Source organism: Thalassophryne amazonica, chromosome 1, assembly GCF_902500255.1.
Source record: "Thalassophryne amazonica chromosome 1, fThaAma1.1, whole genome shotgun sequence".
Classification (NCBI taxonomy): Eukaryota; Metazoa; Chordata; class Actinopteri; order Batrachoidiformes; family Batrachoididae; genus Thalassophryne; species Thalassophryne amazonica.
Window position 1 is genome coordinate 43,020,801 of NC_047103.1, and position 288,358 is coordinate 43,309,158.

General features: G+C 41.3%; 4 protein-coding genes across 6 annotated transcripts; 2 read left to right on the forward strand and 2 right to left on the reverse strand.

Moving 5' to 3' along the window:
• The first annotated feature begins 19,267 nt into the window (after positions 1 to 19,267).
• On the forward strand, positions 19,268 to 64,030 carry LOC117508914 (D-beta-hydroxybutyrate dehydrogenase, mitochondrial-like). The gene is given in 7 exon segments (XM_034168755.1): positions 19,268 to 19,522; positions 19,734 to 19,844; positions 20,502 to 20,643; positions 38,579 to 38,624; positions 38,626 to 38,726; positions 45,907 to 46,427; positions 63,659 to 64,030. Coding segments are annotated over 6 exon segments (1,080 nt in total). The 5' UTR covers positions 19,268 to 19,309; the 3' UTR covers positions 46,374 to 46,427; positions 63,659 to 64,030.
• LOC117508904 (D-beta-hydroxybutyrate dehydrogenase, mitochondrial-like) lies at positions 53,373 to 64,005 on the forward strand. The gene is made up of 5 exons (XM_034168749.1): positions 53,373 to 53,637; positions 53,865 to 53,975; positions 61,566 to 61,707; positions 61,791 to 61,943; positions 63,144 to 64,005. The coding sequence occupies exons 1-5, from the start codon at positions 53,425 to 53,427 to the stop codon at positions 63,608 to 63,610; spliced, it is 1,086 nt and encodes a 361-aa protein (XP_034024640.1). The 5' UTR covers positions 53,373 to 53,424; the 3' UTR covers positions 63,611 to 64,005.
• A 2,985-nt stretch (positions 64,031 to 67,015) lies between the features above and the next one.
• nck1b (NCK adaptor protein 1b) lies at positions 67,016 to 207,828 on the reverse strand. 3 transcript variants are annotated; one of them, XM_034168781.1, is made up of 5 exons: positions 129,189 to 129,193; positions 125,400 to 125,405; positions 124,909 to 125,153; positions 70,433 to 71,178; positions 67,016 to 70,290 (listed from the first exon to the last, which is right to left on the reverse strand). In XM_034168781.1, the coding sequence occupies exons 3-5, from the start codon at positions 125,132 to 125,134 to the stop codon at positions 70,090 to 70,092; spliced, it is 1,173 nt and encodes a 390-aa protein (XP_034024672.1). In that variant the 5' UTR covers positions 125,135 to 125,153; positions 125,400 to 125,405; positions 129,189 to 129,193; the 3' UTR covers positions 67,016 to 70,089. The 3 variants fall into 3 exon arrangements, with proteins under 3 accessions (XP_034024672.1, XP_034024665.1, XP_034024678.1); XM_034168774.1 differs by lacking the exons at positions 125,400 to 125,405; positions 129,189 to 129,193 and adding an exon at positions 207,643 to 207,828 and having other exon boundaries at positions 124,909 to 125,149; XM_034168787.1 differs by lacking the exons at positions 124,909 to 125,153; positions 125,400 to 125,405; positions 129,189 to 129,193 and adding an exon at positions 105,235 to 105,365.
• Positions 207,829 to 210,225: 2,397 nt separating this feature from the next.
• slc35g2b (solute carrier family 35 member G2b) lies at positions 210,226 to 213,087 on the reverse strand. The gene is made up of 3 exons (XM_034168765.1): positions 212,856 to 213,087; positions 210,392 to 211,805; positions 210,226 to 210,236 (listed from the first exon to the last, which is right to left on the reverse strand). Exon 2 carries the CDS (start codon positions 211,776 to 211,778, stop codon positions 210,528 to 210,530), a length of 1,251 nt encoding a protein of 416 aa, XP_034024656.1. The 5' UTR covers positions 211,779 to 211,805; positions 212,856 to 213,087; the 3' UTR covers positions 210,226 to 210,236; positions 210,392 to 210,527.
• Between the last annotated feature and the right edge of the window lie 75,271 nt (positions 213,088 to 288,358).

Below are 288,358 nucleotides of genomic sequence, written 5' to 3' on the forward strand. Positions count from 1 at the left end.
AGTGGTGACACAACAGACAAAAGGTTGCACTATGGACAGTTTCTCCAGTCACAGCCACAAATCCCGACAACTCCTTCAGAAGGGTATCTTGGTGGCTTTCCTCACTAGAATCCATTTGCACAATGACTTTTGAGAGCCGTCTACTCCAGATTTACTATACAGTACTGTACTGTTTGTATTTCTTAGAGTGATGTAAATGAAGCCCAAGACATATTCAGTGACTTGGATATGTTCATCCCCTCAATTGTTGACTGGCTGTAAAAGTGATGATTCAGTGTTATACATAAAAGGTGTGCATACTTATGCATGCCATTGTTTTGGCTTTTATATTTGTACTTAATTTGTTATGCTGTTGAGATTAGTTTTCACTGAGATTGAAGGGCATCACTTTAGAAATTTTAATATAAAGAAGCCAGATTTTTTTTTTTTTTTTTTTTGCTATTACAAATTTAAATGTGTGAAAGCTCAAGGCTATAAGATGGTTGTTTTTTTTGTTGTTGTTTTTTTGTTTGTTTGTTTTTTTGCAGCACTGTAATTTATTCAAAACTCTACAGTGCCTAAAATGTTTTCCATTGAAGGAATGGAAGTATTAGAGATAGTTGACTGAACATACAGTGAGAGATGACAGAGAAAAGATGTTCATGCACTTATAGCCGACTCACCAATGAACAGCACACACTAAATTTTAATCAAAATTCTACAGTGCCTAAGTCTTTCACAAAGCTTTTGAATGAACTTTTAATTGTCACTGGTTTCTGTTGTGCTGCATGGTGACGAAGGTGTGGCCAATTTTAAAGTCAAATTCACATTTTAAAAAGGTACGTACATGGAATAAACACTGCAGATTTGTGATTTTATATTTGATCTTATTAATGTTGTTATTCTTAAAAGATAACTTCAATATGTCCACACTGACCTGCACCTTTTTTTTTTTTTGTTTGGGGGGGGGGGGGGGGGGGGTACATGTGTATGTACTTTTTTTTTTTACAATGTAGTTATCGAAGTATTAATAGTTATTAGGAGTTTTTCTTCCTTTGCTTTTGAATTGAAGCTTACAAAAATCTGTTTGAACATGTTTACAGAACTTTTGGAGGGCGCATAGTATGTTATTAACTTTACGCTAGAGTTTCAGTGCCTTAAGCGTATCTCTGCTGCCATCAACCTCTGGTATTGATTTACACCTCTGTACTTATTTGTATGTTGTTAGGGCCCCTTCACACATAGTGCGACGTTTGGACAGCATTTGGACAAAAACGGCGAAACGGCGCGAAACAGTTCGAAATTAGCACACGAAACATTGCGCTGATGGGCAGGCGTGCACGAACCCGGTGCAAGAGTTCATGTATTCGCTGGTGCCATCGAACAATGCGAGGTGCACCACATGGTGCCGCTTATGTGGAATAAAAAAAAACAAAAAAAAAAAAACAGCCGGGACCTGTGGGACCACATTGCGCCGCTTATATGGAATAATAATAAAAAAAAAACACCACCCAGTACGCAAACTCGCGCCTTTCAAAAGGCTCTGATCACTAGTCAGAGTCTTTACCACTGAGCTACAGAGCTGTTCTTTGAAAGCTGCGGGAAAAAATTTAAATCACACACCATATAAAAGCACCACATTTATCAAGCGCTGCTTATGTGGAGTAATTAAAAAAAAAAACAAAAAAAAAACACACCACCCAGGACATGAACTCACACTTTTCAAAGGCTCTGATTGCCAGTCAGCAACTTCACCACTGAGCTACAGAGCTGTTCTTTTAAAAACTGTGGGAAGCTCCCTCATATCAGGAAGGACATGGAAGTATTACAAAAAAAAAATCCCACACCATATTAAAAACACAACATTTATCAAGTGAGCAATACAAATATGATCCGTCTGTTCCTCTGGTGATGACCCATGGTCACAGACATACAGTCATGAAATGACATGAATGAGAAGCAGTGTGCTCTGATGTCCACATCTACTGGTCATGTGCGTCCAGTCGGCCGTGCGGGTGTTCTGCCCCACACGCATGTCCTTTGGACAGTGCGCCACAGCACAGACACCGCGTCATGTGGAACAGAGCTCACGTGGGTGACGTGACCATCAGATCGCCCCCTGCATGTTCTGATCCGACGGTCCGTTTTAACCTGGGGGGCTGTCAGTGTCCACTCCATGCGCGCGCTCGCTTGCTGCAGCTTGTCACCACCTCAGTGATATGTTTTTATTTATGTCAATGTAAATACAGCAGTCAGACACACACGCCTCACAGTGGACATTTTTTAGTCCATGACTGTCCAGACACAGTAGGTGTTTCCCAGCTGTAATGTCCAGAATGACAGATCACCACAGCTGCTTCTGTCAGAAGCCATGTCTCCCGTGAGTGGCATGCACACACCCACGTGTCAGTGTGTGTGTTTGCAAAGTCACACTCGTGGGGAACAAATTTCACAGCAGTACAACAGTGATTGTCTGCAGTCTGTTATCCTGCCAAGAGTGCGACTGGCCACACATTTTCTAAGTGCCATGCGGTGTTAGATGTTCATGCGTGTCACCTGGAATTTGCCCGGCGCCTGCCACGAGAGGGTGTGATGGGTTCGCACACCGCACACTTTGTCTTTCAGGCACTTGTGTGTGCAGATAGTTGTATCAACAGGTGTACCTGACGTTGGTGGCAGGGACAACATTACATGGTTTGCACATAATTCCTGCATCATGCGTACTAAGTGTGTACTTCGTCCATACGTCACACTATGTGTGAAGCGGCCCTTAGGTTTTTCACACACTCAATGTTTACATGACCAGGATGTTTCTGTACCACAAAACCTGAATAGATTAAAAACATTTTCAAAAACTGGGGTGGCTTGTGCTTTTTTCTGATGACTGTGAGAGTTTTGTGATAACAGTGTCGAGAAATTCATTCATTCCAACAGCAGCATAGATACAGAGGTATCTAGAGAAGAGAACACACAGGTGCACAGAAGCCTACAAGTAGGAAAATACAGTAAGAACGCTGTGCAAAGCCAACATTAAGAAACACATGACAAAGCTGGATACAGCTTCACAGCTTCAGGGTGGGATGAAACACTGTCTATTCCACTCAACAATGAAGCTGTGAAATTGGTGCTGCAACGGACAAAAACTTCATTATTCACAGTCTCTCCAATCACAGACACAGAAGCCTACCATCTGTGTTTATTTATTTATTTATTCTATCACACTGTGTGGCTGTGTAGCCAGTGCAGGTACTGGGAATCTTGTTAAAGTTGAGAATCACGTGGATTCCAGTGTATCAGCAGATTCTTGAGAGCAATGTTCGTGAATCAGTGACAAAGTTGAAGTTGCAAGACAACGACCCTAAACACTGCTAAAATCTTCTAAGGCATTCATGCAGAGGAACTAGTGCAACCTTCTGAATGGCCATCTCAGTGACCAGACCTGAATATTATTGAAAATCTATGGTGTGATTTTAAGTGGACTGTCCATGCTCGGAAACCAACAAACCTGAGATGTTTTGTAAAGAAGAATGGTCCAAAATACCCCCAACCATCATCCAGACTCTCACTGGAAGCTATAGGAAGTGTTTATAGGCTGTTATTTCTGCAAAAGGAGGATCTACTAAATATTGATGTATTTTTTGTTGTTGGGGTGCCCAAATTTATGCTCTTGCCTAATTTTGTTTAAAGAATTATTCCACACTTTCTGTAAATCCTATAAACTTCATTTCACTTCTCAAATATCACTGTTTGTCTGCTAAATGATATATTTAACTGAAATTGGTGATCCAAACAACCAATGATTTATAAAGGAAAATCATGGAAATTATCAGGAGTGCCCAAACTCATTTATTTATCTTTTTTAGGCCACTCAACACTCAAAATTCACATTTGTGAACAAAAAGTATGTTGTTTGGGGTACCATAAGCTTTTGTTACGTACACCATTGACGACATTTTCACCACAGATAGATATTAGGCCATGGAAGACTCCACTAAATTTTGGAGGTGATCCGGATCCGCATTCTGGCTCAGGATTTCACTTTATATAGACTTTGATGCAAAGTGAAATCCATACATCAACATCCAGAAACGCCGCCACCTTCTCCGGGTCCGAACTCAGTTGAAATGGACAGACGCAAAGTGGCAAAGTGTGCTGTGGTCTGATGAGTCCACATTTCAAATTGTTTTTGGAAATCATGGACATCGTATCATCTGGACAAAAGAGGAAAAAGACAATCCAGATTAACAGCACTAAGGTCAAAAGCCAGTATCTATGATTGTATGGGGGTGTGTTAGTGCCCATGACATGGGCAACTTACACATCTGTGATGGCACCATCAATGCTAAAAGGTACATCCAGGTTTTGGAGCAACACATGCTGCCATCCAAGCAACGTCTTTTTCAGGGACATCCCTGCTTATTTCAGCAAGATGATGCCAAGCAACATTCTACACGTGTTACAACAGTGTGGCTTCATAGTAAATCAGTGCGGGTACTAGACTGGCCTGCCTGCAGTCCAGACCTGTCGGCCATTGAAAATGTGTGGCACATGAAGCGCAAAATACGACAACAGAGACTGTTGAACAACTGAAATTGTACATAAAGCAGGAATGGGAAAGAATTCCACCTACAAAGCTTCAACAATTAGTGTCCTCAGTTCCCAAATGCTTACTGAGTGTTGTTAGAAGGAAAGGTGATGTAACACAGTGGTAAACATACCACTGTCCCAACTTTTTTGAAATGTGTTGCAGGCATCCATTTCAAAATGAGCAAATATTTGCACAAAAACAATAAAGATTATCAGTTTGAACATTAAATACCTTGTCTTTGTGGTGTATTCAACCACAGAATATATGTTGAAGAGGATTTGAAAATCATTGTTTTCTGTTTTTATTTACATTTTACGCAACGTCCCAACTTAATTGGAATTGGGGTTGTACAGCAAAGTCAACTATTAATGTCAAACTAGCCAACAAAATTCTATGGATGGTTTGAGCTAAACAACAGTGAAGCAACTTCAAAAAATGTGCCCCCTGCAGATGACCAGCCCCTCCACTTCTCCATCAATGATGTGCTCACTGTACTCAAAATGGTAAATCCAACAAAGGCTGCTGACCCTTATGGTATTCCTGGTAGGGTGCTCCAGTCCAGTGCAAAACAACTAGCTGGAGTATTCACTGGGTCCCACATAGACACCCAGCTATCCCAATATATTGCATCTTTGCATAACCTATAAAAGGGTGGGCATGATTTTTGTATATTTGGTAGAGAATATTGCAAGAAATGTTGAGTTACTTTTTACATGCAATATCTGGGTACATAATAATTTAGATTTTAGTTCATTGTTTACATGTTAAAATATCTGCTGTGTGGCTGACTGTTGAATCCTTTAAAAAACAGCTTAAGACACTTTTATTTAAACAAGCTTTTAATTAATGGCACTACTTTTTTGTTTTTATTTTGCTATTCTAACTTTGTTTTATTCTATGCCTTTGTTTATATCTATTTTACTGAACTCTGTAAAGCGCTTTGTGATCGGTATCTGTGAAAGGCGTTATATAAATAAAGTTTACTTACTTACTAAGCCTCAAACGGAACAAACCAATCATTCCACTATTTATAAACAACTGGCTTATGACAGTTGCCGTAACACAGCGGTTTGGCAATGTATGATGACAACATGGATGCCTACAGTAAAGAGGATGCATCATCTTTAGATGAAGAAAAAGTGTATATATGTATCTTACTGTCCAAAAGTGCAAAGTAGTACAACATACCATTTTCAGAGACTGCAAGCATGTTTTATTTAGAATACGTACCAAAATGGAAGACTAGAAGGTGCGCAAGCAGAAACTGCAAGAAGTTACATCACTAAGCACCGAGCCATGTCAGCAAATTTCAGTAATAATAATAGTAATAATAATGATAAACCTCCAACACCCAACGATTGTGGATTACACAAGAAATGCTATTCATGCTTTACTGACTTAGAACATGTTGAAAGAAATACAAAGAGTATCAAAAGAAAAGCAGAAGCTCCAGCTTCTATACGTAGGTAACCTTAATATTTAATTTCAAGTGAGCTTAAATTTTATAATTGATGAATCAAATGCTGTGACTGTCTGTGTTTGTCTACTTGGGTGGCTGTTTTTGAAGCATTAATGTAATGTGTTGGTCATGGTGATACAAAATAATGATTATTTTGCTGTTTTTGGTTGTGTAAATTCTGTTGTTGGTTATGTATGACCCATTGATATTAAAAGAAATGAGAACAGACCAGTACTTGATGCATCAATCCACATCATGAATGACATGATTATGATCACACACAGCATTATCATTTCTAACGATCTGACAATTATAATTTCGAGTAATGCTAGAGATTTTTTTCTGCTTGACTGCTAAACATGAAGGAGAACCTCTTGCCCCTATTTATTTATTCATTTGTTTGTTTGTTTAGTTATTTATACTTATTCTCTGGCAATTACATGATTGTAATACCATAACTCATGGCCATTCAAATTCATGGTCATTGTGATTTTACTGCACAGAGAACCTCTGACCAAATATTTTTTGTTTTGTTTCGACTGCTCAGTATTTGCATCATTGGAATACGATATCTCAGGGCAAATTGATTTCATGGTAATTGTGATTTTATGTAATTGCATGATTGTGTAATGGCACTTGCCTATCACCCTGGTAATTGTAAAGTAAAAAAAAACAAAAAAAAAAACACTAAATGCAGTGATGCAGACATTTGTACATGTCTGTAAAACAATGTCCCATGCACAGCTCTATGCAAATGTGGCAGACATGATTGTCATAACATCAATGAACACAATACTTTAGATAATGATGACAGTGAAGAAGATTCTGATGAGGATGACAGCGATGGTGAAATGGAGTAACCGATCACCACTTTTCTGCTTATTTAATTATAAAATCCATAAATACTGATGAAAGTATTTATAAAGGTCAATTGCATCTGTGTTGTTATTTAGATTTTTTTTTTTTATAACATATACTTGCATGTTGACATTTTGGGCCAGCGGTTCTCACTAATACCCCCGTCACACATACGCCGTGAGGCCGAATGGCGTCAGAATGACAAATCCGGCCACAGTCGGGAAGTACTGACGTGCAGTCTGTAGACAGGCAGACAGCAGTCTCTGAGCAGTTTACATAGCTGGTCCCATTCGCTCAGCTGTCCTGAGTGTGTTGCACAGTTCAAAACACTTGGTGCTGTCGAGATGGGACTCACATCTGACAGCAGTCTATGTGCAGTTTCTGCACCATTTGATCGCAGTCTACATATTCTGACGGCATCATAACAGTATTTGAAACAATCTGATCGCAGTTGAGTGAGCTCTGAGATCGATCGGTTGTGCCACGTATGTCCACCTCCACTGGACGCCGGCCTGGGAGCGCAAAGGAAATGTTGATATGTAATAACATGTATGTGGCACACATACATCATGTGCAGTTAGTGTGAACAGTGTGCAATCAAACCAAAAGCACCATGTGCCACTACGCAGTGCACGACGCTGCAGCTGTGAACAGGCTGTTACATCCATAATAGACCTTACAGTACACATATATTTCCATTTGTTCTCATTGCAGACCCGGTGCCAGAAAAAAAATATTAAGGGGGCGATGAGTTTATCACAGGGGGCGGGGTCGCCCCCACCCCCAAAAAAAGTGCGCACCGGAGGGGACGTGCCTCTGAGCGTGCGTAATGAATTGGGTGCGCTCCTGGAAACAGGGCCGACCCAAGCCTTTATGGGGCCTTAAGCAGAATTTCATTTGGGGGCCCCCCTACCATCACCTCAGCACCAGATGCCTCATTATTCCATAGGTTACACTGTTATGTGTGTAACGTACCCACAATCATTAGCATTATTTGTAATTATCTTCATACAGGTGTCATTCTTGTTTTTAACCTTAAAGGGGTAGCAAACTCATAAATATGTTTTAATTAACTTCTACATACAGGGTGATGTATAAGTATGGCTCATTAATTTAACTATTTGAAAGTAACGGACTAGCAGGGCCACAGTCTGTGGAGCGGAGGCGCAATAATTTTTAGATATGAGCCTGAAAGTAATTTCATACAACTGTCGTGGTCTGCGCACAGGACAGAGCGCAGAGGACAGGGCTCACTGGGTTGTTGTGGATCAGCTGTTGAGTCAATGTGATGTGCTGTGTTTGCAAGAGACATTTCTTACGAAGCAGGATTTGGAAAGTCTTAACTATTTAAACCATAATTTTCACGGAGTGGGGGAGTCTTGCGTGGATATTGGTGATGGAATAATACGAGGGTGCATCCCTGGTGGAGTAGCAGTTCTCTGGAACAAAAGGCTTGATTCATTTGTCAATGTATTAAGACTTGAAATGGACTGGTGTATAGCTGTTCAGATCACCTATGATGGCAAGGAATGTGTTATTTTACATGTGTACACTCCATATGAGAGTCATTTTAATGAAACTGAATATTTAAACAGACTTGCTTTTATTAATTTATTTGTGCAGGACAAATTCTTAAATGTGCTTGTAATTGGTGATTTTAACTCAGACATTATGGACCATAAATCAATATTCGCTAATCATTTGAGTCAGTTTTGTGAGGACAATGGTTTAATACTGTCAACTAGAGCCCTCTTACCTGCAGACAGCTTCACCTACATAAGTGAGGCCTGGCACACCACGTCTTGGTTGGACCATTGCATAGCTACAGCAGATGCTCATGTATCTTTGACTGATATGAAAATATTTTATGAGCTTTCAACAGCTGACCATATTCCATTTGGGATGCAAGTTAATTGTCAGTTTTTACCTGTATTGGAAATGTATAAAAATGAAAGTTGTCTGTCTTATGTGGATTGGACCTCTCTCACAGCAACTGAATTACAGTCCTATTCTGTGATCACTGATGATCTGCTGAGAAATATCTACCTGCCCAGGGAAGCTCTTACGTGTAAGGATGCTAATTGTAAAAACTCTGAACACAGAGCAGCTGTTAGAGCTATGTATGAGGACATTGTCAAAGTACTGCTCAAATCAAGTGAGTCCCTTCCAAAAACTAAATCTAAAAAGCAGGTAAGGCCAGGTTGGAATGCCCATGTGTCTGAATTTTTTACTAAGGCTCGAGAGGCGTCTCAGGAGTGGATATTGGTTGGGAGACCAAGATTTGGGCCTATTTATGAACATAAATGAGTTACAAATGCTCGATATAAGTATGCAGTACATTTTATAACTAAGAATGAGCAAGCAATGAGAGCTGACTCAATGGCAAGAAAACTTGCTTGTAACAACACTTTTGACTTTTGGAAAGAAGTAAAACGCATCAAAACATGTAAGACATCTTTGCCGGGAGCAATTGATGGCACCTCTGGAACTCAGGACATTGTGGAGCTTTGGCGCCAGCACTACAGTAAATTGTTTAACAGTGTTCAGAGTGAGCCCTGTATTTTGAATGATGTGGAACATGTAGATGCAGTATTGTCTCAGGAAGTGCTCAAAGCTATCACTAAACTGTCTAATAATAAGGCCAGTGGGCAGGATGGGATTTCAGCTGAGCATTTAAAGTATGCAAGTACAAGGTTAGCACCACTGCTATCTATTTGTCTCACTGCTCTTCTTGTCCATGGTTTTTTACCTGATTCTTTGTTAACTGTGTTGTTGGTCCCTGTCATTAAAGACAAAACAGGGAAAGTTGGAAGCTCTGATAATTATAGACCTATAGCTCTGGCCAGCATAGTGTCAAAAATTGTTGAATCAATCCTGCTGGACAGGATCTCAAATGCTATTAAATCATCTGAAAACCAGTTTGGTTTTAAGGCTATGCTGGGCACAGATATGTGTGTGTATGCTCTAAAAGAGATTGTTCAGAAATATAAGAGACAGAACTCTTCAGTTTTTATGTGTTTTTTAGATGCATCAAAGGCGTTTGACAGGGTGAATCATTGCAAATTATTTATGAAATTAATTGAAAAAGGTGTACCTAAATATATTGTGCGCATTTTAATTTACTGGTATGTGCAGCAAACAATGCAGGTTAAATGGGGAAACAGTGTTTCTGCTCCATTTAGAATTCGCAATGGAGTCAGACAGGGGGAATCCTGTCCCCAGTTCTATTTAATCTGTATCTTGATGAACTGTCAACTAGGCTCAAAGCATGTAAAACTGGTTGTGTTGCTGGAAACATGGTTCTGAATCATCTAATGTATGCAGATGATTTAGTAGTCTTTAGTCCAAGCACTGCTGGTTTACAGGAGTTACTAAACATTTGCTCAGCTTATGGGGGGAGCATGACATCAAATACAATGCAGCTAAGAGCTTGATTATGATCTGTAGGACCAAAGAGGACAGGCATATGAAATATCCTGATTTTTATCTGTCAAATATTGTATTGAGTATGACATGTAAAATCAAGTATCTTGGGCACATCGTCACTGCAGATATGACAGACGATGATGATGTCTATAGACAGTGCAGAATGTTGTATGCTCAGGCAAATACACTCATGCGTACGTTTGGCTCCTGTACTGATGAGGTAAAGCTGACATTGTTTAAATCGTACTGTACACCCCTGTATACGGGTCACCTCCGGACTAACTATAGAAAAGCCAGTCTGCAAAGGTTGCAGGTGGCCTACAATGATGCCTTGCGTGTGCTTTTGAGGAGGCCACGATGGACTAGTGCTACAGAGATGTTTGTCTCTACACGAGTGAACACCTTACAGGCTGTACTAAGGACTTTGATGTACAGTTTTATTTGTAGACTCAACAAATCGGACAATGAAATCATAGTGGCACTCACAAATATGCAATTCAGCTCCATACGATTCCAGTCAAGCATGTGGAAACACTGGTATGGCTGTCTTTTGAAATTGTGAATAATTATTGTTTCTTCTCTGTTTTGTCTGTCTTTTAAAATGGACTACGAGTCTGGAATAAAGTTTGAATTGAATAAAATAACATCAGCAGGCAGGAGACTGCATTTATAGTAAACATGTTAAATAGTTTCTTTCAGATGTGCAATGGTGTGCAAAATGTTCAATATCCAAATACAAAATAGAATCAAATGACATTCACATTATCTTACAGAAAAATAAAGTTGTAATCAAAATTAAATACTTAAATAATAAATACAATACTTAAATAATCTCCAAAATGAACATAGAAATCCGCACCCGTCACTATGGGCGGGCCCTAGGGGGCAGTGCCCGCCCACTATGCTTGGGCCCGCCCCGGCCCACCCACCCAAGCCAGATCACAGTCACAGATCTCAAATAAATAAATAGATAAATCAAATCCTAATTTAATTTTATTGTACTTGCTTTGGGTTAAAACGGCCAGTGTTGCATAATCACTAAGACATTAAATATATTAAAACCGTGTGAGTTTGTTGGAAAGTTTGTCTACATATGTAATCACGTCAGTGTTGCCCAGCAACAATCAGTTACCGCGTTTATGGGGGGAAACGAAGTGTGAGTTTTTGCCAGCAGACAGCAGCTAGTTTTTGTGCTTTCCTAAATGTGGATATACGTAACTGGTTTAAAACCCCAACATCGGTAACTTCGGATAAACCAACACATGATGTTGTTGGCAAAGAAAACCCTGGACCCATTTCTACCTCCGTGGATCCTGTACTGACACAGGGTGGACAAAAGAGAGGACAGCGCTGGCACTCTACTCAAAGTAGGTCCAAATTTTTATTGCGTGTGTGTGTGTCAGAGGCGATTGCTCTAAGACTGCAAGGGAAGCTCAGCTTCTCCTAAATTGTCAAAAAATAAGTGATCAAATATATACTGTTGTGTGTACATGTCATTGACTAAATATGCGCTACAACGCGCTCATCTTTTGTTCAGAATCAGCTTCTTATCACTGGTAATGACGCGGCTTTCCTCTCACTCAAACCCGCAGCTTCACAGTGCTATAAACAGTGTGGACGCTGAGCGTCCACAGACTTCAATAGCGAAGCAAAGAGTGCAGCGAAACGAGACGAGTCATTGGATAAATGCTGGGCTTTGTCCCGCCCATCGGACGCTCAGCGTGTCTGGGGGTCTATGGGGCAGTGGGCTGGCCTCGGCTGGCCCGGACGCTTAGCTTCTGCATGATGATTGGATGATCTGTCTGAGGCTGAATCCCCTTTTCCGATCCGATCTTTTGGTGTAAACATCCGTAGGAGCATTTTTTTTTAATTTTCATTCTGTTCTGAGTTGAACCGGAGACTTTCCTAATCCTCTTAGCGGCATTTTCTTTGTTAAAAACGACTAGCGACAAATCGAGCTTCTATTTCTGGTTTTTTTTTTTTTTTTGTAGCTGCTTGTGTTTGGAGACTGACTTCTATCACCCTTTCTGACTTCTAGCGCAGTTTCTGTCCCTACCGAGCAGCGGGTGCTGCTGAGCTCCTCCACCGTCACAAAGCACTCACAGGCGGACAAACTTCACACTAGCCTCGCGCCAGTCCCAGCTAGCGAGCTAGCTAGGTAGCAAGCTGCACATAATGGCAGACAATTTGAATGTTGTGGACCGGATTTTGGCGAAGCCATTTGATAGTCTTCCTTACAAAGAAAAACTTAGAGTTAAACATCATTGCAGATCAACTCCTCAGATTAATTTGGTGCAAAAGGTGGGGAAAAGTAACAGGTCTTTTCAGCTGTCCTGGTATGACAAAGTGAGCTGGCTGACTGGAAGTGCTGTAACAAATAAAATGTACTGTTTCTTGAAAAGGAACGGAGGGTAGAATTTACGTATAAATAAACCGACACATTTTATGATGTAGGACGAAATTGAGCTTCCCTCCTTGAAGGACCAGCATCCACCACAGGTGTGTGTGTGTGTGTGTGTGTTGGCAACTGGTGCTATTGCGACTGCGACCCCTCTGTTGGTTGCTTTGAAATGCACCCGCCGTGTTTTTTTTTTTAGTTTGAGATGCTGCTTGTCAAACGTCATGTGCACACTCGGTGGTGGTGGTGGCGGTGTGTATGTGTGTGTGTTGGCAATTGGTAGCTACCCCTCTGTTGGTTGCTTTGAAATGCACCCGCCGTGGTGTTTTTTTGTTTGTTTAGTTCGAGATGCTGCGTGTGATCTAATACGTTATTTGTACGTGTGTGTGCGCGCGTGCGAACATGTGCGCGCGTGTTTGTTTGTGTGAGAGAGAGAGAGAGAGAGAGAGAGAGAGAGAGAGAGAGCGCGCTGGTCCGGTCATGCTTAATGTGATTATTGTGAGGGATTAGGGCTGCATGAATAGTGAAAATAAGCAAAAATAAGCTATTAATAGTGGTGCCCACCTGGTGGATTTCATAAGCCCCCCTTAAGACTAAGATCTGGCAACGGGACTGTAGAAATCCACCACATAGCAATTTGTGTGCATAGCAATGCACAAACATTGCACTGGGGGCTATTGCTTTAACTTTGGCCTGCAAACCATTGAGAGCTGAGCTTTTCCCCACCTTTTGCACCAAATTAATCTGAGGATGTGATCTGCCATGCTGTTTAACTCTAAGTTTTTCTTTGTAAGGAAGACTATCAAATGGCTTCACCAAAATCCGGTCCACAACATTCAAATTGTCTGCCATTGTGTGCAGCTTGCTACCTAGCTAGCTCGCTAGCTGGGACTGGCGCGAGGCTCGTGTGAAGTTTGTCCGCCTGTGAGAGCTTTGTGACGGTGGAGGAGCTCAGCAGCACCCGCTGCTCGGTAGGGACAGAAACTGCGATAGAAGTCATAAAGAGTGATAGAAGTCAGTCTCCAAACACAAGCAGCTACAAAAAAAACCACCAGAAATAGAAGCTCGATTTGTCGCCAGTCGTTTTTAACAAAGAAAATACCACTAAGAGGATTAGGAAAGTCTCCGGTTCAATTAAGAACAGAATGAAAACGCTCCCACGGATGTTTACACTAAAAGACCGCTGATTCGCTCATTTCGCTGTCAATCAAAAAGGGATTCAGCCTCAGACAGACCATCCAATCATCATTCAGAATCTGAGCGTCCGGGCCAGCCGAGGCCAGCCCACTGCCTCATAGACCCCTAGACACGCTGAGCGTCCGATGGGCGGGACAAAGCCCAGCATTTATCCAATGACTCGTCTCGTTTCGCTGCATGCTTTGTGTCGCTATTGAAGTCTGTTTAAAGCACTGTGAAGCTGCGGGTTTGAGTGAGAGGAAAGCGGCGTCGTTAAGCAGTGATAAGAAGCTGATTCTGAACAAATGTTGAGCGCACATTTACTCAGACATGTACACACAACAGTTTATATTTGATCACTTATTTTTTTGACATTTTTGGGGAAGCTGAGCTTCCCTTGCAGTCTTAGAGCAATCGCATCTGACTTTAAGACACCTAAAGCACTTTACACTAAACGAACGGAGCATTTCGCAAATAATGACAAAAATTGTAATATTGGACATGCAAACCTACCTTTGTCTTGTTTTTTCTCGTGTTCCTACTTCTTTTTTCTTTTCTCCGCTCCAGAGGGATAATTTCTTTTCTGAGACATGACTTTCACTCACTTCTTTCCTCACGATTAGTCATCGACCACCTGAACCAAGCGGTGCATCTAAATTTGCCCAACGGTGGCAGCAGCCAACAGGAGGTATCAATTAACCTAGTATTGGTATTTTGTCAAATGAATTAATTTTTTTCGGGTGTAACACAATTTCGTTTAAATTATTCAATATTATTTTAATTTCATGTATATATTTACTTTTTTTTATCACAACGTCTCGGTGCTCTCGGGGCCCCCTGGTGGCGTGGAGGCCCTAAGCGACTGCGTAGTTGGCGTATACCTTGGGCCGGCTCTGCCTGGAAAACTCGTGTATTTAGGCTACACCGTTGTAAGAGACTGACTAAGAGTAAAGAGTGATGACAGTATTTTTTAATTATTATTTGAACGTATAGACCCTCGGTCAAGTGATCTCCTGCATACCACACAGAGCCGGTGTTCTGTCGAGATGAGGTGCGCCAACTTTCGACACTCTGAGCTGTGACGTACCTTCGCGTTGTCCAATAGGAACGACACGTCGGGCCAAAACACGGAAGACTTGTGGCAGAAACCACTGATCTCTACAAAACATTAACGTGTGACAGGACTACTCATTTATAAGTAGTTTTCTGAAAAAAATCATTGGAAATGTTTTTTGTTGTTTGTTACCTCAAAATTTCTGATTACTGTTAAAAAAAAAGTTTAGAACACTTATAATTAAAATAGCTAAATAAATCAATAAATGTTCTTTAGAAACCTTTCATCTGTAAATTAAAACCACCCATTATTTCAGATTAGATAATTTCTTGTTTAACATAAGGAACCTTGGACATTTATTTTTAGACAAATAAAACATGGAAACTTGTACATTTTTTAAAGTCTGGTAAATTATTTATATCTCATTTCAACCAGAAAAACAAACACTAAATAAGTACAAATGTTTATTATAAATGCAACAGGAAATAATTTAACAATGACTGCAGTGTGATTGTAAAGTAGGATTTCTGTGACATAAACGTCATGATGTTTTTTTTAATATATAGTCATTTAAACTTGTAATTTTGCCAAAATATGTAATTGCCTTTAATGTTGTTATCAGGACAGAGTCATTTCTAAAATATGAATTTGTACACAATAAGTGGAGAGCTTCTAGCTGTGCAAATGTCTTTGGACTTTGATTCGTGGACATGATCTGTTCATTTATTGTTAAAATATAAAATGAAACAGCTTTTTAAAAAATAATAAAATAGTTGCTGTTTAAAGAGCCTTTTATTTAGAAGCAGGTGATGTTCTGGTGGATTCTCGGGACCAGATGAAGGTCTCTTCTGCAGTTTTGAACTGTGGTGGTGTTGCTGAAGACACTTTTGTCCTATTTTGTAGAGCAGAGATGTTTTCTTTCGACTGGACTTCGTGGTGTTCAGCTCATCAATGCAAGTTTGGTTGTCTGCACAGCAAATGTTCCTGATTGGGACAAATACAAATATATTTTTTTAAATATAAAGAAACACTAAACAGTTTATATATAAAAAAGGAAAAAAAAACAGCAAAAAAAAAAAAAAAAAGAGAAAAAAATGCCAGAAAAAACAAGTTATTTAAAGTTGAGCTTTTGTGGTGTCTGAAAAAAGCTGTAGCTTTATTTGGTAAAAATAAAAAAGACTGAACCATTTAGAAACTAGAAGCACTCAGAGAGTGCAACTGACACCATAACATCTACATGCCGTGGAATCATTGAACCTAAAAAAGTCTAACAATGATGTTTGCTCAGTAGTAAAAAAAGTTTCATCTGCTGTGACTGGATAGCATGTATCCTTAGCGCTTGGCATCACAGTTTATTGCAACTTGCACCTTTCCCAGAACCTACTGTCATCTGAGCACTGATATTGATATTGCATGTGCTTATAGACAAAAACAAATGAGACAAAATTCAATTTATTATTCAACTAAACTGCAAATATATGAATTTTTTAACATTTATGAAACACTTCTCTAAACAAGGCCATAGGGTCACTGACCCTAAAGAGATTCCCTCCTTGGCACAGTGATCTATTTCTTTTTGTCTCTTTCTCTAAAATTGTATATAATAATCATTAGATTATTAATATATAAACAAAAATAAATGTAAGAAATATTAAAATTTGAAAACAAATGCACCCGAACGTGATGACAGCTGCAACTGCTTAATGCTAACTTTTAACATTGAAAATGGCATAGACATGCTAACGCATTAGCATCGGGATCCGGCTCATGATCTGGATCACCACTAAAATTTAATCACTTGTTCCTCTTGTCATTTCCAACCACTCCACAAAATTTCATCAAAATCCGTTCAAACCTTTTTGAGTTATCCTGCTAACAAACAGACAGACAAACAAACAAACGCGACCGAAAACATAACCTCGTTGGCAGAGATAATTAAAGTGTTCACTCAGATCAACTGTGCTAAAAAGCTAAGCTAACGTTAGCTGATCATTAAACCTTCACAGCAGTGCAGAAACATCACGTTTTACTTTTATTTTATCCTCATCTCGATAAAGCTGCAGAACTAACCTCCGTTGGGCAAACTGGGACTTCGCATATATCCAAAAAGTGGGAGATTTCGGACTGAGTGGGTCTGCTCCATCCCCCCGGATGCCTGCCTCGGTCTGCCCAGGAATGATGCCTGAAGGCCGGCTTCTCCGTGCGGGTCGGCCCGCTGTCGCGGTTCGATCGATATCCCACCAAGTCGTCAGTCCTCCCTTGGTCAGCGTCACTTTGAAAAGTAGCTGAAAAAAAAGCTCCTCCCAGCAGGGTGATGGGAGAATCGTTCTACTGCTGTTTTTTAAAGTTTTTTTGTGGTTCAGGCCACCCAAATTCAAGATGGCGATCGCTGAACTTTTTTCAGGTTGTGGAAACAGCCAGAGTGCGACGTGGCCGCAATCTCTGCCCCCTTACCGCTTCCGAAGCGACGCGTCTGACATCACGACGCGTTGGAAACGCACCGGCCTGGAGTAGCGTTAAAGTGTCGTGCTTAAGCTTGCAGTGTGAAAGGCCCTTGACACTGCTTGAATAATTTGAGCTTGCCCTCTACCGCACTGACAAGTGCAACCCTCAACCTATCAAATCGCTTGAACATAGACACACACCATATCTGTTTGTTTTAAAATTAATTACTTTAGTTAATTAATTTGGTTTATTTGTTAAATACGTGATATTATTGAATAACTAATATTTTGCTATATTTTCCAATATTTCTTTTTCTTTTTTTATTTTTAGATAACTTTAACATCCAAGGGGGCGAGGTTGATGACGTGAGGGGGCATCGCCCCCAAACGCCCCCTTGTGGCGCCGGGTCTGTCTCATTGGCGACAAATGTGAAATATTGTGCCCATCATATCTGTGATACCACGGGCAGGTGCACCTCTTTGTGGTCTCATGCGCAGTAATGTGTCGTAGCACATGTCAGAGGTTCGGAACTGAACAGATCTCACCGCTGTAATATACATATTATTACTTAATCATCTAAACTCCGTAGGAGGTATGACATGGAACTGTACCGCCAGGCCATGACAACATTATTAAACATGAAACTCACCGCCGGCACAGAAGCAGGATTGTTTTACAGCACAGCGTGGACAGGAGCCAGGGACCACAGCCTGTGGTAAAAAGCCTCTCACCCGGCTGCTGTGTGCTGCAAACAACCATGGCAAAAATAAATCCCATGTGATAATCCAACCACCTTTGCGGTGTACAGAGTTGCGTTGTGCTGCTGAAGTGAGCAAAAAAAAAAAAAAGAAAAAAAGAAAGAAATTAAAGCTTGCTAGAAAGGCTGCGTCTGATGAATGGTGGGAAAGCTTGGACCACTGCTTACAAACTTTCAGCAAAGGTTTCCAGTGGCTGACAGCAGCACGCACATGCAATTGCAGCAAAGATTAGCAATTAGCAAAGATAAGTCCAGTCCTATTACTTCCAGGGTCTTCAAATTTACAGGGAGCAGTCTTGGGACACAGACCTTGGACAAGTTCAAAGATGGGTAACCTTGACCTACTTTAAGATGTCAAAAGATGACATTCTGTTTCCTATTTTATGCTCATACGGCCGGAGGTATTTTAGCTTTAGCATTGCATTATTTTTTTTTTTTATTATTTTAGAGGGCCTATGGTTGGTATATTGGTGCTGGGTATTTGTCAAGGTTCGGGTTGTGGCACATTTCCATATTTTTATTGCACTTTATGTTTTCAGTTGTAAGCGATGTGGGGTATTATTTTATGAAAAAAGATAAATGTTAAAAAAAAAAATGAGTCAGCTGAGGTGGTTTGAACATCTGGTAAAGATGCCTCCTGGGCGCCTCCCCAGGGAGGTGTTCCAGGCTCATCCAACTGGGAGGAGACACCAGGGAAGACAGAGGACTAGGTGGAGGGATTATATTGCCACACTGGCCTGGGAACACCTCCGGATCCGCCAGTCGAATGTGGTTAATGTGGCCCGGGAAGTTTGGGGTCCCCGACTGGAGCTGTTGCCCTCCTGGATAAGCAGTTCAAGATGAGTGGTGAGTGATAAAATCCATCAAGGCTGATTCAGCTGAAGAGCACAAATTGAAATCGCAATAATTTTTTTCAGAAATATTGAAATATAAATGTTTGATCTGCAGCCTCATTCCTGTTGATTGCCACAGAGAAAGATACAAGGTCACCTGTGGTTAAAGGTTTTTGCTAATCAATGATTTTGTGAGAATTAGTAAAATTACTACTGTACCTTGAATGCACCATGTGGATTTTTGGGTGCCTTGAGCCAAAGGGTGTAGCTCAGTGAGGAATTTCAGGGGCGTGTTGTGGTGCAACAGCTGGAAAGTAAACAGAACATTGTGTCAAGATGGCCTCAGTAACAGCACTTAAAGTGACTCTTCTGGTGGTGTTTTCGGTTTTTCTCACCGTCCTGCTGGGTTTTGGGTTACTGGCTATACTGAACGCAACTACAAAGACTTTAGGTTTTCCCGAGTCAAGTGTGACGGCGTGCATAGTTGTGCTGTGTTTAGTTTTTGTTTTGTTTGTGGCACTGCCTCAGTTTCCAAGAGGGGAGGTCGAGGTAAGGTGGCAGTGGACTTTGATATGTTCACAAAAAATAATTATTCACAGTTTGTGAGTTTTATAGTTAATATTTTTCCATATGTCCTACATCCCATATGCGTTTTTGGTAAAATCTCATGTGTTGCTTCCTGCATTTAATGGTATTTAATTTACGTCTTGCACGGTTGTGATCATCTGTGTGCATGCTGTTCCCGTGCTGCTTTGTGCAGGTCAAAGGTACAGCTGTGTTTGTCACAGGCTGTGATAGTGGTTTTGGTCATGCACTCGCCAAACGTCTACACAAACTTGGCTTCACGGTGTTTGCTGCATGTCTTCTTAAGGTAAATATGCAACATCTACTTTTTGGTACAGTATAATAATTTATCTATGGTATTAGGATTTCAACAAGCTCACCAGGAGAGCTGGCTCTATCCTGGGGGTTGAGCTGGAGTCCATGGTTTGATTTGTCAGAGAGGAGGATGCTGAGGAAGCTGCTCAGCATCTTGGACAACACCTCCCATCCCCTACATGCCACATTGGCGTGCTGTCAGAGCACTTTCAGCCATAGACTGAAACCACCGAGGTGCACCACAGAATGGCACATGTGGTCTTTCCTACCAGTGGCAATCAGACTGTATAATTCCTCCCCCTTCTGCAGGATGAATACATAACAAACAGAGTTATGTGCAGTATTGTCAAAGATCATCCAGCCATTTTGCATAAATCTGTTGTACTTATTTAAAAAACAAAACAAAACACATTGTTCACTGTTAACCATTTCTGTACTCCAGCAAAATAATTTCCTTCGGGATAAATACAGTTGATCTCATCTTAACAGTTACTGCAGTAATAAACATGAGCACAGTTATTGCAAGGCAAATTCATTTGGCTTGTTGCATCTTTTGCTGCAGGGCCCCCGTTTTGTAGATTAGTACAACGTGTGCTGTCAACAGAATCAAATACGTAAAAGTTTTATTTATCTATTTATTTTGTTGCAGGATAAAGGCGGAGAAGGTGCAAAGCAGCTGGATGAATTTAATTCAGATCGCATGAAGGTGATCCAGCTGGACGTCTGCAGTGAGGAGCAGGTAAACCAGGCTGTGAAGTTTATCAAAGACAACCTAGAAGACCTGGAGAGAGGTAATTTCAATTCAATTTATTTCATTTATACAGCACCAAATCACAACAAAGTTGCCTCAAAGCTCCTCACAATAGTAAGGTCTAAGCTTACCAACCCTTAAAGCACACAGGCGACAGTGATAAGGGAAAAACTCCTGCTGACGATGTTAAGGAAAAAACCTCAAGCAAACCAGACTCAGAGGAGTGACCCACTGCGTAGACCATTCTAACAATTACAAGATTTTTCCAAAGTTTTTACCAAGCTGAAGAAACAGGAACCAGAAACCAGAACAGCATCAAAAACAAAGTTCATGATTGAGATGAGCATGCAGTCATTGGCACTACTGGTAGGGGGTCGTCCAGTGCCCTAGTGGCACTGGACGACCCCCTACCAGTACCTATCACCGGGAGTGACATGTTTAGCCGCATGTTCTCCTTGAATTGCTGGCTGTCTGAGTGGTGTCCAAAAAATGAGGTGGGCTTCATAGATAATTGGCAAAGCTTCTGGGGAAAACCTGGTCTTGTTAGGAGAGACGGCATCCATCCCACTTTGGATGGAGCAGCTCTCATTTCTAGAAATCTGGCCAATTTTCTTAAATCCTCCAAACCGTGACTATCCAGGGTTGGGACCAGGAAGCAGAGTTGTAGTCTTACACACCTCTCTGCAGCTTCTCTCCCCCTGCCATCCCCTCATTACCCCATCCCCGTAGAGACGGTGCCTGCTCCCAGACCACCAGTAACCAGCAAAAATCTATTTAAGCATAAAAATTCAAAAATAAAAAATAATATAGCACCTTCAACTGCACCACAGACTAAAACAGTTAAATGTGGTCTATTAAACATTAGGTCTCTCTCTTCTAAGTCCCTGTTGGTAAATGATATAATAATTGATCAACATATTGATTTATTCTGCCTTACAGAAACCTGGTTACAGCAGGATGAATATGTTAGTTTAAATGAGTCAACACCCCCGAGTCACACTAACTGTCAGAATGCTCGTAGCACGGGCCGGGGCGGAGGATTAGCAGCAATCTTCCATTCCAGCTTATTAATTAATCAAAAACCCAGACAGAGCTTTAATTCATTTGAAAGCTTGACTCTTAGTCTTGTCCATCCAAATTGGAAGTCCCAAAAACCAGTTTTATTTGTTATTATCTATTGTCCACCTGGTCGTTACTGTGAGTTTCTCTGTGAATTTTCAGACCTTTTGTCTGACTTAGTGCTTAGCTCAGATAAGATAATTATAGTGGGCGATTTTAACATCCACACAGATGCTGAGAATGACAGCCTCCACACTGCATTTAATCTATTATTAGACTCTATTGGCTTTGCTCAAAATGTAAATGAGTCCACCCACCACTTTAATCATATCTTAGATCTTGTTCTGACTTATGGTATGGAAATTGAAGACTTAACAGTATTCCCTGAAAACTCCCTTCTGTCTGATCATTTCTTAATAACATTTACATTTACTCTGATGGACTACCCAGCAGTGGGGAATAAGTTTCATTACACTAGAAGTCTTTCAGAAAGCGCTGTAACTAGGTTTAAGGATATGATTCCTTCTTTATGTTCTCTAATGCCATATACCAACACAGTGCAGAGTAGCTACCTAAACTCTGTAAGTGAGATAGAGTATCTCGTCAATAGTTTTACATCCTCATTGAAGACAACTTTGGATGCTGTAGCTCCTCTGAAAAAGAGAGCTTTAAATCAGAAGTGCCTGACTCCGTGGTATAACTCACAAACTCGTAGCTTAAAGCAGATAACCCGTAAGTTGGAGAGGAAATGGCGTCTCACTAATTTAGAAGATCTTCACTTAGCCTGGAAAAAGAGTCTGTTGCTCTATAAAAAAGCCCTCCGTAAAGCTAGGACATCTTTCTACTCATCACTAATTGAAGAAAATAAGAACAACCCCAGATTTCTTTTCAGCACTGTAGCCAGGCTGACAAAGAGTCAGAGCTCTATTGAGCCGAGTATTCCATTAACTTTAACTAGTAATGACTTCATGACTTTCTTTGCTATCAAAATTTTAACTATTAGAGAAAAAATTACTCATAACCATCCCAAAGACGTATCGTTATCTTTGGCTGCTTTCAGTGATGCCGGTATTTGGTTAGACTCTTTCTCTCCGATTGTTCTGTCTGAGTTATTTTCATTAGTTACTTCATCCAAACCGTCAACATGTTTATTAGACCCCATTCCTACCAGGCTGCTCAAGGAAGCCCTACCATTATTTAATGCTTCGATCTTAAATATGATCAATCTATCTTTGTTAGTTGGCTATGTACCACAGGCTTTTAAGGTGGCAGTAATTAAACCATTACTTAAAAGCCATCACTTGACCCAGCTATCTTAGCTAATTATAGGCCAATCTCCAACCTTCTTTTTCTCTCAAAAATTCTTGAAAGGGTAGTTGTAAAACAGCTAACTGATCATCTGCAGAGGAATGGTCTATTTGAAGAGTTTCAGTCAGGTTTTAGAATTCATCATAGTACAGAAACAGCATTAGTGAAGGTTACAAATGATCTTCTTATGGCCTCGGACAGTGGACTCATCTCTGTGCTTGTTCTGTTAGACCTCAGTGCTACTTTTGATACTGTTGATCATAAAATTTTATTACAGAGATTAGAGCATGCCATAGGTATCAAAGGCACTGCGCTGCGGTGGTTTGAATCATATTTGTCTAATAGATTACAATTTGTTCATGTAAATGGGGAATCTTCTTCACAGACTAAAATTAATTATGGAGCTCCACAAGGTTCTGTGCTAGGACCAATTTTATTCACTTTATACATGCTTCCCTTAGGCAGTATTATTAGACGGTATTGCTTAAATTTTCATTGTTACGCAGATGATACCCAGCTTTATCTATCCATGAAGCCAGAGGACACACACCAATTAGCTAAACTGCAGGATTGTCTTACAGACATAAAGACATGGATGACCTCTAATTTCCTGCTTTTAAACTCAGATAAAACTGAAGTTATTGTACTTGGCCCCACAAATCTTAGAAACATGGTGTCTAATCAGATCCTTACTCTGGATGGCATTACCCTGACCTCTAGTAATACTGTGAGAAATCTTGGAGTCATTTTTGATCAGGATATGTCATTCAAAGCGCATATTAAACAAATATGTAGGACTGCTTTTTTGCATTTACACAATATCTTTAAAATTAGAAAGGTCTTGTCTCAGAGTGATGCTGAAAAACTAATTCATGCATTTATTTCCTCTAGGCTGGACTATTGTAATTCATTATTATCAGGTTGTCCTAAAAGTTCCCTAAAAAGCCTTCAGTTAATTCAAAATGCTGCAGCTAGAGTACTAACGGGGACTAGAAGGAGAGAGCATATCTCACCCATATTGGCCTCTCTTCATTGGCTTCCTGTTAATTCTAGAATAGAATTTAAAATTCTTCTTCTTACTTCTAAGGTTTTGAATAATCAGGTCCCATCTTATCTTAGGGACCTCGTAGTACCATATCACCCCAATAGAGCGCTTCGCTCTCAGACTGCAGGCTTACTTGTAGTTCCTAGGGTTTGTAAGAGTAGAATGGGAGGCAGAGCCTTCAGCTTTCAGGCTCCTCTCCTGTCGAACCAGCTCCCAATTCAGATCAGGGAGACAGACACCCTCTCTACTTTTAAGATTAGGCTTAAAACTTTCCTTTTTGCTAAAGCTTATAGTTAGGGTTGGATCAGATGACCCTGAACCATCCCTTAGTTATGCTGCTATAGACTTAGACTGCTGGGGGGTTCCCATGATGCACTGTTTCTTTTTATTCACCTCTTTTTGCTCTGTATGCACCACTCTGCATTTAATCATTAGTTATTGATCTCTGCTCCCCTCCACAGCATGTCTTTTTCCTGGTTCTCTCCCTCAGCCCCAACCAGTCCCAGCAGCAGACTGCCCCTCCCTGAGCCTGGTTCTGCTGGAGGTTTCTTCCTGTTAAAAGGGAGTTTTTCCTTCCCACTGTCGCCAAGTGCTTGCTCATAGGGGGTCGTTTTGACCATTGGGGTTTTTCTGTAATTATTGTATGGCTTTTGCCTTACAATCTAAAGCACCTTGGGGCAACTGTTTGTTGTGATTTGGCGCTATATAAATTAAATTGATTTTATTTTGATTTGATTTAGTGTGCAGAGCCAGTGTCTATCCATCACATCCTCAATGAGCCACAGTAGAAGCTGTGCCCATTTTAAGAGTACATTCCAAAAGCAGACTGCAGTATGCTGCTCCAGCTTCAACCAAGGCAACTCGTAGTCAGTCCAGCTCCCTGTGGTGCACAGCTATCAGTCTTGCACCATGTCATCAGTGCCTTGGACAGAGAGAAAAAGAACACAATCAGTCAGCCAGAAATAACTGCACCTAAGGTATGCGTCCACCAGCAGAAAATCAACAACGAAGCAGAGAGAATACGATCACTGGCAGCTAGCCCTATAAGCTTCACTAACAAAACCAGACTTTAGATGAAAGAGGCTGAGACCTGTTCCATTGCCAATAAGATGAGTTAAAGGGATAGGAAGCATAGTTCCATATTATACCAATGTGCTAGCCATACAAGAGGGTGAATAGATGCATCTTAAGTCTGGACTTGAATGTCTCTGCAGAATCTGATTGTTTTATCTCCACAGGGAGAGCATTCCACAAAACAGGGGCAGAATAAGAGGAGACTCTGTGGTCTGCACACTTTTTAATCACAGTTGGGACATAAAGTAGTCCTGCACCCTGAGAACGCAGAGCCTGGGTCAGTACAGAGGGTGTAATTAGGTCAGCCAAATTTGTGAATAATTTTATAGGTTAGTAACAGAACCTTAAAATATGACTTCAGAGACAGGAGGCCAGTGAAGAGATGCCAAATTTGGTGTAATGTGGTTGAACTTTTTGCTTCTTGTCAAAACTCTGGCAGCAGCATTTTGAACAATTGGAGACCACTAATGCTGGACTGCGGTAAACCAGAGAATAAAACATTGCAGTAGTCCAGTCTAGAAGAAACAAAGGTATGGATCGGAGTCTCTGCATCAGCCATAGACAGGATAGGACAAATCTTCACTATTTTTGAAGGTGGAAGAAAGCAGTCTTTGTGGAGTCTCTAATGGTTAGGTCAAAGGACAACAAAGGATCAAAAATTATCCCAAGGTTCCTCACTTTGTCAGTGTGATGTAAGACGCATGAGCCTAGGTTAAGCATTCACTGGTCAAACTTAAGCCGATGTCTCGCTGGACCAGGGACCATCATTTCGGTCTTGTCTGAGTTTAAAAGTAAGAAATTGCTGGTCATCTAGCTTTTCAGTGACGCAAGGAAATCCACTAATGACTTTGTGTTTGCGATTGCCAGCTTCTATTGGCCTTAGACGGACCTCTGTGTAATGTCTGAATCCATTGCAAGCAGATGCTCATTTACCGCTTTAGTATAATGATGATAGTGCCGTAGAATGATGCGTTCTAAAAACTGACTGTAGTGGCTCAAAGAGATTATTCTCAGTAAGGTGGTCCGCGAGTTGCTGTGAAACCACTTTTTCAAGAATTTTAGAACAAAATGATAGGTTTGATATCGGCCTATAATTTTTCAGTAAAATAGGGTCAAGGTTAGGTTTCTTAAGTAATGGCTTAATCAGATTTGAAACATTTAGGAACAGATCTCGAGGTTAGTGACAGATTAATAATTTCTAATACAGTAGACCCAAGAGTAGCTCAGGTTTGTTAACCAGTGGTGGGCACAGATAACCAAAAAAATAACTTAGATAACAGATAATCAGATAACTGAAAAGTTATCTTTGATAAAGATACGAGGGCTGTCAATAAAGTAACGGTCCTTTTTATTTTTTTCAAAAACTATATGGATTTCATTCATATGTTTTTACGTCAGACATGCTTGAACCCTCGTGCGCATGCGTGAGTTTTTCCACGCCTGTCGGTGACGTCATTCGCCTGTGAGCACTCGTTGTGGGAGGAGTCGTCCAGCCCCTCGTCGGAATTCCTTTGTCTGAGAAGTTGCTGAGAGACTGGCGCGTTGTTTGATCAAAATTTTTTCTAAACCTGTGAGACACATCGAAGTGGACACGGTTCGAAAAATTAAGCTGGTTTTCAGTGAAAATTTTAACAGCTGATGAGAGATTTTGAGGTGATTCTGTCACTTTAAGGACTTTTCACGGTGCGAGACGTCGTGCAGCGCTCTCAGGCAGCGTCATCAGCCTGTTTCAAGCTGAAAACCTCCACATTTCAGGCTCTATTGATCCAGGACGTCGTGAGAGAACAGAGAAGTTTCAGAAGAAGTCGGTTTCAGCATTTTATCCGGATATTCCACTGTTAAAGGAGATTTTTTTTAATGAAAGACGTGCGGACGGATCCGCGCGTCGGGACGCAGCCGACGCGGTGCGGCGGCACAGGAAAAACACCTTAGAGTCAGAGCTAAACATAAACCTGGTGCTCTGTATACACAACTGATTAGAATATTTTTAGATGTTTCATGTACAATTTCCACTGTCACAATTTCTATGACATCATCTATAATTGTCAGTTCTTCTACAATTTTACATGTCAGATCTGTTTTTATGTACAAATCAATTTTATTTATATAGCGCCAAATCACAACAAACAGTTGCCCCAAGGCATTTTATATTGTAAGGCAAAGCCATACAATAATTACAGAAAAACCTTAACGGTCAAAACGACCCCCTGTGAGCAAGCACTTGGCGACAGTGGGAAAGAAAAACTCCCTTTTGACAGGAAGAAACCTCCAGCAGAACCAGGCTCGGGGGGGGGGGCAGTCTTCTGCTGGGACTGGTTGGGGCTGAGGGAGAGAACCAGGAAAAAGACATGCTGTGGAGGGGAGCAGAGATCAATCACTAATGATTAAATACAGAGTGGTGCATACAGAGCAAAAAGAGAAAGAAACACACAGTGCATCATGGGAACCCCCTAGCAGTCTGTCTATAGCAGCATAACTAAGGGATGGTTCAGGGTCACCTGATCCAGCCCTAACTATAAGCTTTAGCAAAAAGGAAAGTTTTAAGCCTAATCTTAAAAGTAGAGAGAGAGTGTCTGTCTCCCTGATCTGAATTAGGAGCTGGTTCCAGAGGAGAGGAGCCTGAAAGCTGAAGGCTCTGCCTCCCATTCTACTCTTACAAACCCTAGGAACTACAAATAAGCCTGCAGTCTGAGAGCGAAGCGCTCTGTTGGGGTGATATGGTACTATGAGGTCCCTAAGATAAGATGGGACCTGATTATTCAAAACCTTAGAAGTAAGAAGAAGAATTTTAAATTCTATTCTAGAATTAACAGGAAGCCAATGAAGAGAGGCCAATATGGGTGAGATATGCTCTCTCCTTCTAGTCCCCGTTAGTACTCTAGCTGCAGCATTTTGAATTAACTGAAGGCTTTTCAGGGAACTTTTAGGACAACCTGATAATAATGAATTACAATAGTCCAGCCTAGAGGAAATAAATGCATGAATTAGTTTTTCAGCATCACTCTGAGACTAGACCTTTCTAATTTTAGAGATATTGCATAAATGCAAAAAAGCAGTCCTACATATTTGTTTAATATGCACTTTGAATGACATATCCTGATCAAAAATGACTCCAAGATTTCTCACAGTATTACTAGAGGTCAGGGTAATGCCATCCAGAGTAAGGATCTGGTTAGACACCATGTTTCTAAGATTTGTAGGGCCAAGTACAATAACTTAAGTACAATAACATCTGCGTAACAATGAAAATTTAAGCAATGCCGTCTAATAATACTGCCTAAGGGAAGCATGTATAAAGTGAATAAAATTGGTCCTAGCACAGAACCTTGTGGAACTCCATAATTAACCTTAGTCGGTGAAGAAGATTCTCCATTTACATGAACAAATTGTAATCTATTAGATAAATATGATTCAAACCACCGCAGCGCAGTGCCTTTAATACCTATGGCATGCTCTAATCTCTGTAATAAAATTTTATGGTCAACAGTATCAAAAGCAGCACTGAGGTCTAACAGAACAAGCACAGAGATGAGTCCACTGTCTCAGGCCATAAGATGATCATTTGTAACCTTCACTAATGCTGTTTCTGTACTATGATGAATTCTAAAACCTGACTGAAACTCTTCAAATAGACCATTCCTCTGCAGATGATCAGTTAGCTGTTTTACAACTACCCTTTCAAGAATTTTTGAGAGAAAAGGATGGTTGGAGATTGGCCTATAATTATCTAAGATAGCTGGGTCAAGTGATGGCTTTTTAAGTAATGGTTTAATTACTGCCACCTTAAAAGCCACCACTTGTATATAGTTGTAATTTATCTTTTATAACGGGAAAATTTCCAAGCAAAATGAAAATGGCTAAAGTTGTCCCTCTATTTAAAAGTGGAGATAAACACATTTTTACAAACTATAGACCAGTTTCTTTACTCCCACAATTCTCTAAAATTTTGGAAGAGCTATATGATAATAGATTAGAGTCATTTATTGGAAAGTATGAAATTCTTAATGAATGCCAATATGGTTTTAGGAGTAAGCGGTCCACTTCAATGGCAGTAATTGAAACCATAGAGGAGATAACCAATACTATAGAGAGAAAGAAATATGCAGTTGGCATTTTTATAGACTTAAAGAAAGCTTTTGATACTCTTAATCATTCAATTTTGATTAAAAAATTAGAAATGTATGGTATTAGGGGAGTTGCACTGCAATGGATACAGAGTTACTTAACGGAGAGAAAGCAGTTTGTGAAAATGGGTAAGTTTACATCAAATAACTTGGAGATTTTATGCGGAGTACCCCAAGGTTCAATTTTGGGAGCAAAGTTATTTAATTTATATATAAATGACATATTTAATATATCCAAAGTGATGAGAATGATTTGATTTGCGGATGACAAACATATTTTATGCAAATGAAAATTATAGTGAACTTACCCGTATTATTAATGAGGAATTGAATAAACTAAAAAGTTGGATGGACACAAATAAATTATCTTTAAATCTAGATAAAACTAAAATAATGTTTTTCGGAAATTACAAAGTAAACTCTGAGATAAAGATATGTATAAATGGTGTTCAAACTGAATGAGTATCAGAATGTAAATTTCTTGGTGTAATAATAGATGAAAAAAATAAGTTGGAAAAAGCACATTAGATATATACAGAGTAAAGTTTCCAAAAGTCTCGCAGTTATTAATAAAGTTAAATATTTGTTGGAGCATGATGCCCTTCGAGTGTTATATTGTACATTGATTTTGCCTTATTTAACTTACTGTATAGAAGTGTGGGGTAACAACTATAAGAGTTCACTTCCTCCCCTCGTTATATTACAAAAACGCGCAGTTAGAATTTTGCATAAAGTAGGATATCTAGACCACACAAATGAATTGTTTATCAGGTCAAAATTATTAAAAATGACTGATTTGGTAAAGTTTCATACTGTTGTGAAAGTGTTGTGACACGGATCCACAACAGGGGGCGCAAATGAACGGCCAATAGATGAGCCAAAAAGTAACAATTTAATGTTGTGAAATGTGCACAACGAATATACAGATAATCTCAGAATATAATTACAGTCAATCCACAAAGATGACGTGTGGGCAGGCTCGAGGATAGAAGACGTCCGTCCTGAGAAGAGCCGGAACCACACGATTTCCGCCACCACAGAACCTGGTGAATACTGGAGCCGCCAAGTCCCGAATTCCCAGGTGATCACCGTCCCCGACTGTCGGATCTGGTACTGCTGGCGAGAACAAAGACAGTCGAGTGTGGGTGTGTGTACACCCAGTAACAACAGCGGTGGGAATGCCACCTCCACCTCTCACTCAATAACTTGCAGAGTACTGAAGATTCCTCAGGGAAAAAGAGTGCCTTCTAGCGCTCTCTCAGCTTCCACTGACAGCGGTACCGGTACTCCTCCAAACACTCACAATATACAAACAATATTGTAAAACGGCTGAGGATATTACCTCCAATGAAGTATGATATCTCGGCAACGAGGTGGAGATGACGTCTGGTCTTTATGGAGTGAGATGATGTTGAGTAGATGGGTGACAGCTGTCAAGAGGTAATGAGTGACAGCTGTCACCCCCGGCTGTGTCCATGGCGGCAGCGCCCTCTCGTGCCTGAAGCCTGCACTTCAGGCAGGGCGCCCACTGGTGGTGGACCAGCAGTACCTCCTCTTCTGGCGGCCCACACACAACAGGACCCCCCCCTCAACGGGCGCCCGACCCGGCTTGTTGGGGTGTCGACGGTAGAAGTCGGCCAGGAGGGCCGGATCCAGGATGAAGCTCCTCTTCACCCAGGAGCGTTCTTCGGGTCCATACCCCTCCCAGTCCACTAAGTACTGGAACCCCCGGCCCATCCGACGGACGTCCAGGAGCCGGCGCACCGTCCAAGCCGGCTCCCCGTCGATGATCCGAGCAGGAGGCGGCGCCGGTCCGGGAGCACAGAGGGGTGAGGTGAGGTTTGATACGTGACACGTGGAAAACCGGATGGATCCGCAGTGAAGCCGGGAGTTGGAGCTTCACTGCGGCAGGACTGAGGACTTTGAGGATCTTGAAGGGGCCAATGTACCTGTCCTGAAGTTTCGGGGAGTCTACCTGGAGGGGGATGTCCTTCATGGAAAGCCACACCTCCTGCCCGGGCTGGTAAGCAGGGGCCGGGGATCGCCGGCGGTCTGCATGGGTCTTTGCCCTTGTCCGGGCCTTCAACAAGGCAGAACGGGCGGAGCGCCACACCCGACGGCACTTCCGCAGGTGGGCCTGGACCGAGGGCACACCGACCTCTCCCTCCACCACGGGAAACAACGGGGGCTGATACCCCAAACACACCTCAAATGGGGAGAGGCCGGTGGCAGAAGACACCTGGCTGTTATGCGCATACTCGATCCAGGCCAGATGGTTACTCCAGGCCGTCGGGTGCGCGGATGTGACGCAGCGGAGGGTCTGTTCCAGTTCCTGGTTGGCCCGCTCTGCCTGTCCGTTCGTCTGTGGATGGTACCCGGACGAGAGGCTCACGGTGGCCCCCAGTTCCCTGCAGAAGCTCCTCCAGACGTGTGAGGAGAACTGGGGACCACAATCTGAGACGATGTCGGAGGGTATCCCATGCAGACGGACGACGTGGTGGACCAGGAGGTCTGCTGTCTCCTGGGCTGTTGGGAGCTTCGGGAGGGCCACGAAGTGGGCCGCCTTGGAGAATCGGTCCACTATCATGAAGATGGCGGTGTTGCCCTGGGACGGCGGGAGGCCCGTGACAAAATCCAGGCCGATGTGGGACCAGGGGCGATGAGGCACCGGCAGCGGCTGGAGGAGTCCTTGGGCCTTTTTATGTACTGCCTTGCCCCTGGCACAGGTGGTGCAGGCCTGGATATATTCCCGGACATCGGCCTCCATAGACGCCCACCAGAAGCGCTGCCGGACAACTGCCTCGGTCCTTCGCACCCCTGGATGACAGGAGAGCTTGGAACCGTGACAGAAGTCCAAGACTACAGCTCTGGCCTCTGGTGGGACTTACAGACGGTTTTTCAGACCGGTTCCGGGGTCTGAGCTCCGTGCCAGGGCCTCCCGGACGGTCTTCTCCACGTCCCAGGTGAGGGTGGCCACGATAGTGGACTCCGGAATGATGGGCACCGGTGGATCCGACAGCACCGTTTTGACTTCGTCTTCGTGTACCCGGGACAAGGCATCCGATCTCTGGTGCTTGGTCCCGGGGCGATAGGTGATCCGGAAGTCAAAACGTCCGAAGAACAGTGACCAGCAGGCTTGCACACGGGTGAAGAACCTTATCGGTCTCTCTGCTCTGGGATAGCACGGCTCCTATCCCTGAGTCAGAGGCATCCACTTCAACCACGAACTGGCGGCTAGGGTCGGGATGCACCAAAACTGGCGCAGTAGAGAACCGTCGTTTCAACTCCTTGAACGCGGCTTCGCACCGATCCGACCAGGTGAAGGGGACTTTTGGAGAGGTCAGGGCTGTCAGGGGGCTAACTACCTGACTGTAGCCCTTAATGAACCTCCTATAGAAATTAGCAAAGCCGAGGAACTGTTGCAGCTTCCTACGGCTTGTTGGTTGGGGCCAATCTCTCACCACCGCAACCTTGGCCGGATCAGGGGCGACGGAGTTAGAGGAGATGATAAACCCCAGGAAGGACAAAGACGTGCGGTGAAACTCGCACTTCTCGCCCTTCACAAACAGTCGGTTCTCTAATAACCGCTGCAGGACCTGATGTACATGCTGGACATGGTTCTCAGGATCCGGAGAAAAGATGAGAATATCGTCCAGATATACGTAGACGAATCGGTGTAGGAAGTCTCGCAAGACGTCGTTAACCAAGGCTTGGAACGTCGCGGGGGCGTTGGTGGGGCCGAATGGCATGACCAGGTACTCAGAGTGACCTAACGGGGTGTTAAATGCCGTCTTCCATTCATCTCCCTTCCAGATCCGAACCAGGTGATACGCATTTCTAAGATCCAGCTTAGTAAAGATTTTGGCTCCATGCAGGGGGGTGAACATGGAATTCAACAATGGCAACGGGTATCGGTTGCGAACCGTAATCTCATTCAGCCCCCTGTAATCAATGCATGGACGGAGTCCGCCATCTTTCTTGCCCACAAAAAAGAAACCTGCCCCCATCGGGGAGGTGGAGTTCTGGATCAGCCCGGCAGCTAATGAGTCCCGGATGTAGGTCTCCATTGATTCGCGCTCAGGTCGTGAGAGGTTGTACAGCCTGCTGGACGGGAACTCAGCGCCTGGAACCAAATCAATGGCACAATCGTACGGACGGTGCGGGGGAAGGGTGAGTGCCAGATCCTTGCTGAAGACGTCAGCAAGATCGTGGTACTCAACCGGCACTGCCGTCAGATTGGGAGGGACTTTGACCTCCTCCTTAGCCTGCAAACCGGGAGGAACCGAGGATCCTAAACACACCTGATGGCAGGTTGTGCTCCACTGAACCACCACCCCAGACGGCCAATCAATCCGGGGATTGTGCTTCAACATCCATGGGAAGCCCAAAATCACGCAGGAGGTAGAAGGAGTTACAAAAAACTCAATCTCCTCCCGATGGTTTCCAGACACCACCAGAGTTACTGGTTGTGTCTTGTGTGTGATTAAAGGGAGGAGGGTGCCATCTAGTGCCCGCACCTGCAATGGCGAAGGAAGCGCCACCAGAGGGAGCCCTACCTCCCTTGCCCATCTGCTGTCTAGCAGATTCCCTTCTGACCCCGTGTCCACCAGCGCTGGGGCTTGAAGGGTTAAATCCCCGCTCAGGATTGTGACTGGGAGTCGTGTGGCAATCTGTGTGTGTCTCACTTGAATGTTTTGACCCCCCCTTAGCCCAGTCTCTAAGGGCGAGTGTTGTCGTTTAGACCGTTTGGGGCAGTTTTTCTGTATGTGCTCCTTTGAGCTGCAGAGAAAACACTCCCCGCTGATCAGCCTCCTCAGTTTGGCCCTGTGCGTGTCCCTAACAACGTCAACTTTTCGAACCCGGAAGGGACAGGGGCGGCGCGTATCCGGCCACGTCCTTCGCCTCGCTCCCGACGGCGTTCCTCCAACCGATTGTCTAACCGTATAACGAGATCGATAAGCCCATCTAAATCCCGCGGTTCGTCCTTGGCTACCAGCTGCTCCTTCAGGACCAACGACAGTCTGTTTATGAAGGCGGCGCGGAGCGCAACGTTATTCCAGCCAGACCTCGCAGCCGCGATGCGGAAGTTGACTGCATAAGCGGCTGCGCTCTCGCGTCCCTGTCTCATTGACAGCAGCACAGTTGAAGCGGTCTCTCCTCTGTTAGGGTGATCAAGCACTGTTCTGAACTCCCCCACAAACCCAGTGTATGCTGATAACAACCGTGAGTTCTGTTCCCAGAGCGCCGTAGCCCAGGCGCGTGCCTTACCCCGAAGCAGAGCAATCACATAAGCTATTTTACTAGCATCTGACGCGTACATGACGGGACGTTGTGCGAAGACAAGCGAACACTGCATGAGAAAGTCCGTGCACGTCTCCACACAACCTCTGTACGGCTCAGGAGGGCTTATGTATGCTTCAGGGGATGGTGGGAGGGGTTGTTGAACCACCACTGGAACGTTCATATCCTGCACAGGGTCGGCAGGAGGAGGAGCTGCAGCAGCGCCCTGAGCGCTCGCCGCCATCTGTGTGGAGAGAGCCTCCACCCTGCGGTTCAGGAGGATGTTTTGCTCGGTCATTTGATCCAACCGAGCCATAAAGGCGGTGAGAATGTGCTGCAGCTTACCAATCACGCCTCCTGCAGACGCCTGCGCTCCCTGCTCTCCCATTGGTCGTTCAACAGCCGGGTGACGCCCCTCGGAGTCCATGACGCTGGCCGAGATATCCTGTTGTGAAAGTGTTGTGACACGGACCCACAACAGGGGGCGCAAATGAACGGCCAATAGATGAGCCAAAAAGTAACAATTTAATGTTGTGAAATGTGCACAATGAATATACAGACAATCTCAGAATATAATTACAGTCAATCCACAAAGGTGACCAGAAACGAGCTGGATCCCACACGGCTTCCACCACCAACGGATCTGAAGAACACCGGAGCCGCCAAGTCCTGGGTCCCCAGGTGGCCACCGTCTCCAGCTGTCAGACCGGGTACTGCTGGCAGAGAGAACAGAAACAGTACAGATGAGTGTGAGTTCGCACACTCAGTAATCACTCAGTCCGTGTTTCTTAAGGAGGGAGAACCTCCACCTCCAATAACACACTCGTGCAGCTCCTGTGAAACCACTTATCTGGTTGGGGTGTGAGGCGAAGCCGTCGCAATCCACACCAAACGCCAATACAGCAGACAAGGACACCGTCACAGGAAAACGGCTGCAAATGAGATCAGACTATTGTTCGTTTTAGATACAGCAGAGAATTACCTTTATGGTAGTTGACTTCTCGGCGGGGAGGTGGAGTTGCAGTCCGGCCTTTATGGTGATGAGTAGTGGATGAGTGACAGCTGTCACTCCCGGTCGCTCCGACGCCCTCTCGTGCTTGAAGCCCGCACTTCAAGCAGGGTGCCATCTTGAGGTGGTGGGCCAGCAGTACCTCCTCTTCAGCGGCCCACACAACAATATATCCACACTAAAACCTTAAAAATTAGTGCATTACTTTAAAACTAAAACATATATCTGATATTTTCGCTTTATAAAACTTCAGACATGACATTAATTTGAATAACTTGTCCGAACTTAGTTTGGTTTAAAGTTGAACCATAAGTTAAAAATGTATGCCTCTGGATGACTTGGGTGATATTGCCCTCGTATTAGTATGGGGTTAAAAGAAATTAGTTTTTTTGGGGGGGGGACCAGTTCTCCTTTGCCTGCAGAGGATAGAGCAGTTTCTTCTTGAAGCAGCTCTTCCCTGTTTTGCAGAGGGCAGAACTACGAACACATCAGCAACGAACATTTAACAGGTAGGTGCTCAACTGATTTTAAATTTTATAAATGTAGCTGTTCAACTTTATTTACCACGTTATCGGTCCAAAAATTATCAGACAAATTAGTCCGATAATGGATTTTAAAGTTATCTAAAAAGATAATCCGATAATGAAAACATTATCTTTGATAATTATCGGTTATCGGATTATCAGAACTGTGCCCACCATTGTTGTTAGCACACACAGTGAAATGATATCAAATTCTGTAAATCTATATGATGCATCAGTGATGGCACCCAGGAACTTTGAATTATGCTTGTTTTTGTTAATCAAATCAGAGTAGTTGGCCCATTTTGCAGAAAATAATGCATGCTTATAGTCTGGAATACCACTGTGCCACACAAGGTGTTGTACTTCTAGTTTTGAACTATGCCATTTTCACTCTAGACCTCCAGACTTATGCTTGAGGCCATGTAACTAAACAGAACCACACAGAGTGCATTTTGGGGGGCGTGGTTTTAATGTAGTTGGAGCAATCATGTCCATTGTGGTTGTGAGCACTGAGTTTAAGCTGTCCACAAGACTGACTACTGAATGGTCATTTTTCGAAAGTCACGCTATCAGGCACATATCAATTGTAGTTAAGGAGTTGATGTGCTGCCGTGATGATAAAGTTTATCATTCCAGTGGACAAGGCAAATAGACTGTAAACTTAATAAGTGAGTAATCTGAAACCACTGACACAAAAGACATGATGTCAATATTTGTGACAGTGATTTTGCAAACAAGGACCAAATCCAGGGTATTTCCACTAATGTGAGTCAAACCCTGAATGCTTTGCTGGAATCCTAATGCATCTATAATGTCCATGAATGATTTGCAGAGGGGTAAGTGTTAGATAAAATGTACTGTACAAACAGGATTCATTTATTATCTTATTATTAAATCTGCTCTTTTAAATTCTGCAAGCTGTTTCTCTCAGATATTACCAGACAGATAGCACAGCCAAGTCAGCCTGTTTACAGTTTGACATTTAGCAAGCTTCAGCAAAATCGCTCACTCTGTACCTAAGATTGGAATGATTCAGTTGTTTGCAAACATATCTGCACATGACTAATAGCACATGTTGGACTTATGTAGCCACTCTTATCTTTGTTTTCTTTACACAATAAAAGGGCCTGGCGAGGATGACAGAGAACTGCACGAAGCTGCCAGCCCCTGCTGTGTCTCTCCTTTGCAAAGCTCACTAAAGACATCTCGACTCTGTCTGGGTTCTTTCTGGTATGTCTAGGTGAGGTCAAACCTGACAGTAAGAAGCCTTGTTATATGAATGTTGAAGTCACCAACAACCAGAATGTTATCAGCACGGGTTGCCAGATTAGACATAAAATCTAATTCAACTAAGAAATCAGAATATGGGCCTGTATATGGTGACAAAATGACATGGTTGATTTTTATTCTTCTGACCTTGGCTATACGTAGTGTCCTGGGCAGAGCAGAGAGTCAAATGTTCAGATGAATTATATATTAGACCCCCAAGACCCAGTAAACTAAACCCAAATTCATGAATGAGAGCAACACCTGCACCTTGCTTTGTATCACAAGGAACGTGACTAAATGTATATGCTGGTGCGCAGGCTTCATCTTAGGGGAGGACAGCGGTAGGTTTCAGCCAGGTTTCACATAAACTAATCATACCTTGGTGGTGTTCCATAATTTGTTAACAGTGATTTTTAGGACAGTGACCTTATGTTAATGAGACCCAAACTAAGGACCACATTGGGGTAGATCTTTTGACTATTTGGAGGTAGTTCCAGTGTAATATATATAAAATGCCTAAATATAGGTTTTGGTTTATGAGGTTCCACACGAGTTGAAAGTAGCAGACACAGAATATTTGATGTTGCAGAAACAGCCAGTGGGCAACCTCAATTTTACTGTTATCCAGTGTAGTAATGGATAATAAATTTGCAAAAGATGTCCTTCTATGCTCTATGTGTGCGTCTGTGGTACCGGGTACCACAACCAGGCACCGAGCCTTATGGGAGTTCTTCCGTTAACAACAGTCTGAAAGCCGTCATCTTTAGCCGGCAGAGCTAAGCTGTGCTAACGGATGCGCTGCCTGGCCCGATAGTAAGCTCGTCTGGAGTGCACATGAGAAGCTGGTCTAATTTACGGACACGTCTCTCCAAGAGGGCCACCCTTTCTGTCAGCATCGTGTAAGATAAATGTAAAGTGCTGTGTAAACATGTAGCAAAAATTAGCGCAAGCTAAGCGCTAACCACTCCTAGGATTCTCACAGGGGTAAAATAATGAGCTAAAATTCATAGCTGTTTCACTTTAAAACTAACAGAAGTGATAGACGGGTAACAAAAAAAAAAAAAAAAAAAAAAGATAAACTTGTGTTAATTAGAAGAGCGCCATTCAGTTTGGTTGCTAAGGAGACAGTCCATCCAGGAAAGCGATCCAACTAAATGGTCCTGCATTCAGAAGACAGTGAATTCCTGTGTTGTGGTAGTACCACAACAACAATCTTCACCAAGCTGCAGAAAGACTGGTTCGGTCACACATTCCATTTCTTGTGATCTCCTGTGTGTGTGCAGGTCTGTGGGCTGTGGTCAACAACGCCGGCATACCAGCATTTGGAAATGTTTTCGTCCATGGATATCTACAAGCAGGTGTCAGAGGTCAACTTGTGGGGCATCATCAGGGTCACCAAAGCAGTTCTGCCTTTAATCCGCAAGGCCAAAGGTGAGCAGCTGAACAACAATACTTAATTTTTCAGAACAATGGCCCTGTCCGTTACCATAATGTCACATGTAGACTGTTGATTTTTTTTTTTTTTTTTTTTTATCTTTTTGCTCGGGGTCACCACAGTGGATCTGGTATGGCTCCACATGCTGATGTAGTACAAGGTTCATGCCAGATGATCTTCCTGATGCAGCTCCAGATGTATACAGAGAACAGGTTGCCTCGAACTTCCTGTTGGGATGCTAACATCTATGTACATAAAGGGCTACGTCTGTCTGGGATAAACTCCCCAACTATAATATGTAGCCCTAAAAACTATATATACACACACACACGAGGTCTGTGAGAAAAGTATCCGACCTTTTTATTTTATGCAAAAAAAATATGGATTTGATTCATATGTTTTTACGTCAGCCAAGCTTGAACCTTCGTGCACATGCGTGAGTTTTTTCACGCCTGTCGGTTGCGTCATTCGCCTGTGGGCAGGCTTTGAGTGAGCACTGGTCCACCCCTCTCATCGTTTTTTTCATTGCGAGGAAATGGGGGAATGATTTGGGCTTTGTTCCATCAGAATGTTTTCACAAACTGTTAGAGACAGGCAGCTGGAAACCATTCGGAAAATTCACATGGCTTTCGGTGAAAATTTTATGGGCTTCACAGAGATTAACAAGTGTTACTTCCGCTTTAAGGATGGGCCACAATGGCGCACGGCGCGCCGCGCTCCTAGCTCTCCACAATTTCTCTTATACTCACTCGACTGGTAAGCCACTGAAAGCCGAGATAGGCATGTCCCAACTTGTCCTCTGACACTCCAAAACGGAGGTGTTCTTTGTCTCACTCCATCAGCGAATCCGTCGTGATGTGCGAAGCCTCCGCGTAGCTTACCATGACAAAATCTCGTTAAAAGTGAAATCTGCCGGAAAATGGCTGATGTCCAGCTCTTGTGATAACCAGAGAAATTGCACACGACGGTCCCGGATCGACACAGCCATCTGTTTAGAAATGATCTGGTGGTTTCTGCCTGTCGATTGCGGTGCACGCCATTGTGGGCCATCCTTAAAGCGATAGTAACACTCGTTAATCTCTGTGAAGCCCATAAAATTTTCACCAAAAGCCATGTGAATTTTCCGAATGGTTTCCAGCTGCCTGTCTCTAACAGTTTCTGAAAAAATTCTGATGGAACAAAGCCCAAATCATTCCGCCATTTCCTCGTAATGAAAAAACGAGGGGTGGACCAGTGCTCACCAAAGCCTGCCCACAGGTGAATGACACAACCGACAGGCATGAAAAAACTCACACATGCGTACGAAGGTTCAAGCTTGGCTGACGTAAAAACATATGAATCAAATCCATATAATTTTTGAAAAAAATAAAAAAGTACGATAGTTTTCTCACAGACCTCATATTCTGAATCCTCATGACATGGGGAACAAACTGATACCTTTTTTTTTTTTTTTTTTTAAGTTGAACTGAAAATTACCCCCAAAATAGCCGGCTGTGGGTATGGCCAGGCAGATTCAAATTTCCAGCCCTCTACATGTGTTGACCATCTCTCTTTATTTAATCCCTTTCTTCAGCTACTTTACGTTCTCAACTGTTAAGCACCTGACTGTCTTTTACAACCCAGTTTGCCTTCCTGTCTGAATACATTCATTTTATGTTTGTAAAATTGCAATGTAAAAACAGTGAAATACACCACTACCTCAATTTTGATTCATTGATATTTACACTAGCTGGGGTACCCAGCGCTGCCTGGGTTAACCTGTTTTAGACATAAGCCAAATGCCAATCATTTGGCTTATGTCTATTTGTTTTTGTAATGCTGATATCTTATAAATAGTTAATGGACTAAAGTTTGTCCAGCAGAACTATAAGAGGTGGACTCCCCAAACTAAGTGGAAATACCTGGTTAAAAGACAAACACATTTGAAGTCCTTCATGCAGACTTTGTTTTGCAATCAAATTTATAACAAAATTACACACAAAATGTAGGTAACAGTAAATGTGTGTGCGTGTTCACATGTACACACACATAGTCAGCCTTATATATTAGATCACGACCCACTCACTGAAGCCCTTATTGTCGCATTTCATGTGGTACTCAGGTCAGGTAGCAAACATCACACTTTACTTACTACGTATAGCGGCTGGCTAGGGTGTGCTTTAATTACAATCCAAACGGGCCAGCGTGTGCTGCGTGCGAGTTAAAGCTTGTGTTTTTTCAATTACAATGTACTTGCTGTGTACGGCATGCCAGAGGATTGCAGTGATATGACACGCTATCACCTTTTTATCATCATTCACTTGAGTCTCATGAGTCCCAGAAATGCCGCCGCCTTCTCTGGGCCCGAGCTCATTTGAAATGGACAGACGCAAAGTGGAAACTGTCCTGTGGTCTGATGAGTCCACATTTCAATTTGTTTTTGGAAATCATGGACGTCGTGTCCTCCGGACAAAAGAAGAAAAAGACCACCCAGATTGTTACCAGCACAAAGTTCAAAAGCCAGTATCTGTGATGGTATGGGGATGTGTTAGTGCCCATGGCATGGGCAACTTACACTTATGTGATGGCACCAACAATGCTGAAAGGTACATCCAGGTTTTGGAGCAACACATGCTGCCATCCAAAGGCTTTTTCAGGGACGTCACTGCTGATTTCAGCAACACAGTACCAAGCCACATTCTGCATGTGTTACAACAGCGTGGCTTCGTAGTAAAAGAGTGCAGGTACTAGACTGGCCTGTCTGCAGTCCAAACCTGTCACCCATTGAAAATGTGTGGCGCATTATGAAGTGCAAAATACGACAGAGTCCCCGGACTGATGAACAACTGATATCGTACCTCAAGCAAGAATGGGAAAGAATTTCACCTACAAAGCTTCAACAATTAGTGTCCTCAGTTCCCAAACGCTTACTGAGTGTTGTTAGAAGGAAAGGTGATGTAACACAGTGGTAAACATACCACTGTCCCAGCTTTTTTGAAATGTGTTGCAGGCATCCATTTCAAAATGAGCAAATATTTGCACAAAAACAAAGAAGTCTATCAGTTTGAACATTAAATATCTTGTCTTTGTGGTGTATTCAAGTGAATATAGGTTGAAGAGGATTTGCAAATCATTGTATTCTGTTTTTATTTACATTGGCTTCGCTCAAAATGTAAATGACCCCACCCACCATTTTAACCACACTTTAGATCTAGTTCTAACATATGGCATAGAAATTGAAGACTTAACAGTATTTCCTGAAAACCCCTTTTTGTCTGATCATTTCTTAATAACATTTACTTTAATGGACTACCCAGCAGTGGGGAATAAGTTTCATTACAGTAGAAGTCTTTCTGAAAGCGCTGTAACTAGGTTTAAGGATATGATTCCATCTTTATTATGTTCTTCAATGCCATATACCAACAGCTACCTAAACTCTGAGTGAGATAGATTATCTCGTAATTAGCTTTACATCCTCATTGAGCACAACTTTGGATGCTGTAACTCCTCTGAAAAAGAGAACCTTAAATCAGAAATGCTTGATTCCGTGGTATAACCCACAAACTCGCAGCTTAAAGCAGATAACCCGTAAGCTGGAGAGGAAATGGCATCTCACTAATTTAGAAGATCTTCATTTAGCCTGGAAAAAGAGTCTGTTGCTCTATAAAAAAGCCCTCCGTAAAGCTAGGACATCTTACTATTCATCACTAATTGAAGAAAATAAGAACAACCCCAGGTTTCTTTTCAGCACTGTAACCAGGCTGACAAAGAGTCAGAGCTCTATTGAGCCGAGTATTCCTTTAACTTTAACTAGTAATGACTTCATGACTTTCTTTGCAAATAAAATTTTAACTATTAGAGAAAAAATTATTCATAACCATCCCAAAGACATATCTTTATGTTCGGCTGCCTTCAGTAATGCTGGTATTTGGCTAGACTCTTTCTCTCCGATTGTTCTGTCTGAGTTATTTTCATTAGTTACTTCATCCAAACCATCAACATGTCTATTAGACCCCATTCCTACCAGGCTACTCAAGGAAGCCCTACCATTAGTTAATGCTTCGATCTTAAATATGATCAATCTGTCTATTAGTTGGCTATGTACCACAGGCTTTTAAGGTGACAGTAATTAAACCATTACTTAAAGAGCCATCACTTGACCCAACTATCTTAGCTAATTATAGGCCAATTTCCAACCTTCCTTTTCTCTCAAAAATTCTTGAAAGGGTAGTTGTAAAACAGCTAACTGATCATCTGCAGAGGAATGGTCTATTTGAAGAGTTTCAGTCAGGTTTCAGAATTCATCATAGTACAGAAACAGCATTAGTGAAAGTTACAAATGATCTTCTTATGGCCTCAGACAGTGGACTCATCTCTGTGCAGCTTTTGATACTGTTGACCATAAAATATTACAGAGATTAGAGCATGTCATAGGTATTAAAGGCACTGTGCTGTAGTGGTTTCAATCATATTTATCTAATAGATTACAATTTGTTCATGTAAATGGGGAGTCTTCTTCAAAGACTAAGGTTAATTATGGAGTTCCACAAGGTTCTGTGCTAGGACCAATTTTATTCACTTTATACATGCTTCCCTTAGGCAGTGTTATTAGAAAGCATTGCTTAAATTTTCATTGTTACGCAGATGATACCCAGCTTTATCTATCCATGAAGTCAGAGGACACACACCAATTAGTTAAACTGCAGGAATGTCTTTCAGACAAAGACATGGATGACCTCTAATTTCCTACTTTTAAATTCAGATAAAACTGAAGTTATTGTACTTGGCCCCACAAATCTTAGAAACATGGTGTCTAACCAGATCCTTACTCTGGATGGCATTACCCTGACCTCCAGTTAAACTGAGAAATCTTGAAGTCATTTTTGATCAGGATATGTCCTTCAGTGCATATATTAAGCAAATATGTAGGACTGCTTTTTTGCATTTGTGCAATATCTCTAAAATTAGAAAGGTCTTGTCTCAGAGTGATGCTGAAAAGCTAATTCATGCATTTATTTCTTCTAGGCTGGACTACTGTAATTCATTATTATCAGGTTGTCCTAAAAGTTCCCTGAAAAGCCTTCAGTTAATTCAAAATGCTGCAGCTAGAGTACTAACGGGGACTAGAAGGAGAGAGCATATTTCACCCATATTGGCCTCTCTTCATTGGCTTCCTGTTAATTCTAGAATAGACTTTAAAATTCTTCTTACTTATAAGGTTTTGAATAATCAGGTCCCATCTTATATTAGGGACCTCATAGTACCATATCACCCCAATAGAGCGCTTCGCTCTCAGACTGCAGGCTTACTTGTAGTTCCTAGGGTTTGTAAGAGTAGAATGGGAGGCAGAGCCTTCAGCTTTCAGGCTCCTCTCCTGTGGAACCAGCTCCCAATTCCGATTAGCGAGACAGACACCCTCTACTTTTAAGATTAAGCTTAAAAAAAACTTTCCTTTTTGCAAAATCTTATAGTTAGGGCTGGATTAGGTGACCCTGAACCATCCCTTAGTTATGCTGCTATAGACAGACTGGTGGGGGGTTCCCATGATGCACCCAGTGTTTCTTTTTATTCACCTCTTGTTGTGCTGTATGCACCACTCTGCTTTTAATCATTGGTGATTGATCTCTGCTCTCTTCCACAGCATGTCTTTTTCCTGATTCTCTCCCCTCAGCCCCAACCAGTCCCAGCAGAAGACTGCCCCTCCCTGAGCCTGGTTCTGCTGGAGGTTTCCTCCTGTTAAAAGGGAGTTTTTCCTGCCCACTGTCGCCAAGTGCTTGCTCATAGGGGGACATTTTGACCGTTGGGGTTTTTCTGTGATTATTGTATGGCTTTTGCCTTACAATGTAAAGCGTCTTGGGGCAACTGTTTGTTGTGATTTGGCGCTATATAAATAAAATTGATTTGATTTTACACAACATCCCAACTTCAGTGGAATTGGGGTTGTAACTCAAAAATGAATTGTTGTCATAACTCATTTCCTTTAAGTGCATTTAAAGTTTTGGGGGAGTGTTGGTGACGTATTTCCAATGCATTCCATCCACTGATTTTAATTGAGTTTATGTAACAGGGGCCAGCAGGTGTTGCTGTGCATATGTAGTTAGTAAGCCTCACTCACAACAGCTCAAAAGGATTCTCTGGTCATAAGGCTAGGGTCCTGGGTTTTAGCCTTCCGGTTAGAGAGTCCAACTTCCATGCTGAAGATCATGAGTTCACGTCCTGAGGGAGCGAATGGGCAGTGTCATAACAACACAATGCAGAGTGCAGCCGCTACGTTTATACCATTATGAAAAACTGCAAGCTCTATTCATGGGCTACCATTTAGCATTTTTCATTCTGTTGTAGTCTTTTTACATTTGTTGTTGTTTTTTTTTAGAAAGCAGATTATTGTCAACAAGTAAACCAAAGAATGCATCAAACAATTTAATCCTAAATATAATGCAAATTTTTGTAGGCAGAAATTTGGCACTTTTTTATTGAAAAACAAACTAGATTTACATAAGTTTGATTAACTATAAATTGTTAAGTTCCTAAAACTTTAACAATTAAAGTTTTGAAAGTTATTTTATTTACGTTGGAAAACTCAAATGGTTTAAGGCAATTGGTTTCCTCAAATGGTTTGAGTTCAACTAACTTCAGTTTTACAGTGTAGTTCATCAGCTAGTTACATATAATTACATAATTCTTGATAAAACTTTCAGTCTGAGTCTCATTGTTTTTTTTTACTGAACCTTTTGTAATTGGCATCCATTGTGTCTCACATTATTATATAAAATCAGAGCATTGTAATTTTATCAAGGGTGATCTTTGAAATGCCATAAGCTGAAGAAGAGGATGTGCCAAACTGAACGACTTAAAGTCGAATCATTTTACAGCATCAAGTCCAAAGGGTAATAATTTGTTGTTTTTTGTGGGGTTTTTGTGTGTTTTTATTAAAACTGACTAAGGTCAAAACACTTTGTTTGCATTGTCCCAATCTACCAACGTCTAAATAGTTCAACAAGCAGTGCAGTGAACTAAATAGCAAAAAAGGTTCCAGAACACAACAATGTTGAGGATTTCACCATAGAAGTGCAAGTGTTCTCCAAAATGCTTGACAGGCTTTGAGTCACGACATTGTTCCTACCATCTAATGTATGTTAAGGAGATTATCGGCTCCAGCACAGTGCACTCATGATCCTTGGTTTTTTCTCACCACAGGTCGTGTTGTGAACATGGCCAGCATGTTGGGAAGGATGTCTTATCCCTTATGTTCAGCATATTGCGTGTCCAAATATGGTGTGGAAGCTTTCTCTGATTGCCTTCGCTATGAGATGAAGGAGTGGGGCGTCAAAGTGTCGATAGTGGAGCCAGGGAACTTCGTTGTCGCCACAAGCATCTGCAGTAGAGACGCCGTGACCAACCTGGCTGACAAGCTGTGGAATGATGCGTCTCCAAATGTGAAGGAGGACTACGGGAAAATCCGCTTTGAGCAGCACGTGGCCCATGTATGTGCTTACTGCAGCGGCGGACAAAATGATATGACACCTGTTCTAGATGACCTCATGGACGCCATCATGTCCAAAGGGCCGTACACAGGATACAATCCAACACAGCCATACTGGTGGATTAGACAGCAGCTGATAACCCACCTGCCTTCCGCCATATCTTATGTCCTGTATTTCTGAAAGCTGTGGGCATGTGCTAGCTACACACATCAAACGTTACAATCACAAAACGCTCAATAAATGAGCAACTAATTAGCACCTGAAATTATTTTATAAATAATTGTGCTTTGTATCTCAATGACTGGCTCTGTTTCTGTTGTTTTTTCTGTTTGTTTTCTTTCCCCCACATCTTTTGTAAAAATCTTGTAACTGTTAGAATGGTCACCCCTTCGAGTCTGGTCTGCTTGAGGTTTCTTCCTCAAAAACACCAGAGGGAGTTTTTCCCTTACCACTGTTGCCTGTGTGATTGCTCAGGGGGATTGGTAAGGTTAAACCTTACCTGTGTGAGGTGCCTTGAAGCTGCGTTTCAGCTAAAAAGTTAGCTTTGATAAATGTTAATCTGCGAACTGAAAATTTTGGTGCGACTAAACTAAACCAATAAAACATTTTGCTGAAGCTACTAATAACTGACTCTGTGTTTTTGGCTTTAAGACCTTAAAAAAGAAAGACACAGAGCTGAAATATTAGTATGTTGCAGTGTAAACATGGAGGTTCCCAAAAGCATGCCAAGATCAGATGATGATGAAGATGTACATAATTCAATAGCCAAATGAAACTAGTAGTTTTTATTCCAGTTTCTTAATCATACAGAAAGTATTAAATTAATAAACATTAAAGAATAAAAACTCACAAAAATAATAGTGCTGTGTAGTGTAATATCGAATCTACTGTAACGTCTGTTGAAAAAGAACTGAAAAAGTGGTTTGACAGCATCTTGTGGATTATCTTGCTGATAACGACATCTTTGAGTCGCTGCAGTCGGCAGCACTTCACAAAGTAGTGTATGATCTGCTTGCAATGGACCACCACCACCATAGTGCTGCTGTTATATTTTAGTGCAACATTTGACGTGGTTGATCATCTTATATTACTGGATAGGCTTGAGAGTTATTTTGATATTACTGGCCAGGTTCTCTCATGATTGATGCCATCCTTGTCTAGTTGCTCTCATATCTTGCATAACAACCATCACAACTTTTTCCGGTAAAATAAGGGGTACTGCAAGATCCGTACTAGGCCCTCTGCTGTTCTCTTTCCCCATAGCACCTCTTTGGCACATATTGCAACACTACGGGATTACATTTCAATGATATGCTGACAACACTCAGCTCTATATGGCGATAAATGCAGATAATATCTCCCACACTTTAATTTAAGAGGACTCCGTGGCTTCAGTGAAAAATTAGATGTCCAATAATTTCCTACGTTTAAATTCTGACAAGGCTGAGATGATGTCATTGGTTCTGCCAGATACAGACACCAATTTAAAGACAAAAGCTCATGTTAATGTTGGATTCATATGTCCATCACAGCGATAAAACAAAAAACCTTGTGGTGATTCCACACTGTCCTTTGACTTGCACATTAAAAAATAATAGAGATAATGCTTTCTTTCACTTCCGTAATATCGTGAAGATTCAATCTCTTCTGTCCATGGCAGATGCAGCTGCACTGATTCATGCCTTTGCCTCTTTTAGAGTAGAAGAGGCAAAGGCAGTGTCTTATTTTTGGACATACCACAATCAACAAAAGAGGTTTTCAAATGGTTCAAAATGCTGCTGCTGGACTTCTGACCCACAGAAGAATGTTTGATTATATAACCCAGATTTTGGCCTCTCTCCACTGGTTTCCCATCCTTGTGAGGTCAGATTCTAAGGTTTAGTTATCACTCACTCATCTTCAACCGCTTACTCCAATTAAGGGTTGCAGGGGGGCTTGAGCCTATCCCAGCAGTCATAGGGCGTGAGGCAGGGTACACCCTGGACAGGACGCCAGTCTGTTGCAAGGTTTAGTTATTCACATAGAAAAGCCTTCACAGACTAGCTCCTAACTATCTGGCTGATCTAATTAAACTTTATGTAAATGTAACGAAATAGAAGACAAAGTAAACGTAAGGATCACTGCATTTTTGCTGTTTGATTTTTTATGTTGTATTTTTCATATCGTCCCAACGTTTTGCAGATTTTATTGTAGGCAGGGATTCAAAATAGAATATTAATAACTTTGAGCATTTATTTGAGACAGGAAGCTCTAAAGAAAATACATTATTGCCTTTGTAATGGGTATTATGTTGGTATTAATGCAGCCATCCTATTATAGGTTGCAATTAATTTGCTCTCCAAGCAAACCCAGATGGAGAGCATTCATGCCACACTCATGCGCTCCCAGCTGCAATGGGCCGGCCGTGTACTTCGCATGGATGACAGCTGCCTCCCAATGCACCTCTTCTATGGGGAGCTCACAGAAGGGAAGTGATCTCATGGTGGTCAGAAGATGTGCTTCAAGGATACCATCAGGGCTTCCTTGAAGCACTGTAACATCCGCCCTGCCTCCTGGGAAGAAGCTGCGCAAGACTGCCCTGCCTGGCGCACGTCAGTCAGAAAAGGTGTAGCAGGATTTAAAGAGCAACGCATCCATGAACTGCAGCAGAAACGACAACGTCGGAAGGACCAGTCAAGCTCCTTTTCCCAGCCAAACATTCCATGGCCACACTGCAGCAGAAAATTCAGATCGAAGATTGGAATGATTAGCCTTCTCCGCACCCAGGATGAAGATCATCACCACGGTGATATTAATGCAGGCATCCTATTACAGTTTATATCAAAGTGATGTACTACTCACTTTCGAATGTTTATTGCAGCTTTTTAAATGGAGGCATTTATTTTGAACCAATAATTATCAGTTTCATGTGTATGTTTATCTCTTTCTCTCATTCATATATATATATATATATATATATATATATATAAAAATAAAACATCATTCCAGCCAGCTTTTAAAAGGGGGCAGAAAGGGATTAAGTACTGAGGGCACGTCTGTACACAGAATACACTAGTCTATGAGTCAGTCAGCAATTTTGACCTAATTGATACCACGTAAGGTGACAAAACGACATCAGCCCTGGCAAAACTATGGAATCACCGGCCTCGGAGATGTTCATTCAGTTGTTTAATTTTGTAGAAAAAAAAGCAGATCACAGACATGGCACAAAACTAAAGTAATTTCAAATGGCAACTTTCTGGCTTTAAGAAACACTATAAGAAATCAAGAAAAAAAGATTGTGGCAGTCAGTAACGGTTACTTTTTTAGACCAAGCAGAGGAAAAAATTATGGAATCACCCTGTAAATTTTCATACCCAAAACTCCTCCGAGGCCGGTGATTCCATAATTTTTGCCAGGGGTTGTAGAATCCAGCCTCGGTGTACCACGGCCTACACAACAATATATGATAACCACCCCGGGGTGGTATCTGTAGGGGGTCTAGGGGGTCAGTGAAGAATTACACAGAGGTCAAATTGTAAAAATACTTCAGTCATGTTGAAAACTATACTACATTATTTGTCTGATCATGATTCCAAGAAGTTTAGTGGTTGAAATAAAAAGGATTAATAAATGAAATTGTTTTGACTGTGTTGACTGATCTCCAAAGTCAAGGTCAACATCCATAGGATTCTATGACTTGTGACATATGTTACACTGTAACATGATAACTAAGCATGACAGATGGTGCAAACTATTTATTTTTAGAACCCTATTAACCCAAACAATAATTTGCATTTTTTTTTTACTGAAATTGGAGCAACTTTAACTTTTGAGCCCTGTACAAATTGACCTTTGTCACATTTTTGCCATTTTTGCCCCATAACATTCAGTCATAGATAGTCCAAACTATACCTTTTTGGAATCATTATGATCAGACAAATAATGTAGTACAGTTTTCAACATGATTGGAGCATATTAAATTCTGACCTCTGTGTAATTCTTCACTGACCCCTAGCTGGCTACAGCTACCACCCTGGGATGGTTATCATACTTTTTTTTTTTTGTAGGCCATGATACACTGAGGCTGGATTCTAAGTGTCGTTTCATCACCTTACGTGGTACCGAAAACCTACTTGGCATATGGACTAAGAGGACTCTGCCAAAAGCATGTGACTCCCTTTGAAATAAAACTGTTTGAAATATAATTTATAAACCTGTACACTGCACTCACAAACACTAAGGTGCCAGAAAAAAGTAACAATAAATAATAAGAATTTTCTGCACACTTACTCCACGTAGAACTTTAATATATATAGATTTTTTTAACAAGCTTTTGGTCTGAAGGTCTTCATCAGTAATGAAGGTTTTCAGACAAATTTCTCCAACCACGCACATAATATAAACTTACCTGTAGTTATGGCTTTTCTGTAATAAGTTCACACAGTTGTTGGAAATGTGGTGACCTACTTGTTTAAATGTTTGAAAAATATTGCTGAGTCATCCACCAGACTTCAAGGATAATTTTCTACGTTCGAAAACAAGGGCACAATTTGAAGCAGCAGTGTCTTTTTCCCCCAAATATTACTGAGATAAACATATTAAAAATGCAGTCTCGTTCCTCTTGAGTGTCACAGAGGAAAACTAAAGATGACCCGGTTAAAGTCCTCGCTAATCAGTGATTTTGAGCAAACAGGTAAAATTACAACCCTACCTTGACTGCCACTCTGTTCAGTGTGCCACTGTCATTGAAGCGACAATACACAGATTGTGTCTCTTCCCCAGAGATGCCAAATCTAGCTTCAGAAAATAAAAGTCCAGCCACATATTTGTTCCATCTTTCCAATAAACCAGCTGATTGTAATTAGTTCAGCTCTTCAGGCAGGTGGATGAGCTAATTATTGAGATCACCTGTTTTAGGTGCACATGTAGAAGCAACACATGGGAAGGTTTTTACTTTCTGAAACTGGATTTGACACCTCTGCTCTTCCCAGATAGATATTTTTCAGTGCAGTTTCTTGTTCTGACTTTAACACAAAGTTAACACCCAAGTCTTTCATTGCCAACTGTAAATGGTAATCAAACTAGAGGTGGGCGGATCGATCCTAATATCGATAGTATCGATACCAACACTGGTACTGATATTGAATGATCCTCGTGTAAAAAGATCAATACTCGAGCTTTTTTTCTCTCCCGCACGCACTGACTGCTGCGCATGCAGATTCATCAAAGTCTACTCTCTGTCTGTAAGAGCAGCGCTGTGCTGTGTCACACAACACGGAGCAGTGCACCCTTGTATTGTGGTTTGTCAGCCCTCTACCTCAGGAGATTTTAAGTTGTGTTGGGTGCTATTCTTTTAAACAGAAATGTTGATTGTGATAATAAAGTATTTTGTTGTCACGTACAATGTGTGGCGAAATTCTAGCCTAGGTCTTTTGGATCCTTTGGATCTATGAAGCTTAAATATGAAAAGGTATCGGTATCAGCGATACTGGGCCTGTATTTACTTGGTATCAGCTCAACACCAAAATTCCCGGTATCGCCCACCTCTAAATCAAACCAATCGTATCTTTCTGAACAATTCCGCATCAAACTCCATCATGTCAGTTTACAATGCTGATAAAATTTTAAGTTTCTTAAATATTTTTTTTTTTTATTACTGGTAAATTTTAGAATTAATTTAAATGAGATATACTCATTATCTCACAGGAATATATCACAATTATCTGGGAACTACTTTTTGCGCAGGAATTCATCAAGCACATCGGCCGCAGGCGTGTACTAACACAGAATCCTCAGAAACTGTGGAAAATTGTTCGGCCATAACGAGCGTCCACTTTTAGCTTGTCATAAGCTAAGCTAGTGGCGCTCGTGAGAGTGTGCTTGAATGCCTCAGGTTTTTGTTTTTTGTTTGTTTGTTTTTTTGCGTGCCTTGAGCCAGGGGGCGCAGTGGCATAGACATTATATACGTAGACGCCTCATGACTTTGTTGCAACGTTATCCAGTGTGGCCACCATATTGGATGGGTCTCTTCACAATTGGCTAGCACCAGAGTTAAACGGAGAGTGAGCAAATATGCCGGTATTTTGTGCTGCTTACGGTTGCAACAACCTGCGCAGGAATTGAGACCCATCATTTCAGGCTTCTGTCATTTGTGGTGTCTATATTTCACAAGAGTGCCAGCACATGCAAGAAGCTGTGCAAAACTGTTCTTTTTCAAGGGTTTTAGCTCTCCAGCCCCAGTTGCAAGCCTAACATAGTTTTTAGTAGAGGTGGGCGGATCGATCCTAATATCGATAATATTGATACCAACATTGGTATTGATATTGAACAATCCTCGTGTAAAAAGAGCGATACTCGAGCTTTTTTTTCTCTCCCGCATGCACTGAATGCTGTGCACGCAGATTCATCAAAGTCTACTCTCCGTAAGAGCAGCACTGTACTGTGTCACACAACACGGAGCAGCGCACCCTTGTATTGTGGTTTGTCAGCCCTCTACCTCAGGAGATTTTGTTTTAAGTTATGTCGAGTGATAAAATATGAAAAAGTATCGGTATCTATATCGATATCGGCAATACTGAGCCTGTATTAACTTGGCATTGGATCAATACCAAGGTATCGCCCACCTCTAGTTTTTAGACCCTGGAATAACCTGGAATTATATTGCTTTTTTTTTTTCCTGGCCTTGAAAAAAAATGTTCATCTTTGTAACAAAACTTGGTGAGCAAAGCAGAGGAAATTAAAGTGATGTCCTCCATGTGTGTGTGTGAGTGAGAGAGAAAGAAATTCAAGAAATTCAAATAAACAATCCAAATTTGTTTCTTTAATAAATTATAAAAATAATTCATTTATACATGTATATGCCATATGTTTTTGATAAAGAGCATAGTCTTTTAGCATGAAAGTACATGTTTTTAATGTGTGACAGCATCCTGTATCATAACTGATTCTCTGCTGTTTCTAACAAACCAAACCGTGGGAAAATCGGGTAAAAATTCGGGGAGTTACGTATTATTGTAGTGGGGATACACCTTCCGCGGTGTGCGGAATGCACTGGGGGCGCAATAGGGACCCATCCAAGATGGCGGCCGCGCTGCTACGTCGGCTCCAATAGACAGCGGCAGTCCACGAGGCGTCTACGTATATAATGTCTATGCGCAGTGGGCCCTCAGAGGGCGTGTCGTAATCTCAGGGGGGCGTTTCATGTCCTCGTGGCGCAACAGCAGGAAAGTAAACAGAGCATTCGGTCAAGATGGCCTCAGTGAGGGCTCTCAGAGTGGGACTTCTGGTGTCGTTTTCGGTTTTTCTCACCGTCGTGATGGGTTTTGGGTTACCTGCGTTACTAAACGCAGCCACGAGGACTTTAGGTTTTCCCGAGTCGAGTGTGACGGAGTGTGTAGTTGTGCTGTATTTAGTTTTTGTTTTGTGTGTGGCGCTGCCTCGCTTTCCGAGAGGCGAGGTCGAGGTAATGTGACAAATCGTGGACTTTGATAACATTACCAAAAAAATCGATTATTCACGCGGTTTGTGCAGTTTTACAGTTAATATTGTCCCCATATGGCCTCATGCGGACTTTTTTTTTTTTAAACAGTAAAATGTAGTGGGTTGCTTCTTGCAATTGATGCAGTTGTATTTCTTTTACTATTTGCACTTTTGTGCAGTTGTGATGATTTTGTGTGCTGATGTGTGCAGGTGAAAGGTAAAGCTGTGTTTGTCACAGGCTGTGATAGTGGTTTTGGTCATGCACTCGCCAAACGTCTGCACAAACTTGGCTTCACTGTGTTTGCTGGGTGTCTTTTTAAGGTAAATATGTAACATTGGGTCACCTGTATTATTCCACACCAGTTTTTCTTGCACTGTTTTTTTTTTTTCTTTGCCGTATCATGCCCTAACCTTAATCCCCTTGGTGGGGAATCACAAAGTCAGACTTGTCTACTTTTTGAAATCGAAATAGGATTTTTTTGGTGCACTGTAGCAGAGCCACAAGTATTATTTTCACTGTTTAATCTGTCAATTATTTATTACACCCAGGCACAGTGGTGTTGTTTTCAGGCTTGTGAGTCCACTTGTGTGTGTGAACAAAATAACAAGGTGTTTCGAAGCAAATTGGATCAAACTTGGAATGATTGTGAGAAATGTCAAGGTCACAGAGGTCAGCATTCGGGGCCATTGCATATTTGAAACAGCTTCAGGGCCGATATCGGACCTCATCCTTCTTTTAATGCACAGGGCAGCACAGTGGATTAGTGGTTAGCACTGCTGCCTCACAGCGAGAAGGTTATGGGATTGATTCCCACCTGTAGCCTTTCTGTGTGGAGTTTGCATGTTCTCCCCGTGTTTGCGTGGGTTTCCTCCCATATTTAAATACACGCAGATTAGGTGAATTGGAAACTTAATAATTAAAAAAATGTCGAGGTCTTGATCTCAATGGGACTAACCTGGCTAAATGAATAAAAGGTGTCAAACTGATTCCAGAAAGGACCAATAAGGTGTAGGTAACCACAATTTATTCAGTTTATTTCATTTATATAGCGACAAATCACATTTGCCTCAAGGCGCTTCACACAAGTAAGGTCTAACCTTACCAACCCCTAGAGCAGAGGTCTCAAACCAGTTCCAGAAAGGGCCGAGAGGGTGCAGGCTTTCTGTGCAACCACCAACTCCAGCAGGTGATTTCACTGATTAACTGATTTCACCTGCTCAAAGTGATGTTAATCAGTGAAATCACCTGCTGGAGTGGGTGGTTGCACAGAAAGCCTGCACCCTCTCAGCCCTTTCTGGAACCGGTTTGAGACCTCTGCTCTAGAGCAAGCACACAGGCAACACTGGGAAGGAACAACTCCCTCTGATGATTTGAGGAAGAAACCTCAAGCACACCAGACTCAAAGGGGTGACCCTCCGCTTGGGCCATGTTACAGACACAATTTATAATACGAATATACGGGTGATTCTTTAACTATGGCCACTATTGGCCTTGTAAATGTAATTTCCACCACACCATTGCCTTACAATATAAAGCGCCTTGGGGCAACTGTTTGTTGTGATTTGGCACTATATACATCTGCTCTGATGTCACTGTTTATCTCCATAGAAACTACCCAAACAATCTTTCATACAAACTGTTTAAAGGGACATTAGTGTTGTGGTGGAAATTACGGCAATAGTGTGGGACAACTACATTTTGTTTAAAAAAATCACAACAGTTGTATGACATTGAATACCCCAATTATGTTTTGATTATTTTACTGATATTTTATTCAGAGATATTTTAAAACATTAGAAAAAACGTTTCCTTACCATTCATTTTTATCATTGAAGATCAAAAGTCTGCGTGTGGGACAAGCACAAAATTGCAATATTTGCATATAATGATGCTGAAAAAAGGTGAAAAAGTCATCATAGACTACTAGAACAAATTTCTTAACACACTTTCATTGTAAAGATAACTATAAAAGTGTGAAATTTCCCCTTTTTTCTGTTTTTCATACAATATGATCAAAGGACATAATAAGTGCCCGTAGTCTAAGAATCACCCATACAGGAAATTTTGGGAGTCCGTGCTGGTACGCAGGACGGGAGGCCTGCAGAAGACCGCCAACTCCTTCAGGTGATTTCATTGATCAGCATCACTTTGAGCAGACGGGAAGACTTCATCAACCCTCTTGGCCCTTTCTGGATCAGTTAGACACCTATGATCTAATGAATCACTAGTAAGTCTTATCACCTTTATATTGGCCATATAATCTTTGAACTTGGATGACCTTGAAAACAGCATAACTGTTTGTTCGGATTAAACATGTTGGAGGGTTGTGTGTTGGTTAAAGTGGTTCAGTCTCAGAATTGATCAAAGGTCAAGGTCACACACAAAACTGAGTGGTCATTCAAGGAGACTAACGAGGGAAGCCACAAAGACGCTCAGACAACTCTAAAAGATTTATAGGCTTCTGTGGTTGAGAGTAGAGAACCTAGTAATGGTGCAACATTTGCCTGTTGCATCAACATTCACAGCTTCATTTCGGAGCAGAGTAAAAAATGGCAAAAAAAAAACAAAACAAGAAAATGGATTAAATCTAGATTCAGCTGTTCTTTCTGAGAAGATTCTTCTCTATAGCACTTAATCACGAAGCTGTATAACTGGTAATGCAGCAGACAAAAGTTGCACTTTGCAGTTTCTCCAACCACAGAAGCCTATAACTCTGACCAGGCTGTCTGGGTGTCTTGGTGGCTTCCCTCACTCATCTCTTTCCAACATGATCACTCACTTTGTGAGAGCTGCCTGCCTACTTGACACATACAGGGCTGTACGTTTAGCTTTTTCACTAGGAGCACAGGTGCTCCTAAATGAAAAAATTTAGGAGCACAGATAAAAATTTAGGAGCACTGTGAAATTTCTTGATACAATTTTATTATTAACGCAAATACTGTACTGACACATACTGTACAGAGAGTACCTTTTCTACACACACATGCACATTTTATATGATTCTAATGTATTTATTTCATTGTTTTTTACTTCCTTTTCTATCATTATTTACATCATTGCTTTTGTCCATTTCATTACTTTTTGCTGTGTATTTCTTGTATTATTTTAAACCCTCACACACATAACATCCCCGTCCCACTTTTTATACTCGGGTCGCCTGCTACGCTTAGCTACATTCAGCCAACGGACCACAGCACACACTCTCACACACACACACTCTTGTCGATTTGTACAGATGTGGGAATGGTTTTCTCTATGGGATATACAGTGATCCCTCGTTTATCGTGGGAGTTACGTTCTAAAACTAGCCCGCAATAGGCGAAATCCGCAAAGTGGCCAGTGTTTTATTTTTTACAATTATTATAGACATTTTAAAGCTGTAAAACTCCTCACTACACACTATACATTTTTCTCAATCAGGCATGAACATTTTCTCACTTTTCTCTCGTGTGTAAACACTCTCAAAGTTCAAACCTGAGTAGAAAAATCCCAGCCCCCCCATTCCCCAATTCAAGGGGGTACCTATGCTTGTTCCCCATGTTGAAAATTTACCCCCTATCTAGGGAAAACCTTCAGACAATCACCCCCTATTATGGGCTTTTTTTGCATGATATGTTTCTATAATTTTATTTTTTACTGGGGTCTGACGAAAAATTACCCCCTTTTTCGAAAATCTCGGGAGATGGTTTGAAAATAGGGCTGCCACAAACGACTATTTTATAGTCGACTAGTCAACGATTATTTTTGCGATTAGTCGACTAGTCGGATCATACAGAATTTCCTAAATTAAGGTCTGCAGCATTTTCAGAGAAACATCGGGATGAAAACATGAACATTTGCAAATCAGTGACTATTTCTTAGACTTCATTTACATCAATCATTCAGAAATACAAACAGTGTGGTACTTTATAGTAAATCTCTGTCAGGTAGGCAGTTCTCAAAAACTAAATGTCCATGCTGGAAGGAGACAAGTGAGGGAAGCCACCAAGACACAACTCTGCAACATTTTTATTTTTATCTTCATTTTACTTATAGTCCCAACTTTTTCTGATTTGTGGTTGTTTCTGTTGCATTTCTGAAATTACAGAACTGCTTTAAAGAAAAGTGTGAACATTTTACTGTGTTTTAAAACTTTGTGGCGCAAATGCAAACACCAAACTCTTATAAAGAGGAAAAAATACCTGGACATGTGCAGGAAAACTGATATAAACTGAACAGAACAATTCAGGCTGATTTGACTCCCCATATTTTTTGTATAAATAAATCAGAATAAAATAAGAAGTAACTCACTTTGAAATGAATAAAACATATAGCTGCAGCTTATAATAACTTTGGAAAATAACAAAAATCAGCAGCTTGTATTTTTATTCTGACTCCAGTTCATTTAGTGTGATGAAGTCATTTATTTCTCCTCATCGCTTAAGATTGAACAAATAAATACCTTTGGAAAATAGCAGCTGTTAAAGTTCAGAGTTCTCACCTGCTTTTTGTGATCTGTGCCTCTGAACATGCCTCTGAATATCTCAACTCTCTACTTTTAAGATTAGGCTTAAAACGTTCCTTTTTGCTAAAGCTTATAGTTAGGGCTGGATCAGGTGACCCTGAACCATCCCTTAGTTATGCTGCTATAGACTTAGACTGCTGGGGGGTTCCCATGATGCACTGAGTGTTTCTTTCTCTTTTTGCTCTGTATGCACCACTCTGCATTTAATCATTAGTGATTGATCTCTGCTCTCTTCCACAGCATGTCTTTTTCCTGATTCTCTCCCTCAGCCCCAACCAGTCCCAGCAGAAGACTGCCCCTCCCTGAGCCTGGTTCTGCTGGAGGTTTCTTCCTGTTAAAAGGGAGTTTTTCCTTCCCACTGTCGCCAAGTGCTTGCTCACAGGGGGTCGTTTTGACCGTTGGGGTTTTTCCGTAATTATTGTATGGCCTTGCCTTACAATATAAAGCGCCTTGGGGCAACTGTTTGTTGTGATTTGGCGCTATATAAATAAAATTGATTTGAATTGAACATCACTGCAGCAGAGTTTTATTTTTTTATCCAGTTTGTGTAATTTTTCCTCAGTTCATTCATATATTCTCATTTTTTAAGGATGTTTTTAAGGATATTTGACCGTTTATTTCATCTCATGATCTCATAAATTGAGTGTACGACGCGCACATGGTGTGAACAGGACGGTGCCGTCAGAAAAACACCGGTAGAGAAAGAGCAGAGAAAAGAAAAGTAAAGAAAAGTAGTTTTTTGTTGTTTTTTTTTTTTTTATGTTCACTCGGGTTAAAATCCTCTCCCTGCTCCGCGCTCGCTGTGTCACGTGCACTGATGGTTCTCAGCAGAATGTAACGTCTCGTGCCTCCGTTCGCAGTCTGCAGCACACACACACACAGCTCCTCCGGTAAACTGCGCATTTTAGACGGTTTTGAACAAGACGGCCACCGTTTTAATCAGCCGTCTTATCCAAGTTTGAACATTCAAATGACGGCAGGATGGCTCGATAGCCCGCGAAAGGTGAACCGCGTTAGCGAGGGACCACTGTATTTATTTTAGGAGCAAAATACGAATGAAAAGGTTGAAATACATTCTCGCACACCTGCGCCCGTTATATTTTTTTTCCTCGCACAATCAAATTTTAGGCGCAATATGCGAGCAAAACGCTCGCACTGTACAGCCCTGGACATACGAGGTCTGTCAATAAAGTATAGGTCCTTTTTATTTTTTTCAAAAACTATATGGATTTCATTCATATGTTTTTACGTCAGACATGCTTGAACCCTCGTGCGCATGCGTGAGTTTTTCCACGCCTGTTGGTGACGTCATTCGCCTGCGAGCACTCCTTGTGGGAGGAGTCGTCCAGCCCCGCGTCGGAATTCCTTTGTGTGAGAAGTTGCTGAGAGACTGGCGCTTTGTTTGATCAAAATTTTTTCTAAACCTGTGAGACACATCGAAGTGGACACGGTTCGAAAAATTAAGCTGGTTTTCGATGAAAATTTTAACGGCTGATGAGAGATTTTGAGGTGATACTGTCGCTTTAAGGACTTCCCACGGTGCGAGACGTCGCGCAGCGCTCTCAGGCGCCGTCGTCAGCCTGTTTCAAGCTGAAAACCTCCACATTTCAGGCTCTATTGATCCAGGACGTCGTGAGAGAACAGAGAAGTTTCAGAAGAAGTCTGTTTCAGCATTTTATCTGGATATTCCACTGTTAAAGGAGATTTTTTTAATGAAAGACGTGCGGACGGATTGCAGCGTCGGCTCGCAGCTACTGCGACGCTCCGCCACAGGAAAAACACCTCTGTTGGAAGCCTTAAGGACAAGTTGGAACATGTCCAGCTGTTAAACAATTTCTCTTATACTCACTCCACTGAAAGCCATCAAAAGCCGCCTGGATTTTACAAATGGTTATCAACACGGAGGTGTTTTTCCTGTGCCGCCGCACCGCGCCGGCTGCGTCCCGACGCGCGGACCCGTCCGCATGTCTTTCATTAAAAAAAATCTCCTTTAACAGTGGAATATCCGGATAAAATGCTGAAACCGACTTCTTCTGAAACTTCTCTGTTCTCTCACGACATCCTGGATCAATAGAGCCTGAAATGTGGAGGTTTTCAGCTTGAAACAGGCTGACGACAGCGCCTGGGACCGCTGCACGACGTCTCACACCGTGGGAAGTCCTTAAAGCGACAGTATCGCCTCAAAATCTCTCATCAGCCGTTAGAATTTTCACTGAAAACCAGCTTAATTTTTCGAACCGTGTCCACTTCGATGTGCCTCACAGGTTTAGAAAAAATTTTGATCAAACAAAGCGCCAGTCTCTCAGCAACTTCTCAGATAAAGGAATTCCGATGAGGGGCTGGACGACTCCTCCCACAAGGAGTGCTCACAGGCGAATGACGTCACCGACAGGCGTGGAAAAACTCACGCATGCGCACGAGGGTTCAAGCATATCTGACATAAAAACATGAATGAAATCCATATAGTTTTTGAAAAAAATAAAAAGGACCATTACTTTGACAGCCCTCGTATTTACCATTCAGTACCACGCTCTCTGTATTTCTTGATGTAAAAGTCCAAGACGTATTCAGTGACTTGGAAATGTTCATGTATCCATACCCTGACTCTTCTCAAGAAAACTGTCTGTAAACATCATGATTTAATCCTTATACTTACAAAAATTGCCCATGTCTCTTTTTTTTTTTTTTTTTTTCCCCAAATAAACATGCACATCAGTCTTGGATCTGCTCTGGCGACTCCAAATTAAACAAGATATGCCGACGGGATTCATTTACTTTTGCAGACCTGAAATGCAAGAATGGATGTCTGTCAAGTTTATCAAATAGGAAGTTGACCTCATAAAACATGAAATATCGTGGCTTCATACAGCCCGCAATAAAACATGTCACTTCATTTTTTTATTTTTTTTTATTTTTTTCTGATTTGGGGTTATATTGTTCTGACACTGTGTCACTGTAAGGGTACATTAACAGTTAATGCAGTAAAAATCAGTCTGAATTAAGCATTAACTGAGGTGTTTAGTCATTTAATGTGTTTCATATCTTCGAGTTATGAGTAAATCACTACTAGTTTTTGTTTATTATTGCATTACTAGTTAATTAATGTACCCTTTCGGCAAAAATCGTGTTATCACATTCATAGTCCACATTTGTGTACTTTGTAAGTAAGCATTTTAAATTTGGTAAGATAATGTTGTGGTAATAGTAGTATTAAAGGTTGTAGTTAATTCTCAGTACTCCTTCTAAAACGTGGACAGGTTGGATGGATGTGGTGTAAAATCTCTGGGGAATTCAGACTAAGAAGGAAAAAATTACTTTTGGTCAATTCTGGTAGATTTGGAGCAGAATTTATGAGTTTGTGTTGTTATTGTAACTAAATGCCTCAAAGTTTGATGAATTGTTGCAGGACAAAGATGGAGAAGGTGCAAAGCAGCTGGATGAATTTAATTCAGAGCGTATGAAGGTGATCCAGTTGGACATCTGCAGCGAGGAGCAAGTAAACCAGGCTGTGGCGTTTATCAAAGACAACCTAGAAGACCCGGAGAGAGGTAACACCACCACAATCTTCACCAAGCTGCAGGAAGACTGGTTCGGTCACACATTCCTTTTGTGGTGATCTGTGCGCGTGCAGGTCTGTGGGCTGTGGTCAACAACGCTGGCATATCATCATTTGGTCATGTCGAGTTTACGTCCATGGACACCTACAAGCAGGTGTCAGAGGTCAACCTGTGGGGCACCATCAGGGTCACCAAAGCAGTTCTGCCTTTAATCCGCAAGGCCAAAGGTGAGCAGCTGAACAACACTGCATTTTACAGTACAACAGTCATGTCTGTTAACGCATTGTCACATAGTGGAGACTGTAGTTTGTGGGGGGGTTGCTGTAGGTCACCGCAGTGGATCTGGTATGGATCCACATGTTGATGTGACACTAGGTTCATGCAGGATGTAGCTCCAAATGTGTATAGATTATGGTGGCCTAGAACGTCTCATTGGAGTGCAAGTTACACTTTGTGCTGTCAGCAAAATGGTGTCCAGGACAGCACCTGCCAAGCTGTGAAAGAAAAACTCTAAACCATGAGCAACATCAAGTCCAAAGGACAACGGTTTCTGCCCCTCCAACAAAAAGCTTAGAAGTCAACATGCTTAATCTACATTGTCTCAGTGCACTGAGCTGTAAATAGGCACCAGCCTTGGCTGAGGAAGTAACCTGCATCAGACGTGTCCTGTCCAGGGGCAGTCATGGACTCATCCTCCTCATGTTATGGAATTGGGAGACATGCACTGGCTCCAACAGACCTCATTGCCCATTAGTCCATGGGGCAAGCCGGTTTTCTACACCACTTGAGACTAAACTACAGTTCCGTACACCATGGTCCACAAAAATGTATGATAACCTTCCCAGAGTGGCAGCTTTCCTCAGTTAGGGTTCATTGAAGGATTACACAGATCAACATTTAAAAATGCTCCAGTCATATTAAAACATATACCACATTATTTTTCCAGTTGTGTGAAGTCCAACAAGGGATGTTTAGACTATGAATGTTATGGTGTTAAAAAAAAAAAAAAAAAAATTAAAAATCAGCAAAAATGGGGACAACGATAAATTTCAGCTTGTGCGGAGTACAAAAGTTAAGTTGCTCAAGTTTTGGTAAAAAGTGACTACCGGCCTGTTTGAGGTTACTTCCCTAGCTAAGACCAGTAATCATCAGGTGGACTGGGACAATGCAGATGTGTCTTGTCTAAAGACACAGACAGGCAGTCTGAAGCATACACCCGTAATCGAAGCTGGTCTACACACTGGTAATCCAACTGTCCCACAGTGAAGTAAATTGCTTTAAAAAAATGGCTGTTCAGTTCTGGAGCCTGTCACCAAAATGCTTGACAGGCTTTGAGTCAGGACATTGCTCCAACTGTTTGAAGTATTTTAAGGAGATTTTCGGCTCCAGTGTAGTGCACTCCTGATCCTTGATTTTTCTAACCACAGGTCGTGTCGTGAACATAGCCAGCATGTTTGGAACGATGTGTAATGCCTTTCGCTCGTCTTACTGCGTGTCAAAATATGGTGTGGAAGCTTTCTCCGATTGCCTTCGCTATGAGATGAAGGAGTGGGGCGTCAAAGTGTCGATAGTAGAGCCTGGGAACTTCATTGTCGCCACCAACATCTTCAACCGGGACATTGTGGCAAATATTGCTGACAAGCTGTGGAACGAGACCCCTTCTGATGTGAAGGAGGACTACGGGAAAGCCTACTTTGAGCAGCAGGTGGCCCAGATGCGATCTTACTGCAACAGCGGACAGAAAGATATGACACCTGTTCTGGATGACATCATGGACGCCATCACGTCCAAACGGCCGTACACACGATACACTCCAGCACAGCCGTACTGGTGGATTAGACAGCAGCTGATAACCCACCTGCCTTCCGCCATATCTGATGTCCTGTATTTCTGAAAGCTGTAGCCATGTGCTAGCTACATACATCAAACATTACAAAATGATGCATAAATCTAGACTTTCCTCAGGAGGGGCTAATTAGCACATTAAATTATTCATTCATCAACTCCTGCAGAATTTTACAAATTGTGCTTTGTATCTCAATAACTGACTTTTTTTTGTTCTTTTTTTTTTCTCACTGATCAATCCTTAAATAATTCTGTAAATAACTGTACTATGTGTTTTGTACTACAGTCTGTTTGATATCACCACTGGTGGGTATAGCTAACCTAAAAGCTGGCTTCGATCACTGCTAATCTATCAGAAAATTTTAATGTGACAATGCTAAACTGAAACCACAAAAAAAAAAAAAACTGTTAAAGCTACTGGTAACAGCTGTTTTTGACTCCAAACCCCTGAAAAACAGAGGAGCTGAACTATTAGTCATGTCATCATGTAAACATGGAGGTTCACGAGCTCATGCCAAGATCAGATGCTAATTAACCAAATGAAATTAAACACTTTCAATTCAACCAGCAGTTGATTCATAGTACATAAAGTATTAAATTACTAAGCAATATTAAGAAAAACTAACATGAAAATATTAAGGCTCGTCATGCCGTTACGCTTGACCGGCTGCTCCTCCACCTTCCTGAGGTGATGTTTGTTGCCCTAACATGTCAGTTTTGTTTATTGGATTAGTGGCTAAACTCCAATAGGGGTTAACGCAACCATTTTAAAAATAAACTTTATATATATATATATAAGAATAATAAAAGTTAGCTTTACTAATTAGCATGATTGTGCTCTTCACAGCAGGACTAAACTAGATGCAAGTAATGTCTTGAACAGTGTAGCCAAAGTAACCTTGAAAAGTTACTTTATTAATTACTTTATACAGGTACGTTTTACACTTTATACAGTTACTTCATTAGCAGCTGTGGACTTGTTGGCAGCTGCTGAATGTAACTACAACCCCTGGCAAAAATTATGGAATCACCGGCCTCGGAGGATGTTCATTCAGTTGTTTAATTTTGTAGAAAAAAAGCAGATCACAGACATGACACAAAACTAAAGTCATTTCAAATGGCAACTTTCTGGCTTTAAGAAACACTATAAGAAATCAGGAAAAATAATTGTGGCAGTCAGTAACGGTTACTTTTTTAGACCAAGCAGAGGGAAAAAAATATGGACTCAGTTCTGAGGAAAAAATTATGGAGTCATGAAAAACAAAAGAACGCTCCAACACATCACTAGTATTTTGTTGCACCACCTCTGGCTTTTATAACAGCTTGCAGTCTCTGAGGCATGGACTTAATGAGTGACAAACAGTACTCTTCATCAATCTGGCTCCACCTTTCTCTGATTGCTGTTGCCAGATCAGCTTTGCAGGTTGGAGCCTTGTCATGGACCATTTTCTTCAACTTCCACCAAAGATTTTCAGTTGGATTAAGATCCGGACTATTTGCAGGCCATGACGTTGACCCTATGTGTCTTTTTGCAAGGAATGTTTTCACAGTTTTTGCTCTATGGCAAGATGCATTATCATCTTGAAAAATGATTTCATCATCCCCAAACATCCTTTCAATTGATGGGATAAGAAAAGTGTCCAAAATAAACGTAAACTTATGCATTTATTGATGATGTAATGACAGCCATCTCCCCAGTGCCTTTACCTGACATGCAGCCCCATATCAATGACTGTGGAAATTTACATGTTCTCTTCAGGCAGTCATCTTTATAAATCTCATTGGAACGGCACCAAACAAAAGTTCCAGCATCATCACCTTGCCCAATGCAGATTCGAGATTCATCACTGAATGACTTTCATCCAGTCATCCACAGTCCATGATTGCTTTTCCTTAGCCCATTGTAACCTTGTTTTTTTCTGTTTAGGTGTTAATGATGGCTTTCATTTAGCTTTTCTGTATGTAAATCCCATTTCCTTTAGGCGGTTTCTTACAGTTCGGTCACAGACGTTGACTCCAGTTTCCTCCCATTCATTCCTCATTTGTTTTGTTGTGCATTTTCGATTTTTGAGACATTGCTTTGTTTTCTGTCTTGACGCTTTGATGTCTTCCTTGGTCTACCAGTATGTTTGCCTTTAACAACCTTCCCATGTTTGTATTTGGTCCAGAGTTTAGACACAGCTGACTGAACAACCAACATCTTTTGCAACATTGCGTGATGATTTACCCTCTTTTAAGAGTTTGATAATCCTCTCCTTTGTTTCAATTGACATCTCTCGTGTTGGAGCCATGATTCATGTCAGTCCACTTGGTGCAACAGCTCTCCAAGGTGTGATCACTCCTTTTTAGATGCAGACTAACGAGCAGATCTGATTTGATGCAGGTGTTACTTTTGGGGATGAAAATTTACAGGGTGATTCCATAATTTATTCCTCAGAATTGAGTGAGTCCATATTTTTTTTCCCTCTGCTTGGTCTAAAAAAGTAACCGTTACTGACTGCCACAATTATTTTTCCTGATTTCTTAGTGTTTCTTAAAGCCAGAAAGTTGCCATTTGAAATGACTTTAGTTTTGTGTCATGTCTGTGATCTTTTTTTCTACAAAATTAAACAACTGAATGAACATCCTCCAAGGCCGGTGATTCCATAATTATTGCCAGGGGTTCTAGTAATCTAACTTGGGTTATTTTTAAGATTGAGCACTCATAAGTAACTTACTTTGCTGATTAGGTACTTTATTAGTTACATTACTGATTAGTGCTAGTTGTCAGCAGCTCCTAATAAAGTAATTGCATAAAGCTGCTACTGAATAAACTGTATAAAGTAACAAAGTAACTTCAAAGTAACTGTGGCCACACTGGTCTTGAAGCTTTGCGTCATGGTTAATAACTTGTTTAGACATTTTCTCTGCGAGATCTTCAAACATTTTTAAGCCTTATAACCCCCAGGCACAAAACTGTAGGAACTCAAGCCAGTGGACTCTGCTGCTCTGTTGTAGCTAAAACTGAACAAAATGTCCATTACTGAGATTTTGCTCCATTCAAACAGAGGTTCTAAAACACTAAACCACTTTTGTTGTACTGTATGCAAGACCCCACATGAAGCTGATTTATCTAGTTAATGGTCATGCTGCTGGTGGGTTGGTCAATTTAGAGAATTTTGATCATTACAATAGCTTTGCCAATTGTACTGCTCCAACTGACCACTAGATGGGGACTAAGTATAATGTAAACATTAATTTAGACATTAACGGTCTTACTGTTGTAACTGCAGATTGTACAAATGAGTTTTGCCGTAATGTGATTCTAAAGTACAAAAAAAAGTATAAAATGTAACATGTAAGTCAAAATACCATTTTCATTTAATAAAAATGTTATGTAACATCTGTATACTGGCATTAATATTCAGGTTTGACTAAGCAAGAGGGGGAAAAAAAAGGAGACAAGTTTTTTTTTAATATAGTTTATTACATTTGAACACGAATAAACTAAACAAACATTCTCCCCTCCATGAAAGCAGTATTAATAGCATAACATTTGCTTTCACAGCACCGCTTTAATCATTCCACAGCATGGATCCATCATCTCTGCATTCTCAAGTTCTTTGGCAGGCAAAGAACACCCTAGAACATGCAACCTGCACAAAAGCACCAGTCAACACAGGTAATTTTGGTTTTCAAGAAACCAGTGTAGATTAAGCAAGTTAGCAAAGGAGCATTTAAGCGGCTGTTAAAGTTACAGCTTCACCGTATTGTTTCACAAATTGTTTGCGAGTTTCCTGATATTAGTCACAGCCGACGTCAATTTCAAAGAACTGAAACAATGTCTGTACAGCTCAGGCTCATCATGCAGCCTGCATGGGTGGAACGTGAGGATGATCCCGTTTTATAATATCCATGCAGGGTAATCCTATAGTTCAGTTTCATAGTATAGAGGCTCGCTTTATTACATGAAATAAATCTAATTTTGGAAAAGAAGGATAAAGAAAAAAGCGTTTCCTTTTACACCATGACAGTTTCTTCAGGTTTGCCTTCACGGCACCCACACGGGAGATGTAGGTCATGATTATATTACACCTGGGATTATGATTCTGAATGATCAGGGTATTTTATAAATGTCGGCATTCACTGTTACTAATTAACCAAATGACGTCAGCTATGTTAAGGTCACTTGATGCCACAAACTATTAGAAAAGCAAACAGCTGTGACTGACATTTTCAGCTACAGCAATCCACAACAAAGTGAGCACTCGAAGAAGAAATGACAAACGATGCACTCACAAATCAGGCTTAATTGACATACATGCAAAGCTTTAACCAAACAGGAGGGATGAGAGAAGTAAGTAGAAGCAGTGCTAACGAAATGACATGAGGGACGCCAAAAGCTTTGGTGGACAGAGTGCAGTGAAGGCACATTTAAATCTCCACAAAATCCTTCAAACTGGGGCATGGCTCCCACGTGTGTTCATTCCAACACTGCAAGATGCCGTCTGAGTTGGACGTCGGAGGAGGAAATTTTCACTGAAACCACTTCCTGCTAGCGCCAGATTAGTACTGCAGGCCAACGTTTTCCTCAGAAACGGTACCGACCTAATAGCCAGTGATATAAAATGCAAATATCAAGCTTGTGACTGATAGCGAGACAACAATCTGAGAGACAGAGGCACAAATGTGCTACACTAGTTTAAATAACAGTTACGGGCCATTAATGGTCAAGTGGCCCTTTAAACACACAAGAACTGAGTCCGATATGGACCTTGAGGCCTGTTTGTGCCGATGCAACGTCTACGATTTCCACGGAACAGATTGAGAGTCTCATTACTTCCTCAGCCAAGGCCAGTACCCCTTTACAGGTGGGTGGACTGATAAAGTGTCTTGTCCAAGGACACATACGGACACCATGAGTGAAGTATAAATTGAGTGCCAGGTCTACATTTGGGCAGGCAAGCTTAGATTCAGAGGTCCTCCTCTCTTTTAGCTGCAGCGTTTGCCTCCATTTATTCCCCCCACCCATGTGACTGGGAGCAGTATCAGCAGATCCTCCAAGATCTCCCCAGTTTATTACGTCGGATCATTTTTCCATTCCTCTTCCTCTCAGTGCTCGAGTCCAAACTCCCCACAGCTGGAGAAGTCATCATTGCAGCATTGTGATCATCGCCTTCCTAAACCCGCTGCTGCAGCACCGGCTCCCAGCCAACGCTGCTGCAGTTTGATTGCAGCTGCCCCTATGTGCTGCTGCCATTTCACATTCAGCTTGGTCCATTTCCACACTACCAATGGCCATTCTTCACTGGAAACATAAACCGTCTGCACTCTAGTGAAAAACCATTCTAACTTGACACCAACCACGAATTTAGACAAAACATGCAAAATTCCCCCAAACTCTGTACCAACCTTTGATGACCTAAGCGGAATAATTAGACGTCATGTTCCACTTATCAAACAAGTCTTGAACAGTTTAGTCCAGAAGCACATAAGGAATCGTTCTCTGTAACTCCTTTGTGGCTGCGTGAGGAGGAGGGCGTCTCCTCACTTTGTGTATACGCTACGCAGCCGCACAAGCGTGACCCCTGGGTGACCCTTTACTCCTCTGTTCCGGGCAGCAATAACTAATTCAGGAGCAGTGACATCATCCTCTGGACGGCTTGGACTGGCCCCCAGTTTTGCAGAGAAGCGTCCCAATGAGCAAAGGGAAAGAAAATTCTTGTCGACTCTTCTCATGACCTCCATTGGCCAAACCCTACAAATTTTATTTTATTTTTTAAAATAAAATCAGAGGTCTTTCCAACATTCACATTATGTGGCAACAGGGAAAAGGAAATGAGCCAAAACTGACCATCAAATGGTGCCAAGCTTGACTTGAGAAGTCCACCGAATCTTCAAAAACAGATGCACAGTGAGACACCCGGATCTCTACAGCCACCATAAAAACCCTAATACTATTGTGTCAATAAATACATTTTGGTCACTCAAGTTTCATTTAGCAGTTAGGAAACGTGTGCATAAGGAAGTTAAAAATAACAGTTGAAATACAGAATGCGCAACAAGACCAAACATGTAAAAATTGTCAAATGCGATGTGTAATGAATACGTTTAAAAAAAAATTAAAAGAAAAATAAATTAAGAAAGAAAATCACTTTTAAAACATGGTTAAAAAGATTACATGTGACCAACAACAGAAAACTAAATGTAAATCTAAAAGATATAAGGTAGAAATACATGGCACTGCGCAAGACCAAACATCTGGATAATTTAAAATAAGTCAACCAAAACGTCCGCAGTCAACTCACAGGAGTTCGTCTTTCTGCCCACCTTCGGCTTTTTTCCACGACTTCCCAGTGCTTCTTCCTTACCTCCTCTTGGAATGCTCACAAATCTGGCATTTGAAGTCCTGATGAAGTATTAAATCGTCAGCCTTGGGGTTGTAACTTTAGTGTGTGCTGTGGTGCGAATGTCTGCAGCATCAGTTTATGTACATACACAGTATATGGGTGCGGTTTACGACGTGTAGACGCGTGTACGCGGGGGTGATCAGGAAGCAGCCAGAGCCTTGATAAGATACAGTTTATCACCCTGCTCGCTGGTGAAGATGGGGGCCTTTTTGTAGTGTTCCACGAGCTCCTCCATGGAGTTGAACTTGCGCTGTCCGATGCAGTAAAGGTTTTCCTTCAGCTGCACTTTGAAATGCTTGTTTTTGCTTTGCGCCTTCAAGGAGATGGAGAAGTCGTTTGGCTGTGAAAAGAAAAGCATTCGGTTACTGTCCCATGCTGGCGTGCTTGAATGTTTTCTACCTCTTGACTAATGCTGAGAGAAACCACAGACATTTCATAAGTGACTGTTTAGGGGATGAGCTGAGTGCGTACTGGATACTGACCGATGACTCGCTGTCTCGGATGAGGAAGTCTCCCTCTGCGCCTCTCTGGTTGAGCGCTACCTCTGCCTGGTGGCGCGTCACTTTTCCGTAGTACCACTCCTTCCCCGCAAAGCGCCCGCTGCCGGATGGCGAGATGTAGTCACAGTCGGGTGTAGGTGGTCCTGCCGTGGCCTTTGGGGAGGTGGAGTCCAGCACAGTGACGTAATTCTTGGGCACCAAGCCCAGTTGTCCATCCGCTTTGCGGCACTTCCACCACTCCGGGTCATTCTCGGGCTTCTCCACCACCTCCATCACCTCGCCCCTCTCAAAATTCAGCTCCTCGTCGTTTTCTGAACTGAAGGGATAGAGCGCCTGCACTGTGTGCAGCACTCTGTTTCCATTTGTGTGGCTGCTCACCACAGCCGTAAGCTTTTCTGTCAGTGACCCTGACGGGTCACTGAGCCCTCCCATTCCCCCTCCCCCTGCTGTCCCATCCATGTCCTCCGTCACGTAGTTTGACGGAAACCAGCCACACCGCCCGTTGTAGCTGCCGCGCCACCAGCCGTCACTGCACTTCTCCATCACCACCACCCGCGTGCCCTTCACCAGCGACAGCTCATCCTCACGCTCTGCTGTGTAGCTGAACTTGACCAAAGCCGGTAGGTTGAGGTCGTACAGCCGCTCGCCATTATCAGTGTACATGTCGGTATCAGAGTTGGAGGCTGCATCTCTCACGCCCGCCTTTCTGCTCTTCACCTTCCCGATTCCTACACAAGATAATCAAGAGATGTCAAAGATTACAGATGCTACACAGACACTAAAATCATAGCAGCGGCTGCAACGGAATCTTACCTACAGTACATAAAATGAACATCAATGTAGCACTAAAGGCTGCACTACTTAGTTCAAATAGTGCTAGGGCTGCAACTTACTTTAGTGATCAATTAAACTTGATATATTTTTTCCATTAATTCATAATTAGGATTACTACACCATTGCGTTTTTGATTAGTTGATTATCTTTTGATTCCTTTACCAGTAAACCATAAATTCGACCAATACCATGAAACCTTGCATTCAAATATTTTGTCAGAAGTATTTTAAAAGTTAACAGTGCATCACTTTTTACACATTTTGTTAGGGTTCGTAAATACATTTTTTTTTTACCTTCAAAATTCTACTCACAACACCCCATAATGACAACATGAAAAAGGTTTTTTTTTTTGCAAATTTATTATTAAAAAACTAAGAAATCACATATACATAAGTATTCACACCCTTTGCACAATACTTTGTTGAGGCAGCTTTGGCAGCAATTACAGCCTCAGGTATTCTTGAAAATGATGCCACAAGATTGGCGCATCTATCTTTGGACAGTTTTGTTCCTTAAGCAATGGCACAATGTTGCTGTGCCATCATGCAGAATTTTTTTTAACTTTAGGGCGTTTCTTTTCTCTCTGTTTTCCTGGGTAATTATTTTTTCACATTATTAAGCGTTTTGGAGCTTTGACAAACCATAAGCCCAGGCGGTCTGTGAACTCTTCAGTCTGTGGACAGGACATTCTTGTTTTTCCACTTATTGCACATGTCATTTGCACTTTTTATTACTGTGATTCATTCAGTGTTTATTGTATATTTCTACATGCTGTACAGAGTGCAGCTCAAACCGTAGTCAAATTCCTTGTTTTGTGTTGATACTTGGCAAATAACACAGCCTTTGAAATACGGGTGTGAAGTGCAGTGTTTCCACAGAAGCTGCACTGATAAATGAACTGTACAGTCTGTTGATAAAAACTCTTATCAAATTTGAATAAAGGCAATTTTTTTATAGTTATACATGATTCACTTAAACAAGTGCACGTCCTTTCGGTTCATCTGCAGAGGTGGAGAGCAGCCAGCGGACCAAATTGTTTCTTTCCAAATCAATCCATCCATGTACACACACACACACCCCCCCCCTTTACTTTAAATGTGCAATAAATCCATTTAGATGATCAGCGTGGACCCTTTCTCTTAAAAAGCTTGGTTTTACTCAGCGTGCAGCTTTGTAAACTTCTAGCGTCGCCTGCTACATTGATTAGCTCTTACATTAGTTATGTGCATATGCTATGGTCTTGTCCGTTTTTTTGTGGGAGCGTTACAGTGCCACATGGCGTATGTACTACAGCATTAAACGAAGCCTCAAGGCAAAGAATTTGCCTCAAGCATTTATTTGTAATCGAATTATTTGAGTTAATCGTTTCAGCCCTAATTAATAGGGATGCACCGACACCACTTTTTTCCAGACTGAGTACAAGTACATAGATTTTGGTATTCATCAATACCGAGTACCCATACGAATACTTAATGATACCATTAAGCCGCATTCACACTGGGCGCGACGCGTCGCCACAAGTTCGCATCCGTCACCCGGTGTGTCACTCTGCTTTCGCTGCGAAAATTCACCCCAGTGTGTCATAGGAGGAGCTTCCATTCCACTCACCAGTTCCGGTTGTCAGTCAAGTTAACATGGCGGACCTTGATCACACGGAGCGAGTTGCTGTGCTCTTAATAAGCGAAGTGCACATCTCAGGCCGTGCGGTGCATTATGGGTAGGCTAAATTTTTCAGCTACCAACCCACAAGCTATGGAGACAGAAAGCAGCGAGGAGTGCTGTGATTTGGATCATTTCAACCGCTGGAAAGTTGACAATTTAAAGCGTTTTTGTAAGCTCTGCGGATTGCCTGTTACAACAAGGACTACGTACGGCAGTGGACAGAAATGGAAAGAAGAGCTGGCTGTGCTTGCATGTGCTGCATCTGTACAGAAAGTACCGTTAGTGCCGACAAAGGAGGAACAGAGAGCCACTGTCGAAAATGACCGGTCCTTGTTGATAGTTGGAGACAAATTTCTGACCTCTTGAAGGCAACTGACGGATGGTTAGACAAAGTCCAGAGACTGAAACTGTGGATATTGCAGAATATTTGCTAAGCAGGGATGAGAAATCGCTACTCCACCGGCTTCATAATCACGACAATGATGGCGAGTGTCACATATAACCTCTTTGGTGTCACGTTTGTTTTGATAAGTTGACAGACATACAATATGTGCATGCATGCAGTTTGTTTATAGAATATGTCAATTTTACAATATTACGCTCCACGTCATTCATGGCGAAACATTACAGTCATAAGCTGATGCACGAAAACAGCGGCACGGTTTCAGGATATTGACAAAATAAATGTGTGCAAGAAACTTACAATTTTAGTCCGTCTTTTACGTCCGTCTGGATCTTTCTTTTCTGTGGGGAAATTGTGTAGAATGAACGGAGGTTTACGACCACATTTCTTCTTCTTTCCGTCTTTGTGTGGACTCTGCAGAGCTTTGCAGTCGTGTGTTTTCAGCCAACTTTCAAGCCTATAAATTTCGTTCGAGCATTTGAAAACAGCACAATGCGCCCCTGTCATTATTGTATGCGCAGGCTTGGGGAGTAACGGAATACATGTAACGGCGTTACGCAGTTAGAATACAAAAAAAGGTAACTGTATTCCGCTACAGTTACAGAAAAAGAGATGTATTCAGATTACAGGTATATTTAGTAAAAATGGGGATTACTTCGCAGGATTACAATTTTAATGCATTTTATGATAATATATATTTTTTTCCCTTTGAAATGAAAACGTTCCTTCATGGACAGCGACATGACGCCTCCTAACCGGGCAAAATATTGATGAAGTTCCCGGATGTTAATGCATTTTCAATGGGGATCCGCGACTCGACACACTCAGAAAAATGCTCGCAAAATATGTTTTAAAATGCCATTTTGACCTGGATATTGAGCCAGTAAAATTAAATTACATTAAATTATGTCAGGAAAGTATTAAACTTACCCTGACACACACACACACTCCAAAATATTAGTGCTGAAAGTTACATGGATCTGCGCTGTTAAGCTACACTGCTGGGCTGAGCTGCTGCTGACCAACGCAACGCGGCTCCTAAAACCATTACAATACATTTATATACATATTATATTTTTACACAATTATCCTTTATTGACCGAGTTTCATTCATGAAGTCAGTGGTGTGGGTACACATCTCTGTGTGTGGGTGTGACTGAGCAGCACAGCGCGCGGGTCATTATAATCTCATTATTTTAAGGTACAAATTTAAAAAAATCCCTAGTGTTGTCGAACAATTTTAATCACTAACGACACGTATTTTAATTACACATTGGTCTAGCAGTGGAAAATATCAACTAGACATAAGTGAAGAGCTAATGGTCCGTGTCATCGGGCGATACAAACATACAGCTGTTTATCATCCAAATATCACGGACAAAGTGACAAGAAGAACCAAAACCACTTATGGAAGGAAATATTGTCTCCCTTGTTCCTCCGTTTGTGGCCTTACCAACATGCGCAGCTTTCCGGCATATTCCACCTGTTTCTTGAACTTCTATGCACGCAAATCACTAACTTGCCTGGAATTAAAATGGTGACCACACCTCCTTAAGCCCCTTTCACACCGGGGGTGCTCCTGGTTGCGCCGTGCGTCGTCATGACGCCGCCGCGTGGAAGCAACTCAGTGCCGAGACAATGCAGCTCGGCGCCACAACAGCGCGGGGGGCACAAAGGGGGAAGCAAGTTAGACGCCGAAAAATTAAAGCCCCTTTCACACCGAGGGTGCTCCTGGTTGCCCCGTGCGTCATTATGACGATGCCGCGTGGAAGCAACTCAGTGCCGAGACGATGCAGCTCGGCGCCACAACGGCGTGAGGGGCGCAGAGGAGGAAGCAAGTCGGGCACCAAAAAATTATCCAGTAAAAAGTCCGGACATCTCTAGTCCACTCATGGACGTTCGTTCACGCGCGCACACGTGTAAAAGAAAAAAAAAAAAGTCTGGCTGCAGACATTAGTTCCTTGTTCTCTGCTCAAGCTCTCACATCACAGTTTAAAAAAAAGGACAAAAAAGGACATAAGTCCTGAGACAGGACATGTCAACATCAAGTAGAACTCCAGACATCTCCACATTTGCTTAGGACGGTGGTCAAGGGAGGAAAGATAACTAGATAAAGAACTATAACAGAACTCAGAGCGCAGCCCTGCAGCTCAGCACAACAAGTAGAAGAGAAGTCAGAGTGCAGAGTCTGTCTGCAGACAAACTCTGCACTCTGACTTCTCTGTGCAGAGAACCTGCAGGCTGCGTTCTCACCTCCTCTCTGCCCCCTGCTGCACGCACCTGACGCAGAAATTCCTGCATCGTCACGACACCACAGGGAGCAACTGGGAGCAGCCCCGGTGTGAAAGGGGCTTTACTGACAGTATTTACTTAATGGTTTTCTTTATGCTGTTCTTATTTTGAAAGTTGAATAAGTGGACTAATATGTTAAACATGGTGCGAATTTACTGAACAAGTAGTAGACTTTTTTTGTTTTGTATACTGTTCTGCAAGCCACTTTTAATTACAAATTCATCCGCACACGCCTGAGTTTTCATTATCCTTCATTTGTTTGGCATTTTTTCTTGAAAATTTAGCAGGTGAACACTGGGTGTGTTTAAAACAATATTGTGGGTGCTCTTAATTCATAATGTGAAGTAAAACAGAGCATGCCATGTAAAAGAAAGTTTTATTTTTGCTTAATAAACTGTACTATGTGGTCAAGACTATTTATATTTAGTTTCTTTTGTCTGTATTAGCATATTTTATATTGGAGTAATCCAGAAGTAATTGAAAGTAATCAAATTACATTACTTTAATATTATGGTACTTGGATTAAGTTACTGATTACATTTTTCAACAGGTAACTAGTAACTGTATCGGAATACATTTTTAAAGTAACCCTCCCAACCCTGTGTATGTGTCGCTTAAGGCTTAAAGCCTTTGAAACAATCCCTGTAAAAGCCTTTTACAGTCCGCAAATGCTACTGTATACGAAATTCAATGGGAGCGGTGTGAGTTTGGGAGCTGGAATTTTTGCCCCCTTTTGACCCACGCATGCGCAGATGCGATGCACACTTTGCTTATTGTTGTGGAAAGCTGATAAACGTCGCCAGCAGTGCCGTGGGTTCACAACATCCCCATGAGGCGTTCCGAATTTTGGGAGTATCATTATTTGCTGCAGGAGCTGCGTCTGGATGACGGCTGTTTCAGCGGTCCTTCCGCCTCTGTAGGACCCAGTTTGAGGACCCCCTGTCCCGTTCACGCACGCACTTGTAAACAATTAAAAAAAACAAAATGTCTGCTGGTGCTGCTGCTCGCTCTCTGTCACAGTTGTGTTTATAAACCAGTCACCATTTGTTTTATTATACATCTGTGTAGTTAAAAAATAAAATAATATTCACGGACGATTCATTCGCGCTCGCACGTGAGAAAAAAAAAAAAAAAAAAAACTGTCCGCTGCTGCTGCTGTGGGGCTGGTGCTCGCTCTTCCCACAAAAACTCTGTCATAATTGTGAAATATAGGACAAATGGGACATAAGTCCTACTCACAGGCTGGCTACCAGATACAAGACATGTTCACATCCAACTCAGTCAAACTCCAGACATCTCCACATTACTACATATTCAGTCCCTCATTGGTCATCGCAGCGCGACAAGATGAAAAAGTTCAAATTTTTCAACTTGGGGAGGGCAGCGCGACGTGATATCGCGCCACAAACGCGCCAATCGCTCAAAATTGCTTCATTGGCGTCCATCGCGTTGCATTGTGTGGCTTGGCACCACAACGCGTCCTTCCATAGGGATTACATGGCAACCTGTCACTGCTGTCGCTCGCATCGCACCCGGTGTGAAAGCGGTTTACAGTTTATGATGACTTTGAAATCATACTTTATTCATCAGTTGTTCCTTACTTGTTGACTAACTGCTACCAATATCATTAACATTGTTTTTATTTTCAAACATTTCACTTAAATCATGGAACTACACTACAATTTTTTACCTTTTAATTAAATACATTCCAGTAACACACAAGCTGTAAATGTCATCCCCTCCCTGTGGAACAACGGTAATATTGATCAGCACGGTGTGCACGGGCACACACACGTACTGTTGCGCGGCATCTCCGTGACACGCTGAGGCAAAATGAAGTAATTTTAACATTTAATTTTTTCTTTGTACATCATGGAATCATTTCCTTTGCATTCAGACAGAATCACCCGTTATCTGTGGTAAATGAGCCATTAACGAGGAGCAGCTACTCTTAACTTCTTGCCCAAATTGCTGCTTGTGAAGGCGAGCGGAGATTCTGAACGCTGCTCCACGAACATTCCGCAAATGGATTACACACCTGTTGCAGACCGAGCTGGACAGCCACACCAAGGGCTATAACTCACCAACCAGGTGGACAACCTCCGTCACTGAAACCCTGATCTGAGCTCTGACGGAGGAACTGGCATTAAGAGCCAAAGTCACGGAGGAAGATTTTCAGCCACACAAGGAATTGAAGTATTTTCAGATGTTTTCCAAATTAGATGAAAGCCTGTAATAATTCATAAATTAGCCGCATCATTGCTAAAGCCGCAGAGTTCAAAATGTATGAAAAAAAGTTGTGGTTTATAGTCCAGACATTTTGGAGTGTGTGCGTGAAAATGCCACATTGAGAGGTTGACATCACACTGCTGTAAAGCAGTATCGGAACGGAGTATAGGAGACATTTTCCGATTACAAGTACGAGTAAATGAATACGGGATCGGGCCGATACTGGTATCGGCATATCCCTACCATATACATACACACACACACACACACATATATACACAACAAAAATATAAACGCAACACTTTTGGTTTTGCTCCCATTTTGTATGAGATGAACTCAAAGATCTAAAACTTTCCACATATGCAATATCACCATTTCCCTCAAATATTGTTCACAAACCAGTCTAAATCTGTGATAGTGAGCACTTCTCCTTTGCTGAGATAATCCATCCCACCTCACAGGTGTGACATATCAAGATGCTGATTAGACACCATGATTAGTGCACAGGTGTGCCTTAGACTGCCCACAATAAAAGGCCACTCTGAAAGGTGCAGTTTTATCACACAGCACAATGCCACAGATGTCGCAAGATTTGAGGGAGCGTGCAATTGGCATTCAGACAGCAGGAATGTCAACCAGAGCTGTTGCTCGTGTATTGAATGTTCATTTCTCTACCATAAGCCGTCTCCAAAGGTGGTTCAGAGAATTTGCAGTACATCCAACCAGCCTCACAACCGCAGACCACGTGTAACCACACCAGCCCAGGACCTCCACATCCAGCATGTTCACCTCCAAGATCGTCTGAGACCAGCCACTCGGACAGCTGCTGAAACAATCGGTTTGCATAACCAAAGAATTTCTGCACAAACTGTCAGAAACCGTCTCAGGGAAGCTCATCTGCAAAACCAAAAGTGTTGCGTTTTTGTTGAGTGTATATTATATACATACACACACACACACAGTTTTCTTGTTTACTGAAAGGCAGGTCTAACCCATGCAGCAATGCATCATTTGTCTTTATTTCGCTGGTGGAAATGACAAATAACATTGCATCACTTTGTGGGAGGTTTCTTCCTGTTAAAAGGGAGTTTTTCCTTCCCACTGTAGCCAAGTGCTTGCTCACAGGGGGTCGTTTTGACCGTTGGGGTTTTACATAATTATTGTATGGCCTTGCCTTACAATATAAAGCGCCTTGGGGCAGCTGTTTGTTGTGATTTGGCGCTATATAAAAAAAAATTGATTGATTGATTGTACGCATCCCAGATCCACAGCCAGACTGATGATGCAGGCAAACTAGGTTAAAGCTGAGACTAGGCAGACGATGACATCAGGCATAGTGAGCAGACTAATGTAGTCACAGTATTTGGTTACGTTTGCAAAGCTATTGCTTGCCTAATCAAAAATCAACTGTGTGAAATTATACAGGAGGCAGGGTGTAGTCACTGCATTTGTACTTGCTGAAAAAGAGATGGTGAGTGACGCGTCAAAGCCACACAGATTCAGTGCCACATAAATGATGTGAAGACATCCATGACTCAAGGTATGGAGACAAATTTCAAGGTAGCCTCGCCAGGCAAACGTCAAACTGCTTGCAGGTAGTACCTGTTAGTTTACCACTGTACATAACTACAGACTCCAGACGAGGGGTTGGAACTGAAGTACTACTGTACCATCTATAACTCAGATAGCAAAACAGGGGGAACAGAACAAATGAAGTACTACGTATAGATAAACCAAGGAGGGGGAAAAAAAAACAGTTGTATGTTCAAAAGTGTAACAATCTTGAAGTGTTTAGTTTCCATCTCGCATTTAAAAACAAACGGCTACAACATTCGAAATGATACCAACAAAACCAACAAACTCAAGACCCACAACTGCTAAAGTATCACATGTGCAGCAGTGGAGAAAACATGTTTGTGCAGGTGCAAACCCCAGTATGCATCATGTGCACAGTTGGAAATGACCTAGTTTTCTAAGGTGAAGGGTCACATCGACTCTTGAGCTCCAGTTAAAAACTTGAGATGCTTTTTTTTTTTTTTTTTATAAATCTTCCTTGGCAGGTTACAGAACTATCACACACCCATATATATATATATATATATATATATATATATATATATATATATATATATATATATATATATATATATATATATATATATATATATATATATATATATATATATATATATATATATATATATATATATATATATATATATATATATATATCAAATTGGATCGCATTATTTCCCTAAATGGTCACTCTGAGCCAAGGAAACTGAGTATTGGGATTTGACTGTAGCCCGATCGGTAGATGATACTGGGAGAAGATGAGGAGATGCTATTTCAGCCATCTGTTTCTCTAAGGGCCCATCTGTCATGTGGCTGTGGGCTCAGTTAGTGCTTCATTATATTACTGTTACTACTACACAGATCAACTTTTTTTTTTAAAACTCAGTGACCAAGAGGACCAGCAACTTTTATTCAAAAGTTACTGTAACACAGATCAGACAAGTACAGTACAAAAACTTCAAATAACCAAAAAATTAAATAAAAACAAATATTAAAATAAAATCATGCTTTCCACAAATTTCTCAGCATATTTTAGTGTTCAATTCAATTTCAATTTATTTTCCTTTATATAGCGCCAAATCACAACAGAGTTGCCTCAAGGCGCTTCACACAGGTAAGGTCTAACCTTACCAACCCCCAGAGCAACAGTGGTAAGGAAAAACTCCCTCTGAGGAAGAAACCTCAAGCAGACCAGACTCAAAGGGGTGACCCTCTGCTTGGGCCATGCTACAAACATAAATTATAGAAACAATTCACAGAACAATTCACGGACGAATATACAAGAATTGCTGTTGTTGCACAGGACAGGAGGGTCGTCAACACAAATACAACTCCCATCTCTGGATGGAGCTGCACCTTAGAGAAAAAACAGAATCAGGCATCAGAAACACAAAAAAATACTGTATAATTTGCCAGCATTAATCAACAAGAAAAAAAGAAGAAATACTAAGGTGATCGCCGGCCACTAGCCCCAAGCTTCACTAAAAGACCCAGAATTTAGGTAAAGTTGAGGCTGCGGCCCGCTCCAATTACTAATAACATGAATTAAAGAGTAAAAAGCATAAAACAAAACTGTACCAGTATGCTAGCCATATGAAAGGGAAAATAAGTGCGTCTTAAGTCTGGACTTGAAAATCTCCACAGAATCCGATTGTTTTATTGACGCAGGGAGATCATTCCACAGAACAGGGGCACGATAAGGGAAAGCTCTGTGACCCGCAGACTTCTTATTCACCTTAGGGACACACAGTAGTCCTGCACCCTGAGAACGTAAAGCCCGGGCCGGTATGTAAGGTTTAATTAGTTCAGCTAGGTAGGGAGGTGCCGCTCTTTCCATGACAAAAACTCCTGTAACAGTGGAATGTGCCGTTCATTTCCAAACTGAACGCCGAACGTTGATCTGGGTCGTCATCTGACTACCGGAGAAATTGCAGAAGACGTGGACATCAGCACTTTTTTGGCACATTGAGACAGACGTGCGGAGGAATTCGTGCGTCGGGACGGAGCTGCATGGTGCAAAGCAACGCCGTGATGAAGCCTCACAGGACATGTTCTGGCATGTCCAGTTCATCCACAATTTCTCAGATAGTCACACGACTGAAAAGCCACCGAAAGCCGTCTGAAAGCCACCTGAAAGCCGCCCTGTGAGACCAACACGGAGGTGCTTTTGTCACGCGCCATTCGCAGTTCTGTGGCGCATTCCTCCGCTCCTCTTTCCAGAAACTCCTCTAACAGTGGAATGTACCGAAAAAGTGCTGATGTCCACATCTTCTGCCATTTCTGTGGTAGTCAGACGATGTCCCGGATCAACACAGCCTTCACTTTGGAAATGATCTGGTCCTTTGAGCCTGTTGATCGCCGCTCAGAGCACCGCGCGCTCTCAGCCGCTGTGGGCGGTCTTTAAACCGGCCGTAACACTCCTTAATCTGTGTGATCCCCATAAAATCGTCCCTGAAAGCCATCTGAATTTTCCGAATGGTGTCCACCTGGCTGTCTCTCACAGTTTCTGGAAAAATTTGATGCAGCAAAGCTCCAAATCGTTCAGACATTTTACTCGCAATAAAAATCCGACAAGGGGGGTGGACCACTCCTCACTCAAAGCGTGCTCACAGGCGAATGATGCAACCGACAGGCGTGAAAAACTCACGCACGCACGAAGGATCAAGCTTGGCTGATGCAATCACATATGGTTTTTGCAAAAAAAAAAAAAAAAGTCGGATAGTTTTCTAACAGACCTCGTATTAAGTTGCAGTTGAAGCGGAGTCCGGTGGTGGAGATTTTGAATCAGCTTGCTCGTGCTTGCTCGTCCACAGGTGGACTTGAATGCTGACAGCAGGATGGCTGCAGACCCCTCTTCTTGTACATGATTAACTTCTGGGTACCGAAACTTGGCACCGAAAGACAAAGCATGTTTCGATACTCTACTACCTAAGCATTTCGGTCAGTGCCACAAATCCACAAAAGAAGTGAAGTTTGGTACCCAGCCCTACCAACAACCATGAAAAAAAATTGAGGGGGGGGGGGTGCAACATGTGACTCAAGCAATGCTCTGCAGAAAAGAAAAAAAAAAACACAACTGGACATGACACAAAGTTGTTTTGGTTTGGATACACACATACTGTCCACAAAGGAGGAGGTGACAAACTAAAAACACACCCTCTCAAACTGTTACAGCTTCCCCAACAAGTACAAGCTACTTTGTGGACATAATTCAATTCAATTTATTTCATTTCTATAGCACCAAATCACAACAAAGCTGCCTCAAGGCGCTTCACACAAGTAAGATTTAACCTTACCAACCCTAGAGCAAGCACACAGGCCACAAGGAGAAACCATACAGAGTGTATTTCCTTTTTAGTATGTGGTAACACACCCAGATGTGTGAAGCACATATTAAAGTGTCACCACTTGTGGTTAGAGTGCGTCTCTAGGAGTTTTGCAGGCATTAACACACTGAGGTGAAAATAGCCTTTTCCATTTTTGTGTATATAAACATCACCAACTCAGAAACGACAAGAACTAGACCTTTTCTGATGACAGAATCTGAAGGCCTCGGCTACATTACCCAGGAAAACAACTTTTGGCCAGATATCTTTGCTTATTTCAGAGATATTGGCATCCAAAGTGGGTACTCGGGAAGTAGGCGCAGCAACCTTTTTTTTTTTTTTATAAACAGGCCAATAGCTCAGAAACCCTTAAGATTTTCCACCTAAAAATTTGCATGTGTTCATTATGCATGTGGCGGTACCAACAATTTTTTTACAGCCAAATCTGAGTCTGTGACCATGGGCAATTTCTAGACTTTCATTGAGTTCATATAAAATGACCCTGCAGTATATATACTACGCCTCTATAAACACTCCCACAGAAAATTAAGACAACGTGGAGCATGCACAGAAAACTTGCACAGTATACACATGCAGAAGACAACATTTATAATAATAATAAGGCTAAGCAAGAGCAAGACTGAGATTTGAGTGTGGACGATGACAAAGTCAAACTTTTTGGAGTCACACTGGATTATCTAAACTAGAAGAGGATGTTGAAAATAAGCTCAGTAGGTTCTGTAGCAGGAACACAAGTCCAATGTTGTCATTACGTGAAGTCTTGCAGCTGGGGTTAAGGCCAGAGACTGTAAATATACACTGGACAGTCTGCATCATGCCACCCAAAAGTTTTCTATACAGACCCAGAACAGCCAATATGAAGCCCAAGTCTGGGCATCGCCATGTTCACAGCAGCAGTACAATATAGTTATTAATGCATAAAGGGGTAGAGCATAGATGGTTCCGTGCATTAAAAAAGATGACTGAACACACCCCTGTTGTTGAGCCCGACCCACCTAACCTCGGTTTGGGTGTTTATCAAATCATGTTTTTGGGGACTGAACAGTGGTTCTCCTAATGATTTTCTTTGTTGTGGGCATTAAAAGTTATGAGCCACTTATTTTCTCAGTAATCATACATTAAGTGGAACTAAACTTACGCTGCTGACAGCTGTTAAAGAGAGCCAATGCCGTTCATGTGCAACATTAAATCCGATGAGAATTGCACTCAGTGCAGAATACTGCAGCAGAGACGTCTTAGATGATCCGTTAGGACATTTCACCACACAACAAGCCATATTCTTCCAGGTGATTGTCACAAAATACTCCAGACAAAGAGACACTGCTGCAGCAGCTGGATAAGACCCCCCCCCCCCCAACGCTGCCAGTGACACACAGGAACTACTTGTTTGGAACAGCGTCCTCCCATTGCTGGCTGACTGTCCATTGTCTGTGAGCACCCTTTGACCCCTCTGCTTTCCTCCATTCCAGCACTCTTCCTCTGTGGACGACAACACCCCGCGTCAGAAAGTCTGACAGTCCCTGAATATCCTCCTGCTTAAACATTTGGTCAAGTTCAGCAAAACCTGCCTACTGCCAAACCAGTATTTTAAATCAGTGATACAAATGTGTACAACACAAGGCTTTGGCAGGCGTTTCGTGGAAAAACATCACCACCACCCAATTGTAATTTTATTCAAGGAGCAGATATTATGCAGCAACACCCACATCTTGACATGTGAGGCTAGAGGTACCTCAACAAGGCCCAATACTTAGGGCAACCTGTACTGTTTAGGCTACCATGTGCAAGGTATATCCTTTACAGCAGGAAATTTCAACATGTTCCATCAAATCTTTGTGGCACTGTACTGTCCATAACGTATTAGAGACAGTGCCCCCGATGGCCATAATGAGAATCAAAACGAGCTTATCAAACTTGTCTGAGGCCATTCATCTTGGTACCAAGTCCTGGTGCCTTGATATATTGACACAAAGATTTATCATTTTTTAGAAGTCTGGGAGGTCCTCCAACTTATTAGACTGGACCACTTACCACCATTTTTTTCAGGAAGCGGCATTTTTGAGTAGAAGATGGTATCCGCTCTTTTTGGATAGAATAAATTCTCCTGAATCTTGGAAAAATGGATACCAAGCACATTTAAAATTTTTTATTGGAAAAATGTATTTAGAAATTTACCCCTAAATAGGCAAAATTTCATAGTATTTCATAGTATTTCAGTGTTTCAGCCAGTGTCCTTTGCTAATGATGTTGTCCAGCATGTGCAATGTGGTCTTATATTTCTGTCTCAGTTTTGAATATTGTTTAATGCTTCCACATATCAAGTTTATCATATTAAGAAAAGCAAAAGCAGCACGAGGTGACTGATGTCTGTACATAAAGTATATATTCTCGCAGCAACAAACATGCATGTTGTTATTATGTGGATGCTGAAAATTTGTCTTTAATTCTTATTTTGGTCTAATTTGTCTTTTGGCCTAATGTTCATTTATGTGTTGGTCATGATTTAAAAACCATAACCTGGACATCAGAATACATGCACCGTTTCTAAGTAGTATGTTCCTCATAAGCAGTATTCCATGACCGCTGTTAAATCAAATTACAAACATCAGTTATAACTTCTTAATGAAATGGCATAGAACATGTAGAAGTGACAAATTAAGATGTTCATTGTGTTTACTCAGCATTTTAAGAGTAATATGATTTTGGTCATGATGTTATTCAGGAAAATACATAGAAGTGTTGAGCTTCGTACTTAAAATTTGTCTACTGTGTACATTTCTTGTCCATTTAGAAGCTAAAAATAAAAATGTTAGTTTGGTATTCTATTTTTCCATGAACTGGACCATTTGAACAAGTTAAAAACCAGACCGATATACTTCTAGTCAAAAAAATGCCAGTTAACCTTTTATGAAGCCACTTTTCATGAATTCTGTCTAGAATATATCCTTTGGTGCTACACACACTGTGCACAGAAAATACATTATACAAATAATGAATGTTTGTGAGTTCAATGGTACAAATATTTCATGAGGTGAAAGATGGAACCTTTTATAAAACAAACCGATAAACCCCTAAAAAATTTTTTTGTGGAAATTACAGATAAAAGCTAAACTGATAACTTTCAGTATTGGCTTCAGTACACTAGCAGCTACTGACAACAAGGAGCCAGCACTTCTGTCTCAGATCAGCCTTCTTTCAGCAAAAGAGACCTGGTAACAATAAAGAAAGGAAAGAAGAGCGAAAGGAAGGGACAGGGGAAAACCTTATAGACTCACTGGCATATCACACAACTCATGCACAGGCAGACTGTTTTGACTTATGGTTAAAATTTTAAACAAACTAATTCCAGACAAGTTATTGAAAGTAATGTCCATTGTTTTACAAAGTGAAAATATCAGCTATATGTTTTCAGTTTGAAAGTAATGCACTAATTTTGAAGGTTTTAGTGTTTAGACACACATGCCACAATGCATTATGGGTAAATTACTTTCCTGACATGAGTGGTTGGTTGGTCGGTATAACACACAACTTACTGAAACGTGTGGTGGGTTTTACAAATAAATCTGTATTGGTAAATGACATTTTTTTCATTTGTAAAAAAAAAAAAAAAAAAAAAAAAAAAAAAAGGCCATTTGAAAACTGAAAATTCAGCTTAAGTGGATTCAGCACTTTAAGCATATGTGTGGCAGCAAATGCCATTTACACTGCCAGGAACACTCATCTGCTGGCCAACAGATGGCAACTGCCTGTGTCACGTTAATGCAAGATTTGAGATCTGACCCACTGGTGGTCAGAATTGGAGTCAAAATGCACCAAATGTTAAAATTGTCATTAGTATTTGTGATGTGATCTTATTTACCAAGTTTCACCTTTATATACAAAGTTATAATATTGTGTACACGTCAATTACATGGAAGGACAGAAATGTACACATCAAGTCATGCAATTTTGAGATGTGCACTACACACTAGCAAAAGGAAGTCTGCACCGTGTGTAGAAGGGGATTTAAACAGCCAAGAAATGCATGCGTGCATCTTATTACAGCATTCAAGAGTATTAATTTTATTTGACCAATTAAGGTGGTGCTTCTGTGTAATGTAGCAATTTCACATTGCATGCCAGTATTGTTTTCCCACCTGTATTGTTTTTTTTGGTAACAGAGCGGTAATCCTGGGCCACTGTGTAATTTATTGAGTGAGTGGTGTCCTTTTAATAATGTGATGAAAAATTAGAGAATTTGGTGGTATTTTTTTTTTTTTTTTACAGGCAGCAGTGGTCTCAAACAAGATGTTACATGTTAATATTGATAGCAGGAGAATGACTGAAAACACTGAATATTGAGAATTCAGAGAAGTTTAACATTAAGCCTGAAACACACACACACACACACACACACACACACACACACACACACACACACACACACACACACACACACACACACACACACACACAAAAACAATCTGTGCTTCCTATCCTTTTAAATTCAGTGAAAACAGAACAGGTCTCGGCCTCAACTTTATCTAAATTCTGGGTCTGTTAGTGAAGCTTGGGGCTAGCGGCCAGCGATCACCTTCGTATTTTCTCTGCTTTCCTGTCGACTTACTGCTGATGAATTATACCTTTGGTGTGATTTTTCGAGCGGACTGATTCTGCTCCTTTTCTCTGAGATGTGGAGGGTACTGTACGGGACTGGTGTTTGTGGACAATGGGACGCTGGACTGACCACAAGTTGCCATGCCTGAAGCTGATGCAGCAGATGTTTTGATTCCCTGTTTCCTTGTTTCTTCAGCTTTGTAAAACTTTGTAAAAACCGTGTAACTGTTAGAATGACCTAAGCAGTGAGTCACCCCACTGAGTCTGGTCTGCTTAAGGTTTCTTCCTCAATATCAGTGGGAGTTTTTCCTTACCACTGCCGCATGTGTGTTTGCTCTAGGAGTTGGTAAGGTTAGACCTTGCTTGTGTGAAACACCTTGAAGCAGCTTTGCTGTGATTTGGCACTATATTAAATGAAACAAAATTGAAATTGTATAAGGCAGATAAAACTAGTTTTGCCCTACATGCACCCCTTTAATAATGATCTTTGTGTGAGCAAAACTATTTTCATTTCTGGTCCCTGAATGTTAAAACCTGGACCAAAAACATGTAATCAAAGCTATTCACAGTTTTACATATTAAAACAGTTTGGATGAAGTGCACACTTAGTGCGCATGACACAGGAATCGTATGTAAACCGTGTAATGTCGTCCCTGCCTCCAATGCCTCATACACCTGTTGCTACAACTATTTGGCAACAAGCGCCTAAAGGACAAAGTGTGCGCTGTGCGAACCTATCACGGCAGGTGCCGGCCAAATTCCAGGTGACAAGCACGAACATCTAACACCGCTCGCATGGCACTTAGAAAATGTGTGGCCAGTCGCATTCTTGGCATAACAGACTGCAGATAATCACTTTCATATTCGCAGAGTGTGGTGCAGTGTTTTTATATAGTGTGTGATTTTAATTTTTTGTAATACTTCCATGTCCTTACTGATATGAGGCAGATTCCCGCAGTTTTCAAAGAACAGCTCCGTAGCTCAGTGGTAAAGTTACTGACTGGTAATCAGAGCTTTTGAAAGGCGTGAGTTTGTGTCCCGTGGGTGGTGTTTTGTTTTCCCTTTTTTTATTATTCCACATAAGCGGCACAATGTGGTTCCACACGTACCAGCTGGTTTTATTCTTTATTTCTTCCACATAAGCGGTGCCAAGTGCTACACCTGGCACTGCTCCTGCTCGAAAGACACCATCGCATGCACAAACTCTCGCACCAGGTATATGCATGCCTGACCATCGGCCCGATGTTTTGTGTTGCGCTAATTATGAACTGTTTCACACTGTTTTGCCGTAACTGACCAGATGTCGACCAGACTTGTGTGAAGGGGCCCTAAGGGGCCACATGAGATGTACAGCCAGTACGCTGAGTGCCTGTTCCAAGTACGAATAAATAAGTAGGGTTGCATCAGGAAGGGCATCCAGTGTAAAAAAGAGAAAAATTAATGATGATAATCTGAAATTGATAATCAAATGATAATCTGAAATTCCATACTGGATTGATCGAGGCCGGGTTAACACTGGCTGCCACCGTTGCTCTTGCCCAACAGGGTTCTGGAAGAAATTGGGCTACTGCCTGGGCCAAGAAGAAGAAGAGAAGAACATGTTCAGAGACAGAGGGAGGAGGAGGAATACTGGAAGGCTGGACGTGAGAGTTGGGACTTTGAATGTTGGCAGTATGACTGGCAAAAGGGAGAGAGTTGGCTGATATGATGGAAAGGAGAAGCGTAAGCATACTGTGTGAGAACGAGACCAAGTGGAAGGGAAGGAAGGCCAGGAGAATAGGCGCTGGGTTCAAGTTGTTGTATCATGGTGTGGATGGGAATAAAAACTGTGTTGGGGTAATTTTAAAGGAACAGTATGTTAAGAGTATGGTAGAGATTACACGAGTGTCTGACAGAGTGATGAGTGTGAAGTTGGAAATTGAAGGGGTGATGGTAAATGTTATGAGTGCATATGTCCCACAGGTAGGCTGTGAGATGAAGGTGATCTAAGATTTCTAGAGTGAGTTAGATGAGGTGGTGAAGTGTACCCAAGCTTTAAAGAGTGGTGGTTGGAGAGGACTTAAATGGCCATGATGAGGAAGCAATGGGTAGATATGGTACCAAGGATAGGAATGTGCAAGGGCAGATGGCAGTACATTTTACAAAGGATGGAAACGGCTGTCTTGAACACCTATTGTAAGAAAATGGAGGAGCACAGGGTGACATACGAGTGGAGGAAGGTGCACACAGTTGGACTACATTCTTTGCAGGAGATGCAATTTAAAAGAAATTGGACATTGTAAAGTAGTGGCAGGGGAGAGTGTAGCTAGACAGCATCAATTGGTGGTTTGTAGGATGACTTTAGAGGTGAAGAAGAGGAAGAGCTCAACAAAGGATCAGATGGTGAAAGTTGAAGGACAAAATGTGTGAAATTTAAGAGGACACAGGCACTGAGTGGAGGCGGAGCAATTTTGAACAACTGAAAAAGTACTGCAGATGTAATGAGGGAGACAGCTAGGAAGGTAATGGGTGTGACATCTGGACACTGGAAGGAAGACAAGGAGAGCTGGTGGTGGAACAAAGATGTTCAGGAAAATATAAGGAGAAAGAGGCTGGTATAAAAGAATTGGGCAATCAGAGATGAAGAAAGTAGACAGGAATACAAGGAGATGTGGTGTAAGGTGAAAAGAGAAGTGGCAAAAGCTAAGGAAAAGGCATATAGCTAGCAAACTGGACAAGAAGTTGAACAGTAAGAAAGCTGAAACTGACTTGTACCAATTGGCCAGACAAAGGGACTGAGCTGGAAAGGATGTGCAGCAGGTTAGAGTAATAAAGGATGCAGATGGCAATGTGCTGACAAGTGAGGAGTGTGTGGGGAAGGTGGAGGGAATATTTTGAGAAGCTGATAAATGAAAAAAATGAGTGAGAGAAAAGGCTGGATGATATGAAGGGAGTAAATCAGGAAGCGCAAGATTAGTAAGGATGAAGTGAGGACAGCTATAAAGGCAGTTGGTCTAGATGACATCTCAGTAGAGACATGGAAATGTTTAAGATAGATGACAGTGGAGTTTCTAGCCAGAGAGTTCAATAAAATCTTGGAAAGTGAGAGGATGTGAGGAGTGAAGAAGTGTGAACAAGAACAAGGGTGATGTGCAAAACTTAAGTTTCTTTGACTGTTCCCGACTATGGGTCACCACAGCTGATCCAAGATGGGGCTGCATGTTGATTTGGCACAAGTTTTATGCTATACGTCATTCCTAATGCAACTCCATTTTACATGGAGAATGTGCAGGGACGGTTTTGAACTGGGAGCCTTCTGCACTGAAGCCAAGTGCACTTAACCGCTTGTCCACCACTACTGCGCATAACTGCACCAACTATAGATGCTTCAAGTTTATCAGCCACAGCATGAAGTTATGGAAAAGAGTTGGAAAACAGTTGAAAATCTGTGTGCAGTAGTATGATTCCATGCACTAACCACTCAGCCACCACCCCTGCTAAAAATGCCTCTTCAAGAGAAGAAAAAAAAAATACTGCTGCTTTCAGTCACTGAACAGATGATCATGTGAGATGAATGTGGTATATCATTTATATATTTACAACACAAAACTCCTTTAGCCATCTGAAGCTAAGAGCTAATTAATGTTTTGTGACAAGTGCAAACTGCTCCCTTAAGCCACTGAACAGACAATAATATGTGAGGTGAACGTATAACTCGATTTAAATTCATATTTTAGTTATATCTACTAGGGGTGTTGGAAAAAAAAAAACGATTCACATCCGAATCACGATTCTTATTTATTCCGATTCTGAATCGATCCAAAATGTCCAAGAATCGATTTTTAAAAAGCATTTTTTTAAAAACATTTTCGTGCTTACTCGCTGCGTGTACTGTTTGTCAGGCAACGGCTTCCGTACTACAGCGTCCCTGCGGGGTGGGGGGGGTCCGGACGTGCTTCAAACACTCATGAGCTTCTTAGCATGGCGGACGAAGAGCTAATTCAGCCAGCACCGTCTTTGCTGAAGGCAAATGTTTGGGCGCATTTTGGATTTTATTATTTGCTGAGTAAGAAGGAGCTTGACATTAGGGCTGCAGCTATGGGTTATTTTAGTAATCGAGTATTCTATCGATTATTCTGGCAATTAATCGAGTAATCGGATAAAAAGTACTTTTGCGTTTTTAAACATCGATAGTCCAGGGCTCTCCTTAAGCAATGGCACAATGTCACTGCGCCAAAGTGTTGGCATTTTGCTGAAATGGCGATGGGATATGGCTTTCTGTTTTGTTTTCTCCAACTTGTAAAATGTAACCATTTTTAAGTTTTTTTTTTTTTTTAATTAAGGTTGATGGACTGGGTTCCTGTGTGATCCCCCCCCCCCCCCTTCTCTGCAATTCAGCAGATGCATTTCAGCTGGAGGTTGAACATGCATCCTCGCAGTCAGTTTTTTTTATTATTATTATTTTATTTAAGTCACCGTGTTTGTGAAGTGTTGCCCAAAAAAGCAAAAAATTAAAAAGTCAAACAGTGTGAGTCTGAGGGAAACACAGAAGAAAGAGTGGACTTCTGCTGTTTGTCAATGTAGCCGGGGCCAGAGCTGTGACTCGCCCGGTCTGAGAGCCCCTCACACCGTGCAGAGAGCAGCCGGCCACCATCCCTCCCCACGTAGAGCAGACCGTGTGTTTTTTAAAACTAGACAAACACACTGCTTCGCTTTAAATGCACAGTAAATCTATTTCAGTTGATTGGCGTGGACCATCTATCTCTTAAAAGGCTTTATTTTACTCTATGTGTCACGCTGGAAAGCGGTAGCTATCGTTGCTAATTTTATTAGCTGTTATGCTCCAGTCTGTTGTGTTTTTTTTTCCCCTGTGGACGTTGCAGCGCCACACACAGGCCTGGCATATGTACTACAACGTTAAACGAAGCTTCGAGGCACAGAATTTGCCTCGAACATTTTTTGTAATCGAATTATTCAAGTTACTCGACTAATGGTTTCAGCCCTACTTGACATGACTTATGCAGTGCGCAAAATCCGCAAAATGAAAGTCAAGTACTTCGGAAACACTTCAAATCCGCAAGCCCACATGCTACGGCATCACCGGGAGCTAAAAGAGGGGAGCAGCGGTATCTGCCGACTACTGACCAGCGCTTCGCTAAACTGCCAGCCAACTCTGAACGAGCAAAGCAGATAAGTAAATTTACATCTAGAATCACTTGATTAACCTTGTAAAGCTGCATTTTCTTAAACATAAACATTTTTAAGTAATATAACTATTTCTCAGAGCTCTTTGAATCGAAAATCGATTCTGAATCTAATCGTCACCCCAAGAATCGGAATCGAATTGAATCGTGAGATATTGAATGCAATGCTAAAATACCCTTGGCTGTGTGAGCATTGTCTTCTTTAGAATTTACCGTTTAATTGGTACCCCAGTGCAAAGTGTATAATTAATGAATTAGTTATACATTTATTGTTATTTAATTATACAGATCCTACTGGCCTATTTGCAATTTGTACATGTTCAATCAAGCCCTTGTCATGGTGATAATTTCACAAAGTCCACAATGAAAATAAATGTTTACACTGTGTTGTCAGTGTATCATTGACACATTCACCTCTGCAGATTTATATTGATGTTGAAGAATACAACCTCTGGCAATAATTATGGAATCACTGGCCTCCGAGGATGTTCATTCAGTTGTTTAATTTTGTAGAAAAAAAGCAGATCAGACATGACACAAAACTAAAGTCATTTCAAATGGCAACTTTCTGGCTTTAAGAAACACTATAAGAAATCAGGAAAAAAAAATTGTGACAGTCAGTAATGGTTACTTTTTTAAACCAAGCAGAGAAAAAAAAAAATATGGACTCACTCAATTCTGAGGAATAAATTATGGAATCATCCTGTAAATTTTCATCCCCAAAACTAACACCTGCATCAAATCAGATCTGCTCATTAGTCTGCATCTAAAAAGGAGTGATCACACCTTGGAGAGCTGTTGCACCAAGTGGACTGACATGAATCATGGCTCCAACACGAGACATGTCAATTGAAACAAAGGAGAGGATTATCAAACTCTTAAAAGAGGGTAAATCATCACGCAATGTTGCAAAAGATGTTGGTTGTTCACAGTCAGCTGTGTCTAAACTCTGGACCAAATACAAACAACATGGGAAGGTTGTTAAAGGCAAACATACTGGTAGACCAAGGAAGACATCAAAGCATCAAGACAGAAAACTTAAAGCAATATGTCTCAAAAATCGAAAATGCACAACAAAACAAATGAGTAACGAATGGGAGGAAACTGGAGTCAACGTCTGTGACCGAACTGTAAGAAACCGCCTACAGGAAATGGGATTAACATACAGAAAAGCTAAACGAAAGCCATCATTAACATCTAAACAGAAAAAAAAACAAGGTTACAATGGGCTAAGGAAAAGCAATCATGGACTGTGGATGACTGGATGAAAGTCATATTCAGTGATGAATCTCGAATCTGCATTGGGCAAGGTGATGATGTTGGAACTTTGTTTGGTGCCATTCCAATGAGATTTCTAAAGATGACTGCCTGAAGAGAACATGTAAATTTCCACAGTCGATGATATGGGGCTGCATGTCAGGTAAAGGCACTGGGGAGATGGCTGTCATTACATCATCAATAAATGTACAAGTTTACGTTGATATTTTGGACACTTTCTTATCCCATCAATTGAAAGGATGTTTGGGGATAACAATGCATCTTGCCATAGAGCAAAAACTGAAAACATTCCTTGCAAATAGTCCGGATCTTAATCCAACTGAAAATCTTTGGTGGAAGTTGAAGAAAATGGTCCATGACAAGGCTCCAACCTGCAAAGCTGATCTGGCAACAGCAATCAGAGAAAGTTCCAGATTGATGAAGAGTACTGTTTGTCACTCATTAAGTCCATGCCTCAGAGACTGCAAGCTGTTATAAAAGCCAGAGGTGGTGCAACAAAATACTAGTGATGTGTTGGAGCGTTGTTTTGTTTGTCATGATTCCATAATTTTTTCCTCAGAATTGAGTGATTCCATATTTTTTTCCCTCTGCTTGGTCTAAAAAAGTAACCGTTACCGAGGCCGGTGATTCCATAATTTTTGCCAGGGGTTGTAAACTTAATCAACCAACATTTTAACGCCGTCTGCAGGAGGGTGTGGATGTGCGCATATGTGAGGTTTTGACAAGAGCGTAAGTAAGCTTTGAGTTAGCAGAAGTTAACATGCATGCTGATGTCCGCGTGCATGCTGATGTCTGAGATGTAACAAAAACAGCTTTTTTAGTTTTAGTGTTTCTCACCAGCTTTTACACAATATATGACAACGAGGTTGTATTTACACACAGACGAAGCACAGGTAGCAGCTAACTAGACCAGCCAGTGACATCACCACACTAACATCCATGAAATGTCTTGTAAATCCCTCCAGAGGTGTCATCAGGTTCCAAAAACAGCGTTTGATTTTAGAAATGTTTATTTCTCGCTAGCTTTAACATAATATATGAGAAACATGTTATATTTACACAAACCGGTTTTGAAGCGCCAGAGAGAGACCAGTCAGTGACGACACTGTGCCACTTTGGCTGTCAACCCCGCCCCTAAAAACAAAAACTGATTTCCATGAGTCATAGCATAACATAAAACGGAATGTGACTTTAACCCCTTAAAATGCCTCCTAAATTAGGTCATGGTTAGCCATCTTTGAACTAGTCCAAGGTCTGTGTCCCAAGAATACGTATTCCCTGTGAATTTGAAGACTCTGGCAGTCATAGGACTGGGCTTATGCTGAGCACGGATGGATGGCCAGACACAAAGCCTTCGCAATAGCCGATGGCCATATTTGATGGCCTCAGGTAAAAATAAACAATTTTCCTTCTTGTTGTTAAAAGAGCTGTCACTGTACTTTCAAATAAGTCCAGATGAGGTTTCTTCCAAATAGAAATAAAATCTTCAGGTCCTCTGGTTTGTTGGATCTGGTGTCTCTAACCTTCCTCTTGACAATACCCCATAGAGAATAAATGAGGGTTTGTCTACAAGGACAATCAAGTACAGTAACACCATGTCAGCAAACCAGTTACTAGTAGTTTTAGCACTGTGTACAGGTGGCAAGTCCTGCTGGAAATGGAAGTCAGCATCTCCATAAGTTTGTCAGCAGATTGAAGTATGAAGTGCTCAAAAACCTCCTAGTAGTAGATGGCTGGGTTGACGTTGGACGTGATAAAAACACAGTGGACCATCATCAGCAGATGACATGGCACCAAATCATTACTGACTATAGAAACTTCACACTGAAGTTCAAGCAGCTTGAATTCCGTCCCTCTCCACTACTCCAGACTCTGGGACTTTGATTTTCTAGTGAAATGCCAAATTTACTTACATCTGAAAATAGGACTTTGGACTACTGAGCACCGGTCCAGTTCTTTTTCTCCTTACTCCATGGAAAGATGCTTCTGACACTGTCTCTGGTTCAGGAGTGGCTTGGCACCACAAATACAACACATGTAGCCCTTTTTGCTGGATACATCTCTGCGTGTTGGGTCTTGATGCACTGACTCCAGCCTCAGTCCATTCCTTTAGAAGCTCCACCAAGTTGTGGAATCTGCACTGCTTGACAATCTTCTCAAGGCTGTGGTCATCCCTGTTGCTTGTGCATCTTTTTTTTTCCCCTCCAGTCAACTTTCCATGACTATGCTTTGATCCAGAACTCTGAACAGCCAGAGCTTTCAGCAATGGCCTTCTGTGGCTTAACCTCCCCATGGAGGGTGTCTGGGTCTTCTGGACAATTGTCAAGTCAGTAGTCTTCTCCATGATTGTGGTTGTGTGTACTGAATGAGATTTGAGAGATTCATGGTATTCATACTGGATAAATAGTGACTTGAAATAAAATATGCTAATATTTTGAGATGTGCATTTTCTATTTTTGGGAGCAGGAGGACATATCAAATTTAAAAAAAAATGCAACATTTTAGATTCTATGTATTGAAAAAATATTTTTTACAATATTCTATTTTTTATGTATACTTATAGAGAAGGCCAGAGAAGGAGTTGCACTGTGTGCTTGTGGTTTTAGAGTTTATGACAGGGTGCCAAGAGAAGAATTGTGGTATTGTATGAAGAAGTCCGAATTAACAGAAGTATGTGAGGGTGGTGCAGGATATGTAAAAGGAGAATGTGGCAGTGGTGAGATGCACAGTAGAAATGACATAAATTTAAGGTGGAGGTAAGATTACGTCAAGAATCGGCCCCGAGTTCCTTCTTGTTTGCAATGGTGATGGACAGGTTGACAGATGAGACCAACCAGGAGTCTTCACATACTATGATGTTTGCAGATGACGTCATGATCTGTAGTGACAGTAGAGAGCAGGTTGAGACTAACCTAGAGAGGTGAAGATACACTCTGGAGAGAAGAAGAACAAAATTCAGTGGGAGCAAGACTGAGTGCATGTGTGTGAATGAGAAGGAGCCCGATAGAATGGTGCAGTTACAGGAACAGAGGTGGTTAAGGTACGAGCTCAAATACTTGGGGTCAACTGTCCAAAGTAATGGAGAGAGTGCTGAGCTGTGCTCCTCTCTGAGTTGCCATTTCACAGTGATGTGGCCTCATGGAACACTAAAGTCACTGACTGGCAATCACTTTTTTAAAAATGTAGGCATGGAGGTGGAACATTGTGACCAGTGAGTCGCAACATGGAGCGCTGCAAAAATAAACTGGCATCTCAGCCAGTATAAATGGCCGATACTGATGTCCACAAAAATAATGAATATCGGTGCAGAAAATCGGCGCAGCTGACAATCGGTCGACCCCGAGTGATAGAGACTTTTTTTTAATAGGACTTTGGTGACAGGAATTAAACAAAGCCTTGAGGCAACGAATTTAGTTTTACCTGAGGTAAATTGATAAATAAAAAAATAAAATACTGAGCTGTGCGTCATTTGAACAGTCTCAGAGCACTGTGAAGAAGCCAGAATGATTATTGATGAGTGGACATTTGGCATTACTCTTATTTTGTCAGGGTTATTTTCCATTTGAGTTATTCAGAAAGACTAGTGGGTGTTTCAATTAGCCTGGCCGTCAGGCCTGTAATACTAACACTGTATGAGCCACAGACACCAAGCCTGCTGATTATATATATTTGAGAAAAAAAAACAACTTTATTTTTTGCATCCAATGCTACTTGAAATACACAGGATGCTCGCAAACGTAAACATTTCTACTTGTGCTGTCTTAGCAGTAACCTTGTTCCATCTTAAATACTGATTTTCACAACTTCATTACAAGACTGAACACATCACATTGTCTTTTGACCATTAAACCCTTTGCCTTCTGTTAAAACCAATACCCTCTTTTAAAATTAATACTTTACTTTAAATTAATTATATTCATATGCATTTCTGGACTAAATTCAAACTATGTAGCATTTGTCAGAACTAAATTTCCAACATCCAAGTTAACTAAAAGTCGAATCTACATTGAATTTCAAGGAGTTATGGACATTTTGAATGCTTTGAACTTGACAGGAGTGTGAAGAATGCTGCAGAGTCTCAACAATAATATAGCGAACCTTTTGTTCAACATGATGCATTTTATAAGTAGTATCTGATGCAATACACTGAGAATGATTGGTTAATCTGAGAAGAGGAAGACAACCAAACATTTTGAGATCGGCTGACTAAGACGGCTTTTGTGTGGTAAACCCACCCAAACCTAGAGGTTACAAGAATGTGCTTGTTCACCATTCGCAGAATATGAAGACTGGCAAAATAATGTGCCTTTTATGAACATTTGTTGCTGTTCTGCTATGGGGAGCACATCTCTCGTGATCTGGCTGTGTCAAAAAAAAAAAAAAGAAAAAAAAAAGTACATCCTGTGACAAGATGTGCTTTTCATAATTCTTTATTATAATATAGTTGCTTGGGACTCCGGCGAGGTCGGTCACATCGCCTCCTCTCTCCTCCTGTGTTTTTCTCCATCTTTGCCCCAACCTTCAAAAGTCCCAACTTTACCAGACTGTGTATTCTTCGAACTATATTTGGAATAACCATGGAATTGCTCAGCTGGTCTCTCAATGCTATTGACACCATTTTTTTCAACAAGAAATCAGGGCTGGGGGACCCCGCATGCCCAGAAGGAACCTATCCTGCGGGCTATGATCTCCACGCCCGGGAGAAGTGGTGCATTGCGTGCTTGGCACCATTCTCCGTGGAAGACGATGAGGATTTATTCTTATTTGCCTTTACAGTAGGAGGTCTTTTGCTGTTTGGATTATGCGCTGCCCTGACCTACCAGAAAATTGCCAAGACGGCTGCTACCAAAACCACAATCCCACATCTGTCCGTCATGATTAATGAGGTGGGCAAGGCGATACAATCTCAGACTGCGTTAACTTTTGAACTTAAGTGTAAGTGGAAACTATCTTGCAGCAATTTCTGCCCTGCAAAGGAACTGATGTTGCAGACCAGTGAATATTCACAATTGGATTTGGACGATTAAAGACATGCCGTATTTGGATTTGGATTTTATTATTTGCTGCGTAAGAAGTACTCAAGTACTTCGGAAACACTTCAAATCCACAAGTGCTACTGCATCACCAAAAGCTAAAAGAGGGGAGCAGCGGTATCTGCCGACTACTGACCAGCGCTTCACTATAAACTGCCAGCCAACTCTGAACGAGCAAAGCAGATAAGTAAATTTACATCTAGAATCACTTGATTAACCTTGTAAAGCTGCATTTTCTTAAACATAAACATTTTTAAGTAATATAACTATTTCTCAGAGCTCTTTGAATTGAAAATCTGTCTCGAGTAAGCAACTGTCAAAAAAATGAATTACATAAAGAGACTAGTGAGGAAAGCTACAAACACACCCAGAACTACTCTGAAGTAGTAACAGCCTAATCTGGCAATGACTGGAGAAGCTGAACACAGTGCAACTTCTCACTGTACAGTTCAACAGCTTTATAGTGGAGTGCTACATAGAATTTTCTTAGACTATTCAAAATTTCAGGTACAGTTTGTCATAAGGCCCATGGGAAACTTCAGATGGGATTTAATATTTTCTTGTGTGAAAATCCTGTGCTACTCCACCATGAACATGTGAGTGGTGGTGTAATACACAAAAGTTACATTATGCAGAGGTTCTCCAATCACAGAAGCCCGTCACTAATGGGTAAATGTCATGACCTGGTGGCTTCCCTCACCAGTCTGCTTGCATATGAACAGTGTGGTACTGTTACCGATTGATGTAAGTTAACACGTTCAGTGACAGAAATGTTCACATACCCATCCTCCAAGGTGCTGAAAGAAAAGCAGCTGTAAAAGTGGTTCTGTTTTTCCATTACTAACATTTCGGCCATTTCTTTACAACATATTGTGGTGGCATATCCAGTAACAAGTTGTGGTTTTATCCAACACCTTATACCAGACACTTAAAAAAAAAAAAAAAAAAAATGGCTGTGACTCCAAAATAATAAATACATTAACGAAACACCCTTCAATTAAAGCTGAAATTGTACACTACAAGCACATCTGTGCCTGTATTGTAGAATTGCCTGTACCTGGCAAGAAATTGGGAGATACATCTTTGATCAGATACTGTATTTCAAACAAAACTGAGAAGGAAAAAAGTCAGGCCTGTTGCTGGCTTTGTTGCTAAAATTTAAATAAAGGCTTATGATTTATGTAGAATGAATTCTCTTTTGTTGCTGAATGGCTGGGATATGGATCATCAGGGTTTCTTGATGCTATTCCACATTAAGTTACCATGTGTGCAAGAAAGTGTGACTGACAACAATAGAGAATGCAATTCCATAAACCTCTTTTGGCTGGTAGAGGATAAAATAAAGAGTTAGCTACCAGTGGGACTGGGACAGTGCTCAAACTGGATGGAATAATTAAGGAGGACTTCCTCAGAAATTCTGTGGTAAAATCTCAACAGGACAACTTAAATTCAGATACAGTTAGGACATTGTAATGACCCCAAAGACAGCAAAACTAGTTGTAGAATACATAAAAATAGGCCAACTTTTGGGACTGCCTTCCTAGTTTCCAACTAGGAAATCATTTGAGTTATTGTATTTTCTTTTGTTTTTTTTTTTATTTATGTTAGTAAGAGATTTTTATGTTGGTATTTTGTTTATGTGCATGCTGAACTCATTCATTTATTCATTCAAAGTCCTGAGTGCAACTTTTTCAGAAAATTAGGAAAGTAAAAAAATAAATAAATAAATAAAATAAAAAAAAAAACAAAAAAAAAAACTGACCTGCTCTTCAGAGTTGGCTCTGTATCAGGAACCTGACTGCACTCTACCAATTCTGCCAAGAAGAATGGTCAAATATCCAACCAGCATAGCTGTCAACACCAGAATCTTGTTGACAACCACAAGCATCTGATCAAAGTGAAACTTGCTTAGGGACATTCAAACTAAAATAATAATAACAGGGTGTGCAGTATGTATAATTTTGGCCTCTGTTATTTTCATTTATCATTTTCTATACCCATAGACTGTTACATTGCTTGGCGCATGCACACCGAGTACTCCACAAGTCACTCATGTAGAACGTCGCCGGGGGCAGTGCCTTTTAATGTGGTCATGCAGGCTCTGTAACTAGCTAACTTCCTGTGACAAATGTCCATAACTTGCCCAAACAAAGGTGGACAAAGTCCCTTAAACGTGTCCCAGATGTAACAATCTGAACAATAAGAAAATCTTTAATAAAGAACATTTCCACTGTCAGCTGTAACCCCCCACCCACGCACACGCACACGCACACACACACACACACACACACACACACACACACACACACACACACACACACACACACACACACACACACAGCGCACATTTTTGCCATCATTCAATATTACAACAATAAAAACAGATTGTGTGGAATGATAATGTCTTGATTGAAACCTGCTACACACAATGATGAACTGTGTTTGGAAGGAAAGCTGGAAAAACAGCAGATTTTGCAGTGTTGTCAGACAGATTGCAGAACACTTCAAAAACACAATGTTCCGTTCATTTATCAAAACCATTCAAGCATACTGCTCCACTCATTAAGAAAAAGAAAAAAAAAAAAAAAAAAAAAAACACAACTCAGTGTTTTTCAGGTGTTTAGAAACGTTAAGAAAAGCACCGTGTGCAGGTGAACTTGACCAGACTTTGTCCCTGTGCTCCGATGTCTCGGTGAAGCAGGATCACACCATGAGATGATGATGAAGTTAATTGGTGATGAAGACTGTGTGAAATCCACTCATCTGTGCGGTATGTGCGTGGACACTGAATTATTATTTTCACTTGGACCTCTCAGAGGACATGAAAAACTATAAAAGCTTGGATTTTGATAACCAGTTTGTTTGTGGCTGGGTCAGAGAAAAAGTGTCACGGATCATGGAAGCCGTCTGGAATAAATGTTTTGGCACATCCACAGCGCACGGATTACGCTTGGTCTCCCTTGTTAATGTTTCCCGCTGCACTGCCACACAGGCAGATTAAGACACAAACTAAAGTTAACTTGCTTTAATATCTGTCACTGTTAAATATCTAATGTGGGAGTTGGTGCTGTTAACACAATGTTCTGTTTGGTTTAATGATCGTTAATTAACAGCCAGGAGCTCTGTTTAAAACAGTCAATTCATGGTTTGTCATCCATATTTTAATGTTTAATGGACAAATTTTTAAAAAGTCTCAGATCCAATAAGATTAAAGAGGTCATATTGTAGAAAAATCACCTTTCACATTCTCAGTTTCGCCACAAACTTCGCCCTAATTCCTGATCACCTTCAGTAATCTACAGTCATGCAAGTCAGGTCTCTGTCTGGCTGACTGGCAGCCAATGATGCGGTAATTCACCTGGACAGCATGTGAACGCTAAAAATACAAGCAGGTACAAACAGAATGGATAGGAGCGTATAGCCGAGATGGCCACTTCCTCCTTTCATCCGGATCCATCATCACAGACACACTGGTGTTCAAATAAGATGTCCTTGTTTTGAAGTGACTTTAATTCCTTATTGTGGAAACTTTGTGAATAAATGCAGAGTTTTTCAAGACGTCTCTCAGTGTAATACGGTGGTCCGAGTGCATTTTCCATCCTGCTGTCGCTGCATTTAATGCTTTGTTGCCCACACCAGCAACAGAGTTGGAAGTTCATGCTTAGTCCTATGGCATTTATGCACCGCTGCGCATGCACACTCAGAATGTAACAATGGTCTATTAGAGCAGTCACAGGGAGACAGGTGGCGTACACCCTGAAAAGGACACCAGTCTATCGCAGTGTTCATTTCAGAAGGCAGAAAATACATAAAAAGCTGTGCACTAAAAAAATGTTTTAATAACTAAGAGATATATGCTACATAATTATCCTGCCCAGAAAGCATTCAAAGAAATGACTGAAAGGCCAAAATTGCCAACAGGATAAATTAGGTGATATATATATTATATATATAGAAATAAACACACACACGCGTACACTTTTTTCCAACTCAACTTTGTGTGACAAATGCAACATGAATGTAAACTCCCAAAAGGCAAAGATATTTCAAATCTGAAGTCACACCTGTGATATTTTTTTCCCCTCACAGTGACAAAATCCATGACATAAGTACAACTGACAATCATCAGTATATATTTTCTATTATTATATGACTGTGATACTATGTGCACTCTGATTGGCAGATTACCGGTTTGATATTTTCCCATATCAGACTGGTTTCCATGATAATCAGTTCGCAATGCGTATTTTTCTTTACAAACCAGGAAGCTAAAAATGCAATTCGAAGAAGCAAGTCGGACATGAACGTACTCCATAAATATCTAAATGGCATCAAAAAAAAAATGCACAGATTGAAAGCTTACCAGCTAACAAACGGACAATCTGTTAGCAAGTTCTTCATGAAGGTGAAACGAACAGGTCGGACTATGGTCCGTCAGCAGCTTTCCTATTTGGGTGATACTGTCAGTTTGCATGTTTATTTATATAAGAGTCATATAATAAATTATTAACCTCACTTGCTCGATCTGTATGGGGATATCAGACATCCGTGTTTTTCGCATGGCGCTCGCTTTGCTCGGTCCCTACTGACAACACGTCAGGCTGATATTTCCCCATACAGACCTCACGGCAAGTCAATAATACTTTATTATATGGCTACCACACTACACGCGCTCTGACTGGCTGATTTCCGGTCTGATATTTTCACATAGACCGTTACCATGACAATCAGTCTGGATTGCGTATCAGATTTGCAACTTCGTTTACAATTTTCAGGGTGTGAAATAAAACAAAGCAAAAAGCGAACAAAAAAATTATGAGCAACAAAAAGGACCATGCCTGCAACGAATTTTATTCCACTGATGAGTTTGAATTGGAGGAATTAAAAGTAGACAAGCTTGAAGTGGACATGCAAACTTAAGACCAACAAGATGAAAGCACAGCTCGGAACAGCGATATATAACAAATTAATTATTAACCTCGCCTGCTCGGTCTTTATCAGGCCTCTGTCTTTGTGTCATCAAGTCCTCAGTCTGATATTTTCCCGTACAGATCTCATGCTCAGTTAATAATCCTTTAGTCTACATTATTTTGATCAAAATAAGTAAAATAGGAAAAAGTACAGAAGAAAACTTCAGCTGATGCATATAGTTTTACATCAATCCCTGAGGTTAAGGACTGACAAATCTCTTAATGGTGCTTCTGTACTCTGCTTATGTTCTCCAGGACAGTGAACAGAGCTTTCTGAGAGAAAAACATGAGGGCGTGAATTGACCGAAAGCCCCTCATACACATACACAATGATTCAACTTCCTTCTAACTTTTTGCTTCCTCTTTGCCCCTCACTCATCCAAAGTTCAGGGAGAAATGTGGCTCAAATTAGAGTTTCCGTTTGCTTGGGAGGCTGAGAAACAGGAAAATGGAGTAAGGGGGAGGGAGGTGGAGAGAGAGACACACAGAGAGGAAACGAACAGTTCTCAGTTTACACAAGCAAAAGGTTTTTAGCTCATCTCCACTTTCGTCATGAACAACTTCTCTCCTTGTTAAACTCGTGACTGCGCAAAAATATTAAGGCCAACTAGTGGACACGCAGAGAGAGAGACCCCACTCAACAGTTACAAGGTGAGATTATAGTGAAAGCCTTTTTGAAAGTGTGTCAGCAACGTGGCTGGAGAGTTTCACAGAGCTGCCTGGGAAATGACATTCCTGTGATTGAGCGAGGTGCAGGAGATGGACGGCCGAATCCCCTCAGTCAGCGAAGACCCCGTCCTCCTCGCAGCACAATGACTACAGTGTTCTACAGGAGCACCCCTCAGCCTTTCAACTGTAATCCTTGATCGGCGGGCAGGAGGGGCTCCCTGAGTGCGCGCGCCTGCCTTCAGGGTAGAGTGAAGAGGAGGAGAAAAAAAGGGGAAAAAAAAAAGACTGGCTACATCTAAAGATATTCCCAATCAGGATGAAGAGCAGTTCGATAATCGAGTTGGGGCTCATTCACTGAAGCAAATGCGTGAAGAAACAGTAAACTGAAGTAGGACTGCCTTTGCAATTACAGGCTTGGGCTCAGCAGAAGTTTGTTCAAAAGCATATCCACCCAGTCTTTGAGCTGCTCACGCACCTACATGAAAAGGTTCACAAATCCTCTCGCTGCCTTTTTCCCTCTCTGTGTCAGCAAGCTCATACGAAAACCTCTTCACAGCTAAACCAAATATGACATTTGGACACAATCTTATAATCAACCTGAGGAATTTGACAAAAGAAGACTGATAAACAAATGGTTAACCCTGAAAGAACGCTACACTACTTGGAGAAACAATGAAGGTGCCACACAAGAGTGCAAAAGTGGGAAAACTCACGAAAGAAGTGTTTGAAAAGATTAGCCATGTCCATGTTTGCCTTGCCGTCGTCTCCCCCGCTCCCTCTCCCGGCCCGTGCTCGCTTCCCACTGCAGCTGTAGCCTTATTCCATGTGAACACCCAGACAGCTGGGCGGATAGCGGAGCAGGGCGGCCCACTTAATCAACATGTGAACAGGATTAACCAATGGGAGTGGAGTGCTGAGAGGCCTCCAATCTGGCTCTGGAAGGCACAGCACAGAGGCCTCATGGAGAAGGAGAGGAGGAGGGAGTTGAAGCACAGACAGACCAAAAAAAAGTGGGTGAGAGGGGGATGAAAGAAAAAAGAAAGACCAGTTTCCTCAACATTTAGCAGCACATTGTGATTTGGAAGAGAGGGCTGACCCTGAATGTACATATCTGGGTGGATGCTCGGCGGCCGACTGAGTTAGTGGTTAAGCATCACATGACTGTAGTGCTTTGTAGAGTCTCGCAACTTAAAATCAAGAAACATGAAACCGAAACAGCCATCTGGAGACAGATCATCCACTCACATTTTTTTTCCCTCCCCTTTCTCCCTCAAGATGACACCACTCCACACCCAGGATTTTATTTTATTTATTTTTTTTTTTTTTTTCCTCCTCCCACATAAAATATCTCTGTGGTCATCAAGCTGCTTCTCCAGCAACTCACCCACACACAAAAGAACCAAGAAATAAGGGGAAAAAACTATTCCAAATTAAAAACTGTCAAATCTTCTTACAAATCAACACACACGATAGCATGCGTGCATTCTGTGATTCCCTTAACAATAATTTGGGACCAAGTTCTTTCATATTCTCCCTTGGTGTTTGGGGTCACTCCTGCAGATCGGATATGGAACTACAACCCCTGGCAAAAATTATGGAATCACCGGCCTTGGCGGATGTTCATTCAGTTGTTTAATTTTGTAGAAAAAAAGCAGATCACAGACATGACACAAAACTAAAGTCATTTCAAATGGCAGCTTTCTGGCTTTAAGAAACACTATAAGAAATCAGGAAAAAAAATTGTGGCAGTCAGTAACGGTTACTTTTTTAGACCAAGCAGAGGGAAAAAATATGGACTCACTCAATTCTGAGGAATAAATTATGGAATCACCCTGTAAATTTTCATCCCCAAAACTAACACCTGCATCAAATCAGATCTGCTCGTTAGTCTGCATCTAAAAAGGAGTGATTACACCTTGGAGAGCTGTTGCACCAAGTGGACTGACATGAATCATGGCTCCAACATGAGAGATGTCAATTGAAACAAAGGAGAGGATTATCAAACTCTTAAAAGAGGCTAAATCATCACGCAATGTTGCAAAAGATGTTGGTTGTTCACAGTCAGCTGTGTCTAAACTCTGGGCCAAATACAAACAACATGGGAAGGTTGTTAAAGGCAAACATACTGGTAGACCAAGGAAGACATCAAAGCGTCAAGACAGAAAACTTAAAGCAATATGTCTCAAACATCGAAAATGCACAACAAAACAAATGAGGAACGAATGGGAGGAAACTGGAGTCAACGTCTGTGACCGAACTGTAAGAAACCGCCTAAAGGAAATGGATTTACATACAGAAAAGCTAAACGAAAGCCATCATTAACACCTAAACAGAAAAAAACAAGGTTACAATGGGCTAAGGAAAGCAATCGTGGACTGTGGATGACTGGATGAAAGTCATATTCAGTGATGAATCTCGAATCTGCATTGGGCAAGGTGATGATGCTGGAACTTTTGTTTGGTGCCGTTCCAATGAGATTTATAAAGATGACTGCCTGAAGAGAACATGTAAATTTCCACAGTCATTGATGATATGGGGCTGCATGTCAGGTAAAGGCACTGGGGAGATGGCTGTCATTACATCATCAATAAATGCACAAGTTTACGTTGATATTTTGGACACTTTTCTTATCCCATCAATTGAAAGGATGTTTGGGGATGATGAAATCATTTTTCAAGATGATAATGCATCTTGCCATAGAGCAAAAACTGTGAAAACATTCATTTGCAAAAAGACACATAGGGTCAATGTCATGGCCTGCAAATAGTCCGGATCTTAATCCAATTGAAAATCTTTGGTGGAAGTTGAAGAAAATGGTCCATGACAAGGCTCCAACCTGCAAAACTGATCTGGCAACAGCAATCAGAGAAAGTTGGAGCCAGATTGATGAAGAGTACTGTTTGTCACTCATTAAGTCCATGCCTCAGAGACTGCAAGCTGTTATAAAAGCCAGAGGTGGTGCAACAAAATACTAGCGATGTGTTGGAGCGTTCTTTTGTTTCATGATTCCATAATTTTTTCCTCAGAATTGAGTGATTCCATATTTTTTTTCCCTCTGCTTGGTCTAAAAAGTAACCGTTACTGACTGCCACAATTTTTTTTCCTGATTTCTTATAGTGTTTCTTAAAGGCAGAAAGTTGCCATTTGAAATGACTTTAGTTTTGTGTCATGTCTGATCTGCTTTTTTTCTACAAAATTAAACAACTGAATGAACATCCTCCAAGGCCGGTGATTCCATAATTTTTGCCAGGGGTTGTACATGTTGGATTAGCACAAGTTTTACACCGGATGTCCCTTCTGACGCCAACTTCTTATGAAATGGAGGAGGGTGAGTTTTAAGACAGGAACCTTCTACTGTGAAAGCAAGGACACTGGCGGTTTAGAACTTTTGTGGGAGTGAATCTGTATCATTTGTGGAGCTGTTTAAGTTATTTGATCAATGATGCCATGGGAGTAGGAAAGCTGTTAGAAATGTCAGTGCTCTGCTGTACAACAAAAGCACACCCCCACAGCAACACACAGACCAACCCACACACTTTGGGGCAACACGCAACATCAATCTCTCTTCTCCAGCTTGGCCTCAGGCTACTGCAAATTGTCAACGGAATCTATTAAATGAATATAATAATAATAATAATAATAATGATATAATGGTGGCGGCAGCAGAGTCCGACTCTACCAGTGCTATGCACAAACACCTGAAGGGGAAACATACAGGCATATTCCTGGATGATGCACCACCAGTAAAGGACGTGAATGCCCTGTACATCTTCTCAATTTCAACTTTTATGAATAATATTTTTCAATTCTCAATTTATTTTCATTTATATAGCGCCAAATCACAACAAAGTTGCCTCAAGGTGCTTCACACAAGTAAGGTCAAACTTTACCAACCCCCAGCGCAAGCACACAGGCAACAGTTGTAAGGAAAAACTCCCTCTGATGATTTGAGGAAGAAACCTCAAGCAGACTAGACTCAAATGGGTGACCCGGGGAGGGGGGGGAGAGAAGAGAGAGAGAGAAAAAAAAAAAAAAAAAAATCAGAAAAACAACAAATACAGTATAATTTGTCAGCATTAAGCAACAAAAAACAGAAGAAATACTAAGGTGATCGCTGGCACTGGCCACCAGCCCTCAGCTTCACGAAAAGACCCAGACGTTAGATAAAATTGAGGCCGGGACCCGCTCCGTTTACTAATAAAATGAATTTAAAAGGGTAAAAACCATAGTAACATACTATGCCAGTATGCTAGCCATATGAAAGGGAAATTAAGTGCATCTTAAGTCTGGACTTGAAAGTCTCAACAGAATCTGACTGTTTTATTGATGCAGGGAGATCATTCCACAGAACAGGGGCATGATAAGAGAAAGCTCTGTGACCCACAGACTTCTTATTCACCCTAGGGACAAAGTAGTCCTGCACCCTGACAACGCAAAGCCTGGGCCGGTACATAGGGTTTAAGTAGATCAGCTAAGTAGGGAGGTGCCAGTTCATGGACAATTTTATAGGTAGGTAGCAGAACCTTAAAATCTGATCTCACAGGGACAGAAAAGCCAGTGAAGAGATACCAAAATGGGTGCAATGTGGTAAAACTTTCTGCTTCCTGTCAAATGTCTGGCAGCGGCATTTTGAACCAATTGGAGGCCCCTAATGCTGGACTGCGGTAAACCAGAAAACAGAACACTGCAGTAGTCCAATCGAGGAGCGATGAATACTGATACATGAATCAGGGTATCAGCATCAGCCATGGACAGGATGGGACAAATCCTCGCTATATTTCGCAGGTGGAAGAAAGCAGTCCTTGTAATGTCTCTCATGTGGAGGTCAAAGGACAATGTAGGATCAAAAATTACCCCAAAGTTCCTCACTTTGTCAGTGTGATGTAACACATGAGCCTATGCTAAGCGTTAGCTAGTCAAATTGATGCAGATGTCTCACTGGACCAAGAACCATCATTTCAGTCTTAGCATTTAAAAGCAGGAAATTGCTAAACACCCAGTTTTTCACTGATGCAAGACAATCTAAGTATTTTATGTGGATGAGATTACCAGCAGTTATCAACATGTACAACTGAACATCATCAGCATAGCAATGAAAGGTAATCCAAAAACGCTGCAATGTGCGCCAAAGGGGTGCTGTATAAAGGGAGAAAAGCAGGCGGTCTAAGACGGACCCCTGTGAAACCCCAAATTTCATGTCACCAAGGTTAGAGGTAGCGCTATTGTACTAAACACAGTGAGAACGACTGGTCAGGTACCATGTCAACCATGCAAGGGCATTCCCAGTAATCCCAAAATGATTCTCCAGCCTATCGAGTAAAATATGATGTTCCACAGCATCAAATGCAGCACTAAGATCTAACAGCACCAGAACCGTAGTGGTGTCCGAATCCATTACAAGCAGATCATTCATCACTTTCGTGAGAGCTGTCTCTGTGGAATGATGTTTTCAAATGCAGACTACAGCGGCCCAAAAAGATTATTCTGAGTAAGGTGGTCCACAAGCTGTTGTGAAACCAGTTTTTCCAGAATTTTAGAGCAAAATTATAGATATTGGCATATAGTTTTTCCAATACACTAGGGTCAAGATTAAATTTCTTAAGTAATGCTTTAATCACTGCAGATTTGAAACATGTAGGAACGGATCCAGAGGTTAATGAGAGATCAATAATTTCCAGCACAGTTAGCCCAAGAATAGGCCACAGGTCCTTAAACAGGTTTGTTGGTATGGGATCAAATAAGCAGGTTGTGCTTTTTGTTGATGTTACGAGTTTCGTCAGCGCGCCTAGTGAGATACCATCAAATTCTGTAAATCTAGGTAATACCTCAGTAATGGCACCCACCTCAATAGCAGGCTGTAGTGGCTGGGCTAAGGCATGCTAGGATATTTTTAACCTAATGTCATCTATTTTCTTCTCGAAGCAATCCAAGAAATCTTGTGCTGTAAAAGGAGAGCGACTTACAGGTAGGTGGTTGTCCATGAATAAGTGTTGCCACCGTCAAACAAGAACTTTGAGTTATCCTTGTTTTTGCTGATAAAATCAGACTAATAGGGCTGCTTTGTAGCCAGTACTGCATGCTTATAGTCCAAGATGGCATCACGCCACACAAGGTGGAATACGTTTAATTTTGAACTACGCCATTTCCGTTCTAGACCTCTAGCCTTATGCTTGAGGTCACACAAATAATCACTGAACCAAGGTGATTGTGTTTTGGGGGTGTGTGGTTTTATTATAGGTAGTGCAATCATGTCGAGTGCAGTTTTGAGCACGAAGTTTAAACTATCCACAAGGCTGTCTCCTGATTGGGCATTTTCCAAATGTGAAGCTAAGATATCAGGCAGTCTAGCTTCAAGTTCAGTCGTAGTTGAGGAGTTGATGCATCACTGCAGTGATGAATAAGGTTTCACTAAACACGGCAGCGAAACTGTAAACCTAAGAAGTGAGTGATCAGAGTTCACCGATGCAAGAGGCATGATGTCAATATTTGTGATAGCAATACCACATGCGTGAACCAAATCCAGGGTATATCCACTAATATGCGTCGAGTCTCGAATGCATTGCTGAAATCCTAATGCATCCACAATTTCTATAAATGATTTGCAGAGGGAATCAGAAGGCTTATTTATGTAAATGTTGAAGTCACCAATAATCAGAATGTTATCTGCACTAGTCGACAAGTTAGAGCTGAACTCGCCAAATTCATCTAAGAATTCAGAGTATGGGCCAGGGGGCCTATATACAGTGACATACGACATAATACGGCTGATTTTTATTCTTCTAACCTTGGCAATACGTAGCATCATGGGCAGAGCAGAAAATCGGATGTTCAAACGAGTTATATTTGTGACCCCCAACAGCTAATAAACTAAACCTAAATTTATAAGTAAGAGCAACAGCCCCACCTTGCTTCGCATCACGAGGGACGTGACTAAATGTGCATGCCAGTGGGCAGGCCTCATTTAAGGGGAGGACAGCTGTAGGTTTAAGCCAGGTTTCACAAACCCAACCATATCTAAGTGATGATCCATAATTAGATCATTAATCAGCAATAATTTTGAGGACAATGATCTCATGTAATTGAGACCCAGGCTAAGGACCTCAGTGGGGCTGACAGTTGAACTGTTTGGGTTTAGGGGTGGTTCCAGAGTCACATATATAAGATGCCTCGAAGTAGGTCTAGGTTTGAGACATTCCACGTGGGTTGTAGGTAGCAGACACAAAATATTTGATATTGCTGGAACAGCCAATGGGCCATCTTCAATTTCCACATCATCCAATGTAGTAATGGTATTAAATTTAGAAAGCATATCCCTCTATGGTTCTTATGGAAACGTCTGCGGAATCAGGCCACAGTCTCAACTTGACGCATTTTCCTCCCTGACACATAAACTGCATTATCACCATAGTGGATTTTCTGCACTAATTTCCTCGCTAAGCTAATAGAATCCACATCCACGTCATAAACCTTGCAGGGTCTCTACTCACCTGCTGTAAAGTTCTAATGTTACCCTCCCTGTAGAGCTTGATCTATGTACGCAGACAAGATGACAATGCCTTCCCCAGTAGGCTGAAGGCATCAGCAAGCCTCCACGGCCCCATAACAAAGCACCAGTTATCAATAAAACTAAAGCCTTGCTGTCTACAAAATTGCCCCAGCCACCTATTTAACAATGTCAGCCTGATAACTCCTCATCATTACCCCATGAGGGGAGGGGACCAAAGATTATTAACTGATGCCGACACATCTTTCTAGCAAGGTCACAAGTCCTTTCTGTGTCCATTTTTGGGACCTTGGAGTGCTTCATCTTGACATCATTGACGCTGACGTGAATAACTATGTGACTGTATCTAGTGTCATGTTCCTTTGTCTGTCTACCCTTCTGCAGCATCAGCACCCTAAGATTCGAGGCAATGTCAGGAGCTCTGGTGCCAGGAATACATTTAATGTCAGCCGGCATTCGTAACATGACTTTGCAGGTGACAGAGTCCCCTATCACTACAGCCCAGTGTTTCTTATGGGCACGCTAGGCGGCCAACATCAACCTCATCTGGACTGCTTGTAACATCTAACCCCACTGAGTTAAGAAGCTGTTCTAGCTTACAGACACAGCGCTCTAAAAGAGCCACGCTCTCTGCCAGCATCATGCAGGATTTATGTAAAGTGTAAAGCAGTGTACTGGAAGCGTTGAGAGAAAGAAGAAAAAAAAAAAAAAGCGTGTTGTGCTGGACATGACAACCAGTCTCCAAGGGCATAACGCCACATGTGACAACTTCTTCACATCATATGCTCTTGGTCAGGAGCTGCTGAAATGAAAGCATACCATGGTAGGGACAGTGAGGAAGAACAAGCCTGAACTTCCTCCTGCACTGCTATCAACCAAAGGAAAAGAGGCACTCATCAAAATTTTCTTTCACTGACACACATACTTTTGTGTCATATGCTCCCAAGAAAAATAGAAATGTCATCCTGATGAGCACGCTACACAAAGATACCACTGTCAGCACCACAGAGGACAGGAAGCCCCTTATGATCCAGGACTACAACAGGAACAAAGGAGGAGTTGACTGCCTTGATAAGGTAATTTATAATCCATGATGCATTTTATTTCCTTTTTCATTTATGTGAATCATACAGTAGAGCGGTTAAGGCCAACTTTTCACAAGAATCGTTCAGTTTTGAAGAAAGCATGAAACTTTGCACAGGGATACTATGGGACCTAAGGACCATGAAAAAAAAAATAGACCCCAAAAAATTGCACCCCCTGGTGGTTGCCATATTGAATTTTAAAATGGCCACTGAAATTGACCAATTTGTAATATTATTTCAATTTATGATATGCAAAGGACAGTAATTACAGCATCTATCACCGTTTTCAATATCAGGGTATATTTCAATGAAGTTCTGAATCTAGTCATATAGCAGCCATATTGGATTTCAAGATGGCTGCCTTGTGTTTTACTTTTCTTTGCTTTTCTTAAAAATGACAGTAATGCAGGGAAAGAAGTTGATCAAAGTTTAGTATTTTGGTTCTAAAATCAGTAAATATAAATGAAAGTCAACCTCAATATTATACCAGTGTTATGTAATAATAAAAACACCTATATGGATGCTATGGCACATCAGGAGAGAGAGAGGAGGAGCACATCAGGAGATCAGTCTTTCAGGCAGGTTACATCTGGGGTCAATGTTTGCATCTTCAGCCAAAACTCCCACAACCAACAGACTGGGGTTGGCAAAAATCTGCAAATGGAGGTTATCAACCATTTTGGACCACATTACCAGTCGCTGAGAAGGCATGCATGGAGCTTGTTGCATGCGGCTGCACAAAGGCTTGCACAGGCAACTGCAAATGTTTTAAGACATTCAAAACTAAAAATACTTGCACCCAGCTGTGCAAATGCAATGGGGAGTGCTACGATGGATAAGCTTCTGACATTGATCAGACACATGCCAGCAGGGCAACTTTTAATTATAAACTTGCTGGACATTTGGCCATCTGGGTAAGACTTCCCCACACTTGGGCTATTTGAAATGGACGAAAATGTTCATATATGTTTTTAAAGCACTAAACATTTACTGATGCAACTTTAAATCATTGTTTGAAAACAAAACAAAATTTTGAATATTCAAGTTTGCTGTAACAAAGATAGCATAAAAATCTCCAGTTTTTGCATTGTGCTTTTTAAATAATCTGTTTTGTTCTGTTACAGATCTACACGTTTAATTATAATAAGTCAGCTGGTTGTTATAATCTTTATTATTACTTTTTTTATAAATTTGGGTCAATAATATCAGTTTGCGCAGGTAATTCCTTGTAAATAACACACTTTATAATGAAGTATCCCAGGAGCGATACAGATTATTCCACTATGGCTAAAATAATTCAACTGAAATGTGGAACTGGCATTAGCTGGATATGGCTAATACGAACCATATCTTTTGGCCTTGTTTATATTCATTTAGCAGCCCACCCATCTATTTTACCTTTAAAGTTGCCATGGTGCATGGACATGTTTGAACTAGATTTCTGCCTCCAGGATTTAAACATAGATCTTTATTACCAGTTACTTAATTTGAAAGGTAATTCTCTAATGTATACTCAACATATATGGCACTGTATGCTAAGTAGGATGCATGGAAAAATAGAAGAAAAACATTTTGACAATAGAGCAAAATATGGCAGCCATCTTGAAATCCAGTATGACAAACATCTAGTAGATGAACTGTGAATGAAACTATTGCAATCACTACTTCATAGATACAAAGGCCTGAGGCTTGAATTTTGAATTTGTCACTAAAATAGCAGAGATAATCAATACTTAATTTTAATTGCAGCCATTTTGGAATCTAATATGGCCAGCATCAGGCAATTAATGCAATAGGTTAATTGGACTCATTACTTATGGGTAACTTTTACAATTACGCTTCCATCTTTACAGAGGACTGATTTTTCATAATCTTCATTTTAATGGTGGCCATCGTGGAATCCAATATGGCCTCCATCTCACAAAGGTGAAAATGAGTCCATTGAATTCCCTCACCACAAAAACATGGGTAAATATTTTGGAATTGTGCTTTTATCTGCCTTAATTTGAAAGTAAATGGCAAATATGTTGAAAATAATGGCCATTTTTTAATCCAATATTGCAGCCACCAGGGGGTGTTATTTTTTGGGGTCTATTTTTTTCATGATCCTAGGTCCTATAGTATCACTGTGCCAAGTTTCATGCTTTCTTCAAAAACTGAACGATTTCTGCCTTAACCGCTCCACTAATAGCATTATGTGTAGGACAGATTCATTATTGTTTCCAATCTCTTTCTTATTGTTCCTTTCGCTGCAGCTTACTGGTACATACACCTGCAAGAGAATGACAGCCCACTGGCCTGTGGCAGTGTTCCACAATATCCTCGATGTTTCTGCATGCAACCCTTATGTGGTGAGGACAGCGATTGACTCAACCTTGAATCAGGGGAACTGTTTCAAGAGGAGACTCTTCCTGGCAGAGCAGGGGAAAGCTTTGGTGACTCCTTAATTCAACGGCACCAGCACCTTCAGTGAACACCAGCCTCTACCAGTCTGGTTTGGAGAGTGCAAACCCCAGCCGCTGCCATGGCCACATTCTACAACAAGGACAGGGGCAGAAAAGGAAGCACTGAGCTCTGTGACCCAACAGACAACAAAACAAGCCTGAGATGATGCAAATATGATGCATATGTTTGCCAGGCCCACTCTGACCTCTGTCAAATGCCTGAGTGGTGTCTACTTCTGCAACCCTCCCATCCTGTGCACCAGCAAAATTTCCTGTATATTCGTTTTGTAAATTGTGCCGGTAGCATGGTCCAAGCAGAGGGTCACCCCTTTGAATCTGGTCTGCTGGAGGTTTCTTCCTCAAATCATCAGTGGGAGTTTTTCCTTACCACTGTCGCCTGTGTGCTTGCTTTGGGGGTTGGTAAGGTTAGACCTTACATATGTGAAGCACCTTGAGGCAATTTTGTTGTGATTTGGCACTACATAAATGAAACTAAATTGAAAAATACCACTCATTCATGAATTCACAAGAACACAACTACATGTTGACTTTGGTCTCTGGTTTTCCATTTCTTTTTTTTTACATTTCATGTTCATTTTGGAATACATTTTCAGTGCCTATTTGTATTTTCACTGCAGTTATTCATGCTAACCACTACTCAGACATTGTTCACAGCTAAAAAAAAAAGTGTTAAGTAAAAAAAAAATTGGTGGTGATTAATGGTTTTTGTGTGAATTTAAGAGCAGTTAAAACAGACCGGTCAAATTTGACCAGGAGCACTAAAGTAAGGGGAGAAGGGTGAACATAACAGGAGGCTTAAAAACAAGTCACCATGACACAAAATCACATGTGTCAACTCCACAATTAATCTGCAGTTCAGGAATGTGTAAAGTAGCAAGGATGGACCATGTGGATCATGGATCAGCAGTGATCTGTTACACCACTATCAGAAATGGATGACTGGTTTCTATTTTCCAGGAAAATGTGTGAATCCAGAGAAAAAACAAACGCCAACAACAAAAAAGAAATCCAGGAATACCCAGAAAACTCTCATCCCTAGATAATTGCTTATTTGGTGCAGCTCTAGTCAGAATGCATAGACGTTTTTCAGAAGAAGATTACCTGAGCAAGAGGACAAACACTGAAGGACAGTGATTCATCATTCAGTTCGTTTACACATCTTAAACAAAATGACAACTCGCTCATGTTGCACGACGAGTAATATACTGAATGCAACCAGTTTTTTTTTTTTTTATTAGAGAGCCATCTTCAAGGTCACAAAGTGATAACTCTTCCCCGGGGATCCCAAGGCATTTTCAAGTTGGGAACTATAATTTCTCCAACGTGTCCTCCTCCTCCTCCCAGTTGGATATGCCTGGAAGACCCCAGATGCCAAAACTAGTTGCTTCTATGTATTATTTATTGGTTACATATTTGTGGTATTACTAACTAACCTTTTCATAAAATTCGGTGCTGTGGATACAACTTATGTTGGTGTAGTGATGTTCAGAAGCACAGGTGTTACAGTTACAGTGGGGCAAAAAAGTTTTTAGTCAGTCCCTGATTGTGCAAGTTCTCCTACTTAGAAATATGAGAGAGGTCTGTAATTTTCATCATAGGTACACTTCAACTGAGACAAAATGAAAAAAAAATATCCAGGAAATCACATTGTAGGATTTTTTAAATTTGTAAATTGTGGTGGACAATAAGTATTTGGTCAATAATAAAAGTTCAACTCAGTACTTTGTAACATAATCTTTGTTGGCAGTGACAGAGGTCAAACGTTTCATGTAAGTCTTCACCAGGTTTGAACACACTGTAGCTGGTATTTTGGTCCATTCCTCCATGCAGATATCCTCTAGAGCAGTGATGTTTTGGGGCTGTCGCTGGGCAACACGGACTTTCAACTCCCTCAACAAATTTTCTATGGGGTTGAGGTCTGGAGACTGACTTGGCCACTCCAGGACTTTGAAATGCTTTTTACAGAGCCACTCCGGTGTGCTTGGGATCATTGTCATGCTGGAAGACCCAGCCATGTTGCATCTTCAATGCTCTCACTGATGGAAGGAGGTTGTGGCTTAAAATCTCACGATACATGGCAACGTTCATTCTTCCCTTAACACGGATCAGTTGTCCTATACCCTTTGAAGAAAAACAGCCCCAAAGCATGTTTTCACCCACATGCTTCACAGTAGGTATGGTGTTCTTGGGATGCAACTCAGCATTCTTCTTCCTCCAAACATCATGAGTTCAGTTTTCTATTTTGGTTTCATTTGACCACATGATATTCTCTCAATCCTCTTCTGGATTATCCATATGCTCTTTGGTAAACTTCAGACGGGCCTGGACATGTACTGGCTTAAGCAGTGGGACACGCCTGGCACTGCAGGATTTGAGTCCCTCTCTGCGTAGTGTGTAGCCTTTGTTACTTTGGTCCCAGTTCTCTGCAGGTCATTCATCAGGTCCCTCCGTGTAGTTCTGGGATTTTTGCTCACCGTTCTCATGATCATTTTGACCCCATAGGATGACATCTTGCGTGGAGACCCAGATCGAGTAGATTATCAACGGTCTTGTATGTCTTCCATTTTCTTACAATTGCTCCCACAGTTGATTTATTCACACCAACCTGTTTGGCTATTGTACATTCACTCTTCCCAGCCTGGTGCACATCTACAATTTTCTTTCTGGTGTCCTTCGACAGCTCTTTGGTCTTGGCCATGGTTGAGTTTGGAGTCTGACTGTTTGAGGCCGTGGACAGGTATCGTTTAAACAGATAATGAGTTCAAACAGGTGCCATTAATACAGGTAGCAGGTGGAGGACAGAAGAGTTTAAAGAAGTAGTTACAGGTCCGTGAGAGCCAGAAAACTTGTTTGTGGGTGACCAAATACTTATTTTCCACCATGGTTTACAATTAAATTCTTTAAAAATCCTACAATGTGATTTTCTGGATTTCTGTTCCCTCATTTTCTCTCTCATAGTTGAAGTGTACCTATGTTGAAAATTACAGACCTCTCTCATCTTTTTAAGTAGGAGAACTTGCACAATCAGGGGCTGACTAAATACTCTTTACCCCCACTGTATGAGCTGCAACTGGCAGAGATGTCATCTGCCCGGACAAGCCTATGAAAGGGGAAAAACTAGCAAAATGTGCACACAAGCTTATCTGAAATATTCAAACACAGTACAGGACTGGGAAAACCAGGCAAATTCCATCTAACTCTTTGGTAGTTTATGTTGTACCTCATCTTTTATGATGAAAACAACAAATGAGTGAACTGAAGTGCAAACTGAGGTCCCTGCAAGATCTTTTTCTTTGCAGTTTTCAAAAAAATGTTACGTAAAAACGGTACAGTTTCAAGAATCTCCATCCACACAAAACAAATAATGCTGTAGTACAAATGCCAGGCCAGTATGTAGTGCTGTATCACTTCCACATAAAAAAAAAAGAAAAAAAGAGACTACGTGGAGCACGGACATAACTGGTGTAAGGACCTAATCAACATAGCAGCAGAAACTATAACTTTACAAAGCAGCACACAGCAGAAATACAGTAGTGTTCAGAATAATAGTAGTGCTATGTGACTAAAAAGATTAATCCAGGTTTTGAGTATATTTCTTATTGTTACATGGGAAACAAGCTACCAGTAGATTCAGTAGATTCTCACAAATCCAACAAGACCAAGCATTCATGATATGCACACTCTTAAGGCTATGAAATTGGGCTATTAGTAAAAAAGTAGAAAAGGGGGTGTTCACAATAATAGTAGTGTGGCATTCAGTCAGTGAGTTCATCAATTTTGTGGAACAAACAGGTGTCCCCTATTTAAGGATGAAGCCAGCACCTGTTGAACATGCTTTTCTCTTTGAAAGCCTGAGGAAAATGGGACGTTCAAGACATTGTTCAGAAGAACAGTGTAGTTTGATTAAAAAGTTGATTGGAGAAGGGAAAACTTATACGCAGGTGCAAAAAGTTATACGCTGTTCAGCTACAATGATCTCCAATAGCTTTAAAATGGACAAAAAAAAAAAAAAAAAAAAAAACAGACGAGTGGAAGAAAATGGGAAAACAGTCATCAAAATGGATAGAAGAATAACCAGAATGGCAAAGGCTCACCCATTGATCAGCTCCAGGATGATCAAAGACAGTCTGGAGTTACCTGTAAGTGCTGTGACAGTTAGAAGACACCTGTGTGAAGCTCATTTATTTGCAAGAATCCCCTGCAAAGTCCCTCTGTTAAATAAAAGACATGTGCAGAAGAGGTTACAATTTGCCAAAGAACACATCAACTAGCCTAAAGAGAAATGGAGGAATAGTTTGTGGACTGATGAGAGTAAAATTGTTCTTTTTGGGTCCAAGGACCGCAGACAGTTTGTGAGACAACCTCCAAACTCTGAATTCTAGCCACAGTTCACAGTGAAGACAGTGAAGCATGGTGGTGCAAGCATCATGATATGGGCATGTTTCTCCTACTATGGTGTTGGGCCTATATATCGCATACCAGGTATCATGGATCAGTTTGGATATGTCAAAATACTTGACGAGGTCATGTTGCCTTATGCTGAAGAAGACATGCCCTTGAAATGGGTGTTTCAACAAGACATGACCCCAGACACACTAGTAAATGAGCAAAATGTTGGTTCCAAACCAACAAAATTAATGCCTCGCAGATGTTAAGAAATCATGAAAAACTGTGGTTATACAACTAAATACTAGTTTAGTGATTCACAGGATTGCTAAAAAAGCAGTCTGAACATAATAGTTTTGAGTTTGTAGCATCAACAGCAGATGCTACTATTATTGTGAACACCCCCTTTTCTACTTTTTTTTATTAATAGGCCAATTTCATAGCCTTAAGAGTGTGCATATCATGAATACTTGGTCTTGTTGGATTTGTGAGAATCTACTGGTAGCTTGTTTCCCATGTAACAATAAGAAATATACTCAAAACCTGGATTAATCTTTTTGGTCACATAGCACCATTATTATTCTGAACACTACTGTATGAAGTCTTTTAATCTGACCTGTTGCATCCTTTCACCCAGATTCATCACTGCAGCCAAAAACTGTTATCCACATAAGACGCCCTTGTTTTGGAATGCTACGTCTGGAAATACTTTTAATTCCTTATTGTGGAAATACATTGTGAAAAAATAAAGACATCCTTCAATGTTTGCACCGGGTGCATTTCTCAGCCTGAGGAAGCCGCCGCTTTGTCCTGCCATCAACAAGGAGAATAACTTATTTTAAAAGCTGAAAGTCTTTTCTGCAATTATTTCATTAGCATAACAGTGGCCCCAGCGTTTACCACAGCCATTCTTCATCTCTTCAGCACTCTGCTAGTGACAAAAACAAATGCCATTAAGGATCCACCAAGAAAAAAAAAATAAAGTATGCTAAATTACACAGTTAACGACATCATTCATTGTGAGTGGCTGAGGTTACAGAGGCAGGGCTATGACATTGTTTCAGAAAAGTTTCGTATTGCTTGTCCACACAAAAAACAAACCTGACATTTTCAGATTTAGCCACTTTGGGATCCATTTTCAAAAAGTAGTGGTTTCGGGCTCTGAAAATGCCGGTTTCGTGTGGACAAAATGCCTACACGAAACAAAACTTTGACGGATACTCCTAAACCTGTTTCCGTGTGGATGAGCCCTGAATCTAAACAACTCTCTTTTCCAGTCCATGGTGGGGAACAAAAGCACTAATGGAGATAACTGTTTTGGAAATATTGCAGCGCATGATACACTTCTAAAGTGATGACACACTTTCACATTTAGGTTAAGGCTTCCCGGAACAGTATTTGAGTCTTCTGAGCAGTAAAGCAAATAGAGCTTCCCTTACAGAGGTGAGGCAAGAACACATCATCACCACCACCACATCAAAGCCAAGAAAAGAAGACAGAACCACCTTTATGTGTGAGGGAGTCCCACGTACCATTGAACTCAAACATTCATTATTTGTATATTTATTTATAATGCAAACACCATATTAGCAAGCAAAAACTATCAGGCTAACGCTATTGTACCAGACAAATCTCAGAGAATACTGCTTCCTGCGACTGTTTCATCGGGAAGGAAATGTCTGAAAACTCTTTTGAAAGACATGCGCCTTACCTTATCCTAACTGTCCTGCTCGTTGCAGTACTTGACTCACACAGTCCAAACAAATGGAGTGCCAAATAATATAAAACTTAAATTTCATCTTTATTCAAGAGCATGACTTCAGTTTGAGCTTATATGACTACTGAACAGATCCTTGTCATTTGATTGGTGGTTTGTATGTCAAGTGACATGGATCATTCGTCCCATTGTGCTCCATTTTGTGTGCAATTTTAGTTCCAATTTAGCATGCAAATTTGATTCCACGTGATTTGTACACCGAGTTGCACGCTGCAACTACTGCACACACACACGAGAGATGACGCTTAGCAGCTTATTGACGCTGCTCATTCGTCTAACACAAGAAAAAAAAAACTAATCCAGTACGCCGTAAGCCATGTGGAGGCATTTGCAATATATGCTGGTATGTATCTAACTAAAGTAGAACCGCTGTCAGATGAAGAGTTCGACAAATTTCTGCCGCAAATTTTCGCTGGACTGAGAAAAGCAGAAGTGGTACACAAAGTCAATGCACAGCATGAGCTACAGGCTACATCATCAGGATTGTTTTTGAACTGACTTTTTGCAATTTAACTGAAAGCAATTTTGGATTGGATTTCTATTAAATTCATGTTGGAGTGTTTTAAACCTCTTGATGTCAAAGGACCAGTGAGTGTTTTAAACCTCTTGATGTCAAAGGACCAGTGACGCACACAGGTCCCTTTTCTCTTGTTTATAGGCATTACATAAAACAAATAATGAATGTGTTTTTCATTTGTTCAATGGCATGAATATTTCATGGTGAAAGATGGAACATTTCATTCAACGAGGCGAAGCAGAGTGAGTCTTTCAGTATACAGGGGCAGCTTGTCATGCGTGAGGAAGTTGCCATCTTATGGCCGTAGATGATATTGCAGTATTTTTTTCCCCAAATACAAGTTACAGGACCCACCTCCCAAGTTAGTTTAAAAAAAAAAAAAAAAAAAAAAAAAAAAAAAAAAAAACCACACACAACACCACCACCACCATGTGACTTACACTTTGGACAATATGGTATGCACCCTTTGACCAATGAAAATCTCACAAGTGGAGGAAAAAATGATATTGCAATTATTATTTTAAGTAACTTCACATGAAACATACATTCTAATGGACTTAATATGCAATGTCTGTCGACATGAAATGTAGACTTTTGTGGAAAAAAAAATTCAAAATCTATATTAAAAGTGTATGTAAACCTATGTGTATTTGGAACCTAGTACAAGACTCGCGACTCACATGCAGCTCCTCTGGTTCAGACTCATTCTCCCGCTCATGGGTTACAACAGCAGGTGGAACACCTGCAGGAGCGCCCTGAGGAGCTTCAGCAGGAACCGTGGAACGACATTTGGAGCCGGGTTTAATTGTGCGCACGTGCCAGAAAACTGATTTGTCGTGGCGCGCAGTGAAATCTGACGCCGCGTTACAAGTCGTGTCAAAACTTCACAGTTTCCGTGTCACTTCATAATAACACGTGACAGTTTGGGCTCCAAGAACCATCACAGGAACCACTACGAACGTTGTCACGTTCTATTAAGGATCAATACTCATCAAGACGGATCAATATGCTCAGCTGCGACCTCCACGATGTGAGACGAAATGAGAGTGGTGAGTGACATTCATGGAAGATTTTTTGAACATGCTCCACGAATATCACGCACCAACACGCACTATTAAGAAACCTATTCAGATGTGTTAAGTCACATTAAGAATGTCAGGAATGTGTCACGAATGACAGAAAAATGACATTGGTAAAGCGTCTTGGTTATGTGTAAACGCACCTTAAATTGTCACTATGGATGTAGTCCTCTTTCAAGCCAAACAAAAGGGTCAGAACAGACAAAACAAGTAGTGAAGCTGTCAAATTCAGGGCCAAAGGAATGCTAAGCTTACTGACCACCAGCACCCATGTGAAACTACTGCCCGTGTGTGCGCAGTATATTAGTGGTTAGCAGTGTTGCGTCACAGCAAGGTGGTCATGGAATCTATTCCCACCTGTGGCCTTTCTGTGTGGAGTTTGCATGTTCGCCCCGTGTTTTCGTGGGTTCCCTCTGGGTGCTCAGACTTCCTCCCACATCTAAAGACAACCAGGTTAGGTGAACTGGAAGCTTTATAATTGTCCAGGTCTCCCTTGTAAAAGAGATCTTGATCTCAATGGGATTAACCTAGTTAAAGGTTCAATTAAATAAGACCCTTGGGGAACTGAAATGCCCAGAAATATTACAGTTGTGTTAAACACCTGAACAGAACTCTACACCAGCCAGAAGTACAAAGCAAAATCTTCAGTTCTGATGACTCGCTTTCGAACAGAAGGTAAAGATCAACACAAAGCAAATTGTACCCACGTCCTGCATTTTAACGATGAAATAAAGCTACCAGATAGTTAACCCTGAAAAACTTAGCTATCATCTCACGTCAGATAAACTGGTAAATTAAAGCTTCAATGCAAGTGCAGCATGAGAGGAAAAAAAAAAAAAAAAAAAAAAAAAAAAAAAAAACAGCTCCCTGTGTTTCAACCAGTGAGAATTTCAGTCTTCCAGTTGTGCTCATTACACATTAGAAATGTCACAATACTTTGGTTATGCTGGCCAAGGAAAATGAAGTTCTGAGCCATAGGCTACTGTGTCTTTGTAGCTTTAATTCTTACAAAACACCTTTATGTCAATTGCTAGCTTTCAGTGAGTTGTATCATCAGATTTGCGGAAACAAGTGACGGAACTGAAATCTTGAGGTGAAAAGCTTCAAAAATAGCTATGGATGAAGTCTGTCTGCTGATACAAAATCCTTTCTTCAGCAGTTTTGCCCGTTCACCTATTTCCTGATTCTTGCCTCCAGTGGTGAGGAGAGCACAAGCTGGTGAGCAAACAGCCACACAACCATCAAAAATGGAAGCAAAAATCTGAATAATCAAATGTATGACAAAAAAAAGGCAGAAAATGAGGGTGTATAAATCAAACCTCTGCCACATATACCTCAAGATTAATGGGGGGGGGGGGGGGGGGGAGGCAAAATGTGTTCAAAACTCAACAGTAGGCAAGAAGACATGAAGACAGACATAACTGTGTGTAAAAGTTTAGAGTGCAAATATCTGCAGATTAATTGGTATCTTGTGAGCTCTGTAAATAATGAACATTACTTTTTGAAAGCAAACAGTTTTTAGCCATTTCTGATTCAACTCTCAAAAGTGAAAAAACTGATTAACTTTTTTTTACCCAGTGTGTCTTTAAGGTTCTTGACAATAGAAGCTTTCCGAGCACTGTTTTTCCTCTCCACATAGTTAGACGGTACAAAGCCCGTTTTGTTTGTCGCATTTCGAACCCTCCACCAGGACTTCGAGTCGTCAAGAAGCCAGAGACGTTCATTTTTCTTGATGTCCAGCTCCTGGTCCTGCTGGGCCATGTAGTCAAACTTTGCAATGACAATCACTTCTTCTGTCATCTTGCTCGGGATGTGCTGAAAGGAGCAAGAGAGAAAAAAAAATATTAAGACAGATGCCAAAATGACCATTTCTCATAAATATTCAAACATTTGGTACAATCTGTTGATTTAATGACTGTCTATGTCAACAACTAGTCAGAACAATACTTCTCAGCTAGCCTGGGAAGCAGTAGGAACAGAGACAACAACTTCCTCCACGATTAATAAAGTTCTTATTCTTAAATTTCTTTCAAAATTAGTTGGTAATACTTCTGTTCTGCATCTTTTGTTGCTCAACACAATGCTTAGTTTCTAAAGACTTAAATTTGTTACTGTTTATTTTCATCCAGTCTTCAGACTTTTAGAGAGAAAGTGTTTTCCACTGAGTCATTCAACAATTGTCAATGGTGTTATGAACCACAATAAATCCTTGTGCCAGGAAGAATGCAAAGATTATTGTAATAGGGAAGTGGAAACAGATCTGATAGCCCAGTCACACAGCACTTAAAGGGCAACAAAGCCCAAACCAAATAAGAAATCTGGACTTTCTTTGGCATCGTTTAACCTTCGCTCAGCTTCATTCCTGCAACTGGTGCTTCGCCAGGATTTTAAAATTTTTGAAAAATTTGAACGAAGGGCAACAAATTCAATTCAATTTTCAATTTATTTTCATTTATATAGCGCCAAAACACAGTTGCCTCAAAGCGCATCACACAGGTAAGGTCTAACCTTACCAATCCCAAGGAAAAACTCCCTCTGAGGAAGAAACCTCAAGCAGACCAGACTCAAAGGGGTGACCCTCTGCTTGGGAGATGCTACAAACAAATTACAGAACAATTCACAGAACAATTCAAGGATGAATATACAAGAAATGCTATTGGCGCACAGGACAGGAGGATCGCCAACACGAATACAACTCCCATCTCTGGATGGAGCTGCACCTTAAACAGAGAGAAAAAAAAAACAGAATCAGGCATCAGAAAGACAAAAAAAAAACTGTATAATTTGCCAGCATTAAACAACAAGAAAACAGAGAAATACTAAGGTGTTCGCCAGCAGTAGTCCAATCTAGAAGAGATAAATGCATGGATCAGGGTCTCGGCATCAGCCATAGACAGGATGGGATGAATCTTCGCTATATTTCACAGGTGGAAGAAAGCAGTCCTAGTAATATTTCTAATGTGGAGGCCAAAGGACAACGAAGGATCAAAAATTACCCCAAGGTTCCTCACTTTGTCAGTGTGATGTATGACACACAAGCCGAGGCTGAATGTTAACTGGTCAAATTGATGCCGATGTCTCACTGGACCAAGAACCATCATTTCAGTCTTATCAGAGTTTAAAAGTAGGAAGTTTCTAGACATCCAACTTCTCACTGCTGCAAGGCAATCTAAGGATTTTATGTGAACGAGATTACCAGCAATTATCGGCATATATAACTGAGTATCATCTGCATAGCAGTGAAAGGTAATCCCAAGACACCGCAATATGTGCACAAGAGGTGCTATATAAAGGGAGAAAAGCAGGGGGCCTAAGACAGACCCCTGTGGAACCCCAAATTTCATGTCACTAAGGTTAGAGGTAGTGTTACTGTACAAAACACAGTGAGAACGACTGGTCAAGTATGATGTCAGCCATGCAAGGGCACTCCCAGTAATCCCAAAATGACTTTCCAGCCTATCAAGTAGAATATGATGATCCACTGTATCAAATGCAGCACTGAGATCTAACAGCAACAGAACCGTAGTGGTGTCCGAATCCATTTTAAGCAGAAGATCATTCACCACTTTAGTTAGAGCCGTCTCTGTGGAATGATATTTTCTAAAAGCAGACTGCAGTGGCTCAAAGAGATTATTAGTTAGAACGAAAACCTCAATTCGTCTGTTTCGTTTTGCTGTTGTTCAGGACATTTTTTTTTTATCGTTTAATTTTTGTAAAATTACTGTTTAGTTTGATTTCCTTCAACCAGCTGAATGTTTTCACATAGTGCAGAAGCCAGTTTGTGAGCGCTGTTGCTGCCGTGTTCATGTACCATCGGAAATTACAGGGCAAACTGCCTGTTTGCTTGGATTTTTTTTTTATCTGGGTGGGGGTCAGCTTCAATGGGCTCAGGCACCTTATATAGGAAAGAATTAATCTTTTGTGTGGATACAATTAATTATTTTGCCACAAGCAACTGCTGAATTTGAAACAACAAAAACGATGTGTAATTTCCGATGGTACTTGAATGCAGCGACAGCAGCAGTTCCTGCGTGCGGTAATTATTTTTTATTAAATATAACAATACGAATGTAGGAATGACAATCCAGCCCTTCTGTATATGTGGCAACAGGTAAATAATTCAAATGACTAAAGAGATGTTCTGGAAGGCAGAATTCACGTTGTGGATCAGTGATCAACTGGTGGAATAACCACACGAGAGTCAATGCGAACTGATCAATTTACTGTTCTGATATATTCAATCATCTTTACACTTCTATTATTCCCGTTTTGACAGTTTTCTGTTATAACTCTACTTAGTAATGTAATACAGCAGTGACCACGGCACACCACTTTTTTGTTTGTTTTTAATTGGAGCAAGAAGGAGCGCGCAGCATGTCAACAGACAGTGAGGATTCTGATGATGAAGGAGATGATCCCTCTTTTGTTCTGGATGAGGAACCAGAGAAGGTGGTCCACCGACATGCACACAGATCATAGAGTTCAGCATCTGAGTTCCAGGACTCGGTGCTGGGATGGAGCTCATAGTGCCTGAGTCCTGGAACTCAGATGCAGACACACACTGCTCTACCTGTGGCTCCAGGCGCGTTTCGTTTAAAGCGCTGAAAGAGTTAGCTTTGGTTTTGTTAAGTTCTTCTTTCGTCCCTTTTGTGCTCTTGCTTCGCAGGCTATTCAGTGATAAAGCTCTTTCGTCCACCTTTTCTCAACGAACTGTGATTTTTTTTTTTTTTTTTTTTACTTTTTTTCCCCTTTTGTTGAGGCATCGTGTGCTGTGTGACTGGGCCATAAGCAGAATAATTATGTCTATGCAATTTTTAACCAAACTATAAAAAATTGGGTTCCTACAGTTAAACGAAAGACATACGAGGTCTATCAATAAAGTAACGGTCCTTTTTATTTTTTTCAAAAACTATATGGATTTCATTCATATGTTTTTACGTCAGACATGCTTGAACCCTCGTGCGCATGCGTGAGTTTTTCCACGCCTGTCGGTGACGTCATTCGCCTGTGAGCACTCCTTGTGGGAGGAGTCGTCCAGCCCCTCGTCGGAATTCCTTTGTCTGAGAAGTTGCTGAGAGACTGGCGCTTTGTTTGATCAAAATTTTTTCTAAACCTGTGAGACACATCGAAGTGGACACGGTTCGAAAAATTAAGCTGGTTTTCAGTGAAAATTTTAACAGCTGATGAGAGATTTTGAGGTGATACTGTCGCTTTAAGGACTTCCCACGGTGCGAGACGTCGCTCAGCGCTCTCAGCCGCCGTCGTCAGCCTGTTCAAGCTGAAAACCTCCACATTTCAGGCTCTATTGATCCAGGACGTCGTGAGAGAACAGAGAAGTTTCAGAAGAAGTCGGTTTCAGCATTTTATCCGGATATTCCACTGTTAAAGGAGATTTTTTTAATGAAAGACGTGCGGACGGGTCCGCGCGTCTGCTCGCAGCCGCCGCGACGCTCCGCCACAGGAAAAACACGTCTGTTGGAAGCCTTAAGGACAAGTTGGAACATGTCCTGCTGTTAAACAATTTCTCATATACTCACTCCACTGAAAGGCATCAAAAGCCGCCTGGATTTTACAAATGGTTAACACGGAGGTGTTTTTCCTGTGCCGCCGCACCGCGTCGACTGCGTCCCGACGCGCGGACCCGTCCGCACGTCTTTCATTAAAAAAATCTCCTTTAACAGTGGAATATCCGGATAAAATGCTGAAACCGACTTCTTCTGAAACTTCTCTGTTCTCTCATGACGTCCTGGATCAATAGAGCCTGAAATGTGGAGGTTTTCAGCTTGAACAGGCTGACGACGGCGGCTGAGAGCGCTGAGCGACGTCTCGCACCGTGGGAAGTCCTTAAAACGACAGTATCACCTCAAAATCTCTCATCAGCCGTTAAAATTTTCACTGAAAACCAGCTTAATTTTTTGAACCGTGTCCACTTCGATGTGTCTCACAGGTTTAGAAAAAATTTTGATCAAACAACGCGCCAGTCTCTCAGCAACTTCTCAGACAAAGGCTGCAGCATCCAAGGCCAGGGCAGAGTATTATATAAACGCATATAAGAAAAATTTCACCCCCACCCCAACTAAAGGAGCGCCACTGAATGGCTGAGAATGGCATAACCATAAAAACAAAGACTGACAAATGAGTTTTGGTAGGTTCAGTGACTAGCATTCCTGTCAATGCAAAAACAATTGGGGTAACTCGAAGGATTCACTAACAGTTCTCAAATAAAATTAATTTAACTGAACAGATGCCTCAAACTGACATTGTACATTACCACCACCACCAATTGTTTGGGTGTGGAGCATCAATGGAGTTATACGTATGCTATATAAGTGAGGAAATGGGAAGATAAGGTGGGATTACACTGTAATATATCCTGTAGAACAAAAACAAAAAAACAACCATTCTCTTTAACCCTCAAGCGACCAAGCTATTTTAGCAACTAATATGACGGAGTGGGGTTATTTATGACCCACTGACTTTATATTGGAAAACCTCTATAAATGATCGTTTTAGGGTTCATGTTTATTTCACTCCCCAATATTTTTGTCCATCATCCTTTTCATCCTCACTCTGGTTATCAAGAGTCAGTCTCAATGTTTGTGCAGCTGTAAATCTTGCTATTCTAGATCTGTTGGCCATGCTTCCTTGCAAAACAGTAAAATGTAATGATTAGAGTTGGCAAATTACAAAACCATTTGAAACGATAATGTTGAAAATCTCAGATCTTCCCGGGATCATAAGTGACCCTGCACAAGTTTGGATTACACTTGCCACACAGATCGCAGATCCCTGCAAAATTCTATGAACAAATGCAGGACAAACAGATTAACAAATTCATGGTAGGAAACTTTTTTCCAATTAAAATCAGAAAAATTGTTCATAAAATATATGCCCGGGGTCATACATGACCCTGCTGTGTCGCTTGAGAGTTAAATACATAGTTGCATACCTCCAAGCTGGTGGTAAGAAAGAAGAAAAAAGTAATCAAAGGTGATGACAAACACCCCGAGATCATACAATGGTGTGCTTCTCTTGTAAGTTACGATGATCTCCTTATGGCTCGTTACTAGGGATGGGTATTAATAAGATTTTATCGATATCGATGCCATTATCGATTCTGCTTATCGATCCGATTCCTTATCGATACCTCTTGTGAAGTTTGTACTAAAAGTAGGCTTTACAGGTTTTCTACGTATTTCATTGAGTCTTAAAGTAAATAAATATGAAATTGGTCACTGCATCCTTGATCTCTGGACAAATAAAAATAAACAAAACTGTGTTTCGCTTTGAAGTTATTAATTCCGACTGGATTCTATCGTTCTAACTTGACTCGGCAGAGAGCCGTGCAGCGTTTGGAGCTGTGTGAACAGAACAGAGGACGATTCTCGTTTCTTTCTCGCAAAAGACAGGAGTCCCAGTTAGTAACTTTAATCCACACAAAACTGACTCACAATTTCACATATTCAGGGATGAAAGTGGTGAAAAACAAAAAAGCTGAAACCCAAAATTACCCCCAACACGTGTACGAAAATGTTTGAATTCTAGAAGCTCTGAAATGGAAACTGGGACTATTACAGACAATAAACTGCAGTGAGTGCAGCATCCATTTAGGTGAGGAAAAAAAAAATTAATTCCAGTAGTATTCTGCTCTTACTAGGATGCAGTAGTTTTCTAGCTTGGCAGATAGTTCTGGAGGAAATCACAGAAGAAATTAACACATTGAAAATATGGTTTGACCGAAACAAACTGTCATTAAACTTAAATAAGACAGGGATGAAATGGAGGTGTAAGAGTCACTAGGTGTTCACAGGAAACATTTATTTCTGTATGTATTTATGTATTTATTTATTTATTTATTTATGTTCATTGTTAGTTGGTTTTATATTTTCTGTTGTGTTTTTATTCAGGTTCTTTTTGTCTCTTTCTCTAAAATTGTATATAATCATTAGATTAGTTATTATTACTATTATTGTTGTGCTTGCTATTATTATTAATCCATCCATCCATCCATCCATTTTCTTCCGTTTTATCCGGAGTTGGGTCGCGGGGGCAGCAGCTCGGCCCAAGGTGGCTCGGGCATCTTTTCCAGATTCCCCCTGGACGCCTCGCTGGAGAGGTGTTCCGGGTACGTCCCACTGGGAGGAGGCCCCGGGGAAGACCCAGGACACGCTGGAGGGACTACATCTCTCGGCTGGCTTGGGAACACCTTGGGGTTCCCCCGGAGGAGCTGGGGGAGGTGTGTGTGGATCGGGAGGTCTGGGCGGCTTTGCTTGAGAGGATTATTATTAATATATAAACAAAAATACATTTAAAAAAATATTACAATTTATAATACATTTGACTATTTTACGACAACAAACGCTTGACAGCTGCAACTGCTTAATGCTAATTTTAACATTGAAAATGCCATAGACATGCTAACGTGTTAGCATCGGTCCCGTTTTTAAGATATAAAATACATCAACTGTTTCAGAAGACCATAACAGGTCAGTTTAACATAAAAAAGGTAAATAATACTCACAGCCATATGCTCTTTAGGGTTTTAGTGGGGGAAAGCGAAAGAAAAAAATTAACCAACGAAGCAATGATTGAAGCACTGCTTCGATCTGCAAATCACTGCTTCGATTGGTTCATTGTTCAAAGCAAAGCCGCGCTGCAGAAACGTTCATTACAAACCCGCTGCAGGGTCTGTAATCAATGTAGCGAAATTATCATTTTCCTGACAAACACCCCCAAAAACAACGGCCACTCTGAAGGACTGATAAGGGAATCGTTAAGTAAAAAGGTTATTGATGTTGGTGGATCGAATCATTTCTTAACGATACCCAAAAGGAACCAGTTCTCGATACCCATCCCTACTCGTTACACACATATGAACTTGCAGGGGTGTGCAAGTGGCTAGTTCATTACGTCAGCATAAATTCTCTCATAGGTCTGGTTTTTTGGTTACACAAATCAAGTCAATATTTGTCACTATTCATGAATTTCTTTCAAGTATAAATGTAAAACTACGTAGTAGAAGGTTATAAACTTCCAGCAATATTGAACATTTTATGTAATTTTTTTTTTTTTTTTTTTACACACCCTGCAGCCAATGTCATGGTATCGTCCAACCTTGAGCAGGTCTTTATCATCGGTTATGACCAGCCATGTGACCAGCTCTCAAATAGTGGGAATGACTAAACTGTCTTGTTTTGACGCAGATATCCTCCTGACTACCAGGACATATGTATGTCCTGGTAATCAGGAGGATAGAACTTACTTCTGTATCTTGCATCGCATCAAAACAAGCGGCAACTTGAGCCTGCTATAAAAGGGGTCGACAGGGAAGTGCAGTTCCTTGACTGGCCGCTTGAGGCTGGCTGCAAAACAGAGCACTTTCCCACAGGACTGTATTAAAATGTCCAACTTTAGAGCAGAAATAAACATGCTAACTGCCTGGTACAAAAAAACGGCCGGGGTTTCTTAACAGTTTCACCTTTCACCTCCGTGACAACTGTACAGGGGGAGAATTTTTCTCCTAACGTCTTAGTTTAATGGCTGTTTCACAGTATTTTCCATATTTTTTAAAAGCACATGTTATGGCTTTGTACTAAAATAGCTATTGGGGATATCTTTGTCTTTTTATGACAGAGTACTGTGAAACAAAAGGAAAAAAAAAAATCATGAAACTCGGTGAATATTTAGCGCTGATAGGTCCCAAAATGTATTAGAATTAGGCACTATTTTGAGCGTTACTTCAAAAAATATGGAATAAAATAGTAGTAAAGGGTAACAAAAATGCATGCATTCACATGTATTTTTCATGTATCCTTAATCTGTAACATGTTAATGAACACCTCGGATTCAGGAGGAGCAGTGTGGTTTTCGTCCTGGTCGCGGCACACTGGACCAGCTCTACACGCTCCATCGGCTGCTCGAGGGTTCATGGGAGTTCGCCCAACCAGTCCACATGTGTTTTGTGGATCTGGAGAAGGCGTTCGACCGTGTCCCTCGGGGCACCCTGTGGGGAGTGCTCCGGGAGTACGGGGTCCTTTGCTAAGGGCTATCCGGTCCCCGTACGACCGCAGCAGGAGCTTGGCTCGCATTGCCGGTAGTAAGTCAAACCTGTTTCCAGTGCACGTTGGCCTCCGCCAGGGCTGCCCTTTGTCACCGGTTCTGTTCATTATTTTTATGGACAGAATTTCTAGGCACAGGCAGGGTGTAGAGGGGGTCTGGTTTGGGAACCACAGAATCTCGTCTCTGCTGTTTGCGGACGATGTGGTTCTGTTGGCTTTGTCAAATCAGGACCTTCAACGTGCACTGGGGCGGTTTGTAGCCGAGTGTGAGGTGTCTGGGATGAAAATCAGCACCTCCAAATCCAAGGCCATGGTTCTCGACCAGAAAAACGTGCTTTGCCCTCTTCAGGTCGGTGGAGTGTCTTTGCCTCAAGTGGAGGAGTTTAAGTATCTCGGGGTCTTGTTCATGAGTGAGGGACGGATGGAGCGTGAGATCAATAGACGGATCGGTGCAGCATCTGCAGTGATGCGGTCGCTGTATTGGACCGTCGTGGTGAAGAGAGAGCTGAGTAGGGGGGCAAAGCTCTCGATTTACCGATCGATCTACATTCCGATCCTCACCTATGGTCATGAGATTTGGCTCATGACCGAAAGAACGAGATCGTGAGTACAAGCGGCCGAGATGAGTTTCCTCCGCAGGGTGACTGGGTGCTTCCTTAGAGATAGGGTGAGGAGCTCGGTCACTCGGGAGGAGCTCGGAGTCGAGCCGCTGCTCCTCGGCATCGAAAGGAGTCAGTTGAGGTGGCTCAGGCATCTCTTCCGGATGCCCCCTGGACGCCTTGCTGGAGAGGTGTTCCGGGCACGTCCCATTGGGAGGAGGCCCCGGGGAAGACCCAGGACACGCTGGAGGGACTACATCTCTCGGCTGGCTTGGGAACACCTTGGGGTTCACCCAGAGGAGCTGGGGGAGGTGTGTGTGGATCGGGAGGTCTGGGCGGCTTTGCTTGAGCTGCTGCCCCCGCGACCCGACTCCAGATAAGCGGAAGAAAATGGATGGATGGATGGATGGATGTTAATGAACAATTTCAGGTGTCAAAGAAGAAGCGTATCCTCTGACACATAATTAGGGAAGACTCACAATAACCCCATCATTATGTTTTTTGATATAATTATTGTTCATACGTTTTGTAGCTGATAAGTTGGATTTTTCACTTCTTAACATCCTTTTTTACTGGTAAGTTATGCTCACTTATATACTTTGGAAACCTAGTTCATAAGTTAAGTTTTTAATATAACTTTTTGACGTTTAGTGGATTAAGATTTTTCTCTGAAAAATTGTGTAGTATCTGTCCCTCCTCTAGATTCCAGATAAGGCAATAAGCCAGGAGATTATAGAATTTACAGTTGTTAAATCTTATGCCTATGTAAAATAACATGCAACTTTGTATCATTTTGATATTTAAGTACTAAAATTATGACCAATATTTGCTAATTGTAGCGTCCATCCCCTAGAGTTCTCCAGTGCATATCAATCAATCAACTTTTTTCTTGTATAGCGCCAAATCACAACAAACAGTTGCCCCAAGGCGCTCCACATTGCAAGGCAAGGCCATACAATAATTATGAAACACAGTCTACGTCTAAAGCAACATAACCAAGGGATGGTCCAGGGTCACCCGATCCAGCCCTAACTATAAGCCTTAGCGAAAAGGAAAGTTTTAAGCCTAATCTTAAAAGTAGAGAGGGTATCTGTCTCCCTGATCTGAATTGGGAGCTGGTTCCACAGGAGAGGAGCCTGAAAGCTGAAGGCTCTGCCTCCCATTCTACTCTTACAAACCCTAGGAACTACAAGTAAGCCCGCAGTCTGAGAGAGAAGCGCTCTAATGGGGTAATATGGTACTACGAGGTCCCTAAGATAAGATGGGACCTGATTATTCAAAACCTTATAAGTAAGAAGAAGAATTTTAAATTCTATTCTAGCATTAACAGGAAGCCAATGAAGGGAGGCCAACACGGGTGAGATATGCTCTCTCCTGCTAGTCCCCGTCAGTACTCTAGCTGCAGCATTCTGAACCAACTGAAGGCTTTTTAGGGAACTTTTAGGACAACCTGATAATAATGAATTACAATAGTCCAGCCTAGAGGAAACAAATGCATGAATTAGTTTTTCAGCATCACTCTGAGACAAGACCTTTCTGATTTTAGAGATATTGCGTAAATGCAAAAAGGCAGTCCTACATATTTGTTTAATATGCGCTTTGAATGACATATCCTGATCAAAAATAACTCCAAGATTTCTCACAGTATTACTAGAGATCAGGGAAATGCCATCCAGAGTAACGATCTGGTTAGACACCATGCTTCTAAGATTTGTGGGGCCAAGTACAATAACTTCAGTTTTATCTGAGTTTAAAAGCAGGAAATTAGAGGTCATCCATGTCTTTATGTCTGTAAGACAATCCTGCAGTTTAGCTAATTGGTGCGTATCCTCTGGCTTCATGGATAGATAAAGCTGGGTATCATCTGCGTAACAATGAAAATTTAAGCAATACCGTCTAATAATACTGCCCAAGGGAAGCATGTATAAAGTGAATAAAATTGGTCCTAGCACAGAACCTTGTGGAACTCCATAATTAACTTTAGTCTGTGAAGAAGATTCCCCATTTACATGAACAAACTGTAATCTATTAGACAAATATGATTCAAACCACCGCAGCGCAATGCCTTTAATACCTATGACATGCTCTAATCTCTGTAATAAAATTTTATGGTCAACAGTATCAAAAGCAGCACTGAGGTCCAACAGAATAAGCACAGAGATAAGTCCACTGTCCGAAGCCATAAGAAGATCATTTGTAACCTTCACTAATGCTGTTTCTGTACTATGATGAATTCTAAAACCTGACTGAAACTCTTCAAATAGACCATTCCTCTGCAGGTGATCAGTTAGCTGTTTTACAACTACCCTCTCAAGAATCTTTGAGAGAAAAGGAAGGTTGGAGATTGGCCTATAATTAGCTAAGATAGCTGGGTCAAGTGATGGCTTTTTAAGTAATGGTTTAATTACTGCCACCTTAAAGGCCTGTGGTACATAACCAACTAACAAAGATAGATTGATCATATTTAAGATTGAAGCATTAAATAATGGTAGGACTTCCTTGAGCAGCCTGGCAGGAATGGGGTCTAATAAGCATGTTGATGGTTTGGATGAAGTAACTAATGAAATAACTCAGACAGAACAATCGGAGAGAAAGAGTCTAACCAAATACCGGCATCACTGAAAGCAGCCAAAGATAACGATACATCTTTGGGATGGTTATGAGTAATTTTTTCTCTAATAGTCAAAATTTTGTTAGCAAAGAAAGTCATGAAGTCATTACTAGTTAAAGTTAATGGAATACTCAGCTCAATAGAGCTCTGACTCTTTGTCAGCCTGGCTACAGTGCTGAAAAGAAACCTGGGGTTGTTCTTATTTTCTTCAATTAGTGATGAGTAGAAAGATGTCCTAGCTTCACGAAGGGCTTTCTTATAGAGCAACAAACTCTTTTTCCAGGCTAAGTGAAGATCTTCTAAATTAGTGAGACTCCATTTCCTCTCCAACTTACGGGTTATCTGCTTTAAGCTACGAGTTTGTGAGTTATACCACGGAGTCAGGCACTTCTGATTTAAGGCTCTCTTTTTTAGAGGAGCTACAGCATCCAAAGTTGTCTTCAATGAGGATGTAAAACTATTGACAAGATACTCTATCTCCCTTACAGAGTTTAGGTAGCTACTCTGCTCTGTGTTGGTATATGACATTAGAGAACATAAAGAAGGAATCATATCCTTAAACCTAGTTACAGCGCTTTCTGAAAGACTTCTAGTGTAATGAAACTTATTCCCCACTGCAGGGTAGTCCATCAGGGTAAATGTAAATGTTATTAAAAAATGATCAGACAAAAGGGAGTTTTCAGGGAATACTGTTAAGTCTTCTATTTCCATACCATAAGTCAGAACAAGATCTAAAATATGATTAAAGTGGTGGGTGGACTCATTTACTTTTTGAGCAAAGCTGATAGAGTCTAATAATAGATTAAATGCAGTGTTGAGGCTGTCATTCTCAGCATCTGTGTGGATGTTAAAATCGCCCACTATAATTATCTTATCTGAGCTAAGCACTAAGTCAGACAAAAGGTCTGAAAATTCACAGAGAAACTCACAGTAACGACCAGGTGGACGATAGATAATAACAAATAAAACTGGTTTTTGGGACTTCCAATTTGGATGGACAAGACTAAGAGACAAGCTTTCAAATGAATCAAAGCTCTGTCTAGGTTTTTGATTAATTAATAAGCTGGAATGGAAGATTGCTGCTAATCCTCCGCCCCGGCCCGTGCTACGAGCATTCTGACAGTTAGTGTGACTCGGGGGTGTTGACTCATTTAAACTAACATATTCATCCTGCTGTAACCAAGTTTCTGTTAGGCAGAATAAATCAATACGTTGATCAATTATTATATCATTTACCAACAGGGACTTAGAAGAAAGAGACCTAATGTTTAATAGACCACATTTAACTGTTTTAGTCTGTGGTGCAATTGAAGGTGCTATATTCTTTTTTCTTTTTGAATTTTTATGCTTAAATAGATTTTTGCTAGTTATTGGTGGTCTGGGAGCAGGCACCGTCTCTACGGGGATGGGGTAATAGGGGGATGGCAGGGGGAGAGAAGCTGCAGAGAGGTGTATAAGACCACAGCTCTGCCTCCTGGTCCCAACGCTAGACAGTCACAGTTTGGAGGATCCCAAAAAATTGGCCAGATTTCTAGAAATGAGAGCTGCTCCCTCTAAAGTGGGATGGATGCCGTCTCTCCTAACAAGACCAGGTTTTCCCCAGAAGCTTTGCCAATTATCAATGAAGCCCACCTCATTTTTTGGACACCACTCAGACAGCCAGCAATTCAAGGAGAACATGCGGCTAAACATGTCACTCCCGGTCTGATTGGGGAGGGGCCCAGAGAAAACAACAGAGTCCGACATTGTTTTTGCAAAGTTACACACCGATTCAATGTTAATTTTAGTGACCTCCGATTGGCGTAACCGAGTGTCATTACTGCCGACGTGAATTACAATCTTACCAATTTACGCTTAGCCTTAGCCAGCAATTTCAAATGTCCTTCGATGTCGCCTGCTCTGGCCCCCGGAAGACAATTGACAATGGTTGCTGGTGTCGCCAACTTCACATTTCTCAAACAGAGTCGCCAATAACCAGAGTTTGATCCTCGGCGAGTGTATCGTCGAGTGGGGAAAAACGGTTAGAGATGTGAACGGGTTGACGGTGTACACGGGGCTTCTGTTTAGGGCTACGCTTCCTCCTCACAGTCACCCAGTCAGCCTGCCTTCCCGACTGCACGGGGTCTGCCAGGGGGGAACTAACGGCGGCTAAGCTACCTTGGTCCGCACCGACTACAGGGGCCTGGCTAGCTGTAGAATTTTCCACGGTGCGGAGCCGAGCCTCCAATTCGCCCAGCCTGGCCTCCAAAGCTACGAATAAGCTGCACTTATTACATGTACCGTTACTGCTAAAAGAGGCCGAGGAATAACTAAACATTTCACACCCAGAGCAGAAAAGTACGGGAGAGACAGGAGAAGCCGCCATGCTAAAACGGCTAAGAGCTAGTAGCTACGCTAAGCTAGCGGATTCCCAAACAGGGAATCCGACACTAGACAGGCTGTGGAGCAGCACAGGTAACGCACGACAACAGTGCTAAAATAAAATAAAAATCCACTAGACAGGCTGTGGAGCAGCACAGGTAACGCACAACAACAGTGCTAAAAATAAAAAAAAATAAAAATAAAAATCCACTGGACAGGCTGTGGAGCAGCACAGGCAACGCACAACAACAGTGCTAAACAAAATAAAAATCCACTAGACAGGCTGTGGAGCAGCACAGGTAACGCACGACAACAGTGCTAAAATAAAATAAAAATCCACTAGACAGGCTGTGGAGCAGCACAGGTAACGCACGACAACAGTGCTAAAACAAAATAAAAATCCACTAGACAGGCTGTGGAGCAGCACAGGTAACGCACGACAACAGTGCTAAAATAAAATAAAAATCCACTAGACAGGCTGTGGAGCAGCACAGGTAACGCACAACAACAGTGCTAAAAAATAAAATAAAATAAAAATAAAAATCCACTGGACAGGCTGTGGAGCAGCACAGGTAACGCACAACAACAGTGCTAAAAATAAAATAAAATAAAAATAAAAATCCACTGGACAGGCTGTGGAGCAGCACAGGTAACGCACAACAACAGTGCTAAAAAATAAAATAAAATAAAAATAAAAATCCACTGGACAGGCTGTGGAGCAGCACAGGCAACGCACGACAACAGTGCTAAAACAAAATAAAAATCCACTAGACAGGCTGTGGAGCAGCACAGGTAACGCACGACAACAGTGCTAAAACAAAATAGAAATCCACTAGACAGGCTGTGGAGCAGCACAGGTAACGCACAACAACAGTGCTAAAACAAAATAAAAATCCACTAGACAGGCTGTGGAGCAGCACAGGTAACGCACAACAACAGTGCTAAAACAAAATAAAAATCCACTAGACAGGCTGTGGAGCAGCACAGGTAACGCACGACAACAGTGCTAAAACAAAATAAAAATCCACTAGACAGGCTGTGGAGCAGCACAGGTAACGCACAACAACAGTGCTAAAACAAAATAAAAATCCACTGGACAGGCTGTGGAGCAGCACAGGTAACGCACAACAACAGTGCTAAAAAATAAAATAAATAAAAATAAAAATCCACTGGACAGGCTGTGGAGCAGCACAGGCAACGCACGACAACAGTGCTAAAACAAAATAAAAATCCACTAGACAGGCTGTGGAGCAGCACAGGTAACGCACAACAACAGCGCTAAATAAAAATCCACTGGACAGGCTGTGGCTATGAAGGCTATTTACTCGTATTCTACAGTAGTTACAAATATTTTTATTTTAATGACAAACTTCAGATACTCCTCTAAACTATTGTAAGGGTTGAAACATTGCAATAAAAAAAAAAAGTGAATATATTGTTGCAGATTTATAGTAAAATGAGTTTATTTCCAACCAAATCTACATTGATACCTTAAATTGTAAGAATATAACTTTAAATAAAGCTTAACTATTGTGATGTATATCACAATGAATATACCTGGCAAACATTTAGGTTTAAACTCTTTAAAAGTGGTTTGATTTACATCTGTGATTAAGGGGATGGACACTACAATTTCTCCTATATCAGATGTAAAGATGCAAATTATGATTCTCACTGTTATATATTATTTATTTTAGGGAAGAACATAGCCAACGAGAATGGCAAAAAGTTCAAAGAACGGTTGAAAAACTGCAACCAAAGAGAAAAGATAAAGAAAGACCCTGAGAAAGTTATGGAAAGTAGGAGAAAGGACAGAGCGGAAACAACGAGAAAGAAAATCAAGAAAGGAATATCTGGATCAGCATCCATGTTTGAAGATGAAACAACAAAAGAAGAAAAAGTTAGAGATGAGAGAATACAGAGCAAGAAGAGCCAGCAGAAATGAAACAAATGAAAGTGTCCGTCCCCTAATACATAGGGTATCACAAAAGGCTTTTGTATAGATTTCAAATGTATATAGCAGGCTAAATAATTAAATGGCTAGAAGAACATGGATTATACTTGACAAATAAATGCCAATTTAGCATATTCTGTGGCATTTCTACAAGGTGATCATTTCATAAGTAAATGTCTTCCAACTTTTTTTTAATGTGAACAAATGCCTGGTAATGTAAAGGAGCTCATATAGCATGAATTAGCAACTGTTGCTCCATAAATGTTATTTAAATATGAGAAAACCACACATACTTGACAGCAAGTACCAAAATTATGAATAATTTTAAGGTTTATACTGAGATTTAGTCCCCAGAACTAATAGAATCATAAAAATGTAGTGTCCGTCCCCATTTCTGAGTAAGATATCATAATAGTAAATTGTGACAAAAAGAAAAAGAACTCTGCTCTAAAAATGTAGGATAGTTGACTCAAGACCTATTACTTCAAGAAGCAAGAACCAGATTAATGATATATTTAACTTGATTTTGACACCTATGTGACCCCATAATGTGGAAAATACTGTGAAACAGCCGTTAAGTTGATTTAAGCCATAGCGTTCTGTACAACCCCTGGCAAAAATTATGTAATCACCGGCCTTGGAGGATGTTCATTCAGTTGTTTAATTTTGTAGAAAAAAAGCAGATCACAGACATGACACAAAACTAAAGTCATTTCAAATGGCAACTTTCTGGCTTTAAGAAACACTATAAGAAATCAGGAAAAAAAATTGTGGCAGTCAGTAACGGTTACTTTTTTAGACCAAGCAGAGGGAAAAAAAAAATATGGAATCACTCAATTCTGAGGAAAAAATTATGGAATCATGAAAAACAAAAGAACGCTCCAACACGTCACTAGTATTTTGTTGCACCACCTCTGGCTTTTATAACAGCTTGCAGTCTCTGAGGCATGGACTTAATGAGTGACAAACAGTACTCTTCATCAATCTGGCTCCAACTTTCTCTGATTGCTGTTGCCAGATCAGCTTTGCAGGTTGGAGCCTTGTCATGGACAATTTTCTTCAACTTCCACCAAAGATTTTCAATTGGATTAAGATCCGGACTATTTGCAGGCCATGACATTGACCCTATGTGTCTTTTTGCAAGGAATGTTTTCACAGTTTTTGCTCTATGGCAAGATGCATTATCTTGAAAAATGATATCATCCCCAAACATCCTTTCAATTGATGGGATAAGAAAAGTGTCCAAAATATCAACGTAAACTTGTGCATTTATTGATGATGTAATGACAGACATCTCCCCAGTGCCTTTACCTGACATGCAGCCCCATATCATCAATGACTGTGGAAATTTACATGTTCTCTTCAGGCAGTCATCTTTATAAATCTCATTGGAACGGCACCAAACAAAAGTTCCAGCATCATCACCTTGCCCAATGCAGATTGGAGATTCATCACTGAATATGACTTTCATCCAGTCATCCACAGTCCACGATTGCTTTTCCTTAGCAAATTGTAACCTTGTTTTTTTTTTTTTTTCTGTTTAGGTGTTAATGATGGCTTTCATTTAGCTTTTCTGTATGTAAATCCCATTTCCTTTAGGCGGTTTCTTACAGTTCGGTCACAGACGTTGACTCCAGTTTCCTCCCATTCATTCCTCATTTGTTTTGTTGTGCATTTTCGATATTTGAGACATATTGCTTTAAGTTTTCTGTCTTGACGCTTTGATGTCTTCCTTGGTCTACCAGTATGTTTGCCTTTAACAACCTTCCCATGTTTGTATTTGGTCCAGAGTTTAGACACAGCTGACTGAACAACCAACATTTTTTCCAACATTGCGTGATGATTTACCCTCTTAAGAGTTTGATAATCCTCTCCTTTGTTTCAATTGACATCTCTCTTGTTGGAGCCATGATTCATGTCAGTCCACTTGGTGCAACAGCTCTCCAAGGTGTGATCACTCCTAGATGCAGACTAACAAGGAGATCTGATTTGATGCAGGTGTTAGTTTTGGGGATGAAAATTTACAGGGTCATTCCATAATTTATTCCTCAGAATTGAGTGAGTCCATATTTGTTTCCCCTCTGCTTGGTCTGAAAAAGTAACTAACTGCCACAATTTTTTTTTCTTGATTTCTTATAGTGTTTCTTAAAGCCAGAAAGTTGCCATTTGAAATGACTTTAGTTTTGTGTCATGTCTGTGATCTGCTTTTTTTCTACAAAATTAAACAACTGAATGAACATCCTCCGAGGCCGGTGATTCCATAATTAGTGCCAGGGGTTGTATAATTGGGGACATGTTCGCTTTGAGTGACGGCTGGCTGCTGCTGAGCGGAGCGCCTCCATGTCTCATCTTTACCTTGTTGTCCACTCGATGTGGCTGGTCATGGAGGCTGTCTGCTTGGTTACAGTATTTTATTACAAACACCTGGAATAATATGGCTTGTTGTATAGTGAAAGGCCAGAAAGGATCAGATGTCTCTGTTGCAGTAGACACACTAAGTGAAGCTTTTGTCGGATTTAAACTTGTATGCTAATGGTGTTAGCACTTTTAGCAGTTGTCGGTACCTTCATCCATTAGGTCCACTGAATGTATGATTACTAAGAAAATAGCTCACAACTTTTAATGTCTACAGTAAACAGTTATGAGAACCACTGCACAGTCACCAAAAATATGACTTAATAAACACTAGAACCCAGGTTAGGTGGGACGGGCTCTGCAAGAGAGGCATGTTGAGGTGTCTTTTGTCACACATAGTCACCCACGCTCCACTCATTTATCCACTAATGAGGTCGTTATTTAACTGCTGTGAAGATGGCGCCACATAAAACATAACCCAGACACTGGCTTCAATTTGGCACTTCCGGCTCTCTATAGAAACCAATGAGTGATGTCACGCGGGTCAGTCCATGCTCTGACAGTCTATGTCTATGTCAAACACACAGCAAGATGACCCACCACCCCCTCCTGCAGACAGGAGACACAGGAGCTGACAGAAGTGAGCAGAATCGAACAAAACAGAGATAATGTGATTTTGAAAAACGATTTTGAACATGTGGAATGTGCGTCTGTGGTACACTATGTGTGTAGCATTCTGTCTTGGTAACTTTACGTCAGGACGCCGTCAGCGTGAACTCTTTCAAATTAGACATTTTGGAAACCTTTACAAGGTGTAACAGTTTGTAGACAAAAATGGAGAGAGATTTTATTTCTTGAAAACATTTTAGTCTAGTCTTCTTTCAACAACCCTAATGCATGTTAATTTTGCCTTAGTGTTCGAGAACAGTATCGCTGTCGTCTTGTGTTCATCCTGAAAAACAAATGATGGTTGACTAAGACTTTGTCTCGTCTAGCGAAATTAACACTAGAAGCACAGTTAGAGCAGCTGCTTGACAACAGAGATGTGACGTGTATGGAGTTTCACCCCACCCTCGTGACTGACTTAAAGGAGCAGACACTGACCTCACATAAAGTGCTTCTAATTTGAAGCAGCCCTGTCTGGTGAACAGCTGCAGCCAGAACCTGATCTTAGATAAACAAAGGAACACATAGGAAGCCAAGTTTCAGTATGATTAGCCATGAGGAATTAAATAAGTACACACAGGCACTTAAGGTACTACTACACTTTAAAAATAAAACATCTTCCTAGTAATATATTTTTCAGGGCTCAGGCTGCAGTGATCCAAGGATGTTAATGTTCTGTGAACAAGAATCCCCCATCCCACTTCCGCTACCTCACAACAAGCAGGACTCAACACTTAACCCCAGTGGTCACTTGCCATGCGGACAAGGTGTGGGTTAAAGCTATTGGCTAAGTGGCAAGTAAAATAATTAAAATAGTGTGCATATTATAGGTAGGCATGCACATAATTGGTACTCATGTTGCTCGCGTGTGCTAAAAAATAAATGATGCGCAACAGAAAACACAAGGGAAGTGCTTCATAAGAGGAAAGCAATGACAGACTGTAGGAAAAGTGTTTCCCTCTGCATGAATGGTGTTTAGCACACACAAGCACAATGAGTACCAGTTCTGTGCACCTCCGATTTTGTGTGAGTGAGTGAAAGAGAACGGCTAATCTCCTGATACAGAGTCCGGTCAGATATTTTTATTTTCCCAAATACTGCACATGCACAGAGCACATTGCAAGCACATTTATTTAACAACCAATTGTGAAAACATAATTCATCCCCCCCCCCCCCCCCCCCCCCCCTCAAAATTCTACTTAACATTCCATAATGACAACATAAAAATAATCTTTTAGAAAATTTATTAAAAATTAAGAAGTCACATGTACATAGTATTCACACACTTCACTCAATACTTTGCTGATGTACCTTTGGCAGCAATTACATCCTCAAGTCTTATTTCCAGTGGGGTAAAAAAGTATTTAATCAGTCCCTGATTGTGCAAGTTCTACTTAGAAAGATGAGAGAGGTCTGTAATTTTCAAAATAGGTACAATTCAACTGCGAGAGACAAAATGGAAAGAAAAAAAAAATCCAGGAAATCATATTGTAGTATTTTTAAAGAAATTATTTGTAAATTATGGTGGAAAATAAGTATTTGGTCAATAACAAAAGTTCAACTCAATACTTTTGTAACATAATCTTTGTTGGCAATGAAAGAGGTCAAACATTTCCTGTAAGTCTTCACCAGGTTTGCACACACTGTAGCTGGTATTTTGGTCCATTCCTCCATGCAGATCTCCTCTAGAGCAGTGATGTTTTGGGGTTGTCGCTGGGCAACATGGACTTTCAACTCCCTCCACAAATTTTCTATGGGGTTGATGTCTGGAGACTGGCTTGGCCACTCCAGGACCTTGAAATGCTTTTTACGGAGCCGCTCCTCTGTTGCCCGAGCGTTGTGTTTGGGATCACTGTCATGCTGGAAGACCCAGCCATGTTGCATCTTCAATGCTCTCACTGATGGAAGGAGGTTTTGGCTTAAAATCTCATGATACATGGCCCCGTTCATTCTTCCCTTAACACGGAGCAGTCGTCCTGTCCCCTTTGCAGAAAAATAGCCCCAAATCATGATGTTTCCACCCCCATGCTTCACAGCAGATATGGTGTTCTTGGGATGCAACTCAGCATTCTTCTTCCTCTAAACACAACAAGTTGAGTTTTTACCCAAAAGTTCTATTTTGGTTTCTTCTAACCACATGATATCTCCCAATCCTCTTCTGGATCATCCATATGCTCTCTGGCAAACTTCAGATGGGCCTAGACATGTACTGGTTTAAGCAGGGGGACACGCCTGGCACTGCAGGATTTGAGTCCCTTTCTGCATAGTGTGTAGCCTTTGTTACTTTGGTCCCAACTCTGTGCAGGTCATTCATCAGGTCCATAATTTACAAATAAATTCTTTAAAAATCCTACAGTAAATCCTACAGTGTGATCTCATTTTTTTTTCCTCATTTTTTCCTCTCACAGTTGAAGTGTACCTATGTTGAAAAGTACAGACCTCTCTCATCTCTCTAAGTAGGAGAACTTGCACAATCACGGATTGACTAAATACTTTTTTGCCCCACTGTAATGTGATGCCACAAGCTTGGGTAGTTAGCTATCTTTGGGTAGTTTTGTCCATTCCTCTTTGCAGCACCTCTCAAGCTCCATCAGGTTGGATGGGGAGCATCAGCACACAGCCGTTTTCAGATCTTTACAGAGATGTTCAATGGGATTCAGGTCTAGGCTCTGGCTGGGCCACTCAAGGACATTAACAGAGTTGTCCTGAAACCACTCCTTTGATGTGCTTTAGGGTCACTGTCCAGCTGAAAGATGAATCATCGCCCCAGTCTGAGTCAAGAGTGCTCTGGAGTAGGTTTTCATCCAGGATATCTCTGTACACTGCTGCATTCATCTTTCCGTCAATTCTGACTAGTCTCCCAATTCCTGCTGCTGAAAAACATCTCCACAGCATGATGCTGCCATCACCATGGTTCACTGCAGGGATGGTGCCTGGTTTCTTCCAAACATGACGCCTGGCATTCACGCCAAAGAATTCAATCTTTGTCTCAGACTACAGAATTTTGTTTCTCATGGTTTTAGAGTCCTTCAGGTGCCTTTTGGGAAAGTGCAAACAGACTGGCATGTGCCTTTTACTAAGGAGTGGCTTCTATCAGGCCAATCTACCATACAGGCCTGATTGGTGGACTGCTGCAGAGACGGTTGTCCTGAAGGTTCTCTTCTCTCCACAGAGTAATGCTGGCGCTCTGACAGAGTGACCATTGGGTTCGTGGTCACCTCTCTGACTAATGCCGCATTCACACCGGGCGCGATCAGACGCTACAAATTCATGGGGGGTCGCGTGGCGACAGACGCGCCTCCTTCGCCCGGTGTGTCGCTCTGCTTTTGCTGCGAAAATTCACCCCAGTGTGTCATCAAATAGGAGGAGCTTCCATTTCGCTCGCTGGCTCCGGTTGTCAGTCAAGTTAAAATGACGGACCTTGATCACACGGAGCGAGTTGTTGTGGAAAGCTCCCAATACAGGGAGTATCATTATTTGCTCAGGAGCTGTGTCAGGATGACGGCTGCTTTCAGCGGTCCTTCCATTTCTGCGGAAACCAGTTTGAGGACCTCCTGTTCGCTCGTGCGCGCACGTAAAAAAAAAAAAAAAAAAAAAAAAAAAAAAAAACTCCACTCCCGCTGCTGTGGGGCTGCTGCTCGCTCCAAAAAAAATCTGTCAAAATTGTGAAATAAAGGACAAAAGAGACATAAGTCCTGCTCACAGGCTGCTACCAGATACAGGACATGTTCACATCTTCAGTCAGACTCCAGACAGCTCCACGTCACTACATATTACATATATATTCAGTCCCTGATTGGTCATTGCGGCGCGATGAGACGAAAAAGTCAGATTTTTCAACTTGGGGAGGAGGGCAATGCGACATGATGCAATATCGCGCCACAAACGCGCCAATCGCTCAAAATCGCTTCACTCACGTCGCGCTGCATGACTTGGCACCAAAACGCGTCATTCCATAGGGATTACATGGCAACCTGTTGCTGCTGTTGCTCATGTCGCGCCCAGTGTGAACGCAGCATAACGCCTTTCTCCCCATTTGCTTAGTTTAGATGGGTGGCCAGCTTTAGGAAGAGTCCTGATGGATCTGAACTTCTTCTATTTACAGATGATGGAGGCCACTGTGCTCATTGGGACCTTCAAAGAAGCAGAAATGTTTCTGTACCCTTCCCCAGATTTGTGCTTCAAGACCACCCTGTCTCTGAGGTCTACAGACATTATTCCTTTGACTTCATGCTTGGTTTGGGCTCTGACATGCACTGTCAACTGTGGGACCTTATATGTAAACAGGTGTGTGCCTTTCCAAATCATGTCCAAGCAAGTGAATTTGCCCCAGACTCCAATTAAGATGTAGTAAAATCTCAAGGAAGATCAGTGAAAACAGGATAAACCTGAGCTTTTTAAATAAATATGCAAAAATAAATAAATAAATAAATAAAAAAAAAAACTTTCGAATTGTCATTATGGGGTATTGTCTGTAGAATTTTGAGGAAAAAAAATGAATTACATCCATTTTGGAATCAGGCTTTAACAATAAATGTGGGGAAAAAAAAAAAATCAAGTGCTGTGAATACCTTCTGGATGCACTGCAGCTCCTCAATTCAACTTAGCACAGAACTGCAGGAGTCGAACTATGACACAGTAATACTGAACGTTTGTTAAAAAAAAAATTACATACATATATATACATACACACACACACGAGTATATATAGTGCTCTCGATGGATTTTCATTGCAAGGAAAATGGCGATACGACTGGAGCAGCGCTTCTGCATCAAATTTTGCAAGAACCTGGGCGACAGCCAGGTGGAAACGATTCGGAACATTCAGATGGCTTTCGTTGGCTTTTCAGTCCTGTGACTACCCGAGAAATTGTGGAAGAGGTGGGCATCATTTTTCGGAGTCCAGCATGCCCTGTGAGACTTCAACACGAAGGTGCTTTTGCTCAGGTTGCAGCTTCGCTATGAATTTCACCGCCACTCTTTTCATGGCCAAATCTTCTGTCACAGCAGAATGTGCCGAAAAAGTGCTGATGTCCACCTCTTCCGCAATTTCTCGGACAGCCACACGACGGTCCCACATCACCACAGCGCTCACTTTGGAATGATCTAGTCATTTCAGCATGTTGATGGTCACCTGGAGCGCGACTCGCTCTCCACCGTTGTGCGGACATCTGTAAACCGGTTGTACCACTCCTTAATCTGTGTGATGCCCATAGGATTGTCACCGAAAGCCGTCTGAATAATCCGAATGGTTTCCACCTGGCTGCGCCCAGTTTCTGGCAAAATTTGATGCAGTCGCGCTGCTCCAGTCGTCCTGCCATTTTCCTTGCAAAGAAAATCCGACAAGAGACAACACCCATCCTCACACAAAGGCTGCTTACCAACAAATGATGCAATCGACAGGCGTGAAAAAATTCACGCATGCGCACAAAGGTTCAAGGTTGGCTCATGTAAGCACATGTGATTCAGAGCCATCAGGTTTTTGCAAAAAATAAAAAGGTCGGATACTCTTCTAACCTCGTACATAAAATAAAGTGGAGTTGCCAGAGTCCTGCCTAAAGTGCAGTAGTCAGAGAGACCTCAGAACAGAAGGATGCAAAAGATGTTTCAGCAGATTTTATTTCCTGTTCAATGGTTTCGAGGCTGCACCCAAGACTTGTAATGGTAGTGAAACCCCTGCTGTTTATTCTAGCATCAGCACCTAAAATGTTGGCGACATTTTTATGTTCAACAGAAATGCAATACTGAGCTCAGCAATAATTATGGAAGTTATGTCCATATGTTGCATCACAAATTGATATAGTAATCACTGACAAGCCTACCTGACAACACAAACTGAGAAGATGGATCATGGCTACTCCATGGCCCTTCACCAACATGAAGTGATGTAACAGACTTTAAACTGTGTGTGATGTTGCAAGGAAAGTTTACCTGCTTGCCTGCCACATTAAGTGTTTTCTTTTTTTTTGGGGGGGGGGGGGGGGGGGGCAGACAACTCCTTAACATGTTTGAAAGCTTAAATTGGTTAAAAAAAAAAAAAAAAAAAAAAAAGCCAAGTTGAAAGTCACATCTCAACTCACCTTCTTCCATCCCAAACTGGCCTTGCCTTTTATACAACCCCTGGCAAAAATTATGGAATCACCGGCCTCGGAGCAGATCACAGACATGACACAAAACTAAAGTCATTTCAAATGGCAACTTTCTGGCTTTAAGAAACACTATAAGTAATCAGGAAAAAAAAATTGTGACAGTCAGTAATGGTTACTTTTTTAAACCAAGCAGAGGGAAAAAAATATGGACTCACTCAATTCTGAGGAATAAATTATGGAATCATCCTGTAAATTTTCATCCCCAAAACTAACACCTGCATCATATCAGATCTGCTCGTTAGTCTGCATCTAAAAAGGAGTGAACACACCTTGGAGAGCTGTTGCACCAAGTGGACTGACATGAATCATGGCTCCAACACGAGAGATGTCAATTGAAACAAAGGAGAGGACTATCAAACTCTTAAAAGAGAGTAAATCATCACGCAATGTTGCAAAAGATGTTGGTTGTTCACAGTCAGCTGTGTCTAAACTCTGGACCAAATACAAACAACATGGGAAGGTTGTTAAAGGCAAACATACTGGTAGACCAAGGAAGACATCAAAGCGTCAAGACAGAAAACAAAGCAATATGTCTCAAACATCGAAAATGCACAACAAATGAGGAACGAATGGGAGGAAACTGGAGTCAACGTCTGTGACCGAACTGTAATAAAGGAAATGGGATTTACATACAGAAAAGCTAAACGAAAGGCATCATTAACACCTAAACAGAAAAAAACAAGGTTACAATGGGCTAAGGAAAAGCAATTGTGGACTGTGGATGAAAGTCATATTCAGTAATGAATCTCAAATCTGCATTGGGCAAGGTGATGATGCTGGAACTTTTGTTTGGTGCCTTTCCAATGAGATTTATAAAGATGACTGCCTGAAGAGAACATGTAAATTTCCACAGTCATTGATGATATGGGGCTGCATGTCAGGTAAAGGCACTGCGGAGATGGCTGTCATTACATCATCAATAAATGCACAAGTTTATGTTGATATTTTGGACAATTGAAAGGATGTTTGGGCATGATGAAATCATTTTTCAAGATGATAATGCATCTTGCCATAGAGCAAAAACTGCAAAAACATTCCTTGCAAAAAGACACATAGGGTCAATGTCAATGAGCAGATCTGATTTGATGCAGGTGTTAATTTGGGGGATGAAAATTTACAGGGTGATTCCATAATTTTTTCCTCAGAATTGAGTGATTCCATATTTTTTTCCCTCTGCTTGGTCTAAAAAAGTAACCGTTACTGACTGCCACAATCTTTTTTCTTGATTTCTTATAGTGTTTCTTAAAGCCAGAAAGCTGCCATTTGAAATGACTTTAGTTTTGTGTCATGTCTGTGATCTGCTTTTTTTCTACAAAATTAAACAACTGAATGAACATCCTCTGAGGCCGGTGATTCCATAATTTTTGCCAGGGGTTGTATAACCCAGCTTCAGCTAAGGTTTAAATTTTGCACTATGGCACAAAATGTACTGCAGTTTTATTTCATTGTTTGACCACCAGAGAGTGGTGCTTCGCACCTGGATAATCCCATGCATGCACACACAGGTCAAGATGTTATACCAACAAAATCACATTGGTGAACATGACCTGGGTGACAGCAGCAGCAGTATATCAGACTATGTCACCAAGCATTTTCTTCTGTGTGTGTAGGGTGGAATATTTCAGATCCCGGGTTTCCCCAGAAAATTTTAGTATAGCGGTGCTGTTGGAAATTATCACCCAACCGCCGCATGGTGTAGGTCCTCCTCCGGAGGAAGCTCTAGCATGTTGACGGTTTCAAGTACAAATGGAGGCCATTTCCTGCAACTTCAGCTTTGAGTCTTCTCTAAATATTCAACTTGAGACATAAAAAAATCTTCAACACCAGGTTCTTCTTATAATAGAATGTTATTTATTGCACTATAGATAACACTGGTCTACAGCCAAAATGCTTCTGAAATAAAGATAGTGAAACTTCACTAATTTTGGGCCATGGAGAATGAAAACGTTGTTTGTAAGTGTAAGTTGATTGGCTGTACTTTTAAGAAATGCTACTACTGTGCTACTAAGGATTACTACATAAGCCTTTGGCTGATTTTTAAAGTGTTACAAAAAGAACAGGTGAGATATTACACAGTCAGAGAAACATAAAAAAGACCTATGTTTATGATTTTTTCATTAAAACTCTACTGTTAACAATTATGTAGATGCAAAATGTAAAACCTTGTATATCTTGGAAACAGTAGCCACTGTTAGTCATATTTGAATTCAGCATTCCAAAATCCATAATAAATAGCACATTTTATTTCTGAAGCAGACAACTTCTAAATATTTGCATAGTGTAATCGACACTGTAAATATACCAAATAGCACTGTCATCAACTTAATTAGACTGTGATATTTTTACCTTTTACATGAATGTTTCCAAAATGTCAGACAATCAGGTACTTAATCTCACAACAAGATTTATTAAAAGTAAAACTTGCATGCACAATTCTATCATAGATTTAATTAAAGAATGGTCAGGCAGTAACGTCAGCTCTTTTATTCATCTTGGCCCAGTTTTTGCAAGCTGACTCCAAGCTGAATATTTCTGCCTCACCTCCTTCATTAGAAATCATAATGGACCACAATGGAAATAAGTGGATACATGGATGACAAAAAGGGCTGTGCTTTGACCAAACAAAGACTGTCACACTGGGTTGTTGATGCTATATTGCAGGCTTATAGGACCGTCAACCTCCTCGAGGGAAATTTTATTCAACCCGGGGCATATCCACTTCCTGGGCTGCCCTGAAAGAAATGCGGGCTTCCTCCTGTACCTTCACTCACTTCTACAGAATCAGTGTGGCTGTTCCTCACCCCGTGATAACAGCTGTATTATCAGCGTCTTCAAACTTCAACTGAGGTTCAGTAAGTGGTTAGCACTGTTGCCTCACAGCAAGAAGGTCATGGGATGGATTTCCACCTGTGGCCTTTCTTTGTATGGGTTTGTATGTTCTCCCAGGGTTTGCGTGGGTTCCCTCCGAGCGCTCCGACTTCCTCCCACATCCAAAGACATGCAGGTTGGGTGAATTGGAAACTTTATTATTGTCCACATCTCCATTGTAGAAGAGAGCTTGATTTCAATGGGACCAACCTTGTTAATAAAAGGTTAAAATTAATTTAAATTTTACATGCGGATTACTCATGACCTTGTTGGTATAAGATCATTCAGGTGCTAAACACTGCCCTCTGGTGGTCAGAGGGAATGAAACAGAACAAGAGTTAAGTAATTCTATGAATTTCAGATGGCCGCTAGAGTTGGTTGTCATTTAGACTCTAATCGATAGATTCTGAAAGAACAGAACGCTGGGTGACAGCCTCAACGGCGCAATTTAGAACTAGAAATTAGGAGGGACAAAGTGCGAGGCCCGCAGGGCAGAAGCCCATAGGCTGGGGATCTGGGGGCCGCTTTAGGCCCCCAGAAGCCAACAGTTTCTAGATCAGCTCAGATGCATTCTGAGCATCCAGAATGACAACACTCATACTGAATATAATTTCGCTTGCATAGACTGATTTTGGAGATCAAGCAATAATTGCAGATGGGCTTTCTGCGGTCCCAGATAGCTTTTCTGATTTCCTTTTCTAACTTTCAGAATTTAGTAAATTAGCATATGGTCCACTGATACTTAAGTGTAGACACTAGTCCCTAGAGGCAACTGTATTTGGAACTGCAAATACAGTCCCAGAAATTTCCGAATGTGACAAACAAGAAACAGGTGATGTAAACAACTCAATGCTGCTAAAAATACAAACTTGCATAAACAAAGATACTATTCTGACATGGTTTTGCACATAAGACTGGCATAGCATGTTTCAAGTACACACATATATGTCAGAAGGTGGGGGAGACATACCATATTCTGTCCCCCCTGATTGAAAAGGTGGGGGGGCATGCCCACCCTATCCCCCACCAAATTGCGCCCATGGACAGCCTTATATATTGTTGCTGACGTCACCCAATTCACGTTCACTAACGTGACTCAGTTAGTATAAAGTGAACCTTTGCATTGTGCGCGTGGGATAATCCAGGAAAGAAAGCAGATTTCCTCTTAAGTGTCGCCACTCTCACCAACAAAAACTCCTCTCCATCAGCTGGAGAACTGCCAAAAATCCTGCAACATTTAAAAAGCACACTTTTTAAAATTAAATTCTTCTGAACAGCACAAATGAATCAAAGTTGGCCTCCCAATTTGTTTGTTGCCATCTGCATCCTCGTTTCACTTTCAGGCCCACTGAGCCCTCAATGCAGATTAACACGACAGCGATTTGTGACGGGGCAGATTGAGGGAGGATCAAAGCGTTAGGGAGCAGATGCTCTGAGCTAATCACACAGCTGCAGAATAAGCCAAAGCCACTCCAAACGAAACCACTAAAGCTGCGGTCAGACAGGTCAAACTGTGCCACGCTCACATCAGACCCCCACTCTCCCTCCTGTGTGGCAAAATTAACAGGTCGAACTAGAAGCACTCAGAGAGTGCAACCCTCCGCCAAGGCCATGGGGTCACTAACACCATAACATCTACACACCATGGAATCACTGAACCTAATAAAGGTTATAAATAGTTATAAAAAGTTTCATCTGCATGACTGGATAGCATGTATCCTTAGCGCTTGGCATCACAGTTTATTGCAACTTGCACCTTTCCCAGAACCTACTGTCATCTGAGCACTGATATTGATATTGCATGTGCTTATAGACAAAAACAAGAGACAAAATTCAATTTATTATTCAACTAAACTGCAAATATATGAATTTTTTAACATTTATGCGACACTTCTCTAAATAAATCTGAAATAGAACTATTTTTTAAGTGTTGCATGTGCTACACAAGACCATAGGGTCACTGACCCTAAAGAGATTCCCTCCTTGGCACAGTGATCTATTCAACAATTCAGTGTTACAACCAAAACTATGATACATACACTTTTCATTCCTTTATACTTGACATCCTTGTCCATGAAAACAAAGCACTAGAACTTGGAATCACTTTTATGTCTTTATTAGTTCAAAAGTTATTGTATAAAAACGATTTTTCGGTAATAGCGGTGTTCTTCTGGATCTAGCTCCATAACATTTGAAGCTACATCAAATCTGATGACACCTTACTGAATCAGTACAGATTCAGCTACAATTTGGTGTTAGTTGTGCATGTCTAGCTTCATTTGTCACCTCACACTGACACATTTTCTATTTTCCAATCATCACCAAACTTTGTTGTTTGATAGAACATTTAACTATGTTACACCCTAATTTTTTTCAAGCCTTTCTGCCTTGTTTTTGTGGAGTTAGAAACTAGAATGTCAAAATTCCCTCTATGCCGCAATGGTGAAGAATCCTTTAAAAAATTCCTGGATCCGGATCGTGATTCGGATCACCACTAAAATTTAATCACTTGTTCCACTTGTCATTTCCAACCACTCCATAAAATTTCATCAAAATCCGTTCAAAACTTTCTGAGTTATCCTGCTGACAAACAAACAAACTCAACCAAAAACATAACCTCCTTGGGGAGGTAAAAATCCACCACCTTTAACCAATGAAGGCACACAAGATGAAAGATTGTTGAAAACATTGTTTTTTGCCATAATGACAAAATCTTTTAAATAATAATGAATCATAAAATCAGACAATCTCAGTTGAGTCTACAGCACATGCACACAAAAGGGTCATTCCATGTCAATTCAACGAGGGCTTCATGCACTTTGTCTCAGATTTTCTTCAAATTTTAATCAAATATTCCCAGACTATTCAGAACAACAAATCTGAAGTTTGAGGCCTTTAGGCCATGTAGTTTCTGAGATATGGCCAATTTAATGTGCAGGGGGTCTGCTGTTTTTTTAGGCAAAAATTATGGCCATCATTTCTGGAGCCATGTTCAAGGTAGAATATCTCAGCAAATAATGGACTTAGAGGCCTGAAATTTTCTGTGGCAGTTATCATGGACACCCAGACTTGGACTATAGTCAAACAACAAGCATCGACACTGAAAGTATTACATTGACTATTGCGAGCATCCATGTTTGAGACGCTGAAGCATACCATTACACTCACAGAAGCCCTTCCATTTCTTGGCTTCTTAATGCCAGCTATACTGGCTATGAAATGTGTAAATTTGGCATATCTGTGGTAAACGGTTATTGTGGGAGAAACCTCTAATCTGAAAAAACATTTTGTGGTCAAATTTTATTAGAAGAAAAGCTCATGTGGGCAGTAAATAAAACTCTTCAAACTGATTCCATTTTGAAGGTATGTTATCTACTTTATGTGTTACAAATATGGCTTTTATTAAACTCCTTCCTGGTTAATTTAAGCATGCAATTATGGCTAATTTGTGCACTCGCAAATGTATTTCTAGTGCTGAAATGACAATTTCATTTTAATTGTGTGCACACACTGCTTTCATATGATTCATGGCACACCCCAGAACGCTTGCACATAGATCTGCCAGGGGAATTCCAAGGTTTCCACGGTTACTAGGCTTATATCCACCTGCATGATGAGTGTGATGTGCCTGTTCTGCAAAGCAGAAGTTCTCTTGTTCCATCATCTAAGTCTGTGATGGGCTTGACTCCTTGTTTCCTACAAGAAACCATGAAAATGAAAAGTGTTTTTCCAAGCATTACATGACTCCGACAAGACTGATCAATACCAATATAAAAACTGCATTCAGTGTTTATTGGTCTGTTTAAAGAAATTTGAACTGTAAATCATCAAAATATCCACCTGCAGAAAGAAGTGTGATGACATTCACTTTCATCAGACCAAAAAGAACAGGGAGGAAGATGTGCAGCCATTCTTACTCCAGACTGACAGCAGCAGCTTTGAACATGTCCAGACACACAGTACCCCATTCACTGCATTACTCATCATGCAGGTGGATATAAGCCTAGTAACTGTGGAAACCCTGAGGAATCCCCCTGGCAGATCTATGTGCAAGCATTCTGGGGTGTGCCATAAATTAAAATGAAATTATCATTTCAGCACTAGAAATACATTCACGAGTGCACAAATTAGCCATAATTGCATGCTTAAATTAACGAGGAAGGAGTTTCATAAAGAAGGCCATATTTATAACACAAAGTAGATATCAACACTTTCAAAATGGAATCAGTTTGAAGAGTTTTATTTACTGCCCACATAAGCTTTTCTTCTAATACATTTTGACCACAAAATATTTTTTTTCAGATTTCAGAGGTTTCTCCCACAATAACTGTTTACCACAGATATGCCAAATTTACATATTTCATAGCCAGTATAGCTGGCATTAAGGAGCCAAGAATTGGAAAGGCTTCATTGAGTGTAATGGTATTTTTCAGTGTCTCAAACATGGATGCTTGCAATAGTCAATGTAATATTTTTCATAGTTTGAACATACATAAACTTCACAGTTTAGTGTCAATATCTGTTTGACTATAGTCAAAGTGTCTGGGTGTCCATGACAGAAAGGCCTCTAAGTCCATTATTTGCTGAGATATTCTACCTTGAACATGGCTCCAGAAATGATAGCCATAATTTTTTTTTTTTTTTTTTTGGCAAAAAACCGGCAGACCCCATGCACACTAAATTGTCCATATCTCAGAAACTACTTGGCCTACAGGCCTCAAACTTCAGATTTGTTGTTCTGAATAGTTTGGGACTATTTGATTAAAATTTAAAGAAAATATGAGACAAAGTGCGTGAGGCCTCTTAAATATTTGGTGAATTGACATGGAATGACCCCCAAAATTTTTTTTTAAACATAAAAATACATATCCTGCAGCAGGTCTGTAATCAACTTTTCTGCAGCGCTGCTTTGCTCTGAACCTTGAACCAATCGAAACAGTGATTCGTAGATCGAAGCAGTGCTTCGATCTGCTGCTTCATTGGTTCATTGTTTTAATTCGCTTTATCTTGGAGCATATGTCTGTGAGCAATATTTACCTTTATGTTAAGCCAACCTGTTACTGTCTTCTGAAACAGTTGATAGATGTATTTTATAACTTTAAAAACGGGACCGATGCTAACACGTTAGCATATCTATGGCGTTTTCAATGTTAAAGTTAGCATTAAGCTGTTCACATCTTAGCACGTTTGTGTGCATTTGTTTTCTGTATAATAATTAATGGCTTAGCGTTCACTGTTGTAAAAGAGTCAAATTGTAATTTTTTTTATTTATTTTGATTCATATATTAATAATAATAGCAACAACAACAATAATAGTAATAATAAGTAATAATGCTACAATACAATTTTAGAGAAAGAGACAAAAAGAACCTGATGAAACAAAACAACAGAAAAGATAAAACCAACTACCAATAAAATAAATAAATACATATAGAAATAAATAACATTTCTGTGAACACAGAGTGACTCTTACACCTCCAGTTCATCCCTGTTTTATTTAATGACAATTTGTTTTGGTCAATCCATATTTTCAATTTGTTAATTTATTCAGTGATTTTCCTCCAGAACTATCCGCCAATCTGGAAAATTGCTGCATCCTGGTAAGGGCAGAATACTACTGAAGTGATCTTGAAGAAGGAAAGTTGGGTTTTTTTCCCCCCCCACCAAAATGGATGCTGCACTCACTGCAGTTTATTTTCTGGAAGTCTGTCTGGAATAGCCCCAGATTGCATTTCAGAGCTTAATTCAAAATTTTTCACGGGTGTGATGAAGAATTTTGGGTTTCAGCTTTATGTTTTTCACTACTTTCATCCCGGAGTTACACATGATTCACTTAAAGTGCGCATCCTGTTGCTTCATCTGTGAAGGTGGGGAGCAGCCAGTGGACAAACCGTGTTTTTAAAAAAAAAAAAAATAAATAAACAGACTGCTTCACTTTAAATGCGCAATAAGTACGTTTCAGACGATCAGCGTGGACCCTCTTTCTCTTAAAATGCTTTCTTATACTCAGGGTGTGGCTTTGTAAAGATGTAGCATTGCCTGCTACATTGAGTAGTAAAAGCAGAATACTACTGGAATGACTTTGAATAAGGAAAGATGGGGTTTTTTTCCCCCCTCACCAAATTGGATGCTGCACTCACTGCAGTTTATTGACTGGAATAGTCCCAGACTGCATTTCAGAGCTTCTAGAATTCAAACATTTTCGTGTGGGTGGTGGTGGAGGGTAATTTTGGGTTACAGCTTTTTTTGTTTTCACCACTTTCATCCTTGAATATGTCAATCATGAGTCACTTTTGTGCAGATTAAAGTCACTAACTGGTATTCCTGTCTCATTTTCAATTAAATTTAAATTTATTTTCCTTTATATAGCGCTAAAGCACAACAGAGTTGCCTCAAGGCACTTCACACAAGTAAGGTCTAACCGTACTAACTACCAGAGCAACAGTGGTAAGGAAAAACTCCCTCTGAGGAAGAAACCTCAAGCAGACCAGACTCAAAGGGGTGACCCTCTGCTTGGGCCATGCTACAGACATAAATTACAGAACAATTCACAAAACGAATATACAGGAAATGCTGTTGGTGCACAGGACAGGAGGGTTTCCAGCACAAATACAATTACCATCTCTGGATGGAGCTGCACCTTAGAGAGAAAAAACAGTTGTAATACAGACAAACTGCAATCGATCAAAACATTTTTTCCTCCTAAAATGTGACGTCCTGCGTTTTTTCCTCAAAAATGAGACATCCAGCGCATACCTCTTGTGAATTTTCTGTGTACTAAAAGTAAGCTTTACGGGTTTGCTACGTCAACAAAGTTTTATTGAGTCTTAAAGTAAATAAATATGATTAATAAATTGATCACTGGATCCTTGATCGCTGGACATAAATAAAAATTCGGGCTAAAACGATTAGTCGAATAACTTGATTACAAAAATATTTGAGGTAAATTCTGTGCCTCAAATATTGTGTGGTGCTGTAACGTCCCCATAAAAAAAAAAAGCCGTGTAAGAGCTAATCAATGTAGCACCAAAAGCTACAGCTTTCCAACGCGACAGAGTAAAATAAAGCCTTTTAAGAGAAAGATGGTCCGTGCTGATCATCTGAAATAGCTTACTGCGCAATTAAAGTCAAGCAGTGGCTTTGTTCGTTTTTAAAAAAAACACACCATTTGGTCCACTGGCTGCTCTCTGCTCTACGTGGGGAGTGGTTAATCGCCCGGCAGATGTTTCTGTCTACCCGGTGTGAGGGGCTCAGCACTGCCCTCACACTGGGCGAGTTACAGCTCCATCCCCGGCCACACTGACAAACAGTCTCTGAAAGAAAATCCTCTCAGCAGAAGTCCACTCTTTCTTCTGTGTTTTGCTTAGACTCATACTTAGTGTTTCACTTTTTAATTTTCACTTTTTTGAGGAACACACAATGCTTCACAAACACTGTAACTTAATTAAAATATATATATAAAAAAAAAAAACCTGACTGTGAAGCTTGCATGTTCAACCTCCAGCTGAAATGCATCTGCTGAATCACAGAGAAAGAGGGCTAAAAAAAAAATTCACGCAGAGACCCAGTACACCAACTTAATGGTTAAATTTTACAAGTTGGGGAGAAAAAGAACAAAACAGTCAAGACTTTGGCACGACCATGGTCGAGCGAATAGACTATTTGTGCCTTATTCAGCTGACGATCGGCGAATAAACATTTTGACACTGCTTTGCGTCCACGGCCACCCGGGTGAATAGACTCGGTCCTCTGTACACACTTTATGTCAAGTTTTCATCGACAGGGTACAGAGCGGATTCATCACTGTGGCTTTGGTGGAAAAGCTGCACTCTGAAAACCAGTTTTTCGCAGGCTGTGCTCACTTCACGTGCAGCCTGACTAAGGATTACACCAGCCGCCTGCGCTTACGGTCCGGTGTCAGGGGAGTGCTGAGCTCCTGACACGGGGAAAGATCCAAAACTTGTAAAGATGTGAAAAATAAATAATTACCAGAAGGGACACACGAAATTTGACAATGTGCATGATGGCGCAGCAACACTGTGACACTGCTTAGGGAGAGCCCTAGACTGTTGACGTTGTTGAAAAACGCAAAAACTTTTTATGTGATTACGCAACTAGTCGCCAGAATAATGAATTACTAAATAATGATGTACATGATGGCTCCTGGATCTTCAGACATAAATAGAAATAAAATCTGTAGTTTCTGTCAAAAGCATTTCCTTTCAGGTATAAATGAGACAAATTTAACTCCATAGGCTCTGAGCTGAGCTCTTGCAGCTAGCTGGCTGCGCTGCAAGTCAAGATCAATGTAATTCATGAAGAACGGTGGATGTCTCATTTTGGGGGGGGGGGGGAACAAAAAAAACTTGCTGTCTGTATTATAACGTTTGGAAAGAGGTCATTTGATTTAAAACGGTGATTCACTTTGAAGTTATTAAGCCCAACCAGAATCTATCTTTCCAATGTTTGGTGCCGTGCAGTTAGTCCCACAAAACAGATATGACATGGTTCACGTACTGAATTACAGTTTACTGACATAGAAGCCAAAAAATAAACTCTTATAACACAATAAAAATACTGTTTCTAGCTGAACAAAATACTTATCAATATATAATCGAAAGAATTAATACAAAATCTTTATCCAAAAAAAAAAGTTATGAGCTTAACCGAAGCTATAGCTAACCTTGGCAGTAACTAAGTTTTACAGACCTGTGAGACAGGAAACAGGTGAGTGTCATGATTGGGTATAAAAGGAGCATCCCCAAAAGGTTCAGCCGTTCACAAGCAAAGATGGGGTGCGGATCACCACTTTGTGAACAGCTGTGTGAAAAAAATAGGCCAACAGTTTAAGAACAATGTTTCTCAACATTCAATTGCAAACAATTTAGGGATTCCATCATCTACAGTCAATAACAGAATCAGAAGATTCAGAGAATCTGGACAACTTTCTCAGGGCTGCAAAATGAAAATTGTGAAATCCAAGGAAAATTTGCAGGCGTCGGGGGGGGGGGTAGCTCCCCAGGAGCCGGGGTCTATGGCCCTGTGAGGCCCCAGAATTAAATTTTTATCTAATGATATTTTTTCAGCATCTCCTGGAAGAACAAATCTCAAAATTAGTGGCTATTTAAATGATCCTATATTCAACCTTTTATTTAAACAATGATGATGTTGAAATAACAGAATATGACATGGAAGTAGGACCTGGAATGATTTTCCGTTTAACTGTAAACCAAATTACGCATTAACTCAGAACAATTAAACTACATGAAATGAAGCAATGCTTCGATCTGTTGATTCGTTTATACTTTCTTTCTTTCGCTTAATTTTCCCACGCTAAAACCCTAAAGAGCATACGTCTGAGTATTATTTACCTTTTCTATGTTAAACCGACCTGTTATGGTCTTCTGAAACAGTTGATAGATGTATTTTATAACTTAAAAACGGGAGCGATGCTAACGCGTTAGCATGTCTATGGTATTTTTTTCAATGTTAAAAGTTAGCATTACGCATTTGCAGCTGTCATCACATTCGGGTGTATTTGTTTTCAAATTGTAATAATTCTTAAATTTATCTTGTTTATATATTAATAATCTAATGCTTATTATATACAATTTTAGAGAAAGAGACAAAAAGAACCTGAATAGAAACACAACAGAAAATATAAAAGCAACAATGAACATACATACATAAATAAATACATACATACAGAAATAAATAAGTGTTTCCTGTGAACACCTAGTGACTCTCACACCTCCATTTCATCCCTGTCTTATTTAAGTTTAATGACAGTTTGTTTCGGTCAAACCATATTTTCAATATGTTAATTTCTTCAGTGATTTCCTCCAGAACTATCTGCCAAACTAGAAAACTGCTGCATCCTAGTAAGAGCAGAATACTACTGGAATGAATTTGAATAAGGAAAGTTGTTTTGTTTTTTCTCACCTAAATGGATGCTGCACTCACTCCAGTTTATCATCTGGAATAGTCCCAGATTGCATTTCAGAACTTCTAGAATTGAAACATTTTCATGCAGGTGGTGTCCTCCGTTCTGTTCACACAGCTCCAAATGCTGCGCGGCTCTCTGACGAGTCAAGTTAGAATGACAGAGTCCAGTCTGAATTAATAACTTCAAAGTGAAACACTGTTTTGTTTATTTTTATTTATGTCCAGAGATCAAGGATACAGTGACCAATTTAATATTTATTTACTTTAAGACTCAATGAAATACACAGAAAACCTGTAAAGTCTACTTTTAGTACAAAATTCACAAGGTATCGATAAGGGAATCGATAAGGAATCGGATCGATAAGCAGAATCGATAATGGCATCGATAGATAAAATCTTATCAATACCCATCCCTAATCTTGTCTAAAATCCTGTTTGAACAGCAGAATGTTTATTTTCCAGGGAGAGAAAAATTCTCATCGTGTTTTCCTGAGAGGGCACAGTTCAATTTTCCCGTTTCTTTTATCTTTCAGGTGTGTTGATGAAGCCAGCAACAATTCCACAGATTCTTGTCCTTATAAGACTTTTTCAAACAGTCTTTCTTGCCATCTTCTCTCTGTGTGAGGTCGGTCCGTGACACAGACAAGATGCACAAATCTTTTAAAAACTTGAAAGTAGGACTGAAACGATTAGTTGAGTAATTTTAATAATTCGATTAGAAAAAATGTTCAAGGCAAATTTTGTGCCTCGAGGCTTCGTTTAATGTTATAGTACATATGCCAGGCCTGTGTGTGGCGCTGTAATGTCCCCAGAAAAACAAACGGAAGACGACTAGAGCAAGCGCTAATTAAATTAGCGCAAAAGCTACAGCTTTCCAATGTGACAGAGTGAAATAAAGCCTTTTAGGAAAAAGGCGGTCCATGCTGATCATCTGAAATAGCTTACTGTGCATTTGAAGCAAAGCAGTGTTTGTTTTTTTAAAAACACAGTTTCATCCGCTGGTTGCTCTACGCACGGCAGCGGCTGCTGCCTCTCTCTGCCCGGTGTGAGCGGCTCAGCACTGCCCTCACACAACTCCGTCTCGGCCACAGTCTCTGGAAGAAGTCCACTCTTTCTTCTGTGTTTTGATTAGACTCGCAATGAGTGTTTCGCTTTTTAATTTTCGCTTTTTTGGGCAACACACAATGCTTCACAGACACGGGAACTCAAATAAAATAATAATAAAAAAAACAGTGACTGCGAGGCTGCATGTTCAGTCTCCAACTGAAAATGAAATGCATTGGCTGAATCGCAGAGAGAGTGTTAAAAAGAAATTCATGCAGGGATCCAGTCCACCACCTTAAATAAATAAATGAAAAATTATACAAGTTGGGGAAAACAAAAAACAGAAAGCCACAACCCATCGCCATTTCAGCAAAATGTCAAGACTTTGGCTGAGCTCCTGACACCAGGAAAGATCCAAAACTTGATGTGAAAAACAACAAAGATGTGAAAAAATAAATAATTACCCAGGAACATAGAAAGGGATACACTAAATTTGACAATCTCCGTGATGACACAGTGACATTGTGCCATTACTTAGGGAGAGCCCTGGACTGTTAATGTTTTAAAACACAAAAGTACTTTTTATCTGATTATTCGATTAATCGCCAGAATAATCAATAGAATACTCAATTACTAAAATAATCGACAGCTGCAGCCCTACCTGAAAGCTCTAAAAGTTTGGGATATCCACATGCTAAGTTTAGCTTAAGCGGTGCACAGGAGCCACAGCGTCACCGCAGCAACCAACCAGTCCTGCTTTATGACAACTGTCATAACAGCGACGCTTTGAGTTGCATTTTTCCTCCGCGAAACTCAAAACTTACATGATGTTGTAAAAAAAAAAAAAAAAAAAACGCTTTGCGATAAGCATTTTAAAAACTCTGTAATGTTCACGATTAAAGAGTACATCGCTAACACCCCATCCCCCCTCCCCATGATGAAATCCGTGGAATCCTGCGGATCCACGGAGTTTTCACAGCCCTGCTTTCTACAGGTAAGTGGCAAGGGCAAAAACCAACACCGAATGCCCATGACCTTCAATCTCTCAGGCGGCACTGCATTAAAAACCGACATCACTGTGCAAAGGATCTTACCACATGGGCTGAGGAACACTTCAGAAAACCACTGTCAGTTAAATAGGGCTGCCACAACTAGTCGACTAGTCATGACAACGTCACCTAATGAAACCGTCGACAACTAATTTAGTAGTCGATGAGTCGTTTATTTTATTTAAGTATTTGTTTTTCTCTCAGTTCATAGTTTTAGGCAGTGAGCCATCCTGCCATCATTTGAACGTTCAAACTTGGATAAGATGGCCGATTAAAACAGTGGTCGTCTTGTTCGAAGCCATTTAACATGCGCAGTTTAGCGGAGGAGCTGTTGGGGTGTGGGGGTGTGTGTGTGTGCGCGCAGAGTCAACTTGCTGCAGAATGCGAACGGAGGCACAAGACGTTGCATTCTGCTGAGAACCATCAGTGCACGTGAGACAGCGAGCACGGAGCAGAAAGAGAGAATTTTAACCCGAGTGAACATGTTATAAAAAACAAACAAACAAAAAAACAACACACGTGGAACTGCCTTTAGTTTTCTCTGCTCTTTCTCTACCGGTGTTTTTCTGATGGCACCGACCTGTTCACACCATGTGCGCATCGTATACTGAATTTATGAGATCATGAGATGAAATAAACGGTCAAATATCCTTAAAAATGAGAATATATAAATGAACTGAGGAAAAATTACACATTCACGGGTTAAAAAAAACCTTGCTGTGGAGAAGCTGCAGTGATGTTCAGAGACAGATCACAAAAAGCAGGTGAGAACTCTGAACTTTAACAGCTGTTATTTTCCAAAGGTATTTATTTGTTCAATCTTAAGCTTAATGTAGTGTTCAAGCACAAAAACGTGACTGATGAGGAGAAGAAAAAAAAAAAAAACTTCATCACACTAAAATGAACTGGAGTCAGAATAAAAATACAAGCTGCTGATTTGTTATTTTTCAAACTTATTATAAGCTGCAGCGATACGTTTTATTAATTTCAAAGTGAGTTGCCTTTTATTTTATTCGGATTTATTTATACAAAAATTATGGGGAGTCAAATCAGCCTGCATTGATCGGTTCAGTTTATATCAAAGTTTACCTGCACGTTTGTGTATTTTTTCCTTCTTTATAAGAGTTTGGTGTTTGCATTTGCTCCACAAAGTTTTAAAACACAATAAAATGTTCACACTTCTTTATAGCAGTTCTGTAATTTCAGAAATGCAACAGAAACAACCATAAATCAGAAAAAGTTGGGACTATAAGTAAAATGAAGATAAAAAATAAAAATGTTGCACTATTCCCAGTTTCTCCACTCACAGAAGTCAAAAGTTCTTCCAGAGTTGTGTCTCGGTGGGTTCCCTCACTTGTCTTCTTCCAGCATGGACATTTAGTTTTTGAGAACTGCCTACCTGACACAGATTTACTATAAAAGTACCACACCGATTTGGAAATGTTCATGTTTTCATCCCGAAGTTTCTCGGAAAATGCTGCAGGCCTTAATTTAGGAAATTAGGTATGATCCGACTAGTCGACTAATAGCAAAAACAATCGCTGACTAGTCGACTATCAAAACAGTAATTTGTGGCAGCCCTACAGTTAACACAGTTAGTCGCTACATCTACAACTGCAAGTTAAAACTCTACCATGCAAAGCAAAAGCCATACATCAACAACATCCAGGTCATTAGAAATGGACAGATGCAAAGTGGAAAAGTGTGCTGTGGTCTGATGAGTCCACATTTCAAATTGTCTTTGGAAATCATGGACGTCGTGTTGTCTGGACAAAAGAGGTCCCCCCCCCCCAAAAAAAAATCCATATTGTTACCAGCACAAAGTTCAAAAGCCAGCATCTGTGATGGTATAGGGGTGTATTCATGCCTTTTTCTGGATTCATTTGTCCCTCAACAAGCTCTTCTACTAGGGATGGGTATTGAAAAGCAGTATTGATAATGGAATCGACAGATTAAAATCTTATTGAGCCAGCATCTGTGATGGTATGGGGGTGTGTTAGTGCCCATAGAATGGGCAACTTACACATCTGTAACAGCACCGTCAATGCTGAAAGGTACATCTAGGTTTTGGAGCAACACATGCTGCCATCCAAGCAACATCCCTGCTTATTTCATCAAGACAATGCCAAGCCACATCCTGCACGTGTTACAACAGTGTGGCTTCATAGGAAAAGAGTGCGGGTTCTAGACTGGCCTGCCTGCAGTCCAGACCTGTCACCCACTGAAAATGTGTGCCACATTATGAAGCGCAAAATATGACAATGGAGACCCCGGATTGTTGAACAACTGAAGTCGTACATCAAGCAAGAATGGGAAATAATTCCACCTACAAAGCTTCAACAATTAGTGTCCACAGTTCCCAAATGCTTATTGAGTGTTAGAAGGTGATGTAACACAGTGGTAAACATACCACAGAATAAATGTCAATGATAAGAAGTACACAACAACAATGCACAAAACCCAAAAGAGTTGATAATTCATAAAAGAAAGAGGTGTGACCTCTACTCCAGAAAATATATAGTGTGCGTGCGCATATAAAAATAAATAGGCAGCTTTGTTGCAATTTGGCACTATATAAACTAAATAAAAAATAAAAGAGATCCCTCATCTCACCACCCTCCCAATACTATTATCTTGAATGGGGGGGAAACAAGAAAAAAGAAGCATCTACATTCAGTTACAATAAATACGGTCCTTTACAAATTGAAAAGGTTGCATAATTCTGTTTTATGCTTTGCTTCTTGGGGAAAGCCAAGACAAAGACAAGATATGTAATGTTCAAACTGATAAACTTTGTTTTTGTGCAAATATTTGCTCATTTTGAAATGGGTGCCTGCAACATGTTTCAAAAAAGCTGGGACAGTTCACAGCAAATGGAAATGCACATGACTTTAGACATCTTAAAACCTACAGTAAATATACTTTACTGCCTTAAAAAAAAAAAAAAAAAAAAAAAAAACTTTTGCTTGACAATGAAAGTGGAAACAAAGGTAGAACTGTGCAAACCACAACTGCATATCAGCGGCACAAGAGAATTGCAGTCTTCATGTTCATACATTACTATGAAATACTGATGAGCTCACCACATCCTGCAAATCGACAGCTGCTGCCAAAATGTTACTGTTTACAGCTCTCAATAGAAGTAAGCAGCTCACTATAGACGTGACTGTAATGCCTGGCTCACACGACAGAATTTAAAAATTATCTGTAGGTTTCCAAAACCTGAGAGAACACAAAAATCAGATCTAACAGGTTTGGTGGAACAGTGTGTGGTGTTCAGCCACACAACATGTTTCCTTCTCAAATGCTCCTGCATCGCCATTGTACTGCCGTGGAAGGCAAGTTCTGCCTTGCAGATTTTGCATTTTATGTTTTTCTCTTTAATTTGGTTTAAATGCTCTCAAACTTTTGAGCTTCATTACCAGCAAGCCATGATACTGTTTGGGCATAACTTTTCCGGTGATATCATAGTTGACCCGGATTACCACTACTCCGCATGTGTGTCAAGGATAGAAAGGCAGCGAAAGATAAAACAGCAGTTTTGAGAGAAAAAGCTTAAAAAAAAAAAAAATAAAAAAAATAAATGATGACGTATTAAATTAGTCGCTGACTATTTTGATAGCCGACGTAATCATGTCTAGTCGACTAATGATGGCAGCCCTACTGGGCTGGTATGGGTACACATGGTCTGCGGTTGAGGCCAGTTGGATGCACTGCCAAATTCTCTAAAACACCTTTGGAGAAAGCTTATGGTAGAGAAATTAACATTCAATTTAAAAAGGCAACAGCTCTGGTAGACATTCCTGCAGTCAGCACGCCAATTGGACACTCCCTCAAAACTTGCCACATCTGTGGCAATGTGCTGTGTGATAAAACTGAACATTTTAGAGGGGCCTTTTATTGTGGCCCGCCTAAGGCACACCTGTGCAATAATCATGCTGCCTAACCAGAATCTTGATATGCCACACCAGTGAGGTGGGATGGATAATCTCAAAGGAGCCCTCCTCACTAACAGATTTATGAATATGAGAAATGGGTCTCTTGTGTATATAGAAAATGTTTAGCTCATGAAAAAATGGGAGCAAAGCAACTGATATTTTTATATTTATACTTCTCTTTTTGTTCAGTGTATGCATAATCGCAAAAACACTAGATTAACAAAATCGTTTGTGGCAGCCCGACTTCCGTGTACCTTTTACTAAGGAGTGGATTCCATCTGGCCACTCTACCATACACGCCTGATTGGTGAATTGTTGCAGAGATAGTTGTCCTGAGGGTTCTCTTCTCTGATAGAGTGACCAAAGGGTTCTTGGTCACCTCCCTGACTAAGGCCTCTCATCCCCAATTGCTCAGTTTAGACAGGCAGATGATTGAGGCCACAGTGCTCATTGAGACCTTCAATGCAGCAGAAATATTTTTGTATCCTTCCCCAGATGTGTGCCTTAAGACAATCCTGTCTCTGAGGTCTACAGACAATTCCTTTGACTTCATGCTTGATTTGTGCTCTGACATACAGTGTCAACTGTGGGAACTTATACATAGACAGGTGTGTGCCTTTCTAAATCAAATCATCAACTGGATTTATCCCAGGTGGACTCCAACTAAGCTGTAGAAACATTAAGGATGATTAGTGGAAACAGGAGGCACCTGAGCTCAATTTTGAGGTTCACAGCAAAGGCTGTGAATACTTATGTATGGGTCAATTCATCTCAGTTTGCCCAATGGGCTAAACCTCACCCCCCTCAGATTTTGGGGAAAGTTGGTGCTTCGTCTGTGGTGGGAAAATGCTAATTTTCTAATTTCAGCTTAATCGGACAAACAGTTCCGTAGATATTGCCATGTCTTTTTTTTCCACATTTTTGCAACAAACGGAAGCTGAAATGACAATAACGCAGCAACCAATGGTCTGAAAAGTAAGGTAGGTATCTTTGGAAAGGATTTTACATAAGGAATCTAAACTGACATTTATCAATCAATCAATCAATTTTTTTATATAGCGCCAAATCACAACAAACAGTTGCCCCAAGGCGCTTCATATTGTAAGGCAAGGCCATACAATAATTATGTAAAACCCCAACGGTCAAAACGACCCCCTGTGAGCAAGCACTTGGCTACAGTGGGAAGGAAAAACTCCCTTTTAACAGGAAGAAACCTCCAGCAGAACCAGGCTCAGGGAGGGGCAGTCTTCTGCTGGGACTGGTTGGGGCTGAGGGAGAGAACCAGGAAAAAGACATGCTGTGGAGGGGAGCAGAGATCGATCACTAATGATTAAATGCAGAGTGGTGCATACAGAGCAAAAAGAGAAAGAAACAGTGCATCATGGGAACCCCCCAGCAGTCTACGTCTATAGCAGCATAACTAAGGGATGGTTCAGGGTCACCTGATCCAGCCCTAACTATAAGCTTTAGCAAAAAGGAAAGTTTTAAGCCTAATCTTAAAAGTAGAGAGGGTATCTGTATCCCTGATCTGAATTGGGAGCTGGTTCCACAGGAGAGGAGCCTGAAAGCTGAAGGCTCTGCCTCCCATTCTACTCTTACAAACCCTAGGAACTACAAGTAAGCCTGCAGTCTGAGAGCGAAGCGCTCTATTGGGGTGATATGGTACTACGAGGTCCCTAAGATAAGATGGGACCTGATTATTGAAAACCTTATAAGTAAGAAGAAGAATTTTAAATTCTATTCTAGAATTAACAGGAAGCCAATGAAGAGAGGCCAATATGGGTGAGATATGCTCTCTCCTTCTAGTCCCTGTCAGTACTCTAGCTGCAGCATTTTGAATTAACTGAAGGCTTTTTAGGGAACTTTTAGGACAACCTGATAATAATGAATTACAATAGTCCAGCCTAGAGGAAATAAATGCATGAATTAGTTTTTCAGCATCACTCTGAGACAAGACCTTTCTGATTTTAGAGATATTGCGTAAATGCAAAAAAGCAGTCCTACATATTTGTTTAATATGCGCTTTGAATGACATATCCTGATCAAAAATGACTCCAAGATTTCTCACAGTATTACTAGAGGTCAGGGTAATGCCATCCAGAGTAAGGATCTGGTTAGACACCATGTTTCTAAGATTTGTGGGGCCAAGTACAATAACTTCAGTTTTATCTGAGTTTAAAAGCAGGAAATTAGAAGTCATCCATGTCTTTATGTCTGTAAGACAATCCTGCAGTTTAGCTAATTGGTGTGTGTCCTCTGGCTTCATGGATAGATAAAGCTGGGTATCATCTGCGTAACAATGAAAATTTAAGCAATACCGTCTAATAATACTGCCTAAGGGAAGCATGTATAAAGTGAATAAAATTGGTCCTAGCACAGAACCTTGTGGAACTCCATAATTAACTTTAGTCTGTGAAGAAGATTCCCCATTTACATGAACAAATTGTAATCTATTACACAAATATGATTCAAACCACCGCAGCGCAGTGCCTTTAATACCTATGGCATGCTCTAATCTCTGTAATAAAATTTTATGGTCAACAGTATCAAAAGCAGCACTGAGGTCTAACAGAACAAGCACAGAGATGAGTCCACTGTCCGAGGCCATAAGAAGATCATTTGTAACCTTCACTAATGCTGTTTCTGTACTATGATGAATTCTAAAACCTGACTGAAACTCTTCAAATAGACCATTCCTCTGCAGATGATCAGTTAGCTGTTTTACAACTACCCTTTCAAGAATTTTTGAGAGAAAAGGAAGGTTGTAGATTGGCCTATAATTAGCTAAGACAGCTGGGTCAAGTGATGGCTTTTTAAGTAATGGTTTAATTACTACCACCTTAAAAGCCTGTGGTACATAGCCAACTAACAAAGATAGATTGATCATATTTAAGATCGAAGCATTAAATAATGGTAGGGCTTCCTTGAGCAGCCTGGTAGGAATGGGGTCTAATAAACATGTTGATGGTTTGGATGAAGTAACTAATGAAAATAACTCAGACAGAACAATCGGAGAGAAAGAGTCTAACCAAATACCGGCATCACTGAAAGCAGCCAAAGATAACGATACGTCTTTGGGATGGTTATGAGTAATTTTTTCTCTAATAGTTAAAATTTTGTTAGCAAAGAAAGTCATGAAGTCATTACTAGTTAAAGTTAATGGAATACTCAGCTCAATAGAGCTCTGACTCTTTGTCAGCCTGGCTACAGTGCTGAAAAGAAACCTGGGGTTGTTCTTATTTTCTTCAATTAGTGATGAGTAGAAAGATGTCCTAGCTTTACGGAGGGCTTTTTTATAGAGCAACAGACTCTTTTTCCAGGCTAAGTGAAGATCTTCTAAATTAGTGAGACGCCATTTCCTCTCCAACTTATGGGTTATCTGCTTTAAGCTACGAGTTTGTGAGTTATACCACGGAGTCAGACACTTCTGATTTAAAGCTCTCTTTTTCAGAGGAGCTACAGCATCCAAAGTTGTCTTCAATGAGGATGTAAAACTATTGACGAGATACTCTATCTCCCTTACAGAGTTTAGGTAGCTACTCTGCACTGTGTTGGTATATGGCATTAGAGAACATAAAGAAGGAATCATATCCTTAAACCTAGTTACAGCGCTTTCTGAAAGACTTCTAGTGTAATGAAACTTATTCCCCACTGCTGGGTAGTCCATCAGAGTAAATGTAAATGTTATTAAGAAATGATCAGACAGAAGGGAGTTTTCAGGGAATACTGTTAAGTCTTCTATTTCCATACCATAAGTCAGAACAAGATCTAAGATATGATTAAAGTGGTGGGTGGACTCATTTACTTTTTGAGCAAAGCCAATAGAGTCTAATAATAGATTAAATGCAGTGTTGAGGCTGTCATTCTCAGCATCTGTGTGGATGTTAAAATCGCCCACTATAATTATCTTATCTGAGCTAAGCACTAAGTCAGACAAAAGGTCTGAAAATTCACAGAGAAACTCACAGTAACGACCAGGTGGACGATAGATAATAACAAATAAAACTGGTTTTTGGGACTTCCAATTTGGATGGACAAGACTAAGAGACAAGCTTTCAAATGAATTAAAGCTCTGTCTGGGTTTTTGATTAATTAATAAGCTGGAATGGAAGATTGCTGCTAATCCTCCGCCCCGGCCCGTGCTACGAGCATTCTGACAGTTAGTGTGACTCGGGGGTGTTGACTCATTTAAACTAACATTCATCCTGCTGTAACCAGGTTTCTGTTAGGCAGAATAAATCAATATGTTGATCAATTATTATATCATTTACCAACAGGGACTTAGAAGAGAGAGACCTAATGTTTAATAGACCACATTTAACTGTTTTAGTCTGTGGTGCAGTTGAAGGTGCTATATTATTTTTTCTTTTTGAATTTTTATGCTTAAATAGATTTTTGCTGGTTATTGGTAGTCTGGGAGCAGGCACCGTCTCTACGGGGATGGGGTAATGAGGGGATGGCAGGGGGAGAGAAGCTGCAGAGAGGTGTGTAAGACTACAACTCTGCTTCCTGGTCCCAACCCTGGATAGTCACGGTTTGGAGGATTTAAGAAAATTGGCCAGATTTCTAGAAATGAGAGCTGCTCCATCCAAAGTGGGATGGATGCCGTCTCTCCTAACAAGACCAGGTTTTCCCCAGAAGCTTTGCCAATTATCTATGAAGCCCACCTCATTTTTTGGACACCACTCAGACAGCCAGCAATTCAAGGAGAACATGCGGCTAAACATGTCACTCCCGGTCCGATTGGGGAGGGGCCCAGAGAAAACTACAGAGTCCGACATTGTTTTTGCAAAGTTACACACCGATTTAATGTTAATTTTAGTGACCTCCGATTGGCGTAACCGGGTGTCATTACTGCCGACGTGAATTACAATCTTACCAAATTTACGCTTAGCCTTGGCCAGCAGTTTCAAATTTCCTTCAATGTCGCCTGCTCTGGCCCCCGGAAGACAATTGACTATGGTTGCTGGTGTCGCTAACTTCACATTTCTCAAAACAGAGTCGCCAATAACCACAGTTTGATCCTCGGCGGGTGTGTCGTCGAGTGGGGAAAAACGGTTAGAGATGTGAACGGGTTGGCGGTGTACACGGGGCTTCTGTTTAGGGCTACGCTTCCTCCTCACAGTCACCCAGTCGGCCTGCTTTCCCGGCTGCTCGGGATCTGCCAGGGGGTAACTAACGGCAGCTAAGCTACCTTGGTCCGCACCGACTACAGGGGCCTGGCTAGCTGTAGAATTTTCCACGGTGCGGAGCCGAGTCTCCAATTCGCCCAGCCTGGCCTCCAAAGCTACGAATAAGCTACACTTATTACAAGTACCATTACTGCTAAAGGAGGCCGAGGAATAACTAAACATTTCACACCCAGAGCAGAAAAGTGCGGGAGAGACAGGAGAAGCCGCCATGCTAAATCGGCTAAGAGCTAGTAGCTACGCTAAGCTAGCGGATTCCTAAAAACACGCAAAGTGAATAATGTGTAAATAATTTAGAGGTGATTCAGCAGAAGGAGTGCTTTAGTTAAGGCACGTAAAGATTACACTGGGAAACAAATCGTAATCTAGATAACTAGATCAATCTAACTGCGCAGATTAAACAGCTAACAGATACAGAAAAACACCGCTGTGCTCCGGAACAGGAAGTGATACAATACCGCAGTGAGAGCCAACCACCAGTAGAGGCAAGCAAGAGAGCAGCCAAGGAGCCATGGCTGCTTGTGACCTTTTGAGAATATTTAGGCATGAGGATCTACTGACCTACTTTTAGACCTTGAAATTGACAAATTGGGACAAAATACAATGTGGCAGCTTTCAGCTAATTTGTAGCCCTATGAGTTCTGTGCCACAAAAAAAACTGAGGGTCATTTCTTTGTTTTCAAGCAATAAAATTGAATACTCACACCTGAAAAATGCATTGTATGTGGTTTTTTCATATAGAATGTATGCAATACTTGTACATTAAATCTATAGTGGGAAAAAAAAGAAACCTGATCATAACCATAGTCTGAGTTATGACAGCAGCTGACACTGGCCAAATGGTTTACACAGCATTAAACTATGTCCTCTATTGAGAGTAAGTGTCGCGTTCACCCCCTCCTGCACTAACTAAGAGTGGCCCCATATCACGAGCATGTTGCTTATATTTAAACTAGCTAAAACAAAAGGAGTCAATTTTTTACATTTTATGTACTTTTCAAATACCACTGGATGGAAAACAAGCAAGTACCTTAGCAATGTTTAGTTTATGACTCACACTAGTAATTAGAAACATCTCTCTCACAACTATGCAAGCATACAAACTCAGCAACCAGATGAATAATCCAGATTTAGTAGAAATCCAAGGTGCTGCTGATGAAGACAGTGATGATTTATGTGTACCCTTTGTTGTTCATGCACAGAGCTTTGTCTGGTGCATCTAAGATGACCTTCCATGGACTGGACTTGTGGAAGAAGTTTCAGAGGAATTTGGTGACTTCAGAATAAAATTTATGCACCTTTAATGGACCAGCAAGAAGATTTCATTGGCCATCAATGGATGATCACTGCTGGATTCCAGAAACTGATGTACGTTGTGTTATAAGTGATCCAAATCTGACACTCTCTTCCAGTATCTCCCGGGAGGACCTGTTCAGAATGGCCTATTGACATGGACTAGGAGGGCTACTGCAGGAGTTCTGTTTGACAGGCCTTAGGATTATGTACACACCTCAACAAGTTCAAAATGCTTACAGGCAACAGTATAAATTTAAATACTTCAAGAGAAGCCCAATTCTTCAAAAAACAGACCTGCCAACACTGCTCCTTCACCACAATAATAGCTTAGTTTGAGTTTTCAGCCATGACAACCTCTCGCATACCTAGCATGATATACAAATAATGTTCCATTCAACAAGGCACAGCCTCATTGAATGGAACATTTCATATTTCATGTCATGAAATATTCTTAAGGCAGCCTGACACTTACACGAATATGATTCCCACAATCTGACGTGAGTAAGCGCACTGTAAACCATACGTGGCTGCGTGCCAGTGTGCAAAGAAAATTTTTAAATGTTCAAAACTTTTAGCACACATTAATTGTGTGAATACTGCACAACCTACTCACTATGTGTCAATGCAAATCATTGCGTGCAGGGCTTTGGAACAATTATGACGAGATGCTACAGCTATGATAAACAGAATTTTACAGATACATGATCTAAATCATGAGAAGGAATGAAAATGCAACTGTTTTACCAATCCATATTATATACATAAAAATAATTACCTTTGAGACAAGATTTCAAATGCATTCTCCACTGCACAACGTGCACAAGACAACCTGCAGCTAGGTTTCTCTTATTCTGGGAGCGATGAGAGAATGGTTTCATCAGCCAAGTTCTGAGAGCAAATGCACAATCAGCTACGAAATGATTGTTCTGTATAGCGTGGCGTCAGGCGGGACACACTGGCACAACAAATTGCGTGGCAGTGTCGGGATCAAATTTGTGCAAGTGTCAAGGTGCCTTTACCATTGCATAAAATGCAAAAAAACATTTGTTTTATATAACACCTAAAATAGATCCTTGTCATTCTATAATTTATTCATGAGTCACTGGTCATTTGAGGTCAAGAGGTTCCAAACAGTTCAACATCAACTTTAAATAGCAATCCACTCCAAAATTGTTCTCAGTCAACTTCCAAAAACAGATAGTTCAAAGACAAACCTGATGCCGCACATCGACTTTGTGTACAGACTTCATCTGACAGCGCTTCTACTTCAGCGAGAGATGTCCCAGCGAATACTGCAAATGCATCCAGATGGCTTATAGCATACTGGATTGGTTTGTTTTGTTTTTTTTTAAGAAGAAGAAGAGTTAGCATAGTCAATAAGCTCATTCAAATTGTCGTCTGTCACCAAAACAAACCCCACCATGTTTGTTTTTAAACTAAAGCCCCTTTCACATTGGCGTACTCGTAGAGCTGCTCATTGTGGCATATCGTGTATGCTGAGTGGAGCAGCTCTCTGCCCACTTTTAGCAGCTCTACTTTGATTTTTTTCTCCCTACGCAGCAGTATGTTGAGGGCTACGCGTGTAAGACAGAATAAATTAAACAAGCTTAATTTACTTTGGCATAGAGCGCTTGAGCGAACCTCAACTCAGAAATCCAGAAACAGCGTCTCTCTCTCACTCTCAAATAAAAGCGCACTCGCTGCATGTTGGTGCGCTCATCAGATGTCCTGATTGGTCAGATCAAATCAGAGGACCTGATCGGAGCAGCCAGAACTTTAAAAGTTTAGAGTCACGGCGCTTCATTCACAGCAGCCTTCAATGAAAATGATCCACCAAGACAAACAAAAAAAAGTAACAATAATAATAATAATGTTAAATAACCGTTTCTGACATGAACCACACCGTGCAGGAGAGAACAGAGCGCACTTCCACAGAGACAGAAAATAGCAGCTTTGGCGACATACGTGGCAGTAATGAAACTGTAAAACCCTCATGATACAGTCCACTGTCTTCCAAGTGCAGTGATATGTTCTGCACAGCCGACAGGAGTGAACTGGGTTTAAATAGCGGCAAGGTACACGCGACTGTGTGCACACATTAAAAAGCGAACACATGCAGCTGCAAGCAGATCCACAAACACGGACAAAGGCTGAGTACGAGTGCATTTCGGGCGTATTTAAATGAAACACTGCAATATGCAGCTCTACGAATACGTCAGAGTGAAAGGGGCTTAAGCACCGTAGTTGTGTCAAAGGTTGCAAGAGCGCAAGTGTGAGTGCAGTCCATCAATGCTTGATTGCTGCATGCACGCAAATGCAATACGTCATGTTTTTACATTAAGATGGTCGTGGCATGTAATGGTGCAAAACATGGAACCAAAATTGCGCTGTAAATGGAACAAATTATCAATACCACGTGACATACAAAACCACCAATCAAATGACAGATAGGTGTTATATATTATTGAATATAAGATCATCAAGTCAATTGTGCTGCAGCAATGTCAAGATTGTTATTGAGGCAGCAGATGAGGGGGATGTTTTCTGCAGCTTTCCTCACTTACCATGATTCATGTTCAATAAGGCAAGAAACCAGACCCATTTTAAATGGTCCTAAATTAACTGAAGAATTTAGTTGTAGTAACAACAAAAAACTTGAACAAAAAAATCTTGAAGTCCAAGATCCATGTTCCGACACAGTTCGCGATCACACTACATCTGTACCGTGACAAAATCCAACTTATCCACATCCAATTCCAGCTCTGCAAGTAGGCTCATGCACGGCCCAGAACACACACCCAAATGAACTGGACTTTGGGGGTTAAGCATATATGGGCACAGACTGCCTAATGTGACTACACACTAAGAGTGCCGCATTTATGATTTTGTCACTACAAAAGGATGCTCCGTATGCTAACAGCACAACTATGGTTCCTTGTCTTTCCTCATCATAAGAGTAAAAATGGCACCATTGTTTAGCAGGAGTGCAGCAGCGGACACAGCATCAGCTCACAGAGGCAGACAGGGTAACCTAATTCCTGTGACAGCCTGCTAAAAATCACAGAGCTGCGCGGCCTTCAGAAATGTGCCCTGTATGCTCACTGAGCCAGTCTGGCATTGCTGTACTTCCTCTATCTCACACCAAAACACAGACATTCTAGCTACAGTGCACAAACTGACAGTGCAAGACAGTAACAAACCAATGAACACATGCTTGAGCTCTTTTCTCATCGATCCACAGCAACTACATCCCAGGAGACTGCATCTCATTTCTGCTGTCTTAAATTCTCTCACAAAACAGAACAGCAGCATCCAGCAAGGGGTCATGGGAGACTTGGCAGGACAGCTGTGAGGCGGGAAGTAGGGCCACAAGAGTGAAAAGGTGATGGGAAAGTGATGTAATTTGCGGCTTAACCCTCAAGATCAGATAAATACTGCATTGTATTAAAAAGATGAGGTCAAGTAAAATCTAAAAACTTTGCATCACTGTTACAAGAAAAACTTTATTTGTATTTCCCCCACACGACAAAATTCAATGTTTCAGTTAGGACTGAAACGATTCAGAGTAGGCTAACTTGAATAATTGAATTACAAAAAAATGTTTGAGGCAAATTCTTTAACTCTAGGCTTTGTTTAACCCTCTGGGGCCGATGCCGTCGTATACGATGGCTAAGGCCAAGCTTTACTAAATTCTAAATAACTTTTGAACGATATGAGATAGAAACTTCTTTTTTTGCTGAAAAGTTAACTCTGCCGACTGTCGAGCCGTCGGCCATCTTTGTACTCCTCATAGAAGCTGTGTGATGACATGCGCAATATGAGTGTCCAATCGGAATTGGTTCACCGTCACATGGTTTTCCAAAATCCAATCGTAGGGCAGATTTACCTCATGAAAAGCCAAAGATGGTTTTCAGGAGTGATATGTTATTAGTTGGCCCGTTTGAACAGCCCCCATGGGTGCTCCAATGAGTACATACTATTAGTACATACTCGGGGTGCCCTGCGCCATTACACATAGCGAAAGTGAAAGCAGAGGAGCAGATGGAGAGCCTCTGATGACAATCTCACGTGCTCAAACAGAGTGTGTAACTATGAGGATTGCTCCACTAGTTTGCATGTAGGGATGGGTATCGACAAGCGGTTCCTTTCGGGTATCGTTAAGAAATGGTTCGATCCACCGACATCAATAAGCTTTTTGCTTAACGATTCCGTTATCGGTCCTTTAGAGTGGCCATTGTTTTTGGGGGTGTTTGTCATGAAAATGATCATTTTTCTACATTGATTACAGACCCGCTGCAGGGTCTGTAATCAACTTTTCTGCAGTGCAGCTTTGCTTTGAACCTTGAACCAATCAAAACAGTGGTTCGCAGATTGATGCAGTGCTTCGATCGATTGCTTCGTTTATTCATTTTTTTCCCCCCTTTCACTTTATCTTAATTTTCCCCCCGCTAAAACCCTAAAGAGCATACGTCTGAGTATTATTTACGTTTTTATGTTAAACCGACCTGTTATGGTCTTCTGAAACAGTTGATGTATTTTATAACTTAAAAACAGGAGCGATGCTAACGCGTTAGCATGTCTATGGTATTTTCAATGTTGAAGTTAGCATTAAGCAGTTGCAGCTGTCATCACGTTTGGGTGCATTTGTTTTCTGTATAATAAGCGTTTGTTGTCGTAAAAGAGTCAAATGTTTTACAGATTGTAATATTTTTTTAAATTTATTTTGTTTATATATTAATAATCTAACGATTAGTTATTATATACAATTTTAGAGAAAGAAAAAGAACCTGAATAGAAACACAACAGAAAATATAAAACCAACTAACAATGAACATACATAAATAAATACATACAGAAATAAATGTTTCCTGTGAACACCTAGTGACTCTTACACCTCCATTTGTTCCCTGTCTTATTTAAGTTTAATGACAGTTTGTTTCGGTCAAACCATATTTTCAATATGTTAATTTCTTCAGTGATTTCCTCCAGAACTATCTGCCAAGCTAGAAAACTGCTGCATCCTTGTAAGAGCAGAATACTACTGGAATGAATTTGAATAAGGAAAGTTGTTTTTTTTCCCCTCACTAAATGAATGCTGCAATCACTGCAGTTTATTGTCTGGAATAATCCCAGATTGCATTTCAGAGCTTCTAGAATTGAAACATTTTTGTGCAGGTGGTGTTGGGGGGTAATTTTGGGTTTCAGCTTTTTGTTTTTCACCACTTTCATCCCTGAATATGTCAAGCGTGAGTCACTTTTGTGCGGATTAAAGTTACTAACTGGGACTCCTGTCTTGCTGCAAGAAAGAAACGAGAATCGTCCTCCGTTCTGTTCACACAGCTCCGGCTCTCTGCCGAGTCAAGTTAGAATATACAGTCCAGTCGGAATTAATAACTTCAAAGCAAAACACTGTTTTGTTCATTTTTATTTATGTCCAGAGATCAAGGATGCAGTGACCAATTTCATATTTATTTACTGTAAGACTCAATGAAATGCATAGAAAACCTGTAAAGCCTACTTTTAGTACAAAATTCACAAGAGCTATCGATAAGGAATCGGAGCGATAATGGCATCGATAGATAAAATCTTATCAATACCCATCCCTATTTGCATGTGAATGTTACTGGATAACTCTGTTGCTTTCTCTGTGTAAAGCACTGTTTACCATATCAATGGACAACAAAACGCAGAAACCATTTTGTATATATTGTTCAAAATGTGCATTTTATTGTTTGAACCTTATTGTTGTACAGTCTTCCACACAAGACCTCAAATTACCTTTATAAAGTGTCAAAACAGTTGTTTATTATAGTTTGCTGTGTGTTTTGAATAAATGTGTGGAAATTTTTTGCTTTATTTCTTCCTTGCCCATTTTTGATTGTAAGCCTTTATTACACTTATAAAAATACAACAAAAACATATATATTCTGAAAACACAGGCTGTCCTGAAAAAAAGAAGACATAAAACTTGATTGTGGGACGCAGGGAGAGTTGTTAACAGCAATAATAAAACATTTATACCAGGCGAGTGAACTGTCCAAAAAAATGCCCTCGGACCCCAGAGGGTTAACGCTGCAGACCAGGCCTGTATCGCTCCTACAAAAAAAAAAAAAAAGAAAAAAAAAAAAAAAGAAGACCATAGAGCATGTGCATAACTAATGCTAATCAATGTAGCATGCAATGCTACAACTTTACAAAGCTGCACACTGAGTAAAATAAAGTGTTTTAAGAGAAAGAGGGTCTGCGCTGATCGTCTGAAACATACTTATTGCGCATTTAAAGTGAAGCAGTGAGTTTGTATATTTTTTTAAAAACACGGTTTGTCCACTGGCTGCTCCCCACCTCCACAGATGAAACAAAATTATGCGCACTTTAAGTGAAGAATGTATAACTCAGGGATGAAAGCAGTGAAAAACAAAAAAGCTGAAACCAAACATTCCTCACCCCCCACCCCCCCGTGAAAAATTTTGAATTCTAGAAGCTCTGAAATGCAATCTAGGGCTATTCCAGACAAACTGCAGTGAGTGCAGCATCCATTTTGGTGAGAACAAAAAAAAAAAAACTCACTCTTCAAAATCACTCCAGTAGTATTCTGCCCTTACCAGGATGCAGCTGTTTTCTAGCTTGGCAGATAGCTCTGGAGAAAAATCACTGAAGAAATTAACAAATTGAAATATGGTTTGACCGAAACAAATTGTCATTTAACAGGGATGAAGTGGAGGTGTAAGAGTCACTAGGTGTTCACAGGAAACATTTATGTTCATTGTTAGTTGGTTTTATCCTCTCTGTTGTGTTGTTTTATCTTGTTCTTTGTCTCTTTCTCTAAAATTGTATTGTATCATTATTACTATTATTGTTATTAATAATATATAAATAAAAATATTACAATTTGTAATATATCTAACTTTTTAAGACAACAAATGCTGAGCCATTAATTATTATACAGAAAACAATGTACACAAACGAGCTGAGATGTGAACAGCTTAATCAATCAATCAATCAATTTTTTTATATAGCGCCAAATCACAACAAACAGTTGCCCCAAGGCGCTTTATATTGTAAGGCAAGGCCATACAATAATTATGTAAAACCCCAACGGTCAAAACGACCCCCTGTGAGCAAGCACTTGGCTACAGTGGGAAGGAAAAACTCCCTTTTAACAGGAAGAAACCTCCAGCAGAACCAGGCTCAGGGAGGGGCAGTCTTCTGCTGGGACTGGTTGGGGCTGAGGGAGAGAACCAGGAAAAAGACATGCTGTGGAGGGGAGCAGAGATCGATCACTAATGATTAAATGCAGAGTGGTGCATACAGAGCAAAAAGAGAAAGAAACAGTGCATCATGGGAACCCCCCAGCAGTCTACGTCTATAGCAGCATAACTAAGGGATGGTTCAGGGTCACCTGATCCAGCCCTAACTATAAGCTTTAGCAAAAAGGAAAGTTTTAAGCCTAATCTTAAAAGTAGAGAGGGTATCTGTCTCCCTGATCTGAATTGGGAGCTGGTTCCACAGGAGAGGAGCCTGAAAGCTGAAGGCTCTGCCTCCCATTCTACTCTTACAAACCCTAGGAACTACAAGTAAGCCTGCAGTCTGAGAGCGAAGCGTTCTATTGGGGTGATATGGTACTACGAGGTCCCTAAGATAAGATGGGACCTGATTATTCAAAACCTTATAAGTAAGTAAGAAGAATTTTAGATTCTATTCTAGAATTAACAGGAAGCCAATGAAGAGAGGCCAATATGGGTGAGATATGCTCTCTCCTTCTAGTCCCCGTCAGTACTCTAGCTGCAGCATTTTGAATTAACTGAAGGCTTTTTAGGGAACTTTTAGGACAACCTGATAATAATGAATTACAATAGTCCAGCCTAGAGGAAATAAATGCATTTATGGTCAACAGTATCAAAAGCAGCACTGAGGTCTAACAGAACAAGCACAGAGATGAGTCCACTGTCCGAGGCCATAAGAAGATCATTTGTAACCTTCACTAATGCTGTTTCTGTACTATGATGAATTCTAAAACCTGACTGAAACTCTTCAAATGCTAACTTTAACACTGAAAATGCCATAGACATGCTAAGGCATCAGCATTGCTCCTATTTGTAAGTTATAAAATACATCTATCAACTCTTTTAGAAGATCATAACAGGTCAGTTTAATATAATAGGGTAAATATTACACACAGACATATGCTCTTCAGGGTTTTAGCGGGGAAAAATGAAGGTAAAGCCAAAATAAAACAGCAGCTTTGATTCAAGGGCCCGAAGCTGCCCAAACCATGCCTGATCGAAAAGCACAGCACTTAACGCTTCCTACGGAACAATACTGATCTAAAAAAAAATTACGCAGGCAACTGGCAAAAAAGCGGAAATCCGCCAAAAAGTGGACATTTTTCCATCCCTGATAACTATTAAAAAAATGCTTTTATTTGGATTTGGTAAGAGTTTTTAAACCAACAGGCTGCACAGTGGATTTATCAGTGCAGTTTTTGTGGCAACGCTGCACTCCACAGCCATTTTTGACAGGCTGTGTTCCCCTTCACATGCAGAATCAGAATCACCTTTATTTGCAAAGTATCCACAGAAAACAAGGAATCTGACTTTGGTTTGAGCTGCACTCTCTGTACGGCATGTATAAATATACACTAAAAACTGAATAAATCAAAGTAATAAAAAGTGCAAGTGAAATGTGCAAGTAAAATAAAAATGTGCAATAAGAGGAAAAAAAGAAACGGGCATTATTTATTTATAAAGGCACACACAGCGTTAAGGAGCATAGCTAACAAGCCAATTAATGTTTCTATGTCAGGCACAAAATGTGAATAAACTGCTTTTTGATGTCAATTATATGAGAGGTAAAGGTGCAATGCAATTAAATGATTGAAAACTATGGGAATACATTTGAAAAAAGTGTGAATCTTAAAAGCGCTTTGTTGTTTCAAACAGTCCAAGTAAGGTTTCGTACAAATCAGGGTTAAAATAAATTATATATATATATATCACATATACATACATACATACATATATACACACACACACACAGAGTGGGGCAAAAAAAGCATTTAGTCAGCCCCTGACTGTGCAAGTTCTACTTAGAAATAAGGTCTGTAATTTTCATCATAGGTACACTTCAACTATGAGAGACAAAATGAGAAAAAGAAAAAAAAAAAAAAAAAATCCAGGAAATCACATTGTAGGATTTTTAAAGAATTTGTCAATTATAGTGGAAAATAAATAATTGGTCACCCACAAACAAGCAAGATTTCTGTCTCTCACAGACCTGTAACAACTTCTTTAAGAAACTATTCTGTCCTCCACTCTGTCTGTATTAATGGCATCTGTTTGAACTTACCTGCATAAAAGACACCACAGTCTCAAACAATCAGACTCCAAACTCAACCACGGCCAAGACCAAAGAGCTGTCAAAGGACACCAGTAAGAAAATTGTAGACCTGCACTGGGCTGGGAAAAGTGAATCTCCAATTGGCAAGCAGGCTCATGTGAATAAATCAACTGTGGGAGCAATTGTAAGAAAATGGAAGATATACAAGGCCATCGATAATCTCCCTTGATCTGGGGCTCCACGCAAGATGTCATCCTGTGAGGTCAAAATGATCATGAGAACAGTGAGCAAAAATCCCAGAACTACACAGAGGGACCTGATGAATGACCTGCAGAGAGCTGGGACCAAAGTAACAAAGGCTACATATTACGCAGAGAGGGACTCAAATCCTTCAGTGCCACCCTGCTTAAGCCAGTATGTGTCCAGGCCTGTCTGAAGTTTGCCAAAGAGCATATGGATGATCCAGAAGAGGATTGGGAGAATATCATGTGGTCAGATGAAACCAAAATAGGTAGAAGTGGCCAAGCCAGGCTCAAAACATCACCTGCCTAGAGGAGATCTGCATGGAGTAATGGGCCAAAATACCACCTACAGTGTGTGCAAACCTGGTGAAGACTTACAGGAAACGTTTGACCTCTGTCACTGCCAACAAAGATTATGTTACAAAGTATTGAGTTGAACTTTTGTTATTGACCAAATACTTATTTTCCACCATAATTTACAAATAAATTCTTTAAAAATCCTACATTGTGATTTCCTGTTTTTTTCCCCCTCATTTTATCTCTCATAGTTGAAGTGTACCTATGATGAAAATTACAGACTTCTGTCATCTTTCTAAGTATAAAAACTTGCACAATCAGGGGCTCCCTAAATACTTTTTTGCCCCACTGTACAGACGCACACACACATCAATCAACTTCAATCAACTTTTTTCTTATATAGCGCCAAATCACAACAAACAGTTGCCCCAAGGCGCTCCATATTGTAAGGCAAGGCCATACAATAATTATGAAAAACCCCAACGGTCAAAACGACCCCCTATGAGCAAGCACTTGGCCACAGTGGGATGGAAAAACTCCCTTTTAACAGGAAGAAACCTCCAGCAGAACCAGGCTCAGGGAGGGGCAGTCTTCTGCTGAGACTGGTTGGGGCTGAGGGAAAGAACCAGGAAAAAGACATGCCGAGAAGGGGGGCAGAGATCGATCACTAATGATTAAATGCAGAGTGATGCATACGGAGCAAAAAGAGAAAGAAACAGTGCATCATGGGAACCCCCCCCACAGTCTACGTCTAAAGCAACATAACCAAGGGATGGTCCAGGGTCACCCGATCCAGCCCTAACTATAAGCCTTAGCGAAAAGGAAAGTTTTAAGCCTAATCTTAAAAGTAGAGAGGGTATCTGTCTCCCTGATCTGAATTGGGAGCTGGTTCCACAGGAGAGGAGCCTGAAAGCTGAAGGCTCTGCCTCCCATTCTACTCTTACAAACCCTAGGAACTACAAGTAAGCCCGCAGTCTGAGAGCGAAGCGCTCTAATGGGGTAATATGGTACTACGAGGTCCCTAAGATAAGATGGGACCTGATTATTCAAAACCTTATAAGTAAGAAGAAGAATTTTAAATTCTATTCTAGAATTAACAGGAAGCCAATGAAGAGAGGCCAACACGGGTGAGATATGCTCTCTCCTGCTAGTCCCCATCAGTACTCTAGCTGCAGCATTCTGAACCAACTGAAGGCTTTTTAGGGAACTTTTAGGACAACCTGATAATAATGAATTACAGTAGTCCAGCCTAGAGGAAATAAATGCATGAATTAGTTTTTCAGCATCACTCTGAGACAAGACCTTTCTGATTTTAGAGATATTGCGTAAATGCAAAAAGGCAGTCCTACATATTTGTTTAATATGCACTTTGAATGACATATCCTGATCAAAAATGACTCCAAGATTTCTCACAGTATTACTAGAGATCAGGGAAATGCCATCCAGAGTAACGATCTGGTTAGACACCATGCTTCTAAGATTTGTGGGGCCAAGTACAATAACTTCAGTTTTATCTGAGTTTAAAAGCAGGAAATTAGAGGTCATCCATGTCTATGTCTGTAAGACAATCCTGCAGTTTAGCTAATTGGTGTGTATCCTCTGGCTTCATGGATAGATAAAGCTGGGTATCATCTGCGTAACAATGAAAATTTAAGCAATACCGTCTAATAATACTGCCTAAAGGATTCAGGTGGCCCAGCGACTTTTGTCCGTTATAAGCAAAATACGCTGTATAAAACTGACAAAATCCGCTATGTGTTTGTAACCAATTAGTTACAGCCAGGAGGCGCCGAACAATCTATATGGAATCCCCAGCACCAATTAGGCTTATGTACTTCCTTCATTAAACGCCTGACCTTGAACAGGGGCTTGCCTCATTTCATGACCGGGTCAAAACTTTGGCTGACAAAAAAAAAACAAAAAAAAAAAAAAACAAACACCTTCCTTAAATAAGCATTGGCCATTACATTACATTAAAAAGGATTACATTTAGTCAAGTCACTCTTTTTTCTAAGTTCCACTGTGGAGTGGTACTTTAAAATCCTAAAGCCTGATTCATGCTTCTACAGCTCTGTAACTCTGTGGTCATGCAATGACGCCGATGTGTGTGACCCTTTGAAAGTTCTCCGTTGCGTTGGTGGGCATCTTAACGCAATTTACTGCAGGAACAGCCCTCATCTGGCCCTCAACAAGCTCTTCTACTAGGATGGGTATTGAAAAGCAATATTGATAATGGAATCGATAGCTTAAATCCTTATTGATCCAGCATCTGTGATGGTATGGGAGTGTGTTAGTGCCCATGGAATGGGCAACTTACATATGTGTGATGGCACCATCAATGCCGAAAGGTACATCCAGGTTTTGGAGCAAGACATGCTGCCATCCAAGCAACGCCTTTTTCAGGGACGTCCCTGCTTATTTCAGCAAGACAATGCCAAGCCACATTCTGCACGTTACAACAGAGTGGCTTCATAGTAACATAGTGCAGGTTCTAGACTGGCTTGCCTGCAGTCCAGACCTGTCGTCCATTGAAAATGTGTGGCGCTTTATGAAGTACAAACTACAACAACGGAGACCCCGGACTGTTGAACAACTGAAGTCGTACATCAAGCAAGAATGGGAAAGAATTCCACCTACAAAGTTTCAACAATTAGTGTCCTGAGTTCCCAAACACTTATTGAGTGTTGTTAGAAGGAAAGGTGATGTAACACAGCGGTAAACATACCACTGTCCCAGATTTTTTTTTTTTTTTATATATATATATATATATATATATATATATATATATATATAAACGTGTTGCAGGCATCCATTTCAAAATGAGCAAATATTTGCCCAAAAACAATAAAGTTTATCAGTTTGAACATTAAATGTGTGGTGTATTCAATTTAATATAGGTTGAAGGGGATTTGCAAATCATTGTATTCTGTTTTTATTTACATTTTACACAATGTCCCAATTTCATTGGAATTGGGGTTATAAATATATACGGAATTGGTCACTGGATCCTAGATCTCTGAAAGGAAATGCTTTTGACAAAAACTACAGATTGTTTATTTCTATTTATGGCCAGACATCTTGGCATGAATGTCACTCCATACCTCTGAGCTGAGCCAAGGCAGCTGCTGCATGGCAGAGCAGGACATCTCATTTTGGAAGGAGACACCATACGTTTTGATCGACTGCAGTTTATAGTTTTTATTACGTTTGCAAAGAGGTGTCATTTTATTTAAACAGCGATTCGCTTTGAAGTTATTCATTCTGACCGGACTCTAGCTTTCTAACTCGACTCGGCAGACAGCCGCGCAGCGCTGGAGCTCTGCGAAAGGAACGGAGGACGATTCTCGTTTCTTTCTCACAAGACAGGAGTCCCAGTTAATGACTTTAATCCGCACAAAAGTGACTCACGATTGACATTTTAATGGCTCAGAGGGGTTAAGAAGCGGATTTGCCGCTTATGAAAAGCAGCGAAGCAAAGAACCAATGAAGCACCGGGTTGGAGCACTGCTTCTTTGCTTCAAGCTTCAAAGCAGAGCTGCGCTACAGAAGCAGTTGATTACAGACCCGCTACAGGGTCTTCGAGGTCTGTGAGAAAAGTATCTGACCTTTTTATTTTATGCAAAAAATATATGTATTTGATTCATATGTTTTTACGTCAGCCAAGCTTGAACCTTCGTGCGCATGTGTGAGTTTTTTCACGACTGTCGGTTGCGTCATTCGCCTGTGGGCAGGCTTTGAGTGAGCACTGGTCCACCCCTCTCATCGTTTTTTCATTGCGAGGAAATGGCGGAATGATTTGGACTCTGTTCCATCAGAATTTTTTCAGAAACTGTTAGAAACAGGCAGCTGGAAACCATTCGGAAAATTCACATGGCTTTCGGTGAAAATTTTATGGGCTTCAGAGAGATTAAGGAGTGTTACTACCGCATTAAGGACGGCCCACAATGGCCCAGCTCTCCACAATTTCTCTTATACTCACTCGACTGGTAAGCCACTGAAAGCCGAGATAGGCATGTCCCAACTTGTCCTCTGACACTCCAAAATGGAGGTGTTCTTTCTCTCGCTCCATCAGCGAATCCATTGTGACGCGCGAACCCTCCGCGCGGCTTTCCATGACAAAATCTTTTGTTAAAAGTGAAATCTGCCAGAAAATGGCTGATGTCCAGCTCTTGTGATAACCAGAGAAATTGCACACGATGGTCCCGGATCCATACAGCCATCCGTTTAGAAATGAAATGGTCGTTTCAGCCTGTCGATCGCTGCTCGGAGCGTGGCGCGCCGTGCGCCATTGTGGGCCATCCTTAAAGCGGTAGTAACACTTCTTAATCTCTGTGAAGCCCATAAAATTTTCACCGAAAGCCATGGGAATTTTCCGAATGGTTTCCAGCTGCCTGTCTCTAACAGTTTCTGAAAAAATTCTGATGGAACAAAGCCCAAATCATTCCGCCATTTCCTCGCAATGAAAAAACGACGAGAGGGGTGGACCAGTGCTCACTCAAAGCCTGCCCACAGGCGAATGACGCAACTGACAGGCATGAAAAAACTCACGCATGTGCACGAAGGTTCAAGCTTGGCTGACGTAAAAACATATGAATCAAATCCATATATTTTTTGCATAAACTAAAAAGGTCGGATACTTTTCTCACAGACCTCGTATAATCAATGTAGAGAAATACTCATTTTCCTGACAAACACCCTCAAAAACAATGGCTGATAAGGGAATCATTAAGGAAAAAGTCTATTGATGTCAGTGGATCAAATCATTTCTTAACAATTCTCGAAAAGAACCGGTTCCCGATACCCAACCCTATCTTCTACTTTATGAAATCATTAACCTCCAAAACAACGGTATGTGTAATTTCCCTCCATGAATTGCAGATCATTTGAGCATCTTTTTCTGACTCCTTGTTGTAAAGTTGGTCATATTTGCGGACTTTTCTGCCAAACGTATTTGATCCATGATCAAAATGTAATTGGCGGGCGCACTGCAAAAACTTTTAAAACATGACAGGAGAGAAAGGAGTGAAAACGGAAAAGTGACAAATCTCAGCCCTTGTGGTCTCAGTCATTTAGCAGGTGCGCGTCAGGGCCCAGGGAGGTTTCACAGCCACGCAAAGGGCTCTGATCTAAAGCGATTTGCTTCACCACACCCAGGGATTTGTGTGAAACTTAATGCCATATTATAGTGTAGGCAACAAGCTGAATTTTGTTAATAATCACCAGCCCTTTGTTACGCTCTGCCTCGTTTAGGTGCCAAGTCTGAGCATGGTTTGAAAAAAATAAATGACCGGTCTTTTCATTAATGAACTTCATTTCAAACCTCTATTACTGAGCATGTCGAGACTGCTTTGTCCATTATATGCGAGAGGTTTTTAATGAAAATGCATTGCAATTGGAGAGGACGTTTTGGCCAGTGTGAGTGAAAATCTGTCATACAAAATCAGTTATATACAGTGTTTATTACATGGACAACCATACAAAAGTATTGGGAGTTTTGCTTTTGTCTGGCGAGTGCAAATATTTGGTTTATACAATGACGGTTTAGGCGAGTTTTACTGTCACACCCTTTGTGACAGTTCACAGTCTTGTTTATATCTGCATTTACAGGCAAGTGCATGCTTAACTGCAAACCATCAGGGAGGGGGAGATGGTCTCTCCATGTCCGTCTGCTGTTTTTGTTCCCAGTTGAGCAAACTGGATGGGATGGTGACGTATAAGGTGTATTTTCAGGTTGGTTGTATTTCCAGTTTTTGTTACCGCCATTTTCAAACAAAGTTGGCATACCGGTGTCACTGACCGAACGGTCCCCCCTAAAAACAGGTCCACCTTTTGCGTCTGCGCATGCGTCATTCGCTGCAGTTCACGGATTAAAACCTCCTTTCTGCTTAAAACTGGACTCCAGTCATCATCTATTTCAGCGACAGATAACTGAAGCTTTTGTACAACAATCATTTCCACATAAATTCAGCATTATTTCATCATAAAAAGAGGTGGAAGCGATCAGAGGACCGTGGCTAAAGGAGTTGCTAGCTGATGCATTCACTGCGCGTTGGTCATTTCAAAGCGTCACGGGATTTCGCAAAGTTTCTGCTTAAAATGGCCTCGTTTATGCTTAAAACTTACTTCAGAATGATTTAAGAGGTTTTACCTTTAATCATCCGATGGTTAGGCTAATAATCCCATTCATCCATTTGACTGCTTTGGGTGAAGAGACACTGTCTCAGACATGCTGCTGTGGTCCGAAATGACGCATGTGCAGATGCAAAAGGTGGACTGATTTTTAGGGGCGGACCGTTCAGACTGCGACACCGGCTCATTAGCACCGGGTTCTCCTCGTTTATTCAACTTCAGTCCAAAATGTTCCCACAACAGAGATGTGGAATTGGGCTTCGAAACAAAGTCTATGTACTCTTCAAAACTTTCTGCAGTCAATTCAGCTGGCTGTTTACTGCAGCACGCTGGTCGCTCTGTGTATAAAGTGCCGACAACTCGCTGAGCCCGCCGTCTCTCCTCCTGCAGACACCTGAGAACAACAAAAGAAACAGCACGACTTGCTGGAATGTTGGAGGTGACAAACACGTCTGTAAAGGGCAATACGTCGAGGCCAGCAAAATGATAGTGTTCATTTTTTATATGTCAGACGATAAGTTGATACATTGATTATCACGACACGCCTGTACACGTGCTCCACCACAACATGCTGCACAGTGCATATTAAAATGAAAATACCGGTAAAAGACTATTTTAGATAAATCAGCCATGATACAAGAAATAATCTCTGGATTATTTTTTAGCCCTTTCTGAAAAAACAAAATGAGCCTGCTCTCAACATGCATTCAACATGCTTACAGAGGGTAAAGCTAAAAGGTGAGATTATAAACTGTTTCATTGGTTTTGTTTAACTTTTCTCTATAGTCTAGTATTACAAAAAACAAACAAAAAAAAATCATATCAAACTGCAAGTACTTATACAATTGCACATATATAGCATGCTAAAGCAGGGCTGGTATGATTTAAATCGCCGTTTAAAAAAAAAAAAAAAAAATATATATATATATATATATATATATATATATATATATATATACACACACTCAACAAAAATATAAATGCAACACTTTTGGTTTTGCTCCAATTTTGTATGAGATGAACTCAAAGATCTAAAACTTTTTCCACATACACAATTTCACCACTTCCCTCAAATATTGTTCACAAACCAGTCTAAATCTGTGATAATGAGCACTTCTCCTTTGCTGAGATAATCCATCCCACCTCACAGGTGTGCCATATCAAGATGCTGATTAGACACCATGATCAGTGCACAGGTGTGCCTTAGACTGTCCACAATAAAAGGCCACATTCAAGTGTTGCGTTTATATTTTTATATTTTTGTTGAGTATATATATATATATATATACACACACACACACACACACACACACACACACACACATATATTATTTTAAAAAAATAATCAAAACAAAATTTTTTAAGAAACCAGGACTTAAAACATCACAAAATAAGAAATCAGTATTAATTAATGGTACTTGTATATGTTGTATGTGCACCTTTGTTTTAACATGCCAATAAAGATTATAACTAGCTTAATGACATTATTTGTAGTCTCATTCAGAAGAATGAAATAAATAAAAAAAGAAAAATTTTAATAATAAAAAAAAACTTCAAAAATTATTACTTAAGAAAAAAAAAGTATTAAAGAAGAAGAAAATTATGTACATCTCTAATTGCACCCAAGTATTGGTTGAGGAGATAAGTGTATTTTCTGAGCCCAATGTGTCATACTGGTCAACCCCTTGGATTAAAGGCAAAACTCTACACAAAAAGCACAACTTAATTCCTTCATTTCATCTTAAATTCTGCAGTGTACAGAGGCAAAACTACAAAACGTATCACTACTTATGGAGATGACTGTATTACAATGAGAAACTAGCAAAAATGTTGCAACAACTTCTGTCATCACATTGCCACAGTTTCAAATAAACCACATTTTTGTTTAACTTCAGGCCACAATGAACCAACTGTGAATATAAAGTAACTGCAAAAATCTAAAACTGCAACATGAAATGGTTTGCATAGTAATATTACTGTAACAGTGTACCTAACAATTTATTTCTGCATATTATCAAATGAACAGATATAAAACTTTTGAATATTTCTACATCCTAAATAATTATTATTTCCCCAAGTCTTCGTGTTCTCTGTATTTCTACCTAAAATCTCCAGCTTCCTTAACCAGCAAGTTGGTGCAGAGATACTGAAACTGTCGTTACACAACAGCATGCATGGACAACCATACAAATACATTTCAAAAAAAGAAGAAAAATCACCATTTCCTCATTTTTGTCTAAGACGTTTTATGCAATAACAAAGAGAACAAGAGAAATCTGAAAGGGGGAGGGTGGACAGACCTGTTTCATCTAATTCCATGCAAACCTAAATGCCACTAAATGGAATCAACCCACAGCTGCTCATGTGACCAGTGATATTTTCAGTCACATTAGATTTATGGGCATCACAAAAAGTTGTACAGTGGTCCCTCGCTATAACGCGGTTCATCTTTCGTGGCCTCGCAGTTTTGCAGATTTTTTTAAGTGCAATTTTGCATGCTTTTTTTTTTTTACAGCGCATTGTGTTCTGTGTCTTTATCAGGTGGGCCGGTCGCAGCACCGGTCGGTATCATCGCAATTGCTCTCACTGCCTCCGATGCACTTACTGAGTCTGCGGGCTTGGTAAGCGCCGCAGCGGGCCACTCACACCGCCCCACTGTCTGCTGTGCAGAGTTGCGGCCAAAATCTGGCAACAGGTCCAGAGACTACGCTCGCTGTTTTGATGCAGAGCGCTCCAGCTGCCCCCTCCCACACAGATAAAAAAAAAAAAAAAAAAAAAACAAGCAAGCAGGCTGAGTTTGCCCTGTAATTTCCGACGGTAGATGAAGCAACAGCAGCCTCAGCGCTCACAAACCAGCTTCTGCACTGTGTGAAAACACTCAGCTGCTCCAACGAAGTCAAATTAAACAATAACATTACAAAAAACTAAACAAACGATTAAAAAAAACATCAAGAACGACAGCAAAACGAAACAGACGAATTAAGGTTTTCGTTGCTCTTCGTTCAAATTTTTCAACAGTTTAAAAATCCAGACGAAGTCCCAGCTGCAGGAACGAAGCTGCACAAAGGTTAAACGATGCCAACGAAAGTACAGATTTTGTGTTTTGTCAGGGCTTTGTCACCCTTCGTTAAGTGCTGTGTGACTGGGCCATAAGGTTTGAACTTTGAGAGTGTTTACACAGGAGAGAAAAGTGAGAAAATGTTAATGCCTGTTTGACAAAAGTGTATAAAGTGTGTAGTGAGAGGTTTTACAGCCTTAAAACATCTATAATAATTGTTAAAAACAACACTGACTACTTCGAGGATTTCGCCTATTGCGGGTTATTTTTAGAACGTAACTCCCGCGATAAACGAGGGACCACTGTAGTTGCCATTTTCCCCTCAGCTGCAGAGACAGATTTGGCTGTTGGTGGCCACAATTTTGACTGTGATCATGATGTTGCAACAGAGGACTACATACATTAACTAGAGCACCGTGCATGTAGAGCACAAACCTCCGCAACACTAGTTTCCAATTCCACAAATTTTAAAATTGTACAAATTTTCAAGGTCAAAGTCCTGTTAGAAGTGGCTTTTCATAAGCTAAATTAGATGTGATCAAATGTCAGGAGTATGTATTTATTTCATGCACTTGAATCAAAGTTTTTTTTGGTGGTGGTCAAGTTTGGGGTTTTTTGTTTGTTTCCCCAAACTTTTTCATTTTCTGAATTCTTTCACATAAATTGGTTCTCTCTGCTACACACAGTTTGTCATTGCTTTTTGGCACTTGGTTTCTGACTGATAACTGGAAGACAGACAAACAGGCATAAAATTGGAACCTCCATCCTATTTTGGTGGTGTAGATAAAACCGTAACAGAAAAATGAGAATGACAGGCATTTTGCTTTAGATATAATGCAAAATGTACACAAAATGGGCTTTGCAATATCAATCAATCAATTTTTTATATAGCGCCAAATCACAACAAACAGTTGCCCCAAGGCGCGTGGACATTTGAATATAAAATTCAAATGTCCACAAAATCCACAATCCCTATCAGATCCAGATCAAACTTTGTCAGGTGAAGGCGAGTGTCACATCTGCACCTCACTTTCAAATATGAGTGTGATTAGGGCGTGTTTGATTAAGATATAATTTAAAACATACATTCAATGGGGTTTTCAATGTTACATTTTAAATGGCCACAAAATCTGTAATATAGATCAGATCAAACTGTCAGTCAATAAATGATACCATCCTACTTAATGCTCTCAAATATCAATGAAATTCAAAATTTTCTGACAGCGTTATGGATTTATAAATATCCGTTCAATGTTAGAGGATAGGGATTTTTTTTTTCCAATTTTCCAAGATTTTTTTTTTTTTTTTTGGATTTTCAGCTATGACTTTGAAAATTGAATCAGTTCTTGTCTATCAGGATACGAATCCTTTAAAAATTTCCTAAAGATGTATGAAAAATTGTGGTTTACAGGCTGTTAAACATACAAACGGGGTCAAAAACATAACCTTTGCCCACCTTTGCTGCCGGAGGTAAACATATCGCTCAATACAGGAAAGAGCGCACCTCGAAATTCATACCGTTCATAGTGTTAGTTATTGAAAGCCATATGAACTATGAGAAGTTTATAAAAGAGATCAAAAAGGTGGTGGTTGGAGGGGCGAAGGCGCAGAATGGCAAACACACTTCCGTCAGTTTGCCACAGGGCAGCTGTGGCTACACTAGTAGCTTACTGCCACCAATGTGTGAATGTGCGAGAGAATGAATAATGCAACTTGTAAAGCACTTTGGTTGTCTTAAACAGCGCTCTATGAAGCCAAGTCATTATTCTGAAAATAAAGAATATCTACTAAATAAGGGAGCTTGGTAGGGATGTGAATCTTACAACAACTTACAATTCAATTCGATTCTAATTCTTGGGGTGACGATTCGATTCAGAATCGATTTTCAATTGAAAGAGCTCTGAGAAATAGTTATTACTTTAAAAATGTTTATGTTTAAGAAAATGCAGCTTTACAAGGTTAATCAAGTGATTCTAAAGATGTAAATTTACTTATCTGCTTTGCTCGTTCAGAGCTGGCTGGCAGTTTAGCGAAGTGATGGAGTGTGTGCTGGTCAGTAGTCAGCAGAGACTGCTGCTCCGCTTCTTTTAGCTCCGGGTGATGGCGTAGCATATGGGCTTGCGGATTTGAAGTGTTTCCGAAGTACTTGACTTTCATTTTGCAGATTTTTCACACTGCATAAGTCATGTCAAGCTCCTTCTTACGCAGCAAATAATAAAATCCAAAATGCGCCCAAACATTTGCCTTCAGCAAAGACGGTGCTGGCTGAATTAGCTCTTCGTCCGCCATGTTAAGCTGCAGCTCATGAATGTTTGAAGCATGCCGGACCCTCCCCTAGCGGGGACACTGTAGTATGGAGGCCGTTGCCTGACAAACAATACACGCAGCGAGTAAGTAAGAAAATGTTAAAAAAAATGCTTTTTAAAAATGAAATTACAATTGAGTTAATTGGACATAAGTGCGGTATGCATGGCAGAAAAAGAACACAGCATTCCAAGAAAAACACTTGCTACTTTCAGTAAAATTTGGAGGTGGTTCCATCATGTTGTGGGGCTGTGTGGCCAGTGCAGGTACTGGGAATCTTGTTAAAGTTGAGGGTCACACAGATTATTGAGAACAATGTTGAAGAATAAGTGACAAAGTTGACGTTGCACTGGGGCTGGATATTTCAACAAGATAACGACCCTAAACACTGCTCAAAATCTACTAAAGGCATTCATGCAGAGGAACAAGTACAATGTTTTGGAATGGCCATCTCAATCCCCAGACCTGAATATTATTGAAAATCTGTGGTGTGATTTTAAGTGGGCTGTCCATGCTCGGAAACCAACAAACCTGACTGAACGGGAGATGTTTAGTCAAGAAGAATGGTCCAAAATACCTTCAACCAGAATCCAGACTCATTGGAAGCTATATGAAGCATTTCGAGGCTGTTATTTATACAAGAGGATCTGCTAAATATTCATGTATTTTTTCTGTTGGGGTGCCCAAATTTATGCATCTGCCTAATTTTGTTTGAAGAATTATTGCACTCTTTCTGTAAATTCTATAAACTTCACTTCTCAAATATCACTGTGTTTGTCTGCTATATGATATATTTGTCAGGATAGCAATCTCCAGTAAAAATTTCATGAAGATATGAAAAAATGTGGGCTCCAGACAGTTCACAGACAGGGGCAAAAACATAACCAACTTCGTTGGTGGAGGTGATAAATGTCTCAAACTACAATCTTGATCTCACAGCAGTGTGCATTTCAGAGATCCACACAAACATTAAGACAAGCATTTACCAAGTGCCACACAGCTTTGTCTTCTGTTGTAGTGCTGAAGTTTTGTTTTTCCCCCACTAACAATTAAAAAAATATTCAAATTCTCACATTTACTGTGACTAGTTTAAACCAAATTATCACTGGTTTGGAGCTGCTTAAAATCAGTTTAAAACAGCTGGCAGCTAACCAGTTAAAACTAGATCAGCGCCATTTTTTTTTTAACAAAAATAAGCCATTTTAACTTCAAATAAATTATAAAAATAAGCATATATTGCAGAAAGAAGCGAATATTGCTTTAAACAGTTTAATAACATAGTTAAAGGTGTCTAAAAGCTGGTTAAACCAGTGATTTTTTTTTGGTCACCAGCAGTAGAAAAGTGATGACCAGTAGGGCTGCACGATATATCGAAAAAATATCGTCATCGCGATATTGGCACGTGCGATAGGCATATCTAAAAGATGCGCGATAATTTCTAATTATTTAATGTATAAATCAGGTCTTTCTTTATGTGCGCACTTTGCCCAATCTGGTGCGACCTTAAATATGAATGTGCCACGTCGCTATTGGCCAGAGCGAGCACATGCTCTTAGCGGAGCAGTGAGCACATACACACACAGAAGGAAGACAAGCATGGCGGGGAAGGAAGAGACGAATGGAGACAAAAACAAAGAGCAACTTGTTCCTAAAAGACACTACACCTCCGGACTTTGGGACTACTTCGGTTTTTCCACACAGGACGAATCACAGACAAGTTCTTTGCAAGTCATGCCAAAAAATAGTGGCTACCTCGAGAGGAAACATAACAAACCTCCACAGCCACTTTCAATACAACCACAAGGAACTTTACAATGTATATTTAACATCTAAAAATCCACAGCCTACTCCGGTAAAGTCAAGCAAACGAAAGGCAAGTTCACAAACGAACATAAATGATAGTTTCACTTCTGTCGCTCCTTCGAAGCGAAAACTTCGAAGCGACACAAAGCTTTAATTGCAGCCATAACAAGATACATTGCAAAATGCACGCTCTCTGTTAATGCAGTGTCTAAAGAGGGATTTTTGGAGATGGTAAAAGAGTTCGACCGGCGATACCAAGTGCCATCTCGGACATATTTTTCCCCAAGTAGCTATTCCGGAGATGTATGACGCGTGTGTGAAGTCCGTCAAGGCAGAGCTCAATGAAGTGGATTTTTATACTAGCACCACTGACTTGTGGTCCAGTCGAACCACTGAGCCTTACATGAGTTTTACCGTGCAGTTTTTGACATGCAAATTTGAACTCATTACACGCTGCCTAGAAGTAGCATACTTCCCCGACTCACACACTGGTGAAAACATTGCTGCTGCCCTGCGGTATATTTTGAAAAAATGGAACTTGCCCGAACACAAACAAGTGGCCATCACAACAGATAATGGAGCGAACGTGGTGAAGGCTGCTGAGGTCAACAACTGGTTCAGAGTGCAGTGCTTTGGCCATCGCCTGCATCTGGCAATTGGTAAGTGTTAAGGACAATAAAAAAAAAAAAAAAAAAAAAAACTTTACTCTCAAGACATACGTATAGCCCTAATTTACTATAACACTTAAATGAATATGTTTATCTTTTATATACTGCAAGTTGGAATTAATGTTGCATTGATGTCAATACAAAATGCATTAAGCTTTTCTTGTTTTGTCTTTTCTTTCAGAAAATGCAGTCAAAGGTGAGGATCGCATTACAAGAGCTGTTGGACTTTGCAAGAAGTTGGTGGGCCACTTCTCCCACAGTTGGAGGGAGAAGACTGCCCTGACAAAAGCACAAAGAGAACACAACCTCCCAGAGCATGCACTGATAACCGAATGCCCCACAAGATGGGGGTCTAGACAACAGATGATTCAGAGAGTTCTTGAGCAGCAAAGGGCCCTAAGTGATGTCCTGTCGGCTGACAGGAAGTCCAGACATTTGGTTCCAACTTGGCAGGACATAGATGTTCTGGAATCCATAAACCAGGCATTGCAGCCTCTACAGGATTTCATTGATGCCCTTTCAAGTGAAAGCTATGTGAGCATTTCATGTGTGAAACCTGTGCTTCACATTTTCAACACCTCAATTCTCGCTGCAAAAGAACAAGACAGTGATTGACAAAGTCCATAAAGAAAGAGATACTGGACTATCTGAACTCTAAATATGACCATCCATCCACCCAAGAATTGCTGGATATGGCCTGCCTTATGGATCCTCGGTTTAAAGCAGACTACATCAGCAATGACAAGTTGCATGAAATCAAGGTCCGAGTGATTTCAGAAGCTGAAGAAATAAAGGTAAAGTGTGTCACAGTAATCTGTTCAAACACTATTTAATAACATTCCAATTTAATAATTTCAAACTGTATATTTAAGGAGCAAAGCCAGCATGACAATGTGGATCCACCTGAAGACATCCAAAAGCAGTCCAAAAAATCCCTGGGTAGTTTTTTTCAAGAGTGTCCCAGCTCCAAAATCAAGTACATCATCATCACATGCAGTGGATGTGGAACTCAACAGCTACCTCGTGTCTCCCACCATTGACGGTGAAGCTAACCCTCTGTCTTGGTGGCAAGGTCATCATGTCAACTTCCCCCAGTTGAGTAAATTGGCCAGAAAATACCTCTGTATATCAGCAAGTAGCTCACCTTCAGAGAGACTTTTTAGTACATCGGGTAATGTTATTACATGAACGCACTTGTTTAAAACCTGTCAATGTTAACATGCTGGTTTTCTTGGCCAAAAACTTGAAGTAGTTTACTTTTACTGTTAAGATTTGAACCTGCTATTTGTTGTTTGAAGTAATTTTCACTCAGTGAAGGCCTTGATACTTTTAAGTTTACATTTTTTGATATATTAAAAATTAAGAAAACAAGTCTATTTGCACATCACATTTAGCGATAAACAGATTTTAATATTTCAGGTACAAAACAGCAAGGGATTGTTTTCAGTTTTTTGTTGTAAAGCTCTAGCTTCCAAATACTTCTCAATGGCACTTTAAGTTTAGAGATTTTATTTTTTTATTTTTAAAAGTACAAACCATAAATGGGTTAAGGTTCTTGGCCGAAGTAGTTTACTTTTAAGATTTGAACCTGCTATTTGCTGTTTGAAGTAATTTTTACTCAGTGAAGGCCTGGATACTTTTAAGTTTACATTTTTTGATATATTAAAAATTAAGAAAGCAAGTCTATTTGCACATCACATTTAGCGATAAACAGATTTTAATATTTCAGGTACAAAACAGCACAAGGGATTGTAAATAAATGCAATATTTGAAATGCATATTTGTTGTTTGTATAAATTTTATAGATATTTTTTCTTATTGGTCATGTATATTGCATTTTTAGGTAAAAAGAAAAAATATCGCGGCAATATCGTTATCGCAATACTAGAAATCCATATCGCACTAATTTCCAATATCGTGCAGCCCTAATGACCAGTTTAACTACAACCCCTGGCAAAAATTATGGAATCACTGGCCTCGGAGGATGTTCATTCAGTTGTTTAATTTTGTAGAAAAAAAGCAGATCACAGACATGAGACAAAACTAAAGTCATTTCAAATGGCAACTTTCTGGCTTTAAGAAACACTATAAGAAATCAAGAAAAAAAATTGTGCCAGTCAGTAACGGTTACTTTTTTAGACCAAGCAGAGGAAAAAAAAATATGGACTCACTCAATTCTGAGGAATAAATTATGGAATGACCCTGTAAATTTTCATCCCCAAAACTAACACCTGCATCAAATCAGATCTGCTCGTTAGTCTGCATCTAAAAAGGAGTGATCACACCTTGGAGAGCTGTTGCACCAAGTGGACTGACATGAATCATGGTTCCAACACGAGAGATGTCAATTGAAACAAAGGAGAGGATTATCAAACTCTTAAAAGAGGGTAAATCATCACGCAATGTTGCAAAAGATGTTGGTTGTTCACAGTCAGCTGTGTCTAAACTCTGGACCAAATACAAACAACATGGGAAGGTTGTTAAAGGCAAACATACTGGTAGACCAAGGAAGACATCAAAGCGTCAAGACAGAAAACTTAAAGCAATATGTCTCAAAAATTGAAAATGCACAACAAAACAAATGAGGAACGAATGGGAGGAAACTGGAGTCAATGTCTGTGACTGAACTGTAAGAAACCGCCTAAAGGAAATGGGATTTACATACAGAAAAGCTAAACGAAAGCCATCCTAAACAGAAAAAAACAAGGTTACAATGGGCTAAGGAAAAGCACTCGTGGACTGTGGATGACTGGATGAAAGTCATATTCAGTGATGAATCTCGAATCTGCATTGGGCAAGGTGATGATGCTGGAACTTTTGTTTGGTGCCGTTCCAATGAGATTTATAAAGATGACTGCCTGAAGAGAACATGTAAATTTCCAAGGTCATTGATGATATGGGGCTGCATGTCAGGTAAAGGCACTGGGGAGATGGCTGTCATTACATCATCAATAAATGCACAAGTTTACGTTGATATTTTGGACACTTTTCTTATCCCATCAATTGAAAGGATGTTTGGGGATAACAATGCATCTTGCCATAGAGCAAAAACTGTGAAAACATTCCTTGCAAAAAGACACATAGGGTCAATGTCATGGCCTGCAAATAGTCCGGATCTTAATCCAATGAAAATCTTTGGTGGAAGTTGAAGAAATTGGTCCATGACAAGGCTCCAACCTGCAAAGCTGATCTGGCAACAGCAATCAGAGAAAGTTGGAGCCAGACTGATGAAGACTACTGTTTGTCACTCATTAAGTCCATGCCTCAGAGACTGCAAGCTGTTATAAAAGCCAGAGGTGGTGCAACAAAATACTAGTGATGTGTTGGAGCATTCTTTTGTTTTTCATGATTCCATAATTTTTTCCTCAGAATTGAGTGATTCCATATTTTTTTCCCTCTGCTTGGTCTAAAAAAGTAACCGCTACTGACTGCCACAATTATTTTTCCTGATTTCTTACAGTGTTTCTTAAAGCCAGAAAGTTGCCATTTGAAATGACTTTAGTTTTGTGTCATGTCTGATCTGCTTTTTTTCTACAAAATTAAACAACTGAATGAACATCCTCCGAGGCCGGTGATTCCATCATTTTGCCAGGGGTTGTAGATTTGTGAGCAAGTTCATGAAATGGGCCATACTGACTGCTTGCATGGATCATACATCTGTGGTAGCAAAGCTTTGTGATACAATACCTGAATTATCAAACTACTCAACGTCTGTTGAAGACTCAAACACATCTGTTTACTCATGCAATTGCCAAACATACAACATGTTTATTTTTCTCTGAAGTTGGGCATTTTATCATGGGCTTTAAGGAACTGCAACTTTTTCTTCTTTCAGGTATGCCTTATCTGAGACCACTGAAACTTACTACTTGTCCTGATCCACATACAGTCTTATCTGGGCTAAGTAGAAAAAGAACTGGACCATCACCCAGTAGTCCAAACTCCTGTTTTCAAATGAGTATATTTTGCATTTTGTTCAGAAATCAGAGTCTCAGAATCTAGAGGAAGACTGAAGAGAGAACCCAAGTTGCTTGAAGTTGAGCATGAAGATTCCTCAGTCAGTGGAGATCTGGGTGCCTTGTCATCTACTGGTGTTGGTCCACTGCGTTTCAGCATATCCAAATTCAACACAGGAGATTTTAAGAGGACTTCATGCTTCTATATCAGGGGTGGGCAATCATGTGCCATAAAGGGACGAGACACTGCAGGTTTTCCATGCAACCAATCGCCTCAGCAGGTGATTTCATTAAAGATCAGGTGTTTCAGCAGGTGATTTCATTGACAACCAGGTGTTTATGTTCAGAGCAGAAGCTCATCAGCAACCCACCTGCTGAGGTGATTGGTTACACGGAAAACCTGCAGTGTCTCGGCCCTCGACGCCCACCCCTGTTCTATATGCTGACAAGCTTTATGGACATGCTGATTTCCTTTTCCCAGCAGGACTTAGCACATGCCCAAAGTGCCAGAACTACTAGTAACTGCTTCTCTGACCATGGTATTACTGTATTTGATTGGTCAGCCAGCTTGTCTGACCTAAATCCCATAGAGAAACTATGGAGGATTAAGAAGAAGGGAGATGAGAGATACAACACCCAACAACACAGATGACCCGAAGGCCACTATCAAAGCAACCTAAGCTTCCATAAAACCCCAGCAGTGCCACTGGCTGATTGCCTCGGTGATATGCCACACTGCTGCAGTAATTTATGCAAAAGGCGTACCAACCAAGTACTGAGTGTATAATCTAATATACTTTTCATAAGTTTGACCTCTTATTATTATCCTATTATTTTGAGTTTTGAAAGGGTGTGGTTTCATTTTTTTAAGACGGAGGCCATAATATCAAAACTTAATGTGTGAAAGATTTTAGTTTCTATGTAATGAGTCTAGAACATATGTGCTGCAGACTGGGCGATTGCCATCCAGGAGCCAGAGAGGTTCTGTGGTACTATGGATGCTGCACCAGTGCATGCTCCCAGATTAAAATATATCAAGTTCTCACAAAAAAGATATTCTATATCCACGTGTTTGCGTGGGTTTCCTCCCACATCCAAAGACATGCGGGTTAGGTGGTTTGTGATCTTTAAATTGGTGTGATTGGTAAATAGGTGTGCGAGTGGGTGTGAATGTGTTTGTTTGTCTGTTTGAAGCCTGGGTGTACCCCGCCTCGCGCTCTATGACTGCTGGGATAGACTCCAGCCCCCATGACCCTTAATTGGACTAAGTGGTTAAAGATGTGTGTGTGTGTGTATATATATATATATATATATATATATATATATATATATATGCACATGTAGACAATGATTTTAGCAGCTGTAAGAATGTCTAGCAAACAAAAGTTGCTAGCTGATAGCAACCATTTAAACAGAAAACAGAGATGGTATGGATTTAATTTATTGGGAAATTATTAATTGACAGTGTATATTTTGCCAGACCCAGCAAACTTACAGCTAGTGATGTTTTGCCGGATCTTCTATCTGATTGGCTAATTCAAATGACAACATTGGTACCAGAACCTGTGATGAAATCAGCTCCGGCAAAGTTGAACTGGACGATATTTAACCGTACCCAGCTTGCACTGTTTTGCCAGCTGTCTAAATTTATTCACGACGGAACAACAGCGGTCAGGCGGAAACTTAAAGGCGATGGGAGTTTAAGATCTCCTTATTTTACATTCATGATAGTAGCTCGATATTGGTGATTTTCATTATTGAAAATTGGCATATTTTACCATTCACTATTTTCAGGGGTGGCCTGATCAAACGTTTTGCAGACATGACACTGACAGAGAAAAAACAGGTTTAAACACACGTGTGACGTGGACTTCTGTATTTTCTTTTTTATTCTGTCTTGAATTTGCAGGTTTTGGAAATCAAAAATCTAAGATTTTTTCTGTTTACCATGGCATTTTGAATGTTTTATTATGTTAGCTAAAAAAAAAAAAATAAATAAAAAAAAAAAAAAAAGAGGCCACTTAAGGCCAAATTAAAAGAAGTGCTTAGCATCCCTGCCCTAGACAGAAAATTACGAAGAGTGCAAAAATTATTTCCACCGTGCCCGAAATTATTTCCACCATGTGGTGAAAAGTGCCGGTGGAAATAATTTTGGGCGCGGCAGCAGAAATAATTTCGGGCACGGCTATGCCACGTTTTTGGGCTGCTTTTCGCAACCAAGAATGCCTCCGCCAGTAGGCGATTTTCTGTTCTGATTCAAACAACTTTATGACACCCAAATCCACATCCTCCGCCAGTACGAGGTCTGTCCATAAAGTATAGGTCCTTTTTATTTTTTCAAAAACTATATGGATTTCATTCATATGTTTTTACGTCAGACATGCTTGAACCCTCGTGCGCATGCGTGAGTTTTTCCACGCCTGTCGGTGACGTCATTCGCCTGTGAGCACTCCTTGTGGGAGGAGTCGTCCAGCCCCTCGTCGGAATTCCTTTGTCTGAGAAGTTGCTGAGAGACTGGCGCTTTGTTTGATCAAAATTTTTTCTAAACCTGTGAGACACATCGAAGTGGACATGGTTCGAAAAATTAAGCTGGTTTTCAGTAAAAATTTTAACGGCTGATGAGAGATTTTGAGGTGATACTGTCGCTTTAAGGACTTCCCACGGTGCGAGACGTCGCGCAGCGCTCTCAGGCGGCGTCATCAGCCTGTTTCAAGCTGAAAACCTTCACATTTCAGGCTCTATTGATCCAGGACGTCGTGGGAGAACAGAGAAGTTTCAGAAGAAGTCGGTTTCAGCATTTTATCCGGATATTCCACTGTTAAAGGAGATTTTTTTAATGAAAGACGTGCAGACGGGTCCGCGTGTCGGCTCGCAGCCGCCGCGACACTCTGCCACAGGAAAAACACCTCTGTTGGAAGCCTTAAGGACAAGTTGGAACATGTCCAGCTGTTAAACAATTTCTCATATACTCACTCCACTGAAAGCCATCAAAAGCCGCCTGGATTTTACAAATGGTTATCAACACGGAGGTGTTTTTCCTGTGCCGCCGCACCGCGCTGGCTGCGTCTTTCATTAAAAAAATCTCCTTTAACAGTGGAATATCCGGATAAAATGCTGAAACCGACTTCTTCTGAAACTTCTCTGTTCTCTCACGACGTCCTGGATCAATAGAGCCTGAAATGTGGAGGTTTTCAGCTTGAAACAGGCTGATGACGCCGCCTGAGAGCGTTGAGCGACGTCTCGCACCATGGGAAGTCCTTAAAGTGACAGTATCACCTCAAAATCTCTCATCAGCCGTTAAAATTTTCACTGAAAACCAGCTTAATTTTTCGAACCATGTCCACTTCGATGTGTCTCACAGGTTTAGAAAAAAATTTGATCAAACAAAGCGCCAGTCTCTCAGCAACTTCTCAGACAAAGGAATTCCGACGAGGGGCTGGACGACTCCTCCCACAAGGAGTGCTCACAGGCAAATGACATCACCGACAGGCATTGAAAAACTCACGCATGCGCACGAGGGTTCAAGCATGACTGACGTAAAAACATATGAATGAAATCCATATAGTTTTTGAAAAAAATAAAAAGGACCTATACTTTATGGACAGCCCTCGTAGGTGATTTTCTGTTCCGAAACGACTTTATGGCACCCAAAACAACATTTAAAGATAAAAAATTAGCACCAACACTGAATGCCGAGGCGCCGCCATGTTGTATTACCCTCTACATCATTTGAATTAGCCAATCAGCGAGGAGATTCGTATCGCTTGGTGCCTGTTTGCTGTATCTGGCAAAATATACACTACCTTATTAATTTGAACCCAAATAAACAGCGCAGTTGATTAAATGCCAAAAATAACTGATAGCCACTTATCAGGATTGGCTATTGACCACAGATATCTTAGCTCAGATACTGACACACTACAAAGCATTTTATGAATACAACTTTTTTTTTTTTTAAATACTCAAAATATTATTTCAGCGGCTCGAAACACAATATATTCATTTCAGAATGGTTCCAATCAGTACAGAACACTCAACAACTTTAATTTTAGTTCAATTTAAAACCGCAGTATCAGAAAAATGAATAAGTAGATACTATAACTGGGAATGCAGCACCTAATTATATAACGCATTTTTAAAGCAGTTTTACCCATCGTCAGTCCCAGAAAATACAGCGACGTTAGCAGGGTGAAATAAAGCTACATTAACATATCAGGCACCACTTTTCCACCAAAGCTTCAAAGTCGACGGCGTGTCATTTTAACCAACATCAGGTTAGTTAATTCAACAATAATTTTACCCATATTTAAACAGTTAAATAACGGTATTCTGGCAGCGTTGAGAAGACATCCGACTGGTTTTTAGCTTTAGCTCTGCGCTAGCCAATATCAGAAAGCAGCTCAGATTTATAACCTACTCACAGTGTGGCTCACCTGATTGTTGACTACCACCTCTTCTCATCCAACTTCAGGCAAGAATCAACACGCAAAAGTGTCACCCAAATAAAAGCCGAAAAAGCTACCCTAGAAAATAAAGCACAGTGTCCCGCTGGAGAAGCAATTCTGTATAAAAGTATGTCATTGCACTACTACACTAGGCTAGCACCTAGCGGCTGCTCCACAAGCTGTTCAGCCTGGAGGCCCACCCCCTCGCTCTTGATTGGCGTCTGAAGAAGCCGCCGTCTTCTGATTGGACAGCGGGCCTGTCACTCAGTCACGCTGCAGCTGTTGATGTTTTGCCTTTGCATAAGCGCTCATCGTGTTTCTCAGCCCTGTAAAGCAAAGGAATCGCAATAACCACTTCGCTAAAATACGTGCATGCATCTAAAGATGGCAGGAGTCAGATCCCAGTATTATTTTGCTATTTGTATTTTAATTTCACTTCAGTTGTGCTACTATAAATGAAAGTTGTTGCATGAGGCCTGCAAAGCAGTGATTGAGGCCTCAGATGACTTAGTGGAATTGCACTTTTGCGATTTCAAAGGATAAAGCAAATGCGTAATGGGTAGGAAACTACTTCTATAAATACACCCACTTTTGGAAATCTCTCATTAATGGCAATGCAAATAAGTGCCACGCAGTGTCTAGGCATGTCATCTGCAGGCAGCAACACACACGTGCACCAACTCATCCTCAAATAACATTCAGGAGGCCTCTCCTGCGAAATGATGCTCTAATCAACATGTCTGCATGTCTGTGGTGAAGAGGCTTGCAGGCTAGTTTGGAAGGTTGTGCAGCTCACTGCAGGATGCAATCTGTTTCCTGCTCAAACAGATGGGTCCCTCTCTGCATGTTTTCAGCTTTGTGCACGACCCCCCCCCCCCCCCTCCCAAAAAAAAAGATCTCTAGTATACTGTGGAAAAAGTAGTGCACTGCAGACCTCTGAAAAGTAAACTTTGTATTCTCACCCTTACACTAAAATTGCATGTAAAGATCATTCAAAATTAGACCTTTTTTAAAATACTGCAAAAGCTCTGGCTGGTAAACTGTAGAAAATACTACAAAACTCTTATAATAATAAAAAAAAAAAGTGGGATAAATGGAACATAAATTTGGGAATGTCAGATATGAAAATAAATAAAACAAATATGTAGCTTTATCTTATTGTATACCAGTTACTACAACATTATGACTTATGAAACATACAGTGATGACTATATGACATAGAAGATTCATAAATTTGACAACAATCAAACAACTGTTGTAGGAAGTGTGAAATAAAAAAGTAAAGCATGATTTCATACTTTGGGGGATTGTTGTAAATTCAGAAAAATTCTGAAATAATGATTGATGAGGTATTGTACTGTGATGTTATGTCAGTGAGGCTAGAACATTAAAATATTCATATTGAAGTTTGTCCCCACATTTAAAAAGCAATATTGCAATTATGTAAGTCTGCTATAATTACATTAATTCAAGGCTTAAATGTATTGATGAGTTATTAAATATTTTCAGTAGAGAATAAATAAGTTTGATAAGGTAAGTAAACATCTGAATGTATTTTGTATTATGTATTTATTTTTTATTTATTTATTTTTCTTCTGTGGCGCTCTTTGGGATTTCTTTACTCACAGTCACACCGTTCAAACCCAAACAGAGGATGCGCTGTTCTTGTTTTATTGCTGCTTTTATGCCACTATATATATCTATATCTATATATCTATATCTATATATCTATATATCTATATATCTATATATCTATATCTATATATATATATATATATATATATATATATATATATATATATATATATATATATATAAAATACGTGTAATCAATTAGAATATTGCTGAGGGAACAGAAATTTACTTTAAAAATATATCGGCCAGATGCCTACTTAAGTGGAAAACATTGCCACCTGCTGGGCGTTTAGTGAAACATCTGCGATGTGTCGGTTTTAAACACAACATGCAACAAATCTTTTATTTGCTTAACGTTTTATTAAAGCTTTGCTGATTCACACAGACTGAGTGCCTCGGCTGGATCATTGTGTACTATAGAAAAAGCAGAAGGTTTTATGATGTTAAAGGGGCCTTTAATTCAATACAGTGTACCTGCCTCTAATCATTATTATGATCTGTGTGAAAGGAAACAGGAGCATCATCCTGAGATGAAGAAAGTCACCCAACCGCAGCAGCTGCACCGGAGCTGAGAGAGTATTTAACAGTGACTTATGTGCAAATAGTGGTAAAATGATTCATCACATCCAAGAATAAAAAAGGCAACGTGCAGATTAAATAATTTAGAGTTTTTAATCCATTTAAATATGACCATCTTCTGTGCAGAAGCCTCGATCGTGGGATTTTTCTCAAAGAAATCACACAACTAATTAAGGCCAAAAATAAATTCAATAAACAAAAAACAGTACCAGTTATTTAGTGAAAAGTGTGTGGTATTCATTTTATTGTTTCATTCTCTTTATATCTATATATCTGTGTTGACATCTACAAAGTGACACCTGTACATCTCAACTTGATGATGTGTGTGTATATGATATATATCATATATACACACACACACACACACACTGCCACTCACAAGACCTGATTCAAAATGTTGGAACAAACCCATATCACAAAAAATACTTGTTTTGCTGAGCTTTTTTTTTTTTTCTTTTCACATTTTGACATTAATGTAATACTCTCAGTGTGAAGATCACCATGTCATCATTGTTTCACGCACAAATATTAAGACACATTAAAGCACTCTTCCAACAGCACGACTATACAAAAAATTGTTAAATGAAGATCCAGACATTCTTTAAACTGCACAACCAAGCGACGTTGTGAACAGAAAGACAGTCGACCAACACGGAATCTCATTTGACGGGTGAGTCCAGGATCTCTTGGTAATCCTGGCGAATGGCCTTGCTCACTCTGTAGAGCTTCAGTCCTGTCAGGGTGAACACGCTGACCATGATGATCAGGCCTCCGATGACATCATAGGCTGAGGGGATCATCCTCAAAACAATGAGCTGGAGGAACATGGCCACCACGAACTCTAGGTGCTGCACAGTGCTAACTAAGGCCGGGTGGAACTTGTTTAGGGCATAGTAGACTCCGAGGAAAGCCACGGTGGAGCAAATGCAGATCCCGCTTAAGTAGCCCCAGGTCTCGGCGTCCAGGGGGATGATAGGCTCCTGCATGATAAACATGGTGGAGGCGCCCCACACGGTGCCCGTCCAGCCAAAGGTGAAGAGTGCCGTCCACATGCTGACACGCTCCTTGATGGCTCTGTACACGATCATGGAGAGAGCAGCAGTCAAGCCGGCCATCACTGTCATCGTGTAGCCAAAGGCCTCCTTCCAGAAGCCCAGCCTGGACTTTTCCTCATCTGCTATATTTGGCACCATGACCAGGCACAAACCAAACACACTCCCCACCACTGTGACCACATCGGTATAGCTCAGCTTCTCGTCCAGCAGCAGGAAGGCCAGCACGGCACTAAACACTGTGGTGGAGGCACGCCACATAATGGTGCCATTACTGGGCGGTACTATAGCAAAGGAGGTGTAGGCGCAGGTGATGGAGATCACGTTGCACACACCGTAGAAGAAGAGACGCAACCGGTAGCCCTTAGGGCCGAACGGTGCTTCGTGATAGTAGAAGACCACCAAGATGGAGAGCACTTGGATCACAGAGCGGATGAAGAGCAGCTCAAGGGAAGGCACTTTGGAGCGGTCGGCCGCTAAACGGGTGATCAGCGCCACGCAACCGTGAGCCACCGCCGCCCCAAACAAAGCCATCCATGTCACCCTGGAGGCCAACACATTCGCCTCGCCAAAGCTAGCAAGCTGACCTTCGACCCCCTTGTCCCTCTGCACGCTCGGCTGCCTCGGCTGCGTCTCCATAGTCCCGAAGAAAGTCCTGCCACCTTTGCTGTCTGACACCAGTCTCTTTCCCACATTGGCTTCCGCAAAGGCACCAAAATCCTCAAAGGAGGGTGCGTCATCGTAGCCTTCATCCCCAGGCTGGGGAAAGTGGCTGGCATATTTCACCGTCACTGTGTTTGGGTGAATCTTAACCCGCTTTTTTGAGCCATTCTGCAGCGAGGATGCGGATATATCCATTTTGCTTTTGGTGTCACAAGGGAAAGTCTGAAAAAAAAAGATTTAAAAATTCATCAAATACATAACTCTACAGTCTGATTTTCTCGGCAACTATCTTTTGGTGACCCACACATGCACACTCACACATATATGCACACGTACAAAGCATAAATCTCATATTCATTTATTTATTTATTTTTAAACTCTGCCCGCCCTTAGATTTGGACTTTGATTCTTCCATTTAGATCTCATGGGAGCTGTTATAAACCAAGCAGCAAACATTCTGAGGCTGATGCATTGTGATGGCAATGAAATTACATAACAGCAAACCGCAGAGGGACAAAAGATGAATGTGGGCCACTGAGAGGACCACCACAGTTACACATCATAAATAAGCAAAGTAAGATTGTGTGAAGAACATTTATGTTTTGGCACACCACGTCACACCAGCAAAGGGACTTGGTTAAAAGAGGAAATTATTGAATTTTGTGAAATATATAATGCATAAAGGCAATATAAAACAGTTATTACATAATAAAAACAAATTTGGCCTTTTTATAATTAGATTTTCAAGGTCAGTTTCCCGTCACACTTATTCTACTCCTTTCTTAAAACCAAGAGGAAATCCCAAACCACCAGGGGGCAGTCTTATCCTCTCTCTCTCTCATTTCCTTTTCTTCTCATTCTTATATTATTATTATTTTTTTTTTTTTACGAGCACATGTCTTGGATGCGGAATGAACTATTATGGCAATTTTGGTGCTACAATTTGAAATTAGTAAAACCAATTTTATTTATATGAGATTAAAAGCTCAGGAAGAGTCTGTCCCATACAGGTTAAAATGAATAATAATAATAATAATAATAATAATCCATTTATACAGCAAGGGCCGAACAATTATTTTTTATTTTCATTTCAAATTCTTTAAAATGACCATTTTTGTGTATTATAATGGGTGATTCCTGCCTTATCTTTGCATTATTTTAATAGAAAAAAAATATGACCCTTGTTTTATTTTAATAGGTCCCATGATGCACAAAGCCCTGCTGTGTGATAAATGAAGATGTGCTTTTGTTATGTTGGTGAATGATTCTTACCTTTGGTAAGCTGAAAATGCCTGTTCCCCATCTCGATCTTGGAGCGCAGCGCCTCCTGAAGGTGCGTCGAGCTGATTCGCTCGGAGGAAGCTGATAAAGACGAAGCTGCTGCTGCTGCTGATGGTGATGATGATGGTGATGATGATGGTGATGATGATGGTGATGGTGATGAAGAAGTTGAAGGAAGCAAAAAAGAGAACAGAGTGTCACAGTCGCAGCCAGTGGTGTCTCCTCCTCCCCAAACCGCTTCCCAGTATTTGTCATTCCCGAAAAGGGAAAAGGGATGTGCGTCGGTTCGACATCATCATCATCATCATCATCATTATGTTAATTCATAATCAGCCTAATCAGCTCAGTCTAAGGGGATTATCCCATTTGAAATAATGTAATTACACTTTCCCCATCATTAAAAATGTGTTTTATTGCACTTTGTACTACATATGCCAAGATATTAAAGGTGAACTCTGATATTTTTCAATCTACTCTACTTTTAGATGTTTTGGGGGTCATCTTTTTACCAGAACCAAAAATGAATTTAATCAGTGGCACATTATTGATTTAGAATGCAAAAACTTTGGCTGGCTAATCGACTAATTACTGTTATTGGACGGGGCATTCAGAAACAGCTTTTTGTCTCCACTGAACGTGCAAAAATGTCATAACCTCCTCACCTCAGGACCTCCTCATCAGCAGTCAGCTTGTAATCACTTAAGCTGGGTTGACACTGTGCGAGTTTTGGCGCTTTTTCACTCGTGTGAGAATTTTTTGGATCGCGCTGAGTTTCAGCTTAATCGCGCATCCTGCATCGTGTAGTATACGAGCTACGTTTAACCTCTCACGACCACCTCCTGATCGGCAATCGTATGGTTGGATGAAAATCAAACCTGTTTGATATTCTGGTCGGCCATCGTGAGGGTATCCCGCTGCTGGAGCACTACAAGAGTCCAACCGCTCGCACTGTGCATGTGCAAACACCGATGCGGAATTGGAGAGAGCATGAACAGTGATCATCTCTTTGGGAGAGTAGCCTCTGTTTCTTTTTTCCCCTTTTCTTCAACTCATGTAAAGTCTTGTTTTTTTTTTTTACTTTGATGTCTCCCATCAAGAGTTTTTGTAAAAATAAGAAATGTAAATAAAGTTTGAAAAAAAAAAGCTTCTGTTCACGTTTTGCTTCTGGAAACACGAATCCGATGTCTGGTTTTTGAACGTACAATGTGAACAGTCAGATCGCATCAGAGCATCGGGCCGTACTGTGTGAGAACATAAATCGTGCGCTCTGAACTTTTACACCGTGCAGTTTTGGTGTACAGTTTGAGCTGGAGCCCAGTGCAACGATTGAAAATATCGTACAGTGTCTGCCCAGCTTTAGTGGACAGCAACAATAGCCAGTGGTGAAGACGCTAAGGTAAGTCAGTGGCTATCTGTTGTTTTAAAGGTTTATTTGCATTTAGTGTGGTAAACATGTGCACCTGTTACCTTCACAGGAATTCTATCCATGCTTCCTTACTCTGATAATGGTGTTTCCACCTGGTCGGTGGAGAGAAGAAGCATTTTTTTATCGTCATGTTAATTAGCCTGTTAGCACAGCCAGTGGTGAGTTCTATATCAGTAATGCACTGATTAAATACATTTTTGTCTGTATTGAAAAGCTGACTCTCAAAACATAGAGCATAAGATGAAAAATGTCAGTTTTCCTTTAAACTACTTATTTATTTATTTTTGCCCACTGCCTAAAAAACCTAAACCTAAAAATTGTAACACTGCAATTATTAAATTTCATTACACATCACTATATTTATATGCACACATACAGTGTATCAGTGTACTTTGGTTTGATTACTTTGAGCATTTGCCTCCGCCAAGTTGGAGGAAGTTATGTTATCGTCCCTGTTTGTTTGATTGTCTGTCTGTTTGTCAGTGAATTCTACAGTCCTCTCTGGTGTCTACTCTTTTGCTCCAGAATGATGTTACAGTGCATTTTCCTGTTGTGTGCAGACCTTACTGTTCTTAACCAGCTCTTCCTTCAGGACAATAATTTATTTATTTATTTCCTTGCGGAGATCATGACAGCCATCAAGTTAAACACTGGGATTGATTAAAGTTAGTGGCTTAATAGGGCACCATAATGGGCTGGGTGATCATAAATTTGGAGTTGCCACAAAATGGGAAAATTAAAAACACTTTCACTTATAAATTTGAAATCTGTCAACTTTAAAGACGTCATATCACACAGACTATGTTTTGTGTTTGTTTTTACAGTAAAATATGAGTGGGATTTTATGAGAAACATCCTCAAATCTGCAGAATTCTGACTGTGCATGTGGTAAATCTCCAGCTATACAGTGGGGAAAATAAGTACTTGACCCCCTGTCAGTTTTGCAGGTTTTCCCACCTACAAAGAATGGAGAGGTCTGTAATTTTTATTGTAGGTACACTTCAACTGTGAGAGCCAGAATCTAAAAAAAAAAAAAAAAAAAATCCAGAAAATCACATTGTATGATTTTTAAATAATTAATTTGCATTTTGTTGCATAAGGCTTAACATTTGGTACAGAAACATTTGTCTGCCATTACAGAGGTCAGACGTTTCCTGTAGTTCTTGACCAAGTTTTCACACACTGCAACAGGGATTTTGGTCCACTCCTCCATACAAATCTTCTCCAAATCTTTCAGGTTTGGAGTTTCAGCTCCCTCCAAAGATTTTCTATTGAGTTAAGGTCTGGAGACTGGCCAGGCCACTCCAGGACCTTGAAATGCTTCTTACGGAGCCCCTCCTTAGTTGCCCTGGGTGTGTGTTTGGGGTCATTGTCATGCTGGAAGACCCAGCCATGACCAATCTTCAGTGCTCTTACTGAGGGAAGGAGGTTGTTTGCCAAAATCTCGCAATACATGACCCCATCCATCCTCCCTTCAATACGGTGCAGTCGTCCTGTCCCCTTTGCAGAAGACCACCCCCAGAGTATGATATTTCCACCCCCATGCTTCACAGTTATGATGGTTTTCTTGGGGTTGTTCTCATCCTCTAAACATGGTAAGTAGAGTTGATTCCAAAAAGCTCTATTCTGGTCTCATCTGACCACATGACCTTCTCCCATGCCTCCTCTGGATCATCCAGATGGTCACTGGTGAACTTCAAATGGGCCTGGACATGTGCTGGCTTGAGCAGGGGGACCTTGCTGCCCTGCAGGATTTTAAACCATGACAGCATCATGTGTTACTAATGTAATCTTTGTGACTGTGGTCCCAGCTCCCTTCAGGTCATTGACCAGGTCCTCCTGTGTAGTTCTGAGCTTTTGCAGAGTCATCCTTACCCCACAAAGTGAGATCTTGCATGGAATCCCAGACCGAGGGAGACTGACAGTCATCTTGTGTTTCTTCCACTTTCTAATAAATAATCATAACAGTTGTTGTCTTCTACCAAGCTGCTTGCCTGTTGTCCTGTAGTCCATCCTAGCCTTGTGCAGGTCTACAGTTTTGTCCTTGGTGTCCTTAGACAGTTCTTTGGTCTTGGCTATGGTGGACAGGTTGGAGTGTGATTGATTGAGTGTGTGAACAGGTGTCTTTTATACAGGTAACAAGTTCAAACAGGTGCAATTAATACAGGTAAAGAGTGCAGAATAAGAGGGCTTCTTAAAGAAAAATTAACAGGTCTCTGAGAGCCAGAATTCTTGCTGGTTGGTAGGCGGTCAAATACTTATTTTATGCAACAAAATGCAAATTAATAATTTAAAAATCATACAATGTGATTTTCTGGATTTTTTTTTTTTTTTTATTCTGTCTCTCACAGTTGAAGTGTACCTACAATAAACATTACAGACCTCTCTATTCTTTGTAGGTGGGAAAACCTGCAAAACTGACAGGGGGTCAAATACTTATTTTCCCCACTGCATAAAAGATTTAGATGTGCAATGGCTGGTTTTACTCTTCTGAGACATATGTCACAGAAGTACCTCTCTGAAATCCTGCCTTCTCCATGAGACATGCCCACTGAGTCAGTCTTCAGTCTTTGCAACACGCCACGGGAGATGAAGAAATGCTGCCTCCTGGCCAGATGGACCGGTGGTGTGGCCAGCATCTGTGCTATTTAAAGCATCAGCCAGATATGCTAACGAGATGTTAATAATCTGGAGTTACTTTCTCTCTCTCTCTCTCTCTCTCTCTCACACACACACACACACACCACACACACACACACACACACACACACACACACACACACACACACACACACACACACACACACACACACACACACACACACACACACACACACAATGTGTCAGCCAGGTTTGGTGAAAATCTGCTCACCTTTTCCCAGTTATTGTGTACACACAGACAAGTGATTACAATCCCCTGTGCTACCACCGGCACAATGAGTTGTTTCACATCTAAATTTTGTTTTTATCAGGTGAATTTCTCCGTGCACAATTACAGAATTGTGAAACTTGGAGAATGTTTAACACAAAGCCAAGTAGGTACCACTTTGCACACAATTTGCAAAATATATCCCCTTTATCAGTCTTGCACGTATCTCGCACACATCATATTACTGTATGCCGCATATTTATGTGATATTAATGAGGACAAATTACTGATAACACAAGACTGTTAGTCCATCAGCACAGCATCTGGACATACAGTTGACGCAACTCATTTCATTCCTTTCTACCCCTTTGCTGCGTGGTGTGAAGTCGCTCTATGAAAATCATGTGAATATTGGCAAATATATGATTCTGTGACAGCTGTCCACAGGGATAACTATTTTCACATTGTTTATTTGTAAACAAGCAAACAAAAAACCCTTAGATACTCAGATAATTTGTGCACTGATTAGCAAAGATGCTGCAAGATTTCAGATCTTATATCTGCAAAATAAAGAGTGAGAAGCTGTTTGAATCACATCTCAAGTGCAAGCATCTAATTTGTTGTTCTAAGTGGTTTTACCAAGATGTATTGTGTTTAATATCTCTTTTATATACTTCTGTGGTGATTAAATTTGTTCAAAGGCTACAGTGCACCTCGGCAGTTATATTCTCCTGAAAAACAATTTATGCATCACCGCTGACCTTTGATTAAGCTTATTACAGAAAAAAAATAATTAAAGCCTTGAGGTATGCTTTGTATTGATTGCAGGGCTCCTTTTTGAAAAAATAATATTTACATTTTTGTTCTTGTCTGGCCCTCACAGACAGTTTCAGGAGAGAAACGCTGATCTTGTGTCTTGGACTGAGGCCACCTGTCACTGATTAAGTAGTTGTATGCCTTTGTAATGGCTTGAGAACAGATAAAGACAGACATTTATCTGTTTTATTTGTGAAGTGACTGGCAGGCTTACACCGATTTAAGAATTTAGAGAATAGGCAGTTTGTAAGGATGCCTGCTTGAACGCTGAGCAAACAAAATGTCTCATAAGTCTCACAACCATACAGTGAGACACGATGGACCAGGACTCAAAAGACCTTAATTCTCCTGCAAAGACATTACTAAACACTGTCTGTTTTCCTCATGACTCCATAGCCTTTCTCCAGGCATCTGTTATTTTCAAAGGTTGAGGACCAGAGACACAAATGTCACTGCAGAGATAACAGGTTGACACTTTCGCCACATACAGAAAAACGTCAGATGGCCGAGTCCAGGAAGTCACTGAAAGTGTGGATCTAAGTCCTAAGTCCTAAGAACATTGCAAATCCAGATAAGCTAACTCCTCATTTAGCTTCTGAAATGCTATAATCTGGGTATCTACTGATTCCATAAAGATAACATCATCTCCCATCAGCAAACCTTTCCTTGCCAACAAAAGCAACTGTACCGCTGGTTTCCACAACCCTACCCAATGCCTAGTCCATTGAACAGTGCAGGACCGACAACATATCCTTTATGAATGCTAGTCTTCACTGGGAAAATTTGTTGAGACTCTACACGACAGTTTTCCTTATTTAAGACTGCAGTGCCTTGCAAACGTATTTGGCCCCTTGATGGTATTTCACATATTTGAATTTATTTATGCCATTTCAAATGGAAAAGTAAATCAGCCTTCTCAATTTAAAAAAAATCAGAAATTATCATTAAACTCAAACTCAAAGCAAATCTCTACAACTTGATATAAATGAATTAAAAATATAAAACCCAAGATAATTATTTTATCTTTCCTACATTCCCTTTTAAAAACTTTAAATCACACCATTGGACAAAGGATTCAACCTCTTTTTAGTAAGCAAGGTCATTACCTCAAGTCATCAGACCCACCAGAGCTGAGTCATCTGAAAACCTTTTGAAGTAGACAGGATGACTGTCTGTGCCTGTGGTCAACTATATATCGTGTGAATCAAAAGGTGACAAAAGTGCCCTGTGGAGCTCCAGTGTTAGATAAATTGATGTCAGGATACTTTTGATGAATTGATGAAGGATACAAAAAGCTGTCTTAGAGATTTCAGCTGTCAGTTTCCACTGTGAGGAACATAGTGAGGAAATGGAAGACCACAGGCACAGTACTAGTTAAGGTCTTAAATGGCAGGCCAAGAACAAATTCAGATAAGCTAACTCCTCATTTAGCTTCTGAAATACTATAATCAGGGTATCTACTGATTCCATAAAGATCATAACATCATCTCCCATCAGCAAACCTTTCCCTGCCAACAAAAGCAACTGTACCGCTGGTTTCCACAACCCTACCCAATGCCTAGTCCATTGAACAGTGCAGGACCGACAACATATCCTTTATGAATGCTAGTCTTCACTGGGAAAATTTGTTGAGAGTCTACACAACAGTTTTCCTTATTTAAGACTGCAGTACCTTGCAAAAGTATTTGGCCCCTTGATGGTATTTCACATATTTTAATTTATTTATGCCATTTCAAATGGAAAAGTAAATCAGCCTTCTCAATTTAAAAAAAAATCTGAAATTATCTTTAAACTCAAAGCAAATCTCTACAACTTGATATAAATGAATTAAAAATATAAAACCTAAGATAATTATTTTATCTTTCCTACATTCCCTTTTAAAAACTTTAAATCACACCATTGGACAAAGGATTCAACCTCTTTTTAGTAAGCAAGGTCATTGCCTCAAGTCATCAGACCCGTGCTGTGGACGGATGAAACTAAAATTGAGTTATTTGGACATAACAAGGGGCGGTATGCATGGCTGAAAAAGAACACAGCATTCCAAAAAAAAAAAACCCACTTACTACCTACAGTAAAATTTGGAGGTGGTTCCATCATGCTGTGGGGCTGTGTGCCCAGTGCAGGTACTGGGAATCTTGTTAAAGTTGAGGGTCACATGGATTCCTGTCGATATCAGCAGATTCTTGAGAACAATGTTCATGAATCAGTGACAAAGTTGAAGTTGTGTCGGGGCTGGAGCTTTCAACAAGACGACCCTAAACACTGCTCAAAATCTACTAAGGCATTCATGTAGAGGAACAAGTACAAGTACAATGTTCTGGAATGGCCATCTCAGTCCCCAGACCTGAATATTATTGAAAATCTGTGGTGTGATTTTAAATGGGCTGTCCATGCTCGGACACCAACAAACCTGAGATGTTTTGTCAAGAAGAATGGTCTAAAATACCTTCAACCAGAATCCAGACTCTCATTGGAAGCTATAGGAAGCATTTAGAGAGGCTGTTATTTATGCAAAAGGAGTATCTACTATTGATGTATTTTGTCTGTTGGAGTGCCCAAATTTATGCACCTGCCTAATTTTGTTTAAATAATTATTACACACTTTGTGTAAATCCTATAAACTTCATTTCACTTCTCAAATATCACTGTTTGTCTGCTATATAATATATTTAACTGAAATTGCTGATCCAAACAATCAATGATTTATAAAGGAAACATCATGGAAATCATCAGGGGTGCCCAACCTTTTCCATACAACTGTACAATAATACATCATCCGCTCCCACGTCCTTTCTCTATGAAAATTAAAGAGGATCCTGGAAACTTGAAACCTGACTACTCAGATGACCCCAGCCAAGCCTTTTGGAGCATTTCATTATTTGAGAACTTCTGTGAGCCTAAGTTTAGTAAAAAAGCTGCTTACACTTGATTTTTTTTTTTTTTTTTTTTTGGGGGGGGGGGGGGGGGGGGGAATTAGAATTGGAACAATATGTCTTCCACATTACTGGGATTTTTGATGACGACAAAGAAAAAAAATCATTTGGAAGACTGAGGACAGCTGGTCAGCACAGACTTTCAGACTGAGTGGGTGAACACCGTCCAAACCTGCTGACTTATTAGGATTGAGGCGCTAACCGCTGTCGGACCTCGTCCACATTTAGAACAATACGAGGTCTATTAGAAAAGTATCCGAGCTTATTATTAAAAAAAAACAAAAAAACATATGGATTTGAATCACGTGTGATTGCATCAGACAAGCTTGAACCCTCATGCGCATGCGTGAGTTTTGTCATGCCTGTCGGTTGCGTCATTCACCTGTGAGCAGGCTTTGAGTGAGGTGTGGTCCACCCTCTCGGCGGATTTTTATTGCGAATAAATGTCTGAACGAATTGGAGCTTTGCTGCATCAATTTGTTTCCAGAAACTGTGAGAGACCTCCAGGTGGACACCGTTCTAAAAATTCATATGGCTTTGAGGGACGATTTTATGGGGATTACACAGATTAAGGAGCGATCCAGACGGTTTAAAGACCGCCCACAACTGCTGAGAGCGCGCCGCGCTCCGATCGACAGGCTCCAACCCCGCTGGAACAACCAGATAATTTCCAACATGAAAGCTTTGTTGATCCGAGACCTCATCTGACTTTCACAAAAATCAAATCAAATCAATTTTATTTATATAGCGCCAAATCACAACAAACAGTTGCCCCAAGGTGCTTTATATTGCAAGGCAAAGCCATACAATAATTACGGAAAAACCCCAACGGTCAAAACGACCCCCTGTGAGCAAGCACTTGGCGACAGTGGGAAGGAAAAACTCCCTTTTAACAGGAAGAATCAATCAATCAATCAATTTTATTTATATAGCGCCAAATCACAACAAACAATTGCCCCAAGGCGCTTTATATTGTAAGGCAAGGCCATACAATAATTACGTAAAAACCCCAATGGTCAAAACGACCCCCTGTGAGCAAGCACTTGGCGACAGTTGGAAGGAAAAACTCCCTTTTAACAGGAAGAAACCTCCAGCAGAATCAGGCTCAGGGTTCATACAGTGGTGCATACAGAGCAAAAAGAGAAAGAAACACACAGTGCATCATGGGAACCCCCCAGCAGTCTAAGTCTATAGCAGCATAACTAAGGGATGGTTCAGGGTCACCTGATCCAGCCCTAACTATAAGCTTTAGCAAAAAGGAAAGTTTTAAGCCTAATCTTAAAAGTAGAGAGGGTGTCTGTCTCCCTGATCCGAATTGGGAGCTGGTTCCAGAGGAGAGGAGCCTGAAAGCTGAAGGCTCTGCCTCCCATTCTACTCTTAAAAACCCTAGGAACTACAAGTAAGCCTGCAGTCTGAGAGCAAAGCGCTCTATTGGGGTGATATGGTACTATGAGGTCCCTAAGATAAGATAGGACCTGATTATTCAAAACCTTATAAGTAAGAAGAAGAATTTTAAATTCTATTCTAGAATTATCAGGAAGCCAATGAAGAGAAGCCAATATGGGTGAAATATGCTCTCTCCTTCTAGTCCCTGTCAGTACTCTAGCTGCAGCATTTTGAATTAACTGAAGGCTTTTCAGGGAACTTTTAGGACAACCTGATAATAATGAATTACAGTAGTCCAGCCTAGAGGAAATAAATGCATGAATTAGTTTTTCAGCATCACTCTGAGACAAGACCTTTCTAATTTAAGAGATATTGCGCAAATGCAAAAAAGCAGTCCTACATATTTGTTTAATATGCGCATTGAATGACATATCCTGATCAAAAATGACTCCAAGATTTCTCACAGTATTACTAAAGGTCAGGGTAATGCCATCCAGAGTAGGGATCTGGTTAGACACCATGTTTCTAAGATTTGTGGGGCCAAGTACAATAACTTCAGTTTGATCTGAGTTTAAAAGCAGGAAATTAGAGGTCATCCATGTCTTTATGTCTGTAAGACAATCCTGCAGTTTAGCTAATTGGGTGTGTGTCCTCTGGCTTCATGGATAGATAAAGCTGGGTATCATCTGCGTAACAGTGAAAATTTAAGCAATGCTGTCTAATAATACTGCCTAAGGGAAGCATGTATAAAGTGAATAAAATTGGTCCTACCACAGAACCTTGCGGAACTCCATAATTAACCTTAGTCTGTGAAGAAGATTCCCCATTTACATGAACAAATTGTAATCTATTAGATAAATATGATTCAAACCACTGAAGCACAGTGCCTTTAATACCTACGGCATGCTCTAATCTCTGTAATAACATTTTATGTTCAACAGTATCAAAAGCAGCACTGAGGTCTAACAGAACAAGCACAGAGATGAGTCCACTGTCTGAGGCCATAAGAAGATCATTTGTAACCTTCACTAATGCTGTTTCTGTACTATGATGAATTCTAAACCCTGACTGAAACTCTTCATATAGACCATTCCTCTGCAGATGATCAGTTAGCTGTTTTACAACTACCCTTTCAAGAATTTTTGAGAGAAAAGGAAGGTTGGAGATTGGCCTATAATTAGCTAAGATAGCTGGGTCAAGTGATGGCTTTTTAAGTAATGGTTTAAATACTGCCACCTTAAAAGCCTGTGGTACATAGCCAACTAATAAAGATAGATTGATCATATTTAAGACCGAAGCATTAATTAATGGTAGGGCTTCCTTGAGCAGGCTGGTAGGAATGGGGTCTAATAGACATGTTGATGGTTTGGAGGAAGTAACTAATGAAAATAACTCAGACAGAACAATCGGAGAGAAAGAGTCTAACCAAATACCGGCATCACTGAAAGCAGCCAAAGATAACGATATGTCTTTGGGATGGTTATGAGTAATTTTTTCTCTAATAGTTAAAATTTTATTAGCAAAGAAAGTCATGAAGTCATTACTAGTTAAAGTTAAAGGAATACTCGGCTCAATAGAGCTCTGACTGTTTGTCAGCCTGGTTACAGTGCTGAGAAGAAACCTGGGGTTGTTCTTATTTTCTTCAATTAGTGATGAGTAGTAAGATGTCCTAGCTTTACGGAGGGCTTTTTTATAGAGCAACAGACTCTTTTTCCAGGCTAAGTGAAGATCTTCTAAATTAGTGAGATGCTATTTCCTCTCCAACTTATGGGTTATCTGCTTTAAGCTGCGAGTTTGTGAGTTATACCACGGAGTCAGGCACTTCTGATTTAAGGTTCTCTTTTTCAGATAAGCTACAGCATCCAAAGTTGTCCTCTAAGAGGATATAAAACTATTGACGAGATAATCTATCTCACTCACAGAGTTTAGGTAGCACTCTGCCCTGTGTTGGTATATGGCATTGGAGAACATAAAGAAGGAATCATATCCTTAAACCTAGTTACAGCGCTTTCTGAAAAACCTCTGCTGTAATGAAACTTATTCCCCACTGCTGGGTAGTCCATCAGAGTAAATGTAAATGTTATTAAGAAATGATAAGACAGAAGGGAGTTTTCAGGGAATACTGTTAAGTCTTCAATTTCCATACCATAAGTCAGAACAAGAGCTAAGGTATGATTAAAGTGGTGGGTGGACTCATTTACATTTTGAGCAAAGCCAATCGAGTCTAACAATAGATTAAATACAGTGTTGAGGCTGTCATTCTCAGCATCTGTGTGGATGTTAAAATCGCCCACTATAATTATCTTATCTGAGCTAAGCACTAAGTCAGACAAAAGGTCCGAAAATTCACAGAGAAACTTACAGCGACGCGTGGAACTCCTCCGCACGTCTGTCTTAATGTGCGGAAAAAGTGCTGATGTCCACGTCTTTTCACAATTCCTGTGCTAGTCAGATGACATACCGGATCAAGACACAGTTTAAAGTTTAAAAATGAACGGCACATTTCACTGTTACAGGAGTTTTTGTCATGGAAAGAGAAGCGGCTCCACCGCGCGTCGCGGTGCAGCCGCGCGTCGCGGTGCAGCCGCTCGGCGCAGAGAAACGCAGTGATGAAGCCTTCCAGGACATGTTCTGGCATGTCCAGCTCATGCACAATCACAATCGGATAATCACACGACTGGAAAGCAACCAGAATCCGTCTGAAATCCACCTGAAAGCTGTCCTGAGAGACCAACACTGAGGTGGTTTTGTGCCGCACCATGAGCGGCATGGTCGCGCGTCCCTCCGCTTCTTTTTCCATGAAAAAAACTCCTGTAACAGTGGAATGTGCTGATAAAGTGCTGATGTCCACATCTTCTGCCTTTTTGTGAAAGTCAAATGAGGTTCCGGATCAACAAAGCTTTCATGTTGGAAATTATCTGGTTGTTCCAGCGGGGTTGGAGCCTGTCGATCGGCGCTCAGAGCGCGGCGCGCTCTCAGCAGTTGTGGGCGGTCTTTAAACCGTCTGGATCACTCCTTAATCTGTGTAATCCCCATGAAATCGTCCCTGAAAGCCATATTAATTTTTCGAACAGTGTCCACCTGGAGGTCTCTCACAGTTTCTGGAAAAAAATTGATGCAGCAAAGCTCCAAATCGTTCAGACATTTATTCGCAATAAAAAAATAGACGAGAGGGACCACTGCTCACTCAAAGCCTGCTCACAGGCGAATGACACAACCGACAGGCATGAAAAAACTCACACATGTGCATGAGGGTTCAAACTTGTCTGACACAATCACACTTGATTCAAATCCGTATGGTTTTTTAAAAAAATAATAAGGTCGGATACTTTTCTAACAGACCTTGTAGCTCTGCTACAGACCTCGGGGCTGTTCTGTTCCAGGTTGGGAAAATGCCGTCATGCATAATCTGAAAAATAAAATTCATGAAATATAGCAAAAAAAAACAAAAAAAAAAAACCCAGTTTGCCTAATTTACATTAAATTAAATTGGATTTTATGTATTTTTTTATTGAGCAAGTGGGGGTCTTTAGATGGTCTCCAATTGTACATTTTAGTAAATTCCTATGAATTGCAAAAGAATGAATCAAAGATCAGATGAGCCATAGGCAGTTGGAGTTTTATTTCACCTGAGAGAGCACAAACACTACAATGTTCAGCAAACTAACAGCAAATGAACCAAACCTTTTGATGCCACATTACCTACAACAGGGTTCCGCCAACAGTTCTTTCCCCATTGGCAAGACGTTTTTGTTTTCTGTCCACTGAACCAAAAGTAAACAGAACCTCATATATCCATGACTCATAAATGGCGTCATTCAGCAGTTTGTTCTAAATTGAGTCGTAGACATTCTTATTTGAAAGCTTCCATGTTTGGAGTCTTCCCCCTGACAGAAAAACCAAAGAAGATGAAACTAAATAAATTATTTACTGCTGCCAGCTACCAAAGTGAAATGTGTCAGGAAGCAGCAGACCCTACATATGAAAAGTGAACATATGTTGTCATAGTTCATAAATGTTACACAAATGTGGTTTTCATGCTTTTTCTGCATTGCATCATGCAGTTTTCTGCTGAAACAGAAAAACAATTAAAAAAATTAAATAAAGGACATTCAGAAATGATTTTGTGTAGATGTACATCCATATCCAACATCTCCATCAGTTGCAGCAGCATCCTGAGATTAACATTAATTAAAGAAATGGTATCACAGTGATTGGTCCAAAATGTGACTCATGTTCCCAATTAATGATTGGATCAGGCATTTGTGTGATCATGCTCCCCTTGCCCCAAACCAATACAATACACACATCATCCACATGATAGAATGCATGTGATGGATATGTGTACTTTTTATTCAAATAATCATTCGTTATTTCCTTCAGGTATTTGTAATGTAGTTATGAAAGAATAAAAAGCAGTTCTCCAGATTTTAAAGAAGGGATTTTGTGCAATATTGTTTTTGAATCCACATTTTACAGTGAAATACAAATAGTAGACATGTATGTACAGTAGTGTTCAGAATAATAGTAGTGCTGTTATGTGTCGGACGCAGCTCGGAGAACCGACCAGCGTTTGAAGGACCCAGTATGAAATAAGCAGAGCACGGTACAAAGGCTAACTGAATTAATACATAACAGTGAAGTGATACAAACAACAAAAGAATGTGCGGTCTGGCGTGGTGGTGATACGGTGCGCTCCCAGCAGCGCTAACGGTCCGGATCCAGAAGCCGTTCGGACCCAAGGACCCCGCCGACACCCCCCAGGTGGCCGCAACAAACCGAGTCTGTGAAAGAAGGAACCATTATGTGAGTCCACACTCTACACACAGAGAGACCACTCAAAGGTGTACATAAACAGCAAACACTTCCTGGCTTAATTACTAATCAGCTTCCCAACCTGCAGGCATGGAACATCCAGTTCACAAAACTCCACTGCAGTGGAAGCCGATACATGACTAACGTACAGCTCAATATAATAAGGTGTGAGGGACACCACATTTACTGACTGTATAAACGTTAGTCACAAAATCTAACGTACCTCAGGAAGTGTGCTGACGAGCGTGAGACCTCACCCCCTCCTCTTTCACAGACCGTGCATCAAACCCTGGACGTTCTCTGCATCCACTGATGATGAGATGGCTCCCGAGACGACGATCTCACCCGTCTGGTCACAAGGTCGAGTCTCTGGCAAATACACACTGTATACTCCAGTCTTAAATCCCACCATGTTCCAATCCATATAGATGCACCACAGCTGTGAGTCCTGACGAGCCGCAGGTGATCAGGGTGAGGTCCTGATAACCTCAGCAACACAGCCACTCAGTCCCAAATGCAAGCCACCTGGAAGGAAAAACAAAAGACAGAAACAAAAAGGCAGCCAGGCCCCCCAGCCATACAACAAGTGCTATGTGACTAAAAAGATTAATCCAGGTTTTGAGTATATTTCTTATTGTTACATGGGAAACAAGGTACCAGTAGATTCAGTAGATTCTCACAAGTCCAACAAGACCAGGCATTCATGATATGCACACTTTTAAGGCTATGAAACTGGGCTATTGGTAAAAAAAAAAGTAGAAAATGGGGTGTTCACAATAATAGTAGTGTGGCATTCAGTCAGTGAGTTAATCAATTTTGTGGAACAAACAGGTGTGAATCAGGTGTCCCCTATTTAAGGATGAAGCAAGCACCTGTTGAACATGCTTTTCTCTTTGAAAGCCTGAGGAAAATGGGACGTTCAAGACATTGGTCAGAAGAACAGCGTAGTTTGATTAAAAAGTTGATTGGAGAGGGGAAAACGTATACACAGGTGCAAAAAATTATAGGCTGTTCATCTACAATGATCTCCAACGCTTTAAATGGAAAAAAAAAAAAAAAACAGAGATGCATGGAAGAAAACAGAAAACAACCATCAAAATGGATAGAAGAATAACCAGAATCAATCAATCAATCAACTTTTTTCTTATATAGCGCCAAATCACAACAAACAGTTGCCCCAAGGCGCTCCATATTGTAAGGCAAGGCCATACAATAATTATAAAAAACCCCAACGGTCAAAACGACCCCCTATGAGCAAGCACTTGGCAACAGTGGGAAGGAAAAACTCCCTTTTAACAGGAAGAAACCTCCAGCAGAACCAGGCTCAGGGAGGGGCAGTCTTCTGCTGAGACTGGTTGGGGCTGAGGGAAAAAACCAGGAAAAAGACATGCCGTGAAGGGGGGCAGAGATCGATCACTAATGATTAAATGCAGAGTGATGCATACGGAGCAAAAAGAGAAAGAAACAGTGCATCATGGGAACCCCCCCCCCCACCACAATGGCAAAGGCTCACCCATTGATCAGCTCCAGGATGATCAAAGACAGTCTGGAGTTACCTGTAAGTGCTGTGACAGTTAGAAGACGCCTGTGTGAAGCTAATTTATTTGCAAGAATCCCCCGCAAAGTCCCTCTGTTAAATAAAAGATGTGCAGAAGAGGTTACAATTTGCCAAAGAACACATCAACGGGCCTAAAGAGAAATGGAGGAATATTTTTTGGACTGCTGAGAGTAAAATTGTTGTTTTTGGGTCCAAGGGCCATAGACATTTTGTGAGACGACCCCCAAACTCTGAATTCAAGCCACAGTTCACAGTGAAGACAGTGAAGCATGGTGGTGCAAGCATCATGATATGGGCATGTTTCTCCTACTATGGTGTTTGGCCTATATATCGCATACCAGGTATCATGGATCAGTTTGGATATGTCAAAATACTTGAAGAGGTCATGTTGCCTTATGCTGAAGAGGACATGCCCTTGAAATGGGTGTAGCAACAAGACAATGACCCCAAGCACACTAGTAAACAAGCAAAATCTTGGTTCCAAACCAAAAAAATTAATGCCTCGCAGATGTGAAGAAATCATGAAAAGCTGTGGTTATACAACTAAATACTAGTTTAGTGATTCACAGGATTGCTAAAAAAAGTAGTTTGAACATAATAGTTTTGAGTTTGTCACGTCAACAGCAGATGCTACTATTATTGTGAACACCCCCTTTTCTACTTTTTTTTACTAATAGCCCAATTTCATAGCCTTAAGAGTGTGCATATCATGAATGCTTGGTCTTGTTGGATTTGTGAGAATCTACTGAATCTACTGGTACCTTGTTTCCCATGTAACAATAAGAAATATACTCAAAACCTGGATTAATCTTTTTAGTCACATAGCACTACTACGTATTATTCTGAGCACTACTGTACATCAGTTAGGAGAGGATAACTCAACTGTTCTAGACTAATATGACCCCAATGAACAACTTGGGATATGTGCTAAAATCTCCATCCGGGACGAACAGCCCCAAAATGACCACGCCCCTTTTTCATCCCGAGTGTTACTTCAAATACAGCTGTATTTTCTAAACTGCAGCAGCTACAGATTTTCCAAGGTACTCAACATGTTCAAAATGACCAGTACGTGTTTGGGAGGGTCATAGAAAAGTGTAAAATTTCTATTTTTATATTTAAGAGAAAATATCTCAAATAAATGGATCAACTTATTACGTACATCGAAAGAAAACAAACATTTGCCAAATATAATGAAATTTTATTTTTAGTCATATGGAATATTGATTTAAAGTGAAAAATTCAAAACAAAACTTGTTTTTTTAGTAGACAGCAGTATCAAGAGATCTTAAATGTTTTAAAATAGTACAGTTACATGTCAGATTTATGCACCTTGGATTTGCTGTGGCGACCCCTGAGCGCAAACAAGCGAGCAGCACTTAAACTTACAAATCTAATTGGCCTGAACCATGATAATTAAGCAACAGTAATGCAAATTCATTTTGTTGACCCAACAAATTTACATATATGCTACTCAGCAAAATTGTTTTTGGTGACATTAATGAATTTTACATGGGTGGAAATACTTTCCATAATTTTATTATGTTCACTGAGCAAGTTAGATTTTAAGTTGTTGCATGTTATGTTAAAACTACATGATTCGAATGTGTTCACCAATAAAACTTGATTTTATATTGTCGAAGCTACATATTAGACTTAAGTTCATATAACATAAAAACCAACAACTCCCATTTTTTTTTTTTTTTTTTTTGGAGTGTTGGTGAAACAAACTTCTTAAGTGCAATTCTGGGGTCAACCTACATGCACAAAGCATGTTTGGTGGAAATTAGACTCAGCACCTTGGAGAATTAGTGGCACCAATAAACACAAACAAGCAAACGTTTCTGAAATTATAGCGTGATGTGTATTTAAACAACAGCAGGCAATAACATGCCATGAAGGGCCACCGTGGTGCAAGTTTTCCTTGTTACTGACCACTTCAGCAGGTGACTTCAGAGATGATCAGGACTTAAATTTGAAGGAAGGATCGCATCAGTAAAACCACCTGCTGAGGTGATTAGTTGCAAGGAAAAACTATACCAGGGGTCACCAACCCTGTTCCTGGAGGGCACCTGCCCTGCATGTTTTCTAACTTTATCTGTTCTCCCAGGCAATTAACTCTATCAGGTGTGCTCAGCCAATCAAGAGCTGGAAAACACCACTTTTAAAAAATCAGGTGTGACTTGAGTAGGTAGACGTGGAAAGCATACAGGACAGGTGCCCTCCAGGAGCAGGGTTGGTGAACCCTGAACAACACCATCTTGGCCCTTGTTAAAGGCTGCTTGAGTTATACCCTTCAAATACCATCAACACAGAAAAAAACCATCACATGTTAAAGAAGCTGCTCTAAATCCTATTTTAGCATTGAAAAAACAAAACAAACATCAAAAAACCTGCATTTTTGCTGTTTTAAAATAACATCAGAATGACCATCTGGAACCAACACATCCAGTTTTGCCCCAGGTTGTTTAGCCTTGCCTCAGACTCTCTGATTAAGGCATAATCAGATCTGGTTTCAATGAGCGTATGTCTCAAACCCTTCAGTTTACTGCCACAAACTGGTCCAACAAAGCCCATGAAGACACACTTTGATGTGCAATCCGTGTTAGTCGTTTGACTATATGCCTCCTCTTCCAAGAACACCCTTTTCTTTGCACATTGCAATGCGTCTGATCCCAATTCACATGTAACTGTTCTGCCCAATTTATTACTTTTCTATTATGGAAATGTATTTATGGCCAGATGATGTGATTTTTATTGACAATTCAAGAGACTGAATGAAGCTGGAAAATAAAGCCGCTAGCTTTACAGACTATCAACACTGTGCACACATAAGAGGAAACAATGCTTACTGTCACCACATTTCAGCTGCCACAGCATATTTAAAGTTGGAAGCATCCATCATGAGTGTATGAAGAGCAATGTGGGATGCTACAGTCAAATTATGAAGTGGAAAAGGAACAAGTGACAGTACAAATCACACACTCTCGCCTCCTCTGTGAAGTCACTGCAGGCTGAGGTTGCTGTAGAAACAGAACAATGGCACCAATTAAAATACAGAGAAACAATCGGTGCTGCAAAGGTTGTAACGTGATGGAACAGGAACTCATCGCCTTCAACTCAAATGAGACACATCTAAATTAATCTATGCTGGTATCGATTATTATTAGAATGAGCACTTAACTACAGTAACACGTTGGTGTTCAACACTCTAAACTGCCTGAAACAAACCATTAATGAAATGATCAATGAATTTGTAATTGGGCATTTGGCTGCCAGAGGTGTTTCACATGAAAAAATTTGTTGCTCCCTCATTAAGTCAAGAACAAGCTAGCAGAGAGTGTATGCCTATGGCACAGTATGGTAATATGCCATACTTTTTGTGATGAATTGCCTGAGTGTTGAGGACCCTAGTGACTGGATAAGGCCAAGGAGATGCTCACATTTCACCTGGCTGTGGCAGACAGATGGTTATTTTAGAGATGTAGAAATGGGCGGCTGTCTGCCTGGCCAGTTGCCATCCAGGACCAAAACGGTTCAGTGGTATTGGCGGATGCGGCAACACTACCAGAACACTACCAGTGCATGCTGCCAGACTTGACTTGACTTGATACATTAATTTCTTTCCACAACTAAAATTTCAATATGAGCAAACTTTATGCTCAGCTAGCCGTAAGGACTTGTACATCAGTCACACGTTTTTGTGCAGATGATAACTTAAACAAACCATTTCTGATTTCACTACATTTGAGGATCTTAAATGAGGCAAGTTCAATTTTAGGCATAATTTTTTTTTCATCAAGATCCTTGAATGACCGCCACTTTACTGACCAGAATATTGTTTACTGTAATTTTCTGAGCTGTGTCAGACAGGTCAGCATGGTGGTCAAGCAGTTAGTGCGCTTGATGTCAGAGCAGAAGGTTTTCAGTTTAAGACCACCCCTGCATCTTCTCTATGTATGTTGCATCTGGAAAGTATTCACTGCGCTTCACTTTTTCAACATTTTGTTATGTTAAAGCCTTATTCCAAAATATAAATAATTTTTCCCCTCAGAATTCTACTCACAATACCCATAATAACAACTTGAAAAAAGTTTTTTTTGTGTAAATTTATTAAAAATAAAAACTAAGAAATCACCGGTACATAAGTATTCACAGCCTTTGCTCAATACTCTGTTGATGCACCTTTGGCAGCAATTACAGCCTCAAGTCTTCTTGAATATGATGCCACAAGCTTGGTGCATTTACCTTTGGCCAGTTTTGCCCATTCCTCTTTGCAGCACTTCTCAAGCTCCATCAGGTTGGATGGGGAGCGTTGGTGCACAACCATTTTCAGATCTCTCCAGAGATGTTCAATTGGATTCAGGTCTGGGCTGTGGCTGGGCCACTCAAGGACATTCACAGAGTTGTCCTGAAGCCACGCTTTCATATCTTGGTTGTGTGCTTAGGGTCATTGTCCTGCTGAAAGATGAACCATTGCCCCAATCTGAGGTCAAGAGCACTCTGGAGCAGGTTTTCATCCAGAATGTCTCTGTACACTGCTGCATTCATCTTTCCCTAAATCTTGACTAGTCTCCCAGTTCCTGCCACTGAAAACCATCCCCACAGCATGATGCTGCCACCACCATGCTACACTGCAGAGATGTTGTCATTCCGGAAGGTTTTCCTCTCTCCACAGAGGAATGCTGGAGCTCTGACAGAGTGACCATCGGGTTCTTTGCCATCTCCCTGACTAAGGCCCTTCTACACTGGTCATTCAGTTTAGATTGGTGGCCAGCTCTAGGAAGAGTCTTAGTGGATCCAAACTTCTTCCATTACGAATGATGGAGGCCACTGTGCTCACTGGGACCTTCAAAGCAGCAGAAATGTTTCTGTAGCCTTCTCCAGTTCCTTTGACTTCATGCTTGGTTTATGCACTAACTGTGATACCTTATATGTAGACAGGTGTGTGCCTTTCCAAATCATGTCCAATCAACAAGAATTTACCCCAGGTAAAAACATCTCAAGGATGATCACTGGAAACAGGATGCACCTGAGCTCAATTTTGAGCTTCATGGCAAAGGCTGTGAATACTTTCGTGGGATTTCTTAGTTTATTTGTAATAAATTTGCAAAAATCTCATGAAAACTTTCTTCATGTTGTCATTATGGGGTATAGTGTGTAAAAGTTTGAGGGAAAAAACTATTTTAAACCGTTTTAGAATAAGGCTGTAACAAAACAAAATGTGGAAAAAGTGACGCACTGTGAATACTTTCCATACGCACTGTAGCATGTAGCTGCACCAAGAAGGCTATCCGACGTAAAACCTGTGCCAAAGCAATACGCAGATCCATCTCGGATATGCTGCGCCGACCCCCAGTGAAAAAAGAAGAACCTAATACACAAATAAAATACTTTTGTGGTGTCAGCCAAAGTATTTTTTTTGTTTTGCTTTTTCATACCCCTACTCTCACCCATGTATACAGGGTGGGAAAACTAAAAGCATTAAACTGTAATAGTTGTGCTTAGGCGACCCCCTGATTTACTTAATATTTATGAAAATCACAATGTGGTAGCCACAAACTGTTTTGAATTTACAAAACACTAAAGAAACATTTCAGTGGGTGTCTCCTATTTGATCTACCAGGGTGATCAAACCGACATGAACGTGAACTGAATGCCTGTTAGTACAAATTCTTGAGCTCAAGGCATGAATTTATGTTGTTTTTGTTTGTTTAAATCCAAAACCATAAAGGGGTTATTTCAAAGGTCTCAGACTAAGTCCACATGCACACAGGTTTTTTTTTTTTTTTTTAAATGGAGAATTTGAACCTTCAGTTTTAAAAAAAGTATCTCCAGCCACATGATAACAAAACACATTCTAAAGTGCTGTGGCAAAGCAACAGGTGGTGATGCTGCTTTCACATGTTGTCTGTAAGTGGCAGATGATAAATCGTATGTTCTGTTTTCAGTGTTATGTTGACAGAAAGACACTTTTGGCTATGAATGCAGCAGCTGCGCACTATGATGGCACTTGTCGTAAAAAAAAAACAAAAAACAAATTCTGCTTTTACCACTTGCGGCAGCGACAAGAACAAACTGTATTTTGGTTTTAATATTTAAAGAGGAGAAAAGACAGACAGCGATAGATGGATTACTCTGGTCAACATGTTTTTTCTTGCATAGAGTTTTCCAATGGATTTTTGGTCATTTGGGGTGCTGAATCTGAATTTGGTATTAGTTTTTGCCAATCACATCACGTTTTTGAGAAATAAGCATTGAAGCAAAAGCTGCAGTCTCAATCAATCAATCAATTTTTTTATATAGCGCCAAATCACAACAAACAGTTGCCCCAAGGCGCTTTATATTGTAAGGCAAGGCCATACAATAATTATGTAAAACCCCAACGGTCAAAACGACCCCCTGTGAGCAAGCACTTGGCTACAGTGGGAAGGAAAAACTCCCTTTTAACAGGAAGAAACCTCCAGCAGAACCAGGCTCAGGGAGGGGCAGTCTTCTGCTGGGACTGGTTGGGGCTGAGGGAGAGAACCAGGAAAAAGACATGCTGTGGAGGGGAGCAGAGATCGATCACTAATGATTAAATGCAGAGTGGTGCATACAGAGCAAAAAGAGAAAGAAACAGTGCATCATGGGAACCCCCCAGCAGTCTACGTCTATAGCAGCATAACTAAGGGATGGTTCAGGGTCACCTGATCCAGCCCTAACTATAAGCTTTAGCAAAAAGGAAAGTTTTAAGCCTAATCTTAAAAGTAGAGAGGGTGTCTGTCTCCCTGATCTGAATTGGGAGCTGGTTCCACAGGAGAGGAGCCTGAAAGCTGAAGGCTCTGCCTCCCATTCTACTCTTACAAACCCTAGGAACTACAAGTAAGCCTGCAGTCTGAGAGCGAAGCGCTCTATTGGGGTGATATGGTACTACGAGGTCCCTAAGATAAGATGGGACCTGATTATTCAAAACCTTATAAGTAAGAAGAAGAATTTTAAATTCTATTCTAGAATTAACAGGAAGCCAATGAAGAGAGGCCAATATGGGTGAGATATGCTCTCTCCTTCTAGTCCCCGTCAGTACTCTAGCTGCAGCATTTTGAATTAACTGAAGGCTTTTTAGGGAACTTTTAGGACAACCTGATAATAATGAATTACAATAGTCCAGCCTAGAGGAAATAAATGCATGAATTAGTTTTTCAGCATCACTCTGAGACAAGACCTTTCTGATTTTAGAGATATTGCGTAAATGCAAAAAAGTAGTCCTACATATTTGTTTAATATGCACTTTGAATGACATATCCTGATCAAAAATGACTCCAAGATTTCTCACAGTATTACTAGAGGTCAGGGTAATGCCATCCAGAGTAAGGATCTGGTTAGACACCATGTTTCTAAGATTTGTGGGGCCAAGTACAATAACTTCAGTTTTATCTGAGTTTAAAAGCAGGAAATTAGAGGTCATCCATGTCTTTATGTCTGTAAGACAATCCTGCAGTTTAGCTAATTGGTGTGTGTCCTCTGGCTTCATGGATAGATAAAGCTGGGTATCATCTGCGTAACAATGAAAATTTAAGCAATACCGTCTAATAATACTGCCTAAGGGAAGCATGTATAAAGTGAATAAAATTGGTCCTAGCACAGAACCTTGTGGAACTCCATAATTAACTTTAGTCTGTGAAGAAGATTCCCCATTTACATGAACAAATTGTAATCTATTAGACAAATATGATTCAAACCACCGCAGCGCAGTGCCTTTAATACCTATGGCATGCTCTAATCTCTGTAATAAAATTTTATGGTCAACAGTATCAAAAGCAGCACTGAGGTCTAACAGAACAAGCACAGAGATGAGTCCACTGTCCGAGGCCATAAGAAGATCATTTGTAACCTTCACTAATGCTGTTTCTGTACTATGATGAATTCTAAAACCTGACTGAAACTCTTCAAATAGACCATTCCTCTGCAGATGATCAGTTAGCTGTTTTACAACTACCCTTTCAAGAATTTTTGAGAGAAAAGGAAGGTTGGAGATTGGCCTATAATTAGCTAAGACAGCTGGGTCAAGTGATGGCTTTTTAAGTAATGGTTTAATTACTGCCACCTTAAAAGCCTGTTGTACATAGCCAACTAACAAAGATAGATTGATCATATTTAAGATCGAAGCATTAAATAATGGTAGGGCTTCCTTGAGCAGCCTGGTAGGAATGGGGTCTAATAAACATGTTGATGGTTTGGATGAAGTAACTAATGAAAATAACTCAGACAGAACAATCGGAGAGAAAGAGTCTAACCAAATACCGGCATCACTGAAAGCAGCCAAAGATAACGATACGTCTTTGGGATGGTTATGAGTAATTTTTTCTCTAATAGTTAAAATTTTGTTAGCAAAGAAAGTCATGAAGTCATTACTAGTTAAAGTTAATGGAATACTCAGCTCAATAGAGCTCTGACTCTTTGTCAGCCGGGCTACAGTGCTGAAAAGAAACCTGGGGTTGTTCTTATTTTCTTCAATTAGTGATGAGTAGAAAGATGTCCTAGCTTTACGGAGGGCTTTTTTATAGAGCAACAGACTCTTTTTCCAGGCTAAGTGAAGATCTTCTAAATTAGTGAGACGCCATTTCCTCTCCAACTTACAGGTTATCTGCTTTAAACTACGACTTTGTGAGTTATACCACGGAATCAGGCACTTCTGATTTAAAGCTCTCTTTTTTAGAGGAGCTACAGCATCCAAAGTTGTCTTCAATGAGGATGTAAAACTATTGACGAGATACTCTATCTCACTTACAGAGTTTAGGTAGCTACTCTGCACTGTGTTGGTATATGGCATTAGAGAACATAAAGAAGGAATCATATCCTTAAACCTAGTTACAGCGCTTTCTGAAAGACTTCTAGTGTAATGAAACTTATTCCCCACTGCTGGGTAGTCCATCAGAGTAAATGTAAATGTTATTAAGAAATGATCAGACAGAAGGGAGTTTTCAGGGAATACTGTTAAGTCTTCTATTTCCATACCATAAGTCAGAACAAGATCTAAGATATGATTAAAGTGGTGGGTGGACTCATTTACTTTTTGAGCAAAGCCAATAGAGTCTAATAATAGATTAAATGCAGTGTTGAGGCTGTCATTCTCAGCATCTGTGTGGATGTTAAAATCGCCCACTATAATTATCTTATCTGAGCTAAGCACTAAGTCAGACAAAAGGTCTGAAAATTCACAGAGAAACTCACAGTAACGACCAGGTGGACGATAGATAATAACAAATAAAACTGGTTTTTGGGACTTCCAATTTGGATGGACAAGACTAAGAGTCAAGCTTTCAAATGAATTAAAGCTCTGTCTGGGTTTTTGATTAATTAATACGCTGGAATGGAAGATTGCTGCTAATCCTCCGCCCCGGCCCGTGCTACGAGCATTCTGACAGTTAGTGTGACTCGGGGGTGTTGACTCATTTAAACTAACATATTCATCCTGCTGTAACCAGGTTTCTGTAAGGCAGAATAAATCAATATGTTGATCAATTATTATATCATTTACCAACAGGGACTTAGAAGAGAGAGACCTAATGTTTAATAGACCACATTTAACTGTTTTAGTCTGTGGTGCAGTTGAAGGTGCTATATTATTTTTTCTTTTTGAATTTTTATGCTTAAATAGATTTTTGCTGGTTATTGGTAGTCTGGGAGCAGGCACCGTCTCTACGGGGACGGGGTAATGAGGGGATGGCAGGGGGAGAGAAGCTGCAGAGAGGTGTGTAAGACTACAACTCTGCTTCCTGGTCCCAACCCTGGATAGTCACGGTTTGGAGGATTTAAGAAAATTGGCCAGATTTCTAGAAATGAGAGCTGCTCCATCCAAAGTGGGATGGATGCCGTCTCTCCTAACAAGACCAGGTTTTCCCCAGAAGCTTTGCCAATTATCTATGAAGCCCACCTCATTTTTGGACACCACTCAGACAGCCAGCAATTCAAGGAGAACATGCGGCTAAACATGTCACTCCCGGTCTGATTGGGGAGGGGCCCAGAGAAAACTACAGAGTCCGACATTGTTTTTGCAAAGTTACACACCGATTTAATGTTAATTTTAGTGACCGATTGGCGTAACCGGGTGTCATTACTGCCGACGTGAATTACAATCTTACCAAATTTACGCTTAGCCTTAGCCAGCAGTTTCAAATTTCCTTCAATGTCGCCTGCTCTGGCCCCCGGAAGACAATTGACTATGGTTGCTGGTGTCGCTAACTTCACATTTCGCAAAACAGAGTCGCCAATAACCAGAGTTTGATCCTCGGCGGGTGTGTCGTCGAGTGGAGAAAAACGGTTAGAAATGTGAACGGGTTGGTGATGTACACGGGGCTTCTGTTTAGAACTATGCTTCCTCCTCACAGTCACCCAGTCGGCCTGCTTTCCCGGCTGCTCGGGATCTGCCAGGGGGTAACTAATGGCGGCTAAGCTACCTTGGTCCGCACCGACTACAGGGGCCTGGCTAGCTGTAGAATTTTCCACGGTGCGGAGCCGAGTCTCCAATTCGCCCAGCCTGGCCTCCAAAGCTACGAATAAGCTACACTTATTACAAGTACCATTACTGCTAAAGGAGGCCGAGGAATAACTAAACATTTCACACCCAGAGCAGAAAAGTGCGGGAGAGACAGGAGAAGCCGCCATGCTAAATCGGCTAAGAGCTAGTAGCTACGCTAAGCTAGCGGATTCCTAAAAACACGCAAAGTGAATAATGTGTAAATAATTTAGAGGTGATTCAGCAGAAGGAGTGCTTTAGTTAAGGCACGTAAAGATTACACTGGGAAACAAATCGTAATCTAGATAACTAGATCAATCTAACTGCGCAGATTAAACAGCTAACAGATACAGAAAAACACCGCTGTGCTCCGGAACAGGAAGTGATACAATACCGCAGTGAGTCCAGTCGAAGATTCAAGCTTCTCTACTCTTCGGCGCCATAAATAATATTACAGCTCTTATTCACATTTCACGAACTGGTTTAAAAACTATGCTTTTGTGCATATTAGTGGCGTCAAATTCGTGAGTGAATGAGCAACTTCTGCGTCCATCAATACGGAACATGCAGATTGCAAAAAATGTGATGTGATAGAGGAAATCTGAGCCCAGATTTGGATTCAGCACCCCAAAATTACCCTAAATCAGTTCTCAAAATCAATGCAAGAAAAAATAACTTTTTTGTTGACCAGTGTTATTTAAGTGCAGAGAGTCACTAGATTAAGTAACGTAAAAGTGAATAATCTGCGTGATATTACACAGGGAAATTAACCTATAACCTCACAAAAACCACCATCAGAGTCAGGGCTTCCTGTTTTAATATAACACTGTGCAAAATGCTAAAACTGTTGCATTTTTTCAATGAAGAATAATATTTTCTGTGTAGTTATTAACAAGTAAATTACCATGTCACATTAAAAACTCAGTTTTCCGTGTCCCTCTGCAAAGACTGAAACCAGTGTTTTCCAAAATATTCTTCTTGGACAGAGTTTTGCTCAAGTTTTCAGTGACCTGAAACTACGTTTTCCGGTGAACAAAAGGCCAAAATGCATAGAAGCTGTATTTTCCAAAATATAAAGGCTTTTTTTAAACGTCGTACTTTTCTGGCTGTCAAGATTCTGTTATTTTAAAATGTCACAATGGTAGACATAAGGAAAAGGTCTGGTGTTTCCAAGCTTGTGAACAATAGTGTTCACACATGGGCACACGTGCACATGGTATTGTACTTGGTAGACGTGGTTGGATATCGCCGCAAAATACAACCACAGCAGCAGAGCCTCATTTTTGAAAAGCTGAAGCCAGCCAAAGAGATTTTCTGTGATGAATGACTTTAATGAATGTATCACAATTATTAATCTATTTGAAAAATGAGAACTATCAAAAGTCAACATTAAGCAGCCATTATGAGTATTTGATGTTCCTTGCACTCTGAAAGTGAGTAATTGTGCACATAGAGCCATTTCAGCAATGTTTTTGGCTGTAGTGATGTGCATTTATTCATTTTCTGCTGCTTATCCAGTCTCCGGGTCACGTTGGCAACAGACGAAGCAGTTCAACCCACACTTCACTCTCCTCAGCCAAGTCTTTTAACTGTTCCTGGGGAATCCTGACATATTCGCAGTTGAACTGGGAGCTATAATTCCTCCAGCGTGTCTTCTTCTCCAGGGACTCTTCCCAGTTGGACGGGCTTGGCAGACCTAAAGAATGACCAGGGGGCATCTTCACCAGAGGCACGAAGAACTGACTCCTTTTGATGTGAAAGTCCCCTCCTGGATATTTGAGCTTCTTGTCCCTGAGTGTAAGCTCAAATACCTGACACAGCAATCTCATTTCAGCCACTCGTATCCGGGATCTTGTTTTGTCAGTCACTACTGTTCATGATCATAGGTGAGGATAGGAGTGTAAATCGACTGGTAAATTGAGAGCCTTGCCTTCTGGCTTAGCTATTTCTTCACCATGATGGTCTGGCACAGCATCTGCAGGACCTCAGACCCAGAGATACCCAAAGTCATTTACTTGGTGTAGTAACTCTCCCTTGACCCACAGGGGACAATCCACCCTTTTACAACAAAGGACCATGGTCTCAGATTTGGAGGTACTGATCCTTATTCCATTTGTTTTACACTCTGGCTCAAACCTGCTCAGTCAACACCGGAGGTCATACTCTGATGAAGCCAACAGAACCACATCATCTGCAAAAAGCAAAAATGCAATTCTGAGGTCAGCAAATGGATACCCTCAAATCCCTGATGATGCCAGGATTGATGACAAGGGGCAGTATTGACGAAAAGGGGCAGTCCTGGCCAAGGACCTTAGTCAGGGAGGTGACCAAGAACCCAATGGTCACTCTGTCAGAGCTCCAGCATTCATCTGTGGAGAGAGGAGAACCTTCCAGAAGGACAACCATCTCTGCAGCAATCCCCCAATCATACCCCCGTCACAATGAGTGCGATTGCCGCCCGAATGAAAAGTCGACTGCCAATCGGGCAAAGTTGGGACGCATTCAAAAGCCTCCGACAGCTATCCGAGTGCAATCCAAATACTCGGGCACATTCTTGTGGCCAACCCAAATATAGAGCACATTCACTCAACTGTCAGTGTGTTCAAGGTGGAAAAATCTCGAACGGCGGTCGAAGTGCAGTCTGATCGCGGTCTGGCTGTGTTCTAAATGTTCTGATGTCATCAAAACACCATTTGAAACAGTCTGATGGCGTTCATGGGTAATTTGTTTTTTTTTGTTTTTTTTGAGGATCACAATGGACATGTTTAATGCTGCTGTCCAGCTACGACCCACCGTGCAGGCAGGGACAGTGTGCTGGACGAGACCTGTCTGGCGGCACAGGAGGCACACGATCCACCTGCAGAGGTATATTAAAGATGTGTCTTATGCAGACTAAATTTTTCAGGTCAAGGTTACAGATAAATTGAAACATATTAATCCTGCAGGAAATACTTGGTGGTTAAAAGAAACTTTTATTTTATTGGTGACGTCCTGTTGAAATAAATGAAAACAAGTCATATTTATGCTACATATCACTCACTCATCATTACATGTATTTATTTTTGTCAGTGTTCTTGAATGAGTAAATGTAATTTGAGTGGCTCAGTCAGATTAGTCATCTGATGGGATTAGCATTGATAATGCTAACAGCATGGGTTAATTATACTTTGTTAATCACAGAAACAGTGTTATAGTTCTTGCATTTAAAAGGACAAAAAGAGATCAGTTCGATCTTTCATTTGTACCTCTGACTCGCCAGTGTGCAGCACGACTGCAGATCTGAATGAAATCAATTTCAATCAACAATAAAGTGTTGCAAGCAATCTACAGAAAGAAGTGATGTTTATTGACACCGTAACACCGGCCCACTGCTGATGTACCATCACTGTGACAGTGATTACTGTTTTCAGATTAATGTTTTCAGCATGATCCATAGCTTGATGAGGAATTAATCATCATCTGCATTTGCTGTTTGAAAACAGAGGATCGGGAGCAAAAGGTCAGCAAGCAAAATGATTTATTGGGGGCATTTTAAGTAGCACCCAAGTCCTGGTGTTAGACACTTACATCAAAACACTTTTATTCATCATTGCTTGCATTTGCTGTCAAGCCATAAATGGAAATGGTGAATAGACTGCATTTCTATTGTGCTTTTTTATCTGTAGCTGATGTTCAAAGTGTTGCCTCACATTCACGCACACACACCGATGTCAGGGTGCTGCCATTCAAGGTGCTCAAATACACACCAGGAGCAAATTGGGATTAAGGACCTTGCCCAAGAAACTTTGGATTTGACAGTCTGACAAGGTTCTTAACAAGCCCACCATCTGAAATCTGCCATCACCTCCCCTAAAGACCGATATACACTGTGAGATTTCAATGATCTTATAAATTCACGGCAAGCCTTACTATGAAACATGGATTCATTTAACTTGGGTAAGGGTCCTATCTCACTGGGCTGTGACGATTGGAGAGGAGGTGAAAATGCGAATTAGCGACCAAACACATGAATGATCAACAAATTGGCAGTTGGTATCTCACTGAAGTGGTACAAACGACCCATCAGTGCATGCTGTATGAATGTCAGCCATATTTTACACGGAGCTGCAGCAAAGATGTCCACATATGTATCGCATGAGTGCCGCTCGAATGCCATGTGGCACTCTTGCCAATGTCGAGCGCAGCCTTCATAAACGCAAGGCACTACTGATTTGTGCATGAATGCTGTGCGGTACTTTCACAGTTGTCTAACACCACTAGCAGCTGAAATGATGACACGTTTGCACACAAAGTGTCCAGCTCGTATTATCTATGCGAATAGACACTGTGGAAATTCCCTCAGCTGTACCCAGTAAGAAACAGCCATGCAAATTATAACAAAATAAAATAAATAATAAAATAATAATAATAAATAAAGAATAAATGATGTCTCTGCTGGATCCACTGTCCTCTCCTCCATGACCAGAATACGACCCTTTGCCTGGGGAATCCTTTTATCCTTGGCTCTGAGAGCTGCGTGCAGTGCTTGTCCACGCCCTGGAACAGTCTCTTCTCCATAATGCGGTGATGTTCAGTAGGGCTTTGGGGGTGTCCATCTTTTGATTTTATTTATTTGGCAGTAACATAGCAAGTTCCTTCGGCTGTTCCCTTGTTTTTTTTTCACTCGGTGTTGCCACAACAGATCTGAGGTGGATCTGCATGTTGATTTGGCACAGATTATGGAGGAAATACTCCTTTGTCATGCTGCCTTTTGACTCTGATGGACAGATGACATCACATTTCCACAGCAGCACAGATAGCTGCATGTAGCAGAAGGATTTTCCCAGTTTAAAGACACATATGCATTGCGGGAAGTTGGATTTAAGGAGTTTGCCGTTGTCTGAAACCATGACGTCATATTTCCTCACTGTTAATGCACTGTCCCACAGTGGGGTAAGCTTTGCAGACATGGCACACAAAATCTGTCACAACAGAGATGACAAAGGTCATTTATGATTGCAGAGTGGACAGACTGTATGTTACTGTTGAGGGTGAGTGCTTTTATCAACTACTTAGAATTTCATTTCATGCACTTTTTTCTGTGAAAAATGAAAGGATTGAAATGAAGTGCTTCTGCTCCACACCTTACTTGTGTTGTTCTGTAAGGAAAAATTTTAAAACACACACACACACACACACACACACACACACACACACACACACACACACACACACACACACACACACACACACACACACACACACACACACACACACACACACACACACACACACACAAAACCCTATGGATACAGGTTATATTGCTTCATTTCATGCATGTAGAATTTCAAACAGTGATATTTTCCCCAGGTTGTCTTTGGTCACAAGAGTGTGACAACAGCAGTCCTTTAACCTGTCACAAAGTCCAAGGTAAGGCCACAGTTTTCAGTGCCACGACCAAAGATAACACAATGTTACACTAAACTTTCACTTGGGACAGCTGAAGGTCGCACAGTGTGTTAAGGCTTAAAATGTATGTCGATACCAGTAGTGGGTTACCAAGGTAGCTGTGATGGCTGCTAATCTGCTAACTGAAAGATTTTTTTAGCTGATGTTTTGGATAACCGGGAACATTTATCTGAATTTCACTTTGGTTTTGCTTTTTGGCTGTGAAGCCAGGAAAAACAGACCTAAAGAGCTGAAAGTTTAATATGTTGAAGTGTAAACATGGAGATGTTGACATGTACATCATCGAGAGCACATATGCTGTTGCGTAGCTTCACCCCCTCCACAGGGAGGCCAGCGTAATTTAACATTTTTTATAAATTTTATTTTAATTTTGTCTTGGTGTATCATGGGATTTACTTATGTCTACATATGTCAATATGCGTTGGAGATATGTTACATATACGTAGGTTAAAAGCAATTTACTCATATGTTTGGGTATGCTAGACATTGTCTCACAGTATTTTGAATTATAAGTAACTTAAAAGTAAGTTGTGTCAGCAATCTTATCATTTTGTTATGGTTAGGGGTTTGGGTGGAACCGAACCGTTCGGACTATGGACCCAAACGCAGGGAGCTGGACACAAGAGTACAAAAGGAAATAATATTTATTAATATAAATAAGAATGCTGCGCTGGGGGTTTCCTGCAGTATGGAGAGTGGCCTGCCTCCTAGCGGTGAAAATACGGACTGCAGGATTGCAAGCCAGTCTTGAGAAATGAAGGCACATGCAAGGAAAGAGACCAGAGGCCAGGTGGGACACATCTTCAGTAACCAGGAACTATGAAGAAAGACACAATGGGTAAGTGGAGTGCACTTCTTAACGCTTGCCACAAACAGTTTCAGTTCAGAATAGGAGCAAACACAGAATGTCTCAGAATTAATAAAATAATGTCTATAACCGTTCAGCAATTGATCATAGTTCAGAGTTTTCCAAGGTCAAGGGTCAAGCGCTGCAGTAGAAGCACAGGTCGAATTAAGCTGAACAGGATACAGCTGGGCAGCGTTCCTTAATTGTTTGGTGTCAAAGTTTATGCAGTTCTTTAGTAGAGTTCTTGAATAGTTCTCTATGAAAGCACAGTCACTGTCTTCTACAGAGATGTGTGGAACTGGTAGCCAGTACCAGGGTCCAGGTCCTCACAGGGGCAGTACCAAATAGTTCTGGAACGTGAGAAGAAGAACAGTTTGTGCTAATGCAGAGTCAAGTGGCCAGGCCAGCATTACCTTCATATAACTGCAGGGTGCTTCGGAGTCTGAGCGCACAGCTGGAGACGCATTCAAGGTCACAGTGCAGCAGTTGGATAAATTCTCTGATCTCCCTCTGGAGCATTTGGCGAGATTCGGTGGCTGGCGAGGCAAAAGGTTAACACGGCACAGAAAAATAGACGGAGTCTTCAGTAGTATCTGGCAAAGAATAAACTAAATCTCAGCTCTTAAATGGTCTCTTCCTAATCACACATAACTGATAACTGGTGTGCAGCTCAACTAAAGGCCCCATCAAGTGGAGAACAGAAAATACTACAGGAACGAAAAAAAAGGACATCATCTGCTGGAGAAAATAAGTCATTACACCTGACATGGCAGTGCAAAACACATCACCCAATAACCCACCCCCCTCCACCCCCTGCAAAAGGCACCTTTCCAGGCTTGTCAGGGTGATGATGGTAGAGATGGTAGAAATCCTTGAGGAGAGCCAGGTCAAGGATGAAGGTCCTCTTCACACAGGAGTGCTCCTCTGGTCCATAGCCCTCCCAGTCCACCAAGTATTGGTAACCCCAGCCCCAGCTGTCGACGAGCCGAGCAGGAGGAGGAGCAGGCCCGGGAGATTAGACCTCATTACCGGGTTGGTAGTCATGGGCTGGGGCCTGTCTTGGGTCTGCATGGTGGCGAGTTCTCTCCTGGGTTTCTTTCAGGGCCGACTGAGGACACTTCCATATCTGCTGGCATCGGTACAGATGATCTTGGACTGAGGGTACTGAAAGCTCCTCTTCTTGCTCTGGGAAGAGCGGGGGCTGGTAGCCAATTGAAGCTTCAAATGGCAACAGGCCAGTGGCAGAGGATACCTGGGTATTATGGGCATATTCGACCCATGGAAGAAACGAGCTCCAGTCGGACGGGGGTTCAGAGGCCACACATCTTAGGACGGTCTCTAGATCTTGGTTCGCTCTTTCGGTCTGGCCGTTGGTTTCTGAATGGAATCCCGAGGACAGGCTGGGGGTGGCACTGATGGCCTCACAGAAGCACCTCCACACCTGGGAGGTGAATTGCGGTCCAACACGATGTCTCTTGGGATGCCATGCAGCCGGAGGACATGATGGATCAGGAGGTCAGCGTTGGAGAAAATAAGTCATTACACCTGACGTGGCAGGGCAAAACACAAGAAAATTATCTATAACTTATACCCCATGTATGCGGGACGTATGAGCCATACGCTGGCATGTTTTGAAAATATTGTGCACGCACAATTTTTTTTTGATGAGCTCACTGTGCTACAACATATACCAGCGTGTTTCAGTGTGCTCTTAATTTATACAAAACTTATCCACAACGTATTAGATGTACGCCAGTGTATTGTGTGTATTTTTAATATATCGGCATATGCAGGCTAAATCATCAAGGTGTGACAAGCCCTTTATCTGAGCTGTGCTGCTCACTGATAGCTACTGTTTCCAAACAAGCAATATGAATATCAGCTGTAAGGATGAATGAGTCTAAAATAGTAAATCCAGATCAATGATATAGAGTATACAGAATTGGATTTTAAATTTATTGGTAGCTAATTGTATTGTTTAATTCCAGATTCAGGCATAGTTTATATAAGATGCTGAAAGTTAGTGGCAGTGATTATGAGGTAAAAAAAATGGTATTGTGGTACAAGACATGTAGTACACAGGCATCTCAGTCTTGAGGACCCCTGTAACTGAACAAGGCCATAGTAAATGACCTGCATTTACAACCCCAATTCCAATAAAGTTGGGACGTTGTGTAAAATGTAAATAAAAACAGAATACAATGATTTGCAAATCCTCTTTAACCTATATTCAATTGAATACACCACAAAACAAGATATTTAATGTTCTAACTGATAAACTTTTTTGTTTTGTACAAATATTTACTCATTCAATCTATCTTTGTTAGTTGGCTATGTACCACAGGCATTTAAGGTGGCAGTAATTAAACCATTACTTAAAAAGCCATCACTTGACCCAGCTATCTTAGCTAATTATAGGCCAATCTCCAACCTTCCTTTTCTCTCAAAAATTCTTGAAAGGGTAATCTTCTTCACAGACTAAGGTTAATTATGGAGTTCCACAAGGTTCTGTGCTAGGACCAATTTTATTCACTTTATACATGCTTCCCTTAGGCAGTATTATTAGACGGTATTGCTTAAATTTTCATTGTTACGCAGATGATACCCAGCTTTATCTATCCATGAAGCCAGAGGACACACACCAATTAGCTAAACTGCAGGATTGTCTTACAGACATAAAGACATGGATGACCTCTAATTTCCTGCTTTTAAACTCAGATAAATCTGAAGTTATTGTACTTGGCCCCACAAATCTTAGAAACATGGTGTCTAACCAGATCCTTACTCTGGATGGCATTACCCTGACCTCTAGTAATACTGTGAGAAATCTTGGAGTCATTTTTGATCAGGATATGTCATTCAAAGTGCATATTAAACAAATATGTAGGACTGCTTTTTTGCATTTACGCAATATCTCTAAAATCAGAAAGGTCTTGTCTCAAAGTGATGCTGAAAAACTAATTCATGCATTTATTTCCTCTAGGCTGGACTATTGTAATTCATTATTATCAGGTTGTCCTAAAAGTTCCCTAAAAAGCCTTCAGTTAATTCAAAATGCTGCAGCTAGAGTACTGACGGGGACTAGAAGGAGAGAGCATATCTCACCCATATTGGCCTCTCTTCATTGGCTTCCTGGTAATTCTAGAATAGAATTTAAAATTCTTCTTCTTACTTATAAGGTTTTGAATAATCAGGTCCCATCTTATCTTAGGGACCTCGTAGTACCATATCACCCCAATAGAGCGCTTCGCTCTCAGACTGCAGGCTTACTTGTAGTTCCTAGGGTTTGTAAGAGTAGAATGGGAGGCAGAGCCTTCAGCTTTCAGGCTCCTCTCCTGTGGAACCAGCTCCCAATTCAGATCAGGGAGACAGACACCCTCTCTACTTTTAAGATTAGGCTTAAAACTTTCCTTTTTGCTAAAGCTTATAGTTAGGGCTGGATCAGGTGACCCTAAACCATCCCTTAGTTATGCTGCTATAGACGTAGACTGCTGGGGGGTTCCCATGATGCACTGTTTCTTTCTCTTTTTGCTCTGTATGCACCACTCTGCATTTAATCATTAGTGATCGATCTCTGCTCCCCTCCACAGCATGTCTTTTTCCTGGTTCTCTCCCTCAGCCCCAACCAGTCCCAGCAGAAGACTGCCCCTCCCTGAGCCTGGTTCTGCTGGAGGTTTCTTCCTGTTAAACGGGAGTTTTTCCTTCCCACTGTAGCCAAGTGCTTGCTCACAGGGGGTCGTTTTGACCGTTGGGGTTTTACATAATTATTGTATGGCCTTGCCTTACAATATAAAGCGCCTTGGGGCAACTGTTTGTTGTGATTTGGCGCTATATAAAAAAATTGATTGATTGATTGATTTTGAAATGGATGCCTGCAACACATTTCAAAAAAGTTGGGACGGGGCAACAAAAGACTGGGAAAGTTTATGGATACTCAAAGAAAACCTAATTGGAAACAGGTGTGTCATGATTGGGTATAAAAGGAGCATCCCCAAAAGGCTCAGCCGTTCACAAGCAAAGATGGGGCAAGAATCACCACTTGTGAACAACTGCGTGAAAAAATAGTCCAACAGTTTAAAAACGTTCAATTTCAAGGAATTTAGGGATTCCATCATCTACAGTCCATAATATAATCAAAAAATTCAGAGAATCTTTAGAACTTTGTACACGTAAGCGACAAGGCCAAAAGCCAACATTAAATGCCCGTGACCTTCGATCCCTCAGGCGGCACTGCATTAAAAACTGACATCATTGTGTAAAGGATCTTACCACATGGGCTCCAGAACACTTCAGAACACCATTGTCAGTTAACACAGTTCGTCGCTACATCTACAAGTGCAATTTAAAACTACCATGCAAAGTGAAAGCCGTACATCAACAACATCCAGAAACGCCGCCACCTTCTCTGGGCCTGAGCTCATAAGAAATTGACAGACGCAAAGTGGAAAAGTGTGCTGGGGTCTGATGAGTCCACATTTCAAATTGTTTTAGGAAATCATGGACGTCGTGTCCTCCGGACAAAAGAAGAAAAGGACCATCCAGATGATTACCAGTGCAAAGGTCAAAAGCAAGCATCTGTGATGGTATGAGGGTGTGTTAGTGCCCATAGCATGGGCAACTTACACATCTGTGATGGCACCATCAATGCTGAAAGGTATATCCAGGTTTTGGAGCAACACATGCTGCCATCCAAGTAACGTCTTTTTCAGGGACATCCCTGCTTATTTCAGCAAAACAATGCCAAGCCACATTCTTCATGTGTTACAACAGCGTGGCTTCATAGTAAAAGAGTGCGGGTACTAGACTGGCCTGCCTGCAGTCCAGACCTGGTGCCCATTGAAAATGTGTGGCGCATTATGACGCACAAAATATGACAACAGAGATGGCGCCTGTGACTGGCGTGGCCGTCACTCGGCTCCTGTTGTGTTGGTTACTAATGGCCACCTTTACGACATTTGTTATTTTAGCAGCCCGACTAGCAGATGGAGGTGTCTTGGCTTTACGGACTTACGATCGGGACTCTTTGTTTCATATCAAGGAGACAATGGAGAGCCTATTTGCTTCACGAGACAGGTTCAACCAGGCGTTTCCTCCGCCCCTAACTATCGGCTCCGACTCACCTGATTATCCGCTGCTGTTGCGGGCGCCGTGTAAGATCCGCAGGAGACTGAGGAAAAAGGCTTTTTGGATAAGAGGAGAAGAGGCTCGCGGGCTGGTGTCCAGGTGAAGAGAAGGCGTGCAGCGGCGCGTTTGGGCGCCAGCACCGGTGGCCGAGGACGGGCTCGCTTCCTCTACCACATTCCTCTCTTTGATGTGTGCGATGGCACATCTGCATCGACACCTGTTCGGTTAGGTACGGGTGTTCTAGACTTTTCTCAGCGCTGGTATCCTGGTGGCGTAGTTCCATCGCTACTGTGCACTTCCGTGTTTACGCCTCCGCCTGCACGGATCAGCTGGAGTCCACGTGACCGCTGTCTTCGTCCTATCCCATTGCAAGCCTCAGACAGCGCCTACGTGACGTCATCCACCTTGCGCCTTGGTTTATTGAACGTGCGTTCAATCGCCAATAAATCATTTTCCCTGAATGATCTTATAACAACGGAAATGTTGGACTTAATGTGCCTTTCGGAGACTTGGCAGAGAGAAGAGGAATTTCTTCATTTAAATGAGCTCTGCCCTGCTGGGTTCTGTGTCCTTGGGAAGCCCCGCCCCTGTCACCGTGGTGGGGGCCTTGCCATCGTTTATAAAGAGGATTGTGTGTGTAAAGGGGTACAGTCACAGGATTTTCCCTCCTTTGAATCACAGTTGGTCAAGGTGGGTTTCTCAAATCCATTTTTCTGTGTGTTGGTTTACCGCCCCCCAGGCCCTGCTACTGCCTTTCTTAAGGATTTTAGTGACTTTTTATCCTCTATTATAACGTTGGAATCTGTTTTAATTCTTGGAGATTTTAACCTTCATGTTGATGACAAGTTATCTTGCTCTGCTATGGAGCTTTTATCGTTGACTGAAGCTTTTAATTTTGTGCAACATGTTTCTGAGCCCACTCACCAAAAGGGTCACATTTTAGATTTAGTTTTTACACTTGGCCTAGACATTTTAAATATGTCTATAAAAGATGTCCACTTGAGCGACCATAGTCTTGTTTCGTTTGACCTGCATTTCAGCTCTGATCAGAAGCCCTTAGAAGTTAAGTCTCGGAGGCGTATCATCACTGCTGATACTGCAGAAAGATTTTCTTCTATGTTTAATCCTTGTTTGTTCACTGATTTTCTTGATATGGACAATTTTATCCAGTGTTTTAACCAACACTGTGATACTATTCTTGATCAGTTGGCTCCTGTCAAATACAGTGTGTCTTTACAGAAAAATGAGTGCCCTTGGATTAATGAAGAGCTCTTAAGTCTTAAGAGACTGTGTCGAAGGACTGAACGCCTGTGGAAATCCTCTAAACTTGAGGTTCACAGGCTTCATCTCAGGGAGCTGGTTTTATCATATAACAAAATGGCTGAGAGTGCCCGTTCTGTCTACATACGTCAGCTGGTGTCTGTGAATAAGAAGAATCCCAGAGTGTTGTTTGATACAATCAACTCTCTTGTATGTCCTGCTGCTTCAGTTACTCCTGTGTTTTCTGAAGCTGACAGCAATGCTTTTTTGAGTTTTTTCACTGACAAAATCAAGTTGATTAAGGATAAAATTCCACCCTCCCTGTGTGGTACTTCTACTGTTATTGAGCCTGCTCCCAGCATTTGGTCTTCATTTAGGGCTGTGACACTTGCTGATATTTTGGCATTGGTGAGCAAGATGAAACCTTCCTCTTCCTCATTGGACATCCTTCCCTACAGGCTCTTTATTAAAGTATTTGAGGTAATTGGTCCGTGTATTACTAGAATGGTAAATCTTTCTTTGTCCACCGGTGTGTTTCCCAGTGCATTTAAGCATGCCATAGTGTTGCCTCTACTGAAAAAAACAGGTTTAAATCAAATGGAGCTAAGTAGTTTTAGACCTATTTCTAAGCTCCCATTCCTGTCTAAGATCCTCGAGAGGGTGGTTTCAGACCAACTGACACTCTTCCTGGATCAGAATAACATTCATGACAGGTTTCAGTCCAGTTTTCGTAGACAACACTCTACGGAAACGGCTCTTTTGAAAGTGTCCAGCGACATTATGATGTCTGCTGATGCTGGGAAATCCACCGTGTTGGTTCTTTTGGATTTGTCCTCTGCCTTTGATACTGTTGACCACCAGGTCCTGCTGAATAGACTGAGGGATCATGTCGGACTGTCGGGGTCAGTTCTTCTGTGTTTTTTTTCATATCTGTCTGGGCGCAGCTTTAGTGTTTTTGCTAACCAGATAAGGTCAGAGTCTGCAGACCTGTTATGTGGAGTCCCTCAGGGTTCTGTATTGGGCCCCATTTTGTTTTTATTGTACTTGATCCCTTTAGGGAGGATCATTCAAAGATTTACTGATGTCTCTTACCAGTTATTTGCGGATGACATCCAGCTTTACTGCTCCTTTAAGCCATCTGAGATTAAGAGGCTTGATTCCCTCCTCCATTGTTTGGCGGAAATTAAACAATGGCTAACGAATAACTTTCTTCAGCTTAACGCAGACAAAACAGAGACATTGGTTATTGCCCCTGATGCCCATATTCCAGGTATTCAGCAGTACTTGGGAGACCTGGGCCAGTCTGCTAAATCATGTCTTCGAAACCTGGGTGTCATTTTTGACAAAGACATGTCGTTGGTACAGCATTGTAAACAGCTGACGAGGAATTGCTTCTTTCAATTAAGAAATATCTCTAAGTTCAGGAAAATGGTGTCTCAAAATGATTCAGAGCTTATTATTCATGCTTTTGTGTCAACACGTTTAGACTATTGTAACAGTTTGTTTTCATGTCTAAACAAGAAGGAGTTGCATCGACTGCAGTTGGTACAGAACTCTGCAGCAAGAATTCTGACACAAGCTAACAGAAGGACTCATATTTCCCCAATTTTAAAGGAACTTCATTGGCTGCCAGTGTCCTTCAGGATCAATTTTAAAATTTTGGTTTTAACTTTTAGAGCTCTACATTGCCAGGCGCCTCCCTATATATGTGACCTCATCCAGCCTTATGCCCCTGCCAAGGCTTTGAGGTCTGTGGACCAAAATCTGTTGATGGTTCCTCGCACCCATTTTGCAACCAGAGGAGAGCGATCCTTCCAGGCTGTTGCTCCCAGGCTTTGGAATGGTCTCCCGCTCTCTCTGCGCTCACTGGACTCTGTCAATACTTTTAAAAGCCAACTTAAGACTTTCTTTTTTACTCAAGCGTTTGCTTAGCTTTTAGGCTGCTCTGTGATCCTATGTTATGTTTTATGTTTTTATGTCTCGGCCATTGTCTGATGTTTTGTGTGGTGTACTCTGCTTTTATGTTGTGAAGCACCTTGTGGCTCTTGTCTGTGAAAGGTGCTATATAAATAAAATTTACTTACTTACTTACTTTACTTACTTACCTGGACTGTCGAACAACTGAACTCGTACATCAAGCAAGAATGGGAAACAATTCCACCTACAAAGCTTCAACAATTAGTGTCCCCAGTTCCCAAATGCTTATTGAGTGTTGTTAGAACACCAGCTTTTTTTGAAATGTGTTGCAGGCATCCATTTAAAAATGAGCAAATATTTGCTCAAAAACAATAAAGTTTATCAGTTTGAACATTAAATATCTTGTCTTTGTGGTGTCTTCCATTGAATATAGGTTGAAGAGGATTTGCAAATCGTATTCTGTTTTTATTTACATTTTACACAACATCCCAACTTCATTGGAATTGGGGTTGTATATAGCGCTTTTCCATCTGCACCAGATGCTCAAAGCACTTTAAAAATAATGCCTCATATTCACCCTGATGTGAGGGTGGTGCCATACAAGGTACTCACTGCACACTGGGAGCAACTAGGGGATTACAGAGAACAGAGAACTCTGGTCTCAAGCCCACTGCTTTAACCACTAGACCATCACCTCCCCATAGTGGTGCTCACATCTCGCCTGGATGAAGCAGTTTGTTGGTTCCGTTTGGGAAGTAGGGATGAATGACTGGTATGCTTGGGTGGTTGCCAATCAAGACCCGGTGGGGTTCTGTAGTGGATGTGAATGATCCAAGACCTGACCTGGCACCATTAGGTAATTGCAAAAGGGATTACTTGTCAGTACAATCAAGCTGATATTTTTGCTACATTTGGAGATGACACATTTTAGCAACAACACAAAAGTGGGCATCTCAATTTAAGAAAATCAGACCAAAGGCCCAGAGAGTGTGCAATTGTCACTACTGAGGAAACCAATTATCATATTCACTGCATGGTCATGGACATGGTGAATGCCTATCAATACCATAGTTAATGTTCAAATCTTAATAAATACATTTTATTTATGCAGCACCAAAGACAGCATAAGTAAGGCACTACACACGAGCAGGGTTTAAACTTTATCCACCCTGTGGTCAATTAAAAACTCCATCAGATGTTGTTTAATAACAGGAAGAAACTTTAAGCAGACCAGACTCAGTGGGGCAACCATCTGCTTTGGCCATACTAACAAAATAGGATAAAAGCACAAGAAAGAATTGCCTGAACATGCAGGGATAGAAATGTTGCAGCTAAGCAACAATATATGAGGTCTGTGAGAAAACTATCCGACCTTTTTATTTATTTCAAAAACTATATGGATTTGAATCATGTGCGCTTGCATCAGACAAGCTTGAACATTTGTGCGCATGCGTGAGTTTTTTCATGCCTGTCGGTTGTGTCATTCGCCTGTGGGCAGGCTTTGAGTGAGCACTGGTCCACCCCCCTTGTCGGATTTTTATTGTCAGCGAAATGGCTGAGAGGCTGCCGCTTGGCTCCATGAATTTTTTTCAGAAACTGTTAGAGATAGCCAGTTGGAAACCATTCGAAAGATTCAGATGGATTTCGGTGAAGATTCTGTCGGCATCACACGGATTAAGGAGTGTTAAAACCTTTTTAAAGACGGCCCACAGCGGCGGAGGGCGTGCGGCGCATCGAGCGGCCATCGACAGGCTGGAACGACCAGATCATTTCTAAACTGAACGCTGTGTTGATCCGGGACATCGTGTGACTACCACAGAAATGGCAAGACAGCTGGACATAGCACTTTCGTGGCACACTCCACTGTTACAGGAGATTTTGTAATGAAAGACGTGCAGAGGATTCCGCGCGTCGGCACGGAGCCACTCATGGCGCGCAACAAAAAAAAAACACCTCCATGTTGGAAACCATTCAGAAGATTCAGATGGCTTTTGATGGCTTTTCAGTCGAGTGAGTATCTGAGAAATTGTTTAACAGCTGGGCATGTTCCAACTTGTCCTGTGAGACTTCCAACACGGAGGTGTTGTTTGTCCAGCAGCTGTGAGCGGCTGCGTCCCGACGCGCGAATCCGTCCACATGTCTTTCATTACAAAATCTCCTTTAACAGTGGAATGTGCCGATAAAGTGCTGATCCCAACCTCTTCTGAAACTTCTCTGCTAGTCACACGACGTCCTGCATCAACAGAGCCTTAAATTTGGAAGTGATCTGCTCGTTCCAGCCTGTCGATGACCGCTCGGGGTGCGATGCGCCCTCCACTTCCGTGGGCCATTTTTAATCCAGTTTTAATGGTCCTTAATTCGTGTGACGCCAACAGAATCTTCACCGAAATCCATCTGAATCTTTCGAATGGTTTCCAACTGGCTGTCTCTAACAGTTTCTGAAAAAAAATTCATGGAGCAAAGCGGCAGCCTCTCAGCCATTTCACTGATAATAAAATCCGACCAGGGTGGTGGACCAGTGCTCACTCAAAGCCTGCCCACAGGCGAATGACGCAACCGACAGGCGTGAAAAAACTCACGCATGTGCACGAAGGTTCAAGCTTGTCTGATGCAAGCGCACATGATTCAAATCCATATAGTTTTTGAAAAAAATAAAAAGGTCGGATACTTTTCTCACAGACCTCGTATAGTCCATTGTTCACAATCACGGATGATTGAAAAGACAATCAGGGGTGACGATTCAAGTCTTAGTAAAATGGACTGCAATTAGTAAGTGAATCAGAAGAATATATTGATGCCAGATTGCTCATTTAAATGTGACACTGCCCATCTATGCCAAAAATACTTCTGAGCAAGTAAAGTAACAGACTTAATCTATTAGATAAAGTACAGAATGTTTGAATAGACTTTGCTGATGATCTCCATCATGACAGAACTGTGCTTCAAGGAGTTAAGATCCTGCCATTGGAAGAAGGCAGGGGTGGCGCCTGCTCTCAGCACCACATGGGGACCAGCTCGTGGTGGTCAGGACTGAGGAGGCAGTGTTCAGTTTAATTCAATTTATTTTATTTGTATAGCGCCATATAACAACAATGCTGAATCAAGGTGCTGCACACCAGTAAGGTGTAACGAGTAAGGTCAACTCTGACAACTCCAGCTCTGCTTCATCCATTCTTGTCACTGCCACCACCAGACACAAAACTAAACTTGGAATAAACTTCAGTAACCTCAAATCTCTGACTATGGCACTAAATGTCATCACTTTTGAATGAAACATTTCTTATTAATGACCCGATTTTAGATCATAATATTGACTGTACATGTTTAACGGAAACATGGCTCAGCTCAGATGGACAGCTACACTCCATGAAGCCCCACCAATAGATACAACTTTTCACTTTCCACCAGGACTGGTAAAAGAGGTGGATGCACACCTGTCATCCCTTCAGCAACACTATAAAAATATTAGAACTGATGAATATGCATCTTTTGAATATCACTCTTTTATTTTAAACCCTTTTGGTACAGCCCTCCTATTTTATGTATGACCATCTACTGGCTGCCTAAAATATGTCCATTTTTGTTTAAGAGTTACAACCATCCGGGCAGACAACCGGTCCATTCCCACATTTCTAAAATAACCATCTCATCTATCTGCCATGGCCATGTGAAATGTGAACGTCCCCTTGGCCTTCTTCAGCCACTGGAGTCCTCAAAACCTAAGTACAATCAAGCTCTGGAACTTATCTTACAGTGATGTTCCAATCAGACACAAACACTTCTTTGAAGAAACAGGGAACCTGTCAGCCGGGATGACTGTCTGCATTCTCACTCTACAGATGCGTCTCTGCAATCCAAACAAATCCACTCTCTTCAGCAGTTCCTCCAATCGTCCACTTGTGTCAAGCACAGTACCACATTAGCCTTTCAAGAATACAACAAAGAGGGTTGAAATCTTCCATTTTGTCATTACCTCAAAATTAAATTTATTGAAATTCAGCTTTGAGGTCTAATTTCCATAGTTACACCCTAAAAGCAGCACATTGAATCTATAAAATCACATTGTCTCAGTGTTTCTAATTAAACCGGGGTTGAAGGGAAGATTATCTTCAAACACACACACCACAAAATATTGATTGAAGTGGTTAGGGCAAGGTATTCCATTTATCCTTGCAAATGCAATTGCCATGATGTGAAAGTTGCTAAGCTGATTTAACATTTGTGCTGAAAGGGTTGACAATAATCAGATAATGAAGGTGAGAGCACGAGGCAAAGATTGTGAGAAAGTGATGATAGCGCAAATGTAAACCATGACACTCAAACATGGACTGAACATGTGAGGTTTTATAAAGCACATTTAATGAATGAATGAATGATGATTTATTGTCATTACAACAAGTGCATGAAATTATCCTCACACCCAATTACCTCAGACAAAAATACAGCAATTAATCCACAATTATTACTAGCTGAACGTAATAATGGCATGCATCAGAATTCAAACACCTGCACATATGCATTTGATTGCTAATGTACGCTAAACTTTTGAAACAGTCCGTCATCCGAATTGAGACATTGTGAGTGTGGGTGGCTGCAGCAAGCTGAGCTTGCGGGGGGGTTGTGACAGGAAACACAAGGGGAGGTGGGGGTGGCGTACGTTCATGCATGCAGGTGGGTTCATATCAGTCTCTGTCCTTGTATGCGTAGAGTCTGAAGTGCCCTTATTGACAACCGCAGACTGTGGGGTTGGGCAGATGAAGAGGGAGCCATGTGCATCACCAGGGCCATTGAAATCTTTCTGGAGGAAAACAAGCAGGGAATTTTGACCTTCGGTAGCTAATAAGGCTGCCGTGTTTGGGTTTAGGCAGAGAAATACAGAACTCCAATACGGCTTCTCTTAACTGTCCAGCTCCAACTGTGTGAATATTCACTTGTCTCCAACATCAGTTCCTTTGCAGGACAGACAAACTGCTCTGAGATGATTTACATTTTGCATTTAAGTTCAAAAGTTAATGCAGTCTGAGATTGTACAGCCTTGCCAACCTTGGTAATCATGACAGACAGATGTGGTATTGTGGTTTTGGTGACAGCCGTCTTGCCAGTTTTCCGGTACATCAGGGCAGCCTAGTCCCTAGTAGCAGAAGTCCTCCTACCACCACCGACAAATAAGAATAAATTCTTGACATCTTCCACGGAGAGGGACGCCAAGCACCTACGCACAATTCTTCTGGGTGTCGAGAACGTAGCCCGTGGGATAGGCTCCTTCGGGCACGCAGGGTCCCCCAAACCTAATTTTCTTGTTGAAAAGATGGTGTCAATAGCACTGAGAGACCAGCTGATCAATTCCATGGTTATCCGAATGTAGTTCAAAGAATTAGTCTGGTTGAAGTTGAAACTTTGAAGGTTGAGGCAGAGATAGAGAACCAAAACAGGAGGAGAAGGAGAGAGGAGGAGATGTGAGCGCCCCCGCTGGAATCCCAAACTACCATGTGGACATTTAGCATTTCAAGTGGTCATACACATTTTCAGGACGCTGACATGCAGTTGAGGTTATTTGTTTACATACACCTTGCTTAGGACCCCTTCACACATAGGATGATGAGGCCGAATGGCACATGAAGGAGGAATCGCATGCCATTCGTGGAAAAATCGGAGCTGCCTGTAACGCCTCGTAGACCTGTCATCATTCACGCACACCAGCAGCAACAAGACAGTAGAGAGCCCTGTAAGGGCCCATTCGATCCCTCTCTCGGCAGGTGTCAGCCGAATTCCAGGTGCTACACGTGAAGTAAGTTAGTAAGTAAGTAATGTTTATTTATATAGCCACCTTTCACAGACAAGGAAAGTCACAAGGTGCTTCACAAAAGACACACATAGATAAAAAATCTGAGAATAAAAGACAATGTACATCACAATAAAATAACTCTAAGACACACATTGGTCATAAAACAGCCCTCTCACTACTAAGGCTTGAATGCCTGGAGAAACAGAAGGGTTTAAGTTTGCTCTTAAAAACACGACGGAGTCCAGCGAATGAAGAGACAAAGGGACATCATTCCAGAGCCTTGGTGCAACGGCCTGGAAAGAGCGATCTCCTCGGGTCTTAAAGTGGGTACGAGGGGACCCTCAGAAGGTTCTGATCCACTGACATCAGGCTCCGAGCGGGAGCGTAGGGACATAACAGGTCTCTAATGTAGGAGGGAGCCTGGCCATGCAAGCTCTAAAAGTCAACACTACGATCTAAAATGGAAAAGCAACGACACTGGGAGCCAATGAAGAGACTTTAAAATAGGAGAGATATGAGTCCTGCTTGAGCGAGATAGCAGCCTTGCTGCAGAATTTTGGACCTGCTGCCGACAAGACAGCTCCTTTTTGTTCAGACAGGAAAACAAAACTGTTGCAGTGCAAGTAGTCCAAACGAGAAGATACAAAGACATGAATAATCAACTCAAGATCATCTTTTGAAACAACTGATCTGAGTTTGGAAATCTTCCTCAGCTGTTAGAAACAGTTTTTGGTTAGCTGCTTGGAATGATGCTCAAATGACATTTCTTTATCTGTTATGTGCAGACGCGGGATGAGGAGCGGACCTGCGTCTGACTGAACCCAGCGCTAAATAACCAGAAAGCGGTTCCAAAAACAAAACAATTTTATTTTTCTCCTGTGCAATAATTGGTGTACAACATAAATGTGCGTTTGTCTGGCGAGGTGAAGGACAGCATGCTCTCCAGCGCCCAAATGGATCACAGCTCGGTGCTTCTGGACCCAGACTCACCGCCGAACACCCCCCCAGGTGGATACGACAAACTGACTCTGAAGGATGGAAAAGGTGAGGTAAGTCAACAGCTACAACAAATATCCTTCAAAGGCACACACTATCAGCAACACATTCAGGTCTGAATTTAAGCTTTATGTAAATGAGCAGCTTCTCACAACAGGTGGAGGATCATCAGTCCGTACGCCACGACAGTGAGAAGCGAGCTGCACAATTTTCATCAATGTTCAAATATACTGCGTAACAAAATATCAAATTACTGTTAACACTTATTCAGACAATCATCACCTCTGATGTGTGCTGACAGCATGTGTCCCTCACCTGTCCTCCTTCACAGGCACGATGTGTCAAACCCAGGCGCGGTCCTCAGCGTCTCACAAACGAACGTCACAAGGTCGAGTTCCTGGCAATTCTGCTCGAATTACTCATGGCTTAAATGCAGAACGCCATCTCATTATCTGCTTCAGCTGAAAGTCCTCAAGTCTGCACATGAGCATCATCCACAGGTGCTGCAAATCATGCTGATGAGGGTGAAGGACTCTTCTGCCAGCACCTTCTCCACAGACAAAAAACAGTTTGCATACCACCTGGAGAGCAAAGAAAGAAAACAACACTAAAATGTCCAGCCAAACCCCCCAACACACAACATTATCAAAGATAACACCTAGGTTTCTAAGGCTAGATTTTGCAGATGAGCTCAAAAGACCTAAATATTGTTTAATCCCCGGAATGACATCATTGGGGCAACTACCAGCACCTCGGTTTTATCCGAATTTAACTACAGCGAAGTTGCACCGAGCCATTGTTTTATTTTCCTCAAGGCAGTTCAGTAAAGAGTCCAATTTCCTGGATCTCAGGGGCTTTAAAATGAGCAGTAAATTTGGATGTCATCATCAATATGATAAAGAACATCAATGAACTCCTACACAAACATCAATGAACATCCAACAACACTCGCGGAGCACTTAGGAAATGTGGGGCCATTTGCGCAGTCAGCACGAAATCGGGAACAGGTGACCACTTTCAAGACTTGCTGTGATATTTGTCCTAGTGCCTCCCATGACTGTGATGTTGTCAAGCACACACAGTGGCGTGCCAGAGTGCAATGGTGGCACACTTCCGATAATCCGATAATTATCGAAGATAAAGTTTTCATTATCGGATTATCTTTTCAGATAACTTTGAAAACCTTTATCAGACTAATTATCTTCCGATAAATTTTTGTCTGATAACTTTTAGACCGTTAACATGGTAAACAAAAGTGACCAGATGTGTAGTTCTACCCTCTAGAAACAGATGAGCTGGTTCTAGAAGAAATTGCTCTATCCTCCTGCAGTCAAAGGAGAACTGTCACAAAAAACCCATTTCTTTTAACCACATACTGATACGTGGCCAATATCACAATATCAATATAAGTCATCTAGAGGCATACATTTTTAACTTATGGCTCAAATTTTAACCAAACTTATTTCAGACAAGTTATTTAAATTAACGTCAACTTCTGAAGTTTTATAAAGTGAAAATATCAGATATATGTTTTAGTTTTAAAAGTAATGTGTTAATTTTTAAGGTTTGGAGTGTGGGCATGCTGTGCCCAGCAGTGCATTGTGGGTAGGATAGGGTAATCTCAGTACGTTCACGACAGGAGAATGCATTTGAGACACTCTGATCATGACAACAGCATTAAACACCCGAGTGCCTAAAACTCTCGTGAATATATTCTCTGGGTTATAGACTTGTTTTTGTGTTTGCTTTTATTAAATTCCCACGCATCTTAAATGTAGCAAGAGGCAACAGAGATTATCTGGAATTTTGTTTTGGCAGGTTTTCGAGGTCTCTACTGCCATTACTGGCCAGTAGTGTTCATGGCAGTGCTCAGACTCAAGCTGGGCAGACGTACCACAGAACCGCACGGTGTAAAAGTTCAGAGCGCCCGATTTATGTTCTCACACACATTGTACGTCAAAAACCACACATTGGACTTGTGTTTCCAGAAGCAAAACGTAAACAGATGCCTTTTTTTTTTCAAACTTAATTTACAAAAACTCTCAATGGGAGACATCAAAGTTAAAAAAACAATTACAAGACAGCTCTGTGTTTGCACAGGTACAAGAATATCAAACAGGTTTGATTTTCATCTGACCATATGATCGGTGATCAGGAGGTGGTCATGAGATGTTAAACGCAGCTCGTTACTCCATGTATACTAAATGATGCAGGACGCGCGATTAACCTGAAACTCTGTGCGATCCAAAAAATTCTCACACGAATGAAAAATCAGCTGAAAAAGGGCCAAAACTTGCACTGGCACCAGTAGTTGGCAGTGTTCTATTTGACACCGGTATATCAGACGGTTATCTAATTACAACCTTGGCTTTTTTTTTTTTTTTTTTGAAAATGGCTGTTTTTTTTTTACAAATAAAAAATGGCATTTTTCAAAAGCACATTATCAGTAAAACACACGACACACCTCACATTAACGTGTTGGTTTACATAGAATTAATCAACCAATCAGTGTAGCGGAGGCACATTTTACCCCAGAATGCCATCTGTCTGTGTTTGTTACAAAAACTTCAGAATTAGTGCATTATTCAACATTAAAGATATGTTACATCTTAACTTGCACAAATGACAGAATTGACATTAATGGAGTATTCTATCAGTATTAATTTTATTTATACACCAAACCATAAGTCAGCAGGGCTTTATTTTCCAAGACCTTGGCCTAATGGCAGCATGGTGATTGGGCAGAGTTGAGCTTTCTGGCTTCTCTCAGTGGTGTCTGTCCTGGAAGCCATGTAGTAAACTGGAGCTTCCAGCAGGGGGCAGGATGCTGAAAAACAAAAGTGCTGACTCATTGTTTGGTTCTGTTGTCGCTTTTGATGCTTCTAAAAGCGATCGCGGTATTAAAACTCAAAAATCAGCTTGTCAGTAGTTGCAATTATACTGGAAACATACTGGAATTTATTGGTTATCTGTAACTTCTGATTCATTTTTATCATTTTATCTTTATCGAAGATAACTTTCAGTTATCTGATTATCTGTTATCGAATTTAATTTTTTTGGTTATCTGTGCCACCACTGCCAGAGTGTCAGCTCCCCCCCAACACGTGGCGTGCATGTGTATTGCACGAGAGCATGTGTCACGCCCCTCCCCCACTCCCCCCGCACCCCGCAACACATGTGGCGTGCATGTTGTTGCACCCCCTCCCCAACACATGTAGCGTGCATGCCTTTGCGCCTCCCGCTCCCCCCACAGCCACATGTGTTGTGGGGGGGCACACTTGCATGACATGCTGATATTTATGTACAGACAGATCACATGGGTACTGGCCAGCCACGTCTGAGTGCACACAGCACAGCACAGCAAATTGCCGGCCACCCCTCACTGACAGCTGGAAATGACGGCTCAGTGCATGTGACATGTTACATTCAAAATGCAGAGACAAAGCCGGCAAGTATATAAATATATACTACAACAACTACATACACAATTACATAACACATAACTAAAAATAATTAATCACAGCACACAGAAACAGAGAGTGACACTTTGTTCTGTGAGCTGGGATGAAAAGCGGGCATGTCTGCACACAGCAGCAGCTGTTGAGATTTCTGGACCCCGAGTCAGCTGGAGAACACGTACATGACCTTACAACTATATGTCGTGAGGTGCATGACTGTTTGCGCTGTCATTCAGGTGGAAATACATAAAAAACATATCGCCTTTTGCCACGGGTTGCTCAGCGCGTACACCGGCAGCTGCTCCATGTGAAAAGGATCATCTGATCATATGGACACTCTGGTGATCTGAATGTCACGTCAACCATGTCAGCTCTGGTCCACATGACGCAGTGTCTCTCCTTCATGCACCTCTTGCTGGACCGTGCACCGCTCGCTGTGCCAGTAGATGTAGACATGATAAGAGTGCACTGCTTCATTCATGTCATGTCATGACTGTACGTCTATGACCACGTGTCTGTCATGATCCGGCCCTTTGGGCCGTCTGCCATAGTTCTGGACTCGTATCGACTCCCGTGCTCTGTGCTTTGTGTTTTTATTCTGATCATGCTCCTGTTATCAGTGGTCTTGTTTTCTGTTCATTGTTCATGTTCCTGCGGTTTTCTGTTGGTGATTTTGTACTTTCTGGTTTTGTATCTGGTTATGTTCCGTTACTTATATATTGCATTCTCTGTTTATCATTGATTTTGAGTGTCCTTCATTGCATTTACATTCATACTTTAGCCATGTGTGTAGTTCGGTATTAGTTTCTGCCTTACCAGTACTTTGTTGTGTTGTCTTCTTTATTGTATTACCTTGTATGTTTTTCACTCAGGTCATTTAAGTCTTAGTTTGGTTTTGTTTATCTCATTTCTTGTGTAATGCTTGCGTCACTGTTTGTTCTCTATGTATCTTTATTTTGTTTGGTTCAGTCAGTAAGTTGTGTTTTCAGTTTGCTTTAATTTAGCCATTGTGTGTCCATTCAAGTCTAGCCTTAGCCTTTATTTTTTCTTGATCAGTTTTCAGTCCTTACATTTGTTTTCTGGTTATTATTTGATCTTAGAGGTTGGGTGTTATCTTTCTTTCTTTGGCACATTAAGCGCTTTCCTGGTGGTTTTTCTGTCACTGATCTCTCTTGTTCCACTCTGCTTTGTTTTTTTCTTCCTCATGCTCTTGCATCTGCCTTTATATTTTCTGTCACGCCCCTTTTCCAGAAACTTCACCACACCTGATTCCATTTACACTGTGATTCACCAGCCCATTATTTAAGCCCTCACAGTTCTACAGTTCACTGCCAGATTGTTGCGTTCATGTCACTTTCCAGCCTCCTTACCAAGCTCTGATTTGTCCGTTTCCTGCCCGCCGGTATTTTGACCTTGCCTTGTTTCGACCTTGAGTTTGTCTTGTTTCTGAATGCCACCACACTGTGCACTGTGACCTGGCATGTTATTTGGACCACGCCTCAGCCTCACGTCTGTTACCTTTGCCTCACTGCTGGACCACCCGTGTACCGAGTCCCTGCTTGTTTTGACCATCAAACCTTTTTCTTACTCCATCGTTTTGAGAGTTCGTATTTGTGTCCACCCAGTTTGACCCATGCCTACGCACAACCTGACAGGGTCTTCTACAGAGAAACAGACGGTTCATACTTGTATTGTCCCTATGATAAGAGGGATTCAGTAAATTGCTGTGTTTTTTATGGTGTGTGGTTTTTATTTTTGTTTCTCCACAGCAGCAGTGCGATGTGGTACCACACGCTCCAGCTGCTCACACTGTGTTCGTGTGTGTGTGTGGGGGATCCTATCCTAGCAGTCATTGGGCGTGAGGCAGGGTACACCCTAGACAGGACACCAGTCTGTCGCAGGGGCAACCTATTTCTGTTCCTTTTAAATGGAAAAGAGCTGTTGCTTGCCATGTCCTTTAATTCATAGGTCTGCAGCTAATTCAGTCAGAACTACCTCAGTCAAAGGTGGCAAAACAACGCTTACAATCCATTCTCGGTATACCACAGAAGCAAGTCCTATGTAGGCACTGAGGACATTTCTTATCCCTGCATTCATATAGCGTGAATGAGAGTCTACTACCTCTGGACGGGATGCCAGTCTAATTAGGGAATACCCTGTTGTGTCTGATGATTTGTGGACATTAACCCTGCATTTTACGGTCGCAAATTGAGTTTTAAAATGGCTATTTGCGATCACAATCCAGCATTAATGTCTGCAAATCATCAGACACAAGGGGGTTATTTCTAATCCATTCTAATCCAAGTCCAATGTTTGCACAGTTTATTTTCTGTAAGTAATTCGGTCAGCAAATCATTGTGAAAGGCTGTGATTGGCTCCTCAAAGATTAGGGCCCCTTCACACATAGTGCGAATTTGGTCAAATTATGCATGAAGCATGCATGAAGCAGGAATCATATGCAATATGTGTAAAATCATAGCTGCCTCTATCACCTCGTACACGTTGCTACAACTATTTGTGCACACCAGCGGCTGAAAGACAGAGTGTGCGCTGTGAGCCCATCAAACCCTTTTGCGGCAGGTGTCAGGCAAATTCCAGCTGACACACACAAACATCTAACACCACTCGTTTGGCACTAAGAAAATGTGTGGCCATTCGCACTGTTAACACGACAACAGTCAGCAGACAATCACTGTCAAGCTGAATGTGAAATTTGTCTAAGTTCTCCATGAGTGTGGCTTCACAAACAGACACAGTGACATTTTGGTGTGTGCGCTGAACTGACAGGTGGTGTGGCCACTGACAGGAGCAGCTGCGGAGATCTGCAGTTCTGGGCATCACAGCTGAACAACACGTACCGCGTTTGGATGGACATGAACTAACACCTGCCCACTGAGACGCGTACATTGACATGCTACCCCAGGTGATCCGGACCCAGATCATAACACTTAGGGGCGATATGAATGTCACACCACCCACGTGAGCTCTGTTCCACATGACGCTGTGTCTGTCCTGCGGTGCGCCGTCCACAAGACACGCAGGCTGGGTTGATCCCGCCGCAGCTCAGGGCTTGCGGGGAGCACAGCTTGCTCAGTCAGATGACATCTGGGTGAGACAGGGCATCTGTGTTTCGCTACAGAGCGTTGGCGGACACCATAGGACCGGGAAGGGCTTTATTCCCTTTTCTCTTGTTTATAAAGTAACAAAATATCAAATGATAAAGATGTCATACAGCATGGTCCCAGATGGAAGCAGTCAGGCCATGGGAGAACAGATGGGCCTTGTCGAAATCGGTGATACTGTACTGAATGAAAATGAACAATTGCACAAGCAGACTAGATAACCAAGCACTGTTACTCAGACAATTGCAACTTCACTGGAACTCTCACATTACATCCATCTGCTCAACAATCCCGGCTTGTCACTTTGTTCAATGTCTCCTCATACTCAGCTACAAAAGGATAAACAAGTCACTCCTCTGTACTAATGTGTGAAAATAATTTCAGCCTTTTCAGTGTTACCATTTCCTTAACAGTTGTTCATTGGTTTGCGGTTCCACAATGCACAGAATGCTCTGTGAGTCGAATATGTGCCCTTGCTCAGCACACTTTCGCTGTGCTGTCTGCTGCTAGATTGTAATCATGTTTACCGAGTCTTTGCAACAGGTGAAAGCCATGCTGACCCATAACACTTTGAACCACATTGGAGTTTTGTGGCTAAACCAGGACAGCCAAACTGAGCTTTCAATATCACAAATTATGTCAAAAATGAAAACAAATAAATAGAAGAGCAAGTAAATTGTATGTGGCAAAATGCATCACTTGTGCAATACCAGTGGATACCTAAATTCTGGGTCTGTCAGTGAAACTTAGGGCTAGCGGCCGGCGATCACCTTATAATTCATCAGCAGTAAATCAACAGGAGAGCAGAGGAAATACTACCTTAGGTATAGTTTTTTTCCGTCCAACTGATTCTGCTGTTTTTCTCTCTGTCCGAGGCACGGATAGTGGGACAGCCAGTGAAGACTGGGTGCCATGCCTGAAGCTGGTGCCGCAAACTGCAGTCTGTGTTTGGACAGACAGTGGTATGCGCCTGCATGAACTTCTCATCAAATACATATTGTTTTGTTATTATGTCATGTTTTGATTTCCTGTCTTCTGTTTCTTCACCTTTGTAAATTTGCAAAAACCTTGTAACTGTTAGAATGGCATAAGCAGAGGGTCACCCCTCTGAGTCTGGTCTGCTTGATGTTTCTTCCTCAATATCCTCATAGAGTTTTCCCTTACCACTGTTGCCTGTGTGCAGACCTTGCTTGTGTAAAGCACCCTCAGGCCGCTTTGTTGTGATTTGGCGCTATATAAAATTAAATAAACTGAAATTTATAAATCCACTCTATCTGAAATTCCCCAAAATAAGAACATTTTAAATATACATTTTTAAATTATTTTTTTTAATTAATTTAATGAAGTGTCTAAAATTTTATGGGTAGGGTGGTGACCAAGTGGTTCCTGTAGTTAGTGGCAGTGTGGAAGGTTCCGGGTTCAAACCCCACCCCTGCCACATTTCTCCATGTAATGTGGCGTTACATCAGGAAGGGCGTCCAGCATAAACCTTGTGCCAAATCAACATGCAGATCCTCACTGCTGTGGCGACCTTGAGTGAAAAAAAAGGGAGCAGCTGAAAGGACTTACTTACTTTAGTCATAGTATTTCTGAAAGATGGGATGATAAATAGATTAAATAAATAAATAGAATACACTTTGGGAGAACAGATCATTAATCTAAAGAGTGCCACTGTAGCACATTGCCAAGCAATATACTGTGAAAGGCAGCGTTGATATATAAAACAAAATACAGAATAAAAATAATAGATATGTACAAAATAAGAAAAAATAAATGAGCAGCATAAAATGAGTAAGTGAAAAAAGACTCACCAGGATTGATATGTTATCACACTTATAGAGTCTTGGGGATGTGGGGCATCAATCCTGGCGGGTTATTGCACCTTGTGGGGGCGTGATGCATTTGATGGTCTGTGGAAACAAGCTGTGTTTGAGTCTGTTTTTGATTTGATTGTCTGATACCATTTCCTGGAGGGTAGGGGGTGGGCGACAGGAAGTGTCCAGGATGAATGGGATCCTTCGTGATGTTCCTGGCCTTCTTTTGGAGTCGGCCAGTGTAGATGTCTCCGGGGTGGAGGCGACAGTATGGGCCTGATGAATCTCTCTGCCGCCCTCAGCACCTGCTGCAGATCATTTCTGTCCTCTGCGGTTCAGCTGGTGAACCACAGTGTGCAACAGTCGGTCAGGAGACTTGACGGCCGGTCGGTAAAAGCTAATCAGCAGCTGATGAGGGACGAGAGCCTGCTTTAACTTCCTGAGGAGGTGAAGTCTCTGTTGGGCCTTCCACACCTGAAAGGAGGTGTTAACAGACCAGGTGAGGTCGGCCGAGATTTATACTCCAAGGAACTTGAAGCTCTCTCTACCTCCTCTCTGTTGATGTGGAGGGCAGAGTGCATGATGCATTTGGATTTCCTGAAATCCCAATCAGTTCCTTGGTTTTAGTAGTATTCAAATCCAGGTTATTATCATTGAAGCACCAATTGGTCAGATGCTGGACCTCCTGTAATCTATTCAATCATTAGGCTTTCCTTTATGCAATTATTGGACAAATACTGGGAAGCGTGTTCTAAGCTTCTTCTTAACTGTATATATTTAATCTTGTTGCTGTTTGTAATTGGTAATGCTGTCACTGTGTTGCAGCCCTTTTTACTTATTTTTGTAAAGTTATACAAGTCATACAAGTCTTTATATATACTAGCTTATTACCCGCCCCACGGTGGGTTTGATTCAGAGAGTGAAATTAAGACTTCTTCACTAACAAATCTACGTATCACCTCCCACCTATCCCAAATTCCAGGGGACTGTTAGGGTGACTAAAGCTGCCTCAAAAAGAGACTACTACTACTACTACTGCTACTACTTACAGAAATGAAGAGGTAAAAAGTTTAAAGGAAAATAATAGAAGTATGACACCAACCTTTTAGCAGACTTGGCTATAATGATATAGCACAAAAGTGTCTCTTCCCTTAACTATGACTACTACTAAAGTGCTCAATCGCCTATGTCAAAGTATGCGTATGTCAATGTATGTGTGCCAAATCTGGCTCAATTCTGAGCTGCCGTTTGGACAGAGGAGGGACATATATACACATACAGTGTTTCTTAGTATACAGATGTTGTATAATTGGCACCAGTGTGGTGTTAACAACAGCATGAGCAGAGTTCTTCATTGTGACCAATGGGATTTATCATGTGTTTTAACTCTCAGTGTTCATGAACTCACTGACAAGTAAAGCAGTGATTTACAATGGATTTTATCCTTCATGTGTCTTGAAAAGCCGCTAGCGTCGCATAATGTGATACTAAGGGGTTACTGTGAGTGTGAAAACTCACTAGCATCACATAACACAATGCTAATGGGCTAACTTTAGCATTAAACTTTAGCACATCACATAGCATGATTAATGGGCTAATATTCGCATGAAAACTCACTAGCATTGCATAATGCAATTGCATCACATAATGAGATGCTAATGGGCTAACCTTAGCATGGGAACTTCCCACTAATCCTAGGGTCCACTAGTACTAGTATTAAGGAGAACATGTTGAAGTTATTTTTACATTTATGGTAGGCTATATGTTGTGAAAGTGTCGTGACACGGACCCACAACAGGGGGCGTAAATGAACGGACAATGGATAAGCCAAAAGTAACAATTTAATGTTGTGAATCGCACAACGACGTACAGACAATATAATAACAATATAGTGACTGTCAATCATACACCAGGTGACGTGTGGGCAGGCTCGACGATAGACGATGCCTGGCGAGAGAAGAGCCGATCCCACACAGCTTCCACTGCCAACGGAGCTGAAGAACACCAAACGCCAATCCCACAGATAAGGACACCACAGGAAAATGGCTGCAAAGAAGTTCAGATTATTATTCAATGTTTTGAGTCAGCAGAGAAAATTACCTGATTGGTAGTTGATTTCTCGGCGGGGAGGTGGAGTTGCAGTCCGGCCTTTAAGGTGGTGGTGATGATGTGGATGAGTGACAGCTGATGCTGATGACGAGTAACAGCTGTCACTCCCGGTTGCTATGACGCCCTCTCGTGCTTGAAGCCCGCACTTCAAGCAGGGCGCCATCTGGTGGTGGTGGGCCAGCAGTACCTCCTCTTCAGTGGCCCACACAACAGGACCCCCCCCTCAACGGGCGCCTCCTGGCGCCCAACCAGGCTTGTCCGGGTGCCACCGGTAGAAGTCGGCCAGGAGGGCCGGGTCCAGGATGAAGCTCCTCTTCACCCAGGAGCATTCTTCGGGTCCATACCCCTCCCAGTCCACCAAATACTGGAACCCCCGGTCCTTCCGATGGACGTCCAGGAGCCGGCTCCCCGTCGATGATCCGGGCAGGAGGCGGCGCCGGTCCGGGGTACAGAGGGGTGAGGTGTGGTATGGTTTGATCCGCGACACATGAAAAACAGGATGGATCCGCAGTGAAGCTGGCAGCCGTAGCTTCACTGCGGCTGGGCTGAGGACCTTGGTGATGGGAAAGGGTCCGATATATCTGTCCTTCAGTTTCTGTGATTCCACTTGAAGTGGGATGTCCTTTGTCGACAACCATACCTCCTGCCCAGGCTGGTATGCAGGGGCCAGGGAACGCCAGCGGTCTGCATGGGCCTTGGCCCTCGTCCGGGCCTTCAACAGGGCAGAACGGGCAGTCTGCCACACCCGGTGGCACCTCCTGAGGTGGGCCTGGACCGAGGGCACACCAACCTCACCCTCCACAAGCGGGAACAATGGGGCTGGTACCCCAAACACACCTCGAACGGGGAGAGGCCGGTGGCAGACGACACTTGGCTGTTGTGGGCGTACTTGATCCAGGCCAGATGGGTGCTCCAGGCCGTCGGGTGCGCGGAGGTAACGCGACGGAGGGCCTGCTCCAACTCCTGGTTGGCCCGCTCTGCCTGTCCGTTCATCTGGGGGTGATACCCGGACGAGAGACTCACGGTGGCCCCCAGTTCCTTGCAAAAACTCCTCCAGACGTGAGAGGAGAACTGAGGGCCACGGTCTGAGACGATGTCCGCTGATATCCCATGCAGACGCACGACGTGGTGGACCAGGAGGTCTGCTGTCTCCGGGCCGTAGGGAGCTTCGGGAGGACCACGAAGTGGGCCGCCTTAGAGACCCGGTCCACTATCGTCAAGATGGTGGTGTGGCCCTGGGACGGCGGGAGGCCCGTGACAAAGTCCAGGCCGATGTGGGACCAGAGGCGATGAGGCACTGGTAGGGGTCGGAGGAGTCCTGAGGTCCTCTTGTGGTCCGCCTTGCCCCTGGCACAGGTGGTGCAGGCCTGGACGTAGTCCCGGACGTCGGCTTCCATAGACACCCACCAGAAGCGCTGTGGACTACTGCCATGGTCCTGCGCACTCCGGGATGACAGGAGAGTTTGGACCCATGGCAGAAGTCCAAACCCGCAGCTCTGGCCTCTGGTGGGACGTACCTCTTGTTCTTCGGGCCGGTCCCCGGGTCCGGGTTCCGTGTCAGGGCCTCCCGGACGGTCTTCTCCACGTCCCAGGTAAGGGTGGCCATGACAGCGGACTCGGGATGATGGTTTCGGGGGTCTGACAGCTCGGTCTTGACCTCCTCTTCATGCACCCGGGACAGGGCGTCAGATCATTGGTTTTTGTCCCGGGGCGGTAGGTGATCCGGAAGTCAAAACGCCCGAAGAACAGTGACCAGCGGGCTTGCCTGGGGTTCAGACGCTTCGCGGTCCGGATGTACTCCAGGTTCCGATGGTCCGTGAACACCGTAAATGGTACCGATGCTCCCTCCAACAGGCGTCTCCACTCCTCAAGAGCCTCCTTCACCGCAAGAAGTTCCCGATTGCCGACGTCATAGTTCCGTTCAGCTGGGGTCAACCTGCGGGAAAAGTAGGCACAAGGATGGAGAACCTTGTCGGACTCCCCGCTCTGGGATAGCACGGCTCCTACCCCGAGTCAGAGGCGTCCACTTCAACTACGAACTGGTGCTTGGGATCGGGCTGCACCAGAACCGGTGCAGTCGAGAACCGGCGTTTCAACTCCTAAACGCGGCTTCGCACCGATCCGACCAGGTGAAGGGGACTTTTGTGGAGGTCAGGGCTGTCAGGGGGCTAACTACCTGACTGTAGCCCTTGATGAACCTCCGGTAGAAATTTGCAAAGCGAGGAACTGTTGCAGTTTGCTGCCTTTTGACTCTGATGGACAGATGACATCACATTTCCACAGCAGCACAGATAGCTGCATGTAGCAGAAGGATTTTCCCAGTTTAAAGACACATATGCATTGCGGGAAGTTGGATTTAAGGAGTTTGCCGTTGTCTGAAACCATGACGTCATATTTCCTCACTGTTAATGCACTGTCCCACAGTGGGGTAAGCTTTGCAGACATGGCACACAAAATCTGTCACAACAGAGATGACAAAGGTCATTTATGATTGCAGAGTGGACAGACTGTATGTTACTGTTGAGGGTGAGTGCTTTTATCAACTACTTAGAATTTCATTTCATGCACTTTTTTCTGTGAAAAATGAAAGGATTGAAATGAAGTGCTTCTGCTCCACACCTTACTTGTGTTGTTCTGTAAGGAAAAATTTTAAAACACACACACACCACACACACCACACACACACACACACACACACACACACACACACACACACACACACACACACACACCACACACACACACACACACACACACACACACACACACACACAAAACCCTATGGATACAGGTTATATTGCTTCATTTCATGCATGTAGAATTTCAAACAGTGATATTTTCCCCAGGTTGTCTTTGGTCACAAGAGTGTGACAACAGCAGTCCTTTAACCTGTCACAAAGTCCAAGGTAAGGCCACAGTTTTCAGTGCCACGACCAAAGATAACACAATGTTACACTAAACTTTCACTTGGGACAGCTGAAGGTCGCACAGTGTGTTAAGGCTTAAAATGTATGTCGATACCAGTAGTGGGTTACCAAGGTAGCTGTGATGGCTGCTAATCTGCTAACTGAAAGATTTTTTTAGCTGATGTTTTGGATAACCGGGAACATTTATCTGAATTTCACTTTGGTTTTGCTTTTTGGCTGTGAAGCCAGGAAAAACAGACCTAAAGAGCTGAAAGTTTAATATGTGAAGTGTAAACATGGAGATGTTGACATGTACATCATCGAGAGCACATATGCTGTTGCGTAGCTTCACCCCCTCCACAGGGAGGCCAGCGTAATTTAACATTTTTTATAAATTTTATTTTAATTTTGTCTTGGTGTATCATGGGATTTACTTATGTCTACATATGTCAATATGCGTTGGAGATATGTTACATATACGTAGGTTAAAAGCAATTTACTCATATGTTTGGGTATGCTAGACATTGTCTCACAGTATTTTGAATTATAAGTAACTTAAAAGTAAGTTGTGTCAGCAATCTTATCATTTTGTTATGGTTAGGGGTTTGGGTGGAACCGAACCGTTCGGACTATGGACCCAAACGCAGGGAGCTGGACACAAGAGTACAAAAGGAAATAATATTTATTAATAAATAAGAATGCTGCGCTGGGGGTTTCCTGCAGTATGGAGAGTGGCCTGCCTCCTAGCGGTGAAAATACGGACTGCAGGATTGCAAGCCAGTCTTGAGAAATGAAGGCACATGCAAGGAAAGAGACCAGAGGCCAGGTGGGACACATCTTCAGTAACCAGGAACTATGAAGAAAGACACAATGGGTAAGTGGAGTGCACTTCTTAACGCTTGCCACAAACAGTTTCAGTTCAGAATAGGAGCAAACACAGAATGTCTCAGAATTAATAAAATAATGTCTATAACCGTTCAGCAATTGATCATAGTTCAGAGTTTTCCAAGGTCAAGGGTCAAGCGCTGCAGTAGAAGCACAGGTCGAATTAAGCTGAACAGGATACAGCTGGGCAGCGTTCCTTAATTGTTTGGTGTCAAAGTTTATGCAGTTCTTTAGTAGAGTTCTTGAATAGTTCTCTATGAAAGCACAGTCACTGTCTTCTACAGAGATGTGTGGAACTGGTAGCCAGTACCAGGGTCCAGGTCCTCACAGGGGCAGTACCAAATAGTTCTGGAACGTGAGAAGAAGAACAGTTTGTGCTAATGCAGAGTCAAGTGGCCAGGCCAGCATTACCTTCATATAACTGCAGGGTGCTTCGGAGTCTGAGCGCACAGCTGGAGACGCATTCAAGGTCACAGTGCAGCAGTTGGATAAATTCTCTGATCTCCCTCTGGAGCATTTGGCGAGATTCGGTGGCTGGCGAGGCAAAAGGTTAACACGGCACAGAAAAATAGACGGAGTCTTCAGTAGTATCTGGCAAAGAATAAACTAAATCTCAGCTCTTAAATGGTCGTCTTCCTAATCACACATAACTGATAACTGGTGGCAGCTCAACTAATGCCCCATCAAGTGGAGAACAGAAAATACTACAGGAACGAAAAAAAGGACATCATTGCTGGGAGAAAATAAGTCATTACACCTGCCATGGCAGTGCAAACACATCACCCAATAAACCCACCCCCCTCCACCCCCTGCAAAAGGCACCTTTCCAGGCTTGTCAGGGTGATGATGGTAGAGATGGTAGAAAATCCTTGAGGAGAGCCAGGTCAAGATGAAGGTCCTCTTCACACAGGAGTGCTCCTCTGGTCCATAGCCCTCCCAGTCCACCAAGTATTGGTAACCCCAGCCCCAGCTGTCGACGAGCCGAGCAGGAGGGAGGAGCAGGCCCGGAGATTAGACCTCATTACCGGGTTGGTAGTCATGGGCTGGGGCCTGTCTTGGGTCTGCATGGTGGCGAGTTCTCTCCTGGGTTTCTTTCAGGGCCGACTGAGGACACTTCCATATCTGCTGGCATCGGTACAGATGATCTTGGACTGAGGGTACTGAAAGCTCCTCTTCTTGCTCTGGGAAGAGCGGGGGCTGGTAGCCAATTGAAGCTTCAAATGGCAACAGGCCAGTGGCAGAGGATACCTGGGTATTATGGGCATATTCGACCCATGGAAGAAACGAGCTCCAGTCGGACGGGGGTTCAGAGGCCACACATCTTAGGACGGTCTCTAGATCTTGGTTCGCTCTTTCGGTCTGGCCGTTGGTTTCTGAATGGAATCCCGAGGACAGGCTGGGGGTGGCACTGATGGCCTCACAGAAGCACCTCCACACCTGGGAGGTGAATTGCGGTCCAACACGATTGTCTCTTGGGATGCCATGCAGCCGGAGGACATGATGGATCAGGAGGTCAGCGTTGGAGAAAATAAGTCATTACAACCTGACGTGGCAGGGCAAAACACAAGAAAATTATCTATAACTTATACCCCATGTATGCGGGACGTATGAGCCATACGCTGGCATGTTTTTGAAAATATTGTGCACGCACAATTTTTTTTGATGAGCTCACTGTGCTACAACATATACCAGCGTGTTTCAGTGTGCTCTTAATTTATACAAAACTTATCCACAACGTATTAGATGTACGCCAGTGTATTGTGTGTATTTTTAATATATCGGCATATGCAGGCTAAATCATCAAGGTGTGACAAGCCCTTTATCTGAGCTGTGCTGCTCACTGATAGCTACTGTTTCCAAACACGCAATATGAATATCAGCTGTAAGGATGAATGAGTCTAAAATAGTAAATCCAGATCAATGATATAGAGTATACAGAATTGGATTTTAAATTTATTGGTAGCTAATGTATTGTTTAATTCCAGATTCAGGCATAGTTTATATAAGATGCTGAAAGTTAGTGGCAGTGATTATGAGGTAAAAAAAATGGTATTGGTGGTACAAGACATGTAGTACACAGGCATCTCAGTCTTGAGGACCCCTGTAACTGAACAAGGCCATAGTAAATGACCTGCATTTACAACCCCAATTCCAATAAAGTTGGGACGTTGTGTAAAATGTAAATAAAAACAGAATACAATGATTGCAAATCCTCTTTAACCTATATTCAATTGAATACACCACAAAACAGATATTTAATGTTCTAACTGATAAACTTTTTTGTTTTGTACAAATATTTACTCATTCAATCTATCTTTGTTAGTTGGCTATGTACCACAGGCATTTAAGGTGGCAGTAATTAAACCATTACTTAAAAAGCCATCACTTGACCCAGCTATCTTAGCTAATTATAGGCCAATCTCCAACCTTCCTTTTCTCTCAAAAATTCTTGAAAGGGTAATCTTCTTCACAGGACTAAGGTTAATTATGGAGTTCCACAAGGTTCTGTGCTAGGACCAATTTTATTCACTTTATACATGCTTCCCTTAGGCAGTATTATTAGACGGTATTGCTTAAATTTTCATTGTTACGCAGATGATACCCAGCTTTATCTATCCATGAAGCCAGAGGACACACACCAATTAGCTAACTGCAGGATTGTCTTACAGACATAAAGACATGGATGACCTCTAATTTCCTGCTTTTAAACTCAGATAAATCTGAAGTTATTGTACTTGGCCCCACAAATCTTAGAAACATGGTGTCTAACCAGATCCTTACTCTGGATGGCATTACCCTGACCTCTAGTAATACTGTGAGAAATCTTGGAGTCATTTTTGATCAGGATATGTCATTCAAAGTGCATATTAAACAAATATGTAGGACTGCTTTTTGCATTTACGCAATATCTCTAAAATCAGAAAGGTCTTGTCTCAAAGTGATGCTGAAAAACTAATTCATGCATTTATTTCCTCTAGGCTGGACCTATTGTAATTCATTATTATCAGGTTGTCCTAAAAGTTCCCTAAAAAGCCTTCAGTTAATTCAAAATGCTGCAGCTAGAGTACTGACGGGGACTAGAAGGAGAGAGCATATCTCACCCATATTGGCCTCTCTTCATTGGCTTCCTGGTTAATTCTAGAATAGAATTTAAAATTCTTCTTCTTACTTATAAGGTTTTGAATAATCAGGTCCCATCTTATCTTAGGGACCTCGTAGTACCATATCACCCCAATAGAGCGCTTCGCTCTCAGACTGCAGGCTTACTTGTAGTTCCTAGGGTTTGTAAGAGTAGAATGGGAGGCAGAGCCTTCAGCTTTCAGGCTTCCTCTCCTGTGGAACCAGCTCCCAATTCAGATCAGGGAGACAGGACACCCTCTCTACTTTTAAGATTAGGATTTAAAACTTTCCTTTTTGCTAAGCTTATAGTTAGGGCTGGATCAGGTGACCCTAAACCATCCCTTAGTTATGCTGCTATAGACGTAGACTGCTGGGGGTTCCCATGATGCACTGTTTCTTTCTCTTTTGCTCTGTATGCACCACTCTGCATTTAATCATTAGTGATCGATCTCTGCTCCCCTCCACAGCAGTCTTTTTCCTGGTTCTCTCCCTCAGCCCCAACCAGTCCCAGCAGAAGACTGCCCCTCCCTGAGCCTGGTTCTGCTGGAGGTTTCTTCCTGTTAAACGGGAGTTTTTCCTTCCCACTGTAGCCAAGTGCTTGCTCACAGGGGGTCGTTTTGACCGTTGGGGTTTTACATAATTATTGTATGGCCTTGCCTTACAATATAAAGCGCCTTGGGGCAACTGTTTGTTGTGATTTGGCGCTATATAAAAAAATTGATTGATTGATTGATTTGAAATGGATGCCTGCAACACATTTCAAAAAGTTGGGACGGGGCAACAAAAGACTGGGAAAGTTTATGGATACTCAAAGAAAACCTAATTGGAAACAGGTGTGTCATGATTGGGTATAAAAGGAGCATCCCCAAAAGGCTCAGCCGTTCACAAGCAAAGATGGGGCAAGAATCACCACTTGTGAACAACTGCGTGAAAAAATAGTCCAACAGTTTAAAAAACGTTCAATTTCAAGGAATTTAGGGATTCCATCATCTACAGTCCATAATATAATCAAAAAATTCAGAGAATCTTTAGAACTTTGTACACGTAAGCGACAAGGCCAAAAGCCAACATTAAATGCCCGTGACCTTCGATCCCTCAGGCGGCACTGCATTAAAAACTGACATCATTGTGTAAAGGATCTTACCACATGGGCTCCAGAACACTTCAGAACACCATTGTCAGTTAACACAGTTCGTCGCTACATCTACAAGTGCAATTTAAAACTACCATGCAAAGTGAAAGCCGTACATCAACAACATCCAGAAACGCCGCCACCTTCTCTGGGCCTGAGCTCATAAGAAATTGACAGACGCAAAGTGGAAAAGTGTGCTGGGGTCTGATGAGTCCACATTTCAAATTGTTTTAGGAAATCATGGACGTCGTGTCCTCCGGACAAAGAAGAAAAGGACCATCCAGATGATTACCAGTGCAAAGGTCAAAAGCAAGCATCTGTGATGGTATGAGGGTGTGTTAGTGCCCATAGCATGGGCAACTTACACATCTGTGATGGCACCATCAATGCTGAAAGGTATATCCAGGTTTTGGAGCAACAACATGCTGCCATCCAAGTAACGTCTTTTTCAGGGACATCCCTGCTTATTTCAGCAAAACAATGCCAAGCCACATTCTTCATGTGTTACAACAGCGTGGCTTCATAGTAAAAGAGTGCGGGTACTAGACTGGCCTGCCTGCAGTCCAGACCTGGTGCCCATTGAAAATGTGTGGCGCATTATGACGCACAAAATATGACAACAGAGATGGCGCCTGTGACTGGCGTGGCCGTCACTCGGCTCCTGTTGTGTTGGTTACTAATGGCCACCTTTACGACATTTGTTATTTTAGCAGCCCGACTAGCAGATGGAGGTGTCTTGGCTTTACGGACTTACGATCGGGACTCTTTGTTTCATATCAAGGAGACCAATGGAGAGCCTATTTGCTTCACGAGACAGGTTCAACCAGGCGTTTTCCCTCCGCCCCTAACTATCGGCTCCGACTCACCTGATTATCCGCTGCTGTTGCGGGCGCCGTGTAAGATCCGCAGGAGACTGAGGAAAAAGGCTTTTTGGATAAGAGGAGAAGAGGCTCGCGGGCTGGTGTCCAGGTGAAGAGAAGGCGTGCAGCGGCGCGTTTGGGCGCCAGCACCGGTGGCCGAGGACGGGCTCGCTTCCTCTACCACATTCCTCTCTTTGATGTGTGCGATGGCACATCTGCATCGACACCTGTTCGGTTAGGTACGGGTGTTCTAGACTTTTCTCAGCGCTGGTATCCTGGTGGCGTAGTTCCATCGCTACTGTGCACTTCCGTGTTTACGCCTCCGCCTGCACGGATCAGCTGGAGTCCACGTGACCGCTGTCTTCGTCCTATCCCATTGCAAGCCTCAGACAGCGCCTACGTGACGTCATCCACCTTGCGCCTTGGTTATTGAACGTGCGTTCAATCGCCAATAAATCATTTTCCCTGAATGATCTTATAACAACGGAAATGTTGGACTTAATGTGCCTTTCGGAGACTTGGCAGAGAGAAGAGGAATTTCTTCATTTAAATGAGCTCTGCCCTGCTGGGTTCTGTGTCCTTGGGAAGCCCCGCCCCTGTCACCGTGGTGGGGGCCTTGCCATCGTTTATAAAGAGGATTGTGTGTGTAAAGGGGTACAGTCACAGGATTTTCCCTCCTTTGAATCACAGTTGGTCAAGGTGGGTTTCTCAAATCCATTTTTCTGTGTGTTGGTTTACCGCCCCCCAGGCCCTGCTACTGCCTTTCTTAAGGATTTTAGTGACTTTTTATCCTCTATTATAACGTTGGAATCTGTTTTAATTCTTGGAGATTTTAACCTTCATGTTGATGACAAGTTATCTTGCTCTGCTATGGAGCTTTATCGTTGACTGAAGCTTTTAATTTTGTGCAACATGTTTCTGAGCCCACTCACCAAAAGGGTCACATTTTAGATTTAGTTTTTACACTTGGCCTAGACATTTTAAATATGTCTATAAAAGATGTCCACTTGAGCGACATAGTCTTGTTTCGTTTGACCTGCATTTTCAGCTCTGATCAGAAGCCCTTAGAAGTTAAGTCTCGGAGGCGTATCATCACTGCTGATACTGCAGAAAGATTTTCTTCTATGTTAATCCTTGTTTGTTCACTGATTTTCTTGATATGGACAATTTTATCCAGTGTTTTAACCAACACTGTGATACTATTCTTGATCAGTTGGCTCCTGTCAAATACAGTGTGTCTTTACAGAAAAATGAGTGCCCTTGGATTAATGAAGAGCTCTTAAGTCTTAAGAGACTGTGTCGAAGGATCTGAACGCCTGTGGAAATCCTCTAAACTTGAGGTTCACAGGCTTCATCTCAGGGAGCTGGTTTTATCATATAACAAAATGGCTGAGAGTGCCCGTTCTGTCTACATACGTCAGCTGGTGTCCTGTGAATAAGAAGAATCCCAGAGTGTTGTTTGATACAATCAACTCTCTTGTATGTCCTGCTGCTTCAGTTACTCCTGTGTTTTCTGAAGCTGACAGCAATGCTTTTTTGAGTTTTTTCACTGACAAAATCAAGTTGATTAAGGATAAATTCCACCCTCCCTGTGTGGTACTTCTACTGTTATTGAGCCTGCTCCAGCATTGGTCTTCATTTAGGGCTGTGACACTTGCTGATATTTTGGCATTGGTGAGCAAGATGAAACCTTCCTCTTCCTCATTGGACATCCTTCCCTACAGGCTCTTTATTAAAGTATTTGAGGTAATTGGTCCGTGTATTACTAGAATGGTAAATCTTTCTTTGTCCACCGGTGTGTTTCCCAGTGCATTTAAGCATGCCATAGTGTTGCCTCTACTGAAAAAAACAGGTTTAAATCAAATGGAGCTAAGTAGTTTTAGACCTATTTCTAAGCTCCCATTCCTGTCTAAGATCCTCGAGAGGGTGGTTTCAGACCAACTGACACTCTTCCTGGATCAGAATAACATTCATGACAGGTTTCAGTCCAGTTTTCGTAGACAACACTCTACGGAAACGGCTCTTTTGAAAGTGTCCAGCGACATTATGATGTCTGCTGATGCTGGGAAATCCACCGTGTTGGTTCTTTTGGATTTGTCCTCTGCCTTTGATACTGTTGACCACCAGGTCCTGCTGAATAGACTGAGGGATCATGTCGGACTGTCGGGGTCAGTTCTTCTGTGTTTTTTTTCATATCTGTCTGGGCGCAGCTTTAGTGTTTTTGCTAACCAGATAAGGTCAGAGTCTGCAGACCTGTTATGTGGAGTCCCTCAGGGTTCTGTATTGGGCCCCATTTGTTTTTATTGTACTTGATCCCTTTAGGGAGGATCATTCAAAGATTTACTGATGTCTCTTACCAGTTATTTGCGGATGACATCCAGCTTTACTGCTCCTTTAAGCCATCTGAGATTAAGAGGCTTGATTCCCTCCTCCATTGTTTGGCGGAAATTAAACAATGGCTAACGAATAACTTTCTTCAGCTTAACGCAGACAAAACAGAGACATTGGTTATTGCCCCTGATGCCCATATTCCAGGTATTCAGCAGTACTTGGGAGACCTGGGCCAGTCTGCTAAATCATGTCTTCGAAACCTGGGTGTCATTTTTGACAAAGACATGTCGTTGGTACAGCATTGTAAACAGCTGACGAGGAATTGCTTCTTTCAATTAAGAATATCTCTAAGTTCAGGAAAATGGTGTCTCAAAATGATTCAGAGCTTATTATTCATGCTTTTGTGTCAACACGTTTAGACTATTGTAACAGTTTGTTTTCATGTCTAAACAAGAAGGAGTTGCATCGACTGCAGTTGGTACAGAACTCTGCAGCAAGAATTCTGACACAAGCTAACAGAAGGACTCATATTTCCCCAATTTTAAAGGAACTTCATTGGCTGCCAGTGTCCTTCAGGATCAATTTTAAAATTTTGGTTTTAACTTTTAGAGCTCTACATTGCCAGGCGCCTCCCTATATATGTGACCTCATCCAGCCTTATGCCCCTGCCAAGGCTTTGAGGTCTGTGGACCAAAATCTGTTGATGGTTCCTCGCACCCATTTTGCAACCAGAGGAGAGCGATCCTTCCAGGCTGTTGCTCCCAGGCTTTGGAATGGTCTCCCGCTCTCTCTGCGCTCACTGGACTCTGTCAATACTTTTAAAAGCCAACTTAAGACTTTCTTTTTTACTCAAGCGTTTGCTTAGCTTTTAGGCTGCTCTGTGATCCTATGTTATGTTTTATGTTTTTATGTCTCGGCCATTGTCTGATGTTTTGTGTGGTGTACTCTGCTTTTATGTTGTGAAGCACCTTGTGGCTCTTGTCTGTGAAAGGTGCTATATAAATAAAATTTACTTACTTACTTACTTTACTTACTTACCTGGACTGTCGAACAACTGAACTCGTACATCAAGCAAGAATGGGAAACAATTCCACCTACAAAGCTTCAACAATTAGTGTCCCCAGTTCCCAAATGCTTATTGAGTGTTGTTAGAACACCAGCTTTTTTTGAAATGTGTTGCAGGCATCCATTTAAAAATGAGCAAATATTTGCTCAAAAACAATAAAGTTTATCAGTTTGAACATTAAATATCTTGTCTTTGTGGTGTCTTCCATTGAATATAGGTTGAAGAGGATTTGCAAATCGTATTCTGTTTTTATTTACATTTTACACAACATCCCAACTTCATTGGAATTGGGGTTGTATATAGCGCTTTTCCATCTGCACCAGATGCTCAAAGCACTTTAAAAATAATGCCTCATATTCACCCTGATGTGAGGGTGGTGCCATACAAGGTACTCACTGCACACTGGGAGCAACTAGGGGATTACAGAGAACAGAGAACTCTGGTCTCAAGCCCACTGCTTTAACCACTAGACCATCACCTCCCCATAGTGGTGCTCACATCTCGCCTGGATGAAGCAGTTTGTTGGTTCCGTTTGGGAAGTAGGGATGAATGACTGGTATGCTTGGGTGGTTGCCAATCAAGACCCGGTGGGGTTCTGTAGTGGATGTGAATGATCCAAGACCTGACCTGGCACCATTAGGTAATTGCAAAAGGGATTACTTGTCAGTACAATCAAGCTGATATTTTTGCTACATTTGGAGATGACACATTTTAGCAACAACACAAAAGTGGGCATCTCAATTTAAGAAAATCAGACCAAAGGCCCAGAGAGTGTGCAATTGTCACTACTGAGGAAACCAATTATCATATTCACTGCATGGTCATGGACATGGTGAATGCCTATCAATACCATAGTTAATGTTCAAATCTTAATAAATACATTTTATTTATGCAGCACCAAAAGACAGCATAAGTAAGGCACTACACACGAGCAGGGTTTAAACTTTATCCACCCTGTGGTCAATTAAAAACTCCATCAGATGTTGTTTAATAACAGGAAGAAACTTTAAGCAGACCAGACTCAGTGGGGCAACCATCTGCTTTGGCCATACTAACAAAATAGGATAAAAGCACAAGAAAGAATTGCCTGAACATGCAGGGATAGAAATGTTGCAGCTAAGCAACAATATATGAGGTCTGTGAGAAAACTATCCGACCTTTTTATTTATTTCAAAAACTATATGGATTTGAATCATGTGCGCTTGCATCAGACAAGCTTGAACATTTGTGCGCATGCGTGAGTTTTTTCATGCCTGTCGGTTGTGTCATTCGCCTGTGGGCAGGCTTTGAGTGAGCACTGGTCCACCCCCCTTGTCGGATTTTTATTGTCAGCGAAATGGCTGAGAGGCTGCCGCTTGGCTCCATGAATTTTTTTCAGAAACTGTTAGAGATAGCCAGTTGGAAACCATTCGAAAGATTCAGATGGATTTCGGTGAAGATTCTGTCGGCATCACACGGATTAAGGAGTGTTAAAACCTTTTTAAAGACGGCCCACAGCGGCGGAGGGCGTGCGGCGCATCGAGCGGCCATCGACAGGCTGGAACGACCAGATCATTTCTAAACTGAACGCTGTGTTGATCCGGGACATCGTGTGACTACCACAGAAATGGCAAGACAGCTGGACATAGCACTTTCGTGGCACACTCCACTGTTACAGGAGATTTTGTAATGAAAGACGTGCAGAGGATTCCGCGCGTCGGCACGGAGCCACTCATGGCGCGCAACAAAAAAAAAACACCTCCATGTTGGAAACCATTCAGAAGATTCAGATGGCTTTTGATGGCTTTTCAGTCGAGTGAGTATCTGAGAAATTGTTTAACAGCTGGGCATGTTCCAACTTGTCCTGTGAGACTTCCAACACGGAGGTGTTGTTTGTCCAGCAGCTGTGAGCGGCTGCGTCCCGACGCGCGAATCCGTCCACATGTCTTTCATTACAAAATCTCCTTTAACAGTGGAATGTGCCGATAAAGTGCTGATCCCAACCTCTTCTGAAACTTCTCTGCTAGTCACACGACGTCCTGCATCAACAGAGCCTTAAATTTGGAAGTGATCTGCTCGTTCCAGCCTGTCGATGACCGCTCGGGGTGCGATGCGCCCTCCACTTCCGTGGGCCATTTTTAATCCAGTTTTAATGGTCCTTAATTCGTGTGACGCCAACAGAATCTTCACCGAAATCCATCTGAATCTTTCGAATGGTTTCCAACTGGCTGTCTCTAACAGTTTCTGAAAAAAAATTCATGGAGCAAAGCGGCAGCCTCTCAGCCATTTCACTGATAATAAAAATCCGACCAGGGTGGTGGACCAGTGCTCACTCAAAGCCTGCCCACAGGCGAATGACGCAACCGACAGGCGTGAAAAAACTCACGCATGTGCACGAAGGTTCAAGCTTGTCTGATGCAAGCGCACATGATTCAAATCCATATAGTTTTTGAAAAAAATAAAAAGGTCGGATACTTTTCTCACAGACCTCGTATAGTCCATTGTTCACAATCACGGATGATTGAAAAGACAATCAGGGGTGACGATTCAAGTCTTAGTAAAATGGACTGCAATTAGTAAGTGAATCAGAAGAATATATTGATGCCAGATTGCTCATTTAAATGTGACACTGCCCATCTATGCCAAAAATACTTCTGAGCAAGTAAAGTAACAGACTTAATCTATTAGATAAAGTACAGAATGTTTGAATAGACTTTGCTGATGATCTCCATCATGACAGAACTGTGCTTCAAGGAGTTAAGATCCTGCCATTGGAAGAAGGCAGGGGTGGCGCCTGCTCTCAGCACCACATGGGGACCAGCTCGTGGTGGTCAGGACTGAGGAGGCAGTGTTCAGTTTAATTCAATTTATTTTATTTGTATAGCGCCATATAACAACAATGCTGAATCAAGGTGCTGCACACCAGTAAGGTGTAACGAGTAAGGTCAACTCTGACAACTCCAGCTCTGCTTCATCCATTCTTGTCACTGCCACCACCAGACACAAAACTAAACTTGGAATAAACTTCAGTAACCTCAAATCTCTGACTATGGCACTAAATGTCATCACTTTTGAATGAAACATTTCTTATTAATGACCCGATTTTAGATCATAATATTGACTGTACATGTTTAACGGAAACATGGCTCAGCTCAGATGGACAAGCTACACTCCATGAAGCCCCACCAATAGATTACAACTTTTCACTTTCCACCAGGACTGGTAAAAGAGGTGGATGCACACCTGTCATCCCTTCAGCAACACTATAAAAATATTAGAACTGATGAATATGCATCTTTTGAATATCACTCTTTTATTTTAAACCCTTTTGGTACAGCCCTCCTATTTTATGTATGACCATCTACTGGCTGCCTAAAATATGTCCATTTTTGTTTAAGAGTTACAACCATCCGGGCAGACAACCGGTCCATTCCCACATTTCTAAAATAACCATCTCATCTATCTGCCATGGCCATGTGAAATGTGAACGTCCCCTTGGCCTTCTTCAGCCACTGGAGTCCTCAAAACCTAAGTACAATCAAGCTCTGGAACTTATCTTACAGTGATGTTCCAATCAGACACAAACACTTCTTTGAAGAAACAGGGAACCTGTCAGCCGGGATGACTGTCTGCATTCTCACTCTACAGATGCGTCTCTGCAATCCAAACAAATCCACTCTCTTCAGCAGTTCCTCCAATCGTCCACTTGTGTCAAGCACAGTACCACATTAGCCTTTCAAGAAATACAACAAAGAGGGTTGAAATCTTCCATTTTGTCATTACCTCAAAATTAAATTTATTTGAAATTCAGCTTTGAGGTCTAATTTCCATAGTTACACCCTAAAAGCAGCACATTGAATCTATAAAATCACATTGTCTCAGTGTTTCTAATTAAACCGGGGTTGAAGGGAAGATTATCTTCAAACACACACACCACAAAATATTGATTGAAGTGGTTAGGGCAAGGTATTCCATTTATCCTTGCAAATGCAATTGCCATGATGTGAAAGTTGCTAAGCTGATTTAACATTTGTGCTGAAAGGGTTGACAATAATCAGATAATGAAGGTGAGAGCACGAGGCAAAGATTGTGAGAAGTGATGATAGCGCAAATGTAAACCATGACACTCAAACATGGACTGAACATGTGATGTTTTATAAAGCACATTTAATGAATGAATGAATGATGATTTATTGTCATTACAACAAGTGCAATGAAATTATCCTCACACCCAATTACCTCAGACAAAAAATACAGCAATTAATCCACAATTATTACTAGCTGAACGTAATAATGGCATGCATCAGAATTCAAACACCTGCACATATGCATTTGATTGCTAATGTACGCTAAACTTTGAAACAGTCCGTCATCCGAATTGAGACATTGTGAGTGTGGGTGGCTGCAGCAGCTGAGCTTGCGGGGGGGTTGTGACAGAAACACAAGGGGAGGTGGGGGTGGCGTACGTTCATGCATGCAGGTGGGTTCATATCAGTCTCTGTCCTTGTATGCGTAGAGTCTGAAGTGCCCTTATTGACAACCGCAGACTGTGGGGTTGGGCAGATGAAGAGGGAGCCATGTGCATCACCAGGGCCATTGAAATCTTTCTGGAGGAAAACAAGCAGGGAATTTTGACCTTCGGTAGCTAATAAGGCTGCCGTGTTTGGGTTTAGGCAGAGAAATACAGAACTCCAATACGGCTTCTCTTAACTGTCCAGCTCCAACTGTGTGAATATTCACTTGTCTCCAACATCAGTTCCTTTGCAGGACAGACAACTGCTCTGAGATGATTTACATTTTGCATTTAAGTTCAAAAGTTAATGCAGTCTGAGATTGTACAGCCTTGCCAACCTTGGTAATCATGACAGACAGATGTGGTATTGTGGTTTTGGTGACAGCCGTCTTGCCAGTTTTCCGGTACATCAGGGCAGCCTAGTCCTAGTAGCAGAAGTCCTCCTACCACAACGACAAATAAGAATAAATTCTTGACATCTTCCACGGAGAGGGACGCCAAGCACCTACGCACCAATT

Coding starts and splice junctions, on each gene's coding strand:
- LOC117508904 (XM_034168749.1), top strand. CDS start 53,425: ATGGCCTCAGTGAGGGCTCTCAGAGTGGGACTTCTGGTGTCGTTTTCG. Junction 53,638..53,864: donor TTCCGAGAGGCGAGGTCGAG/GTAATGTGACAA, acceptor TGATGTGTGCAG/GTGAAAGGTAAAGCTGTGTT. Junction 53,976..61,565: donor TTGCTGGGTGTCTTTTTAAG/GTAAATATGTAA, acceptor GAATTGTTGCAG/GACAAAGATGGAGAAGGTGC.
- nck1b (XM_034168774.1), bottom strand. CDS start 125,134: ATGACAGAAGAAGTGATTGTCATTGCAAAGTTTGACTACATGGCCCAG. Junction 71,179..124,908: donor GAACCTTAAAGACACACTGG/GTAAAAAAAAGT, acceptor TATCTTGTGTAG/GAATCGGGAAGGTGAAGAGC. Junction 70,291..70,432: donor TCCGAGACAGCGAGTCATCG/GTCAGTATCCAG, acceptor TTCTTTTCACAG/CCAAACGACTTCTCCATCTC.
- slc35g2b (XM_034168765.1), bottom strand. CDS start 211,778: ATGGATATATCCGCATCCTCGCTGCAGAATGGCTCAAAAAAGCGGGTT.